This window comes from Staurois parvus, unplaced genomic scaffold (genome assembly GCF_062004578.1).
Source record: "Staurois parvus isolate SC_StPar_1 unplaced genomic scaffold, SC_StPar_1.0 ptg000618l, whole genome shotgun sequence".
Lineage (NCBI taxonomy): Eukaryota > Metazoa > Chordata > Amphibia > Anura > Ranidae > Staurois > Staurois parvus.
The window spans coordinates 2,894,936-3,165,346 of record NW_028318414.1 but is presented as its reverse complement, the minus strand read 5'-3'; the positions used below and the strand labels follow the sequence as shown (position 1 = coordinate 3,165,346).

At 42.8% G+C, this 270,411-nt stretch overlaps 2 protein-coding genes and 1 pseudogene across 3 annotated transcripts; 2 read left to right on the top strand and 1 right to left on the bottom strand.

The window, feature by feature from the left end:
* Positions 1–20,855: 20,855 nt before the first annotated feature.
* RPS23 (ribosomal protein S23) lies at positions 20,856–32,287 on the top strand. The gene is made up of 4 exons (XM_089693235.1): positions 20,856–20,990; positions 22,854–23,013; positions 25,648–25,768; positions 32,102–32,287. The coding sequence occupies exons 1-4, from the start codon at positions 20,987–20,989 to the stop codon at positions 32,246–32,248; spliced, it is 432 nt and encodes a 143-aa protein (XP_089549361.1). The 5' UTR covers positions 20,856–20,986; the 3' UTR covers positions 32,249–32,287.
* A 10,667-nt stretch (positions 32,288–42,954) lies between these two features.
* On the bottom strand, positions 42,955–267,831 carry ATG10 (autophagy related 10). Of its 2 annotated transcripts, XM_089693233.1 has the most exons (9): positions 267,769–267,831; positions 231,556–231,686; positions 197,829–197,948; positions 132,000–132,044; positions 113,755–113,893; positions 94,598–94,695; positions 54,383–54,471; positions 49,810–49,899; positions 42,955–43,290 (listed from the first exon to the last, which is right to left on the bottom strand). In XM_089693233.1, the coding sequence occupies exons 2-8, from the start codon at positions 231,673–231,675 to the stop codon at positions 49,812–49,814; spliced, it is 699 nt and encodes a 232-aa protein (XP_089549359.1). In that variant the 5' UTR covers positions 231,676–231,686; positions 267,769–267,831; the 3' UTR covers positions 42,955–43,290; positions 49,810–49,811. The 2 variants fall into 2 exon arrangements, with proteins under 2 accessions (XP_089549359.1, XP_089549360.1); XM_089693234.1 differs by lacking the exon at positions 132,000–132,044.
* LOC149449463 (uncharacterized) lies at positions 244,255–248,837 on the top strand (annotated as a pseudogene).
* Positions 267,832–270,411: the final 2,580 nt, after the last annotated feature.

The following is a 270,411-nucleotide window of genomic DNA, read 5'->3' as shown; positions in this document are numbered from 1 at the left end:
AGGAGCATCATGGTTTGGGGCTGCTTTGCTGCCTCAGGGCCTGGACGGATTGTTGTCATTGATGGGAAAATGAATTCCAGAGTTTATCAAGACATTTTGCAGGAAAACGTACGACCATCTGTCCGCCAACTGAAGCTCCGCAAAGGATGGGTGATGCAACAGGACAATGACCCAAAGCATACAAGTAATTCAACAAAACAATGGCTGCAACAGCACAGAATACTCCTTCTGGAGTGGCCCAGTCAGAATCCTGACCTCAACCCGATTGAAATGCTGTGGCATGACCTTAAGAGAGCGATTCACACCAGACATCCCAAGAATATTGCTACACTGAAACAGTTTTGGGAAGAGGAATGGTCCAAAATTACTCCAGATCATTGTGCAGGTCTGATCTGCAACTACAGGAAACGTTTGGTTGAGGTTATTGCTGCCAAAGGAGGGTCAACCAGTTATTAAGTCCAAAGGTTCACATACTTTTTCCTCCCTACACTGTGAATGTTTACATGTTATGTGTAATTAAACCATGGCAACATCTAATGTTTGTGTAGTATTATGTTCAGCAGACTGTGTTCTTCTATTGTTGTGACTTAGATGACATTCAGAGCACATTTTATGCCCAATTCATGCAAAACTCCACGTAATCCCAAGGGGTTCACATACTTTTTCTTGCAACTGTACTCCATGCTAGATAGAGAGTAAGCATTGATCTTCCAGGCACTGCTGCTGCAACTTTGCATCTTGTACAGTAATGATAGGGGGTTACTCGACACCTAAAAATGCATTTGATAAATGTGGTAATATTGTGTGACATAAAAATTGCAATTACCATTTCAGGGTTTCTGCTTTCAGAAAATATATAATGTTTGGGGGTTTTACAAACCTTCAGGCCTAAATTGTGCATTTTAACGTGTGCAAAAGCTAAATAAAATAGCTCCGGAAAAAAAGTAGTTAAAGAAAATTGGAGTTCCTTCCTTTCTCCCCAATACTTTGGAAGGTAACAGAATATAATCTGCCAACACCTTTAAATGCCATGATTTGTAAAACATAATCACTTCTTATGAAGTGGTAAATGCTAACCATTAAGGTTGATGGGCTTGAAAGTGCAAACTCCAACACATTAGAGGCAATGATGTTATTCAGACAGAGTGTGAGACCATTACTGTCCATCAAAATTAGTGCACACAACATTTACAGTGCAATGCCAATAATCCTGGAAAATACCTGTGACTGGAGTTCTATATGAACAGGTCAGCATAAATAAGTATATTACCTACCATTATCTCCAAAAATAAAAATTAAAACGTTTTTTGTCACATTTACTTTACCTACAGTATGTGTTAAATTTTACTTTGGCATAAAAAAATTACGAATGTCTCTATGAAACGAATTTATATGCAAATACACTACTAAATTACTGCAAAAAAGAACATATATAATTTAACATACATATCTGGAGGTACATCATATTTATTAAGAGGCCCTGTCACCAAACTATTTATTTCATCAACAGTCTTCCAATTGGATTATATGTTCCACCAAAAAGCCCTGAGACTACTGGCTAAACACCATCATCTTGGATGTAATGACAGCAGCACTTGCAGATCCATTCAATTTACCAGCAACCGGTCTATCAATATCTCCCTGTCAATCACAATCCCATCATGCCAACTGCCAGCTTTTGACCCCACCCGCCACCTCTCAGACATCACTCTCTCCCTCTGGCTGCTTAGCCTCACTGGTCGGCTCTCTCTTTGCACAGAACTCCCCCAGTGCCACTTACTGCAGTACCTACAGTGCTTTTTAAATTGCAGTGACTTGAGTGCAGCAAATATGTCCAGCTGGTGGGGATGTGTAAGCAAGCAGAAATAAATGTGAACTCTCGGTTGAAGAATCATTTTAAATTAATAGGAGGATCTGCATCTGAGGTCAGATAAGTGAATGGGAGAGGTAACTGTGCTGTGTTACTATTTACCCCTGCGCTCTGCATTATTTATGCCTGACCCTTGTACTCTGCATTACTTACTCCTGACCTCTGAGTCACTTACTACTCACCTCTGCACTCTTTGCTACCTACTACTGACACTTGCACTCTGCATCACTTACTACTGACCCTTGTACACTGTGTTTCTACTGACCTCCACACTCTGAGTTAATTCTGACCCCTGCAGAATGTGTTGATACTGGCCTCTGTGTTACTACTGCTCTCTGCATTCTGCGTTACTCCTCAACCCTGCACCTGTGTTACTATTTACATCTGAGTTACCTACTACTGACTGCTGCACTCTGCATTACTTATAATCGACTGTTGCCAGGCCAGGACTTAGTCCAGTCAGTGTTACTTACTCTTGACCCCTGAACTCTGTGATACTTACTACTGATCTCTGGTTTATGCATTACATGCTTATGACCCCTTCACTCTACATTAGATACCCTTGACCCCTGCATTCTGCAGTACATACTACTGATCTCTTATCTCTGCATTGCTTACTCCTGACCCTGCACTGCCCTGAGAGAAAGGTATACTGCTCTCATAGGCTAAGCCCAATCCCATCCAGTCAGCCAGTACCTATCCTAGCCAGACAGCCAGGCCAGAACTCATACAGACAGCCATGTCAGGACTCATCACAGACAACTAGACTAGAACTTAGCCTACCCAGACACACCAGAACACATCCCTACGTGCCAGGCCAGAACTGAGGACAGAAAGCCATGCCAAAACTCAGCCCAGCCACGCAGGGCAAAAACTCAGTCCAGCCGACCAGGGCAAAAACTCAGTCCAGCCGACCAGGGCAAAAACTCAGCCTGGCCGACCAGGGCAAATCCTCAGCCCGGTCGACCAGGGGAAATCCTCAGCCCAGCCGACCAGAGGAAATCCTCAGCCCAGCCGACCGGGGCGAATCTCAGTCCAGCCGACCGGGGCTAATCTCAGCCTAGCCGACCGGGGAAAATCTCAGCACAGCCGACCAGGGCAAATCCTCAGCCCAGCCAACCAGGGCAAATCCTCAGCCCAGCCGACCGGGGCAAATCTCAGCCTAGCCGACTCGGGCTAATCTCAGCCTAGCCAACTGGGGCAAATCTCAGCCCAGCTGACCAGGGCAAAAAATCAGCCCAGCTGATGGGGGCAAAAATCAGCCCAGTCGACCGGGGCAAACCTCAGCCAACCAGGGCAAAACTCAGCCCAGCCAACCAGAGTAAAAACTCAGCCCAGCCAACCAGGGCACAACTCAGTCCAGTCACCCAGGACAAAACACAGCCCAGCCCCCCAGGCTAAAATTCAGCCTAGCCAAGCAGGCCAGAACTTGGCCCAGCCAGAAAGGCCAAAACTCAGCGAAACCCAGCCAGCCAAGCTGAACCCAACCAACTAGGCTAGTACCTATTGTAGCCAGTCAGCTAGGCCAGAACTCATTCTAGTCAGCGATCCAGCCAAGAACTCATCTTAACTATGCAGGCCAGGCCAGGTCAGAATGAATCCTAGCCAGCAAGCCATGCCAGTACTCATCTGCGCCAGCCATCCAGCCAAGGCAGAACTCATCCTATCCAACCAGGTCAGAATTCATTATAATCAGCCAGACCAGAACTCATCCTAGCCAGCTAGGCTAAAACTCAGACTACCCAGTCACACCAGAACTCTACCCAGTCAGCCAGGCAAAACCTCAGCACATCAAGCCAGGTCAAAACTCAAACCAGTTACCCATGCCAGAACTCAGTCCAGCAAGCCAGGCTAAAATTCAGATTAGCTAGTCAGGGTAAAATTCAGATCAGCCAGCCAGGCCAAAACTCAGACCAGCCAGGCTAGAATTTCAACAAGCCAGCCAGGTTAGAACACAGACCTGGCAGCCAGACCAAAATGAAGCCCTGCCAACCATGCTGGAACTCAACCTAGCACTCAGCCCAGCCATCTAAGCCAGTTCAGAACTTAAATCAACCAGCTAGCCAGCCAGCTGAGCCAGGACTCAGCCCAGCCAGTCAGAATAAATATGGCATCAGACTGACAGATGCCCATCTGGACTTCTGCATCAGATTTGGGGCGGTGAATTACTTTACAGACATGAAAAAAAATGTGAATGAAACTTGAAATACCAAGTTTCTCACTGATCCTGAAAAGCTAGAATACGTTTATATTTTTTTCTAAGGCTCACTTAGAGTCCATCCTCCTTAAAAATATAAGTGTACCTTTAACCACTTTACTACTTCCATACATCTAAAAACAGGGACGTAGTCAATAAATTAATTATCCAGTGTTGTTTCTGAACAGCGCTGGTTAAAGCACCTGTTGAGTAGCTAGGTGCATGCTCATGTGCATCTTTCCCATTTTGATTCAGGCAGATCACAGGGGCTGCAATTTAAAAGGAACAGCAACATTACACACCATGGCTGAAGCTTTAACACAAGTAACAGTAACATATTAGACCCTTATAATGCAAAATCCAACTTGCACTATAAGAGAGAACAATCCTTCCTTAACTGCTTGCCACCTGTCCAAAGTACATTTACTGCGAGTGGGCAACAAAGCCAGGTACCACAATGTACGAGTAGACTTTTTTTTCGGGTGCACATGTGCGCACATCTGCTGACCTGTGCTGTGTTTGCACAAGTTTGACAGCAGGTTTCAGACAATGATTTTGACAGAAACCTTCTGATCAGCTGTGGCCAATCACAGCACAGAGTTCTGTGTTTACAAGCACACAGAACTCTGTATACAGAACAGCGATCTGGCTGTTCCTTCTCCCTGAAAAGAAAGGAGAAAAAGCAGACAGATCTGTGAGTAAATGCAGCACACATTTTACTACACTTAACCCCTTGATTTCCCCTTGATGTTAACCCCTTCCCGGCCAATCACTCATTGTGTTCATTCAGGAAAGGAAGGGGCTGGTAAATGTGACATGTTTACCTGGACCTTCCCCCACTTTCCATCCTGAAGAATCCTATTGTGTGCTTGCAGCTGCCGGTGGGAAGGAGGGGAGGGAAGCTGGCAGTACTGCAGGGGTGGGGGCTCACAGAGGGGGAAGGGCAGCAGGGGGAAATGTATTGTACACAGGGAGTCTAATGGGTGCAGTGGGGGGGTCAATTACTGGAACCGATCCCCTGTATAGCTCTCTCTGCAGCAGCTGGAAGTCAGCAGGAAGAAGAAGAGAAGAAGCCAGCTTTCAGCTGCTGCAGAGAGAACCATACAGGGGATGAGTTCCAGTAATTGGCCCCCCACCTCAACCATTCTGATCACCCACACACATCCAATTAACCCAGCTGCCTGGGCCCCCCTGCTGGCCTGGGCTCTGTACAGGAGGACTGGTGGTACCCCCTTATCCGCAGCCTTGCTTGCAGGAGCAGTGTGACCGCACGCAAATGGTGGTGTGTCAGAGCCGCAGGAATCTAAGGAATCTAAGCTACCCACTCTGCACCAGAGCCACTGGAGGTGTGGATGTCGTGCTTCGTGGCAGCCGTCAGGTTGCAGCTTTCTAACACATCCTTGTGGACACATTGCAACCAAATAGCACGCTGAACGGACATAGGGCACACACAGGATACAAGGAAGCAAAGTAACCAACTGCAGCAAGCTAGCAAGCTGGGAAGGGACTGTAGGGCAACAAAACAGCAAGAAACAATGCTGAGAAGAACACAAACAGCATCAGGGAAGGAAGGAATCCATGGACAGAGAACAAAGGGAATACAACTGCACAGCCAGGGGGAAAACAATGAGAACAAAGACAGGATCAAACACAGACAAAATATGGGAATATACTCAAATGGTGGTGAACACCACAGGAACCAGAGGGGATTCGGCTACTACGTGAAGACATGTTGCTTGAACACTAACACAGGCTTAATAATAACTAGGCTCAGGGTGGATAGGCAGGAACCTGTGCAACTCGGACAGGAGGTAAAACCTGGTGCAGGAGTGATGTGCATGGAAGCCTGACAGTCCTCAATCCATCTGCTGATAGAACAGAGCTTTGGGGGCAAGCTGCATATGCTCAGTTTGGTGTGTTTTGCTAGAGAGTTTTTTTTTTTACTTGGGAGAGTGCATGTGATCAGCACAGGGCCAATCAGTGCTGTCCAGACAGAGGGTCAAGGGTTATGCAGCCTCATAGGACAATCAGGGAAGAATGAAAACTCCTCCTACAAGCTTTAATCAGTGATCTTCTTGACACTGATAGAAGTCACAAGACTGCTCTAACTGCTAATGAGAAAAGGTATTTAGCAGTTTATATTTACTAAAATAATTGCATTTCCATGTTCTGTGTACTGTGTGAGATCAGATATAGTGAATGCAGGGTCCTGGGTTTAGTAACACTTTAAGCCCCCACAAAATTAGATAATTCCCTGGATCAATAACCTACATCAGACAAAAATAAGCACTAAAATGTATACCAATTTATTTTCTGAAACTGTCAGCAGCCATTTTTGTAACATACGCAAACAACAAAATTCTGGAGAAGTAGAAGGATAAGTGGAGCTAATAATTTTTTTTTTAGCCAACTCAAACATTACCACTGCAAACTTCAACAAATTGTTGTGGCATTTTGTCAGTTGTAAGGCTTACAGGTATCCACAGTACCACTGGACTGACAACTGGTAAGGCTCCATGCACTAGTAGCTTAAAAATGGCAGAAATGATACAGGAGAGGCGCTCTGAAACAGCGCTATAGTGAACAAATAAATAATATATAAAAACAGTGCCGCGCTGAATGACAGCGCAATGGTGACAAACAAACTGGATCATGACAGTAAGTGAACAACTCAGTACATATAATGAAGGAGAGCAGAAAATACAATGATATAATGTTCTAAATAAAAAGTCCAAGAAAGATAATCGTGAAGTCAAGTGATGCGTGAATCCGTGATAAATCTTTCTTTATAAAGCACTCACCAGAAGCGCATATTAAATGCACATTGAAATCAAAGGTCGCTAGCTCCTCCACAGGTCAGCCTCATCCACCTTCATACACAGGATAAGGGAAAACACAGCTGGCATATACCAGGATTAGGAGATACTCAGAACTCTGACTGTACTGTTACCTAAATAACCTCAAAGGTGGGACTGTTAATAGGATAGAGCCAGGTACTCCGTGCCTCTGCCTCCCCCCTTTTAAAAGTAATACCTTCAGAATCTAATTTTTTCTCTTTTTCTTCCAGCCATGGCATTGTCCATAGAGGAACTGCGGCAGGCAACATCCTACTGGACAACAAATGTCATGTTCGCATTGCAGACTATGGTCTGACAGTAGCGGATCTGTATGGTAATATGAACGTCAAGGGTGTAGCTGGAACAATTGGATACATGGCACCAGAAGGAAGTAAAGCTCTATCTAACCATCATTAGACCTCATCTATTCAGTATATCAGAATTAATTCACTATCCCTCTGATACTTGTAATATGAACATTTTAGACTGCATGCAACAGTGCAATGTAATTCACTTAATTTTTAAATCTTAATCTCTCAAAAATCTTTATTTATTAGTCTTATTAATTTGTAATATATGTCCTTGAGGGCAGCCATTGTGTATGCAGCCTCTGCCTCCTGTTTAGCTATTGGGCACCGTGGCTGTTCTTTACTATTCCTCTTGCTTAATACCAGCCTAGCTATATCAACATAGCACCCTCCTAGTTTAGCTAGAGGGAGCTAGATCCAAATAGACAGGAGCTGAATAGCAGCTCAGGTGTAATAGCCGGAAGGGTCAAATTGTGGTCAGGACTGAGAGGCTCTGCAGGCCAACCACTGTGGAATTTCCCTCTATTCTAAGGCTTTTGGAGGAAGGCCTTAGAAGCATTGGATGGATCTGAGGAGTGGCTGGCTGCACTTGAGGGGTCCTAGCCAATCACCCAACAAAAGGTTGGCAAGGGGCTGGATACTCTTAGAAAGTGTTGAAGCGTGCTCAGTGGCAGGAGTGTGGGAGAGGAGTCAGATGGAAGAGTGAGAGAGGAAGATGTGAGGCTGAGAGCAGGAGGCTGCCAGGAGGCCTAATGGAATGCGGCCTGCCTGCAAGCCTGGAGATGGAAAGGCGGAAAGCTTGAAACTCACTGGCCCCCTGAGCGAAGGAAGCAGTGGCCCAGCTGATAGGCCTGGTAGCAGCAGCCAACCCACAAGTGGTACAGGAGAGGATCTGAGTACAGCTGCACCCCATGGGCTGGAAAGGGGAATAAGATAAGCACCCTACTTGTGACTGTTCACCTTTTTAAAGGGACAGGAGCGGGTTCCCCTGCTCAGGATAAACCTCCAGATTGCTGGGTGAAGAGGAGAAGTTAATTTATGGTCAGGGGTGGTAAATTGTAGATATGCTGGCTAGCTCTTCAACAGAGACTGTGCTGCAGAGAAAGCTTGTGAATATAGAGGATATACAGGAGAGAGAATATACAGGACTATAGGGGGACCCAAATCTCTTAGCAACCCCCAAGGGGGTAGAGCTACATCTATAATAATGGACATATGAAATAGTAAACATATAAAAAAACTAAAAATCTACAATGAGGTTAATGTTACAATAATTTCTACTGAAGAGCAGATATCACTACTTGCTGTCTGTTACACTCTGCAGAATTATGGTCCATTCATAAAATGCATGCTACTGTAGTATTCTACAAAGTTCTGTATCCTTAAGGGTAGGCTCACACTATCCACAGACAAAACGCAATGTAGTAGTGATCACAGGTGCTGGCAGAGGAAGGGGCATTGCCTTGCTTTTTTTACATTGCAAAGCACTGTTTCCCTTTTTTTCTAAACTTTAATGGAATGTCAAAAGTGACATTCCATTCATTTGTATACACGGCTGCTCAGCTGAGCTAAGCAATCACACATAAAAATGTAGGGTCACAAAGAGCTCTGCGGAGCAGAAGTTTGCAGCAGTGTTGCAGATTTCCACACCACTCTGACCCACAGGTGGCAGCTGCAGGCAAGTGTAAAAGGGGCACATTGATAATCATTTTTTTCTGTGTGCCCTTTCAGAGTACTGCGTTTTTCTTATGCATAAAAACACAACTACAGTAATACCTAGGTTTATGGATTTAATTCGTTCTGCAGGACTTTTCGTATAGCGAAAAATTCATAAACCAAAATGCTGTTTCCCATAGGAATGCATTGAAAACCAATTAATTCGTTCCGGAGGTCATAAAAAAGTAAACGCTACTAAAATACCGCATGAGTTATTTTATCAAGTCATGCGGTATTTTAGTAGTGACAACAATGTGTTAATGTTTCAGCTGTCAGCTGAATGTAAAAGAATTGCTGGCAATTAAAATAATAATTAAAAAAACGGCGTGTGGTCCCCCTTCCATCCATACCAAGCCCTTCGGGTCTGGTATGGATTTTTAGCACAACTCCCACGCCAACATTTTTTAAAAAATGGCGTGGGGTTCCCCCAGAATCCATAACAGACCCTTATCCGAGCATGCAGCCCGGAAGGTCAGGAAAGGGGGTGGACGACCGAGCACCCCCCCCTTCTGAACCATACCAGGCCACATGCCCTCAACATGGGGGGTGCTTTGGGGCTGGGGGGTGTAGCAAACTAGCTCATCCAGCTGGAAGCAGAGTTCTCCTTTACCTTGTTGTATTTGAGGTATTCCTCGAATCATTCCTCACATCCCCCCCCCCTTGCATTCCTGTGAGGCAGACTTTATCTCCTGGCAGATGATGTGGAACAACCAGGCTAAGACATGAGAAGTGGAGCTAGCCCGTCTGCAGAGGTGTCACTTTGGTCACCCACAGCTATGTAAGCCCACACATTATCAAACTGACCGAGAACTGAACATTCCTCAGGTCAACCGTATGTTTCATATCATGGGACATGAGCTGGCAGTTTCAGTTTAAAATCTCCCAATGACCACTCCCAAAAGGTGTAGTCAGAGCCCCCCTCCCTTTGTGAGGGACTTTTAAAAAAGACAGGCTGACAAGCCTAGGGAAGAGTGAAAGTTTTTTTTAACACACAGAGATCTCCCAGCAACATCGTAACAAGAGGAGATCAAAGAAATCACCCTGCTCACAACTTGGACTGCAAACCCAGGCATATGGGCAAGTAACTCAACCCTGTAATCTTCTTCCTAATTATCTCTTTGCTGTGTCTTTATATACATATATATATATTTTTGTGACATCTTTTTGTAAATATGTATTTGCATCAGTCTGACGCTTTTAGTAATAAATCTTTCTTTCTGAAAGTGTTAAACTGTTTCTAAGCGCTTACTTGCAATTCACGAATCCCTGCCTTTGAAGAGACGCTACTGTTGGTTATATCTCTGTATAGTAGGTCCGCAGGCCGTGCTATATAGATCAATATTTCAATCATTATAGTGTATATTTGATAACGGGAGTTTCCCAGTCTCCGACAAAAGTGGTGGTGGCAGTAGAGGGTTAGTTGCGTAATTAACCCGACCCAGTAACAAGCGCATTCAGGATTCAGGCACCGATTGTAGTCCATTAGCTGGGCAATCGCTGTGTTGGGTGCAGCTGAGTGTGGCCTTGTTACGCGCGTCACACCGCGGTTTTGGATCGGCCGGCCCTTCAGTCACGAGTTTGGTGAGAAGGTCTGGGGTCTGACGCCGTGGGCGTGACGTATTACTGTTAGTCGTGGCTGTGCGATTGTCGCCTGTTAGTGGCGGCGACCGTGGGCCGTGACAGGGGGCTCCCCACCAAAGCAACTTCTCCCCATGTTGATGGGGATAAGGGACTCTTCCCCAAAACCTGGCTGGTGGTTGTGGGGGTCTGCGGGCAGGGGGCTTACCGGAATCTGAAAGCCCCCTTCAGCAAGGGGGCCCTTAGATCCCGCCCCCCCCATGTGAATGAATATGGGGTACATGGTACCTCTACTCATTCACAAAAAGTGTAGTTTTAAAAAAGACAGGACACGGTCTTTGACAAGTCCTTTATTAAAAAAAAAAAAGCTAAAAGAATGTCCCCCGCAGTAGATCCAATGTCAATCACGATGCCCGCCGCCATCCCAAAAAAAAGAATTAAAAAAAAAAAAGCTCAGTTCCCGACGATGGCTTCCAGCCTTCTGCCTGCTCCGGTGGTTTGACAGTTCTTCAAAATGTAAGGAGCAGGGTCACGCATGTGACCCCACCCCATGTGACATCAATGTCACATGGGGCGGGGTCACTCGGGCTACCTCAGGTCCATCTGCCCTTGGTCTATCCATTAAATACATGTGCCTCTACTATGGGGGCTCTTAAATTTGTAGAGTTAGGAACTACAGAATACTGGGGTGCCATGACGAGGCTCTGTAGCTTACGCATGTGTTTGCAAATGTGTGCTAACGAAACCCCTGTTTTTAACTCATACTGCTATACAGGTAAATTCGGTTTGTTTGCAGGCTGGCTGGCAAGTTAGAGCTGGGAATTTTTCTGTTTTGTTGTTTGACATGCGTCGCCCGTCCATGTGCTCCTTGCTGTGAAGGCCAGTTATAGACTGGGGCAATGACCGTTTTTTGTACGAGAAAATATACATGCCTGGGTTCCTATTGATCAACAGGTTCTGAGCACACCTGTGAACCTTTCAAAGACATTTATGTCATCTTCAGAGGACCAAAATGAAGATTCCTCCTATTTTGATGTTTCCTGACTTTACATACTAAATCAGACTGGACCTACATTCTGATACAGTATATTCATAAAAAATTTGGAGAGGACAGTTCATCTTCAAAGGCATCTATATCATCTTTGGAAGATCCAGATGAACAAAGATTCCTCATGTTTGGCCATTACTTCTTGATGTGACATAATACCCGGATTGGACCTATACTATTATATTCATGAAAAATATGGAGCAGACAATTCATCTGTAAAGACATCAATATCATCTTTGGAAGATCCAGATGAACAAAGATTGCTCATATTGGGACACTGCTTCTTGATGTTACATAACACCCGGATTGTACCTTTAAAGTCCGACTGTCTGCTTCAACTTTATTAGTCTGTTTCCCCTACAGATAGATAATCCAGGGAGTAATCCAATCACATTTGGGGTTCAGGAAGGAATTTATTCCTTGCTGCAGCAAATTACACCATGGTACTTTTTGCCTTCCTCTGGATCAACAGTGGGGTCTGGATAATCGTACAAGAACAATTAAAAAAAAAGTGCACTGTACAGAGGAGCCCTGACAAGGCAGTGCAGCTTCCACATACATTTGCAAATGTGTGCATCGTGACTGCCTGCACAGAATGCATGGTTCGCCTGTAACTATGGTCCTCACATGGAGTACGTATTCATACGCCTTGTGTGAATGAGGACTTAGGACCTCACTTTACAAAGGATGCTTGGAAAGCAGTGCGGCTTCCACATTTGCAAATGTGTGCAACTAAGACCTCTGTTTTGAATTGCTGGATTGTAAATTGTTAGATGTGCCATTTTGTTTTGCAGACTAACTGTTAAGTGTGCTTCGAAATCTTTTGTTTTTGTGTAAAGTCCTTCCACTTGCACCTTTATTCAAAAGCTAGTTATAAATTGGAGTGGTTGTCATTCTTGTAAAGACTGTATTAATGCATTCTATTGGTATTATGCATATACAGTCTTTTTATTGTCAATAAATATCAAATAGATAATATCAAAAAACTCCCAGAGCACTATGGGTTATCTAAAGAGGCAGGCAGCACATCAGACAAAGCTTGAATTTGGCCAAGATTTGTGTGACTGAATCTTCAAAGGGGAGCCATACAAAAAAGGAGGAGACACTGCTATAAATCTTAGTCTGCTACTGAACTCTAGGAAGAAGGAGATTTTTCAATGCACTGCATAGCAGACCTTTGTTGTATAAGCCCTTCCCTCAGATGATGGTCACCAAGCAAAAAGAAGGTCACTGCTCTTCACTTTGTAAGAGAAGTACAAAGGTAAAAGGAGAATACTAAGGAAAAAAACTAAAGAGCCAATTGCATCTGAAACTGCCATGAAAATTGGAATAGATGGGAATGATCTTTGACCCTCAGTGAAGTTCTCAGGAAGTGCTAAGTGCCCAAGAAGACTTAACAAAAAGATGGAAGGCCACCAAGAGGCAAAGTCAACAGGAGTTGTTCAAGAAATAGGTTGACTAGCCAAGGAAATAAATATGTTGATATCTGAATTTCCTCTGAAATATACTGTAGCTGAGTCAAGACACGACCTTAAATAAAATTTAACATACAGCATGGAAAGGAAATGAAATAAAATTAAAGTGGAGCTCCACCCAAAAGGGAAGTTCCGCTTTAAGGTCTCTTCCTCCAATCCCCATTAAGGATTGGCACCTTTGGGGAGCAGGTACCCAATTTTGACAGGTACCTGCTCCCACTGCGACCACCTAGGTGATCGAAAGCAGAAGTTGTCTTCCCCTCCTCCTTCCCCGTAGTCTTCTGGGACATGTGACAGGTCCCAGAAGACTACAGGACCACTTACAAGGCGCAGCGCTACTTGCGCACGAGCAATAGGTATATGGCTGTGAAACCGCAAGCTGTCACTGCCGGTACCCACAATTAAGCTGCCGGCGAAAGGGAATGGATGGTGAAATTGGCTACTGCGAGCACATCGTTGGATCAAGGGACAGGTGAGTGTCTGATTTTTAAAAGTCAGCAGCTACAGTTTTTGTAGCTGCTGATTTTTGTTTTGACTGGAGCTCCGTTTTAAATAATATTTCTCTAACCACCCCCCCCACCCCCCTTTGATGCAAAAGGTAAAAAAACAATCCTAAAATCTGAATACACACACCAAGTGAACAAAGCGCACAGTGATATATACAATACAGTCCACACAAGTGCATGACAAGCAAAGATCTCTGCAAAGCACTTTGGGTACCTGTACTGAAAAATAGCCAAGGGGCAAATAACTAGTCACTAAGGTTTTCTGTGATCTCCCTGCAGCTGAAAGTTTCTCCCATTACTGATTTACAATGCCTTTTTCAGCTCTGTTTCTATGTGGAGGCGGCTATCTTGGTAGAGGCAGGACTTTGTTTGCTAATGTCATAGCCTTCAGCAAGGAAAACAGCGAGAAGAACACTAGTGACATCACTAAATCTCACTCCAAATCTCCTGAGACTAGCAATCAGCTGCAGCTCTGCCTAAGGCTGGGCATACATTTATAGATTTTCAGACAAGAATATTTGTACAATATTCATATGAAATTTCTGTGTAAAATAACCCAAATACTATAAACTCAACTTAAAATGTGCACATATCCTGGCGCACAACAGTTTACATGCATTTCAATAGAAAAAAACCTTCCTTGAGATGGCAGTCGGCGTATGCTGTACTTCTGGCTGACGGTGTGATGTCACAAGCTCCTCCATATGTGTTACGTCACCAGATCACGTGACTTCATCAGGGGTCTAATGAAGTACGTAATGTGTAGGGAGGAGCCTGTGATGTCACACGCCAACCTGAAGTACACGGTTATTTTAAATAAAGACATATTATAGACAAAATAAGATATTATTGATTATATGGAGAGAAGTAGATATCCTTTCCTTTTTTGAGCTTTACATGAATAACAACCTAAGAATTGAGGATGGAGACTGATTAAATGGTCACCTGGGCATTGGGGAGAGACAACAGCAGTCCTAACCTGAGAGACCCTTTAAAAGGAAAGCACATGATACCTGATATATATTGGGTCAATACATAAGGTGAGAGTTTTGGAGTGTTAGTGAAATTTTTTTTTTATTAAAACAACAAACATACTCACCTGCTCTGTGCAGTGATATTGCACAGAGTGGCCCTGATCCTCCTCTTCTCAGATCATCCACCGGCGACCCTGGCTCCTTCTCTTCTTTGTGTATCCCCATAGCAAGCCGTTTGCTATGGTGACAAACGCTGCATGCTCACTCCCAACCTGTGTGTCTATGGAGCCGCGCTTTGCAGCGTTTTGCAGAAACGCACTACAGTCCATTCAACATGATTTCCTGTGGGACAGGTTCACATCTCCGCGTTTTCACCCGGTGCGTTGTTTGGAAAGGGTCAGGGACTTTCTTTAAATGCAAAAAGTTACGCTTTTGGTTCTATAGACTTCAATGGAACGCTGCAGAAAAGCATGTAGTGCATTTTTTTATGTGTTTTAAATCTGTCTAGCAACATGAAAAAAAATGCATCAAAAACATGGCAAAAATGCATGTGCAAAAACACAAAACACAACGCAAAACGCAATGCAGAAACGGGTCAAACGCAAACTGCAGAGGTGTGAACCTAGCCTTAGGGTGTGTGCTGACATTCAACACAAAGTACATTGCAGCACATGTTGACATGAGTTTTGTTGTGTTTCCATTGATTTCAGCTGAAAACACATTATCAGTAAAATAACAATAGTCATGTATGCAGCCCAGGCCTGAACATACACTATACAATATAATTGTACAATCTCATGTAGATCTACCACTAACCAGGGCCAGTGCTACCATGAGCCAGCTTAAGCAGCTACCTTAGGGTGCCAGGATGGGGGGGGGGGGGCATAAAATCCAAATCCCCAGCCACTTGCTGGGGATTCAGATTTTTACAGTGCTTCAGCCGTGTTTTTTTACATACTTCCAGCCACAATAGCATACTATAACAAAGTCGACTGTCGGATTTCATGTGATACAAGCAACTGTGAAGCCGCCTATACCTTCCACACCCACCGTTACAATGTGCTGCCCTCCGCGCAACTCCGCTATTAGTTGTCACTTTCTGGCAGCAAGAATGTTCCAGGGGAGAGCTACCGTATTTTTCGCTCCATAAGACGCACCTAGGTTTTAGAGGAGAAAAACAAGAAAAAAAATATCCTGAACCAATGGACTGCAGACATAGTACAAGAGATGACCAGACACTGCGGACATAGCACAGGAGATGACCAGACACTGCAGACACAGTACAGGAGATGACCAGAGACTGCAGACACAGTACAGGAGATGACCAGAAACTGCGGACACAGTACAGGAGATGACCAGTGACTGCGGACACAGTACAGGAGATGACCAGAGACTGCGGACACAGTACAGGGGATGACCAGTGACTGCGGACACAGTACAGGAGATGACCAGAGACTGCGGACACAGTACAGGGGATGACCAGTGACTGCGGACACAGTACAGATGACCAGAGACTGCGGACACAGTACAGGGGATGACCAGAGACTGCGGACACAGTACAGGAGATGACCAGAGACTGTGGACGTAGTACAAGGGATGACCAGAGACTACGGACATAGTACAGATGATCAGAGACTGCAGACAGTACAGAAGATGAACAGAGACTGCAGACAGTACAGGGGATGACCAGAGACTGCTGACAGTACAGGAGATGACCAGAGACTCCAGACACTCCAGACAGTACAGGAGATGACCAAAGACTGCAGACAGTACAGGGGATGACCACAGACTGCAGACACAGTACAGGGGATGACCAGAGACTGCAGACAGTACAGGGGATGACCAGAGACTGCAGACAGTACAGGGGATGACCAGAGACTGCAGACAGTACAGGAGATGACCAGAGACTGCAGACAGTACAGGGGATGAAAAGGGACTGCAGACAGTACAGGAGATGACCAGAGACTGCGGACAGTACAGGAGATGACCAGAGACTGCGGACACAGTACATGAGATGACCAGGGACTGCGGACAGTACAGGAGATGACCAGAGACTGCGGACAGTACAGGGGATGACCAGAGACTGCAGACAGTACAGGAGATGACCAGAGACTGCGGACAGCACAGGAGATGACCAGAGACTGCGGACAGTACAGGGAATGACCAGGGACTGCGGACAGTACAGGAGATGACCAGAGACTGCGGACAGTACAGGAGATGACCAGAGACTGCGGACAGTACAGTGGATGACCAGGGACTGCGGACAGTACAGGGGATGAACAGAGACTGCGGACAGTACAGGAGATGACCAGAGACTGCAGACAGTACAGGAGATGACCAGAGACTGCAGACAGTACAGGAGATGACCAGAGACTGCGGACAGTACAGGGGATGACCAGGGACTGCGGACAGTACAGGGGATGACCAGAGACTGCGGGCATAGTACAGGAGATGACCAGAGACTGCGGGCAGTACAGGAAATGACCAGAGACTGCGGACACAGTACAGGAAATGACCAGAGACTGCGGACACAGTACAGGAGATGACCAGAGACTGCGGACAATACAGGGGATGACCAGAGACTGCGGACAGTACAGGGGATGACCAGAGACTGTGGACAGTACAGGGGATGACCAGAGACTGCGGACACAGTACAGGGGATGATCAGAGACTGCAGACAATACAGGAGATGACCAGAGACTGCAGACAGTACAGGAGATGACCAGAGACTGCACACAGTACAGGAAATGACCAGAGACTGCGGACACAGTACAGGAAATGACCAGAGACTGCGGACACAGTACAGGAGATGACCAGAGACTGCGGACAATACAGGGGATGACCAGAGACTGCGGACAGTACAGGGGATGACCAGAGACTGTGGACAGTACAGGGGATGACCAGAGACTGCGGACACAGTACAGGGGATGACCAGAGACTGAGGACATAGTACAGGAGATGACCAGAGACTGCAGACAGTACAGGAGATGACCAGAGACTGCACACAGTACAGGAGATGACCAGAGACTGCAGACAGTACAGGGGATGACCAGAGACTGCAGACAGTACAGGAGATGACCAGAGACTGCAGACAGTACAGGGGATGAACAAGAGACTGCAGACAGTACAGGAGATGACCAGAGACTGTGGACCTTTGTGGAGTGATCGGAGCGGGTACCTAAATTTGACCTACACATGTTATATATCAGCGTGCATGCCAGACTGAGGGCAATCATGTTAGCTCCAGCACTTCTTCATAACTCTAAACTGATGACATGTAAGGGCGTTTAAAGCGTCTATTTATGCGGCATAACCTCATCTTTTATATTTTACCAAAACAATTATTTTATAAAGTGCATATTTGTGCCCAGAAATTATCATTAGTGTATTTTTTACTGAAATTTTGTCTTTTATAAACCGCTGTGCTAATATTGTGTAGCATAAAAAATTAGAACTAGCACTTCATTCTTTACGGTATCTGATTTTAAAAATATCAGAATAATATTTTGGGGGTTTTAATTCATCTCCAGGCCTAAGATGATTTTTAAAACGTAAATAAAAAATGTAAAAATGTAAAACTTGTCTCCAGGACTCAAGTGGACCCCTTCGTTACACACTGCCATTGTGGAGAAGACGGGGTGGCGAGAGGACGGTGAGGAGTGGCAAAATGCACCTTCCCCTGTGTAGACAAAAATCTTTGCACCAGCCTGCCACCAACCATGCAGTAACTAGGCTGGTGCAATTGTAGTACAAGGATTCTGACACACTGCCATCCACCTCTAGGAATCAGTCGGCAGTGCTGTCAGGGAGGCAGATGCTGCTGGGGAACCTGCAGAAGCTGTACACCTTGCCCTCTACCCCGGTTAGCTCCCCCCTATAGACCCGCAGCATGATTACAGATGGAGGGAGCAAGGTAGAGGAGAGGGATGGGGGAAGTCCTGTCCAGCCATCCCTCACACAATACACTGGAGCTGAACACAACATCACACTATGGCTATGTTCACACTAGCTTTGTCAGCAGGCATTAGACAGGCATTTGGGAAGCGTTTTTAACCACTTCCATCCCGGGCACTTTTACCCCCTTCCTGCCCAGGTCAATTTTCAGGTTTCAGTGCTCTCACGCTTTGAATGACAATTGCGCAGTCATACAACATTGTACCCAAACTAAAATTTTATCATTTTCTTCACACAACTAGAGCTTTCTTTTGGTGGTATTTAATCAACACTGGGGTTTTTATTTTTTGCTAAATTAACAAAAAAAGACCAAAAATTTTGAAAAAAACCCCACGTTTTTCTTTGTTTTTGTTATAAAAGTTTGCAAATAAATAATTGTTCTTCATAAATTTAGGCCGAGATGTATTCTGCTACATGTCTTTGGTGAAAATAACCCAAATTAGGATGTATTTTTTAGTTTGTAGGAAAGTTATAGAGTTCACAAACTATGGTATAGATCTGAATATTGATCAGTCCTGAAGTACTGACAGCCAATCTAATTTCTTGAGGTCCAAGAATGTCAGAACAGTACAGATATCCCCCAAATGACCCCTTTTTGCAAAGTAGACAGTCCGACGTACTTTATAAGAGGAATGGCGAGTTTTTTGAAGTTGAAATTTGTTTGTCATAATTTTTTGGAAATAAAGAAAAAAAAAATGATTTTCACTATTTTTTTTTTACATACTGTCACCAGTATTGCGGTGATCATGGACACTGACTGGTGACAGTACGAAAAAAAAAATTGCTAATTTTTTTAAAATTTTGTATTACTTTTTTTTCTCTTTTTTTAATTTTTTTCATATTTCACTATGACCAAAGTAGTATAATGTTACCATAGTAACATTGTACTACTTTGGGGAAGTGATCTATTTTTTTTTCTTTAACACAAAGAATTGCTTTGCTATAAGCAAGCATTTACCTGAATGAAATCGATTCATTCAGGATTTTTTTTTTTTCTTAACTATGATTTGGCCACAGCTAATCACATGACACAGCTGGGCTGTGATTGGCCCAGCTTGTGCATGTGATCCCTGTGACCATTCACAGCTAGCCACACTTGTATACAATGGATGGCATGATAGGAAGCCATCCATTGTATACAACTGTCATGTGACCTGCTGTGATTGGTCACAGCAGGTTACATGGTACTGGCAACGGGGCCGGTACACAGATCTATCATCGGCCGTGTCCGAGGTACACGGCCGGTGACAGATCGCGCCGCTGCGCGGCTCTGCTGGCATGCAAACTGCGCATGCCTGAAAGGATGCCATATGGCCATAGGCCGGGCGGGAAGTGGTTAAACTCCTCAAAGGCCTATGAAAATTCTACACATGGCAGCACACAGTGCTGTTCACACTGAAGCATTAGCGTCACAGCAAAATTGAAGCCTCATGGCGAGTCAGGATGAGTTGAAGCCTCCCATTCAAGTCTATCGTGAAGCTCCTCAAACGCCTAGCAGACATTTGTGAGGCGTTTGCGGAGCGTTAATACCATTAAACTTCATTATAGGCTTTTGTGGTGCGGTTTTAATGCTTGGTAAACGCCTCAAAAACGCGCATAGGGCATTTGGGGAGCGTTAAAAATGCTTCCAAAATGCCTAACGCCTGTCAAATGCTATAGGGGTGTTCGGCAAGCGTTAGAAATGAGTCAAGTGTGAACATGCCCTTAGGCTCCGTTCACACCCACGCAGTTTGCTTTTTGTCCATTTTACAGTGCTTTTCAGTTTGTTTTGCGTTTTTCTACACGTTTTACTGCGGTCTGTTCGGTTTTTTTTTTTGCTTTTTTTTTTAAGTGTAATTTTTTTTTTGCTGGGCAGAATAAATATGCAAAACTCAAAATGCCGCAAAACGCACTACCGGAGGATGGAGGGCGCGATCTGATCACCGTGACTGCTGCAGGAAGCCATCACCCTTATGTGTGTGACATACACTACCATGCATTTCAGCAGCTTCTCCAATGAACTTTATTGTAGCAAAAATGCTTCTTTTTGCTTTTTAAAAAGTCTCTGACCCTTTCCAATAATGCAGCAGTTCAAAAAAAGCAGAGATGTGAACATGTTCCATAGGAAACCATGTTAAATGGCCTGTAGTGCTTTTCTGCAAAGAGCACTAAAAACCACATTGGTGTGAATGGAGCCTTATAATAGGCAGTACAAATACACAAACGTACCACAGAGGGCGGACTCACCGTTAGGCCCCCGCCACCAAAGCATGCTGGGAAGTGTAGTTTATTGACAGTCTAGATCAGGCTATGTGCCTTTATTTTAATAAATAAGACATCTCATAGATCTCCCCATAAAGCCATAGCTCCGAGAGTCCAAAATATTTCTTACTGTCTTATCCAGAAAGATATAGCTGCGCTATAATCTGTGTTTTCTAGGTCAGGCATAGGTGTGGGCAGCCCTGGCGGGGTCCTAGCAGCAGCTGGGTGTCTCGGTGCCTTCTGGGAGTCGTTCTTTCCGCAGTCGGCCCTAGGACAGACAAGATGGGTGAGTGAGGCAGTGTGAGGAAAGGCGGCTCCTGGGACCGGGGAGAGCAGCGGGCGGAGCGGGAATGAGCTGACCGACCTTCCTCTCTGCTGGCTGAGGTGGCCCGGGGCTCCTCCGGCTGGGAGAGGTGAGGGGGAAGGCCAGCACGAGGCGGCGGTGTGCGAAGGCAGGGCGCCATGACAGGCCCAGTACATCGAGCGGCCTGCCTGTGTATGAGGGCACACCGGAGGATGGAGGGCGCTGATCGCCCGATCTGATCACCGTGACTGCTGCAGGAAGCCATCACCCTTATGTGTGTGACATACACTGTACAACCTGATCTGTACAACCCGAAGATTGCACAGTGATCTGTACAACCTGACTACATTAGGATGACCCTACCACCTGAAGATTGTACAGTCTTTATTTCACCAGTGTCTGTAGTGGAGGGACATGCCTGATTGGATAGAGATTACATGGGCAGTTCAGGTTTCTCCTCATATTACATGGTTTTGGTGAATCTGAAGGAGAGGTTGTACAATGAGATTGTATAGTGTATGGTCTGCTGTACTTTTGTCTCCAATTACATTTTATCCACTTCCAGACCAGGCATTTCTGGCACTTTTTGTTTGCATTTAACAATTGGTCCGCATTTTTTGCTAGAAAATTACTTGGATCCCCCATACATAGATGGATAGAATATTTTTTTTTCTTGAGCAAAGACCCTAGAGAATAAATGGGTGTGTTGTTCAATTTATGTCACATGTTATTTGCACATCAGTTTTCAAGTGTAGATTTTTGGCGGAAAACTTTTTTTTTTTTCAATTTTATTTTTTGTTGCAAGATAAACAATACACAATACATAACCCAATTTGTTTGTAAAATATAAAAGATGGTGTTACGCTCGAGAAATGGATACCAAAAGCGTCAAGCTTTAAGATTGCGTCTGCCGGTGCAAAGGCGAGAATGTAAATGTTACTATCCATAGGCAACGCTTTAAACGTCTTTACCAGGTTACCACTTAAGATTTACAGAGGAGGTCTAATGCTAGAATTACTTCCTGCGATCTATCGTTCACAGCGATACCTCTCGTGTTGGACGATTTGTTTGTGTTTTTTACCGACGCGTGCATTTTCCTTTGCACAGGTGGAAGGGGGAACTTTATATTTTTTGTTTGTTTACACTGTCACATTAATTTTTATTGTGTTTATTGCTGTGACAAAGAATGTAAGCCTCACCTGTAACAGCAATAGGCAGTGACAGGTGCTTTTTATGGAGGGATCTGGGGTTGAGACCCCAAATTTCTTCTCTAGCCCTTAAGGGATAAGTTCATTTTTCATACCATCTCTTAGATTGTAAGCTCCGAGGATCAGGGCCCTCCTAACCCCCTTGTATTGTTGCTGTATTGTCTCCCGTTGTATTGTAAAGCACTGAGCAAACTGTTGGTGCTATATAAATCCTGTATAATAATAATGTTACACCCATGTGAAGGGTGTAACATGTTATGAATGGGCTGACCCTCGCTGTCAAAAGTTTAAAAAACCGCTGCCGTGCGGGACACCATCCGGGTCACTCATTCACAGTCCTTGGTGAATGAAAAAACTACAAGTCCCAACAGCCTTAGCGGTAGTTAGCTTGTAGTTCTCAATGAACTACCATGGCGCTGCTTGCCCGTACATGTGAAGGAGGTCCCATTCTTCATACTGTACTTTGTGTGTTCCAGAATGTAACAAATGTATGTGGAGAAATTGGACTTGGGTGCTAACAAATGCAGCTGAGTGATGATTGCACTCTTGGCCCTATTTAGACAAGTCTGCTGTTTACCTGTTGGGTTTTATTTGTATGTATTTTACAAATGTCTGAAATTCTTTTTTTATAATACAGGCAAGTGCCGTGGTCTTCGTACAGCAAGAAAGCTCCGTAATCACCGACGTGAGCAAAAATGGCACGACAAGCAGTACAAGAAGGCCCACTTGGGGACTGCCCTAAAGGCTAACCCTTTTGGAGGTGCTTCCCATGCTAAAGGAATCGTCCTGGAAAAAGTGTACGTTTTAAAACTACAATTTACGTTTTCCCGGTATAAATGACAACTGTAACAGTAACTACATTGGTAACAGCTGATCCCACTACTGACCTCATATCTGCTAAAGGCTGTCTTTGGCTGCAGTCTGCTCCTACTTTCTCATTAACTCCACAGGTACAGGGGTTGGACAAAATTATGGAAAAGAGTATGGTAAAGAACAAAAGCGTTCCCTAATATGGTGTTGGACTGCCTTTGGCATCCAACATGGCCTGAATTCCCCTTGGAATTGACAAATATAAGGCTTGTTGGATAATGGAATCTGATGCCATTCTTCATGCGAGGAGCCAGGTCACAATCCTGCGCAATGTCCTTTTTTCTGTCAGTTGACCATGTCAACTGCACTTGTGCTCATCAGACATAGTTTTCCTGGAAACTGTATATGCTGTCTTAACATTTTGATACTGTACCTTGCGATACTGCAAATCGGTAACTTGAGTCAAAGGCACCAGCTAAGTGGGCACCAACAATTTGCCCCCATTGAAGCTTAGTAAGCTCTGACATGACGAAAGTGAGGCTTCCCACCTCTTAGCTAGGTGTCTCATGACACAGCGGAAACCATCACTTCCGCTTAAAACATGTCATTACTTTCACACCTGCAAATCATGTAGTGTTTCCATATTTTTGTTCTACCCCTGTATGTTTTTTGCTTTTTCTTCCATAACCTGTAATGGAGAAATGCAAAAGTGTGTTTACAAACCCGCAAGGAGATCACTTCTCAATTTTGAGCCCTTTGAGAAGCTCTGCACGTGCAATATGTTGCAGCTGGTGAAGTTGGTTCTTGGCTATTCTGAAGTCAGTAGTAAAGGGTGTATAAGGGGGGCATTTGGTCCCCAAGTTCTTAATGTTTTATAAATGGCAACAGAACCCTTAGCATTGAATTGTTCATTTTGGTGAATTTTGTGTCATAAGGCATTCTACTGAATTGATGGAATTGGTAAATTGTTACACACAGAGGGGAAAAGTAACGGATTTGTGCAAGCACATGCTTACATCGCTTACACAAAGATAACAATGTAATGGATGCTCCTAATTGAACCCGGAATGGGCAAAAGCCCCACTTTTGTTTAAAAAAAAAAAAAAAATAGCATATACAACTGCAGCACAAGCCATATTGTAATTTAAAGTTATTAAAAGTTACTTTTCCTTTTCAGTCTGCAGCTGATGTCATTTTTCTGTAAAATGCAATGAGATTTGTCAACCTGGAGGCGTTTTGTACACATGGTGTACGAATTGCCCCCAGAAATGTCATTTTCTTACTGATTATTCCAGAAGTCTGCAAGAAGTTACTACTCCCATTTTAGGCATCCTCTGCAATAGGAATTTTTTTTGGTGAGATACTCCCTGAAAGTTAAAGTGATCGTAAACGTTCTGGGTTTTCAAACCCCTTATACTTGCCTGCTCTGTGCAGTGGTTTTGCACCGAGTAGCCCCGATCCTCCTCTTCTCGGGTGTCCCATCACTTCTGGCCCCTTCATGCTGCCAAGTGCCCCCATAGCAAACTGTTTGCTCTGGGGGCACTCTTGTGTGCTTGATCTCAAGCCTGGTTCTGTGTCCCACTGGCTGTGATTGACAACAACAGGAGCCAATGGCTCCTGTTGCTTCCCTCCAATAAGGAGAGAGCTGCTGCTCTCGGGCACATCGCTGGATCGAGAACTGACTCGGGTACGTAAGGGGGTCACCCAGAAAGGAGAGTAGCCTTACTTTTTAACCTTCCTGGCGGTAATCTCGAGTGTAGCTGAGTTAATTTCAGTACCAAAAGCGGTAACCCCGAGCAACACTCTGGATTACACTGCAGAGATCAATCGAGCCTTACCTTGTCCCACGATCCTGCAAGGTCCTCCCTCTGTGTCCGCTGGCCGATGCCGGCATCAGTCTTCCGGGTTCCATTCCCTGCGAGCGTCAGGACATACGGGGACGGAACTGGCAGGAGATTACAAAAAGTAAAAATTTGACTTACACACACAATACATTGTAATCTGTTAGTATTACATTTCTGTATCAAATCACTTCACCTAAATGTTGTCCCTAGTGCTTTGTCCTTTGCCCTTCCTGCACTTTTACCATTCTTTCTGCCTGGAAACTGAGAACAGTCCATGGCGTCCAAAAAGCGTCTCTTTATGTCAAAAGCAGTTTTAGACCAGCTACAGAACAGCGATAGTGAATTCGAATCACTTGCACAATTGAACGATAGTGATTTGTGGGGAAATACATCATCAGACACTGACAACGATTCTGTGACTGAGCTCAGTGATGTGCGAACTTGGTGCTATATTTCAAACTTCAGTGTTTTTGGTTTGATTACAATATTGAATTAAATTTATTATATTTTTTATAATTTATAATTTCGTGTTTCAAACTTTATCATACCCGGGATGTTTACTAGTCTCTTGTTTGGACAGATTTAAGTGAGTTATTCCTAAGAATTACAGGCCTACAATATAAAACAAATTTCCATGCAAAACAATGTACCGCTTTGACAATCAAAAATATTGATTAGTTAGACCACCAGGGAGGTTAAGGTATGGTTGTGTTTTCCTGTTTCATCTTTTACTTGATAAAATTGATGTTTATACTTGAACCCTTCATATTTTTACAGCGGTGTTGAGGCTAAGCAGCCAAACTCTGCCATCAGGAAGTGCGTAAGAGTGCAATTGATCAAGAACGGCAAGAAAATTACAGCTTTCGTACCAAACGACGGTTGTCTGAACTTTATTGAGGTAAATTTGAGCTTGTGTATTTTCTGTACTAAAGCCCCCTAATGTCCTCTTGGGTGGTGTTGTCAGTACTGTATAGCAGTTTTTCTTTTTTAATCTGAGAACCCAAATAAGAAAATTACTATACAGAGAATAAAGAAAAGAATTTACTAAAATACCATCAAAACCATACAAAGGCAAATAACAGCAGTCAAATACAAAACACCAAAATAGTACTTATTTTCTCAGTTAAGTATAGTTCTCACTTTTTTTTTTTTGTTCCTTTTTAAAAGTAGTTATGTCATTCCAATAGGATTTGAAAGGCCCGAGTCATTCCAATAGGATGTGGAAGGCAGGGGCACTTAAGGAGAATGGCACGGAGCACTTATGGCCACCCTGTGCTTTACTATGAGTGTTTAAGAGGCATAGCTAACTAGTGTCTGAGCCTGCATGTGGTACACACAGTACAGGTGCTACAGTCTGGGTACTATCAAATGTGCTTAAATCACTGCCACACGGAAACCTCCTACAGACCAATTTAAAAAGCACATTCAAAACTTGGCTCAACTGATTCTTCCAAAAAAAAAAAAAAATCTTCAAACACTGCTCATCTCTAATAAAATGTTTGGCTGTGCTGCCTCTACTATTTCTGCCTCTTGCTCTGGTGTCAGTGACAGAGATGGCAGACAACGGCAGCAACCCACTACAACCCTCAGTTGGAAAATGAAGCTGAATAGCAATTGTTTTTATAAAACCCAATGGTAATGAGACCTTAGCCAGCTGAGTTAAGATGTACAGATACTTAGTCTATTCAGGATTATTTTTTTTACTTTTTTTTTTTATGGTCTTTGGTAAAGCCCCAGCATAATCTTCCTTACTTTTGGTGTCTTTAACTTTGAGATGTACAAGCTTACCTGTTGAGATAAGAATTAATTCGTACAGGTAGTGCATTGTTTTTGGTGAGAGACACAGACTTGCATTATTAGAAGCCCATTCATTGAAGTGAGGCAGAGCCTGCAAATGAAATGAGGAAACACATGGAAGGTTCCCCCCCCCCGCATCACAAATTGTTTATATTTACTTCATGTTAATGTTATTTTAAATGCTCATCTAACAAAGCCCAACTCCGGAAAACAATCTACTCATCTGTACTCTACAAATGGTATATTGCAGTCTCCTCACAGTGGCAAGTAGTCTCCGTAAAGTCAGTGTATGCTGTGAGAAAACATTCCTTAGCATAAACAATTCATTTAAATACAGCCCCAAATACCTTTTCAAATCTGAAATCCAGGTCATGTGATCGCTGTAGGCGATTTCACTGACCCTGATTCTCTGATGTAGGGACCGATACAGAAACTGATGCTCAGTAGAGTCTGCTGATGTTGCATATCCTGGGAGCTCTAGCTCCATAGAGTACCTCTTGTGTTTATATTGCTGTATTTGACTCTGCTGGGGAGACTTCTGTTTTTCCTTTGTGACATACCTGAACCCGGCCCCCCTGCACTCGGCTGCCGACCGCCTACACGACAGCATCCTTCCACTGTCATGTCCTGACCTAGCCACCACCGCGTACAACGACTCACTATCAGCTACCCTAGACTCTCTGGCACCCCTAACCACACGCAACCTCAAACCTAGACCGCTCCAACCATGGCAGAACAACCATACTAAATGCCTCAAACGTCGCAGTCGCACGCTGGAGAGACTATGGCGCAAAACCAGGTTCCCTCATGCGTTTTCCCTCTACAAATCTTCCTTCCTCACCTACACCTCCTCCCTCCACGCCACCAAGCAGGCCTACTTCGTTAACCCGATCAACACCCTCTCCACCTGCCCTCGCCGACTTTTCTCCAACCTCAACTCCCTGCTCTCTCCCCCCTTCCACTCAGTACCTCACTTACCGCCCACGAGATTACCACTCATTTCCACAACAAGATTGAGGCAATCCGTAAGGACATAGTCAACTCGCAATCCATCTCCCCACCTAGCCTCCCCCCCATTTCCCCTCCTCTGACCTCGCAACCGCACTGCCCCCCACCACACCCAAGGCCCCGCTTACCGTAACCCCCCCCCTAGCACTGCACTCCTTCAGCCCTACTACCACTGAGGAAGTCACCAGAGTCTTCTCAGAAGCCCGCCTCACTACTTGCCCCCTGGACCCTATCCCCTCTCAACTCTCCGGTCACCCCCCTCTTCCCTCATCCGCTCCATCACCCACATCTTCAATCTCTCCCTCTCTACTGGCGTATTCCCCTCCCCCCTAAAGCATGTGCACATCACCCCCATACTCAAAAAACCCTCCCTGGATCCCACTGACCCAAACAACCTCAGACCCATCTCCCTGCTGCCACTCACTTCCAAGCTCCTTAAGCGCTTAGTCTACGACCGCCTAAGCGGCCACCTAACTGACAACAACCTCCTTGATCCACTACAGTCCGGCTTCCGTCCCCTACACTCCACTCCACCGAAACTGCCCTCCTCAAAATCACCAACGACCTACTAACCGCCAAAGGCGACTACTCTGTCCTCCTGCTTCTCCTGGACCTCTCCGTGGCTTTCGACACAGTTGACCACCCCCTCCTCCTTAATAAACTACTCTCCCTTGGCATCAGAAACACCGCTTTCTCCTGGTTCTCCTCTTACCTATCCCAATGATCCTTCAGCGTTTCCTACAACGGTGCCACCTCCCCTTCCCTCCCCCTCTCTGTTGGGGTCCCCCAGGGCTCTGTCCTTGGACCCCTTCTCCTCTCCATCTACACCTCCTCCCTTGGCAAACTCATACACTCCCACGGCTTCAACTACCACCTCTACACTGATGACACTCAAATTTACCTCTCCACCCCTCACCCCCACATTCTCCGCCGCATCACTCACCTCCTAAACGACATCTCTGACTGGATGTCGCTCCATTTCCTCAAGCTTAACCTCTCCAAAACCAAGCTTCTCGTCTTTCCCTTCCCCGTGCCCCCCCCCCCCCCCCCCCCCCCCCCCCCCCATCCTATCAACAACACCACCATCAATCCCGCCCCGCAAGCCAAAGTCCTTGGCGTCATTCTGGACTCAAACCTTTCCTTCCAACCTCATGTCAAATCACTACAAACACGTGCAGGCTCCACCTCCGCAACATTGCCAAGATACGCTCCTTCCTTACCCCAGACACCACTAAACTACTCATACACTCCCTGATTATCTCACGCCTTGACTACTGCAACTCTCTCCTCACCGGCCTACCCCAGTGCAAGCTCTCCCCGCTTCAGACCATCCTGAACTCAGCAGCCAGACTCATCCACCTCACCAGCCGCTCCACCCCCCTCTGCCTATCCCTCCACTGGCTCCCTTTTGCCCAACGCATCAAATTCAAACTACTCACTCTGACCTACAAAGCCATTCACAACACTGCCCCTAACCTCACCAACCTGATTCCCAGGTTCCACCCTACCCGTACCCTTCGCTCTTCACAGGACCTCCTTCTATCTTGCTCCCTGGTCTCCTCCTCCCACGCACGACTGCAAGACTTCTCCAGGTCCTCCCCCATCCTCTGGAACTCACTACCCCAATCCATCAGACTGTCACCTTCCCTCCTCACCTTCAGGCGCTCCCTGAAAACCCACCTCTTCAGGGAAGCCTACCCCACCCTCACCTAACAGCCGTTCTACTTCATTCCTCCTACCACTCCATCCCCCACAACAACTTCCTCCTGTACCACTACCCCCTCCCTCCTAGATTGTAAGCTCGAAAGAGTAGGGCCCTCTAACCCCTCGTGTGCTGTTTGTTGTTGCTGTACTGTTTCCTGTATTGTCCCCCCCCTCTATTGTACAGCGCTGAGCAAACCCTTTGGCGCTATATAAACTCGATATAATAATAGTTACATTGTTTGGCTGAAAAAAGACAGAAGTCCATCCAATTCAACCATAAGAAAAAAGTTATAATCCTATACCCACAGTTGATCCAGAGGAAGGCAAAAAACCCAGCAGAGCACGATCAAATTTGCTCCTGCTGGCAAAGAAATTCCTTCCTGATCCCCTGGCAGGCATTCGGATATTCCCTGGATCAACTTTACCTATAAATGTTAGTATCCAGTTATATTTTGTGTATGTAAGAAAGAATCCAGGCCTTTTTTCCTGGACCATTGTTACTGGAACTGAACGTGAGAAAAATGAAATTTTTAGTTGTCACTAGGTAAGGAATTGAGGGGTTTCGGTGTGGTTTCACTTGTTGCAGTAACAATTGTGTAAGATTTTTCTCTTTGGAGCTCTCCTCCCACTTCCTGTTGTGTCCTGAGACAGAAAGTAAAACTGGTGTCAACCCTTTTGACCTTCTTGGGCCACATTACAGAAAGAGAAATTGCCATGGGCCACACATAAAATACACTGACAATAAGGATACTTGATCTCTTAGATTGTAAGCTCCAAGGAGTAGGGCCCTCCTTTCCCTCTTGTATTGAACTCTATTGTCTCCCATTATATTGTAAAGCACTGAGCAAACTGTTGGCGCTATATAAATCCTGTATAATAATGAGCAGTTCCTCCTGCTCTCAGCGGCCGTGCCTATTCACAGCTCTGCGTGCAGCCAGCAATTACCTGCTGCGATTGCTGCTGGATGCAGGCAACGTACATCCAGCAGTTAACACTGCAGGTAGTCTTTGGCTGTATGGAGCGCTGCATATAGGTGCGGCTGATGGTGTACTGTCATTGTAGTGAAGGGGGCAGGCAGCCACATCTACCCACTGAGAGCTGCAGGAAGAACTGCTGCTACAATTTACACCTTAATTGCTGGTGTGAATGTAGCCTGCTGGGAAAATTGGGGGGGATACAGCCCACCCTTGAACCCCCCCTAGATTTGGTTGTGCAGCATTTACTTGCCTGGCACCCCTGCATTCCATGTTTGTCGGCTGCTGTGCTTTCGCAGGGTCCCTTTAGACGGGCCTGGGCTGCATGCTAAACTTTGGGGCCACAGGTTGTACCTGAAGTAATCTCTCCAGTGGTACATGGCTGGCCAAAACTCAAGGGTTTTAACCATCTCCTATTGTGTATCAGAAAAGGCTTAAGATATTCTTGAGGCTTGAAAGGAGGGCTCAGTCAGGAGCTAAGGTGCATGGATAGTTCCTGGGTGCACAGGATATTTTATATGTACCCCTTTGGATCGGGGATGTGTTAGAATGTTTAACTGCTTACCTATTGCCCTATAGTAGATATACAGGGTGGCTACTCTGCGAAAAAACACGTAAATATACATGATTTTGCATTTCCTGGTAGGGGGGTGCGCGCCACCCTACCCACACTGCCATTGTTGCAGCAGATGTCATTCATAGAGTCCCAGCCAGCGATTTTCGGCCTCACTCTGTGATCGCTGCTAAAGGTGAGAGGGGAGAGATCTGTGTGTAAATACAGATCTCCTGTCAGCATGGACATGCAGCATGTCTCCTAGTAAAACTGCACACAGTGTAAGCACAACACCATTAACCCTTTTGATCGCCCCAGATGATAACCCCCTCCTTCCCAGTGTCATCAGTACACTGTGCTTTTTATTAGCACTGATCACTGTATTTGTGTCACTGGAGATGTCGGTGGCCATTAGTCCCCATCCAGTGTCAGGATGCCCACCACAGTCCTGCTATAAGTCGCTGATCGCCGCTCATTACTAGTATGAAAAAATTCATTCTAATGTATATACTGGCAATTGTAGATGCTATAACTTTCACGTAGACCAATTAATTTACATGTATTGGGTGTTTTTTTTTTTTTTTTTTTTTTTTTTAGCAAAGACTTAGCAGAATACATTTTGGCCTTTTTTTAAATAAAAATTTAATTTTTTTAGCCAAAAGTAATTTTTTTTTTTTTTTTCTCTTCAAAATGGTCTTTTTTTGTTTATAGCGCAAAAAATTAACAGATGATCAAATACCACTGAAAGAAAGCTCTAATTGTGGGAAAAAAATGACAAATTTAATTTATGTACAGCGTTGCATAACTGCGCAATTTTCAGTTAAAGTAACGGGGGTAAATCCTCTGGAAGAGCAAGTGGTTAATTTAATAAACATTATTGATGTTTGTTTAGGATTACTGGAAGTAGGTGTGAGCCATTTAGTTTGATATACCTTTTGGCAGCTTTGACTTGGAGAAGAAGAAAAAAAAAATGTCTACACAGTTCCTAATTGTTCCTTCCCATGACTGTAGCAGCTCATACACAGTGAATTGTTACTAAGCACAGAGTGAAATGGTGTTTACCTGTTAGTTCTTACCTTAGTTCTTAACAGAATTCTATTGTGAAGGGGTTCCAAATGCGTTCTAGGCAAAAGTTTGTACCTTCTTTTGGACAACTTTCACATTTGTAAATGATCAATCTGCTCTTTTTCTTTAGGAAAATGATGAAGTGTTGGTTGCTGGATTTGGTCGTGCTGGTCATGCCGTTGGTGACATTCCTGGTGTGCGATTCAAGGTTGTCAAAGTAGCCAATGTTTCCCTGTTGGCCTTGTACAAAGGCAAGAAGGAGAGACCAAGATCATAAATGTTTTTCATTGTTTAATAAACCTCATTCACAACATAACTTGTCTGTAAGTCTCTTCACTATTATCACTATGTAAAGTTCACAATACATACACTAACTGGATATTGAGTGTGCAAACAGAACTGCTTTCTCTAAGGTTTGTTTCTTGAATGTCTTACAGGAAAAACTCATGTGTCAATTAGTAGATGCTCCTTCTATAAACAAGGCCCTGCTTGACCTAATTCCAAAAACATAGCTGATGGCGGTTGTGCAAGTAATGGATAACAGTAATCACAGGGTTAATGTGTTCACTGTAAAGCAGACATGAGGGTAGGACAAGAACATTACATTTTAGGAGAGCTAACCATGCTAAACTGCTCCATGCTACACATTAAATGGGGAGATATTGTAGAATCAAAACACATGGTGGGGAAGTTGAGCTGTTTAAGAATATATTAAATAATGGCATTAGCCAGTGTATTCCAAAGGGCAACAAATATAAAAGAATGAAAGTTAAACAAAGGTGGCTAAATTTGAGCATAAAAAGGCATAGAAAAGAGAAGTGGATGTTCTTACATGACACAACAACGAATGCAACAAGAGTGATCAAGGCATAGAAAATAGGCCACAAGAGACACATAGCTGACAAGAGTAAACAGTATCTCAAAAAAATGTTTCCCAAGTGGTCTTCCAGGACAGCCCATGAGATGTTGTGTTCCTCCCACGGAACAGGAAATGGGGGGGGGGGGGGGGGTGGTGTAACTTGGAACTTGGTGCGCCCATAGGCTGTGGGGAATAGGTCCTGGGAGTAGGATGGACCTTTGTATACTGTGCCCTTTTGTGCAATACTTCCTTTTGATCTGGGGAAAGGAGTATTGCCTTGCCTTTCTGGCTTGTCCTAGGCCCAGAGAGGGTCGAACCAGAGTGGGTCACGGCCATAGTTGGCTTACCTTCTCGCCAGAAGCAGGTGTATGGCTGGTCATGTTCTGCTTGGATGTGCAGGAGGCATCCAATGGTGTCCATTACTGTGGCTCCTGCCTCGTGTGGGCTGCAGGGAGTCAGTTGCCGTTCCTGTATGGCAGAGGAAACGGGACCTTGCATTCCAACTGGTCAGCAAAAAGCAGAGGCTTCACTTCCGGGGCGTGTGACTTAATTTCTGGGCATTGGGATCGCTGGTTCCGGTTCCCTTAAAGGTGCCAGGCAGGGAGGGCAGCTGGTGTGTGGTGATTCGTTCCCAGCAGAAGCTGCAGTAGCGACTCCACGAAGGGAAGTCATGGGAGTTTCCAGCAACACCCTTGGTTACAGCTGAATCCAGACCCTCTGGAACCAGCACCTCACAGGCAGATACATGGGGGAGGGCTCCTAGCTGTGTTACGGTGTATTCTGTCATCTACAGCTCCTTTTGGTGGTGGAGTTAAGCTGATGAAGCACGTTTCTTCTTCCCATGAGGGAGTGTTGATTTTCTAGTGGGCAGTTCCTGAGGTCTGGAGCCTGGCCCCAGGAAGAAGAAATGTGGTATGTGTGCGGCAAAGCTAAATTCCCCCTTCAACAAGCCTTTATGCCGTTCTTGTATCAATAGTCTGGGTAAGGAGGATTCTACCTCAACTTGTGTTAAATGATTTTAAAGTGCTAGCCAGTTCTTTTACAAACGAGACCAACTTAAGACATTTATGTTGGACTTCAAAGGTCGTCCTACTTATGCGGCATTTAGTAGGCCTTCTCCAGCCAGGGGGTCAGAGAAGCAGCCTTGGAGGAATGTTTAATGTGTCATGCTGCCTCTTCCTCTGGGAGTGATCCAGAGGTTGGCCAGTCTGATGAAGAAGAGGAAGGTTCGGTACCTGTGAAGTCTAGATCCAAGATTTCATTGGATCATGATGACTTATTAAAAGCAATTTATGAAACGCTTTTAATTGAGAAGAGAAAGTTCAGCTCTCTAAACATGATCTGATGTGTGAGGGTTTACAAACCAAAAGGTCCAGATTTTTTTCTGGTTCATAAATCCCTAACAGATGCCGTTCCTTTGGAGTGGAAGGAACCCAGGCGTAGGCCTTTCTTTTTGAACAGCCTAAAAAGGTTTCCTTTTTAATGTCCAGCATCCATGGAATAAGGGCCCCAGATTGGATGCACCACTTTCAAAAGCGTGGAAAAAAAAAAATACTGTCCTGGCCTTTGAAGATATAGGAGTTCTTAAGGACTGTGAGTGGGGGGGTCCATGGAACCCAGCTTACTTTGGAGAGGTGAGGAGACCCCTCTCAGCCCCCAATATCCCTATTATGTGTAAGTCACCCTGTGCCTGTTATGGGTACAGGGTGATCTGTCCTAATATTGTGTAGACATGGTTAGCTTTGGCTTAAAACCTGGTCAGGTGATACTGCATCAAAGATTTGTCTATGCACCTTGCTTTTTTCTAGGGAGACTCTTTTTGGCCCAGGGTTACAGGCTTTAGAACGTACGGCTGATAGGAAGAAAGCCTTTCCAGAAAAGAAGAAAAGCACAGGTTTTAAAAGGTTTGACCAGGACACAGGGTTCCTAGGTCAAAAAATTGGTGATTGCTCAGGTCACAAGGGGAAAGGTAAAGGAGGAATCTTATTCAATCTGAAAGTGCCCGCCCCCCCCCCCCCCCCCCGAATCACAATGAAGCTCTCCTGCCAGTGGGAGGAAGACTGGGGGACTTATCAAACTGGGAAAAGATTATCTCCAATCAGTATATTCTTCACCTTCATCAGGGAACAGACTGGAATACGACTCCCTTCCGCTTCAAAGATTTTTGGTCACGAGTCTTCCCTAGGATTGGAAGAAGCAGACGCCTTGGGGTTTATTTACTAAAGCTGGAGAGTCCAAAATCAGACTCCCTTCTGCATAGAAACCAATCAGCTTCCAGGTTTCATTGCCAAAGCTTCATTGAACAAGCTGAGGTTAGAAGCTGATTGGTTTCTATGCAGAAGGGAGTCTGATTTTGGACTCCAGCTTTAGTAAATAAACCCCCTTGTGTCTCCTAATTGGACAGATGGTGGATCAGAAGGTTTTGATCCCAATACCAGACCTGGAAAGGGGTGTGGGTTTTTACTCACGTATTTTTGTAGTAAAAAGCCCTCTGGGACGTTCAGACTAATTCTGAACTTAAAACTCCTAAACAGGTCAGTAAGGTACAAGTGGTGCCGGATGGAGTCAATTTTCACTCTGCGTTCCCTTTTAAGTCAGGGATGTTACCCTCGACTTGAAAGACGCCTATATTCGTGTCCCGATTCATCTGGCATGTCAGACATTTCTGAGAATGCCAGTCAAGGTGGGAAACTATATACAACATCTGCAGTGCAGAGCTCTTCTGTTTGGAAAAAACCTTGGAATTGACAATAGGCCAAAGGTGCTGGGAGAGGCATTAGCTCCATTTAGGGAAAAAGGCATTCTGGTTATCCCTTACTTGGATGATCTTCTCTTGGCAGCCCCATCCTGTTAGAGCATCTAAAGATCACTCAGAATCATCTGCAGTGCCTTGGATGGCTCATCAATTGAGAGAAATCAAATCTGATTCCCGCCCAGACTATCCAATTCCTGGGGTATGAAATACATTCTGTCAGTCAAAAGATTTTTCTTCCAGAGGACAAATGTATCAAAATGAGACATCAGGTAGTGAGACTACAAATCAATCTCCCGATTACGTTAAGGAATGTCTCTTCCACATGTCTCTCTAACATTTGTTTTATTTAAAATTTGACAGCTAGCGAGGGAGTGGGGAAAAGATCCTCTGCTAACTGTCAAAGCAGGGAATGGGGGCCAGTCTGATCGTTACATGTTATAACCTGAATATGAGTGTAATATGCTATGAAACGTGAACTTATCCTTTAATCAGTCAGCCCTCACGGTGTCTTGGGGACCTGGTTATGACTTTGGACAGCTGAAGCAAATGATTTTCCTTCCTATTCATCCTATGCATCTATTCAAAAATTTCCTGGACATGCTGGATCTTCAGCTCTGCCCTGGAGTCATGAAAGTAATTTCCTCAAATACCCTGACAACGGATGCAGCCTTACAGGCTGGGGGGGGGATTACAAATCCATAACTGTCCATATGAATTGGTCTTCAGAGGTGTTGAAATTCTCCATCAAAAATCCTGGAACTGAGAGCCATAAACATAACTAAAACACTGTGCCCCCTTCTACAAGGTCATTCATTCAGGGTGCAGTTAGACAATGACACAGCAGTGGCCTACGTAAACTATCAGGGGGACATTAGATGTTTATCTGCCCTAGGAAAAATAATATGGATGCTTTCCTGGATAGAAATTCACATTCCACCTTTCTGCCATCCACATTCCTGGCACGGACATTTGGCAGGAGCATTTGCTAAGCCACCAATGCCTAAAGCTGAGGAATGGCCTCTGCACCCTGAGATCTTTCAGACTGTCTGCCAAAGGTGGGGGAAATCGGATTTAGACATCTTGACCTCCAGGTTCAACAACAAATTGAACAGATTTACAGCCAGAACCAGGGATCTTCTAGCATTTTCCATGAATGTGCCTTAGACTCCATGCAGGCTGATATGGCTTCCCTCTGATAGAGATTCCCCCTTGACTGCTGCACAAGATAGCAGTGGAAAGGGTTTTGGTGATATTTTCATTGAACTGGCCCAGACGTACATGGTACACAGACATACTCCTGGCAAATGGATCTTGGCCTCTTCCAAACAGACCAGACTTATTGAAACAAGGTGTCAGGAATCTAGGAATGACCAGAAAGGTGTGGACTGACACAGGGAAACGCAGGTTTCAGGTATAGTATAATACAGGTTATTATTAGCCACCCAGATATATATATATATATATATATATATATATAAATAAACGCACAGTGAGCAAACCAACCTTCCACTAATCTTTAGGAGGTGCAGGAACACAGGCGTAGTCAGGGCTGGAGAGGTGGAATGGTCAGGCCGGCCGTAGGGTTCTGTAATGACCGTTTGGTGGTACCTCTAGCGGTCCTCAGGGCAGGATTCCCCAGGGTGCGGAGTCTAAGCCCCAGTCTGCCTTTTCACCAGAGCCCCTGATGGTGGGGATGGACTTGGCGCAGGACTGAGACCAGGTCGCGGCCCCTGAGTACACCTGCTAGTGGTAGAGGGATCCGCCAGAGGTATGTGCAGGTACGGCTGGATCCGTGCAGGATGGATGGATGGCAGAGTAGTTAGCGTGGTCAGACAAGCCGGGTCGGTAACGGTGGAGGCAGATCAGTACAGAGCAGCAGGCAAAGAGTAAACGGGTCACAAGCCAAGGTACAGCAACAGGAGGTCAAACAGCATAGGAGTAGGCAGAAGAATAGTCAGGGATGAGCCAGTAGTCAGAACAGGAGACGGCCAACAGAGATCAGGATCAAGCCGGGTCAGCAACGAAGCAGGAACACAGGCTACAGGTACAGAGGCTCATGGGAAAACATACACCAAGGCCCAGAGCACAAGCTTGGTCATGCCTTATATACACCTTTCTGTAATCAGCCCCAGGTTTGGCTGATTGTGAGCTTCTGGCTGCTAAGAGCACCCGCTGGTCAGCTCTGGTACTGCAGCCCACACGGCAGGTGAGTCCCACCACCAGTGCTGAGTCCATTGCTGAGAGCACCCACTGGTCAGCTCTGGTACTGCAGCCCACACAGCAGGCGAGTCCCACCACCAGTGCTGAGTCCATTCCTGACAGTACCCCCCCCCTCAAGGAGCGGCCTCAGGACGCTCCAGACAGCCCTTAGTGGGCAAAATGTTCCACCACCCGGGTCAGGTAACTGGCTGAATATCCAACTGCCGGAGTAAACCGGCTGGCTGGGTTTCCTGCTGGTAGACTTCTCTTTGTGTAGGAGAACCCAGGAAGGCAGGTCACTGGGCACAGGATTTCCAGGAGTAGGCTGGGAATCTGTTATTGGCCAGTTTAGTTGGTCATCAGGGGCTGGCATGTCGGGCTGCACGTCAGCGGGCACCAAGTCATCTGGCATGACAGCGGGCACAGAATCACCGGGCACGTCAGCGGGCACCAAGCCATCTAGCGGAACCGCGGGCACAGAGTCACCTGGCAAGTCAGCGGGCACCGAGCCATCTAGCGGAACCGCGGGCACAGAGTCACCTGGCAAGTCAGCGGGCACCGAGCCATCTAGCAGAACCGCGGGCACAGAGTCACCTGGCAAGTCAGCGGGCACCAAGTCACCGGGCACATCAGCGGGCACCGAGCCATCTAGCAGAACCGCGGGCACAGAGTCACCTGGCAAGTCAGCGGGCACCGAGTCACCGGGCATGTCAGCAGGCACCGAGCCATCTAGCAGAACCGCGGGTACCGGGTCACCAAGCTCGACAGCAGGCACCAAATTAACTGGCACAACAGTGGGCACTGAATCAACTGGCACGACAGCGGGCACCAAGTCATCAGGCATCAGGTCATGTGGCTCAACAGCGGGCACTGGGTTCTCAGGCATCAGGTCATCTGGCTCGACAGCGGGCACCGAGTCAACTGGCTCGACAGCGGGCACTGGGTCCTCAGGCATCAAGTCATCCGGCTCGACAGCGGGCACCGAGTCAACTGGCATGACAGCGGGCACCGAGTCAACTGGCACGACAGCGGGCACCGAGTCGTCAGGCATCAAGTCATCTGGCTCGACAGCGGGCACCGAGTCAACTGGCACGACAGCGGGCACCGAGTCAACTGGCTCGACAGTGGGCACCGAGTCAGCTGGTATGACAGCGGGCACCGAGTCAACTGGCACGACAGTGGGCACCGAGTCAACTGGCACGACAGCGGGTACCAAGTCAACAGGCACGACAGCGGGTACCAAGTCAACTGGCACCGAGTCAACTGGCAGGATGGTACAGTGAGTGGGAGCAGGGTACTGACATGTGGTAGATTGCTGGGTATACTGGGCTGTCACTGGGGGTCTGTCACTGGGGGTGCTGTCGGGAATGCAGGAAAAGAGCTTTGAGCAGAGGAATGATGAGAAGCAGGACTGGTTCGTTGCAAGCTGATTGAGGCTGGGTGTAACAAGTCTGACCATGTCTGCAGTAAGGGTTGGACAACGCTCAGCTTACACAAGGCCTGTCTGGTCAAAGATTGCACTGCGTTTATACACTTCTTTAGCACATGTGGTGAACATGCTGAATAATGCTCCAAGAAGCAATCCGGATCATCCTCCAACAACCATACCAGTGATATTATTTGACTCGCCCTGAATGGAGGAAGAAATTCATCCCTGCTTTCAAGGGTACTAGATGAAGCCAACTCAACACAAGCCTGAATCAATGGTTGCACCTCAGAGAGCTCTAGGTCCTGACCTACTAGGGAATGAGCGACCCGTATGCACTCTAGCAGCTGATCCCTGGTATACTCCCGCAGAGTCTGATAGGCATATTCTCTGTCATCAAAGACTAGCATAGACAAATATATAACCTCATCAGGATGCATCCTTCACAACAAGTCAAAATGGCTTCCCTGTGCAGCCACTTCTGGTCAGGAAAGGCCTTGGTGTGATGTCAGGAATCTAGGAATGACCAGAAAGGTGTGGACTGACACAGGGAAACGCAGGTTTCAGGTATAGTATAATACAGGTTATTATTAGCCACCCAGATATATATATATATATATATATAAACGCACAGTGAGCAAACCAACCTTCCACTAATCTTTAGGAGGTGCAGGAACACAGGCGTAGTCAGGGCTGGAGAGGTGGAACGGTCAGGCCGGCCGTAGGGTTCTGTAATGACTGTTTGGTGGTACCTCTAGCGGTCCTCAGGGCAGGATTCCCCAGGGTGCGGAGTCTAAGCCCCAGTCTGCCTTTTCACCAGAGCCCCTGATGGTGGGGATGGACTTGGCGCAGGACTAAGACCAGGTCGCGGCCCCTGAGTACACCTGCTAGTGGTAGAGGGATCCGCCAGAGGTATGTGCAGGTACGGCTGGATCCGTGCAGGATGGATGGATGGCAGAGTAGTTAGCGTGGTCAGACAAGCCGGGTCAGTAATGGTGGAGGCAGATCAGTACAGAGCAGCAGGCAAAGAGTAAACGGGTCACAGGCCAAGGTACAGCAACAGGAGGTCAAACAGCATAGGAGTAGGCAGAAGAATAGTCAGGGATGAGCCAGTAGTCAGAACAGGAGACGGCCAACAGAGATCAGGATCAAGCCGGGTCAGCAACGAAGCAGGAACACAGGCTACAGGTACAGAGGCTCATGGGAAAACATACACCAAGGCCCAGAGCACAGGCCTGGTCATGCCTTATATACACCTTTCTGTAATCAGCCCCAGGTTTGGCTGATTGTGAGCTTCTGGCTGCTAAGAGCACCCGCTGGTCAGCTCTGGTACTGCAGCCCACACGGCAGGCGAGTCCCACCACCAGTGCTGAGTCCATTCCTGACACAAGGCCCCTTATTCCACCCTGCTTTTCAGTTACTGATTTTAACAGCATAGCTGAGGGATGGGGTATCTCTAACTCCATTATCCCTACCTAACTCAGAGTGAGAAAATTTACCTCCTGCAAGATCTACCATTGCACATGGAGGGCTTACGTTTCCAGGTACGAAGGCAGACAACGGAGTTCCAAGGAATACGAAGTTGTTTGTAGATTGGTCTTTCTTCATCCTGGTCTTGATCAGCATCTGGCCCTGAGCACCTTTAGGGGATAGGTTTCTGTCTTATCCATTTTCTTCCTGAAACCTCTTGCTTCGTAATCCTTAATCGAGACCTTTCTTGAAAGTTGTTCATATAAATCCTTCTATTCAACTCCCTATGTAATCTTTGGATCTCGGACTGGTGCTCCCTGTGCTTCAGAGATCCCCCTTTGAGTTGATTAGAGATATCTCTTTGGGAAACCTCATATGTAAGGTTACCTTCCTGATGGCCATTACATCTGTTGGCAAAAGAGCTTTTCTTGTCTTGCAGAAGGACAAGATGGGCTTGAGAAACCAAGACGTTTCCATCTCAGTTAGGATATTGCCTTATGTTCGCTCTCTCCTGCTCTAGAACAAAAAGACATTTCCCTGCATCACTTGGGCTGGCAGCCACGGCCTCTGCAAAACTTCTTTTTGTCCTACATACAGGCTCTCATAGATAATATCTTGCCTCTTGCTCCACAATTGCCAGATGGATCAGACAACCTTAAGGAAAGGGTTCCTCCTTTCCCTGTCAGTGCTCATTTGACAAAGTCCATTGATGTCTAATGAGCTTTCCATCATCTGTATTACAGATTTGAAAGGCTGCTACCTGGTGACTGTTCACATGTTCTCCGTTCACGTTCTCCAGGTTATACTAGGTGGATGTTCAGGCCTTGGCTTATGTGTTTGCTATGTTAGCTCCCACCTCTCAGTTTATGGCTTTGGGATGTTCCATGGTCTATGAATACAAGCTCTGTGTCCTGAACTATATGATTAAGAAAGTGGGAATTTTGACCTACCTATAAATTCCTTAAATTGGAACACAGGTCCCCATCCCCTCTGTCTTCTTTAGGCACTCCTTATTGCTTGCCTGAAAGCTGAAGTCTTATGGAGTGGATAGGGTTATATGAGCTTGCACTAGGGGTGGCTCTGGGAAATTTTTGTGTCCAGTGTCCAAGCATCTAAAGGCAGCCTGCATACAGAATAACATGCACTGTATTGCCAAAAGTATTTGGACGCCTGCCTGTACACACACATAACCTTTAATGGCATCCCAGTTGTAGTCTATAGGGTTCAATATTTAGTTGGCCCAGCTTCAACTCTTCTGGGAAGGCTGGATCTCCTAAAATGGATGAAAGGCTAACCTGGAGCTTACGAAGAGCTGTTTCTAAAAATTTGTCAAAGAGAGATTTAAAAAAATGCCACATACATGCATTTATTGTAGGCTTTTACTTATAAACTTGTCAAATGCTTGGTCATTGTATCTGTAAATAATTCATAGTTCATTACTTACTGGACCACCACCTGGCTCAGCCTCTCAGTGAGCTGCTGAGAGCCTGAGCCAGCCGCTCCCAACCCCTCCACAGCCCAGCGCTCCAGTGGGCACTGGAGGGGCAGAGCAGACAGCAGTTTATATACTGTATATGCATTTATTGTAGGCTTATACTTATAAATTTGTCAAATGCTTGGTCATTGTATCTGTAAATAACTCATAGTACATTACTTACTGGACCGGCACCTGGCTCAGCCTCTCAGCAGGCTGAGAGCCTGAGCCAGCTGTTCCTAACCCCACCACAGCCCAGCGCTCTAGTGAGCACTGGAGGGACAGAGCAGACAGCGGTGATTGATAGTCACCCCTCTCTGCTTAGAGTAGCAAAGAGAACTGAGTGTTCAGTTGTGTCTGATCACTCAGTTCTCACCAATAGAGCCAGCAGGGGACAGATGCTGTAATGGATCGATGCTGCATTCACCTACGTAAGTATTAAAAAAAGAAAAAACAAACCTCTTTTAAAGGATACAGTTACCTTTGAGGTACCCATAGGCTGAAATTGGATCTGTAAACACCCACAAGCTGACCAATTTTGACAGGAGACAGCTATCAACCATGTTGGATACCCTAGCTAACAGCTGTTGATCTCCAAAAAGGGGGGTCTGCTCTATATCAATATACTATACTTTATCCGATGATGCAAGTTTGCATGATTATCCACTAATTAGTAAAAGGGATCATTTGGCAGTCAGATAAAGGGAGCATACCATCATGTCTCTGTGGAAGTAGCAGCAAATGTGATAACCTATAAACATTTCATGACCATTAATTATCCAGCACTGAATTCTATTAAATGAACTTAATTCATGTTTAATCTGTAAATGTTTATATAACATCTCCCAATGAATATAACATAATGGATGTGTTCGCACAGCCTTGCAGCATACATCTTAACATCTGTTGTACTTCATTAGTGTTCAGTCCTTTGTCTGTTAAACATGTCATATTGGCCACGTGTTTATCACAGCTCTGTGTGTAGTTTGCTGTAGAAGCATCCACAGTACTCTATCAATATTCTGTAAGATAATAACCAGTACAGTATGGTGCACAGTGTAAACTGATTTCCCAGGAGCTGGGTTCAGGAGTAGAAGAATAGGCAGTCTTTTCAGTGTATAATATGGATGGCGACCCTGGAAGAAAAATGGGGTAATGTTAGGATATGTACAAAATGTACAAGAACAAACAGAACATAGCTGTATACAGTAAAGCCAATATAGGAAAGAAATATTGGATATGTCTTATATTCTGCAATGGTAAACAATATCCAAAAGGAAACTGGTTTATTAATTCCATATGATCTGGCAAAACAGCTTCCCAGACTTTGCCAAGAAACTTCAGAGGAAAGCTTTGCAACTCTCAGCATAAGGAACACGACTAATTGAATCTATTCTGTTCTGTTTACACTTCTACTCAGAAAGCCTATCAATTAGGCTAATAGGACTTAAAACTTGTTAAGGCTAAGGTAAGAACTCAGATCAATAGTCTATAAAATAAACTTCAACAAATTGCTTCCTGCAAAAAGAACATGTATAATGTCTACTCAAACACTTAAACTTTGGGAGCAAATCAAAGAACAGAATTATTTGACAAGAAAACCACAATTATCGAGTGACATTTAAAGTGTTACTAAACTCACAACAATAAAATCTGTCCATATGTGCAGTAAAGCATACTTGTTATAATCACTGTGGTACCTAAGGGGTTAGTCCTCTGCGTTGTCTTAAAAACCTGTTTAATCCTGTCTTCTCCGATCCTCCTCTTCTTCCACTGTCCCCAATCAATTTGCTCATAGAACAGAGCCTTGGGGACAAGCTGCACATGCTCAGTTTAGTGTGTATTGCTAGAGAGGTTTTTATTTTTTGCTTGGGAGAGTGAATGTGATCAGCACAGGGTCAATCAGAGCTGTCCAGAAAGAGGTCAGGGGTCCTGCATCTTCCTAGAGCAGAATGAAAACTCCTCCTACAAGCTTTACCAGTGCTCTGCTGATCACTGATAGAAGTCACAAGAATGCTCTGACTTCTGATGAGAAAAGGTTAATCCTCCGCATTGTCTTAAAAACCTGTTTAATCCTGTCTTCTCCGATCCTCCCCTTCTTCCACTGTCCCCAATCAATTTGCTCATAGAACAGAGCCTTGGGGACAAGCTGCACATGCTCAGTTTAGTGTGTATTGCTAGAGAGGTTTTTATTTTTTGCTTGGGAGAGTGAATGTGATCAGCACAGGGTCAATCAGAGCTGTCCAGAAAGAGGTCAGGGGTCCTGCATTTTCCTAGAGCAGAATGAAAACTAATACAAGCTTTACCAGTGCTCTACTGCACACTGATAGAAGTCACAAGAATGCTCTAATTGCTGATGGGAAAAGGTGTTTGGCAGTTTATATTTACTAAGATAATGTCATTTCAATGTTGTGATTACTGTAGGAGACTGGATATAGTAAATGCAAGCTTCTGAGCTTAGTAACACTTTAATAGCAAATTACAGCTGATAATGAATTGAATGCTTACATATTTAAAGGTTAACTGATCACAAACTGATTATTTATTTATATGGTAGCAACAATTTACGCAGTGCTTTACATACTGTATATTGTACATTCACATGTCCCTGCTCTTACAATCTCAGGTCCTTAACTTGCATTCATACATACACATACTAGGGCCAATTTAGACCAGAGCCAATAACCTGCCAGAATGTCTTTGGACTGTGAGAGGAAACCCACGCAGGCACAGGGAGAACATGCAAACTCCAGGCAGGTAGTGCCACGGTTGGGATTCGAAATGAAGATCCTAGTGCTGCCAGGTGGAAGTGCTAACCATTTAGCCACTGATTTGTCAGGGCTCATTCAGAGGAGATGTATTGTCATTAGTTTGGCTCTAAGACAGGCAAAAAGTATGGGCATTAAAAAATCCATTAGATTATATAGTGTCTTATGCAGCTAATGCATTTCTTTAAGGGATGCTGAATCCCAGGCCATTCTACAGGCAAAGCTCAAACGTGGAGCTTAATGCTATCTACTGCCCCCAACATTCCCAATGACCCATCAGAATGCACTGCCTCTCACTGATCAATAGGAATGAGCAGGAGGCAGTAAAGGCCTGAGCCTTGCATGTCAGAGCATCCCAGTATTCAGCCATAAGGGCAGGGTTTTGGAGGCTGTTGTAGGCATGTACAGACATCTCTACAGGTAGGTGCTCGCACTTTATGCCTGAAATAGTCAGTTAATGAGCCCTCATATACAAGCCAAACTAGGGTGCTCCATATTTAAGCGCATTTATTAATGGACTAAAATAATATCTGTGGCTAACTAATATCCTTTTAATTACTAAACTTTGCAACGCTGTACCGACATGAAATTGATATAATTTCTTTCACACAAATAGAGCTTTCTTTTGGTGGTATTTGATCACCACTGGGGTTTTAATTTTTGCTCTATAAATGAAAAAAGACTGACAATTTTGAAAAAAAAAAAATATATATTTTATTTTCTGCTATGAAACATCCAATAAAAATTAAAAAAATCTAAATTTCCTCATAAAATTAGGTCAAAATACATATTTTTGGTAAAACAAAATCCCAATAAGTGTATATTGACTGGTTTGCGTGAAAGCGTCTACAAACTATGGGATGTTTTTTTTTTTTATTGATTTTTTTTTTTTGTAATAGTAATGGCGCCGATTAGCAACTTATAGTGGGACTGTAATATCAATCTGACACTAACTGACACTTACACTTTGTGGGAATTAGTGGCACTAATGCAGTGATCAGTGCTAATAATTTACACTGACCCTGTGCTAATGCCACTGGTTAGTAAGGGGTTAACATCTAGGGACGATCAAAGGGTTAAGTGTATGCCTAACAGTGCTTTGTGTATGTACAGCTTTTCTAGGGGATGAGCTGATTTTTATTCCCTGCTTTGCAGGGAAACAAAAACTAGCACATCCCCACTGACAGGGCAGAGCTCTGTATTGTTTACTTACACAAAGCTCTGTCCTGTCTCTTCACTGATCACTGGGTCCCAGCCATCAGTCATTGGCCGGGACCTGCTGATCGGCTTGTGCTGTGTCTAATCACAGCAAAGCCAAGGGTTCGGGCGCATGCTTGTGCGCCCCCTAGCTGGAAAAGCTGGGTACTAGGTATGTGATCCAGGGCAGGAGAGCCACCTTCCCGCCGCACATCTAAGTGATGCGGTCGGCAAGTGGTTAAAGTTTTAGGAGAATATTAAATATGATGCATAAAGCTTAATTCACAAAGAAGAACTCCAGGCAGTTTATAACTTGTAAAAATTGGTTAACTCTCATGAGGTCTCATGAATCTTTAAGTATTACTGTTATTACCTAGTATTTACACTACTATTCAGATCACATCAGGGGCAGAATGACAACTCATGGGGCCCCCGGGCAATAGGGGATCATGGGTCCCCTGTGTCCTTGCCCAAACTCAAAAAAGCCTATGAAAAAGGTACCAGAGGCATCTCTTGGTGCCCCCTACTGACTCCGGGCCCTCGGGCAGTGCCCGAGTTTCCAAATGGTCAGTCCGCCCCTGGGCCACATAGTATAGCTCTCACTATACTTTCACATGGGCATACAAATGTTACAGATCGTATTAAACATTTTTCTCCAGCACAAAAATTCCTTCTTAATGGTCAGTAAAAAGTCATTTTTTTTCTTCCAGTACCTACACCGGCATACGTGTATAGGTATGTCCTCAAACAGATTTTTGGATTTTGTGTTACAGATCTGAACGCCATGCGTGTTTACCCACCTGTGTGAATGTCTCCATTGAAAAATACGCAGCTGTGTTCACAACAGTCAATAAAAAATGCTTGTAAATGCATTTTTTTTACAGCTATGTGAAATAAACGGTATAAGAATCTTTATTTATTTTAGCCTTGTGAGTTTCATTTTCAAATCTCACTGGACTCATTGGTTGAAAATAACTCACTTTTTTGAAAATCATATCCTTTTGCTGGTGTGTCAGCTTTGTGAATTGAGCTTATTCTGTGTACTTTAATATAGCAAAATAAGAACTCAGGTTTGTGCTTGAATTAGTTCATAAAAAGGCAGATCTAGGTGGGACAGTTCCATATATCAGATGGTAAGGATGACCCTGAGAAATAATACAAATCTTACAGTCATTTATTTTGGTGATTACAGCAAAGGAAAGTCTAGTTTAGTCCAGTTTCCCCTTTACACCCATGGCTACAGTTCATACATACACTTTAATAAAAGATATTGGAGAAGTATTAGAAACAACAAGTCAGCCTGGAGCATACAATTTCTATGTAGCCGTTTGTGAACCGTCTCCACGTAACCTAAACAAGTTATAAATGTATATTAAATGTGACCACATGGGGAAAGCTGCAATCATAGAAACTCTTTGCACAGAAGCAGCAATCTGACATGCCAATCTGTAACCTTCTGCCAACATATACCTTGCAATGAAATGCTATATTTTGAGAGAAGTGAACTTTTCCAGGCTGAATAACTCTGAAGTGGTGTCTGGAACTAAAGTGCAGGTTTCATCTCAATGACCCCAGACTCCTGTGGAGCACCTTGAATTTTTTTTCTCTGTACATTTCATTAGGTTAAATTTTTGGCTCTTCAAGTATGAGGCTGTAAATTTAATTATCACTGAGCTGCTCTTCTGATTTGTTGCCAATCATTTCTGGAGTTATATGCCTATAATCTGCAGCATCTCTCCTACTATTTCAAAGGGAGGTAAAGGAATGTGGCATGACTGTAACAAAGAGGAATATGAAATCAGGCTTATTTAATAAGCTATATAGTGAAAAGTAGAGCAATCCATAGCACCGAATTATGTTTTAAAACAAACTTGCAGTAAAACGAAAGTAATTAAATTTAAAATGTAATTAAAAGCAAAACATTTTTTTTTAGATTGGAGAGGGATTAGAATGGATAAAGAAACTTAATTCCAAAATAATCAACAGATCCAAAGATATAGGCAGTACCCTTCTGTCTCCCTACTGGCCCCTGTATGCAAATACAAGCTCCACCTGTCTGCTATCCCTTGCCATCAATATTAACCACTTGAAGACAAAGCCTTTTCTGGCACTTTTTGTTTACATGTAACAATCAGTGTTTTTTGCTAGAAAAGTTTTTGGAACCCCCAAACATTAGATATTTTTGTAAAGCAGAGGCCCTAGAGAATATATTGGTGGGCGGTGCAATTTTTTATGTCATACGGTATTTGCGCAGAGGTTTTTCAATTTTCTTTTTTTAAATACACTTTTTTTGAATTTTAAGGCAAAAAAATACATAACCCAATTTGTTAATAAAACATAAAGGATGGTGTCACACCAAGTAAATAGATACCAAGCATGTCACGTTATAAAATTGTGCACACTAGTGCAAAGGCGACAAATGACGAACATTTTACTATCCATGGGCCATGCTTTAAAAGCTTTTACAGGTTACCACTTTAGATTTACAGAGGAGGTGCTACAATTACTGCCCATGACCTTATGATCATGGTGCTACCTCGACCTTATGTTCATGGTACTACCTCACATATGTTGGAAGACCGCTGCTTGTGTGCATGTAAGACCGACACGTGTATTCGCCTTTGCATGGGGGGACGTGGGCACTATAACATTTTTATTTATTTTTATTCTGTTGCTTTCAATTTTTTTATTGCTGTCACATAGAATGTAAACATCCCTTGTGACAGCAACAGGCATGTGACAGGTACTCTTTATGGAGAGATCTGGGGTCAATAAGTCCCCAAATTCCTCCTCTGTCCTTAAAAGCATTGGCGTGATCAAATGCTTCTTATTTTGAAAATGGCGCCGTTTACATCCTGGGTAAACTGTAAGTGATGTACGGTCACCGCTCCCCGTTCCTTATATCATATAGCTGAACAAAGTGTTTTTTTGTTCGGCTCTATGATCAGCTAGCGATAGTGCTGGATGGACAATTATCCCCCCACGCAGATTGCTTTTACAAGAGAGTTGATCGTCGGCTCTAAAAAGCGATATCGGGTTTTTGGTAAAAAACATCCCTTGTGACAGCAACAGGCATGTGACAGGTACTCTTTATGGAGAGATCTGGGGTCAATAAGTCCCCAAATTCCTCCTCTGTCCTTAAAAGCATTGGCGTGATCAAATGCTTCTTATTTTGAAAATGGCGCCGTTTACATCCTGGGTAAACTGTAAGTGATGTACGGTCACCGCTCCCCGTTCCTTATATCATATAGCTGAACAAAGTGTTTTTTTGTTCGGCTCTATGATCAGCTAGCGATAGTGCTGGATGGACAATTATCCCCCCACGCAGATTGCTTTTACAAGAGAGTTGATCGTCGGCTCTAAAAAGCGATATCGGGTTTTTGGTAAAAAAAAACCCCCACTAAATTAGAAGGAAAAATATTTTTAAAAGTTGTGAGAAAAATTTATAAAAATAGTTAAATTTTTTCCTGTAGGCACCAGTGACATCACAATGTTCAATTTAAACAGTTTTTTGACTACAATGGAGAATGTTATATATGACTAGGTAAAATACAAGAATTTGGCCTGAAGTCTGAGACAAACCAAAACTACATCATACCTGCATTCTCTCTCCCTAAGTGATATTTAAAAAAACACTTTTTACAACAATTACATACTGTAATAAAAAATATATAGTAAAAATAGATGTACCTTTACACAGTTTTTCCAAAACTTAATGGTAAAGATATTCCTACAACAGGTCCTACTGTACTTAACCAGGTCGTTATATAATTTCCTTCTCTGAAAAATAAAAATTAGATATGATCAATATCAATACATACACAACCCAGGCACCATGTCTAACAACCAAATCATCCTTAGCTGCTGGAGAAAAAAAACAGTAGCAAGTTTTTGCTTTGCCAAGGAAAAGACAGGTTTAATTGGATTGGATGGCACAGATATTCTTTCCATGTTAAAAATGACGTTTTAAATGTGAGTAATCCAACAGAAGACATAAAGAGGGAAAGTTGCAAAAAGCACAGTATCTGGTGCAGCTCTGCATAGTAACTAATCAGCTTCCAGGTTTTCCTGACAAAGCTAAACTGAACAAGTTAGAAGCTGATTGGCTACTAGACACAGATTCTGTGTGCACCAGTTTTAGTAAATCTACCGCAAAATGTCCTATGGTTATCAACATTTTCATGAAAGGCAATTTTCAAGCTATACTAAATCTAGATGATAATATCAAACTTTTCATGCACCATATTGATCACGTCTGTCCTTGTGGCCCAGAAAAAGAAAGGACTGAATCAAAATTGCACAAACCACCTTACAGAAGGATACATTGCTTATTTTCCAAAAATACAGATTTATTATTATTATTATACAGGATTTATATAGCGCCAACAGTTTGCTCAGCACTTTATTACATTTTTAAAACATAAAAGGTATTTACGTGTTGCTGGTTCCATTGTAGGTCCAATATACAGTGGGGCAAAAAAGTATTTAGTCAACCACCAATTGTGCAAGTTCTCCCACTTAAAAAGATGAGAGAGGCCTGTAATTGACATCATAGGTAGACCTCAACTATGAGAGAGGCCTGTAATTGGCATCATAGGTAGACCTCAACTATGAGAGACAAAATGAGAAAAAAAATCCAGAGAATCACTTTGGCTGATTTGGAAAGAATTTATTTGCAAATTATGGTGGAAAATAAGTATTTGGTCACCTACAAACAAGCAAGATTTCTGGCTCTCACAGACCTGTACCTTCTTCTTTAAGAGGCTCTCCTGTCCTGCACTCATTACCTGTATCAATGGCACCTGTTTGAACTTATTATCAGTATAAAAGACACCTGTCCACAACCTCAAACAGTCACACTCCAAACTCCACTATGGTGAAGACCAAAGAGCTGTCGAAGGACACCAGAAACAAAATTGTAGATCTGCACCAGGCTGGGAAGACTGAATCTGCAATAGGCAAGCAGCTTGGTGTGAAAAAAATCAACTGTGGGAGCAATAATCAGAAAATGGAAGACATACAAGACCACTGATAATCTCCCTTGATCTGGGGCTCTATGCAAGATCTCACCCCGTGGGGTCAAAATGATCACAAGAACAGTAAACAAAAATCCCAGGACCACACGGGGGGACCTAGTGAATGACCTGCAGAGAGCTGGGACCAACATAACAAAGGCTACCATCAGTAACACACTACGCCGCCAGGGACTCAGATCCTGCAGTGCCAGACGTGTCCCCCTGCTTAAGCCAGTACATGTCGGGGCCCATCTGAAGTTTGCTAGAGAGCATTTGGATGATCCAGAAGAGGATTGGGAGAATGTCATATGGTCAGATGAAACCAAAATAGAACTGTTTGGTAGAAACACAACTCGTTGTGTTTGGAGGAGAGAGAATGCTGAGTTGCATCCAAAGAACACCATACCTACTGTGAAGCATGGGGGTGGCAACATCATGCTTTGGGGCTGTTTCTCCACAAAGGGACCAGGACGACTGATCCATGTACAGGACAGAATGAATGGGGCCATGTATCGTGAGATTTTGAGTGCAAACCTCCTTCCATCAGCAAGGGCGTTGAAGATGAAACGTGGCTGGGTCTTCCAACATGACAATGATCCCAAACATACCACCCGGGCAATGAAGGAGTGGCTTCGTAAGAAGCATTTCAAGGTCCTGGAGTGGCCTAGCCAGTCTCCAGATCTCAACCCCATAGAAAACCTTTGGAGGGAGTTGAAAGTCCGTGTTGCCCAGCGACAGCCCCAAAACATCACTGCTCTAGAGGAGATCTGCATGGAGGAATGGGCCAACATACCAGCAACAGTGTGTGCCAACCTTGTGAAGACTTACAGGACAGGTTTGACCTCTGTGATTGCCAACAAAGGATATATAACAAAGTATTGAGATAAACTTTTGATATTGACCAAATACTTATTTTCCACCATAATTTGCAAATAAATTCTTTCCAAATCAGCCAATGTGATTGTCTGGATTTTTTTTCTCATTTTGTCTCTCATAGTTGAGGTCTACCTATGATGCCAATTACAGGCCTCTCTCATCTTTTTAAGTAGGAGAACTTGCACAATTGGTGGCTGACTAAATACTTTTTTGCCCCACTGTACATCATTAGCCCTCATCAGTGAAAGATACGAAGAACATGGCTTCTACAGGAAAGTTAGCAGGGAGAGTACTCAGTAAATTGAACAATTAGACACCTTTTGTTGAGGGCTAAAAGGAACCAAAAAGCCTCCCACTCAATTAGTAAGAAATGCAGTAGAGTTTCTTAAAAGAAAAGGTATTTGCAGATCTCAGTTCTAAGGCAGATCCAGAAAAATAAATGGCTTATTCCTCATTTTAGCACAGTGGACAGGTTCTTGCAAATAATTACTTTTTTGCTGCTGTAGCCAATCTGCACATCCAGGACCGCTGGTTGGTATAGATAAAACAGATGCAACCTAATATTAAAGAACCATTTATTCCAAACTGTATATAGTGTTTTAAGGCCACTGTATGGTCATTATCAGTGCGGTGTAATATAACCATGACTCATAAAGTGTATGTAAAACCATGTTCTGGATAGTGCAGGGAGGTTTTAACACCTCTGCCAGATTAATTTTTCTTGTCTGTGTACAATTAGAGAGAGGCAACAAGAAATATTAATAAAAATAATCTTGAAAATGCCCTGTGGGTGGGGCGAAACTTGTCGATGCACTTCCGGTCTGCCATCATAACGTCCTGTGTCACTTCCGGTGAGTGGAACGCACGCTGAGCGGTGCGTTCAAAGCGGCCATCTTTGGAGTTGATCCTGTCATTCCTTGCTATACCAGGCTATGAGATCTCTGTGATGAGATGTGGAAGCAGTGCTATCTATGATAGCCTATGGAGGCAATAAAACAGATGCTTTTATCCTTTTTGCTAAATGTGAGTGGTCTGGCAATTTTTATCAATTATTGCAATTTGTAATAGCAGTATTACACTATCATCATTTTTTTCCATTGCACTGCTGTGGAGTTTGGTGAGAGGAGAAGGCAGGAGCGGGTGGAAGGAATATTTAAACCCTATATGGTGGGAAGGAGTACTGAAGGCTTCCAAGAAGGGGCGTAGGATCCCAAAACATCCTAAAAGGCACATTTACTCACCATCATCTGGTGAGTGCGTTTGATGTTGGTTTTGTGCACTGGTGATTGGTGGAAGCATTATTTCGTTTGGATATCTGTTTTTTTCACAATCCGTTGGGAGAAAGGACTTTTCTTTAATATAATTTGGACACTTTTGTGAAAGTATTTTATTACATGTTCGGTTGATGTCACTATACAGATAATTTACATTTTTGTCATTTACGCTGTATAAAATTTATAGCACTGTTTTAGTCAGCGGATGTTTTGCGCTGTTTTTTATATTTTTATTTTTTTGTTTATTTACCTGTGTGCAGCAGCAATCCATAACCTGGGTTTAATTAATTGTGTGGGGGTACACTTGTGCGCTGGGGTTTCTGTATACCTATTTAACAAGAAATATTAGGATAATTCTGAAAAGTGATGTGTTTTTTTGTTCAGCCCATACATGGATCGAAATTCAGCCAGTTCAGCAGGGACAAAACAGAATTCCTATCCATCCAGTCAGTGTTGATGGAGGAATCCCTTCCACAGAGCCATTGTGTTCTGCAGAGGGGAGGGGAAGCCACACTGGGTGAACACGATGATTACTGCTAGTGGCTATAATAGCCACTAGCAATAATCACATTAAAAATCCAGCAGGCTTGTTGGACCCAAGTTTACTGATCGATCAACTTGGGTACATTCAGCTTTGCCCATACATGGTTCAAATCTCAGCTGGTTCAGCATTTGAACAGTTCTGAATCGTCTATGGGCAAGTTAATATACTGTAACGATCCATGTATTCATACAATCAGCCTATAATATACAAGTGATATACTGTATATACAGTATATCTATCCTGCAAAAAGCACATTTTCTTAGAATAATAAATATCATTTATACTAGGACATTATGTTACATAGCAAAGTATAAAAGCAGTGCCTATTACAAAGGGTTTCTTATTTTCTTTCAAATTAAAATTTGTGAACAACAGTGTATATCTTTATTGTGCATTGTAGAAATGTTACCGGTCATCATAGAGTTCCAGAACAAGTATATGGTTATGTGCATTCATGTCTTTGGTTTGTACTTTGTCCAGATTATAAACGCATGGCACAAATTAATAGTATATGGGTTATAATTTGTTCAAAAATGGTCCAGTTCATTTCTCACCTATTTGCGGCTCCTTTAACAGAAGACATGAATTCATTGGTCCGACATGGGTGAAGCATAAAAAACGGCTGTCCAAGTATTGGATGTTCCTAAAGAGAAGATGCTTGTTATTATTTTATGTCTTAAGTTTAACTTCATTTAGTATTATTGTTTCTGAGAAACAATAGGTTTATATACAGTATGTATAAGAAATTGGAATAGAGTAAGTAATGAACAGATGTTAGCATGCAATTTTTAAACCTGCAGTAAAAATAAAATACTTGTACTTGAGCCCCCTCCATCAGATCATCCACTGCAGCTATCACCTTTTGTACCACCTCCCCTTTCATTGGGATTGAAAGCTCAATGAGCAGGGCCCTCCTATTTCTTCTGTACCGAAATGTTTTGTAATTGTACTGTCTCCCTTTATATTGTAAAGTGCTGCACAAACTGTTGGTGCTATATAAATCCTGTATAATAATAGCAATAAAAGAAAATGAATCCACAAAACTAAACACTAATAGCACTCTGCGAGCTTTTCATACATACACATGTACTAGCTCTTCCAGGTATGTGCAGATATCTTTACTTAAAGCGGAGCTTCACCCAAAAGGGGAAGTTCCACTTTAAGCCTTTGTCCCCCGCTCCCCATTAAGGATTGGCACTTTGGGGAGTGGGTACCTAGGCAATCACAGTCAAATTCAGGTACCCGCTCCCACTTCCGCTGTGATCGCCTAGTCGAACGTAAGCAGAAGTTGTTCTCTCCCCGTGTACTTCTGGGACACATGACTGGGCCATTCACAAAGCGCAGCGCTTCTCTCGCATGCGCAGTGGGCACCCAGCTGTGAAGCCCCAAGCTGTCACAGCTGGGTGCCCACACTGAAGATGCCGGCTCTGGGGAGAGAAGACGGCCCGTGAAACCAGCCATGGTGAGGACACCGCTGGACCGAGGGACAGGTAAGTGTCTGTATTTTAAAAGTCAGCAGCAACTACAGTTTTTGTAGCTGCTGTCTTTAATTTTTTTTTTTTCAACTGGAAATCCGCTTTAAGCAATCATAAATACATCTGTCCTTAGGTTTGGTGATAAGATTGTGTTTTCCTTTTGAAGGATACCTGTAATTAGTAGGGTTTGGTGATGGTGCTGGATCTGAAGGACTTCTGAGGGCCTAAAGATGTTGAGAGATGGATATATTTTAAGGTGTCATTACAGCAGTTAGGCTGATTCTAAACCATGGTCGCCCTCTACCCATTGAGGAACTACTGGTAAAAAAAAAGTGTTAAAGAAAAGGAGCGCCAAAATGTATTAACTGATAAGGCAGATCAGTGTCAACAATAATATTTTGATAAAGTTGGTAACCAATGCGTTTCAGAGTTAACAGAATCCTCCTTGTCAAGGTTTGAATGTACAGAAGAGTTATTGATTCGGCGGTATAATGTACAGCTGTTGCAGCAAGTGTCTAAGTGTGTGTCTGCATTTCTGTTATTAGAAACCTGAATGAATGTGATTGCATTCCCTACAAAAATTTATATTGGCCTTGCCATCTCATTTAATTGAGGCTTTAATAACAGAAACACTGACAAGCACTTTAACAGTTGCTGTATTTTACACTGCTAAGCTACTCATTCTTGTGTATATTCAATCCCTAAAGAAGCTGCTACCCCCAAAATACATTGCCTGTCAATTTATATTAAAAGAAGTTCATTTGTACTTAACCTCCTTATTATCTCTTTTTTCTGCTCTTTTCTTCTACACATTCTAACTGTAAAAACAGCAAATTACTCACCAGGTTGTCAGCAGCTAGAAAGTGTTAGTGGTCAGTTGAGACCTCTTAAAGACCTAAGATACCCTAATGGCTGATGGCCATGAGGGAAAAGGTATATGGGACTGAATGGCTCTCAGAGAGGTAAAACCTGCCCCAAATGTGGTGATGACTCAGGTAGGTAACAGGTGAAACTCGAAAAATTAGAATATAGTGCAAAAGTTCATTTATTTCAGTAATGCAACTTAAAAGGTGAAACTAATATATGAGATAGACTCATTACATGCAAAGCAAGATAGTTCAAGCCGTGATTTGTCATAATTGTGATGATTATGGCTTACAGCTCATGAAATCCACAATCTCAGAAAATTAGAATATTAGATGCAATCATTAAAACAAGGATTGTACATAGAACAATATTGGACCTCTGAAAAGTATAAGCATGCATATGTACTAAGTACTTGGTTTGGGCCCCTTTTGCAGTAATTACTGCCTCAATGTGGCGTGGCATGGAAGCTATCAGCCTGTGGCACTGCTGAGGTGTTATGGAAGACCAGGATGCTTCAATAGCGGCCTTCAGCTCTTCTGCATTGTTCAGTCTCATGTCTCTCATCTTTCTCTTGGCAATGCCCCATTGATTCTCTATGGGGTTCAGGTCAGGTGAGTTTGCTGGCCAATCAAGCACAGTAATCCCACAATCATTGAACCAGGTTTTGGTGCTTTTGGCAGTGTGGGCAGGTGCCAAGTCCTGCTGGAAAATGAAGTCAGCATCCCCATAAAGCTCGTCTGCGGAAGGAAGCATGAAGTGCTCCAAAATCTCCTGGTAGACGGCCGCGTTGACCCTGGACTTAATGAAGCACAGTGGACCAACACCAGCAGATGATATGGCTCCCCAAATCAACACAGACTGTGGAAACTTCACACTGGACTTCACGCATTTTGCAGTGTGTGCCTCTCCATTCTACTCCATACTCTGGGTCCTTGGTTTCCAAATGAGATGCAAAAGTTGCTCTCATCAGAAAAGAGGACTTTGGACCACTGAGCAACAGACCAGGTCTGTTTTTCTTTAGCCCAGGTAAGACGCTTCTGACGTTGTTTGTTGTTCAGGAGCGGCTTGACAAGAGGAATACGACATTTGAAGCCCATGTCCAGGATCCGTCCGTGTGTGGTGGCTCTTGATGCACTGACTCCAGCCTCAGTCCACTCCTTGTGAAAGTCCCCAACACTTTTGAATGGCCTTTTCCTGACAATCTTCTCCAGGCTGTAGTCATCCCTGTTGCTTGTGCACCTTTTTTTTCCACACTTTTCCCTTCCACATAACTTTATTAATGTGCTTTGATACAGCACTTTGGGAACATCCAACTTCTTTTGCAATTACCTTTTGAGGCTTTCCCTCCTCATGGAGAGTGTCAATGATGGTTTTCTGCACAACTGTCAGGTCAGCAGTCTTTTCCATGATTGTGATTCCTACTGAACCAGACTGAGAGACCATTTAAAGGCTCAGGAACCCTTTGCAGGTGTTATGGCTTAATTAGCTGATTAGAGTGGGACACTTTGAGCCGAGAATATTGCACCTTTTCACAAGATTCTAATTTTCTGAGATTGTGGATTTGGGGTTTTCATGAGCTGTAACCCATAATCATCACAATTATGACAAATCACGGCTTGAACTATCTTGCTTTGCATGTAATGAGTCTATCTCATATATTAGTTTCACCTTTTAAGTTGCATTACTGAAATAAATGAACTTTTGCACGATATTCAAATTTTTTGAGTTTCACCTATAAATATGCACACTCCAAAAAGCATTTACACAGAGGAGACAAGCACGTTTCCATACTCTATTGCAAACATTTCAGATAGAGTACAGGTTAATTTTACATTTTATCAGCTGGTATTCTTTAATTATTCACAGTCAACTTACTTGATATTGACCTTTAATTATTAAATATTAATCTGTGATAAAAATAGTTCTCGGAATGTGTGCAGTGTGTAGTTTTATCTTACTTTTATCTTCTATAGAATGTTCATAGCTTAAAAAAATGTCTAGTCATACACAGAAGAAACATTCAGTTGATGCAATTAGTTTAGGTCAAATCAGGCAATGCATAAACTAATTCCTCAGTGATAATGAGCACATCTAAAATGTTAAAAGTGCTCTTTATGCTCACACATTTTTCCAACATAATGAAAATCTTTTCAGTTGTTCAGAAACTGCCCTTTATTTCTCCACAGGGAAGAAAAATGATGTGATCATCTGTGTATGCACCACCTTTAATATAGACTCATTTAATTTCATACTTAGAGGGGTACATGTTGGCATTACCAAATATCATTAGTAAACAAATTAGAACCTAAGTTTAGCTTAAAATGAAAACATAAAAATCAGCACAAAACACATAACTTAGTAGGTTGTGTCCCTTGTGTTCATTTTTCTCTTTTCAGTAGAAACCTTCCTCTGTCCTATCCCCCGCTCCCAACCCCCGTGTGACAGGGGGACAGCTAAGGGGCTGTCAGGGACTCTTATCAAGAGATCTCAACTATTCCTGCCAGCTCCACTATTCATAGGAGCCATACTACAGCTTCTATGAATGACACAGGATTTGTGAATGGAGGGGTCTGAGCTGTCAATCATCCACCATCCTCTATTCAAAGATCCTGTGTTCTTCATAGAACATGTAGTACCCAAAACCCCCGAATTACTGAGTATTTCTCAGGTAATCTGGTGGTGGATAAGGGTTTTGGAGACCTTGGAGAACGCAAATATGGAATATTTACTTCCCCGTTACTTTGCTTGGTACAAGTTTTTACTATTATTTAGTTTAAAATTAAATATATATATATATATATATAAATAATGTAATGTTATGCCATTTACCATATTAAGTAACAGAACTAATATTGGGTTACTGTTAATGTAAGCAGAGAACCATGAGGAGTCACCTTCCCAGAACTCCAGTTATACACTGCAACTAAAAAATGCTATTTAAGTCATTTTTAATATTCAAAGCAAACTCCCCCATCCATCCATGTCTCCATGCTTTATTTTACTGAGAAATCATCCCCTAGCAATTTTGGCTGTGGCCATCTTGAATAAGGGCAGATGATTCATGTAGCATTTACTTCTTGGAATCCATCTTCCCTTAGCTCAAGCATGCAGGCAGGAGTGTGTGCTTAGCTGAGAAAACTCCTCCTCCCCTCCTGAAGACTCTTGGATTGCATGACATCATTTGCCTAGGCATGGAAACCAGGAGGTAACTGAAAAAAGTTTAAAACAAGTAAATAAGATATGATTTCATATCTATTTATTAATGCTTGCAGCATAAGAAATAAAAAATAGTGTTGACTTAGAGAGTGAAGAAATAAAAAATAGTGTTGACTTAGAGAGTGAAGAAATAAAAAATAGTGTTGACTTAGAGAGTGAAGTTCCGCTTTAAACACCTTTGTTATGTTGGAATCTCCTTTGCTTCCTTTCCAATGTAAGGCCATTTTTTATTTTATATTTAAATAGGGGGCAGACTGGTAGTGCTGTCTTTAACCAGTTACCAACCATGCTACAGCGTGGTTGTATGGTTCCGGGACGACGTCCATGGACATCATTTCAGAACATGCCCCCTGTGCCCCCCCCCCAGCAGCGTGCACCCGGTGCTCGCTGTGTCCTACTGACACAGCTGATCATGTCATATGGTAAACAGCCAATCACGGTGGCATTTTACCACGTGATCAGCAGATCACCGGGTAAATACAGTTGCTGGTTATCGGCTGCACTTTTCTCACATTGTCATAGCATGAGGAAAGTACTGCCAAGAACCGGCAATTGTCAGCAAAGGGATCAGCACTGATCATCAGGGCACTGATCATCAGTGCTCAGCAGTGCTGCCCACCTGTGCCACCCACCAGTGCCTATCAGTGCCGCCCACCGATGCCCTGCAGTGCCCCACACCTGTGCCCAGCAGTGCCGCCCACCTGTGCCCAGCAGTGCCACCTAGCAGTGCCGCCCATCAGTGCTGCTCATCAGTGCCACCCATCAGTGCCCAGCAGTGCTGCCTATCAATGCCGCCTATCCGTGCCTCCAATCACTGTCCATCAGCGCCCATCAGTGCTGCCTATTTGTGCAGCCTCATCATTGCACATCAGTGAAGGAGAAAAATTACCTGTTTGCAAAATTCTATAATAGAAACAAAAAAACCTTTTTTGCTTTTTTTTTCGTTTATAGCGCAAAAAATAAAACACCCAGCGGCGATTAAATACCACCAAAAGAAAGCTCTATTTGTGTGAAAAAAATGATAAAAATGTCATATGGGTACAGTGCTGTATGACCGCACAATTGTCATTCAAAGTGTGACAGCGCTGAAAGCTGAAAATTGGCCTAGGCAGGAAGGGGGTAGAAGTGCCCGGTAGGCAAGTGGTTAATTATGAGAATAATAATATAAATTCTAAAGTTTACTAAAGGACGAAGGGGATGGGGACCCAGGAGGGAGTAAAATCTAGCAATTTGGCATTGCTTCTGTAACATAACAGATACACCTGCTTCACCTATTGAAAAAAGCTTTGTGAATTGATAGGTGGGAGCTAAATATTCCCAGGGAACAGACAATAGCCTCAATTCACAAATCTAACACACTAGGATAAGTATACTTATTTTCAAAAAGTGACAGTTATTTTCAGTGGAATTCAATGACATTTGAAATCTAAAGCTAAAGGAAAGGTCCCTATCCCTGTGTTAAAGCTTTGTGAATTGAGCATAATGCATAATACCAACTGAGAGCCCCTAGTTTTTGATGTGTTATTGCTGCTTCACCATCAGACCCCAAGATGGAAAGATAGTAAGGCTCCATTCACACTTGTGCGACTCCAAAGTGGCAGAATTTGCAGTGCGATTTTTAATGCTACTTTGATGCGACTTTACACTTTCTGGCACTCAAGTCGCATCAAAGTAGTGCAGGAACCTTTTCAAAGTCACTGCGACTTTAAGTCACATAGATCTAAACAGATGCTATTGAAAACAATGGGCTGTGACTTGCCATGCAACCTTATGCGTCCAAAGGCGCATTACAAGTCGCACAAGTGTGTGAATGAAACCTAAACAGTTAAAATAAAAAGTGAGATTAGAATCTAATCACGAATGTATATGTAAAACATGAAGATGTTTATCCTCTAGGAGATTCATCCGTTTCTCATCATTCAATCTCCAGCTGAGTCTCTGACAGTATATTCCCTGTTGGTCTTAATCAAGTCTTTTGAATACTGAATTTGGCTGCGAAAGTCAATGAAATTAGGTTGGATGTTTTCACAGTTTGGATATCACAACAGGCATAAAAAAACTGAAAACTATCAACTTTTAATTGAAACTTCGTAAATGCAGTATAGGTCCACCTTGTTAAGAAACATCTTATTATTAGGCAGGGTAGTGAATGAATCAGTTTGGTAATGAGGCTTTGTTTCCTATTTTCATCATTGATGTAAAAGTGACTGATCCTTCTAGTGAAATATATTTGTGTTTTGTTGCTTCTTGCCACATAGATACGACATTTTAGGAGTCTGGAATTGTATCCTAGACAAAAAGTAAAAATGAAACCTTTCCAATCAAGCCCAACTTCATAATGCATGAGAACCATGTTACAAGTTTATTGATGTGAGCAGACTAACAAGAGAAAAACAACGCGACCCCGCTTAGTGGTTTAGAGCGCCACACCAATCACCATTCATTCATTGAGTTCCAAGGATCTCATCCAAGCCCGCTATATAGCATTAAACAGAGAGATGCCACACTCCTGACAGCCCATATGTTAAAGCAGAGCTCCACCGAAAAGAGGAAGTTCCGCTTTAAGGACTGCTCCCCATGAACGATTGGCACCTTTGGGGGGCAGGGGGGAGCGGGTACCCGAATTTTACAGGTACCCGCTCCCACTTCTGGTCCGATTGCCTAGGCGATTGGAAGCGGAAGGTGTCCTCCCTGTTGTCTATTGGGACATGTGACAGGTCTCAGAAGACTACAGGACCATTCATGAAGCGCAGCACTACTCACGCATGCGCAGTGGGCACCCGGCTGTGAAGCCGCAAGCTATCACAGCCGGGTGCCCACTGAAGATGCCGGCCTCCTGGAATACAGGACAGCTGGTGAAACAGGCTGCAGGGGACACAGCGTGGGACCGAGGGACAGGTAAGTGGCTGTTTTTTAAAAGTCAGCAGTTACAGTTTTTGTAGCTGCTGACTTTTATTTTTTGACAGCGTGAGTGGAACTCTGCTTTAAGTTCAAATGGAAATCAGCATAGGCTCCTCCCAGGCCACTCCCCTTGACACATTTTGTCACTCCTACAGGGCTTAGTCATGAAAAACACAATTGCCTTGTAATAATTATTACATTTATGATTATGCTTATCCAAAGTAATAGATGTACATTCAATTTTCACTGTGTGTTACTTTACTGAGGACACGTAAGTGTAAGGACGTTTAAGTGCAGGGCAATATGGACATATCCTCTGATATGGTGGGGGCTGGAGCTCAGCAGTTACAGTGGAAGTGGAAGATTGCATCAATCCCCTTGTCCTATCACAGAATGTCTAATTCTTTGTAAAGAACACAAGCTCTTTTATGAAAGGAAAAATGGCAGAGCAAGCGACTGGCTGTCCTTGTTGGACTTCAGCCCCAAATATCAGCTTCAGTGGTGGAAGTTCAGAGCTTACAAGGGGTGCACAAATCTAAACGTTGTCAGGAATGAAGCAGCAACTACAAATGGGGCATGTATCATTAGAGGCAAGTTATTTGGCACCATTCTAATGCCCCAATAATGTTTGCCCAAAGTTTATCTTTAATGTCTTTGATCTTCCTCACAAGTCAAAATAACTAGGGAATCTAATGGAGGTATCCTTCTAGACCAGTGATCTCCAAGCTGCGGACCAAGGGCCAGATGCTAGCCTTTATCTGGCCCTTGGGGCACTATTCTTCCGAAAGATATGAGGCACTATTCCTCCCACTGACACCAACAATGGGGCACTATTTATTGAACTGATAACAATGATGGGTTACTATTCCCTCACTAATATCATTGATGGGCCAGTACTCCCCCTCTTACTGACCACCAACCCTAAGGCCATGTTTATTCTCTTTGATGCAGAGCTCGGGACATTTTCTACCCTCACTGGCCACAATCCGCCCCCCCCCCCCCCCCAAAGTCTGAAGGACAGTAGACCAGCCCTTTGTTTGAAAAGTTTAGAGACCCCTGTTCTAGACAAAAACTATTAACAGTGCTAGGAGAATCATTGCAAGCCTTTTTAAAATAATGGTTTGGAACATACAGACCACTGCAGCTTCCAGGTCAATTAAAACAAAAAAAAACGCAAGTATCCTATCTACTATTAAAAAGAACAACAATATATACAGCTGGCAAAGAACAGTACTCAGACATTATTGAGAAATTAACAGAGTGGTGAAGCCTTTACGCTTTCACCACTCTTCTAAGCTCAGAAAACAAAGCAGATGCTGTTCCAAATAACAAAAGGGGCACAGGGAGCGATCTGCTCAACACAGACAGAGCGGTCCAGCGGGAGCTGCTTGCTCTGATCCATCTGCCCACCTTCCTGCTCAGCTGAGTGTGGGAGTGAAGAGATAGGGTTGCTGTCTCTGCAGGCTCTGCTCGTGTGGTGTAATCCCTGCAATAGCAGAGCCAAGCTTGTGAGATATCTGCAGATAGTTCACATCCCATATTTTATGTCAGATTTACAGGGATCTGTAACAATTTTCTATACTGAAAAATGCCACACTCTGAAATAGAAAATGGTCTGAGTGGTGCTAAGAGACCTGAAAAATGTTTATCTGCTTAGTTAGGCTATTTTCACACTGAGGAGTTTTTGAAGCGTTTTTGCGTTAAAAAAAGCACCTGAAAAGCTCAAGAAAAATGTTTCCCTATGTATGTGAATGTATATCTATGTAGGTTTTTATACTTTTAAGTTACGTGTCCTTTAAAAAACGCTCAGAAAGCGCAGCAAAGACGACTATGCATTTTTGTGGCGGATCAGTGTGAAAGTAACCTTAATGCACATGCTCCAATAGAAGTTTTCTTCTTAATTATATGGAGAAGGAACGTTTGTTAATTCATTTTAAAAGCAATGCTAATGCCATATGGTTCCTCTTCAGCTACAAATGTTACCTTTTAAGTGTGATAATCAAAAATAACCCAACTAGCACTTAGAATAAGGTAACACTTTCTTTACGCTGAGCTCCAGGATAAGCAAATATTGTCTAAATACAGAAATCATGTGTATTTTTAATTGAATCTTGATGTGCCTTGTACAGGTGAAACTCAGAAAATTAGAATATCGTGCAAAAGTTCATTTATTGCAGTAATACAACTTAAAAGGTGAAACTAATATATGAGATAGACTCATTACATGCAAAGCAAGATAGTTCAAGCCGTGATTTGTCATAATTGTGATGATTATGGCTTACAGCTCATGAAAACCCCAAATCCACAATCTCAGAAAATTAGATTATTGTGAAAAGGTGCAATATTCTAGGCTCAAAGTGTCCCACTCTAATCAGCTAATTAAGCCATAACACCTGCAAAGGGTTCCTGAGCCTTTAAATGGTCTTTCAGTCTGGTTCAGTAGGATTCACAATCATGGGAAAGACTGCTGACCTGACAGTTGTGCAGAAAACCATCATTGACACCCTCCATAAGGAGGGAAAGCCTCAAAAGGTAATTGCAAAAGAAGTTGGATGTTCCCAAAGTGCTGTGTCAAAGCACATTAATAGAAAGTTATGTGGAAGGGAAAAGTGTGGAAGAAAAAGGTGCACAAGCAGCAAGGATGATCGCAGCCTGGAGAGGATTGTCAGGAAAAGGCCATTCAAAAGTGTTGGGGACTTTCACAAGGAGTGGACTGAGGCTGGAGTCAGTGCATCAAGAGCCACCACACACAGACTTGTCAAGCTGCTCCTGAACAACAAACAACATCAGAAGCATCTTACCTGGGCTAAAGAAAAACAGACCTGGTATGTTGCTCAGTGGTCCAAAGTCCTCTTTTCTGATGAGAGCAACTTTTGCATCTCATTTGGAAACCAAGGACCCAGAGTGTGGAGGAAGAATGGAGAGGTACGCACTGCAAGATGCTTGAAGTCCAGTGTGAAGTTTCCACAGTCTGTGTTGATTTGGGGAGCCATGTCCTCTGCTGGTGTTGGTCCACTGTGTTTCATTAAGTCCAGGGTCAATGCAGCCGTCTACCAGGAGATTTTGGAGCACTTCATGCTTCCTTCCGCAGACGAGCTTTATGGGGATGCTGACTTCATTTTCCAACAGGACTTGGCACCTGCCCACACTGCGAAAAGCACCAAAAGCTGGTTCAATGATCGTGGGACTACTGTGCTTGATTGGCCCGCAAACTCGCCTGACCTGAACCCCATAGAAAATCTATGGGGCATTGCCAAGAGAAAGATGAGAGACATGAGACTGAACAATAGAGAAGAGCTAAAGGCCACTATTGAAGCATCCTAGTCTTCCATAACACCTCAGCAGTGCCACAGGCTGATAGCTTCCATGCCACGCCGCTTTGAGGCAGTAATTGCTGCAAAAGGGGCCCAAACCAAGTACTGAGTACATATGCATGCTTATACTTTTCAGAGGTCCGAGATTATTCTATGTACAATCCTTGTTTTATTGATTGCATGTAATATTCTAATTTTCTGAGATTGTGGATTTGGGGTTTTCATGAGCTGTAAGCCATAATCATCACAATTATGACAAATCACGGCTTGAACTATCTTGCTTTGCATGTAATGAGTCTATCTCATATATTAGTTTCACCTTTTAAGTTGCAATACTGTAATAAATGAACTGTTGCATGATATTCTAATTTTTCGAGTTTCACCTTTATATCTCTTTCAGAACTGTGCAGTGATCCAGTATAAAAATTTACCTCTGTGCAGGAGTTTTCTGTAATAAATACTAGTCACTGCTACTGTCTCCTTGTCCAGAGTAACTGGTCTTTTCTCAGCCCAGTTCTGTTTTCTGTAGTGGGTGGAGCTTTCTTGGTCCCTCCCACAGTTTTACTCTCTGCAGAGGCTATGTATAGAACAGTGATGATGTTGCTGGTATGTTTATAAGGTAAAACCTGGATTTGTAAAGGCCTTTGATGCATGCAAAGTCGATTTATACCATTTGCAGTTATGGGAAAATATATATAAATGAAAATGAAAAAAGGTACACGCCAAAGCGAAAAAACAAAACACATTTAGTACAACTGCAATACATGCGCTTTTTCCCCATGTCTTATATCTATTCTCCTCATTTTCATTATAGACCGATAACAAAGCTCAACACATCCAGACAATCCATGCCTGTTGATGCTGGACATCTGGATGAAGGTGCCTCTTATGCAATTTGATACAGAAGAATTGAAGTACACTCTTATCTGTGCAATGCAGTGCTGTGGGCTCAGTCATGTTATTAAAATTCAAAAAGAGATCTAGCCTTGAGAGCCAGTATTATATTGCCTGGTACTGTGATCTATAGAACCCTTTTTTAATAAACACAAAATTCCCAGGAAAAAATGCTGATGCAAATAATGAACATTGCAGAATAAGCAGTTTTCAGCTAAATAATACAGAACTGAATGATTATACTACCATCTGCTGTTCACAGCACAAAATCTCCACCTCTGAGAACAGGCATCTTCCAATACAAAATGTAATTTGTGCATAAAGTCCAGTAGACATAGAAGTGACTGGATGTTACTTGGTGGATAAACGTGGATAGCAGTCATGGATCCATATAGACAACTAGAAAGTATGTTCATTTTCTCTAGTTTACCAATAGTAATAGTAGACTGGATTGTGGGGATTATGTTTTGTAGCATCATAGCCATGATAGAATTATAGACAGAAAAATAAGTATAGCTCAACTGCTGTGCAAACAAGGTAAAACAAAGAAAACAAAGACACATTTTTTATAGCATGAGTAAAATGCCAGAAGAACGTGTGCAAATCAATGGGGAAATAATATTTCATTCTAATAAGAATGAATAGGCGAAATTGTGATTTCCCCCCCCCCCCCCCTAAGTTTTACTGAAAATTGGGAGACAACTGTCAAATTTTGTCTATTTGGCAAAATGCACTGGTGTCAGAGGGGAGGGTGAAATGGAAGTAGCGTCAATCAAATGAAAATATAACACATCAGCGCTTAGGTGTAAAAACCCCTTAAGCTGCTTGCCTATACCAGTGTTGGAGTGAAAACACTCCAAGACGCACCTAGGTTTTAGAGGCAGAAAACAGGGGGAAAAAATTCTGAACTAATGGACTGCAGACATAGTACAGGAGATGACCAGAGACTGTGGACACAGTACAGGAGATGACTAGAGACTGCGGACACAGTGCAGGAGATGACCAGAGACTGCGGACACAGTGCAGGAGATGACCAGAGACTGCGGACACAGTGCAGGAGATGACCAGAGACTGCGGACACAGTGCAGGAGATGACCAGAGACTGCGGACACAGTGCAGGAGATGACCAGAGACTGCGGACACAGTGCAGGAGATGACCAGAGACTGCGGACACAGTGCAGGAGATGACCAGAGACTGCGGACACAGTGCAGGAGATGACCAGAGACTGCGGACACAGTGCAGGGGATGACCAGAGACTGCGGACACAGTACAGGGATGACCAGAGACTGCGGACACAGTACAGGGATGACCAAAGACTGCGGACACAGTACAGGGATGACCAGAGACTGCGGACACAGTACAGGGATGACCAGAGACTGCGGACAGCACAGGGATGACCAGAGACTGCGGACAGCACAGGGATGACCAGAGACTGCGGACAGCACAGGGATGACCAGAGACTGTGGATAGTACAGGGGATGACTGCTGACCTTTGGGGAGGGGGGGGAGCGGGTACCTGAATTTGACAGATACCCGCTCTTACTTCCGCAGAGTTGTTCTTTCATCTTACCTGTTCCTCTATCCAGCCGTGCGCTGTCTTCCCGGCTTCTGTAATGGTGCTCGGCATGACAGCCGGGTGCCCAGTGCGCATGAGCGAGAAGCACTTGCGCTTTGTGATTGGTCCGCCGGCTTCTGGGATCTGTCATGTGTCCCAGGTGCCGCCTTACCATTCACAAAAAGCACCGCTTCCTGCGCATGCGCACTTGGCACCCGGCTGTCATGGCCACACTACAGAAGCCGGGAAGACCGCGCCGCTGGATAGAGGAACGGGTAAGATGAAAGAACAACTCCACGGAAGTGGGAGCGGGTATCTGTCAAATTCAGGTACCCGCTCCCCCCCCCCCCCCCTCCCCAAAGGTCAGCAGTCATCTCTATAAGGTCCCGTTGTAGAGCTGAGCGGCCGGCCTGGTATTCTGACACGGCGGCAGTGGAAATACCGGACCGGCCGCTCCATATTCGCTCCATAAGACGCACTGACATTTTCCCCCCTTTTTTGGGGGGAAAAAAGTGTGTCTTATGGTGCTAAAAATACGGTACTAATCAATAAATAAATCTAAAAAACTATTGTGCAATTGATCTATATCGCAAAGTGCAATAAACTTATATAGCATGAAAGCGTCTATCAATTATTGTGAATAAGTCCACAAAAAATAAAGTGCTGAAAAAATAAAGTGCATATGAAGTCTCTGTGCTTCTCCAGTAAATATTCTCCGAGTGCCTTTCTGTGCTTAATACAGGTAATAAAAGTACTCTCAGTGCTCTCCTCAGTGCTGCAAGACACTCACCAGAGGTAATGGACCCTAACGCCAAATCACGTATATGTACATCATTTGACTTTAAGTGGTTATATCAGGATGATGCCTGCAGCTAGAGACATCATCCCGGCATTTATGCAAAAGCCATCCTAGCAGCTAATTAGCCACTGGATGACTTTTACAGCCCTCTCTGGGCTGTACCGTCCCACTAGTGAGACCAGAATGAAAGTCAGAGATTCCACCGGCTGGCCACAGAACTTGTCGAGGACCAGAAAGTCCCCAATGAGCTCTATGGTATAGGTAACTGGAAGCGAGAAGCATTTTCATCACTTCTGGTTTCCAGGATGTAAACTTGGGGACACTTTCATGTTATTTAAATTTATTGCACGTTGCAATGTGGATCAATTGCACATTTGTTTTGCTTACAATATAAATTAGACATGAAATTCAGATATCCATTTTAAAGCGATACCTTTCATTAATTTTCTTGAAATGAAAGAACTAAAAGACAAAACTTATTTTTTTCATTTTGGATAGAGCAAGGGAGAGTTGTGACACCCATCAGTTTATTCTATTTGTTTCCCATTGTGGAGATTTCCCTTCACGTTTGGTCCTATAACAAAAACAGGAAATGAGTGGTCACCAGAGCAAGTATCCCAGTTGGAAAATGTACCCTCTATTCCTGTTCTGGTGTCAACCCAACATTTGCCATTTTCTTTTACAGTCACTCTCGATGATACCAGTAAGCATGACAAATAGGAAGGGTGAAAAGAGGGTGAATCTCCCTAATGGAGACATACACAGCAATGAAAACCTGAAAGATGTTCTAATCCCTCTCCACTCTATCCAAAACTAAAAAAAGTTTTGCTTTTAGTTATAATTTTAAGGGGTTTTTATAATCTTGTGTAAACATACAGTAGGTGTTCTTTATTACAGGTACATGGACATACAGTATGCGAAAGTGTTACATTCTTGCAAATCTGTACATGTGCATGTGTGTGTAATCTAGAGTACCGACGAGATTATAGGCACATAGCTTATTTCGTAATACAGTGATATGGACAGAAATATCCCTTAGGAATCCAAGTGCTGTAAATACAGGTGTATTTTATGCCGTGCGGCCATGTTTTTTTTTCTTTTTACACAAAGTTGTCAATTAATAAGATATTTCTAACAGCCATAACAGGCATACTCAGAATTACACCCTGAAACACATTCTGCTACTTCTCCAAAGTACGGTGATATCACATGAGGTCTTTTCACAGCCTAGCCACATAGAGGGGACCAAAATTTGGGAACACCTACAGACATTCTAGAGGCATAAATTACTCATCTAATTATCTGACTACCAATCACATGTTTAGAGGCCCAGAAACACCAGGACAGTAGAAACACCCACAAAATTACCACATTTTGGAGAGTAAACACTCCAAGGTATTTTTAAGAGGCACAGGGAGTCTTTTGAATACTTTGTTTTTTGCCAAATGCTTTTTTATACAAAGTTGTTAATTTAGTAAGATAATTCTCATGCACAACATGGGCATACTTAGAATTACAACCCAAAACATTTTCTACTACTCCTCTTTAGTATGGCGATACAACATTTTTTAGACTTTTTCACTGTCTGTGCTGATTATGTAGTGGACATTGCATTTTGTGTATTACATAAATCAACCAATTGTGTCAAAACCAATGTACTGTAATGGTCACCTTCAGGGGCGGACTGACCATTTGGAAACTCTGGCACTGCCCGGGGTCAGTAGGGGGCCCCATGAGATGCCCCTGGTACCTTTTTTATAGGCTTTTTTGAGTTTGGGCAAGGACACAGGGGCCCCATGAACCCCTATTGCCCGGGGGCCCCATGAGTTGTCAGTCTGCCCCTGGTCACCTCTATACAAGTGATCAGGGAATATATCTTAGTGTAGCATCACCTATAGCAGTACCAATTCCTATAAGCCAAGCATGCCTAGCTTACTGTATGTGGCTGCATTTTAGGTGGCCAGTAAGTCCAGGAGGCTGAAGAAATAAATAACAGAAGAGTTTCTGTGGTTCCAGGAGTGCAGTTGTCCATAGGAGATGGCTGGGACTGGTGTCTCACAGTAACATATCAGTCATACATGCAGATGGACCAGTTTAGGCCGCAGGCAGAGACATGGTAAGCAAACAGGCAGAGGATTGGTCCAGGCAACAGGCAGAAACATGATCGATAAATAGGCCAGGGTTAGTACAGGTGGCAGGCAGAGGTAACACTACAATGTTGTGGTGATCAGGAACACTGTTACTGGCTTCACCGGTCTGGTGACACTGAGGACTAGTGTGTCAGCACTAATGAATGCTGCTGCTGTCTTACACTGGTCTGGTGACACTGGGACCGGTGCAATGACAATTCGGTGCACTGTTGCTGGCATACATTGATGTGGTGACACTGCTACTGGTATGCTGGTGATTACAGACACTGATTGACAGAGGCAAAGGCTGGCAGCAATGACATACAGTGATATCAGATCAGCCAGGCGTTGTATATGATCACTGCCACGTCAATACTATGTCACCACAGTGACACTGCACTTGCTCTGGTGACAGTATGTAAAAAAGAAAAAAAACCATTTTTTTAAAATTTTTTAATACTGTCACCGGAGCAGTGCAGTGTTACCATAGTGACACTGTACTACTCTGGGGAAGTGATTGTGATTTTTTTTCTTGCAATATGATTGCTTATACAGCCAGCCATGATCGCTATGTAAGCAATCATTTCTGACAGTTTTTGGCTGCATTTACTCAGCCATTGAGAACTACGAAGTGCTATGATAGCTGTGGCAGCTTTCCCATGGTACAGGGCTGCTGTGATTGGCCCTGTGCCATGTGATTACTGTTACCAATCACAGAGATCACAAGAGCAAGCAATAGTGTCATGAATGACAGCCATTGTTTACTACTAGAAATGTGATTGCTGCGATTGGCCACAAAACGGAGCACAGCTCCCTGATACATGGATTGGTGTTTCGCAGTATCCGATGCACACAGTGGTCACAGATAAGGGAGAAAAGCCAAAGTGGACAGTGTCACAAGAAAACCTGTGTAATAAACTGCGCTCAACCCCAGGAAAATATCACCTATCGTTTAAGTAGCTGTGATGAGCCCCAAAAGGCTCTCCACTAGCTAAGTGATTGTCAGAGCCTGATTAGGATTGTATGAGTGTGATGAAAAAAAAACAAATAAATCCTAAAAAAGAGGCTGAGAATAAATCAATCAATCCAAGAGTACAATATACATTTAATAAATGATACAAATATACAAACAGTGAAAAAGCAATGTGCATATAATAATTTCTAAAAGCAGGTAGCCCAAATTAAAAAACAGTCCAAAAGCTCCTATAACTAAGAGGGTGCTGCTGCTGAGCTGATTGGGCTGACGCTGCAAACCTGTGTAAAACAAGAAAGTAGAGATAGGAGAGCACACCCCATAGTGTAGCATGCATAAAGAAGTTTAATGGACAAAATAAAATCAATAGTTGCACGCACAAACAACTGTGGGGTATAGAGGATTGTCAGGTGGCTTGGAAGATAAGTCCAGAGTTAGTGTATGAGTTATCCCAGATCCCCGCCTTGGCCACTGGCTGGGGAAAGCATGGGCTGAAGTGGAAATGACAGTGCCGGCAGAAATGGATGGAGCTGCTGCAAGGTCTGATGTCCAAGAGCTAAAAGCCTCCTGTTGTCACTGCTGTGTACCCCAAAATAGAGGGAAGCGGTTCAAAGCAATCCTGCTTCTTTATCAACATGTAAGAAACTGGGCTTCCCGCTGAATATAAAGGCTGACTCAAGGATCAGAGCACACATGAGGCACAGTTCTGGGAGGACATATGCGTATGTCCTCCCAGAACAACACTTTTCCTGCCCATTCGTATATGTGCAGAGGCCAGGGCGGATGTAGTTAAGATGTGTGAAGAAACCTTTATCAAAGAGAAGATGAAGGAGCACCAGCATTGTGAAGAATCTGGAGTTTCATTAAATTTGTGCTAAAATATATGAACATCCAGTGGGGGTGAGTAGAGACCCTCTCCTTTCCCCACTTGTCTCCACATACAGTAATATTGATATCTATTTTAACAGATATCTGCATTTAACAGATAATGTATATTGAGTATGAGTGTTATATTTTAAGGATACAGATTTTTTCTTGATCCTCATATGGTTCAAGCCTGTCTGTTGTTACTTTTCTTTGTTATAGAAATCATTCCACCTAGTTAAATCCTCAAGTTAATGCTAGAACACTACTTGGGACAGCAACCTGCTCATCCTCCAATGATCAGACTTGTGGTGACATGCCCCCCCTGCACAGCCATTCACTGGGAAGTTTAGTGTACTGTTGTTTTTCCATCCCCACCTCCCCAAGCCTTTTATTTTCTATTTTTGCATTTCTGTTTTAAACTGAATGCGCTGTATACAAGGTGAAACAACCTCATATACTTAAAATGGTAGTAAACTCATTTTTTTTTTACTTTTACCTACAGGTAAGCTTATAATAAAGCTTACCTGCAGGTAAATTGAATATCTCCTAAATGTGCACCATTTAGGAGATATTAGCTCTTTTTTAGAGCAGATGCATGCATTCTGAAGGAACGGCATACCTGTACTGTAACTTCAGAATACTGTGTTGTGGCCTGGGACTCCCGCGCATGCACAGGAGTGAAATCATCATGGCTCAGCCAGTCAGATGGCTGGAGCTTGCAAACCTGGAATGAAGACGGGTGAAGAACGAAGCTTCTGCACCAGTGAAAGCACACCACTGGAGAGCTCAGTTTTAAGGTAAGTCTTTCACAATGTGCTGTTATACAGTGCATACTAGAACATTATGACATTTCCTTGCAGGGGATTTTTACGTTTTTTTTTTTTACCTGCGGTTTACTACCACTTTAAGGCTTTTTGGGGGTTTGTGAATTTACCATTGCAAATATTTACACCACAAACAAGTCACAAGCCACTTTTTTTTTTTTTAAAGATTTTTCAAGATTCTGGAGTGATACTATTCTTCTTATGTACATTGGTGGAAAGCACGGCAGCTTATAGAAAATACATCATGAGATCATTCCTCTTCACTTTTGCACAGGACAGCATAGAAGAGGTGAGAACTGGATGCCCTGGTATCAGAGAAAACTGAAAAAGTTATAAGATGGTCTAAAGCCAAATTTCTTTTACATAGGAACTCTTCATCCTCAATGTTTGCACACAAACTGACTCAATCTTTGGCTCTGCAGCCACTGTCAACAATCTCTCCTCTTCACTAAAGCTGGCTGATGGAGAGATTATGTGACCGGACCAGAGCACTTTCAGGATAAGTAAGTATAGACGTCTTTCCTTTCACAGGGTAGTTAGAATAGGCTTAGAATGCGGGTGTGAGCAGGTTTAAACCCTTGGTGCTGGTGCCTCCCGGATCTTTAAGGGTTTCAGAAGCCGGGGAGGCGATGCGGGGTTTTATGTCATGTGACTGCCGTGATTCGCCGTCACGGCGGTCACATGATTGGGAAAGGTCCCGATTGAAAGACGAAATCGGGACCTTTCTGTGAGTACCGGACATGTGTGCCCGGAGCGCGCAAGGCGCGCGCTCTCAGCACATATGTTTTTCTTATTGCACGCAAATGTGCGGCCGCTCGGGGTCAAGGCCCAGACGCTGGGAGGCCACACATTTGCGTGCGGCCAGTGCAAAAAGGTTAAGTATAGTCCAGATTTGACTGAACTTCTACATTAAGTCTATAACTAACCTAAAAGCCTCACAGGAGAAGTCCACTTTTATATATTTTAAAAGCTTCCAACAAAACAAGGACATCCCAAAGCAAGAGAGAAATACATTCAAATAAACATTTCTTTACCTCACAATATTCACAAACCCCAAGATCACTCCTCAATATTCATAAACAAATTTGTAGTTCTACTCCTAGAGGCAGAGGTTTAATTCCAACATTACGTAATTGTATGCTCATCTCTTGTGGAGTACAATTCTCCTCTCAACAGTATGAAGGAAAGCTTTGTAATATGCGTAAATGCACCAGATCCCTTATAGTCTACAATTTACCCAGAAGTCTCCTGCACTCATTTTTGAGGTTGCCACTCTCTAGTGTCCTTTGAGCACATCTTTTGGAGAAACTTCAGCCAACATGAAGTTACAAACTTGATATCACTTTTGACAGGACAGCCAATAAACCGAACGATGGCCATTTGACTGCTAGTTCCACCAGTCCCTGATGTTCTATACCATATTAAAAAGCTTATTCCTGCTTTGTGTTCAGCAACACAATGAGTGAAAGCCCTCAACTGGAAATCCATCTCAGTTCTCTTTACCAAATTATTTCTAGAATGGCTTCTTTAATGTGTATGGAAAGAATATTTCACATAACCCACAACTCTATGACTCACTTTCAAGATAAATGTGACGTCTGGTCCTCCATTCACCCCAAAATGCACTGCTAACTATATATTAAGGTTTACTATACTTTACCTATTACAAAACATTCTAATATTTGACTACCTCACAGGCTATTATCTATAACTGTATATTATCTCAGGTACCTTATGATGTCAATAGCATTTTATACTGTTTGTATAACACTTTAAACAACGACATCATTTTCTGTTAGACGATATGCTACATATTTATCTCAAAATGTGCTATACCAATTGTCTTTTGTAATACTGTTAAATATAATGATTTGCAAACAAAATGTATTTACATTCAATCAGCATTGTGGTGGAGGGCTTATTAACTTGTGAAGAGACATGATGGGTTGCTCCCATCCATAGCACAGCTGAAAGAGCAATACAGGCCTGACCTGATGCTCTTACTCATCCCATTTTCACCACTGCATGTATAGCGAACTCACTTTTTGCTCAGGTCTGTAGCAAAACATTTTTTAGGGTGGACCCCAATCCTTCTACACTAATCATTCCTTGCTTAGTGCACACTATATCTGAGGTACCTCCAAAGATAAGGCGAAAAAAGGAAAAAAGAGACAGATGCCAGGAGAGAGTTCCTTATGGTGTAGTAGTTTGACAGATAATTGGATGACATAAACGATGAAAAGATAAATTGCAATGGTGTACTCATATCTGTGAGTTTGCTGAGCTCCCTAATGGGGGATCAACCTGTAGTGAAAGCCTGCAGGGAATATGTCTGTCCTTGTGCAGAGTAAGGTCGCTCTCAATGTTTGGTGGGGTGATCCGGATGATCCTACGCTCTGCGGTATCAGGATTCTGGTGTGTTCACGATAGGAGGTCTAAGAAAAGAGGAGAAACTGGTGTCAGCAAAGGCGCCCAAATATGAAGGAGAAGCTTCTCCTTCATATTTGGGTGCCTCTTCTGACACCAATTTGTTACCTTTTGGGGCTCTTAAACCTCCTTAGTGCACACTACGTGCGGGTGTAGCACAGCTTACCCACATGTTTGGAACGGGTTAACTGCGTTTTCCCATAGAGTTATATTGTGTCCCACGTGCTTGGTGCGCTTAATGAAAGAGCACCAAAGTTGGAGCATGCAGGAGTAAACTGGACTCAGCAACAAAAACCCATTTGCATTGCTGCTTACTGTATGTGTATCAGCTCATTCTCTGTAAAGCACTGTAATGCCAAAACCCTTATATAGGAGCCTAAATAACGCAAGCATATCCATATTTGTGTATTTATTTATAATCCTAAAATATTAAATGTCAATAAAAACTCTAATATAATCCCTAAATGTACAAAAAAATTCTACAATAAATAAAACACTGTAGACTTAATCAAGTTCAAATTTCAAATATTATCACATGCATTAGGCTCAATTCAAAAAGCGAAAAGCCCAGGATAAGGATCTCTATTTCTGAAAAAAGTGCTGGTTATTTTAAGCTGTCATTTGGAAATTACAGTCACGTGACTGAAAATGAAGGTCCTTGAATAAAGCATTGTAAGTTGAACAAATTCTATTGCATCTAATTAACATATATTTGGATTAATATTATAGAAATATTAATATATAATAGTAAGAAAAACAATAACACGATTCTCTATGTGATTTCATAATCAAACCTCTAGATGGCATTGGGGTTACAGCATACCCACTCATGGAGCTTGTCGCAATGATGTGTTAAATATTATAGTCTCATAGTTACCATACAATACCGTAGAAAGTCATGATAATTATAGATAAATACTCTATACCAAAAGGGGTAAAGACAGAATGGTAAAAAAAATAGCATAAGCCTCACAGCATTAAAATCTTTGCGACCTCTAAATCCAGCAGAGCTCCCAAACAGACTATCGGACTATTTGTGAATGGTAAACACAAAAAAGACAAATAAAAAAAACAAATAAAAAAAGGAGAAATACCTAAACTATGAACTGTAAACCAAGCAAAAAGAAAAAAAGAGGACCAAGAAAAAACAATTACATCTAATAAACAATTTATGTACAATATGTATATACAGTATCTGTTACAGCGTATCTAACCCTTGGTGGTTTTATGGGCCAGTTCTCTGATTGAAAACCTTTTTCCAAAGAGTTTTCTTAGCATTTTTTTTTCAGGTTTTCAAGGTAGGTTGCCAGACCTTTCCTCAACCTTCCCTAAATGCTCAGTTTTGCACTGACATGTAGAATGGTATAAGAAATGTGCTCAGCCAGTTTTGTACACACATATTAGGGTCAATTTAGACAGGTGCCAATTAGCCTACCTGCATGTCTGTGGAGTGTGGGAGGAAACTGGAGTACCTGAGGAAGCCCACACAGGGAGAACATGCAAACTCCATGCAGAAAATGTCCTGGCTGAGATTGGAACCCAAAACCACAGTGCTGCAAAAAAGAAGTGATAACCACCAAGCCAGGGTTGCTACCACATCCCTTTAAAACTGAACACATATTAATTACACAGGTTCTGTGGTTGATTAAGGTGGCAAGTAAACTCACTTTGTGCCTTATCTGCATTAAATTAGCCTCAGAACCTGTGTAATTAATGTGTGCTCGGTTGCAAAGGGATGAGTTGACAACCCTAGTGTTACCCCATCCAATAAACAATAGTAGAGTAGGGTATACACACTGAGGTTTGTTTGTTTTTTCATTAAATCAGCAGGTTGAATGCAAAAAACTGACAGATCCCCTCATCAACACAAGCAATGCTAATGGATCTCTCCTGCTGCATCTTTGTATTCTGACAGAAGGACTCCCCCACCACCAGAATACACAGATCAGTGCTACAGCCTATCAAATGGGAGGGAATCCCTGGTTGTCCCTGTTGGAAGATTTTCCGTCTATTCTTGTGTTGGTGAAAACCCAAAATTTGCAATTTTCTTTCACTTTCGGTGATAACTGTAAACAGGAAAAAATAGGGTGAATCTCTCTAACCAGGCCAGCAATAAAAACTGACAGGTGTTCTTATTTCTCTCCACTCTATCCAAAACTAAGAAAAAAGTTTTGCCTTTAGTTCTACTTTAAAGTAGTTTTCATTTTAGATTGCGTAAACGAGGGTTATAACCCCTGTCAGTTTATTTTTTGCCATTTGTGTCCCATTGGGGAAATTTACCTTCACTTCATGTCCCATAGACAAAACAGGAAGTGAGAAGAAATATCTGCAAATTAAGAGAATTCTTTAGGGACCCCCAAATCAATACAACTAGCGTGTCGATTGGGACATTTTCTGGAGACAACCCAATATGAAGTATTTTCTTTTACTTTGACTTTCGATGATAATGGCAAACAGGACAAATAGAGAGGGTGACTCTCCATTAAGGGGGCACAGACAGCAGTAAAAAGGGGCAGGTGTTCTAATTTGTCTCCACTCTATCCAAAACTAAAAACAAAGTTGTGCCCCGCCACTGGCCAAGAGCACCCTCACATTTTACTTCTCCCCTTCACAGCTATAATGATCCTTCCACTTCTACAATGTAGTACCTTATATTTCAGCACTTTTCATTAAACCTTCAGTGCTAAATGAGGTTGGCACCCCTCCATATTTTTTGTTTTGTTTTCTTATTATATTTTAATATTTTTGCAGCTCCGGATTACAAAATCCATCAGATGCTGGCTCTTTCATGGAACACCGCGGGGCCTTTTCTGGGACAGAGGCAAGAGTTTTGTATGTGCATTAACAAGATAATCATTCTCATGACAGACATCTCACTTCAGCATGTGATGCTCTGCTACATGAAGAGTGTCAAGTGCTTCACAGCAGATTCACTGGCTGAAAATCCCTTTTTATTTCCTTCTTACATTTCCCTGGACTCACACATTTTATTGTTCCTGTAAAGAGCAGGGCAGAAATGGAAGCCACGCTTGGTATACCTAAAGACGTGATACATTTCCAGACTAGGAGGAAATATCCAGGAGGATCCTCAGCCTATGACCTACCAACTTCAGTGGAGAGAAAAGGTAAAGGATTGGGGAAGGTTCTTCAAACCCTTGGCTTTATTGTGCTATTAAAAAGTGAAATCTATAAGAAAACTTGAAAGAAATGTTGAAATAAAAATTACATTTTTGTTCCTCTATTTCCTATAGGCATTGTTGACATCAATGGGCCTCGTGGTGGGTTCCTAGTATTTTTACATGGTGGTTCATAGTATTTTTTTACCTTTTTCTTATAATAGTTTATTTTATGGCTTTCATCATGTATTTTTATTCAAGAAATAGGGGCAAGGTCAGGCAAGTTTGGTTTTAAGAAATATTAGTCTAATGTTTTGTGTGCATTGTCTACTTCAATTAATTGAACTGTACCCTTTGTCAATAGAAAAGCATGTTAATATGCACATGCTCCAAAACATACTCTAAGACTTCGTTATTTAACCACTTGCACTTCTGAGGATTTACCCCCCTTAATGACCAGTCCTCTTTTTGCTACTTGGCGCTGCACTAATTCAGCTGATAATTGCGCGGTCATGCAATGCTGCACCCAAACAAAATTTCCATCCTTTTTTTCACACAAATAGAACTTTCTTTCGGTGGTATTTGATCACCTGTGCGCTTTTTATTTTTTTTTATAAACAAAAAAAGACCGAAAATTTTGAAGAAAAACTATATTTTTTACTTTCAGCTATAAAAAATATATAGTAAACTCAAAGTTAGTTATAAATTTAGGTCAAAATGTATTCTGCTACATGTTTTTGCTAAAAAAAATCCCAATAAGTGTATATTGATTGCTTTGTGTGAAAGCGTCTACAAACAATGGCATAGATACTGCAATTTACACCATTTTTTTGCTATACAGCACTGCGCTAGTTTAACGGACAATTGCACGGTCATGCAATACGGTACATAAATTAAATTTATGTCCTTTTTTCACACAAATAGAGCTTTCTTTTGGTGGTATTTGATGACCTGTGCACTTTTTATTTTTGGCGCTATAAACAAAAAAATATTTGAAGAATAAAACTTTTTTTTAAAAAAAACAATATTTTCTCATTTCGGTCATAAAAAATATCCAAAAAAACAAAAATTTCATCATAAATTTAGGCCAAAATGTATTCTGCTACATGTTTTTGGTTAAAATAATCCCAGTAAGTGTATATTTATTGCTTTGTGTGAAAGGTATAGCGTCTACAAACTATGGTATAGATAATGGTATTTACACAGCTTTTACTCTCTGACTGCCCATCACATTTCTTGAGGTGCTAAAAATACCAGGATAGTACAAACACCCTCAAATGATCCCTTTGTGGAAAGTAGACACCCTAAGCTATTTGTTGAGAGGCATATTGAGTCCATGTAAGATTTATTTTTTTTCCACAAGTTTCTGGAAATTGACAAAAACATTTTTTTTTTTTTTTTACACAAAGTTGTCATTTAAATGATTTATTTCTCGCACAAGCCGTGGATATATGTGGAATTACAGACCAAAATACATTCTGCTACTACTACCGAGTATGGGGATACCGCATGTATGAGACTTTTTGGAAGCCTAGCCACATACAGGAGCCTGAAATCCAATGACCATTTTGAAAGCCTGAAGGTGCGTAACTTCCTCTTTACACTTCCTCAATACCTATCACAGTTTTGAAGGCCCTGACATGCCAGGATAGCACTAAACCCCCCAAATGACCCCTTTCTGGAAAGTAGACACCCCAATGAATTTAAAAAGAGGCATGGTGAGTATTTTGCAGATCTCATTTTTTTCTCACAAGGATTTGAAATATAAATAATAGAAAAAATGTTTTTGTTTTTTTTCTTCATTTTCCAAAAACTTGTGGCAACAAATGAGATCTGCAAAATACTTACCATGCTTCTTATCAAATGCCTTGGGGTGTCTACTTTCCAAAAAGGGGTCATTTGGGGGGGTTAGGTGCTATCCTGGCATTTCAGGGCCTCCGAAACTGTGATAGGTAGTCTGGAAGTGTAATGAGGAAATAAAGTCCTTTAAAAGCCTGAAGGTGCTTATTGGATTTTGGGGTCCTGTACTTGGCTAGACTGCCAAAACGTCTCTCACATGTGGTACCCCCATACTCTGGAGAAGTAGCAGAAGGTATTTTGGGGAGTAATTCCACATATACCCATGGCATGTGTGAGCAGTAAATCTGTCAGGGCTCCGGGAATGACCAGAGGTGTGTGGACCGACACAGGGAAACACAGACTTCAGGTATAGCGTGTTAAGATAATTTATTAAGGACAACACAAACATAAATGCAGTGCAACAAACCAAACCCAAAGCTAAACACAAATACATACAACAAGGTGAAACAAACCTAAACTGATATATATATATATATATATATATATATATATATATGGAGCACAACGTAGTCAGGAGGGCCGGGTCGGTAGCTAACGGGCAGACAAGGTACAAGGAGTAGGCAGAAGATTGGTCAGGAGTAGCCGAGGTCAGTGCAGGCAGCGTTCAAGCAGAGTCAGGATCAAGCAGAGTCAAGATAAGGCAGGAAGCAGACAGGATGTAGGTACAGGGGCTCATGGGAACAATACAGAAAGGCACTGACTGCAGGCCTGGCCATTCCTTAAATACACCTCCTGCAATCAGCCTCAGTTGATGGCTTGATTGCACGAGTGAGCTTCTGGCTGCTGAGAGCACCCGCTGGCCAGCCCTGGTACTGCAGCCCACATGGCAGGTGAGTCCCACCACCAGTGGTGAATCCATTCCTGACAAAATCATTTAAGTGACAATTTTGTGTAAAAAAAAAAATTTTTTTGTCGTTTTCCAAAAACTTGTGGTAAAAAAATTAATTCTTCTATTGATTCAACATGATTCTCAGCAAATAGTTTGGGGTGTCTACTTTTCAAAAAGGGGTTGTTTTGGGGGGTGGGGGCGTTTTATGCCCAGCATTAGAAGTTTATGCCACACATCACTCACTCTTCTAACCACCTGAAGATCAAGCCTTTTTTGACACTTTTTGTTCACATGAAAAAAATCAGTATTTTTTGCTAGAAAAAAAACCCCCAAACATTATATATTTTTTTAAAGCAGACACCCTAGTGAATAAAATGGTGGGTACTACAATTTTTTATGGCACATAGTACTCGCACAGCAATTTTTCAAAAGAAATTTAAAATAAAAATACTCTTTTTTTACTTTTAATGCACAAAAACACAATATATTGGCCAATTATTTGGTAAGATATAAAAGATGATGGTATGCCGAGTAAATAGATACCAAACATGACATGCTTTAAAACTACGCATGCCCCATGCAATGGCGACAAACTGCATACATTTTTAATATCCATAGGCAACACTTTAAAAGCCTTTAAAAGCTACCATTTTAGATTTACAGAGGAGTTCTAGTGTTAGAATTATTGCCATTGATCTGACGTTCACGGTGATACCTCACATGTATGGCGCAACCGCTGTTTACATACCCTCACAGGGTCAACGCTTGTGCACACAGGTGTGCGTGCATGGGAGGGGCAAGTTTTTTTTTAAAGTTATTTAGATTTTTTTAATTATTTTTACACTGTACCTTTCATTTTCTCTTTTGATCACTTTTAATGCTATCACAGGGAATGCAAATATCCTCTATAACTTCAATGGGCATTGTCATATATTCTTTTTTGAGAAATCTGGGGTCTATCAGGCTCTAGATATCTCCTCTGCCCTTACATTATCTAATCAAACCAAAATCGGTGTGATCAGATGCTTTCCCAATTTACAAATGGCGCTGTTTATTTCCTGCGAAACTGAAGTGATGAAATGCTTGTAGCTTCCGAATTCTTAGATTATAGAGATGATTGGCACCACTCTAAACTCCAATCGGCTCTATGGTCAGCTGGCATAAACACCGGCTGCATTCTCAGGTTCCCCCGATGGCACGGGACTGCCCGAGAAGGCCGTGGAAGGCAGTGGGGGAGGGGGGGGGGGCATTATATCTCACTGCTTGTAAAAGCAATCCTGCAGCTAATTAGCCACTAGGATTGCTTTTACATGAAAGCCGATCGCCGGCTGAAAAAAACTATACCAGGATGATGCCTGAAGCTGTAGGCATCATCCTGGTATAACCATTCAAAGTCCAGTGATGTACCAGTACGTCACTGGTCCTTGTTGGGCGTATATGCTATGTTCTTTTTTTTTGTATGCAGCCTGTGGACTGAATGAAAAAAAGAGAAGAAATCTCTGCCAGAAAAAGTGTGTGGTATACCCACCATTAGAATATATCGCCCTGCATCCACCCACTTCTAATGGTGGGCACACATTAGGTCACACTTTGCCACATGCTCCAGTTCCAAGATTGTACAAATGTCTAAATAGTGGCACGCTTGAATAAAAATTGTCCACGTATAAGTGGTACCCCATATGGAAAAAGGATGACACCAAGTCCCAAACTATCTTGTCACTGCTCCCCATGTAGTCTGGGCATCTGGGGGGCTCCATGTGACTATCTTTTCCCTTGTAAATCCAAAACTTATAAGTATAGCCTGTTGTCCTCTCACAGGTCTTCTACATTTTGACCCCATATCTGGCAAGCTTGCTGGGGAGAAATTTTTTGAATACAAGGCGGCCAGAAAAATTAATCAGGGACTCATCAACGCAGATGTTTTGCTGGGGAGACATCTGCAAATTTTTGGTTAAGGTGATTTGCGAGGGGCTGAATTTTGTGGAGCCGGTCAAATTCAGGGTCACCCGAGGACGACAGAGTGTATTGTCTTTGAAATGCATAAAACACATTATACTCTCATATCTATGCCTGGCCATGGCAGCAGAGAACATGGGCATATGATGAATCAGGTCTGCGGACCAATACAACCGCAATGCATTTCTTTTAGTAATGCCCATGTTGAGGGTTAGGCCCAAAAAAAATGTAAATTTGGAAACAGTAATGAGTTTCCATGCGACTGGTCTGGCAAGGTTTGGAATTAGGTTGGAGGCGATAAATTATTGTGCATATAAATTGCTTTGATCCACAATCAACGCATACAGATATTCCATGAAAAACAGCTCCAAAAATCAAGGGGAGTAGTTAAATTTGCTATTTCCACCTGAATTCTGGGTTGGGTAGTGAATGGGGGGAGAGGTGCTGCAGAATTTGTGGGCTGTCAATCGGGATTTGCAAGCACATCCAGAAGGATACTAGGAGCTCTATGGGCCTGTGTGCGAATTCTTGGTGGCTGCGGGACAATTTTGAAAAAAAGAACAATATTGTGGACTTTTTGCTATAAAGCATGTCCAGTAAAAAAATTTAAAAATCAAATTTTGTCATAAATTTCAGCCAAAATGTATTCTGCAACATGTCTTTGCTAAAAAAAAATCTCAATACGTGTAAATTAATTGGTTTACGTGAAAGTCATAGCATCTACAAATGGCGGGAAAGATACTGGGATTTTTTTTTTATACTAATAATGGCAGCAATCAGCGACTTATGGCGGTGATCAGCGATTTATGACAGTGATCAGTGACTTATGGCAGGACTGTGGGACTGCGGCGGACATTTTGACACTGGGGGGGAAAAGAACTGACTTGGGGTCACTGACATCCCCAGTGACACCAATACAGTGATCAGTGCAAAAAAAAAAACACTGACACTGTACTAATGGCACTGGGGAGGAAGGGGTTAACTTTTTTTAGGTAATCAAAGGGTTAACTGTGTGAGGGGAGTGTTTTACTAGTGGGCGGGGGGTGTACTTCACAGGAACACACTGATCCCGAGAGATAAACTCCGCTCTCAGGATCAGTGTGTTAGGAGCTGACAGGGAGCAGAGCTGCATTGTAAACAATGCAGCTGTGCTCTGTGTCACTGTTTGCCGGCAATCGCCGGGACACGGCAGGTAATGACTGTCCGGGACCCGGCGGGTAATGACTGTCCGGGACTCGGTGACTGACACCCGCTGCCATGATGAGCGGGACGGGTAGGGCGGGCACGCACCTCGCACGCGCCCCCTACCTGTTTTGCAAAATGACTTCTTAAAACGTGATTTTGCCCAGCGGTGCCACCTTGTGGCCGTTTTTCTACGGTGGCTGGACGGCAAGCAGTTAATCCTGTTATTTATTATTATTATTATTATATAGGTTTTATATAGGGCCAACAGTTTGTACAGCGCTTTACAAAATGAAGGCAGACGTTACAGTTACAATACAATTTGGTACAAGAGGAATCACAGGGCTTACAATCTAAGCTACATATAAATAAAAATATTCATTAATACATTAAAGGGTGGGGGGTGGGAGTTGAACTTTCGCTTGCAATTGTCTAGGTGACTGCAGCAGAAGTGGGAGCAGGTACCTGTCAAAATCAGATACTCACTCCCCCCGCTCCCCAAAGGTGCCAATTCTTAGTGGGTAGCAGAGGATGAGGTCTTAAAGTGGAACTTCCCCTTTTGGAGGAAGTATATATGTCTTGATATCAGCCTGAAGACTGGGAAAGAGGAAGGCAGTGCAAGAACCAATTAGGTGATGACGAATGCACATGTGCTGACAGAAGGAGAGATGAAATTGAGCAGATTGATGACTCATCCTGCCATCTTTGTTGCTCAATCATCAGGTTAGGGATGTGTTCTAGGACTTTTACAAACATTTCTATGATGTAAAAAGCAAATATTAAATTCCCTATATTCATGTACTATACAAGTTCAAACATTACATTTGATATTATCATTTTGTTGTGCAGTCTATTTCTCAGGGATACCTGCCATTTTAGTCTAAAGAAGGTTTCCTAGTGACCGTGAGCAATAATTCTCAATGGGATTACTGGGTGGAAATTCTATTTGTGGAAAATTCCTCTGCCTATTACACAGTGTTATTTATTTTATTGAGCCTTTTTCCCTTCTTTCCACCCTAGAGGCAACCCAAAGATTTTTTAAGTTAGGCAGCTTATAGATTTTAGCTTTTTTAATATTGTATATATTATACAAGGTTTGTTCCTGGGCAGATGATATTTTGGCAGCAGATCTGTATAAATATAATTTCTAAGATTTTTTTCTAGTTTATTAGGTAGAAATAAGGATTTGGAAAATTGCATTATCATGTTTTTTTTTCTAATGCAGCTTCCAGGTAACTAAGATATTCCCATATATCCCAACATATTACCCCAACATATAATCAATAAAGTCTTCCTGAAAGGAAGCGTAATTTCTATTTAAACCCTGTGTGACCAGAGTTTTTTTGTAGCTTAGATGCTCAGACTAGATTTAGCGATGTCAGTATGCATTAGTTAACTTGAGAATAACTCCGTTTTACATTGGGTCTGAGAACTAGACACACACAGCTGTGCATTTCTAGTTCTCTGCTGCAAGGTTAATTAACTTTCTCAAGCCAAGGGACACTTTTAATGTGAACTCAAAAAGCTTGTTTTGGCCACAAAAGAGTCAACATAGCAAAATAGTAAAGCTTAACCACTTCGTCTCTCGCACCCGTTCACCTCCTATGGACCAGAGCAATTTTTAAATTTTTGCTATGGATCTGTTTATTCGGCAATAACTTTAACATTATTTAAAACAACAAGGTAATACATATATTGTTTTTTAAAGACAAACAAGGCTTCTTTTTTTGTAATTATGGCCCTGCAACAATTTTGTTTTGCAATTAAAAGTAAACATAATTTTAATTATGATGATTAAACATAACACTATTTTTTTGACCAGTGTTAGTTTAAAAATAAATATTGTTACTGCAGATTAAAAGTGTGCATTTTATTCTATAATTTTTCTGGTTTAAAATGACTTTAAAAGCACAAAGCATTACAAAATTATTTACAAATGAAATAATTGGCTGTTGGGCTTCCTATCTGGTCTGTGTATGCCTCCTGCAGACCTAGGCAGCCCAATGGCCAACTGAAGGAGAGCATGTGGCAAGCTGACAACATTCTTTTAAAAGTTCAACAGACACCCTTTCACCCCACCCCCATTCATTTCCATATCATCTCTCTCCATTCACATTCTCCAACACTCCATTTGTCCATTGGAAACCTGGGAAATACTTCTGGGCTTACTTACTTAAAGGGAAACTTCATCCGCCCTTATTACACGCCTCCTGCTACTCTTCTACACTGCAATTTTTTAAAAAATCAAGTGTGTACGTAGACCTCTGGCAGGTATTTAAGACCTAACAGAGACCTACTGCATGTCTATTTTATTTATTTATTATAGGTACTTATAGCGCTGTCAATTTACGCAGCACTTTACATACTGTATATATTGTACATTCACATCAGTCTGTAACCCTCAAGAGGTGTACAATCTAAGGTCCCTGTAAATGATAATAACATATGCAGCACTACAAAGAAGTAATATATGAATCATAAATCTGATAAAATATAAATTGAATAAAATGAGTGATAGGCTAAAGTGCTTAAAGTGATTAAAAAAACGTCCTCAGATGATGGTTCAATTGTCACAATAAAGAGGTGCAAAGGTGGTCGACTCCGTGCTCAAAGGTGTGTAAATATTATGCACTCACCAGAAAGCGCATAATGTGCGCATTTGAGTTGTCAGACCACTCCTGGTACTAGAAGGCTGAAGCAGTGCGGGTCATCTAGCAGGCTGTCACTATGGTAGGGATGCACCTTCCTCTAACCAGCAGAGGGACTCCAGACATCCAGCAATACTTGGCATAAACCTAATCCAGACTCCTCAAACCAGGGCACTCATACAGGATATCCACCTTGAGAAAAGGGGGGGGGGCTCGACCAAACAGCCCACCCCAAAAAACTCTGATAGTGTAGTATGTTCAAAAATTCTTTATTGGAGAATAATGTAAGCAACTCACAGGGTATCCCAGAAACAAAAATGGCCGCCGGCCTCCACGAGGTACGGAGCGGCGTGACGTCACCGGCTAGGCTCCACTCTGACGCGTTTCGTGCAGACGAGCACATTATCAAAGGGGGGGGGGAATCTAAGGTCCCTAACTCACATTCATACATACACATACTAGGGCCAAATTAGACAGTATCCAGTTAACTTACCAGCATGTCTTTGGAGTGTGGGAGGAAATCCGAGTACCCGGAGGAAACCCATACAGCCACAGAGAGAACATGCAAACTCCAGGCAGGTGGTGCCATGGTTGGGATTCGAACCAACGACCCTAATACTGGGAGGCGGAAGTGGTAACCATTTAGCCACTGTGTTGCCCTTTACCATGCATGCGCACAGATGCCACTCATTTCTGGTATCTGAGACATAGCAGAGACTTGCAGCATGCATAATAATCCCTGGCACATGCACAGACATGCTGCTGGTTCTTGTCAGGTCCTGAATACCTGGCAAAGTGTAGTGCCGTGTGTGTGCATTTGTATATTCTTGCAGCATGCTTGTGCCACCAGAAAAACGTCCATCTGGGAATGCTTGACATTGCAATCCCAGAGGATGCAGTGGTGAGTACGTAATTTTCACTTAGGTGAGCTATACTTTACTATTAATAATAAAATATTTTCCAGTTCTGCAATAAGGACAGCCAAGGAACCAAAGAGAATAGATTCTTGTAATGGGTGAAGGTCTGCTTTAAAATCAGAGGTCTTCAAAATTTCTAAAAAAAAAGGGCCAGTTTACAGTCCCTAAGACTTTCAGAGGGCTGGACTGTGGCCAGTAAGAGTTGAAAATTCCCCAGCATTAGTGGTAGTAGACATGGTCTGGAGACAGCGACACTAAAACTAAGGTTTGTTGGGTGGGGGTAGGTGCAGTTGAGGAGGAGGGCTGTTAGCACAGTATACTTTCAGAAAAGTAGGAGGGATTTCGCAAAAGTCTTGGTGACCAGTGGGAGTTTCAGAAAAGTTATATCGTGCCTGTAGTCAGTAGGAATAGTAACCCATCATTGGTATTATTCGGAGAAATAGTGCCCCATCATTGGTGTCAGTGGGAGGAATAGTGTCCCATCATTGGTATCAGTGGGAGGAATAGTGCCTCATAATTGGTGTCAGTGGGAGAAATAGTGCCCCATGATTAGTGTCAGTGGGAAGAATAGTATCTCATGATTGGTGTCAGTGGGAGGAATGGTGCCCCCTGATTGGTGTCAGTGGGAGAAATAGTGTCTCGTTGTTGCTGTCAGTGGGACGACCACTTCCAAATCATTTATATCAATACGACAAATTATGTGCCATTGTTGGTTTCAGTAGAAGGGAATTGTGCCCCATTCATGGTGTCAGTGGGAGGAATAATTCCCCACTGTTGGTGTCGGTGGAAATAATGGTGTCTCATTGTTGGTGTCAGTGGGAGGAATAGTGCCTCAAAAGCAATGGGAGGAAAAATGCCTCATATCAGTGGGAGGAACACCCCCCCCCCCCAAGGGCTAGGTAAATGAAAGCAAAGGGCCACAGTCTGGAGACAGCGGCACTAAAACTAAGGTTTCTTGGGTGGGGGTGGGTGCAGTTGAGGAGGAGGGCTGTTAGCACAGTATACTTTGAGAGAAGTAGGAGGGATTTCGCAAAAGTTGATTTAAAGGAACACTTGTCCTTTAAATAAATCTATAAATCTTTCCAAATTATTGTAAAACCCTTATTGCTGCTTAGCTGTTTAACCAATCCCGAGGCGACGATCTACTTATATGCAAAGAGCGCTTGTATATCCATATTCTGTTATCTAGATGTGCTGTTTGCTATGTCTTTTTTTTCCTGAAATCTCCATTGCTTTTCGGTAATCCTGTGTATGTTCGGAGCTTGTGTTTGCAAACAATGCACAGTTTAAGCATCGCTCTCCTGATAGAGCCAGGCTCTTTATTAACTTGTTACCCTTTCGCAGTGTCATCTTTAAAAACAGGAGCCATGCTTTCCACTGATATCCATTCAGAGGCAACAATAAATACAATTACATTTTCTTGTCTGTTCTGATTTCGGCACAGCCTGTGTACATCTTTCCAGGTGCAGAAAATTGATGTTGCTACAAGCTATCAAGGAATACCCAAGGAGACTTGCAGAGACATTTCAAAGTTTTGCTAAGCAGCTGTGTGCTTGTAATTGATTTTGTGCAATTTAAAACAGATGCAGATAAAGGGAAAGCTGGATGGTAGCATGCAGCCGGATGAATGAGAAGGGGATGCTGATGTTAGAGAGTGTTTCAATCACTCCTGCTAAGTGTATTGTTCATCTGAAGTACCATCAATGCGGGCATTAGTGAAATTAGTGCTACCGTGAGAGACATTGTTGCGAATTCATTTAAAATCAAATTCAGTAAACTGTACAGGTAAATGCTTTTAAAGGAGTTTTCTGTTAAAGAGGAAGACTGGTCTAATAGAAAAACAGAAAATGCTTTAAAGTGAAGAGCTGTTAAAAAATCACAAAATACAACCAATTAACACTTTCTTCCTTGCCTCTGATGTTAATAGTTTATCAGTCTGTTGTTTTTCTTTCGTATGATCGCTGCCGGTGGCTATAGCCGCTAGCAGTGATCAGTTGTATTCTGATGGCGGGGAAACCTCCCACGGTCAGAATATGATGCAACAGGAGGGATATGGTGCAACAGGAGGGATTCCACTGTCAGAATATGGTGCAACAGGAGGGATTCCACTGTCAGAATATGGTGCAACAGGAGGGATTCCCCCATCAACACAGCATTTGTCCTCAAAGAGATGCACAGGTGTTCCATCCATCCCTCTGCATATAGTCCTGTTCATGTCAATTGGGACACAGCGGCTGTATGGAGACAGCTCTCCTCTCAGGTTGACATTGTATGGATAAGGGTGCAAGGCCCTGAACACAGACAGTGCTATTGAGGTCTAATACTTCTGATTTGTATACTTAAAACAGAACTCCAGCCAAAAAAGATAAAATTATATTTCCCCTGGAGTACTTTTTTTCTGCTACTAGATATCCTCAGTCTAATAGCCAGAATCATTCAACTCACTTACTCTGGGCCTAGTTCATACATTACCCTTCACATCCTATTGCTCATAGGCGCATGCACAGGGTGTGCTGGATGTGTCTGGGCACACCCTAATCACCCAGTGCGCATCAGCATTATCAGCTGTGTGTCAGCAGGGAGATGGGAAAGATCTCCCTCTGGCTCTGCCATAAGAGAAACGCTTCCTCACTTCTCTTCCACTGTGCTGACGGGGAGATCAATATACTGATGCTATATGTATGTACAGTGGGGCAAAAAAGTATTTAGTCAGCCACCAATTGTGCAAGTTCTCCCACTTAAAAAGATGAGAGAGGCCTGTAATTGGCATCATAGGTAGACCTCAACTATGAGAAACAAAATGAGAAAATAAATCCAGACAATCACATTGGCTGATTTGGAAAGAATTTATTACGTGTCCCCCTGCTTAAACCAGTACATGTGCGGGCCCGTCTGAAGTTTGCTAGAGAGCATTTGGATGATCCAGAAGAGGATTGGGAGAATGTCATATGGTCAGATGAAACCAAAATAGAACTGTTTGGTAGAAACACAACTCGTCGGGTTTGGAGGAGAGAGAATGCTGAGTTGCATCCAAAGAACACCATACCTACTGTGAAGCATGGGGGTGGCAACATCATGCTTTGGGGTTGTTTCTCCACAAAGGGACCAGGAAGACTGATCCATGTACAGGACAAAATGAATGGGGCCATGTATCGTGAGATTGTGAGTGCAAACCTCCTTCCAGCAGCAAGGGCATTGAAGATGAAACATGGCTGGGTCTTCCAACAGGACAATGATCCCAACCAAACCACTCGGGCAATGAAGGAGTGGCTTCGTAAGAAGCATTTTAAGGTCCTGGAGTGGCCTAGCCAGTCTCCAGATCTCAACCCCATAGAAAACCTTTGGAGGGAGTTGAAAGTCCGTGTTGCCCAGCGACAGCCCCAAAACATCACTGCTCTAGAGAAGATCTGCATGGAGGAATGGGCCAACATACCAGCAACAGTGTGTGCCAACCTTGTGAAGACTTACAGGAAACGTTTGACCTCTGTCATTGCCACCAAAGGATATATAACAAAGTATTGAGATGAACTTTTGATATTGACCAAATACTTATTTTCCACCATAATTTGCAAATAAATTCTTTCCAAATCAGCCAATGTGATTGTCTGGATTTTTTTTCTCATTTTGTGTCTCATAGTTGAGGTCTACCTATGATGCCAATTACAGGCCTCTCTCATCTTTTTAAGTGGGAGAACTTGCACAATTGGTGGCTGACTAAATACTTTTTTGCCCCACTGTACGTGTGTTTGAACTGTGGGGTGCACACACTAAAGCAATAGGCTGAGCACAACTATGCTATCATTGGATAGTGAATGGTAAAGCAGCACAGTGAAGAGCTCATCTCTCTCTCACTCTGCTTTCTCTTTCTATCAGCATGCTTCTTGTCAGTTCCTTGTACTGCTTCTTCCTCTCACATGACATGGCTGTCATATGGAAACTGCAAGAGGCTGGTACCAAATCAAATTTAGGTATGTACATAAGCTGTTTGCATTTCCAAAATACATTTAATGATGATAATTAATTAACTTGAACTAACTTGTGCATTTTATGTCTGCTAGCATCTAGCTTTAAAGCAATTTTTTTGACCTGCAAAAGATGACTCCTAATACTCAACTCTCCAGCAGTATGAACTTTGCTATCTTTAACTAGTTGCCGACCGCAGATAGCCGAATGACAGCTGCACTGCGGCTGGACAGTTCTGGGTGGATGTTATATGATGTCCTCCCAGAACCCCAAATATATTGCCATATATTTGAAATGCTACAGTTTTTGCCTTATTCAATATGTATATATACTGCATTTTGAAATGCGTTTTTATTACAAAATATATGAAAAATATTTTTAAAAATACATTTCAAATATACTGTATGTCTTTAAAAACACAAATCTACATTTTTGGAATGAATTTACAACTATATGTAAAAATATATGTTAAAATGACTTCTTATATGTTAAAAAAAATCTGAATAATATATTTAAAAATATATATTTTTTAAAAATATATTCTTCAAATTTTTTTTTACATATAAAAAAGTTATTTTAGCATATATTTGTAAATGCATTCCAAAACTGTAGATTTGTATTTTTAAAGACATACAGTATATTTGAATTTTTTTTTTTTTCAATAAAAACGCATTTCAACATGCAGTATACACACATATATATATATATATATATATATATATATATATATATTTTTTAAATATATTGAATATGGCCAAAATTGTAGCATTTCAAATATAAAGCAATATACTTGGAAAGAATATTTTTAAAATAAATTTCAGATATATTTTTCTTCCATATGGGAAGTAATGAAATGAAAAATACAAATTACTATTTTGTGTATTTTTTTTTTTTTTGGAGTATTTTGCTGTTTAAGGTTTTTAGACAATAGGAAAAAATATGGAGTACAAAATAAAAACAAGAACAAATTACAAAGTACAAAATAGAAATACATTTTTAAAAGACGTACTATACGCATACACTTAAGTTACTATTTATCACATTATGTGTGATCATGATCAGTAACGTGTCGTGATTAAAAAAAAAAAAAAAATGAGGGTATTTTGTGTTTTCGTCTTAGACAATAGGGAAAAATGTTGACAGTACATTTGGTTTTTCATTCTTTTTTATATTTATCTGCAGTTGTATGTTTAAAACATTTTTAAAAATCGACAGTTGTCCAGTGTCTCTTTAAATTTTTTAAGTTGCTATTCTTTTCTATTGCTAAATAAATTAAAACTCATAAAATCTCAAAATAATCCCCCCAAAACCCAAAATTACTCGGAACACACAATAAAAACACTGAGTCCGGGTTCACACTGATGTGATTGTGATTTGCACAGGAACCACAGTGCATTCCTGTGCAAATCACATGCGATTTCTATGAAGTGCAATTTGGGCCATACATTTTGTATGGCTCAAATTGCACTTCATCCGCTCCAAAATAATGCAGGACCCTTTTTTTGTCCGCGCCAGAATCGGATCGCATGGGTGTTTACACTCATGCAATCCGATACTGCACATCACACCGCATTTTGAAAACCGATTTTGGGGTGTTAATTAAATTACACACCCACAGCAGTTCAAATGAATGGGATGCGATTGTGATGCTGAATTCCACACCACATCAGTGTGAACCCAGGCTGAAGGGAAATTTAAAGCCCTTCAAAAAAATAAAAACCACCCTACACCCACATAATTTCACCTTTCTCATCAACTCCAGGGCAAAGAACAAACAGTAGATTTTGCTGAAATTTTGCAATGCAAAATTCGCCAATTTTGCTGATGACTAGATTGTATACAGTAAATGGTAATACATCCCTGATAGACTTTTAAGTATGTTGAAACGTCGTCTGTTGGTCTTATTTTTGAAGCAGAATATTTTCACCCAGTATATCTTTGTTTATGCTCTGCTTTGTTTATAACAATTGATCTATGTACACCATGTCTGTTTCCAACACCACAATTGTAACATTAACAACACTTTATGATATGAGGAGGACAAGAATCATTCTACCTGCTGTGTGATTGTTTCCCAAGGTCCATGGAGAAGTCGAGGTTTATAGCAGCCATGAACTCTGTCCCATATTTCTTCGAGTGTTAGAGGTCTTCCATCTACATGAATCGAACAAGAGAGGAAGACACTGTGATAAGCTGACATCATGAAAATAACATACAATACTTCATTTGTATAGGATTTTTACAGGACCTATAATGCAGCCAACTACTACTAATAGCTAGATATGGCTGCATAACATCTCTGCTACTTGCATCTAGAACACAACGCCATTGTAATCTCAGAAGGGCTACAGTCCTTTCTATAAAAAAAAAAGATATACGGGTGGAACATGTAACATGTTCCAAAAGTGAATTTAGCCTTTAAAAGAAAACAATGCATCAGTGTAAAAATGTTATGCCTATAGGTTAGGAAAGGGGTCTCCAAACTTTCCAAAAAAAGGGCCTGTTTACTGTCCTTCAGACTTTAAGGGGTCCGGATTGTGGCCAGTGGGGGTTGGAAAAGTCTCAAGCCCAACATTAGTGAGAGTAAACAAGGTCTCAGGTGTGGTGTTTAGTTGCATAGTGCCTGTGGTCAGTAGGAGGAGGAGTAGTAGTGCCCCATTATTGCTGTCACTGGAAGGAATATTGGCACATCATTGATGTTAGTGGATGGAAAAGGGCCCCATCATTGATATTAGTGGGAAGAATAGTGTCCCATTGCTGGTGTCAGTTGGGGAAATTATGCCCCACTTTTGGTGTCAGTGTTAGGAATAGTGCCCCAAGGGCTGGATAAAGGCTAGCAAAGGGCCGCATCCAGCCCTCAGGACGCAGTTTGGAGATCACTGGGTTAGGATCATATATGCAATACTTGCGTAATGTACTTAAAAGGCCACAGCATCCCATTCATGTGAATGGGCTTCTGTACCAAAATATGTACAATATTAAAAAAAATCAGATTTGGGATTGAGGGCAGAAGCAACACAATTCCAAATTGCATTGCAATCATGGCAAAATGTATGCATGTGTGCCATTGATTTTTAATGACACCTCAAATGCGGTGCAGTTTTGATACGATTTTCATGCAATTTATTGCACGTCAGTCACAGAAAACCGCATTGTGTGAAGCTTGTCACCCAAACAAAGCTCCTGTTCCTTTCTGGGCACCAAGCCTTTTGTGGAGCGGTTTGCCATGATTGACGCATTATTCTATTGCATGACAATTGCTACCAAACCACACCGCGTTTGAGGTGCCTTTACAAATCAGTAGCATACAAACATACTTGGCCAGCGCAATTTGGAATTCTAGACAGAATCGTGGTGATCCCAAATAGCCAGATGTGATCAGGGCCTACATTCAGGTGCTAAATATCTCCAAACATAAATATTTAACTCATTGAGTATTGCATGTTTTTTTTTTTCTTTTAAAGTGGTTGTAAGCCTTAGGCATTAAATATGAACAAAGCATGTCCCTCTATAATGTGTACTTGACTCAGTCCAAAACACTAGGTGTAATTTCTTTCTGCTGCCTCATTCCTCTGCTATCGGCATGAATCACTTCTGATGCGTTTTCCTGACACCAAGAGAAAAATGGTGACAGAGGAGGAGCATCCAGCAGATCGACAGCCTCATATTTGTTCCTGTGTGCTGTGTGAAGGGGGGGTGTCCCTTCCCTTCAATCAGATCTCTTGTACAGTGTGTAACTTCAGCTCCCCGCCTACAGCTTTTCAGAGCTGAGAGATCCTGTGTAAATTCTGTACTTTGAATGGATGTAGGGAACAGAAACCTATAGATAAAACAGGTACAACTTATGTAAGATGATTTGTTTCATCTCTGTGTATCACCTGAGCCTAGTCACTTCACTGGGTATATGTGAGGGTTTACAACCACTTTAAGGCACAAATTCATGCAGTAAGTTGACCCTGTCGTGTGCTGTAACCAGCTCCTCCTGGAGATAAAAGTAAATGCAGTAAAAAACAAAACTATATCCCATCCCTGCCCTCATCCTCCACATCAAATCATCAAATAGAATGTAATAGATTAGAGAATAATGGCAATTCAGAGCACATGTGCCAAGCTAAAAGACGCATTTTCCCCTTGCCCATTCAAGTCAAAGTGACAAGGTCTCTGGAAAGGTCCCCTTCCCCCATGCACCCACTAATAATCAATTAGCCAGCTCCCCTAGATGCCCCTTCCTCCCACTGGTATCCAATGTTTCCAGGTATAGGGGAGCATGTGACCTCCTACCCTGTAACAATGCTAAGGCCTAGCAGCCAATTGTTAGTCCCCGGCACTGTCACATGACCATGACAGTGACATGACTTCTCCTCCTGGTTGCTGACAATGGAAAGGTTAGTGCCGACCATGGAAGATGAAGTACAGACAAGGAAGCCTAGGGGATAGAGAGGGGCACTGTCATTTTGCACTGGATGGACAAGGCGGCAAAGTCTTTTTAAAGGGTAACTTCCCTTTCGTGGGAAAAAAAATTAGCAAATAAAATAAAAATAATATAGTGTATACAACTGCAACACAAGTCATGTTGTAATTGAATCTTATTAAAAATTACCTTTCCTTTTCAAACTGCAGTGCTATTATTTTCTTTAAAATGCAATGCAATATGGCTATCTGGAGGCATTCTGTACACAGATGGTGTACAGAACACCCCCTGAAAATGTCCTGCTTGTGTTATTGGCTTACTAATTTTCCCAGAAGTCTGCACTGAGGTACAAATCAGATTTTAAGCATCCCCTGCAACAAAAATTTAATTTTTTGGTGAGATACTATCAAAGGGAAATCATGTCTAGAGTGATGCAAACCATGCAGTTTTTCTCATTAGAACCCTGCAGATGCAGCAGCTGATTGATAATTATAAAACCACTCCCATACAGATTCACTCTGCACATGGACACAGAGAAACAATCAGCTATTTCTTCAGAATAACAAAAGGTAGGAATCTGCAACAAATTTTGTTAAAATCCCTGCAATGTACATAGATCACTCAGAGGGGAATGTTTTTTTCTCAACAATTCCATCTTTCAAAGTGGACCTATTTAGTGATAAGGGTTGTGGATAAGGGGTACCCCCAGGCCAGCATGGGCAGGGAAGGTAATCAGCATGGTGGGGGGGGGGGGATTACTGTAACCAATACCCTGTATGGGTCTCTCATCAGCAGCTGAAAGCTGGCTTTTTCTCCTCACCCACTGCCTTTCAGCTGCTGCTGAGATAGCAATTTTGGAGATTGGTTCCAGTAAAGCCCCCCCCCCCCCCAATCACACCCATCACCCTCCCTGTACACCAGTACACCAGATGCTTCCCCCTTCTGCCCAGGTTCCCCTGTGTGCCCCCACCCCTTCTTCCCTTCTCTCCTTCCCACCGGCAGCTGCAAGCACACAATAGAATCCTTCAGGATGGAGAGTGGGGGAAGGGTCCGGTAAATATGTCACATTAACCAGCCCCTTCCTTTCCTGAATGAGCACAATAAGTGATGGGTACCAATCACTCACTGTGTTTATTCATAACATTGGCTGTATGGGGCCCCATGGTTCCTAACAGCAGCCCTGGTTCTGTGTAGCATTCTCCAGAGAGCCCAGGGCAGCTTGATGATACTTATAAGAAGGGGGTCAAATGCTGCTGAACCTGGAACGTGCACATTTCCTTTCACATTACTGTCAGAGCCCTGCAGGGTATATAGGTTGTCTGGCACTAAGCAGGCTGTAGAAGTGACAGCACCAGATTATTTTTATCTGACCTTAGCGTGTTTATTTTAGCTGAACTTTTTACATTATTACTGACATGGAGGAGGGATGGGGGATCTTTTTATTAAACTACAATGAATACTCAGATTCTATTAGATATGTGTTTTGAATAACAGGGATACTGTTGGGTAAAGCCACCTGTAGCGCCCTCCAGGTTCAGGTAGCTGGCTCTGTTGTTTTGGGGGTTTTTTTACACAGAGGCTGGGTAGTAGCTTAGAATAAGTCAGTCTGGGACTGTGGCAGGAGTTCACCACAGTACAGGCTGGGAGGCTCTACAGATCAAGGCTTCTGGAGCCCTCCCACCCTTCCAGAAACTTAGAGAACTTTCTAGAAAAATGGCAGAGGAGGGGAGGAGACCCAGATCTGCATGTTTGAGGGACCTTGGCCAATCCCCAGGTAGGAAGCTGGGTATAGTGACCAAGGACAACCCCTAAATGTGTCAGAGCCTGGGAAAAGGCGTTGCGAGTCAGATGGGAGATGCATTGAGAGGAAGACTGGAGTGTGAAGCCTTGGAGAGGGGGACCCAGGGAGGGGAGCCTACCTACAGGCTGTTGCTGGACAGGAGGATCTCCACTGTACCACCGTCTCTATGGGAGGACATCCTGAGAAGCAGGGAAGGAGCCAGCCCAGCAAAAGGCCTGAAAGCAGCTACCAACCCACCAGGACAGGACAGTGTGAGTACTCTTACATCCCCTGGGCCAGATAATGGAAGAGGGCGGTCAGGTGCAAGATCCAACTAGTTCTTATCAGGGACTACTTCATTGCTAAATCTTGAAATCCCTTGCCCAGGAATACCTTATTATTTTATTACAGGCACTTATATAGCGCTGTCAATTTGCGCAGCGTTTTTACCCACACACACAACACACACATATATACAGCTGTGTTCAAAATAATAGCAGTCACACATCACTAACCTGATCAAACACTGTTTTTGGTAGAAATGATATTTCTACATGACAAATAATTTACTAGCAGGTGTAGTAGAGTAATAGAAATCCAACAGACCCAACAGTCATGACATGCATGCTGCTGATTCTGTGTAATTGAATCACTAATTGAAAGGGGCATGTTCAAAATAATAGCAGTGTGGAGTTCTATTAGTGAGGTCATTCATTCTTTGAAAAACAGGTGGCAATTATTGCCTTTATTTAAGGAAGGAAGGCAGCAAATGTTGTACATGCTGGTTACAGTGCATTTCTCTCTGAAATTCTGAGGAAAATGGGTCGTTCCAGACATTGTTCAGAAGAACAGCGTACCTTGATTAAAAAGTTGATTGGAGAGGGGAAAACATATAAAGAAGTGCAGAAAATGATAGGCTGCTCAGCTAAAATGATCGCAAATGCTTTAAAATGGCAACCAAAACCTGAAAGACGTGGAAGAAAGCGAAAAACTACCATTCGAATGGATAGACAAATAGCCAAAATGGCAAGGACCAAAAATCAGCCAAAAGCCAAGCTATCTGCAAGAAGCCCCCGCAAAGTCCCACTGTTGAAAAAAAGACATGTGCTGAAGAGGTTACAATTTGCCAAAGAGCACATTGACTGGCCTAAAGAGAAATGGCGCAACATTTTGTAGACTGATGAAAGTAAGATTGTTCTTTTTGGGTCTAGTGGTCGGAGACAGTTTGTCAGACGACCCCCAAACACTGAATTCAAGCCACAGTACACTGTGAAGACAGTGAAGCATGGTTGCGCAAGCATCATGATATGGGGATGTTTCTCATACTACGGTGTTGGGCCTATTTATCGCATACCAGGGATCATGGATCAGTTTGAATACATCAGAATACTTGAAGAGGTCATGCTGCCTTATGCGAAAGAGGAAATGCCCTTGAAATGGGTGTTCCAACAAGACAACGGCCCCAAACACACCAGTAAACGTGCAACATCTTGGTTCCAGACCAACAAGATTGATGTCATGGAGTGGCCAGCCCAAACCCCGGATCTTAATCCAATAGAAAACTTGTGGGGTGACATCAAAAATGCAGTTTCTGAGGCAAAATCAAGAAATAGAGAACTGTGTAATGTGGTCCAATCATCCTGGGCTGGAATACCTGTTCACAGGTGCCAGACGTTGGTTGACTCCATGCAACACAGATGTACAGCAGTTCTCAGAAACAGTGGTTATACAACTAAATATTAATTCAGTGATTCAAAGGAAAGCAAAATCTTCAAACAGTCTAATATTCACTTTTCTTCAATTTTTTTAGAGGAACAACACAAATTTGATATATTTTTCTTCATGTTTTGATTTGGAATAAAATGTGTAGTGTTCCCAATGCATTTGTGTGTATGGAAATAAAAGTTATTAGAAGGATTTTGAGCTTTATTCACTATTTTCAACACACTGCTATTATTTTGAACAAAACTGTATATATTGTACATTCACATCAGTCCCTAACCCTCAAGGGGCGTACAATCTAAGGTCTCTAACTCACATTCATACATACACATACTAAGGCCAATTTAGACAGGATCCAATTAACCTACCAGCATTTCTTTGGAGTGTGAAAGGAAGCTGGAGTACCCAGAGGAAACCCACACAGGCACAGGGAGAACATGCAAACTCCAGACAGGTGGTGCCATGGTTGGGATTTGAACCAGCAACCCTAGTACTGCCTGGCGGAAGTGCTAACCATTTAGCCGCTGAGCAGCCAGGTGAAGAGGACGGATTCATTTGGGGTCTGAGGAGGTATACCAAAGGGGGCTTTAGAGCTCTCTAAAAGAGACAGTGCTATTTGCTATTTTCAGATCCACATCTTTTTTGTACAGTGTACAGGTTGATAAGATGTTTGTCCTCAAGTTTACAGTTCCTTGGGCATCCCATATACCCCTAGACCCCATCCAAGTTGTTACCCCCTTAATAAAAACAACTAAAAAAAACAGCTCAAGGACTGTTTACTGACTACAAGTGTGGAAAAATGTGTGTTGCCTGGCTGTGCAGAGCTTAAGGGGACAAAAAAAATTCAGCGGCCCTCAAGAGGGTAGTGCTACACATCATTTACAAGATCCAAGCTTCCCTGGTCTCAGAGACCTTGACACATGGGCACAGCAGCATACAAGCTCAAAAGGATGCCCTTACATCAGGGGTCTCCAAACTTTCTAAACAAAGGGCCACTTTATTGTCCTTCAGAATTAAGAAGGGCCGGACTATTGGGAATAGAAAAGGTCATGACTTATGTGGAATAAACAATGTCCCGTCTTTGGTGTCAGTGGGAGGAATAGAGCCCCATCATTGGGACCTCTTGTTGGTGTCTGAAAGGAATTGTACCCCATTGGGAGGAATTGTGACCCGTCATTGGGAGTTATTCTGCCCCTTCATTGGTGTCAGAGGAGGGAAATATGCCCCATTTTTGCTATCAGTGGAGAAAAATAGTACCCCAAGGGCCAGATAAAAGTAAACAAAGGGCTGCATCTGGCCACGTGCTGCAGTTTGGAGACCACTGCCTCACATTGATGAAAAGTTCTGAGGTCATTGGACCAAAACCGCACTTTCCTGGTGTGCTGATTTAAGGATCTGCATTGACATGCAGAAGTCTCTGTGCTAGACTCCATTCATCATAGAAATCAATGGATTCTCACAGACAATCATGGATAGGTGTCAAAGTCAGCACAGGATGGGAGTCCTGAAGTTCTTACTTTATATACCCCAGTAAGGGTTTTGAAAGTCTGTATAGTATCAAGTATCAGACATCTGCTAAACTCTGAATTATTAGCTGTTCCTACAGTCAGGAAACTAATAATAATTGCAGAATAATTATATTTGGAACTGTTAAGGCCTTCTTTACTGCAATCCATACCAATATCATTCAGACCTTTCTTCTTCTTTAAAGTAAAGGCTGAAAGTTTTTTACTTTCTGTGTGCTGCTCCCCTCACAGCCCCCCAATACTCACCTGAGCCCCCAATTACAGCCAGTAAGCCAATGAGGAGAGAGCGGGGCTTGGCTTGCTATTGGGGACACTGGTCAAGGGGGAGGAACCAGGAGCGCCAGCGGCGAACCTGAGAAGAGGATCGGGGCTTATTCTTTCATTGTATTTATGTTTAATTCGTACGTAGATCAAAGGTGAAAAAACACAATAATACTAAATACAAAGACATCACTTAAAAACCTTATAATATATATTAACCCCTTATAAGCCCTTAGTTATTCATTTTCTGCTTTTCCTAATCATTATTATTTTTTTTTTGCTTTCATTATTTTGTTTGTTACTTTTTTTAGTTGTGCATAAAAAGAAAATGCACAATATTTAAAAAAAAAAGGATTTTGCCATGCTTTCTAACAGAAACATCATTTTTGGGGTCATTTAAACAGTACACATTTTAGAATAAAATGTATACTACTTATTTATAGTAAAAATAAAAAGCTAATGAAATAATGGAGAGTGAGAGAAGCGTAAGCTGGATGTGACAGATGGTTTATCATGGACACATTTTGTCATAAAAATATGCTATTCAGGTGTTTACAGATTCATTATTATTCCAATGTTTATTTACTCAAAATATAGATGAATAAGTTTTATTCATTTTGCAGTGAGGATAATGAATATCACTCAGAAAAGAATGCATCATCATGTGTAGTCACCTCTAGATAATCTGTGATTCTTTAGACTGCACTCACACTGAGCTCTCTTAGTAGGTTTGCAGGCTTTTTTTTTTTTGCACTTGTACAGTCATTTTTGCAGGCATCTGAGGCTTGGACTTTTTAAAAATATCTTTAGCAAAAGCAAGGCTAGTTGCTACAAAAAATGCGCTGTGTGTGTTTTCGCACTTATTTAAACATTGTTCAGGCATTCTCATTTAATTCTATTGAGGCAGGAAATACTTGAAGCTTGTAGCTTTTTTCAGCTACAAGCTTTAAGCAACACCACACTCAGGTCTAAATCCAGCCATCTTTTTATTTTGTTTAGGATAGAACAGGTTAGACTTAGAACCTCTGTCGGACTGTCGCTACCATCAGCATAGCTCCCAACTGTCCCTCATTTGTAAGGGCTGGTCCTCTCTTGGAAGCAAATTCCTCTGCCCCTGTTTCTTCCTCATTTGTCCCTCTTTTAGGTCTCGAGGTACAGTATACTAGATGTGTCCAGAAAGTAAAGAGAATGATATTTTAAAAATAATTTTATTGAAAAATTTTACAATTGATCATTGTCAACCTTCAAAGTATGCACCTTTTGAGTGTACACAATGCTCCCAGTGATTCTGTTCTTCATTGTATCCCTGGAAGTCTTCAAGTGGGATGGTGTTCAGAGCCTGCGTAGCGGCTCTTTGGACGTTATCCACACCACCAAAATAGTGTCCCTTCAAACCCTTCTTCATCTTTGGGAATATGAAAAAGTCACAAGGAGCCAAGTTGGGGCTCTAGGGTGGAAGGGGACACACCGTGATGTGTTTTTCAGCCAAAAACTCTCCGACAGCCAAAGCACTGTGACTCAGTACGTTGTCGTGATGAAGGATCTAAACGGGCCAACAGGTCTTGGCAAACGGGTTAACATTGTTCCTTCTGATCAAGTGACAAGCTCTTTGGAACAAGTGTTGCACACACTTTTCTCATGTTCAAATCCTGAGTCACGACTTCATGAACAATTGACTTTGGACCGAAACATGACATCCCAGAGGTGTTGGATTGGATTTAGGTCATGCAAGCGTGGGGGCCATTCAATGGTATCAATTCCTTCATCCGCCAGGAACTGCTTGGATACTTTTGCCACATGAGGCCAGGCATTGTCGTGCAACAGGAGGAACCCAGGACCCACTGCACCAGTGTAGGGTTTGACAATGGGTCCAATGATTTCATCCTGATACCTAATGGCAGTCAGGGTGCCATTGTCTAGCCTGTAGAGGTCTGTGCGTCCCTCTATAGATATGCCTCCCCAGTCCATCACTGACCCACCATCAAAACGGTCATGCTGAACAATGTTACAGGCTGCATAATGTTCTCCACGGCCTCTCCAGACCCTTTCTGGATAGACTTTTCATGGATGGACTTATTGCACAAGTGACAACCTATCACAGTACCATGCTTGAATTCACTGAGCTCCTGAGAGCGACCTATTCTTTCACAAATGTTTGTAGAAGCAGTTTGCATGCCTAGGTGCTTGATTCTATACAGCTGTGGCCATGGAGGTGGTTGGAACTCCTGAATCAAATGATTTGGAGGGGTGTCCCAATACTTTTGGCAATATAGTGTGTATATGTATGTATGTACTGTATGTATGTACAGTGGGTATAGAAAAGAATCAGCCTGCTTTAAAATAATCACATTTTGTTGCTTTTCAGCTTGAAATGAAGACAGGCACAGTTTTTGTTTTATGTAGACAGGCACAAGTCAGGAGATGGATACAAAAACATTTCAAAGTCTTGATCATTGTCTAAAGCACAGTGAAGTCTACAGTATTAATAACCATTTCCCGCCCAGCCAATAGGAAAATGATGGCCAGACGGGACTCTCGTCAATCCGGGTGGGCATCATATGACATCCTTCCTGGACCACGCCTTGCGCGTGCCCGGAGGGCCACTCAGTGGCGAGATCTGTCACCGGATGTGTAGCTCGGACACAGCCGATGACAGATCTGTGTACCGGCCCATTGCCAGTACCATGTGACCTGCTGTGACCAATCACAGCAGATCACATGACAGTTGTAAACAATGAATGGCTTCCTTTCATGCCATCTATTGTATACAAGTGTGTCTAGCTGTGAATGGTCACAGTGATCACATGCACAGGCTAGGCCAATCACAGCCTGTGTCATGTGATTAGCCATGGCCAATCACAGCTAATCACAACAAAAAAACCTGAATGAATCAATTTCATTCAGTTAAATGCTTGGTTATAGCAAAGAAATAATTTGCCATAAGCAATCAAATTGTGTAAAAAAAAAAAAAATACTGATCACTTCCCCAAAGTAGTACAATGTTACTATGGTACCATTATACTACTTTGGTCATAGTGTAATATGAAAAAAAAAATCTTAAAAAAAGAGAAAAAAAGTCAAAAAATAATACTAAAATAAAAAAAAAATGAAAATAAATTATCAATTTTGTTTTCGTGCTGTCACCAGTCAGTGTCCCTGATCACCACCACACAAGTTATATAATGACACTGTACTGCACTGGTGAGAGTATGTAAAAAAAACAAATAGTGAAAATATATTTTTTAATTTCTTCATTTTCCAAAAAATTATGACAAAGAATTACAACTTCAAAAAACTCGCTATGCCTCTTATGAAATACGTCAGACTGTCTACTTTGCAAAAAGGGGTCATTTGGGGGATATCTGTAGTGTTCTGACATTTTTGGGCCTCAAGAAATTAGATTGGCTGTTAGTACTTCAGGATTGATTAATTTTCAGATACTGTATATCCCATAGTTTGCGAACTCTATAACTTTCCTACAGACTAAATAATAAATACTGATTTGGGTTATTTTCACTAAAGAAATGTAGCAGAAAACATTTTGGCCTAAATTTATGAAGAACAATTATTTATTTGCAAATGTCTATAACAGAAATAAAGAAAAACGTGGGTTTTTTTTTCAAAATGTTTGGTCTTTTTTTGTTAATTTAGCAAAAAATAAAAACCCCACAGGTGATTAAATACCACCAAAAGAAAGCTCTAGTTGAGTGAACAAAATTATAAAAATTTAGTTTGGGTACAGTGTTTCATGACTGCGCAATTGTCATTCAAATTGGGAGAGCGATGAAACCTGAAAATTGGCCTGGGCAGGAAGGGGGTAAAAGTGCCCAATATTGAAGTGGTTAAGAAGCAGAAGGTATTTAGTGCAACACAGACCCTCCCTGGATCAGGATGTCTCTCCAAAATGGATGAAAGAGCCAGGAGGAAACTGGTCAGAGAGGCTACCGAGGGTCCTACAGCAATTCTGAAGCAATCATCCAGCATTTAATACTGGGAAACAGCTCACTATCAGCTGTCTCTGAGTCACAAGAGCACAAAAGTAAATACACTCCTTTTACCACCAATAGAAGCATGACCAAAAAAATTCCTCCCTTGTCTACTCTCTACACTTGCCAGTCCAAGATCAGCTCCCTTTCTGTATGAGGGGCAGTTATTGTTAGTGTACATGGAGCAGCGATGTATCTGTTTGTTCTCCCTGCAAAGCAGGGAGAAAAAAAATCCCACAGCTAGTAGTAAAAGCAGCACACATTACATATTGTTAGGCACACAGTAAACCCTTTAACTGCCACTAGATTTGAACCCCTTACCAGCCAGTATCATTAGTGCAGTGACAGTGTATAGTATTAGCATACCTCCCAACTTTCTGAGATGGGAAGGAGGGACACCTATTAGCAAAAGTATGGAGGCACAGGACACACCCCCTGCCACAAAAAAAAATTGTTGGTTAAACCCACAGTTAGTTTTTTGACCACTACTATTCCTTTATATTGACTTTGGAAATTTTCAGATGCAGCAATTTAGAAATTGTATAAAAAGTTTAGCACTGTAAAATAATTTTGGATAAATAGTGCATTTTATATACAACTCTATAGATCAGACCAAAATGAGGGACAAATGATGAGGAAAGAGGTACAGGGGGTCTTTGTTCCAAATGAGGGACAGTCCCTCAAAATCAGGGACAGTTGGGAGCTCTCTGTACACTCTCTAGTTCAGGACCACCTCCCTCTCTGTCTACTCTCTCTACACCCACCAGTCCATCACCATCTCCTTTTCTAACTACTCTTTACACCCTTCAGTTTAGGATCCTCTTTCTGTCTGCCTACTCTGATCCTCTTTCCTCTTTCTGTCAACCTACTCTCTCTATACTCTCCAATCCAAGATCATCACCCTCTCTTTCTACACTTTTCAGTCCAGGATCATCTCCCTCTGTGCCTACCCTCTCTCTATACTCTCCAATCCAGAATCATCTCATTCTCTAGAAATAAATGCGAGTAATCAAGCGCTGGGTAAATAATAAATTAGCAGCTAGCATATGCGGGTGAAACTCAAGAACCCATGAACAGAATAAAAGCAAACATAAAATATGCAGCGCTGGTATGACTAGAAAACACAAATTCGTAAGTAAAGCTTAAATCACAATAATGACATAAATCCGTGCTGAATCCCAATATGGTGGACTAATTAAAGTGACACGTGCAATACAGTCATTAGATTCGTGGTGAAGAAAATCTGTGGCTCCTATGATAGTGGAAATGGATAAACCTTGCACTAACCAGATAGCGCAACTTAATGCGCATGGAGTATATAAGACCTACTCCTGGTTCTCTGGATGTGGAATACTGTGGAGGATCGATGTCATCAGCGGTGTGACCACCAGGTGTCATCCATCCGAATAGAGTATCCAACCTCCAGAAATGCCAATATCAGCCACCAGGGGGGGTCATGCAAATTGCCAAGACACAGAGGTACAGGTGTCACCTTCGAAACAAGGGCTCCCAGGGAATAAAGAGCCCAAGAGAAAGCCTCCAATAGTGTAGTATGTCTTTATTCCAAAATGACAACATATGAAGCATGAATCAGACTTACATCAAAATTCCAGTTTCAATATGGCCGCCGGCCGTTCCAAAATTGGCCCTGCAGTATGTGCACAATGGTCAGGGACACCTTTCTAATGCGTTTCGTGTTCAAACACTTTTTCTCTACACTTTCTAGTCCAGGATGATTTCCTTCTGTGTCTACTCTCTCTCCACTCTTCTGTCTAGAGTCATCTCCCTCTCCATCTAATCTCTACACGCTCCAAACCAGGACCATTTCCCTCTCTGCCTACTCTCTCTACACTCTCCAATCCAGAATCATCTCATTCTCTGCCTACTCTCTCTACACTTTCCAGTCCGGGATCATTTCCTTCTGTATCTGCTCTCTCTCCACTCTCCTGTCCAGGATCATCTTCCTCTCCATCTACTTTCTCTACACTCTCAAATCCAGAATCATCTCATTATCTGCCTATTTTGTCTACACTTTCCAGTCCAGGATCACTTCCTTCTGTGTATATTCCCTCTGCACTCTCCTGTCCAGGATCATCTCCCTCTCTGCCTACTCTCTCTATACTTTCCAATCCAGGATCATCTCCGTCTCTGTCTACTCCTTCCACTCTCCGAATTCCAGGATCATCTCCCTCTCTGCCTACTCCCTCTACACTATCAAATCCAGAATCATCTCATTATCTGCCTATTTTGTCTACACTTCCCAGTCCAGGATCATTTCCTTCTGGGTCTACTCCCTCTGCACTCTCCTATCCAGGATCATCTCCCTCTCCACCTACTCTCTCTATACTTTCCAATCCAGGATCATCTCCCTCTCCACCTACTCTCTCTATACTTTCCAATCCAGGATCATCTCCCTCTCCACCTACTCTCTCTATACTTTCCAATCCAGGATCATCTCCCTCTCTGTCTACTCCTTCCACTCTCCGAATTCCAGGATCATTTCCCTCTCCATCTACTCTCTACACCAGGGGTGGGCAAACTTTTTGACTTGAGGGCCGCAATGGGTTCATATATTGGACCCGGGGGCCGGACTAGCTGCTGGCCGGCCCAGCCACTACCATGCCATCCATAGTAAGTATAGTAATATTCCCCCATAGTAAGCATAGTAATTCATCCCCCATAGTAATTCATCCCCCATAGTAATTCATCCCCCATATAGTAATTCATCCCCCCTATAGTAATTCATTCCCCATATTAATTCATCCCCCATATTAATTCATCCCTCATATAGTAGTAGTAAGTAAGTAGCAAGTAGTAAGCCAAGTCCCCCCTGTGTCAATTTACTTACCTTTGCTCCGCGCGTTCTTCTCGCCGTGTTTCCGCGCCGTTCCGGTCTTCAGGGCGGACTGTGAGAGGAGTCTAGCTCCCCTCACGTTCGTCACGCTGCCCCGCCTACACACATCCTGACAGCCAATCACTGGCTATCAGGATGTGAGTGGCAGTGAGTCTGGCCAATCATTGCATTTGAGCACGCTGCCCTGGCTGTTTTTTTTTGTATCACGCTCCGCGGGCCGGATTAAAAGGTCCGCCGGGCCGTAGTTTGCCCATTGCTGCTCTACACTCTCCAATCCAGGATCATCTCCCTCTCCATCTGCTCTCCACACTCTCCAATCCAGGATCATCTTCCTCTCCATCTACTCTCCACACTCTCCAATCCAGGATCATTTCCCTCTCCATCTACTCTCTACACTCTCCAATCCAGGATCATCTCCCTCTCCATCTGCTCTCCACACTCTCCAATCCAGGATCATCTTCCTCTCCATCTACTTTCCACACTCTCCAATCCAGGATCATCTCCCTCTCCATCTACTCTCTACACTCTCCAATCCAGGATCATCTCCCTCTCTGCCTACTCTCTCTACAGTCCAAGATCATCAATATCTCTGCCTACTCTCTGGTCTTTGCCTATTTTCTACACCTTCCAGTCCAGGATCATCTCAAATTCTGTGTTTAACATACAATTTAGTGTCATTGTTGGTGTGGTGTGATGCACGTTTTTGCGCATCACACTGCTAACCTCTTTTTTTTCCTTATCTTTATTTGAAGTGTCACATAATGACACTTCATTCTTGTCACTGCATATCAGCAAAGTATGCTGCGCTGCTGTGCAGTGACATGTGGTGCCATCCAGTGTGCTGTAGAAAAACGCAGACATGCTGCATTTTTCTGCACTGCACATCACTCCAGTGTTGTGGTGTGAATGGGGCACACAAAAAATAACTTTTTTCTATATCCTATTGCAGTGACCTGCACGTTTGGAAAAACAGAAGTCTTTGCATATAGTGTGACCATGCCCACAGTCTGTCTGCCATGGATTATGTATCATGTTAACATCGACATCAACATTCTTTTTCTGACATTTACACTGCAATATTTTCTATATAGCTTCACTAGCTGACTTCCCTTGTTGCCTAAACTTTCCCTTTCACATAATGAGACAGGTGGTAGAAGTCTGAACTTATTTCTAAAAACTCACCCTACATCATTTGTTTGCTCCTGCACAACGGGAAACATGGTTTATTTCGCTTTTGATGTGAAATTGGCACTTGCCTTTACCTCAGCAGGTACATGTTTTACAAAATAAAATTCAAAGCCAGTCAGTCAGCACCTGTCATAACAAGGAGCTCTAACCATTTCTGTAAAGCAGGCTTGCTGCACCCTTTTGGCCTCCAGATGTCTATAATTAAATCTATGTGTAAACATTAATGTTGCGCATCTTCCACGGGGAGTCTCACTTGCCACACTGGAAAGGTGTAAGCTGGGAAGAAGCATAGCTTGCTGAGCTGTACAAGCAGTAAACAGACAGGAGGAACAATTGCTGGACTGTACGGTAAGTGGAGCTGTTGGCACACAATAGACGGACAGGCGCAGGCTTCCGGGATCTACATACAAGCAGTCATGTCTCAACACCTCTGACTCCCCAATGCTGACAAGCTAAACAACTTGTTTTGTCTCAGGGAGCTTTTCAGTGATGATTAACTGCTTCTAGTGTATACTAATTATATGAAAGACTCCCACTTACATCAAATTGGAGCTTTCTACACTATTTTTTCACCCATTTTATTATGCTTTTAATTATTGAAAATTTTGTTCTGATTTACTATACATTGCGGTCTTTATCTGGCTGTTGGGGTAACAGCTTAATTGTTTTTTTTATAATTAACTCTTACCGTTTGTAGAGCGTAGAATCAGAAAGAAAGTTAGTATAATGGTATCTGTATTTGATAAATAATAAACAGGACATTTATACTGTAAATTGTTTTTGTTAGTATAACTAAAATACCATGTTAAAGGTCCTTGCACACAAATCTGATGTATGAACACCGGATCTACCTGGCAGAAAAAAAAAAAAAAAGAGTATGGTCTGTATATTGCACACAATTATATGCATATTTGTATGTATGACTTCTAGATTCTAGATCAGTGATGGCGAACCTTTCAGAGACTAAGTGCCCGAACTGCAACCCAAAACCCACTTATTTATCGCAAAGTGCCAACACTGCAATTAAACCTGAATACTGAGGTTTTAGTTTAGAAAAGCACCAGCACAAGGGGGCAAAGTTCCACTGACCACCAGCACAAGGGGGAAATGTTCCACTAACCACCAGCACAGAGGGGCAAAGCTCCACTGACCACCAGCACAAGGGGGCAAAGCTCCACTGACCACCAGCACAAGGGGGCAAAGCTCCACTGACCACCAGCACAAGGGGGCAAAGTTCTACTTACTACCAGCACAAGGGGGTAAAGTTCCACTGACCACCAGCACAAGGGGGCAAAGTTCCACTGACCACCAACACAAGGGGACAAAGTTCTACTGACCACCAACACAAGGAGGAAATATTCTACTAACCACCAGCACAGAAGGGCAAAGCTCCACTGACCACCAGCACAGAAGGGCAAAGCTCCACCATCAACACAAGGGGGCAAAGTTCCACTGACCACCAGCACAAGGGGGCAAAGTTCCACTGACCACCAGCACAAGGGGGCAAAGTTCCACTGACCACCAACACAAGGGGACAAAGGTCTACTGACCACCAGCACAAGGGGGAAATATTCCACTAACCACCAGCACAGAAGGGCAAAGTTCTACTGACCACCAGCACAAGGGGGCAAAGTTCCACTTACCACCAACACAAGGGGGCAAAGTTCCACTGACCACCAGCACAAGTGGGCAAAGTTACACTGACCACCAGCACAAGGGGGCAAAGTTCCACTGATCACCAGCACAAGGGGGCAAAGTTCCACTAACCACCAGCACAAGGGGGCAAAGTTCCACTGATCACCAGCACAAGGGGGCAAGGTTCCACTGATCACCAGCACAAGTAGGGAAAAGTTCCACTAACCACCAGCACAAGGGGGCAAAGTTCCACTAACCACCAGCACAAGGGGGCAAGGTTCCACTGACCACCTGCACAAGGGGGCAAAGTTCCACTGACCACCAGCACAGAGGGGCAAAGTTCCACTGACCACCAGCACAGAGGAGGAAAGTTCCACTGACCACCAGCACAAGGGGGCAAAGTTCCACTGACCACAATACAGAGGGACAAAGTCCCACTGACCATCAGCACAGAGGCAAAACTCCACTGACCATCAGTACAAGGGGGAAAAGTTCCACTGACCACCATCACAAGGGGGCAATGTTCCACTGACCACCAGCACAGAGGAGCAATGTTCCACTGACCAATTTCCTTGGCAGCGCACTGGCTGTCCATTCAAAGGCTTGTGACATCATCGCCTGGCGCTACTACTCCTTTCTGAGCATGCACATTGGCCCCTATGAACACCGCTATCCGATGCTCGGCTTCTGGGGCAATGCTGGGTTGACTTACTTCTTACTTCTGATCAGTTTTTCTGACACCAAGAGATAAATGGTGACGGGAGGGCACAGCCTGTGATTGACAACCTCAGCTCTGTTTCTGTGTGCTGTGTGAAGGGGGTGTGTCCCTTCCCTCCAATCAGCTCTGAGAGCTATCTTCACTGATGTAACTTCTGCTGTGCGTTCCTGTGCGATTCAGATGCAGGTTTATGTGTTGTGATTTCAAGTCCATTCCTTTGAATGGACTGAAATTGCACTGCACCGTGCTAAAAAGTAGTGCATGCGCAACTTTTTTTAAACGCAAAGGAACCACATCGCATGGTACTTTGTACCATGTGGTTTGGTGCTGGCCGGTGCAGATAAACGCAGTGCATTTGCAACCTGCGTTCGAGGTGCCTTTAACTTTAACTGACCCCCGCAGCAGATCACAAGGGCATTGCATTCGGAATGCTGTGTGGGAAGCTGCACGGGAACGCGGCTCTGCTGCACGGCATTCTAGTGTGAACGAGCCCTAAAACCTAAAAGTTGATTGGTTTCTATGCACAGCTGCACCAGATTCTGCGTGCACCAGGTTTAGTAAATCACCCCAAAAGGCCAATGTGCAGGGGAGCCTAGAGGTAGAAAAAAAAAAACACCAGACACCCCTAGGAGCAGCAGAAAAAAATGTCCAGTGTGCATGAGGCCTAAGGCACATACTAGGTACCATATGACAATGCCTGTTGTAAGGAAGTTTGTCGGTTGCCTGTAGCTTTCATCTTAGACCTACTATTCTTCCTTTAGGCTAGGTTCACATCTGTGTGGGTGGTGCCGCTGTGGAGCTGCACCACCCACACAGAAGCATGCGGACCCATGGGTAGGTGACATTAGTTCTAATGGCACGTCGTCCGCACTGGAAAACGCAAGCGTACTGGGAACCGAGGTCCCCGTGCGGGCTGCGTTTTCAGAAGCAGTGCCGGGACCCTGCGTGTCACGGGGCACGGGAGTCCACTCAAATGAATTTGCTCTTGTGCCCGCGCAAAATGCGGCTCGCACGGCCGCATATATGTGAACCAGGGGTAAGTAGGTCAAAAAGAGTAAAAAGGTTGTAGGTAATAATAAAACAAGGGTGATTGTGAATGTAATTAGCAGTAGTAATAGAAGATAACCAATACCCAAGAAGCTGGCTCTGAAGTAGAGTACAGGGACTTGGTAGCTGGTGGAGTACAGGACGTGATATTCATAGTGAATCACTTCTGTTTCCGGAGCTTCCTGTGGTATCACCAAGCTCTCATCCTCTTCCTCGAGGAAACCCTGCAAAACAGAATGAAGAACATACTCAATTACGTTCATTCAAAAGCATTTTCCTGACATATCATAAGCACAGCGTGATTTCAGCATCCCCAAGAATTCCAGGAACAAAATTGATTTCTCAGCACAGCAAAAAAAAAGAAGGAATTTACACAACTGACTTTATATACTTTGTGAGCTGTACATTTTACTAGGATATTTATTAGTGCAACACGATGACTATGCAGGGATGGATTTCCACTACTGGAACTTCCAAGCAAAACAACCTTTGGCACCCAAAGCAACACCACCCTCTGCTAGGATGACTTTTACATTCTGGTCTTAAAGTGTTACTAAGCCCACAACAGTAAAATCAGTCTGTATATGCAGGAAAGCATGCTTTTTATATTCACTGTGGAACCTAAGGGTTTTTTCTCCACATTGTGTAAAAAGAATGTTTGATCCTGTCTTGTCTGATCCTCCCCCCTCTTCTACTGTCCCCAATCCATCTGCTGATAGTACAGAGCTCTAGAAGTCACTTTGCTCATGCTCTGTTTGGTGTGTATTGATAGAGTTTTTTTTCTTTGAGAGGGTGCAGGTGATCAGCACAGGGCCAATCAGCACTGTCCAGACAAAGGATCAGGAGTTATGCAGCCTCATAGGACAATCAGGGGAGAATGAAAACTCCTCCTATAAGCTTTAACTTGTGCTCTGCTGGACACTGATAGAAGTCACAAGACTGCTATATACTGCTAATGAGAAAAGGTATTTAGCAGTTTATATTTACTAAAATAATTGCATTTCCATGTTCTGTGTACTGTAGGAGACGTGATATTGTGAATGCAGGGTCCTGGGTTTAGTAACACTTTAACGCCTAACTCCAGGAATTAGGCAAAATCTACCCCGCACTGCAAGGGTTTAAATTCAGTATAGGAGTGCTCCCTTAGTCTCCCTCTATCTGTGTGACCACTCTTGCAACGCCTTCTCTCTTAGGTACTCCTGACTGCAGTCACAAGTCAGCCTCCTTCATATACAATGCAGGAATATTAACCTTGCATTGTACATGGAGGAGGCAGACACGTGGTCATGGTTGGGAGGATGACCATGGATTATGGAATTTTCTTTCCCTCAGCCATGAGTTGAAAAAAGAAAATTGCTTGATTCCCCCATCAACACAGTCAGTGTTGATGGAGGAATCTCTCTCACTGTGTTATTGTATTCTGATAGCGGGAGGTTTGCCCGTCATCAATATACCTACTGCTGCTGGCTATAGCCGCCAGCATTATTCTTCTAAAAAAAAAAAACACGACATGCCACTTGTACGGAAGTCAATCAATATTTCAATTTCAGTACAACCAGCCTGCCTATAGATGGATTGAAACCCGGTTGTTGCCTGTTGAACCGGCCAAATTTTGATCCATCTATGGCCAGGTTTAGAGAGGAGGCTTTGCAGGAGAGGTCGCACAGATGGCTCCAAGAGACTGCCCAGAGCTCAAAGCACCAGAAGACTAAATGGACAGTGCTGGAGGGGATGTGCAGAGTAAATAATGTGGACCCCTCAGCTGCCTAAAGGTGATCTCCAGTTATGAATCAAATTCACTCCTAGACCTCTCTCTACCCCCCTAGAGCATGTCCAGCATCTTGTGTTACTTATGCAGTGAGAAACAGCATTTAACACTACCTTTGATAACATCACAAGGTCTGTAAAGCAGGGACAGTTGCTGGGAGTAGAGATCAGCAGGTTTCCTGGGTCCGTTCCTACTGATGTGGGCACACCCCCACCAGAACTACATGTCCCAGGATTCCTTTCCATACATGGGTGTAGAAAGGCCCTTGGATATCAAGGCAGCAGCATTGTTTTTCTGCAAAAGAAATACATGTGGAGAGGGACAGAGAGGAACAGGCATAGGTGGTGTCCTGTAGTCCAGCAAGGGAGTACTCAGGCAGGGCTGACAACACAGTTTAGGGTTTCAGTGTAGCAGAGATTCAATATAATTCTGGCAGAACAGGTATTTTTGTGCACTTGCAGGTTTTTTGCTCACAAATACACTTTAACCTGGTTTAGAAAAGTGGCAGTGTTTAAAGACATTTATATCGGATGAGTGTATATCTATGGGAAAACATATGGGTAATAACTATAGGGAAAACCTGTCTATTTTTCTTTGTCACCTATATACATAGGCCTACTGTATCTAGCGTTTTAATAACGTTTCATAATACAGTTTACCATAATAAATAAGAATATTAGGGGTCTATTTGTAGCACATTGATTGGATGAATGTCAAAAGCATTCATCTGGGCTGCACAAATTTTCCCAGTATGGACTTCCTATGATCATTAGCTCCATCTAGTGACCAATATACGGTATATTTTTTTAATAGATTTTAGCCACTAGATGGGGCAAATGATCATAGGAGGTTAGTAGTGTTAGAGGAAAGACGGGGAAAATCCATGAAGTCTGGACTAATTTTTTTGATATTCTTCCAATAAATGTTTTATAAATAGTCTCCTTAGTGTCAAATATTCCTGAGTAATCACTGGATGCAGCTTGTGATGATTTAGAGGTGTTGAGCCTAAAATGCATAATGTGTCAGTTTTCAAAGAGGTATTCTGTAATGTGGGAGCATATGCAGGCCAAGAGTCTATTTGTATTGACCATGTTCTATGCATAGGAAAGGAAGCCATTCCAGATAATAACTTGCATTAGTGGCACTCTTTCATGGTAAAACCAAAACTGCTGCAGGTATAACATTTAGATACATATCAAACCTCTGACACTTTTGGGTAATTTTGGAGCTTGCCCCCTGGCAATAGTTGTGAGCAGGAGGAGCTTGGCAACCATAACTTTTAGGGGGACCTACCCTTTTAGAGGAGATTTTCTTATTTTGTGTATAACCTGCAGAATGTAAGGCAAGAGGAAAAAGCTGCACTTCCATAAAGTCTCACCATGAAGTTTAAACAAAGCAGTTGGTTTCCAGCATAATTCCCACTCTAAGCCACCTCTACCAAAAAGTCCAATTGGGTGAAACGCATCTGAGGACATGGCCAACTGCTTTGATTAAACTTCATGGTGAGACTTTATGAAAATGCAGCTTTGTTCTTCACTTTTGCCGTATATGTTTGAGTGAGATGAGCTCTTGAAGCCAACACCCAATGTGGAGGGAGACCGGAGGAGTACATTCGGGACATGGAACAGTGCACTCTTATCTTTGTGTCTGATGAGGATAGTAAGGATATCCAAGCCCACTCCTATTGTGTCCTGCTTTTCAAGCGTTTCTTGTTCAGTATATTTATTGATTTTACACATTGCAATAGCAGAAAGGCACTTCGGTTGCTTTTTACGTGCTTAAAGACAACAATCAAGAAAAAATAAAACCTTTTTTAACTGGTATCCTTAAAGGAAAAGTCTACACCGGTCAGCCATAATTTACACCAGTCAGCCATAACTTCATGGCCACCCACCTAATATTGAGTAAGTCCCCTTTTGCTGTCAAAACAGCCCTGACCCATCGAATCATGAACTCTGTTAAACCACTGAAGTTATTCTGTGGTATCTGGCACCAATTCGTCAGTAACAGATCCTCTAAATCCTGTAAATTGTGAAGTGGGGCCTCCATGCATTGTACTAGTTTTTCCAGTACATCCCATAGATGCTTGATTAGATTGAGATCTAGAGAATTTGGTGGCCAAGTTAACAACTCTAACTCGTTGTTATGGTGCTCAAACCATTCTTGAACCATTTTGTAGTGTGGCATTGCGGATTATCCTGCTGAAAGAGGCCACTGCCATCAAGAAAAACCTAATTCATTAAGGGGTGTACTTGGTCAGCAACAATGTTTAGGTAGGTGGTATATATCAAGTAGCAACTTTATGATTTGCAGGACCCAAGGTTTCCCAGCAAAATATTGCCCAAGGCAATGCCTCCCCTTGCTTGCCTTTCTGCCATACTGCATCCTGGTGCCATCTCTTGCCCAGGTAAGTACACACACCTGGCCATCCACATAATGTAAAAGAAAATGTGATTTATCAGGCCAGGCCGCCTTCTTCCATTGCTCTTTGGTTCAGTTCTGATGCTCACGTTGTAGGCGCTTTTGGCTATGGCTACAGGTCAGCATTGGCACCCTGACCGGTCTGCAGCTACGGAGCCCAATACACAATAAAACTGCAATGCCCATTTTTTCTGCTTTCTGTTTGAGATTCTGTATATAGCCCTACAAAATGGACAGTGCACAGTTCATACGTGTTTATCTGCTGCTTGTCTGCAATTAGGAAAAAGGAACTCAGGAAGAGGACATAGAGTATAGTCATAGATACAGCACACAAACTAAACACTGCCATCTTCTCGAGGAAGAATATATCTCTTCTGAATACTAAATACTGAATTCATGGCTACCATTCATATTTTACATATTTGAATGTCAAATAGATAACTGCACTGGGTGGTTCATCCTTAGTACTTGGATACTTGCATTGGCTCTTACATTTCAAGGGATGCTGGAGGTGTGGTGTTTCTGAATGCAACCCTAGAACTGATCAAGAAGTCAAAATAAAGGAGCAATGCCATTACTAGGACCCAGTAGAGCCTATGTCCTGTTTTTTTACAGTGATTGAATGGCCAAAGAAATGCAACGTATTTTTAAAACAATCATTGCATTTTATGACCAGTAAAAAATTATATATCTTTTAAGCTGGTGGTGATGCAATAAAAATCTGAAATTATAGTTCCCAAACCAGGAGTGATGGTAGGATCACTCTGGTACCATATGAAGAGGGTCACAGACAATTAAGAGATTTCTAGTGTTCCTGGAATTCACATTCCTAAATACGAGGTGTCAGCCCTGCCCACTTCATTTCTGATGGATTACAAAGAATACAAATTTCTCCATATCTCCCTCCCCCCTCCTTGTGTACAGGAACTTATCAGCTCATAAGGCTTCTGACATGATCATGAGGTTGTTTTTGCACTTATTATAAAGCTATAACAAAACACTTCCAATTGTATATTTAGCAGACCAAAAAGGAGCAAATAATAAATGTTCATGGTACACTTTAATTATTATTATTATACAGTATTTATAAAGTGCCAATAGTTTGCTCAGCGCTGTACATTACAAAGGGGGACAGAACTTGTGACAGAACAACAACAATACAATGCAAAACACGAGGGGATCGAGGGCCCTGCTCTTTCGAGCTTACAATCTAGGAGGGAGGGGATGGTGGCACAGGAGGAGATAGCTGTGGGGGATGGAGTGGTAGGAAGAGTGGAGGAGGTCAGCAAGTTAGCAGGGGGTGGGGTAGGCTTCCCTGAAGAGATGGGTTTTCAGGGTGCACCTAAAGGAGAGGAGAGTAGGTGATAATCTGATGTGTTGGGGCAGGGAGTTCCAGAGGATGGGTGACACCCTGGAGAAGTCCTGGAGGCGGGCATGGGAGGAGGAGACCAGGGAACTAGAGAGAAGGAGGTCTTGTGAGGAGCGGAGTGTGCGTGCTGGGTGGTACTTGGATATTAGGTCAGTGATGTAGTTCGGGGCAGTGTGGTGGACGGCTTTGTACGTCAGTGTTAGGATTTTGAATTTGATCCGTTGCGCAATCTGAAGCCAGTGGAGGGATTGCCAGAGGGGGGTGGCGGAAATGGAGCGGTTGGAAAGGTGAATGAGTCTGGCAGCCATATTCAGGATCGACTGAAGCGGGGATAGCCAGCGGCGAGGCAGGCCAGTAAGGAGGGAGTTGCAGTAATCGAGTCGTGATATGATGAGGGAGTGTATGAGCTGTTTAGTGCTTTAATTGTTTACATACTAAGGACTGACAGGTCACTAAAAATAAAAAGCAGAAATAGCTGCAATTTTTTCTATAGTTTCTAGTGGTTATGCTGTGTAGACTTCTAAAATAAACCTAGGAAGACCTTTTTTTATTAGTTCGTTAAGCAGGGAAGCTGGCTAGTATGCAAATATTTCAAATCAGATACCCAAAGTCCTTTGTTACCTTTGCCCACCATGCTTTAACCAATGGCCACCCGGTCACAGTATAAATCGGGGGCAGCAGCTGAAGGCTCAGCAATGTAAATAAATGTTGCAAGCCTGCTTCTGGGGTTTGGGGTGAACACGCCCCCTGCTGACCCGCGCTGTGGTTATACACAGTGGGATTTTGTCATCAGGTCCTGGCCAATGATCTATGGCTGAGACCTGCTGATCAGATATGTCCAATCACAGCACAGAGCCCTGTGTTTACAAATAACACAGGGCTCTGTACACAGAGCAGCGATCTCACTGTTTCTTCTCCCGCCATTGAACAGCCAAATATCTTATTAAAAGCAGCACATATCACACACACATTACTCTTGTTAGACACACAGTTAACCATTTGATTGCCCGTTAATGTTAACCTCTTTCTATCCAGTGTCATTAGTACAGTGAAAGTGTACAGTATTAGCACAGATCACTATATTATTGTCATTATTGATGTCAGTGTACCTCCCAACCAGCGTCAGCTAGCGCCAAATTGCCTGCCACACTATCACAGTCCCACTTTAAGTTGCTGACCACCGCCATTACCAGTATATTGGCATAGCTGCATAAACTCCAGTATATATACCATCACTTGTAGACCCTATAACTTTTGCACAAACCCATTAATATACACTTATAATGATTTTTATTTTACTAAAGACATGTAGAAGAATACACTTTGACCTATATTTATGAAGAAATTAGATTTTTGGATTTTGTATTGGATATGTTTTGTAACAAAAAGTAGAAAATATAGTTTTTTGTGTTTTTTTTCATTATTATATACTAAAAAATAAAAAACCCAGTGGTGATCAAATACCACCAAAAGAAAGCCTTATTTGTGTGAAAAAATTATAAAAATTTCATTTGGGTACAGTGTTGCATGACTGAGCAATTGCCAGCAAAATTTGTGTAATGCTGAATAGCAAAAAATGGCCTGGTCAAGAAGGGGATAAAGCTTTCCGGAGGTCAGGTGGTTAGGATCATTGAAAGATTCTCCATGTCCATGCCTGCCACCACTAACCATGACATGTTGCTGTTTATATTCTTGCAAGTTTTTGACTGTTATAGCATTAGGATCCCATTAGCAGTTAGTCTTTTTTTCACAGAGAGGGTTGATATTTTATTAAATTTGTACAGGTGCGAAATATGTTGTCAAGAAGCTAACAGTGCTTAGCAAAATTCTTCATGAAGAGGTCAGGCCACCCAAAGCCATGGAATAATTTCAGTTGTAATCAATTTAGCCACTTTCCATTAATTGAGGTTACTTCTTTATTCTAATAAAACAAGTCATGTTTTCTACTATAACTCTAAAGCCAGCTAACAAGGTGCATGGTGGTAGTTCAGGGCAGAGAATTACATTTAATACAATAATTTGAATTTACAATGTTCCCTAACACCCCGGAGTTAATTAAGTCTAATCACTTTTCACGTACACAGTTCCTTCTAACAATCATTTCCTACAGAGCGACTTATATACTTACATTGAGTATAGATGACTTCAAGTCGCTATATAAACAGCCTTATATCATTATCGTACGTGGACTGACTGCTCTTTCACCATGCACAGCCAGCAATCAAGTGTAAACTATAATAGTCAAGTAGAACCTACTGCTGACACTGTGTTCAGAGTCCATCATTAGGACAGTAATTTCACTCTGCAGGTGAGAAATAGATATAATTGGCAGCTGACATGAGGCACACTCAATATATTTAACTCGCTGCCCATAAAACGGGCCTGGGGAGAGAGCCACTGGTAAAAACAGCACTTTAAGTCAAATCAATGCACTTACAATTTAATCTGAAATTGATAAGGGTTTGCAAATACTAAATCTAGAGCCTAATATCTTACAGGCAGACAAACACTGTAGCCTATAGCAACCAACCAAAAGGTAGGTTTCATTTATTAGAGCATGATAAGCTGCTGAACACTGAAGTGATGAGCTGCCAGTGATTACAGTAATCTGTTTTCCTTTTAAATAAGTCTATAATGAAACATGATCAATTAATAGTTATGTCCATTAACAAATGTAGAAGTATACTCAAAAGTATACAAAAATTAAAATTGGTGTTGGTTGTAAATCTCAGACATGAAATATGAACAAAGCATATCCCTCTATAGTGTGTACTTGTCTCAATCCAGAGCACTAAGTGTCATTTAAGTCTTCTGCTTTGTTCCTCTGCTATCTGTACAAGTCACTTCTGACAAGTTTTCCTGACACCAAGAGAAAAAATGTGACAGGGGAGGGAGCTCCTGCAGATTGACAGCCTCAGCGCTGTTCCTGTGTGCAGAGGGTGTGTCCCTTCCCTCCAATCAGCACTAAGAGCTCACCTCACTGCCCCCTGCTTTTCAGGGCTGAGAGATCCTGTGGAAATTCTGCACTTTAAACAAATATAGAGAAGAGATAGCTGAAGATAGAAAGGTACAACTTATGTAGGAGAATTTGTGTCATCTTTATGTATCACCTGTGACCAGTTACTCCACTGGGCATATGTAAGGGTTTACAACCACTTTAAGCATTTAAAAGTTTAAGTGCTCATTTGGTCATAGGATGGTCAATAGGGTGAATTACCTTATTCCTTGCTCTTCCAGCATTCATTGCCTACCTTTGCTATTGAACACTCCCAGGATGTGGATTGGACATCAGTACCATCATGTACAATGCAGAACCTCTGGTCCTGCGTTGTACGTGATGATGTCATACAGCTGTAACACATCGGGCAGCAAAGTGCAGCAACTTTGGAGGACTTTTGCAATGCAGGGAAAGACTGCGAGAGTGAGGAATAAGGTATTTGTGCTTATTTCAATCCCCCTAAACAAAAAGAGCAGTTAACTTTTGTAGTGCAGATGAGGACCACTGCAAGGGCAACTTTTTCACCATCCCTTTTTGAGCTTTACTGTCAAAATAGGGTATTCTTACCAAGGCTGCTGTTAGAAATCACGGGGCCCCATACAGCCAACCTGACAAGGCACCCTTCAAAAAAACAAAACAAAACAAAACAAAAAAACACAGTTTACTATGCTTCAGTTATGAATGAACACAGTGAGTGATCGGTACCGATCACTCATTATGTTCATTCAGGAAAGGAAGGGGCTGGTTAATGTGACCTATTTACTGGGCTCTTCCCCCCACTCTCTGTCTTTAAGGATTCTATTGTGTGCTTGTAGCTGCTGGTGGAAAGGAGAGGAGGGAAGCCAGCACTGTGGGGGCCCACACAGCTGGGTGAATCAGATGTGCACAGGGAGGGTGATTGGCAATTACTGGAACAGATCTCCTGTATGGCTCTCTCTGCAGTGGCTGAAAACCAGAGAGAGGGAGAGAAGAAGCCAGCATTCAGCTGGTGCAGTGAGCCATACATGGGATTGGTTCCAGTAATTGCCCCCCCACCGATCACCCTCCCTGCCCACATCCACTTCATCCAGCTGCCTGGGCTCCCTTGTTGGCCTGGGTCCCATACAGGAGGACCGGTGGTACCCCCTTATCCACGGCCCTGATCCTTACTTCTTAGATATTATCTAATTGTATTATTTACTTGTATTTTCTGAGCTGACTGTCAAGTTGTAGAAGCATTCTGTTCCCTGTCTGAACTTACTGTTGATAATAGACACTCAAACAATTATTATACATAATAAAGGTGCTGCCAGGATATGTAAGAAAATAAAATGCTTTGATAATTGACATTTTACCCTCCTCCAGAAGCCTGGGCAGGGTATCAGTTCTCAACCCTAGTTGAATACCAGCACACACAGCCATCCATGAGAGGTAAAGCTGCCCCATATCAAGTGTATCTATAGCCAGACATTGTTTTTGTTCTTTTGGACAGAGTGAGTTATATTTTTTAATATTGTCTGTACCCTGTTAGGGGGTCACCACAACAGTAATAGAGTCTTTTAGTGGGGACACTTGGCCAGTGAAAACTCGCAAAAAATGTGCATCCCTTTTGCAGGCTCTTGGCAGTGCCAATAATTTTTTTATGGCAACCTAACACACCTTGGGTATGGTACAAAGTACCATGCATTTTAGTGCTGTGCAATTTTAATGGAAGGGTTCATGCACTGCTTTCATATGATTTTCTTGTGTGCCCAGTAAAATGAATGGACTGCCCTAAATGACACATGAAAAATCGCAAAAGCACACACATCATTGCACCTTCGTAGGAAAGATTTTGCATACAGCGGGCATGTCTGTATCCAACCAATGGAGAGAGGGGGATAGAACCAGGGCCGTGGATAAGGGGGTACCACCAGTCCTCCTGTATGGGGCCCAGGCCAGAAGGGAGGCCCAGGCATTTGGGTGAATCGGATGTGGGCAGGGAGGTTATTGGTACAGCAAGGGGGGCAATTACTGGAACCGATTCCCTGTATGGCTCTCTGCTGCAGCTGAAAGCTGGCTTATTCTCCTGTCGCTGGCTTTCAGCTGCTGCAGAAAGAGCCACAAAGGGAATCAGTTCCAGTAATTGCCCCCCCCCCCCCCATGCACCATGCGCTTCCCCCTTCAGGATGGAGAGTGGGGGAAGGTTTTGGTAAATATGTCACATTTACCACACTTTTCTTTCCTGAATAACCACAATGAGTGATTGGTACCAATCATTCACTGTGTTAATTTATAACTTAAGCATAGTGAACTGTTTTTTTTTGGAGGGGGGGGGTCAGGTTGGCTGTATGGGGACCCATGGTTTCTAACAGCAGCCCTGGATGGAACCCTTCACTGCGCTTCTTCCTAGTTCTTTAGGGACTTCATGGACTACTCTAATGCAGCAGGTACAGCATGCAATTAAGATGATTTCACTTATAAACGTATTACCTGGCTTGTTACATGTCATGTGGTAAGAGATCAGATATATTATACATATAGACACAGCTACAGTGTAAGACATCAGATTCAGAAAATTGCAGGTGACTAGACCAATGTTTCCATTATCAATTACAGGTTTATTGATGTTAATAATATAGGTTATGGAGTAACTTTTTTATCTCACCACTGTTCTGAGCAATAAACCAGCTGTGTAACGCTCTTGTTTACTTCTTAAGCAGCTACACGCTAGACAATCCCAAGGTCAGCCATAATGATTGCTCAGCGCTGCAATGACCTCCCGCATGCTCCACAATTCTACTCCTTCTTGCAGAAAGTCAAGTGCTCTCTTCAAATCAGTTCACAGAGGATTGAAGATGATTTGAATTGTATCCAAGGAAAACAAAACACATTTTATTCACCAGCTTGAAAATGCCAATTCAAAATGGGTATTATAAGATTGGAAGAGGTCAACTTGGGTAAATTTCTTTGTAAATCTATGTGCCGACTGCTTTTTTTTTGTCTAAAACAACAAAGTGAGGTTAAATCTTTCAGGATAAAAATAGGGAGAAGGCCTGATTATTCTGCCATTTTTGGAAGTACAAAGTCCAGAGTTGTCATCCGTTTTTTTTTCCTTCACTACTTAATGAGTTTAACACGGGTGTGGACATTTTTAAAAAAAAACCTTCTTGTCCAGGGACTAAACCAGGGTCCCAATCTACTTGTCCCTCATGACAATCTACTTGTCCTGATTAAAAAAAATACATTCTAACCAACTAAAGCAAAGGGGCTTTATGGCAATCTAAACTTTTAATGTTTTTAACATTGCACTGTTTATCTTCTGCTCACCTCCCTGCCTGTCTCCAGCACCACACCCGGGGACTAGCAGGGAGGGGAGAGACCTTGCAGTGTGACCAGTACTGACTGGGTGCTCATCAGGAAAGGGGAGTGTTGGGCTCTCTTAACCCTAAGATCTCAGCGTATTTGCTGAGCAAGTAAATAAGTCGCTGGCCCCAATGAGAGAAAAAAAGAAAGTTAGTCCCTCAGTTTACCCTCACACAATGAAACACTTGGTTTCTTGCACAGAAACACTTAGGTGCCAAATCAGCCTCTGGTGTCTGCTCCATTAACCACTTGACAACCGGTCTATAGCCGAATGACGGCTACAGCACGGATGTCCAGTTCTGGGAGGGGGGTCATATTATGTTCTCCTCTAAAAGACCTTGCATGTCTCCTATGTGATCCACTGAATGTAATTTGTGCCCATCGCACTGCAATACATTCTTTATTGGCCATTCTGTCTTTGGGGACCCAGAAGTGACATCATACATGTCACTTCCAGGTCAGGTCAAGAAGAGGAGGAGAGCGTACGTGTCTTTGCTCAATTTCTTCCCCCTACTACCGTAATTCTGAACCCGGGCCCGCAGATGGGCAAGCAGAGCCCAGGACATACGAGGGAAGGGGGAGTGGGTGCGTGCGCCAAAAAAAAAAAAAAAGGAAACCTGTTGCTTGCCTGCAGCAGCGCTAAATGAGGAGAAAAAACACCTCCCCGGCGCCTGGAAGGTCTCGGGCGATGCAAATCGCGCATCCCTGTTAATGCCTGATATACAAATACTTGTCACAGGTCAGTATTTCCAAGTAGTGTAGGAGGGATAAAGATTACAACCTTGGACTCTGCACCTTTAAAATAATGTCAGCAGAGGAAGAACCTATGGGTTGATTTACTAAAGGGAGATACGCTGTTCCCTTAGCTTAGTGAATGAGGTGAAGCCCTGCCAACTTCCTTTATCCAACAAGGTGCAAGCGGCAAAAAATATATCTATATATATATATATATATATCTATCTATATATATATACACTATATTGCCAAAAGTATTGGGACGCCTGTCTTTACACGCACGTGAACTTTAATGGCATCTCAGTCTTAGTCCGTAGGGTTCAAGATTGAGTTGGCCCACCCTTTTCTTATATAACAGCTTCAACTCTTCTGGAAGGCTGTCCACAAGGTTTAGGACTGTGTCTACGAGAACAATTGACCATTCTTCCAGAAGTGCATTTGTGAGGTCAGGCACTGATGTCAGACGTAAAGGCCTGGCTCGCAGTCTCTGCCCTAATTCATCCCAAAGGTGTTCTATCAGATTGAGGTCAGGACTCTGAGCAGGCCAGTCAAGTTTCTCCACCCAAAACTCACTTATCCATGTCTTTATGGACCATGTTTTGTGCACTGGTGCGCAGTCATGTTGGAACTGGAAGGAGTCATCCCCAAACTATTCCCACAAAGTTGGGAGCATGAAATTGTCCAAAATGTCTTGGTATGCTGACACTTTAAGAGTTCCCTTCACTGGAAATAAGAGGCTAAGCCCAACCCCTGAAAAAAAAAAACCCACACCAGAATACCCCCTTCACCAAACTTTACACTTGGCACAATGTAGTTAGGCAAGTACCATTCTCCTAACAACCACGAAACCTAGACACGTCCATTGGACTGCCAGGCAGAGAAGTGTGATTGGTCACTCCAGAGAACACATCTCCACTGCTTTAGAGTCCAGTGGCGGCGTACTTTACACCACTGCATCCGATGCTTTGCATTGCACTTCTGTGCACTGTGCGCTTCAGCATGCGCTGACCCCTCTCTGTCATTTTACATGGCCTACCACTTCGTGGCTGAGTTGCTGTTGTTCCCAGTTGCTTCCACTTTGTTATAATACCACTAACAGTAGACTGTGGAATATTTAGTAGCAAGGAAATGTCACAGATGGATTTACTGCACAGGTAGCAACCTACCACGGTACCATGCTTGAATTCACTGAGCTCCTGAGAGCGACCCATTCTTTTACAAAAGTTTGTAGAAGCAGTCTGCATGCCTAGGTGCTTGAATTTATACACCTGTGGCCATGGAGGTGATTAGAACAGCTGAATCCAATGATTTGGAGGAGTGTCCCAATAATTTTGGCTATATATATATATATATATATATATATATATATTTTTTTTTTTTTTTATTTTTTTTTTTTTTCTTGCATGTGATTGGGTCTTCATTGCAAAGTGAAAATTTTCCTTTAGTAGATCAATTCCTATCATTCTAAACTGAATTTCATTTTAAGTTGTAAAAGGTCTATGCTTTTACTACTTTGAAATATACAGATAAAGCATAACCTTATGCAGGTATTTGAGTTAACATGGTTAACAAAGTAGGATGGTTTGGATAAATCAGATCCATGCTCCCACGGCGTTTCTACGTGTCTCATGTAGGAATGGCCCTTTCCGGTAGAAAGGTCACAGAACATTGTCAGGTGGTGTCCAGTAAAGATGTCAAAAGAGCAGACTCCTGCCCTCAATCCTGAACTCCACTTGCCATCTACTGATTTGGACTTATTTTATACTGTACTTCTAATTTAACATTACCACCTAAACTTCTATGCGGCAAACCTCTTTCTGACAAAAAAAAAGTTCAGTTTTGCACATAGCAACACCATTGCTTTTTGTTACAGCTATTGGTAGATTTATGGCTATTAAAGAAAAATTGTGATAGTTTTGAGTCAATATTATGTTTTTTTTTAAAGCAGCCAGAGATTTGCTGACACCTGGCCATCACACCTTTTCATAATTATGGGCATTAAAGGAGAAGCATGGCCAAAGCTTTTTTGGCTAGACTTCTCCTGTGGGTCACATGAGTAAACTTAGTTCTGCACTCCTGTGAACCATTTTCAGCCAACAGAGAGCTACACCCTGCTGACGGCTGGTGTCACAGAGCCGGTCCATGCTCCATGCTCTGAAAAGATCCTCACCAAATGGTCGGGATCCTCTCAGAAGGCTAGACTTGCACCTAGCTCAACCTCTCAACAATCTGCTGAGAGCCTGAACCAGTCGCTTCCGCTCCTGCCCCCTCCACAGCCCAGCACTCCAGTGAGCACTGACAGTCACCAGCTTTCTGCAGGCTGAAAACAAAACTGTACAACTGAGAACTGAGGTGTTTGATCACTCAGTTCTCAGTCTTAGAAGCAGCAGAGGAAAGCTGCAGCTGGGATCGGTGCTGCAGCCATCTAGGTTGCATATTTTGCATCTATGGGAATGTGTACTCATTCAGCCAAAAGAGCATTTGTGAGGTCAGGTGCTGATGTTGATTAAGAAGACCTGGCTTAGGACCCTTACCTGGTGTAGGGATGGGGGTCTTAGACAATAGGTAGAGATGGACAAATGTTTCATGGATGTTCCGTCAAAACCCAGCCTTTGCTGAGGACTTCCCTAGGGGTTGTGAGGCATTGTGCGGGGGGGGGTCAACTTGTGCATACCACGCTATCCCACCTATATCCGGTTTTGGGTAACTCTTGTTTTCCGTCGGGGATGTCGGATGGGAGATTCCTGTCTCTCTGTGTTGGAGGCAGCTTCCGTCTCTGAGATTTTATGGCTGGCCCACAGATGAAATCCCTGGTGGAAATACAGCGGATGTTTGTTCCACCTTTAGACAGTTGGAGGTTACAGCAACTCGTTCATTTTCTGTCCTCCCTGACTCATAGAGGGTTGGACATGGGTCCTAGTACACCTTTTGAGGATCTTTGTGTTAACCCTGATCCCAGCTCCCATGCAATCTCATTAGCCTACAATTTGATCAGCAAACTGGCTGATTCATTTTTTTCACTGTATCTTCTAAAGTGGGAGGATGAGCTGAGTAGGAATTTCTCAACCGAGCAGAGGGACCATATATTGTATTTTGCCCATCGGATAAGTTTTGTCTGTGATGGGTCTATTGGTCTCTCTTTACCTGTTCCAGTGAATATGATTCCTTGTTGCACTCAGTGGCTTGCAGTTCCTTCTCCATTCCCATTTTGCTTTCTGCTGTTTCTCTATTCTTTTCTCTCCTTCTCTTGATTTTTATTTTCTATGACTTGGATGCTGCCATTGTATGTTTAGTTTTGCAGGCTGGTCAAGCTGTAATGACTCTCGACCCAGTGTATAACACAATGCTGTTTTGATGTGGTAAGTGATTTCTTATGTATCTTGACTGAACCTGTTTTGTTGTCTCTTCCAGTGGCGTCCACTTAATTGTCTTATTGTTTCCTGTATGTCTTGTAAATGTTTTATGTAAATAAAGAATGTTCAGAAAAAAAGAGAAGACCTGGCTCAAAACTGGAGTTTCACTTTATCCCAAAGTTATTATTAGTATAAAGGTTAGAGCAGACCACTCGATTTCCTTAACATGATCAGCAGGGATGGGAAGGTGCTGCTCAACAAATCAGTGATCCAACTAGGTGAACAGTTTGGTTGTAGCATAACGACAGTGGTAGATTAATAGTCATCCAAATTCTAGTCAATAAAATAGTATGTAGGCCTGGTCCACAACACTGCCGAGACTGAAACCGCACATTCCCTGGGCTAATGACAGCCACCCCTTGCAGATGCTGCTGTCATCTTCTTCTCCCTGGCCACAAATGTACAGAGCAGCTGAGCAGGAAGAGAGGAGGAGGTAAGAGAGAAATTTACTGACACTATGATAGGCTGTGTGCCTGTAGCCATGATCGCCAGGTGAGAGCACACCCACATCATAGGACAGCAACTGGTTGTACCCATAGCTGCTGGAGAAAAAAGGGGCCCATTCATTGCTGGGGTGAGAGAGGATTGATAAGAAATGTAGTCCCAAGAAGGTGGTCCCGATCTAGTAAGAACTGTATAAGACTACAAGTCCCAGGAGAATGGAGAGCTGAAGGAGAGGGAAAAGGCCTTGAAAGCTCAGGCTCTAAAAAGGTTTTCAAGTGGGGTAGTGCTGCACATGCATCTTGTTTCTGACACTGCTGAGTGCTGGCATGACACAGTGTTGCAGGACCAGAACTGAGCTGTTGCACCTCTCCAGAGGCTGTTGTTGCCAGAGGGACCACCAAGCATGTACAGGGGATCATGCTCTGGAGCAGATAACCCAGTGAGTTACTGGAGAGAACATCTGTACCTAGAACATCTGCAGTTTTGCCTGGAACTGCTGCCCTCGGTGTCTGCTACCCCTCTCTGCCAATCCCTGCATTGGCTGCTACTCACCCAACAAATTAATTTCAAAATACTAGTTATAACTTACAAAGCCATCCACAGCTCTGAATCCAGCTACATCACTAACCTTTGTTTTAAAATACCAACCAAACTGTTCTCTTTGCTCCTCCAAACACCTCCAACCGTGCTCACCTCCAGGACTCCTCCAGAGCCTCTCCCATCCTCAGGATCTACTTACCCCAAGCGGTCCAACTATTTCCTACTCTATCCACCTTTAGGAGCTCCCTGTAAACCTATCTCTTTAGGGAAGCCTATTCTGCCTCCATCTAGCAAATACATTTTTTATTTTCTCCATCAGCTTTTTCCCCATAGTTTATTACCTTTTGTATCAGTTGACCTTCTATTTTAGATTGTAAGCTCTAATGAACAGGGCTCCTTGATTTCTCTATTAAATTGCATTGTAACTGTAATATCTGATCTCACTTTGTAAAGTGCTGCACAAACTGTTGGCATCATATAAGGGAAAAACATAAGTGCATGCTCTGAGTAGTAGCCGCTATAACAAAAAAGGTGACACACCAACCTCCAGAGAATGTGATCTTTGGAGAGCATCTACCTCCTCAGCTCTCTCCTCCTCTGCCTCCAGTGTCCCAAACTTTTGTGATCAAACCCCTCAGCACCTTCCCATCCATGCTGATCAGCCAAGGCTGCTTTGTGACTACAAGAGCTCAGTACTGAGGAGGTACATGCAATCCAGAGAACACATCCTGTGGATGTCACAAGGAAACCAGATTGGCAGCCAGAGTCTTGAGTGCTGAGGAGACTGTTTGGGAAATACAGCATCAGCTTTAATACATGCCACTGTATTTTAGCCATCTGATGAGTACATTTGGGTGGAGGATTACACACTGCTGAAGACAAAGTGGAGAGGTTTTTCTGCACCTGGGGATTCTATACACATTTTTCATCTGGAGAGATTTGATGCATCTTTTATCTGGATATTGATTGCACACTTATTTATATAATTGCACTATTTGTAAGTTTTTTTTGTATTTGGTTACTATCTTGCATGAGGTATTAACATGTGATACATTGATTCCTGTGGAATTTTGGGGTATACTATATACTGTGTTATATTGTGTGAGAACAATTTAGTTAACACTGGTATATGGATGAGTATTTATTTTTACCGCATAGCATATGTTGGTACTTTAGCGATACACATTTAGATTTTCAGCGCTGCACTATTTTTTCTTTATTATTGTTGGCACCATATACTGTAAATCCTGTATAATAATAATTGTCACCCTGTCACATGGGCCTATGTTGGAGACTACAATCATTCATTTTAACTCACATTACGGAGGCATGATCCACTGTTGTCACCATCATGAAAGCCTTCCTGAAAAATGCAAGAATTGGTGAAGTAAACAGGAAATGACTCCAAAGAGGCTGCAGCACTGGAATCAAATGAAGGATGAGGAAAATAAAACAGTATTTTAATAAATGGCTATGGTTTATGATACACAAATATTTGGAAAACTAAAAGTCATTTAGTTAGGGTTTACATCATTTATGCCTAAATTGTACATTCTTGCACCAAAAAAGGCCATAGGACATATGGTAGAGTTATGGGTTCAAGAAAAATACACAATTTTCTAACAGCAAACTCAAGAGTTTCCTGTTTACACTACTCTCTCAATAACTTTAGGAGACAACATCTCTACATTCCAGTTAAATCCATTGCAATTGCAGTGGCAGCCAAACAATATGACTCACGCTACAAAGAACAATGGGCTGTCTCCATAAAAAAAAATGCCAGAGGTTTTGAAAAGTCAAGAGAAAAATCTCATAGCCTGGGGACTGCAGTGTACTGCCGAAAACCACAAACACCAAAACACATCATTACATCTTCACTGTGGCATCCGAGGGGGCATCCTCCAGAAGAAGGGGCTACACTTTTCATGACCATCATTTAGATTTTTACATAAGGGCTGAAATTAAATAGACCTGGGCCCATAAGAAGATTTATTACACTAAGTAAACACTTAGCTTCCGCTTTCTGCTAAACCAGGAACAAGATGTACATAGCTGTATAATGAGCACAAAATGAACATTTTCCAATTAGAGAACATTCAATGCATAATAAAAGAATTCAGGAAAGGCTTATAGAATATGTGACCTTCACTTATACAGTATCTCACAGAAGTGAGTACACCCCTCACATTTTTGTAAAGTAGTGAGTGTACAGCTTGTATAACAGTGTAAATTTGCTGCCCCCTCAAAATAACTCAACACACAGCCATTAATGTCTAAACCTCTGGCAACAAAAGTGAGTACAACCCTAAGTGAAAATGTCTAAATTGGGCCCAATTAGTCATTTTCCCTCCCCAGTGTCATGTGACTTGTTAGTGTTACAAGGTCTCAGGTGTGATAGGGGAGCAGGTGTGTTAAATTTGGTGTTATCATTCTCGCTCTTATATATCTCTCATACTGGTCACTGGAAGTTCAGCATGGCACCTCATGGCAAAGAACTCTCTGAGGATCTGAAAAAAAGAATTGTTGCTCTACGTAAAGATGGCCTAGGCTATAAGAAGATTGCCAAGACCCTGAAACTGAGCTTCAGCACGGTGGCCAAGACCACACAGCAGTTTAACAGGACAGGTTCTGCTCAGATCAGGCCTCGCTATGGTCAACCAAAGGAGTTGAGTGCACATGCTCAGCGTTATATCCAGAGGTTGTCTTTGGGAAATGGACGTATGAGTGCTGCCAGCATTGCTGCAGAGGATGAAGGGGTGGGGGGTCAGCCTGTCAGTGTTCAGACCATACGCTGCACACTGCATCAGATTGGTCTGCATGGCTGTCGTCCCAGAAGGAAACCTCTTCTAAAGATGATGCAGAAGAAAGCCCGCAAACAGTTTGCTGAAGACAATCAGACTAAGGGCATGGATTACTGTAACCATGTCCTGTGGTCTGATGAGACCAAGATAAACTGATTTGGTTCAGATGGCGACCAGGTGAGGAGTACAAAGACAAGTGTGTCTTGCCTACAGTCAAGCATGGTGGTGGGAGTGTCATGGTCTGGGGCTGCATGAGTGCTGCCGGCACTGGGGAGCTACAGTTCATTGAGGGAACCATGAATGCCAACATGTACTGTGAAATACTGAAGCAGAGCATGATCCCCTCCCTTGGGAGACTGGGCCGCAGGGCAGTTTTCCAACATGCTAACGACCCCAAAAACACCTCCAAGACGACCACTGCCTTGCTAAAGAAGCTGAGGGTAAAGGTGATGAATTGGCCAAGCATGTCTCCAGACCTAAACCCTATTGAGCATCTGTGGGGCATCCTCAAATAGAAGGTGGAGGAGCGCAAGGTTTCTAACATCCACCAGCTTCTTGATGCCGTCATGGAGGAGTGGAAGAGGACTCCAGTGGCAACCTGTGAAGCTCTGCTGAACTCCATGCCCAAGAGGGTTAAGGCAGCGCTGGAAAATAATGGTGGCCACACAAAATATTGACACTTTGGGCCCAATTTGGACATTTTTTCGCTTAGGGGTGTACTCACTTTTGTTGCCAGCAGTTTAGACATTAATGGCTGTGTGTTGAGTTATTTTTGAGGGGATAGCAAATTCATGCTGTTATATAAGCTGTACACTCACTACTTTACATTGTAGCAAAGTGTAATTTCTTCAATGATGTCACATGAAAAGATATAATCAAATATTTACAAAAATGTGAGGGGTGTACTCATGTCTGTGAGATACTGTATATGCCATATAAATGAACAAAAGTGACTATCAAAAGTGAATTAAAAGGGGCGCCTTTGAGTAGGGGGTGGTCAGAACCTTTGTCTGCTGCTTTGTCCCTATTGGAGACATGTCCTCTCTTACAGTAGTTACAATTCTCTCCTTATCCGGCAGAGTTACAGTCGTTGTAAACCTTAGACATGAAATATGAACAAAACACATCCCTCTATAGCAGCCCTTCTCAACCTTTTCAATGCAGAGGTTCCCCTGCTACAAATGGCTGTATCTACAACTCATGATACATTAGTGTGATGGTCAGTGGGAAATATGCTCCTTACATTTGTTTTCATTAGGAAGAAGTAATCCTTTACAGATAGCTAAAAAGATCAATGGTGTCAGTGGGAATTTATCTGAGAGGCAGAAATTGCTCATTGCTCAAGAAACCCCTAGCAACTTCTTGAGGAACCCTGGGTAAAAAACCCTGCTCTATAGTGTGTACTTGTTTCAATTAGGAGCACTAAGTGTCATTCTTGTCTGCTGTTTCATTCCTCTGCTATCAACCTGAATCACTTCTGACAAGTTTTCCTGACACCAAGAAAAAAATGGTGACAGGATAGGGACCTCCAGCAGATTAACCTTATGTAGCTCTGTTTCTGTATGCTGTGTGTGGGGGGGGGGGGGGGAGGTGTCACTTCCCTTCAAACAGCTCTCAGAGCTCTCCTTACTGAGCCCTGCAGAGTGTAACTTCAGCTCTCTGCCCCCTTTTTACTGAACTCTCAGACAAACTTTATATCTTCAGCACTTTGAACAGATGTAGAGAAAACTGCAGATACACATGTACAACTTATGTAGGAGGATTTGTTTCATCCCTGTATAGCACCTGCGGCCAAGTCATTTCACTAGGTATTTGTATGAGTTTACAACCACTTTAAAGTTTAAATAAATCCTTCACTTGATCTACCATATAATTTTTAACGCAAGCCATTTTGAGATTAAAGTTTTTAAAGATTTCCTTACATTTTAGTTTATAAGAACAATGTTATTTGAAAACTGCCACAAAATTGAATGCCATTTCCTTTCAGCTACAACTATCCTGGATTTCTCCACAGATCTGATAAAAATACACAAATCATACAAAGATTCAAATAGGGATACACATGACTCCTGTATTTAGACAATATTTGAATGTAAGCAGGTGTTGGGGTGCAGTTTGCTGACATGAAGATGGCACTGTGCTACTTCTTCAGGCTGGCAGGAAACCATTAGAGACTAATGTGTTCCCTATTATGGGCTCCAGGGCCATTTTGGGAAGGCTAGCATCTCCTATTAGATGAATTCTGCAAGATTTTGGTAGCCATCTTGACACAGGAGTGCTTAATTTGTCATTAAATAGTAGTTTCTGCATCATTCGGTGCCTATAGTGTGGGAATAGGTCGAGAAAAGAACCCAGCTTGTTATGGAGTTAGTTGGAGCTGTGTTAGGGAGATGTACCTGATGAAGAGGAAAAGTGTACTTCTTCTACCAGATTCTTGGAACTGTCCCCCACCATCAGCTGGATAAATTGTAAAGACTTAGGGGGTTCTCATGGATACCCAATAACCTGGATACTTCCTCTAAGGGAAGTGCTCCTCAGGCATTCTGTGGTCTGTAAGCTCATATTACATTGCTATTGAAAAAGTGCCTTCTTGACAGACATTACCCTTCTGCTTGAAGCAGTGTATAACCCGCAACATATGTGATACCATTTCTGTAAACTACCTTATTTCTAGGATCATTCAAGTTCCTCCAATATAAAGTAACGTTTAAGTGCCAACATGTTTTGACTCCTCCCACTTCTCCGATACACTGGCTAATCTGCACCCACATACATCCCACTCCCATCTTACTTTCCTCACCCTCCTTCTTTCCCCACACGAGGCACCCCCCTTCCTCCACCAATAGCCACAATCCACTCAGTTTAATCTCAATGCCCATGCTCCTAAAAACCACCCTCCCTTTATCGTGTGCACCTCTGTCCATGACCTTTTTGTCTCCCGCTTCCTTAACCTACTAGCAATTACAGAAACCTGGCTTCAAGCAGCAGATTCTGCTTCTCCAGCAGCACTTTCCCATGGAGGCCTCCCCTGGACTCACTCACCCAGACCTAGTGGTCGGAAAGGAGGTGAAGTTGGTTTGCTTCTATCCCCACTGAGCATCTTTCAAGTCCTCCCTACCCCTCCCTCTCTATCCTTCTGTTCTTTTGAGATTCATTGTATTCTGCTGTTTTCTCCCATTTCTCTGAGGATTGTAGTGCTCTATCGGCCTCCTGGACCAGTGTCACACTTTCTTGATGACTTCTCTGCCTGGCCACCCTACTCTCTCTCCTCTGAAATACCCACTATCATTCTTGGTGATTTTAACATCCCCATTAATGTTAACAACCCAGCTACTTCCCAACTCTTCAACCTAACCTCATCTTTTGCCCTAAGACAATGAACACTCACTTTGATGGGAATACCCTAGACCTTGTTTTCTCTCATCTTTGCACTCCCTACAACCTCACCAACACCCCTTTCCTCTCTCTGATCACAATCTCATCACCTTCACAATGTCTTCGTCTTCAAACTCCTATCCCTCCAAGCAGCAAACAATCCCTCGCAGAAACCTTCACAACTTTAACCCTTCTCTTTTCTTCCACACTAGATTCACTTGCTCCTCTAACTACACAAAGTATCAGGCCCCGACCATTACAACCTTGGCAGACTGACGACACCAGAAATCTTAAGAGACATAGCCATGCACTGGAGGGATTGTGGCATTCACCCTACAAATCTGCTTTCTTAAAATACAATTCCTCCCTCCATGCTGCCAAACAAGCCTACTTGTCACTCTTATTAATACCTAGTCATCCAGTCCTCATTGCCTCTTCTCTACTTTTAACTCTCTACTTTCTCCACTGCCACCTCCATCCAGTAACTCACTCACTGCTTATGAGATTGCTAATCATTTCAATTACAAGATTGCTGCAATTCGTGAGAGCATCCCCACTGCACAGACATCTATCCCACTTAGCATACCTTATACTAAACCTCCTTCAACACTTTCCTCTTTTGACCTTGCTACTACGGAAGAGGTCACTAAAGTTTTCTCAGAAGCCCGTCTCTCCACCTGCCCCGTCACTCACATCTTCAATCTCTACCTCTCTACTTGCACCCCCCCCCAAAGCATGCACAGATCACTCCCATACTTAAAAAGCCCTCAATGGACCCCACCAACCTGAACAACTTAAGACCCATCTTCCTGCTCCCATTTACCTCTAAACTCTTAGAACGCCTAGTCTACAATCACCTGTGCTCCTACCTCACTGACAACAACCTACTTGACCTTCTACAATTTTGCTCACTACACTCCACTGCCCTACTTAAACTCACTAATGATTTACTAACCACTAAAACCAGTGGCCATTACTCCATACAGTCAGGAATGGACTTGCCAATAGTGGTGGGACTCACCTGCCTTGTGGGCTGCAGTACCAGGGCTGGCCAGCCGGTGCTCTCAACAACCAGAGGTTCACTTCGGCAATTAGCCATCACCTGGGGCTGATTGCAGGTGGTGTATTTAAGGGATGGCCAGACCTGCAGTCTGTGCCTTGGTGTGTGTTTTTCCATGGGCCCCTGTATCTTGTAACCTGCATTCCTGTTCCTGTTCCTGCCTGACTTGTTGCCGACCCTGCCTGATCCTGACCTCTGCTGACTTCTCCTGTTTGATCCCTGGCTTGTTACCCTGACCATTCTCTGCCTGACCCCCTGTACCTACCTGTCCGTTAGTTGCTGTACCCGGCTCGTGACCTGACTACTCTCCGCCTGCTCCTCCTGTACCTACCTGCCCAATAGTTATCGACCCGGCCTGCCTGACTACGTTGTGCTCTATATGTGTATGTACCTGTGTATCTTTATCAGTTTAGGTTTGGGTTTGTTTCACCTTGTTGTATGTATTTGTGTTAACTTGGGGTTTGGTGCACTGCGTTTATGTTTGTATTGTTAGTCTTAATAAATTGTCTTATTTATACCATATCTGAAGCCTGTGTTTCCCTGTGTCAGTCCACACACTTCTGGTCACACCCGCATCCCTGACACATACACTTACTTGACCCCTCTGCAACTTTTGATACTGTTAACCATCCCCTCCTCCTCCAAAAACTCCACTCTCTTGGCCTTCGAGACTCTGATCTCTCCTGGTTCTCTTCCTACCTATCACAGCACTCCTTCAGTGTTACCTATAACTCTGTCTCCTCCTCTCCACTTTCTCTTTCTGTAGGGGTCCCTCAAGGTTCTGTCCTTGGACCCCTTCTCTTGTCCATCTACACCTCCTCCCTTGGTCACTTGATAAACTCCCATAGCTTCAAGTACCATCTCTATGCTGATGACACACAAATCTATCTTTTTACTCCTCACCTCACCCTTCCAGTCTCCTCACACGTCACTAACCAACTGACATATCAGCATGGATGTTGCTCCACTTTCTCAAACTCATTCTTTCTAAAACTGAGCTCATATTATTCCCTCCAGCCTGTGCCCCCTCACCTGACTTCTCCATCGAGATCAATAATACAACCATCAGTCCCTCCCCCCATGCTAGGGTACTAGGTGTAATCCTAGACTCCCATCTGTTCTTTCAGCTCCAAATCCAATCACTGTCCAAATCTTGTAGAATTCACCTCCGTAACATCTCCAAGATACGGCTGTTTTCAACCACCAAAACCACTAAGCAACTTATACACTCCCTTGTTATCTCTCACCAACTATTGTAACTCCTCCTCATTGGCCTACCTAACTGCAGGCTATCCAATCTTCAGTCTATCATGAATGCTGCTGCCAGACTTATCCACCTTACCAACCATTCCATGTCTGCCATCCCTCTCTGCCAATCCCTCCACTGGCTTCCCATTGCCCAACTAATAAAATTCAAAACATTAACATATAAAGCCATTTATAACTCTGCCCCCAATGACATCACCAATCTTGTCTCCAAATAGCACCCAAACCATCCTCTCCGCTCCTCCACGACCTTCTGCTCTCTAACTCCCTTGTCTCCTCCTCCCATGCCTGTCTCAAGGACTTCTCCAGAGCTTGCCCTATCCTCTGGAACTCTATACCCCAACCTATCAGACTATTGCCTGCTCACTTTTAGACGATCTCTGGAAACCTATCTCTTCAGGGAAGCTTATCCTGCCTTCAGCTAATAACGAAAACTTCTATTTCTCCCACCAGTTCGTCCCCCACAGTTATTACCTTTTGTACCACTAGGTCCTCCCTCTTAGATTGTAAGCTCCAAGGAGCAGGGCCCTCCTAACCCTCTTGTATTGAACTGTATTGTTGCTGCATTGTCTCCCTTTATATTGTAAAGTGCTGAGCAATGTTGGCGCTATATAAATCCTGTCTAATATTAATATTAATAATAATAATAATAATGCTTACTCCAGAGTTCAAACCCTAGAACATAACTTAACCCCCACCCCAAATGTCAATCTGTGAGGTGAACCCTGAACACTTAGGGTTTATTCACGGACGCTCAGAGCCTTGTACAGTACAAAGAGCCAATTATTTACATTTTAATACTGACATGTAGCTGCATGCATACATCCTATATAAGTGAATTGATACATATAGGCTGCATGGATGCACCTGCAGAGCAGAGTTATACAGGTACATTAGGAAAGGTGCATGGCCCAAGAGACAGCACCTGTGCACCTGGGGTTGTGTATTCATTCATGCGTACCTATCAAACTCATTTGTTCACAGCCAATAGGTATTCATTCACTAAGCCCTGGTTCACACTGGCCCACAGGCTGTGGGCTGGTTGCGGGTGCAGGAATCGCGCGTGTTCCTGCACCTGCAGTGGAATCGTGCTTCTCTTGTAAGATGAATGGCACCCCCACGCATATCAGCCCACAGCATGATCGTGCGTGCGGTAACAGCAGGGAAAACGCATGGTCAAAAAGACCATGCGGTTTCCCTGTGGGTGAGTTTTTGAAAAGGTGTGCGGGCTCAGCAGCCAGTTCAAATGATAGGGCTGCAAGGCCCACACTAGTGTGAACTGGACCTTATAGGCTGCCAGCACACAGCTACACACTAGTACAAAAAAGTTAAACAAGTCACAGAGTATGGGGTCTCTGCGCCCCTGTGAAAGAGAGCCCTTAATCTTTTTCCCTCAACCTGCTGCACAGTCATCAGGTCATACAACTACTACTTACTGTTGAACCTAAGGGGTTAATCCTCTGCATTGTGTAAAAATGCTGTTTGAGCTTGACTTCTCTGATCCTCCCCTTCTTCCAGTGTCTCCATTTTATCTCCTGATAAGACATATGTGTGGAGACACTCTGCACATACTCAGTTTGGTGTGTATTGCTACAGAGATTTTTTTTTTTTTGGGAGAGAGTGTATGTGATTAGCACAGGGCCAGTCCGCACTACAGACAGAGGTCAGGGGTTCTGCATCCTCCTAGAGCAGAAAGAACACTCCTCCTACAAGCCTTAAAGGATTAGTTCACCTTTTGGCCAAAAATAATAAATGCACATTAGATCGCTAATGCCATGCAGGCCTCCTGCAGACCTGTCAGAATGTCTGCTTTCCGTACGGGGTGTACTGTCAAGCAGATGGTCTGACAGGAAGCTTCAATGAACTACCACAGCACTCCACAGTGTCATGGTAGTTCACTGAAAACTACAAGCCGACAACCGCTAAGGCTGCTGGGATTTTCAGTTCTTGCATTCACGGACGTCCATGAATGAATAACATAGCTGTGTGGGTGGAGCCCCACACGGCCACGCCGTTTTCAAATCTGATAGATAGTAAGAGGAAACTTCTCCCCGTACTGTCTTTTAAAAAGTGGGGGTGGGGGGGCGGGCGCAGCTGCAGCTATGGAAACATGTTACATGTGCCCCCCTACAAAAGGGTGGAACATGTAACATGTTTCCAAAGGTGAACTTATCCTTTAACCAATGCTCTGCTGAACACTGATAGAAGTCACAAGACTGCTCTAACTGCTGATGAGAAAAGGTATTTAGCAGTTTATATTTACTAAAATAATTGTATTTCCATGTAGTGTGTACTGTGGGAGACCAGATATAGTGAATGCAGGGTCCAGGGTTTAGTAACACTTTAATTGAACAAGCTGAAGTTAGAAGCTGATTGGTTACCATGCACAGCTGCACCAGATTTTGCATTCTCCAGTTTTAGTTAATCAACCCCATAATCTTATATTAAATTAGACTTTTTTTTCTTAAATGTGACCACTTCAATCTGAAAAATGAAGAAATGGAAAATGTAAAAAAAAACAAAGAAAAGAAAAAAACTGACTCATTCTGTCCAAATATCCTTGCAGCATATTGATATGTCAGAAGACAGCACTATCAGCACTCATCTGTATGTCATTACAGAGCACTGTTGCTGAGCATGTCCTTGGCAAAGTGTTGTATATGCTCAGCACGTCCCTGGCAAAGTACTCCACAAGCTCAGCATGTCCCTGGAAGAGTGCCTCCATGTGTTTAGTATGTACGTGGAAGAAAGGCCATGTGCTCATTATGTCCTTGGCAGGGTGCCCATTATGCCCAGCATGCTCCTGGACCATTGCTCCATTTGTTATGTACATTTCTAGCATAATGCTTCATGTAGTTAAAGTAGCTGTAAACCCATCAGTAAAATCCTACATGTGCTACAATATGTTGATGCAATTTTAAAAATTGTTTTCAATATTTTTAAATCTGCAACTTTGGTAAAAAATACCTCAAGATCCTGCCATGAAGGTCATCATTCAAGCACTAGTATGGGGCAACAGCTGTCTCCTAACTGTGCTCTTACGTTGTCACTCTGTCACACACCCTTGATAGAGATTATAGCTGGGTACACACTTTATGAATTTTGTTTGGTTCCTGAGGAACTCAAATATACTGCTATCTCACATACACCATGTTGCCAAAAGTATTGGGATGCCTGCCTTTACACACATATGATCTTTAATGGCATCCCAGTCTTAGTCCGTAGAGTTCGATATTGAGTTGGCCCACCCTTTCCAGCTATAACAGCTTCAACTCTTCTGGGAAGGCTGTCAACAAGGTTTAGGAGTGTGTCTATGGGAATGTTTGACCATTCTTCCAGAAGTGCATTTGTGAGGTCAGGCACTGATGTCGCTAGCTGTCTCTGCTCTAATTCATCCCCAAGGTGTTCTACCGGGTGGAGGTCAGGGCAGTCAAGTTCTTCCACCCCAAACTCGCTTATCCATGTCTTTCTGGACCTTGCTTTGTGCACTGCTGCACAGTCATGTTGGAACAGGAAGGGGCCTTCCCCAAACTGTTCCCACAAAGTTGGGAGCATGGAATTGTCCAAAATGTCTTGGTATGCTCATGCCTTAAAAGTTCCCTTCACTGTAACTAAGGAGCCAAGCCCAACCCTTGAAAATCAACTCCACACCATAGTCCCCCCTCCACCAAACTTTATACTTGGCACAATGCAGTCAGGCAAGTACCATTCTCCTGGCAACCGCCAAACCCAGACATGTCCATGGGATTGCCAGACAGAGAAGCTTGATTCGTCACTCCAGAGAACACATCTTCATTGCTCTAGAGTCCAGTGGCAGCATACTTTACACCACTGCATTAGATTCTTTGCATTGCATTTGGTGATGTATGGTTTGGATGCAGCTGCTCGGCCATGGAAACCCATTCCATGAAGCTCTCTACGCACTCTTTTTGTACTAATCTGAAGGCCACATGAAGTTTGGAGGTCTTTAGCTATTGACTCTAGAGACAGTTGGTGACTTCTGCGTACTGTGCGCTTCAGCATGCGCTGACCCAGCTCTGTCATTTTACGTGGCCTACCACTTAGTGGCTGAGTTGCTGTTGTTCCCAGTTGCTTCCACTTTGATACAATATCAATAACAGCTGACCATGGAATATTTAGTAGCAAGGAAATTTTCATGGACTTATTGCACAGATGGCAACCTATCACGGTACCACGCTTAAATTCACTGAGCTCCTGGAAGCGACCCATTGTTTCACAAATGTTTGTAGAAGCAGTGTGCATGCCTAGGTGCTTGATTTTATACACCTGTGGTCATGGAGGTGAATGGAACACCCAAATCCAACGATTTGGAGGGCTCTCCCAATACTTTTGGCAATATAATGTATGATGCTGAGGAACACTTTAAATTTTGGACTTCCTGGGGAGGAAAATATATCTTGGTGACCAGGGGTTGTACACTATGGACATGTGTTTATAGCAAATACACATTGAATTTATGTTTTAATAGCATTTGGGGTAAATTTGGTTTTGTATTTGCACAAATACAGTTGCAAGAAAAAGTATGTGAACCCCTTGGGATTACGTGGAGTTTTGCATGAATTGGGCATAAAATGTGCTCTGAACGTCATCTAAGTCACAACAATAGAAGAACACAGTCTGCTGAACATAATACTACACAAACATTAGATGTTGCCATGGTTTAATTGCACATAACATGTAAACATTCACAGTGCAGGGAGGAAAAAGTATGTGAACCTTTGGACTTAATAACTGGTTGACCCTCCTTTGGCAGCAATAACCTTAACCAAACATTTCCTGTAGTTGCAGATCAGACCTGCACAACGATCTGAAGTAATTTTGGACCACTCCTCTTCACAAAACTGTTTCAGTGTAGCAATATTCTTGGGATGTCTGGTGTGAATCGCTCTCTTAAGGTCATGCCACAGCATTTCAATCGGGTTGAGGTCCGGACTCTGACTGGGCCACTCCAGAAGGCGTATTCTGTGCTGTTGCAGCCATTGTTTTGTTGAATTACTTGTATGCTTTGGGTCATTGTCCTGTTGCATCACCCATCCTCTGCGGAGCTTCAGTTGGCGGACAGATGGTCGTACGTTTTTCTGCAAAATGTCTTGATAAACTCTGGAATTCATTTTCCCATCAATGACAACAATCCGTCCAGGCCCTGAGGCAGCAAAGCAGCCCCAAACCATGATGCTCCCTCCAACATGTTTTACAGTGGGGATGAAGTTTTGATGTTGGCGTACTGTGCCTTTTTTTTAGTGTTGTGTCTTCTTCCCAAACAACTCAATCTTGGTTTCATCTGTCCACAGTATATTTTGCCAGTAGTGCTGTGGAACATCCAGGTGCTCTTTTGCAAAATTCAAACGTGCTGCAATATTCTTTTTGGACAGCAATGGCTTCCCCCGTGGTGTCCTCCCATGTACTCCATTCTTGTTTAATGTTTTCCTTATTGCAGATGTGTCAACAAAAATGTTAGAATGTGCCAGAGATTTCTGTAGGTCTTTAGCTGACACTCTGGGATTCTTCTTTACCTCATGCAGCATTCTGCGCTGTGCTCTTGCAGTCATTTTTACAGGACGACCACGCCTAGGGAGAGTAGCAACAGTGCTAAACTTTCTCCATTTGTAGACAGCCTGTCTTACCGTGGACACATGAACATCAAGGCTTTTGGAGATACTTTTGTAACCCTTTCCAGCTTCATGCAAGTCAACAATTCTTGATCGTAGGTCTTCTGAGAGCTTTTTTCTGCGAGGCATGGTTCACATCAGACAGTGCTTCTTGAAACCAGTAAATCCAAAACAGGTGTGTGTTTTTTAAGGGCAGGACAGCTGTCAGCAACACATCCAATATCATCACACTGATTGGAGTCAAGGTTGGCTCACTCCTGGCTCCAATTAGCTCTGGGAGAAGTCATTAAGCTAGGGCTTCACATACTTTTTCCTCCCTGCACTGTGAATGTTTACATGTTATTTGCAATTAAACCATGGCAACATCTAATGTTTGTGTAGTATTATGTTCAGCAGACTGTGTTCTTCTATTGTTGTGACTTAGATGACGTTCAGAGCACATTTTATGCCCAATTCATGCAAAACTCCACGTAATCCCAAGGGGTTCACATACTTTTTCTTGCAACTGTATAATGTATACTGCAGCCTTTCTTGCCTTTTTCCTTTAGAAAAAAATTCTTGAGCATACTTTCAGACATATTTAAAATGGTTCCTTGCTCTATTTGAAAAAAAAAATTCAAGGTCAAACAGGTAAAACAGGATCAGGTGGGTTTCGTACTAGGAAGGCAAGCACCTGATGCCACCCGCAGAATTCTCAACCTCATGCACATAGTGGAATCCTCAAAGTCACCTTCTCTGCTTCTGTCATTAGATGCGGAGAAGGCCTTCGATAGGATACCCTGGGGCTACCTAAAACATGTGTTGCATAAATTTGGCATCATATGGGTGATCATTTCGGCTATACTAGCATTATATACTACCCATTCTGCATACATATTTACAGATGGAATGTTCTCTGACAACTTTAGTATAACAAATGGCACAAGACAAAGATGTCCTATGTCCCCCGTGATGTTTGCACTTTTGATGGAACCCCTAGCAGAAAAAATGTGGTCACATCCAAATATAAGTGGCATTGCATTTTGAAAACAATCTCACTCTTTCACACTATTCGCAGATGATGTGATTCTCTCTCTCTCAAATCCTGAAAGTTCTCTAGCGGCGGTCCATGACATCTTAGATCAGTTTAATCAAATATCCTACTACAAAGTAAGCACCTCCAAATCTAATATTCTAGCAAATCTAATTCGCTGTAGATACTGACACCAAACAACAACATAGCTCTACTTTCCCATACCCGTGGTCTACTAACTCAATACAATATCTAGGTATAGAACTCACCACACCATGTGCCAATTTATATAAATTAAACTTTCAACCACTCATTAGTACAATACAAAGTGAATTAGATAGACTTAAATTACTTTATCTTTCTTGGTCGGGCAGATTAGCCACCTGCAAAATGCTAATATTACCAACAATTTTATATTATTTTAGAGCTTTACCTATACATCTTCCCACAACTTTCTTTAAAAACATACAATCACAACTTTCAAAATTTATTTGGGCACGCAAAAAACAATGATTTTCCTTCCACATCTTATTAACCGCTTCCGTGCCACCCTATAGCAGAAATACTGCTACAGGGCAGCACGGTTGCGCAAAATCACACACATACAGTCAGGTCCATAAATATTGGGACATCGACACAATTCTAACATTTTTAGTTCTATACACCACCACAATGGATTTGAAATGAAACAAACAAGATGTGCTTTAACTGCAGACTCTCAGCTTTAATTTGAGGGTATTTACATCCAAATCAGGTGAACGGTGTAGGAATTACAACAGTTTGCATATGTGCCTCCCACTTGTTAAGGGACCAAAAGTAATGGGACAGAATAATAATCATAAATCAAACTTTCACTTTTTAATACTTGGTTGCAAATCCTTTGCAGTCAATTACAGCCTGAAGTCTGGAACGCATAGACATCACCAGACTCTGGGTTTCATCCCTGGTGATGCTCTGCCAGGCCTCTACTGCAACTGTCTTCAGTTCCTGCTTGTTCTTGGGGCATTTTCCCTTCAGTTTTGTCTTCAGCAAGTGAAATGCATGCTCAATCGGATTCAGGTCAGGTGATTGACTTGGCAATTGCATAACATTCCACTTCTTTCCCTTAAAAAACTCTTTGGTTGCTTTTGCAGTATGCTTTGGGTCATTGTCCATCTACACTGTGAAGCGGCGTCCAATGAGTTCTGAAGCATTTGGCTGAATATGAGCGGATAATATTCCCCGAAACACTTCACAATTCATCCGGCTGCTTTTTCAGCAGTCACATCATCAATAAATACAAGAGAACCAGTTCCATTGGCAGCCATACATGCCCACGCCATGACACTACCACCACCATGCTTCACTGATGAGGTGGTATGCGACGGATCATGAGCAGTTCCTTTCCTTCTCCATACTCTTCTCTTCCCATCACTCTGGTACAAGTTGATCTTGGTCTCATCTGTCCATAGGATGTAGTTCCAGAACTGTGAAGGCTTTTTTAGATGTCGTTTGGCAAACTCTAATCTGGCCTTCCTGTTTTTGAGGCTCACCAATGGTTTCCATCTTGTGGTGAACCCTCTGTATTCACTCTGGTGAAGTCTTCTCTTGATTGTTGACTTTGACACACATACACCTACCTCCTGGAGAGTGTTCTTGATCTGGCCAACTGTTGTGAAGGGTGTTTTCTTCACCAGGGAAAGAATTCTTTGGTCATCCACCACAGTTGTTTTCCGTGGTCTTCCGGTCTATTGGTGTTTCTGAGCTCCCCGGTGCGTTCCTTCTTTATAAGAATGTTCCAAACAGTTGTTTTGGCAACGCCTAATGTTTTTGCTATCTCTCTGATGGGTTTGTTTTGTTTTTTCAGCCTAATGATGGCTTGCTTCACTGATAGTGACAGCTCTGTGGATCTCATCTTGAGTTAACAGCAACAGATTCCAAATGCAAATAGCACACTTGAAATGAACTCTGGACCTTTTATCTGCTCATTGTAATTGGGATAATGAGGGAATAACACACACCTGGCCATGGAACAGGTGAGAAGCCAATTGTCCCATTACTTTTGGTCCCTTAACAAGTGGGAGGCACATATGCAAACTGTTGTAATTCCTACACCGTTCACCTGATTTGGATGTAAATACCCTCAAATTAAAGCTGACAGTCTGCAGTTAAAGCACATTTTGTTTGTTTCATTTCAAATCCATTGTGGTGGTGTATAGAGCCAAAAATGTTAGAATTGTGTCGATGTCCCAATATTTATGGACCTGACTGTATATATATACGTGGCCTTGGCTGTCAATCACTGGGTCCCGGCCGGTGATTCCCTGCCGACACCTGACGATCTCTGAGTATTACTGACGGGGGAGAGACCTGTGTATAAACAACACAGATCTCACCCATGTCAGCTCTTGCACACTGCTTTTTATGGCTCTGCATAGCACAGCCATACAAAGCAGTGTGCTTTCAGTGTAAAGCACACACACAGCACGGTTAACCCTTTGATCGCCCCACATGTTAAACCCTTCCTGCCCAGTGCCATTAGTACAGTGGCAGTGCTTTTTATTAGCACTGATCAATGTTTTGGTGTCACTGGAGATGTCAGTGACACCAAGTCAGTTCCCCCAATGTCAGAATGCCCTCCGCAGTCACGCTATGTCGCTGATAGCCGCCATTACTAGTAACAGAAAATAAATTCCAGTATATATACCGCCAATTGTAAATGCTCTAACTTTCATGTAAACCAATTAATTTACACGTATTGGGATTTTTTTTTAGCAAAGACGTAGCAGAATACATTTTGGCCTAAATTTATGACAAAATTTGATTTTTAAAATTTTTTTACTGCACGTTTATTAACAAAAAGTCACAAATATTGTTTTTTTTTTCAAAATTGTCGGTCTTTTTTTGTTTATAGAGCAAAATATAAAAAACGGAAATGTGATTAAATACCACCAAAAGAAAGTTCTATTTGTGGGGAAAAAAGGACGTACATTTCATTTGGGTGCAGCATTACATGACCGCTCAATTGTCAGTTAACGTAATGCAGCGTCGTATCGCAAAAAATGACCTGGTCAGGAAGGGGGGTAAATCCTCTAGAGGGCAAGTAGTTAAAACATAAAAAAAAGGAGGAATGGGATTGCCAATACTACAAGGTTACTATAGAGCAAACATTTTAAACCAAGTTAGATACTGGTTCCAATCTCCACCAATAAAACACTGGGCTGTGTTAGAAAATGATTGCCTCACCAAAAATACTTTATATTCCACATTACTAGCTGATTCCTTTTCTGACATCTCCCAAAGATGCAAACATCCCATGATTCAGGCGACTGTTGATACCTGGCATCACTTTTGCACAGTAAAACACAGGGGCAGACTGACAATTCATGGGGCCCCTGGGCAATAGGGGATCATGGGGCCCCTGTGTCCTTGCCCAAACTCAAAAAAGCCTATGAAAAAGGTACCAGGGGCATCTCATGGGGCCCCCTACTGACCCCGGGCCCTCGGGCAGTGCCCGAGTTTCCAAATGGTCAGTCCGCCCCTGGTAAAACATGCCGATACGAACTTAACTGAACTCACAACCCCTTTATTGTCCCATAAAACACATCTCAGATCTTCCATTAAAATCAGGGGAAACAAGAGGTGTTACAAAAATTACAGATCTATTCAAAAATGGCAGACTAATTCCTTATGTTATGCTTGTGAAACAATATGGATTACCTAACACAGATTACTACATGCATGTTAGAATAATATCATTTCTTAATCGTCACCCTTTTTCACCTATCAAAATCCCTCACATTGCCTGGAGGTTTTGGAATGGGACACATAATGCAACAAAAGGCATCTCTTCATTTTATAATCTTCAAAACTTTTTTTTGAGACGTCTCCTTATCTTCAAAAATGGGAATCAGACCTTTCAACTTCATACAGTGAGGATCAATGGAAAAAAGCTATATATTACAACCTCTGTTACACCAAATCAGCTACATATTGGGAGATAGCACAAAAAATACACCTTAGATTGTGTCTTACCCCATACATTACAGCTAATTTTCAAGCACACAGCTCTAATGAATGTGTGAGAGAATGTGGGCAAGTAGGGACGCTATTCCATATGCTCTGGTTATGACCATATCTCCGCAGCTACTGGAAAACTTTTTGCTTATTAGAAAAGATCACAGGAATGATTGTTAAAGAAAATTTTGAACAAGCAATCCTAAATATCAATATAGACCGCATCCCTCCAATATTCAGGTCAATAGCCATTCATATCTTTATGGCAGCTAGATTAATGATAGTCTGAAATTGGAAATCCAGTGTAATTCCTGGAGTAAGCGACATTATTAGACAACTTGAGGTGACATTCCGCCATGAACAAATAATGGCCCACAAAGATGGTAAATCTAAGTTCTTTTACAAACAATGGACACCTTGGATTTCTGGATTTTCCTATAAATCATTATAATGCATTATAGTGCTAAATCATTATTCTTGCTATTATTGATTTATTTTTTCATACATAAGTTTTTTTTATACTGCGGTTATCTTCATTTCAAAATGTATCTTAGTTCTACTGCTAACCTGTACTTGCAATCAAGTTGTCTTCCACAGATGTTGCACAAATTTATTTCAATACTGTGATGTATTATATGAAAATTAATAAAAAAAAAAAAATTATTTGGGAAAAAAAAAAAAAGACACATACCTGTCTAGGGATCCAGCACAGTCCCCACCCGGGATGGTTCTTAGTGGGTCTTTGAATCCCTGGTGCCAGCATGTTTAGTGTGGGAAGCTGACTGTGACTTCTTGTGGCTTCACAGCTGGATTCCCACTTCACATTCATGAGCCGCACTGCGTGAATATGGTCTTGCAGCCTGCTGGGACCTGTAATGTGTCCCAGAAGGCAGTGGGTATGGAGGGGGCGTTTTGACCAGGAGTGGGAACAGATACCTACCAAAACTAGGTACCTGTCCCCCCCAAAAAATAGAGTTCCAAAAGAAGAAGGGGGGGGGAGAGGACATAAAGTGGAACTTCCCCATTAGGTTGAAGTTCCGCTTTAAGGCACGTGCTGTATAGAAATGATGAGTTTGTGCTTGCTATGACCAACAGTTAGAAATATAGTATGCACTGATTGGTGGATGGATCTTTAAATAGTTTCTTTGTTTTATCCCATTTTGTCATATGCCTGATGAAGGAGTCCTGAGAGGCTCTGAAACATTGCTACTGTTGTAATGATGTGATTACTCAATAAAGCCTTTGGACCCAATGTGGAGATCCACAGTGTGCTGGTGACATTCTTCTTCTTTGACTGCTCTCGATTCCAGCCGATGGTTGCTGCAGCACCCACTTACATACACAGCCAACTCTAAAAACAGGAAAGTGTACGTTGTGATTGTGCATTCCCATACGTAGCATGTCATATTGTGACATCCGTGGCTGTTCAGTTTTATTCTGCATTTACAAACTAGAGCTTTCCAGGCCCCCGTTAGATCTATGGAACTTGCATGTTTAAGCAATTACAGCCACCTGCCCATGGACCTACCTTGATCAGGTCCACCTGAAAAAATCACCCATGTGAAAAGGAAAAATTGTGTTGAATTTTTTATAAAGTTAATAAAATTATTTAAAAAAAAAAAAAACTGATATATTAGATTAGCTGGTTAGTAAACTAATTGTTACTCAATAGGTTAATATCTTAAATAAGTAAAGTTAAGAGAGCACGCCAGCGTTACTGTACACTACAAATGGTGACTTCTCTTTTTTCATTCTGGTGCTAGAGTCAGAAACTTTGTGTTGTACTCAAGGCCAGTAGCCACTCCATGGCATAGGGAACCCAGGCCTTCCTAGGTCAATCCTGGCTGCCCTTTCATTCTCTGGCCAGAGGCTTTTCACTTTCCTCAACTCTATTTCTTGGGGTAATACAGAGTATACTGCCTTCCCAGATCAATAACTTAGATACCGGGGTCCCAGGTGACACACAGCCTTTCAGTGTGTGTGAACCAGAACCCACAAGCTATATCTCCACAACACTGGGAAGTGCTAGAAAACAACCCACGAGTATCATACCCAGCATTGTCCCAGGAGACATGCTGCCAATCTATAGCTAGCAGAACGTTAGGTTCTCAGCCCTTTTTCCACTCCCTTAATAAAAAGTCACTCATGGTTACTCTTGCTTAAAAAAGATATATTTACTGTAACAAGGGTTCAAACAGTTCTTTCCTAGAGAACATTAATGCTCATGCAGTTTTTTTATTTTAGTTTCCTTTCACGCCATACTTCTATTCCTCAATCTCCTGCCCCAAGCTAAGAGTAGTCCTGCTCTGCCAAAGAGGGCACTTATGTCCAAACCACATACATTTTTCTCTGTTCTCCTTCTCTTTCCCCAAGACGATTTCCTCTGTACTTTTTCTCTCTACCACACCTCAACTCACCCGCAACTCCCTACAATAGCAACAATCAGGGCGGAACTATCCCTAGAAGGGCCCAACAAGCAGATGAATTGGTGTTAGGCCAATGTATTTATTACTTACATCATTTTTTTTTTATCACTCGTGAATTAACCACTTGCTTCCCAAGCCTATTCTAACTTCTCTCCTGTAAAAATCATATTTTTTTTACTAGAAAGTTACTTAGAACCCCAAAACATTATATATGTTTTAAAGCAGAAGTTCTAGAGAATAAAATGGTGAGTGTTGCAAATTTTTATGTCACACAGTATTTTCAGAGCGTTTTTTTTTAAACACAAAATTTTTGGGAAAATATACACTTGAATGAATTTTAGTGCTCACAAACACAATACCAATTTTTTGGTCAAATATAAAAGATGATGCTGCGCCAAGTAAATAAATACCAGAAACGAACTCTCCTGCGCTCTGAGACCCAGGTGACCCATTGGCATCACTTCTTCATCATAGCTACTCTGAGCTACTCTGATGAAGAAGGGATGCCCTTCGAAACGCGTCAGCTGTACTCCGAGTGTCTACCCCTATGATGGGACTCGCGCAGGCTTCCTACCTTTCAAGTTCCTCTGGGGACTTACATGCCTGAATTATTTCGCTGCTTGTGAGTATCATTTTGTATTTAAGAAATTTTCATTACTGAGGTAATGTGCAAGGTTGGTGTGCTTCTTGTTTTTGTTTCGCTTAAAATTGTGTAAGCCTGTGGAACGGCACCACACTACAGTATCTAAAAATCTCTATAGGCGACCCTTTAAATGCCTTTACAGGTTACCAGTTTAAAGTTACACAGGAGGTCTGGTGCTAGAATTATTATTGCTCTGACTTTCGCCATGAAACCATCTTAAATCATACCTTACATGTGTGGAGCGATCGCTTTTTATGTATGCGTGCGAGACCGACACATGCGTTCACCTTTGTGTGCAAGCACTGGGGGATGGGAGCGCTTTTTTTTATTTTTACACTGTTTTTTTGAATTTTTTTTTTCTAATCAATTTTATTGCTGTCACAATGTAAACATCCCTCGTGACAACAATCAGCAGTGACGGGTACTCTTTATGGATAGAGGTCTATCAGACCCCAGATATCTCCTCTGACCTTAACAGCATCAGATCAGACCAAGATCGGTCTGATCCAATGCAATAGCTTGTAAACAAAACACTAAACCAGAACTAGAAGTGACATAAAACAGGTTGCTTCCGGTATCTAATACCATAGAGGTGATCGGAGATGATCAGGTCTCTAGACACCTCTATGTTAAGCCAGGGCAACCACCTGCTAACCACTCGGGTCTCCCGGTGGGACGGGAGAGCCTGAGAGAACCACAGAGACTATTAGCTGCTAGGATGGATTTTACGGAATCACTGTCTTTAAATAACAATATCGGGATGATGCCTGTAGCTGCAGGCATCATCCCAGTATAACCCCTTCAACCAGAAGACATACAGGAACGTCCTTTTGCGGGAAGGGGTTAAACTGTGAGCACAGTACTATAACTGCGTAATATTCCGAAATATAAAATATATGCACTTGTTTATAGACCATATCAGGGTGGATTTGATTTAAATCAAAATACATAAAAGGGGGGGGGGGGTGCAGCGCTAAATTATTGTGCTTAGAGCATATAAACATGTTCATGCAAGGAAAACAGCATGGTAAGACAATATTAAAGTGCGAATAAAGGTGCAAATCAAAATGTCACCTATTGGTGACTATAGGTGATTGGACACTAAACCACAACACAGTCTATGACGTGATCAAGAAAGATCCCAAAAAGATCTTCAAAAAATCCAATGGCTGGATCCGTGGATGAGGTGATAAATATGTAAAGATTGCGCACTCACCAGATACGCAATCACAATGCGCATTCAAAGCAGATACTCTCAGGACATCCAGGATCCTTATATGAGTCTGGTCAGATCTGGTCAAATGCCCCTCGCCACTTGATAGTATTGCCACACTTGAAAAAGGCCGCTCTGCAGATGTGAATGGCTCCCACCGGAGTTCAAAGAACAAAGGAGGCCAAATAGTGTAATACCTTAATAGCAAAGGGTGTTTATTCCCAAAAAACACAATACAGACAGGAGCAGGAAAGATACTGACCATGCATATGTAAGTTTGCAAATGGCCGCCGGGGCCCTCGTGGCGCCGGTCGGCGTGATGTCACACCGCTGCAGCCGCTCCCTGATGCGTTTCGTGCGAAGGCACGTAGTCATAGGGGGTTAGCTAGAGTGCGCAATCTTTACATATTTATCACCTCATCCACGGATCCAGCCATTGGATTTTTTGAAGATCTTTTTGGGATCTTTCTTGATCACGTCATAGACTGTGTTGTGGTTTAGTGTCCTATCACCTATAGTCACCAATAGGTGACATTTTGATTTGCACCTTTATTTGCACTTTAATATTGTCTTACCATGCTGTTTTCCTTGCATGAACATGTTTATATGCTCTAAGCACAATAATTTAGCGCTGCACCCCCCCTTTTATGTATTTTGACTATTTTGGAGGTTTATATGGTACCTTTTTTGGTGTTCAGCTGCTATTATCTCATTTTATTCATTTTTATCATTTTATTTTAAGCGCTCACTTACCCTGTGATTTATTGATTTAAATCAAGTTGATTTAAATCACGATTTAAATCATGATTTAGGTCACTAGTGAAAAGGCTCGATTTAAATCATAATTTTTAAAGAGCAACTGTCATCTCTGTCCGGCAGTGGCTCCTCCTCTGACACGCTGTTGACTCACAGACAGTCCCATTCACTTTATTGGGACGGCTGGTGATGCGGCAGTGACACAACAAGGTGAGGGACGCGGCGGCAGCAGGTGAGTGGATGTCCGCTAACAGGCGCTGCCATGAAGGATCTAAAATGACAGGTGCTCTTTAAATGTAAGGACGTCAACACATTCTTGCTGGTAGTTAGGATCTTTAATATTTGCAAACCAAATGAAGGTTTCCTTTTTAGAATAATAAGGTGTCAGGTTAGTAAAACAGCAATATCAGAACCGATTTTAGGATAATTGGTCAATCACTTCTTTTATTTCATGTTTTTTCTCATGGTTACTGTGAAATTGTGTGAATGCATCAATGCAGTGGATGTTATCTCAGCTTGCAGAACTTGGATTCATTGAATGAGTTTACCAAAAATTTAAATATTGCAGAATATACTGCCTCATGCTATATAACTAAGCTAAAATTCATGCTGAATAAACTAAATTATTAACTAGTTGCCGACCGCAGATAGCCAAATGACGGTTGCACTGCGGCCGGCCAGTTCTGGGAGGGCGTCATATGACGTTCTCCCAGAACGCGCTCTCCTGAGCACCCCCGGGGGCACGCACCCGGCGATCTCTGTGACCGCTGTGTCCTACGGACACAACTGATCATGTGATGTGGTAATAGGCCAATCACAGCGGCATTTTACCACGTGATCAGCCGTGTCCAATGACGCGCTGATCACCGGGAAATGCAATTGCCGGTTCTTGGCTGCACTTTCCTCACGCTGTCAGAGCGTGAGGAAAGTACTGCCAAGAACCGGCAGCTGTCAGAGCAGGGATTGTCCCCTGATGATCGGTGCCCAGCAGTGCCACCCACCAGTTCCGCCCACCTGTGCCCAGCAGTGCTGCACACCTATGCCTAGCAGTGCTGCACACCTATGCCCAGCAGTGCCACCCAACTGTGTCCACCAGTGCCCATCAGTGCAGCCCAGCAATGCAGCCAGTCAGTTCCGCCCAGCAGTTGTGCCAGTCAATGCCCAGTAGTGCCGCCAGTCAGTGCCGCCTATCAGTGCTGCCAGTCAGTACCACCTATCAGTGCTGACTATCAGTACCCATCATCAGTGCCAGCTCATCAGTGCCGCCTGTCAGTGCCACCTATCAGTGCCGCCTCATTAGTGCTGCCTATCAGTGCCGCCAATCAGTGCCGCTTATCAGTGCTGCCTATCAGTGCCCATCAGTGCTGCTTATCAGTGCAGCCTCATCAACGCACATCAGTGAAGGAGAAAAATTACCTGTTTGCAAAATTGTATAATAGAAACAAAGAAACTTTTTTTCACGTTTTTTAAAAATACCACCAAAAGAAACATTTTTTATAAAAATGTCATATGGGTATAATGTTGCATGACCGCGCAATTGTCATTCAAAGTGCGACAGCACTGAAAGTTGAAAATTGGCCTGGTAAGGAAGGGGGTATACAGTTGCAAGAAAAAGTATGTGAACCCCTTGGGATTACGTGCAGTTTTGCATGAATTGGGCATAGAATATGCTCTGAACGTCATCTAAGTCACAACTATAGAAGAACACAGTCTGCTGAACATAATACTACACAAACATTAGATGTTGCCATGGTTTAATTGCACATAACATGTAAACATTCACAGTGCAGGGAGAAAAAAGTATGTGAACCTTTGGACTTAATAACTGATTGACCTTCCTTTGGCAGCAATAACCTCAACCAAACGTTTCCTGTAGTTGCAGATCAGACCTGCACAACGATCTGGAGTAATTTTGGACCACTCCTCTTCACAAAACTGTTTCAGTGTAGCAATATTCTTGGGATCTCTGGTGTGAATCGCTCTCTGAAGGTCATGCCACAGCATTTCAATCGGGTTGAGGTCAGGACTCTGACTGGGCCACTCCAGAAGGCGTATTCTGTGCTGTTGCAGCCATTGTTTTGTTGAATTACTTGTATGCTTTGGGTCATTGTCCTGTTGCATCACCCATCCTCTGCGGAGCTTCAGTTGGCAGACAGATGGTCGTACGTTTTCCTGCAAAATGTCTTGATAAATTCTGGAATTCATTTTCCCACCAATGACAACAATCCGTCCAGGCCCTGAGGCAGCAAAGCAGCCCCAAACCATGATGCTCCCTCCGCCATGTTTTACAGTGGGGATGAGGTTTTGATGTTGGTGTGCTGTGCCTTTTTTTCTCCACACATAGTGTTGTGTGTTCTTCCCAAACAACTCAATCTTGGTTTCATCTGCCCACAGTATATTTTGCCAGTAGTGCTGTGGAACATCCAGGTGCTCTTTTGCAAACTTCAAACGTGCTGCAATATTCTTTTTGGACAGCAATGGCTTCCTCCGTGGTGTCCTCCCATGTACTCCATTCTTGTTTAATGTTTTCCTTATTGTAGATGTGTCAACAAAAATGTTAGCATGTGCCAGAGATTTCTGTAGGTCTTTAGCTGACACTCTGGGATTCTTCTTTACCTCATGGAGTCATTTTTACAGGATGACCACGCCTAGGGAGAGTAGCAACAGTGCTAAACTTTCTCCATTTGTAGACAGTCTGTCTTACCGTGGACACATGAATATCAAGGCTTTTGGAGATACTTTTGTAACCCTTTTCAGCTTCATGCAAGTCAACAATTCTTGACCGCAGGTCTTCTGAGAGCTCTTTTCTGCGAGGCATGGTTCACATCAGACAGTGCTTCTTGAAACCAGTAAACCCAAAACAGGTGTGTGTTTTTTAAGGGCAGGACAGCTGTCAGCAACACATCCAATATCATCACACTGATTGGAGTCAAGGTTGTCTCACTCCTGGCTCCAATTAGCTCTGGGAGAAGTCACTGGTCTGGATGGCTGTGCACAGCCAGCCAGAGCAGTGTGCTTACAGTGAAGCACACTGCTCTGGCTGGCTGTGCACAGCCATCCAGACCAGTGTGCTTACAGTGAAGCACACACCCCCTGCCCCCTAGTAAACCACTCCCAGCACACAGTTAACCCTTTGATCGCCCCTCATGTTAACCCATTTTTTAACACTGATCACTGTATTGGGGCCACTGGGGATGTCAGTGACACCAAGTCAGTTCCCCCCAGTGTCAGAATGCCTGCCACAGTCCCGCTATAAGTCGCTGATTGCCACCATTATTAGTAAAAAAAAAAAAACCATTACAGTATCTAAACCGCCATTTGTAAATGCTATAACTTTCACGTAAACCAATTCATTTGCATGCATTGGGATTTTTTTTAAGACATGTCACAGAATACATTTTGGCCTAAATTTATGCCGAAATTTGATTTTTACATTTTTTTTTTTACTGGACATGTTTAACCGATTCCGCGCCACCCTTTAGTAGAAATACTGCTACAGGGCGGCACAGGTGTGCAAAATATATATACGTGATTCGCGCTCCCGTGTTTTCAAACCCCTCCCAGATAGCGTCAAATTGCCCATTAGTACACCAGTAATCACATTTAACCCCTTGATTGCCAGGAAAATGCTCACAAACACAATAAACCTCCATTGCTAATATAGTGTCTGTACAGATCAATATCTTTGATCAGATCAGCACTTTACCAGTGTTCACATTAGTATAGTGTCCCCAAAAACACAGCAATAGCGGGATCAGCCCCGGCAACTGCCAGCACCTGCGTTTATCTCCTACGCTTACCTCCCCCCTTCTCCCCCAGCAAGTGCAGAGTTAGTAGGTCACTGTTACATAGTTAGTCTGGCTGAAAAAAGACAAACGTCCATCCAGTTCAACCATTAAAAAAAACAGTTATAATCCTATACCCACAGTTGATCCAGAGGAAAGCAAAAAAAACCCAGCAAAGCATGATCCAATTTGCTCCTACAGGGAAAAAAATTCCTGTCTGATCCCCCGAGAGGCAATCAGATATTCCCTGGATCAACTTTACCTATAAATGTTAGTATCCAGTTATATTCTGTGTATCTAATAAAGAATCCAGGCCTTTTTTAAATATCAGGAATATGAAATGTTGGGTTTACATATTCTTTAAAATCATTTTAATATGCAAAACACTTATTGTTAAATAAACAGCACATGAAAGCTTTAATTACCTTTGGACACAAGGGGGTTAAGGGAATTGGCTCACAGAAGGTAGGTAGATTCCCACAATGCTGATTTCTTTGGCTGCACTTCCAGCAGAACCAAGTACTGGAAGCTGCCATTTTGTGAGTTTGGAAATTCAGATGATGTATAGGTTACAAGAACTCACTATAATCAAGCAATATTGTGATTATCTGGGTCTTCATGACTCATGGTAAGTACTATTAGCATCAATTGATAACAAAGCATGACAGAAGCAGCAATCACACCTTTATTTGTGTAGTAATGTCACAAGGTAAGTATACATAGTGAAGAAAATTAATAAAAATCAGATTTACCAAGCTTACAATATGTTGATTTAAAGAAGCAATTGAGTTGTTATTACAATACATAATAATTACAAATACATTTGCATTTACAGTTGAATTATAGTAATGTGATTTGTAACTGTCATACAAGTGCCTTAAGTTGTACTTTCAGTGAACATAAACAAAATAACTTTTTACGATTAGTAATTCTTTTAACTGCTTCCTGACCGCCCTATACTGGAAATACTGCTGATTTGATATATTCAGAGTGCATATTCACTGTACCTATGGGGATGTCTTATTATAGGCTTAGCTGTAGGTGCAAGTGAAAAAAATGGAGTTTACTACTGCTTTATGTGCTGTAGTACATTTTTATAATAGGAAACCATAGTTCTACTTTAAGATTTGTTATTTTATTTGTTATACTAATAAATAAATAAATAAATACATAAATATATACACACATACATACACACAAGCTGTTCAAAAAAAATTAAAGGAACACTTTTTAATCAGAGTATAGCATCAAGTCAATTAAACTCCTGGGATATTGATCCGGTCAGTCAAGTAACAGAGGGGGTTGTTAATCAGTTTCAGCTGCTTTGGTGTTAATTAAATTACAACAGGTGCACTAGATGGGCAACAATGAGACGACCCCCAAAACAGGAATGGTTTTACAGGTGGAGGCCACTGATATTTTTTCCCCTACTCATCTTTTCTGACTGTTTTTCACTAGTTTTGCAATTGGCTAGGTTCAGTGTCACTACTTGTAGCATGAGGAGATGCATGGACCCTACAGAGGTTGCACAGGCAGTCAAACTCCTCCAGGTTTGCTGTGTCTCTCAGCACAGTCTCAAGAAAATGGAGGAGATTCCAGGATACAGGCAGTTACTCTAGGAGAGCTGGACAGGGCCTAGAAGATCCTTAACCCATCAGCAGGGCCGGTGTCTGCTCCTTTGTGCAAGGTGGAACAGGATGAGCACTGCCAGAGCCCTGCAAAATGACCTCCAGCAGGCCACTGGTGTGAATGTCTCTGACCAAACAATCAGAAACAGACTTCATGAGAGTAGCCTGAGGTGGCCAACATCCTCTAGTGGGCCCTGTGCTCACTGCCTGGCACCATAGAGCTCGATTGGCATTTGCCATTGAACACCAGAATTGGTAAGTCCCCAACTGGTGACCTGTGCTTTTCACAGATGAGAGCACGTTCACCCTGAGCTCATGTGAAAGGGTCTGGAGATGCCGTGGAGAACGTTATGCTGCCTGTAACATCGTTTAGCATGTCTGTTTTGGTGGCAGGTCAGTGATGGTCTGGGGAGGCATATCCATGGAGGGACGCACAGAACTCTACAGGCTAGACAATGGCACCCTGACTGTCATTAGGTATCAGGATGAAATCCTTGGACCCATTGTCAGACCCTACGCCTCATGTGGTGATAGTATGAAGGCAGTTCCTGGAGGATGAAGGAATTGATACAATTGACTGGCCCCACGCTCGCCTGAACTGAATCCAATAGAACACCTCGGGGATAACATGTTTCGGTCCATCCGATGCTGCCAGGACGCACCTCTGACTGTCCAGGAGCTCAGTGATGCCCTGGTCCAGATCTGGGAGGACATACCCCAGGACGCCACCCGTCATCTCATTAGGAGCATGCCCCGACGTTGTCAGGCATGCATACAAGCATGTGGGGGCCATACAAACTACTGAGTTGCTGCAATGAAATTTCAGCAAAATAGACTTGCCACCTGCACCATTATTTCACTTTAATTTTCAGGGTGTATTTGAATTCAGTCCTCTATAGGGTGATCATTTTCATTTCCATCAAACGATGGGACATCGTTTCCATCAAACGATGGGACATTCCTAACACCAGAGGCATCCCTAGGGTAGGTGTCACCCGCTGCGGTAACACTTAGTGACACCCCCTCCGACGATCCCCGCACAATGGATCGGATCTGTGGATTGAGCATAATGGATCGGACTCCGATCCATTATGCTCAATCCGCAGATCCGATGCATCCTGCAGGGATCGTCAGCTTTCTTTACAACGTACCTTTTCTTGGAGCGGTTCCGGTGTCACCTCGTATAGGTTGCATGCTGATGAGGATCGTCGGCATGCAACCTATACGGGGTGATACCGGACCCACTCCAAGAAAAGGTAAGTTGTAAAGAAAGCCGACGATCCCCGCAGGATGGATCGGATCCATCCTGAGGGGATCGTCGGCTTGCTTTACAACTTACCTTTCTGTGGAGCGGGTTCAGTGTCACCCCGTGTGGTCGGTGTCACCAGTGCAGACCGCACCCCCCGCACCTGCCTCGGGACGCCACTGCCTAACACATTACCCGGTCCATATGAGTATAGATTTCCAGCATGATATTTTTCCCATTGAGACCTCATCTGTTTTCAAAGTGTTCCTTTAATTTTTTTGAGCAGTGTATATATAGTATAGACATTTTGTTAAACAGAATTTTTTGTTACCTTGTTACTTTACAAAACCTCCAAAAGAAGCCTCAAGATGCCTAAATAAGTGATCAAAAGAAAGGTATACCGGGAGTCCCTAGACATCAAACTATTGAGAAACTACCAAAAATTTACTAGTTATGGACTCAACCGGAATAGGGGATTTGTATAAATGTGGATACTAAAGGATAATAATTCAAAAAGGAAGGAAAGGTGATCAATGGCGCACGAAAACTTCTTTGTTGACACAGACAAAATGAAAAGTTAAAAACAAAACACAAAAGATCATACCACAAGCCACAGATCCCATGTATAAATCCCCCAAGGAGATACCCACTGATAATAGATTTGTTATGAAGGATGACTCCCCTCATGAGCTGCAACATATATTCCATACAACAAAATATGCAAGTGACATATGACAAAGTAAATATGCCCCTATGCCCAAAATTGACTAGCCAGGAGTACCAAGGTAAGCCAAGCACTAGACCAATCATGTACATGTGGTAATTAGTGTAATACAGGGGAGGATGCAAAATTCAGTACAGCACTTCCCTCAAACACTAAACAGACACCCAGCCAAGAGGTGAATATATACATAAACCAGGGGAGGACATGATGGATCAAACAAATCTCCCCCCTGCACTATAAGGTGTGAAGTTGTAACAGCATCCAGTCCCAAGTAGGTGACTGCATATAGTCCAGAGCAGGATGTGGGTATTGCATAAGATGTAATCCAAAGACAAACAAACGAACCAGCACTCAAATCTTCATGCAAGCTACAAAAAAATTCAGAATGCCAAACGGAGAGGTGCTGCCCTTCGAAGATCGGGAAATCTGGACACTAGTGAACAAAATCAGACAAGGGCGCACTCTCATTGTGCATTACCGTAGTACACCACATTTCTATTAATAGACAAATGGATGTATACTCACAAACCAACGGAAATTAAAAGCAGAATATGTGGTCCGTGACAGTCACAGTCAATGCATTGCTGTACCCTAATTACCACATGTACATGATTGGTCTAGTGCAGTGGTCGGCAAGCCGCGGCTCGCGAGCCACATGCGGCTCTTTACACATTTTAATGCGGCTCTTCTGTGTGCCAGGCGCCCGCTCCCCTCCCTCCTCTCGGGCGGCCGCCCCAAAAGTCAGGACTCTGCAGCTAGCCCAGCAATGGGCAAACTACGGCCCGCAGAGCGTGGCAAACATTGGCTGTCAGGATGTAGGCGGGGCAGCCAGGATGTAGGCGGGGCAGCGTGACGAACTCCTCTCTTCTCACAGTCCGCCCTGAAGACCGGAACGGCGCGGGAACACGGCGAGAGGAACGCACGGAGCAAAGGTAAGTGAATTGACACAATATGGGGAATGAATTACTATAGGGGGGATGAATTACTATATGGGGGATGAATTACTATGGGGGATGAATTACTATATGGGGGATGAATTACTATGGGGATGAATTACTATATGAGGGATGAATTACTATATGGGGGATGAATTACTATGGGGGATGAATTACTATATGGGGGATGAATTAGTATGGGGGATGAATTACTATATGGGGGATGAATTACTATGGGGGATGAATTACTATATGGGGGATGAATTACTATGGGGGATGAATTACTATATGGGGGATGAATTACTATGGGGGATGAATTACTATATGGGGGATGAATTACTATGGGGGATGAATTACTATGGGGGATGAATTACTATGGGGGATGAATTACTATATGGGGGATGTATTTTCAGTTTTAAAAATGTGGCTCTCAAAATAAATTTCAATTGTGGTTTTGGCGAGATTTGGCTCAGTTGAAAAAAAAGGTTGCCCACCACTGGTCTAGTGCTTGGCTTACCTTGGTGCTCCTGGCTAGTCAATTTTGGGCATAGGAGCATATTTACTTTGTCATATGTCACTTGCATATTTTGTTGTATGGAATATATGTTGCAGCTCATGAGGGGAGTCATCCTTAATAACCAATCCATTATCAGTGGGTATCCCCTTAGGGAATTCATACATGGGACCTGTGGCGTGTGGTATGATCTTTTGTGTTTTCATTTTGTCTGTGTCAATAAAGAAGTTTACGTGCGCCATTTTTTACCTTTCCTTCCTTTTTGAATTATTATCCTTTAGTATCCACATTTATACAAATCCCCTATTCCGGTTGAGTCCATAACTAGTCAATCTTTGGTAGTTTCTCAATACCTTGTTACTTTGCTAAACAGCCTGTTCTATGGTAGCTACCATGCTAGGTAAAAGAAAAATAACAACATACTTTCTTTATTTTGCAGTATTTTTTGGAATTTCTTGGATTGATACATATTTGTGCTCCTTAAACGGAAATATATTTTCTTTTAATTTTTTAAACTAATATGTAAAAGAGATCAGCTTGATGTAAATAATCATAAATATCTATCGATTTTAAAAAACTGTTATTTCTAGGTATAATTTATAATGATATTTCCATGTGGGGGCAGCCATATTTGTTTATTTGCTCATTACACAACAATGGCTGTGCTTTACTGCTCCTTCTCACAATGTAGGCTTGTCATTTGGTTGACCTACTAAAAACAATACCCTTCTTGTGTGGCTAATACCTTATCGCCACAGCTGTTAGCGGAGAGACAGCGTAAATAAAACTAGTTCCTGATGTCCTTTTAATGGCTAATCTGCAAATCTTTATTTTAAAGGATAGGTTCACCTTTTTTTAAAACAAAATGATAAATGCACATTTTTTTTGCAAGTAAAAAAATGTGCATGTGCTATTTTTTTTCTCTGTAAAAGCATTACATCCACAATTAGCAGATCAAGGGCGCAAAGTCAGGCTTTTTTAGACTGTCAGTGTAGCTTTCTCCCAGTACCTCTGATATGGGCAGCAGTTACTGCAGTCCAGGAAGCTCAATGGGCAGCACCCTCGCAGTTTATTGACAACTGTGGGCAGCACAGTGGCTAAGTGGTTAGCACTTCCACTTAGCAGCAGTAGGGTCGCTGGTTCAAATCCCAACCATGAAACTACCTGCCTGGAGTTTGCATGGTCTTCCTGTGACTGCATGGGTTTCCTCCCACACTCCATAGATATGCTGGTATTTGGTAATTGGCTCCTGTCTAAATTGGCCCTAGTATATGTATGGATGTGAGTTAGGGCTGATGGTACTTGTAGGCATTTATTCATAGAACGCAAAGCTCTTTTCAAATTGTGACACTGGGTGCGGGGAGAAGGGAAAACTGCGGGAACATATTGCATCTTCCACTCTAAAATGAATGGAAGATGTAACATGTTTGCAAAGGTGAACTTATCCTTTAAAGCATTAGTAAACCTGATCATTTAAAAAAAAAAAAACTTTTCCCTGGCAAGGTAATGTCATAATCTGCTAGTATGCATCGCACACTAGCACATTATATGAAACCACTAACAGGGCTTCCATCTTCACTCGGTCCTTCCTCTGTGTTTGCAGGATCCAGCAGCTTGAATGGCCAAGCCGCGATGACGTAGTCCCTTTTTACAGCACACAGCTCTGAAGGAATAGCACATGCATGACTTTACTACCACTTTAGGCTAGGTTCACACCTATGCAATTTGCATTTGATCCGTTTCTGCAGTGCTTTTTGCGGTGCATTTATGTATTTTTGCCCTGTTTTTGATGCGTTGTGCATTTTTTTTCAACTTGTTGCTTGGCAGAATAAAATGTAAAGCGCATCAAAACACATCAAAAATGCACAACATCCTTTTTTTTGCCGCGTCTCCATTGGAATCTATAGAACCAAAGACACAACGTTTTGTGTTTAAAAAAATCCCTGACCCTTTCCAAAAAATGCACTGGGCGAAAACGTGGAAATGTGATCCTGTCTAATAGGAAATCATGGTCAATGGACTGTTGTGTGTTTCTGCAAAAGACAGTGGAAACCGCATATTTGTGAACCTAGACTAAAGCAGGGAACTAAAACTCAAACAGGAGCAGCCTGCAAAATTTTTTTCTGGCAGGCAGAACTCCAAATTTCAGCCTCTGCTAGAATCCAACACTTCTGTCCATATCAGATAGTGTGTCCCTTGTTGTGTACTGTGATTCTCCCTGCTGACCACTACAGTTGTGACATAGGGGTCAACAGGGTAAAAAGCATCCAACACACCTGGAAGTGTCAGGGTCCAGTGGCAACCGTAGATTTGCAAAAAAGTGAAAACTTGGGTTTGCTCCCACTGGAAAGCATGAGAAATTGCTGCAGGCTGCTTCTGTTCGAGTTCTCTAGCAGCAAGGTTGCTTTAAAACAAATTCAAAAATTATAAAAAAGCAAGCAGGTAAAAAAGTGAAGCATTTTAAAAATCATGTCAAGGTAAATACTGCAATAATGGCTCAAAGTATGTGCTCACTGATAATACACTATACTTCCTCTATAATAATGTTTTTTGACAACAAAAACAAAATAAATATCTCACAGAATTTCATCGGGCCTAAAATTGACATTGTCAACCTTGATTATACGACAAGCTAGCTTAATAGGCCCACTTAGTGCAGAAACATTCCTGGCAGCAAGACGTGCCTAACTAGAGCCAGACCTTACAAATACAACTCATTCTGGGCATCTGGATTTTCTCCAGTTAGAAAAATATTTTCCAGTTACAAAAATACATTTTACTTTCTGTGTTTGGCTGTTAGCAGTCAATATTATGTTCAATAACTGCAGAAAAGTGAATGCATGTAATTTATAATTGTTTTCCCATATAGACACCTTACCAAATATATGTAGAACTATTCACAGCAGTCCCTACCCCAGAGGAGATTACAGTCTAACATCCCCACCATAGTCATATAAGCACACCTACACATTATAGGGACAGATAAGAAACCAGTCCATTTCCCTGAAAGTTTTAGGATTATGGAAGGGCAAACCATGGCATCTGGAGGGAGTCTTTACAATCATTAGCAGAATAAATAAACTCCATACGGACAGAAATCTGATGGTACTGATCTCAATACACCAGCACTGCAAGGGAGGAATGCTACTTATACTATATTGCCAAAAGTATTGGGATGCCTGCCTTTACACGCACATGAACTTTAATGGCATCCCAATCTTAGTCCGCAGGGTTCAATATTGAGTTGGCCCACCCTTTGCAGCTATAACAGCTTCAACTCTTCTTGGAAGGCTGTCCACAAGGTTTAGGAGTGTGTCTATGGGAATGTTTGACCATTCTTCCAAAAGCGCATTTGTGAGGTCAGGAACTGAAGAGAGACGAAAAGGCCTGGCTCGCAGTCTCCTCTCTAATTCATCCTAAAGATGTTCTGTTGGGTTGAGGTCAGGACTCTGTACTGGCCAGTCAAGTTCCTCCACCCCAAACTCGCTCATCCATGTCCTTATGGACCTTGCTTAGTGCATTGGTGTGCAGTCATGTTGGAACTGGAAGCAGACATCCCCAAACTGTTCCCACAAAGTTGGGATCATGAAATTGTTCAAAATGTCTTGGTATGCTGATGCCTTAAGAGTTCCCTTCACTAAGGGGCCAAGCCCAACTCCTGAAAAACAACCCCACACCATACCCAGACACGTCCATCAGATTGTCAGACAGAGAAGCTTGATTCATCACTCCAGAAAACATGTCTCCACTGCTCTAGAGTCCAGTGGCGATGTGTTTTACACCACTGCATCTGACGCTTTGCATTGCACTTGGTGATGTAAGGCTTGGATTCAGCCGCTCGGCCATGGAAACACATTCCATGAAGCTCTCTATGCACTGTTGTACTATTCTGAAGGCCATATGAAGTTTGGAGGTCTTTAGCTATTGACTCTGCAGACAGCTGGCGACTTCAGCATGCTTGACCCTGCTCTGTCATTTTACGTGACCTACCACTTCGTGGCCAAGTTGTTGTTGTTCCCAGTTGCTTCCGCTTTGTTGTAATACTACTAAGAGTTGACCATGGAATATTTAGTAGAAAGGAAATTTCACAGATGGATTTATTACACAGGTAGCAACCTATCACGGTACCACGCTTGAATTCACTGAGCTCCTGAGAGCGACCCGTTCTTCCACAAATGTTTGTAGAAGTAGTCTGCATGCCTAGGTGCTTGATTTTAAACACCTGTGGCCATTGAGATGATTGGAACTCCTGAATCCAATGATTTTGAGGGGTGTCCCAATACTTTTGGCAATTTAGTGTACTTAGCCATTGTACTGCCAATGTTATATACTGTGTCTGTTGTGTTTCTATCTTGTTCAAAGTCCAGTTCCAGATGCTTCTTTTTTTTGTAACTGGATACAGCAGGGGTCTCCAAACTTTATAAACAAAGGGACAGTTTACGGTCTTTCAGACTTTAGGTTGGCCAGATTGTGGTTAGTGAGGGTAGAAATTGTCCTGGTGTAAGTGGAATTAAACAGAACTGGGGGGGAAAAGTGCCCCATTTTTGGTGTCAGCAGTAGGAATTATGTCCAATTGTTGGTGTCAGTGGGAGGAATAGTGTCTTGCAACAGTGGGAGGAATAATACCTCAAGGGCCGGATAAAGGCAAGCAAAGAACCCCACCTGGCCCCAGGGCCGCAGTTTGGAGACCACTGCGACAGAGTAAAGAGGAGACTTTATTAATGCTGTATGTCATGGTGAAAGTATGCAAAAAATGGCAAGCATCCCCAACCTGTAACAAGCCTTAGGAGTAAGGTGCACATGAGAGGGCAATACACATCGCACACACAAAAAAAAAAGATTTCCCAGCAACACTTACCAGTCAGCCTGCGAAACAACCAATTTGGCCCTGTCTAAAAGTTTGCTTTAAAAACAGAGGGTTTTTAAAACTGTGGACCTAACTAAAATTTCAAAAGCCTCCATAGTAGGTGCACATACTGTATATGGAAATTTTAGTTAGGTCCACAGTATACAGAGGACCTTTGACGTGAGACTGTGGCTTATGCATGTATTTGGAAATGTGTGCAAACAAAACCCTCTGTTTTTAACGCAGGCTGTTAGACAGGACCAAATCGGTTGTTTTGTAGACTGGCTGGTAAGTGTTGCTGGGAAATCTTACTGCTAAGTCTGGTTATAGGTTGGGACGGTTGCCATTTTTTGTGTAAAATCTTGAGGCACCCTAGGTAAGTTATCCCTTTTTTTCTACCTAAAACACACTGATAGCATCACTGACACTAACCCTAATGCTCACACTTACTAAAGCTGGTCATACATTGTGTAAATTCCAATCAGGTCCTGAGTGGCTGGGAACCACTGCTTTAAATCAATGGTCACCTTGTATTTATGACAGAAATTTTATCTAAAGCAGGGGTGTCCAACCCTTTGACTTCCCTGGGCCACATTGGAAGAAGAGGAATTGTCTTGTTCCATACATAAAATACGCTAACAATAAGGATAACATAAAAAGAAAAATGGTGTTGCGCTTCCATACGCAGAACCTAAATACACTTAAAAGGCATAATTAGTGCATAGATATTGAATCTCAAATAAAATCTAATGAAAGAAATATACACATCAAAAAAGGACAATATCATGTGATAATATGCAAAAATATATGAACAAGAACTAAACATCACACACTGAAGAAAATGGTGAGACAATGTACATGCATCCCTTAAAAAAGGGGAAAAAAATGTGACATATGTCACAAATAAAGAAAGTGATAAGTAAATGGCATAAAATATGCCTAAAACGGTGCCGTGCCCAGAAGACTCACAAATGGCGTGAATAATATCTAAAGAAATATACAGTGAGACTGTTAGGATAAAAACCAGACTCAAGACAAAAACCTTTCGGACCACACAAAGTCCTTCCACATAAATGTGTTACAAGATTGTGATGAGTGACCAAAATGAACAATTTATACCTCATGTGATCAAATCCCTAACTGGGATTTATTTGTGTAAACACAAACACAGAAAGTGCCCCAAAAATATATCACAATGTGCTGCAAAATAATAAAAAACATAAAAAAAACCCTACTAAGCCACGTAATGCCACAAAAATTGTGCCACTAAATAATAAAATAACAATAAACAACAAATGTCCCCATGTGAACTCTTCAAGCAAGTGAAAAAATTCCACGGTATTAAAAATTTCCATGGTATTACAGGTGAAAAACTGGGATCCGTCACCGGGTGGATTGCCCCCACCTTCATGTAGCAACCCCAAAGGGCCAATAAGCCTTCAAAATGTAAGATACAGCAATACGGCCAATCAGCAGGTACGAATCTGGTTTAGCAATAGTGGTGGTATCCCCCTAGTGCAACAACAGATATAACCAATCCTGATATCCAAGCTTCTTTCAGGAAGGATGATAAAATCAGCCAACTCACATATATATTGGAAAGAAGAAGAGAAATCCTCCCATAGTGTAATACTGTATGTTTATTTTGAATGTCATAAACCAGCAAATTGCTCACTCACATTTCCATTGAAAAAAACAAGCTTACAGAGCCTCATGTGTAAAATGCTGGGTGTACTCTCTGGGTGTACCAAAATGGCGCCTACGCCGGAAGTGATGTCACCACGTCTCATTAATCGTCCAACACATTGCGTCATGTATCACGTGACTTCTTCAGGAACCTTTTTCGTCCTTTTTCATATATATATTTATTTTATTACAATTTATTTGAGATTTAATATTTATGCACTAATTATGCCTTTTAAGTGTATTTAGGTACTGTGTATGGAAGCGCAACACCATTTTCTGTTTATGTTTGCAACGTATTCAGGTATATAGCCAGGTGACAGCAGCTCCCTGATCTTTATATTTATTTTTATTCTGAGTAGCGCAGGTGGTTTACATACTACATAACAATAAGGATAGCTGATAAGCAGAAAAGGCCGGGCAGATTTTTTAAAAAATATTTTTTATTATAAAAGTAAAAGAGGAGAACATAAAACACCAGTGTGATCTTTGACACTGTTTTTGATAAACTAAAGCATCGATATCAGGTAAATATAGAGGAAGCTGCTATGCATGGTAAAACGCGTTACACAGTTAATCTGGCTGAAAAAAGACAAAAGTCCATCCAGTTCAACCATTAAAAAAAAGTTCTAATCCTATACCCACAGTTGATCCAGAGGAAGGAACCCAGCAAAGCATGATCCAATTTGCTCCTGCAGGCAAAAAAAATCCTTCCTGATCCCCGGAGAGGCAATCGGATATTCCCCATAAATGTTAGTATCCAGTTATATTCTGTGTATCTAGGAAAGAATCAGGCCTTATTTAAAGCAATCCACTGAGCTGGCCAGACTCTTGAGGGAGTCTATTCCACAATAGTTCTGCATTAAAGCACAACATCACCCTAAAAGTGAAGTCCCGCTTTAATACCTCCTCCCCCCCCCTTCCCACTTTGGAGGGCTTTTTTGGGGGGAGTGGGTACCTGCTTCTGCTCTGACTGCCTAGACGATTGGAGTGGAAGTTCTCCCCTACGCCCACCCACAACCTTCTGGGACACGTCACTGGTCCCTGAAGGCTGTGGGACCATTCACAAAGCACTGCATGTGCAGTGGGAAGCTTGCTGTGAAGCTGAAAGGAGTCACAGCTGGCTTTCTTTAATAAACATACCAGCGCCGAGGACCCAAAGAGCAGCGAAGAACAGGCCCAGGCCAGGACGGCTCTGGATACTTGAACAGGTAGGTGTCCTTTTTTTTTAAAAGCCAGCAGCTACAGTATTTGTAGCTGCTGACATTTAGTTATTTTTTTCGCTATGAGTCCCTCATTCTGACTTTCAGGGCCACTCGTTCATTAGAACCTCACATTGTTTGACGAATGTGGAGATGGACTGGTCAATGTGGCTATTTGGCCTTGAAATGGGCATCTCTCATATCCAGGAGTGTATATATAGATAAGTTTTGAGAAACATTGGGACATCAATTCATTTGCTCATAGAGCAAGATTTGCAAGCTTTTTCACATTACTGTACAGATTACATGTAATTCTGTACTTTTCCAGTCCTGAGGAACACTAAGTGTGCATTGTGAGCCATGTCACGATCTCACAAATTTGTATGGATCTTGGACTGTCTGTACCAGAACCAGCACCAGTCTGGGTCACTGTAGTTTAGATATAGACCTATTGGAGCTTTGTTACGTTTTGCATGTTGCACAAGGTCTAGATCAGTGTTTTTCAGTCAAGGCACCCTTTAAATGGATTTTCAGTCACAAAGCACCCCTGTCCAAGGCTTGGTTCACGTTCCTATGTATTGCAGAATGCACGCAAAGTTGCGCTCATTCCTGACAAGCAGACAAATGCTCTGCTCCTTATGGGTACCATTCATTCTTAATGGTACCCCATACATTGGCAAACGCGGGGTGTTTTTGGTGTGGTGCAATTTAAAAAAGGATCAGGGACGACTTTCCCTCCATTTTTGCTGGTAGGGCATCCCATTGAAATGAATGGGCTGCCACGCAACCACACAGATGTGAACCAAGGGCTTGTTCACCTTTGAGGTTGGAAGGCGGTAAAACCATGCAATTGGGCTGCTTTTACCACCCCCAACTGCTCCCCCTTTAGCTGCAGAAGTAGCAGCTGGGAGTGTACACATGGCCATAGCTGGAAGTATACCTTCAGCTGAATGGGGTTGCAGTACAACCACTCCGCAACTGTATGCACATTGCGGTTGTGGTGTGGTGATGCTGCATTTATGGGGTGAAAACAGGTGGTGGGGAGGCAATATATTGCCTCTTTACCGCCTGTCAAATGCCTCTGAAAAGCGACCTGAGCATGGATTGCTTTTCAAAGGAGCAGCTATTACGGACAGTTCCTAAAAAGCACGTCTGAAATGACAGAAACACAAACACACACAAACATAAAAACAAACATACACAGACATTAAAACACACACATACAAATGCATGTTCACACACAAACACATGTACACACATGCAAACACATATACACAGACACATGTACACACATTCATACATACAGACACAGGTACATACACACACAGACCAGGGGCGGACTGACCATTCGAGCGCTCGGGCACTGCCTGAGGGCCCGGGGTCAGTAGGGGGTCCCATGAGATGCCCCTGGTACCTTTCATAGGATTTTTTGGGTGTGGTTTGAGTGTGGGCAAGGACACAGGGGCCCATGATCCCCTATTGCCCGGGGGCCCCATGAGTTGTCAGTCCGCCCCTGACACAGACACAAGGGGTTTATAATAATTTTAAAAAGGGGTTATTTTTTAATTATTTTTTGGTGTTTATGGATTAATATTTTTAAGGTGGTCTAAAATCCATTAAGTATCCCCTGGTTTACATGAACGTTATATATACAGTATGTACTGTATAGATAGATAGCTAGATAGACACGGAAGGAGTGACCTCACATACATGAAACTTTTTCACTGCACCAAGCCACTCTTCCAGATGTTCGGTACTGAAAATGGTGCACTATATGTTTCTTTGTGTGCTCCTTGCAAACAGTTGCCACTCCCCATGTATAAAAAACAAAAAACATATATATTGTTTTGGACTTGAAGAAATCAAATTAAATAAGGAACCTATATGGCAACACAGCTTTGTAATGGTACATTTAATAAAGATTAGCTAATGATAATAAATGTTAATAATTCTGGTAGTAATAATAAAATTGCTGAAATAAAAGATAGTATAAATGGGATATAGCCAAGGATTTATCATGACTAATATATCTGAATAGGATTGTTGAAAGAAATCTGTGTTTCTTCCAAATATTAGCTAAAAAAGCTTCTTGTAGCACATGCTGATACATGTTGTAAGCATATTTGTGTGTTCTTGCACACAAAGCACAAAAATCGCCAGCTTTATTTTCTGTTTTCTGTCTAAGCGACTGCCATGGAGATCAGAAAAACACAAACCTCAACTTTGACAAAAAAAAAAAAAATCAGCTTACTGCCACTTGTTATAGCTTTAACCATTTCAATACCGGGCACTTTTACCCCCTTCCTGCTCCTTTCTCGCACTATGAATGACAACTGCGCGGTCAAGCAACACTGTACCCATATGACATTTTTAGCATTATTTTCACACAAATAGAGCTTTTTTTTGGTGGTATTTATTTAGCACTGAATTTTTTTATTTTTTTGCTAAATAAAACAAAAATAACCAAAATGTTTGAAAAAAACACATTTTTCTTTGTTTCTGTTATAACATTTTGCAAATAAATAACATTTCTTCATAAATGTAGGTCAAAATGTATTCTGCTACATTTTTTTGGTGAAAATACCCCAAATTAGTGTATATTATTTAGTCTGTAGGAAAGATATAGAGTCCACAACCAAGGTATATATAACTGACAATTGATCAATCATGATGTACTGACAGCCCATCTAATTTCTTGAGACCCAAAAATGCCAGGATAGTACAAATACCCCCCAAAACACCCATTTTTGTGAAATAGACAGTCCAAGATATTTAGTAAGAGGCATGGTGAGTTTTTTGGAGGTTGTAATTTTTTGTTACAATTTTTTGAAAAATGTAGAAATGAAAACAAAAAAAAAAATTATTTTTTTTTACATATTGTCACCAATCCAGTACAGCATTATTATATCAGTGGTGTGGCAGTGATCAGAGACACTGACTGGTGACAGTATGTAAAAAAAAAAATAAAAATTAGTATTTTTTATTTTTATTTTTCTATTATTTTTTTTTTATTTTTTATTACATTGTTTTTTTTAACACATTATGATTGCTTATACCAATGTATTTCATTGATATTTGCAATCATTGTTATTGAATGAAACTGATTAATTCAGTCTTTTGTTGTGATTAGCTGTGATTGGGCAAAGCTCATCACATGATACAGATGAGCTGTGATTGGCCCTGTCTGTATCATGTGACTGCTTTGAACAGTCACAGTTAACAACTTAATTGTATACAATGGATGGCATGACAGGAAGCCATCCATTGTATACAATTGACATGTGATCTGCTGTGATTGTCACAGCGGTCACATGACAATGGCAATGGGTCGGTGTAGTGATATGTCATCTGCTGTGTCCCGTGTACACAGCCGGTGACAGATTGCATGGCTCATTTTGACAGGACATCATATGGCGCCCCGTCACAACAAGAAGTGTCCCCCCGGCCGTTGATCTGCTATTGGTCGGGCAGGAAGGTATTTAATAACCTTGCTCATAGAACTCAGGAGACACCGTGCTTTACCAGACCACAGGGTCAGCCTGGGTGACTATTGGTCCCCTATGTGATAGTGATAAAATCATAAGTTAAAAAAATAAACACATAAAAATATGCAATCGTTGGGGCGCCTATGTAAAAGAAATACGGCAATCATGCAACACGTTACATAGCACCACGCACGGCAGTGTGAGGTCAATAATTTCAGTACCAAAGCTCATAGGTAATGCTAAACTTTTGACCTGTAGAAGCTTTTGAAGTGTCACCTATGGAAAATATAGGTATTGACTTTTTTTGCTGTTGCACACAATTTTAATGCTTGGGTATCTATTTACTCGGTGCAACTTCATCTTTTAAATGTTACCAAAAAAATTGGATTTAAAGCGGAGCTCCACCCAAAAGGGGAAGTTCCGCTTTAATGCATTATCCCTGGCTCCCTGTTAAGGATTGGCACCTTTGGGGAGCCAGGGGGGTACCCGTATTTGACAGGTACCGCTCCCACTTCCGCTGTGTTCGCCTAAGGGGATCGGAAGCGGAAGTTGTCCTCCCCCCCTCTATCTCCGTAGTCACCTGGGACACGTAACAGATCCCAGAAGACTACGTAAACCATTCACAAAGGGCAGCGCTACTCACACATACAGTGTGGGCACCCGGCTGTAAAGCCGCAAGCTGTCACAGTTGGGTGCCCATACTGAAGATGCCGGCGCCGGGGAAAGAAGACATCTGGTGAAACCAGCCATGGTGAGGACACCGCTGGATTGTGGAACAGGTAAGTGTCTGTATTTTGAAAAAAGTCAGTACCTACAGTTTTTATAGCTGCTGACTTTAATTTTTTTTTAAATCGACTGGAACGCTTTAACTTAATTTCATTTAAAATTAATTTAAAATTAACTTTAGTGTATTTTTACTGAAATTTTCCATTTTATAAATTGTTGTGCCAATATTATGTGACATAAAAAATTGGAACTACCACAAATGTATTCTCTAGGGTGTCTGCTTTCAGAAAATATAAAATGCTTAGGAGTTTTAGGTAATCCTCAGGCCTATAACTATTTTTTAATAATGTAAACCAAAATTGTTGAAAAATTGAAAAAATGGCTCTGGGACTCAAGTGGTTAAGTGGATGTAAAAAACTGATGTAAAATTTATGAAAAACTGATGTGAACTGATTCTGTTTTGCTTTTACAAAAATGTGACTGAACTGATGAGAAAAACGGAACGCTCGTCTGAAAGGGCCCTTAGCTGATTTTTGGAGAAGTCTATTGTTGTTAGACATGGAGATAAGCAGACTCTGCAGAATACAGTAGTATTCTGTTACAGATTTCCTGGTAAAACACTGAAATCGCTATATACAGCTTAGAAAATCCCTGTTTATTAACTGCTAAATAATGTTTTCTGCTATTCCTGAGTTGAGATAGCAGGTCTTTTAAATTCCAGACCCTTGTAGAAACGTGACTGAAGTTAACCTCCCTAGCGGTCTCATTATGTCAGTATTTCTGTGCTCAAAGCGGTACATTTTTTTGCATGGAAATATGTAGTTTTTTTATTGTAGGGCTGTAATTTTTAGGAAGAACTCACTGAAATCTGTCTGAACAAGAGTCTAGTGAACATCCCGCGTATGTTAAAATTTGAAACACAAAATCATAAATTATAATTTAATAAATAATCCTAAAAAAATAATAATATAATAATACATTTAATTCAATAATATAATCAAACCAAAAACACTGAAATTTGAAATATAGCGCCAAGTTCGCACTTCACTGAGCAAAGTCGCAAAATCGTTTTCAGTGTCTGATGACGAATTTCCCCACAAATCATTATCACTCAATTCTGCAAGTGGTTCTGATTTACTATCGCTGTTCTCTAGTCGGTCTAAAACCGCTTTTGACCTAAAGGGACGCTTTTTGGATGCCATGGACGTTCTCAAGTTTCCAGGCAGAAAGAATGGTAAAAAAGCAGGCAGGGCACAGGACAAAGCACTAGGGACAAAATGTATGTGAAATGGTTTGATACAGTAATGTTTTACTATTGGATTTTAGTGTATTTAGTGAATGTCACTTTTTCCCATTTTTAAATTTCCCGCCGTTCTGTCCCGTACGTCTTGACGTCACAGGGAACGGAACCCAGAAAACAGATGCCGGCATCAGCCGGAGGACATTGCCGGGGACACTGCAGGAGGGATATCGTGGGAGCGCAGGACAAGGTAAGTGATCGAGGGATCCCGGAGCAGCGCAGCATGGTAAGCCCAAGTGTAGCTCGGGGTTACCGCTTGTGGTGCTGAAACTTTACCCCGAGCTACACTCTGGAATACCTCCAGGGAGGTAAAAGGCTATGGAGGTGCACTCCTGGGATTATGGAAAGGAATTCACTGCTGTCATGTGTCCCTATTCTACAAAAATGTCGTTGTCGACCTTAGGACGTCTAAACAACATGGCTGCCTGGCCCTCTCACACAGTCTTTTTGGCCACCTAGTCTGCATAATTTTCACACCCCAGGCTCCAGCAGTCTAGGGTCCTGGCATCATCAAGACCAATGCAAGGTTCATAGTTGATGCTGAGGGACAGTCCAAGCCAGGTGTGGGGGACAGCCATCTGTCTGAGAAGTGGAGGATTGGGTAAGTAAAACGTTTTCGCTTCTCCTCTAGACAAAATGAGCAATTAACCCTTGCAGTGTAGACACAGCCCCACTGCAAGGGGTGATTTTAACATTTCCTGGACCTGAACTTTAATTCATCAATCTGTTCTTTCCCTATCCAGTCAGCAGGCTGTGGATAAATGGCATGTCACTCCAAAGACATGCTGGTAGTTAAATGGCTCCTATCTAAATTGACCCTAGTATGTGTATGTATGCGTGTTAGGAACCTGAGATTGTACACCCCTTCAGGGTTAGGGACTGATGTGAATGTAATATATGTATGTAAAGCGCTGTGTAACTTGGCGGTGCTATATAAGTACCTGTAATTAAAAAAAATAAAATGGTAAATGGTGTCATTTGCCAGGTTGTGCTGTGTAAATTTCAGAAATGAATGGACAGGAAAACACATAATTGGTAAAAAAATTTTCCTAAAGGTATTTATCTGTGTATTTAACAGTTTTCCTGGAGAACAGCTATAAAGCTCCAGGAAATATCTTTTTTTTTTTTTTTTTTTACATTGGTCCAGCTTGGTTATATCTAATTATTCATATCTCACATCCAGAGGGCCACTTGGGATGCAGAAATTCCCTGTGCTACAGACTGAACACTGGTCTCTTCTGGGTGCAGCTCGAATAAACTTGCCTTGTGCTTGACACCTCCCCCATTCAGAGAACCAATTGTACTATTTTCAGTGGATACAAGGCATTCTCTGATTGGACAAAGCAGAGAGAATGCCTTTCATTCATTGAAAAAAGTACAAGATGTTCTCTGGAAAGTGAAGGTGCAAAGTGAGCCACCTCCTGTGTTCAGCAGAGAGATAGCAAGTCACTTGAGCAGTACCTGGATGAGACCAGCGCTGACTGTAGTACAGGCTACTACAGGGAATTGCCGCATCCTCAATGGCCCTGTAGATTCGAGATATGAAGAGTTAGATGTGACCAAGCTAGATCAAAAGATCATTCCTGTAGGTTTTATTCTCAGCTACTTTTGTTATTTTGACAAAAAATACCATTCTAAACATCTTTTTACTGATAATGATAAGGAAATGATTATTATTCCAACCAGTGACAATGTTTTGGCCAGTACGCGCTCAGTCAGCAGACATCAGAAGTCGCAGTTAATAGAACATTCTGTAGTGGTTTATCTTCCATCTCTCACCCAGATAACAGATGAGACGCTTAGCGTTCTATTTTATGCATCCATCCTAGACATCATCATGGATTCATCCTCTGAGGACTGGTTGTACAGTCATTACCCCATCTCATTCAGGAGAAAAGAAAACAATTTCAGATTGAACATTACAGCAAGGTACTGATGAAGAAACATGACTCATGTCCTCATATTTCTATTGATTGACTGTCACTACTGAGCACCGCTCGTGTCTCACTCCGAGTTAATCTAAGAAACATCAATAGAAAATGTGAAAGTAACAAATCCATGGCTGCAGTTTTACATTAGGCTATGCTCTGCTGCACCTGGTACAAACATGTCGTGTCCAAAAGTAAGGCAATGTGTCATTATTTACTGCATGATGGCTTATATTAACTTACCACAGGCATCAACAAGTAGGATAATGAATGCCATCAAAACATTGTGATGTACAAGGGTCGGGAAACATATTTACCCTATACAAGGTTTCAGAGATTGACAATTGCTGAGTTTAGCTTGTGTATTCATTTATACTTAGCGCAAAAAAAGAAATAGAAGAAGGAACAAAATGCAATTTTAGAACATAAACGGGGCCTTTGTGGACTTTTAAAGTGTATTTCCAAAAAGTAGGTAAAAGCGCTATTTGTCTGCGATCCAACCATGGGGAATCCACCACTCACAGACACTTAGAAAACAACTTTGGAGTGCTTGCCTGTCACATAAAGCCCAGCAGTCTTATACAGTAGCTGAAAGTTAAAGGGATACTAAACTCTGAATTTTTTTTCGAGTACATATTTTTAAGGTGTTACTAAACCCAGGACCCTGCATTCACTATATCTGGTTTCCCACAGTACACAGAACATGGAAGTGCAAATATTTTAGTAAATATAAACTGCTGGACTCCTTTTTTCATCAGCAGTTAGAGCAGTCTTGTGACTTCTATCAGTGTTCAGCTGAGCACTGGTTAAAGCTTGTAGGAGGTTTCATTCTCTTCTCACTGTCCTATGAGACTACAGGACCCCTGACCCTCTGTCTGGACAGTGCTGACTGGCCCTGTGCTGATCACATGCACATCCCCAAATACAAAAAACTCCTTAGCAACTCACACCAAACTGAGAATGTGCAGCTTGCCCCCCAAGGCTCTGTTCTATCAGGAGATGAGTCGGGGACAATGGAAGAAGGGGAGGATCAGAGAAGACACAATGCAGAGTTCCACAGTGAGTATAACAAGCATGCTTTACTGCATATACAGACAGATTTTACCGTTGTGGGTTTAGTAACAATTTAACTCAGAAAAGTACCTTATATTGCTCACAGCCTCCTCCAAATCTCCATAGTCTTTTTTTTGCTGCTGTAGCTTCTTGTTAGGGGGTGGCTCTACAGTCCCATTGTATGTAATATAGCCACCCTCTCTTGCTTCCCCCTGAGATGGACTACGGGATGTGTAGTATGTATAGAGCAAACTACATGACCACAACTAACATGCCCTGTTTGTTCCAAATAAACAGAAGTGAGGCAATCAAAAGGAGGCAGAAAAACACAGTAAGAAATGATTTCATGAAAAATAGAATACAGAGCCATTAATTAGTGGACGTGTATGGATTATTTTGGAGAATATGGACATTTATGAGTTTACATTCTTAAAAAGGTGAGTAGCTCCCCTCTCCCAGTCACCTGCTCTGTGTTTGCATTAGAAATTAAAAGGTTGGAAGGCTACCAATTCACTGCTAGGAGGGGGAAGCAGGGTGAGCTGCTGAGAGATAATAACCTTAAAGCGGAGCTCCAGTCTCTGGTGAAAAAAATCAAATTCAGCAGCTATGTAGCTGCTGACTTTTAAAGAACAGCCACTCACCTGTCCTAGGATTCATCAGTGTCCTTACCGCAGCCGGGTGTCCTGTCCTGTGACTGTCCTGTGTCCCCAGTGCCGGCATCTTAAGTGTGGGCACCCAGCTGTGACAGCTTGTGGCTTCACAGTCAGGTGCCCACTGTGCATTCTCGAGTGGCACTGCACATTGTGAGCGGTCCTGTAGTCCTCTGAGACCTGGCACCTGACCTGTCCCAGAAGACTGCGGGGGGGGGGGGGGGGAGTGAGGAGAACTTCTGCTTTTGGCCTTAATAGGGAGCAGGGGACGAGGCCTTAAAGTGGAACTTCCCCTTTTCGGTGGAGCTCCGCTTTAAGTGGTTCAAGGTTTTTTCTCATTCTCTGAATTAAGGTAAAAAAGACCTTCCAGTATCAGCTCCCTCCCCAAAAAGAGAAGTATTTGGCTTGCTTGTCTTTTGATTCATCGCTGTGCCCAAGAGCAGCATTGCTGCTCTCTCTTCCTCTCCTCACAGGCACAAAGGCAGCAGTGGGAGCTAATGTCTATGGACACACATATCTTGGCTTGGGAGCAAGCCTGTGGGGGCAGTCACAGAACAGGAGGAGTCTAGAGCACCATAGGGGAACCCCAAAAGAAGAGGTTGGGGACCGCTCTGTGCAATACCAATGCACAGAGCAGGTCAGTATAACATGCTAATTATTTTAATAAGAAAAAAATGAGCCTTCTCCTGTAAAGTTTGATGATGAATTGATCCATGCTGCCTGCACTCACAGAGGTCAGTAATGGTTTGTTTTAATGTTATCCTTATATAATTTGCATTGTTATCTGCTTTGCTATAAAAAGCCTGTTGATAGAGCCAAATAGCTCAAACTCAAATGTACACACAAATGACCGCCCCCACTCCCGTACCAGCTCTCTCATTAGAAACCCTATAAATGAGACCTGTGTAAAGTACATACACAGGAGGTGTGACAATTTAATTCCTGGGATGGACTGTATAAGAAAAATGTTTGCTTATCTATACACTAGCAGCATTCCTGGAATTTGTTTTCTGGAACGCTGCGCAGTATCTTCGTCGCAGTGCTCTGGATGTCCAGAATGTTATCAAATCTGTCTCTTTTTAAGGCATTTTTTAATTATGGAAACAGACAATAACTGCAGTAGGGGACTTATGTGGTTGGTCAAGTTTTGGAATGGCTTTCTGGGCCAGGAACTCGCAAACACTTAACACATCATGTGCAAGAGCATTATCGTAGTGGAGAATCCACTTGTCAGACCAGAGTTCCAGTAGCCTTTGCAGAATTATCAAGTAACAATGTTGGTTGACCGTTGTACCATGTTCTTGTGTCATCCTGGACTTTTTCCCATCCCTCCTTAAACCACCTATGCCAAAAACACTTGATTTCTTCTTGGAATTGATCACCATAAGCCTGTTCTAACAGAGCTAAAGCTTCACCTGCATTTTTGCCAATTTCTACACAAAATTTGATGTTAGTCCACTGATCCAGATTCCTGGCACTCATTTTTCACCAACAGCGCAATGCACACACATGTCATTTCTTTTACTACTCCGTATAGACCAAGTCAACTGGTCTGTGAGCCAGGCGAGTGCAGGTTAGAAAATGTCAGAACAGGTTCAAGTGTGAATGACTGTGTGACTCACTACCAGATAACAATGCATAGTGCTAACTTGCAGGCATTAAATTGTCACACTACATTCTTTGTTTTGTGTGGAGTACCCAAGGCATTTATCTTTTGAGGAGTGTTGATAGAACCTTCTCTTTTCTCTCCCTTTCTTTCCCAATAAAGATATAAAACTAAACCTTATAAACTCAATTGTTGTTTGTGACTCCACAGAAAGACAATGCTATATTAAACTGTATTGCAAAGTGAATAGTAACATCGTAAAAAAAGAGGCGGTGAATTTTTCTGGATGGACCTATCAGGCTCTTTGTTAATAAAGGTATGAATACAGGAAAGGCAGTACATCCTCCTAGGGTCTTCAGTAGATGGAGGAGATGGTCTTACATAACATCACTCTGAGTGGTGATTGGTGCATGATATGGTTCTTTAATGTACTTTATGACCCGGCGTAGGCTACATTCCAACTCTTTAAATCCATTAATGGAACACTTTGCCCACAAAACCATATTTTTGCATTCAGTTCTAGAGAGTGTAGAGTGTATTTGTTAGCAATCCATAACAAAACCAATTTCACTGACACAGATAATCAGCTCTGTAAGGTTACAATGCAACAAGATGGGACAGAGAAATAGATTTGCAGGAGGTCAGGGAAGTCATCTTTTAAGCTCTCCCTCCAGCTTCCTTATAAATTTGGTTTGATTTACTTATTGTAGTAACAGTCAATCAAACATATTCTTTAGGGGATATAAAACAGAATTTGAGGAGAGATCAAAGACCGTGTCAATGCAAGATCATCGCTTTCCCTCAGAGGAGCAGCCAAGACGGAAAAGAAAAAGAAGAAATGTCACATTCAAGATGTAGTGTGTATGTTTATAGGACAAAACTTCCAAAAGCAAACAATTCATGGAACACAATAGCTACAAGTAGAGCGCAATCCATATCTGTTATCAGTCAATCTTCCCTGGCTACTACAAAGGACCTATCACCTCTCCATGATAGCATATTAAAGGGGAACTCTGCTGGGCAACATTAAATATCGGTTACTTAATAGTATTAATCCCCCAAGAGTGACACATGTAGAGTTGTTTATGAGGTATTCAGGCCTCCAACAGTCCTACAGATGAAGAAGAGTTAAAAATAATAGCAACTGTGTATAGCTACCCTTCCTCCTGTGTGGTGTATCTGTCAATGGTGGGCACAGGCACAACATAGCTCCTACTAAGTCCTAAAGATTTTAAGATAGACCTTCATCCTAAATAAAAATGTTTTTCCCCGGCTCTACCCCTCCCCCCCCCCCCCCATTTCACATTTGGATTTTTTTCTAACATTGTGCTTATGTCCTGCAACACAGGACTTCCATCTTTATCAGCTAGTTAAGAATGACACTTGCCCCCCCAATTCTGCTTGTGTGCAGATCTGCCACAGGTTTTTGACTGCTGGAAGAGCCTTGCATGCGCCCGCGTAGGTTTTCTTGTTCACGTCAGAATGGAAATTCCAACAGTCAGCTTGTATGCACATGCCTGAGATAAAAAAAAAACCTGTGCATATGCAGATGTAGATGGCGGGCTCTGCCAGGACCCAAAGGCTGTGCTTCGGCACATTTGCGCATGCACCAGACAAAAAGATGGCGGCACCAGAGGGGAGGCAGGCAGGGCCAAATTTCAAGCTGAATGAAGTTCCATTTTATATTATAAATAAAAGCACATTTTGTTTTAGATTTAGCAGGAAATGACCAGCTCACCAGTGGTTACAGATCTCATCTTTACTGAGAGTTGAAATGACTACACAGCAAAAAGTATAAAACCACCAAAGTTTCGTTGACTCTGTGGACTTCTTTATCAAGGTGGCAGGGGGACTGTATTGTCTCTGAACATCTGTGGTTTTAAACTTTTATCTGCTCAAGCTATGCTGTCATTTAAACCAAGCTCCTAGAAGGATTTAAAATTCGTAACCATTGGTGTGTTGGCCATTTTTTGCTATGTTGGGTTCTCATGGTATCTCCGTTGGCCATGCACTCTGTCTGAAGGCATGAAAGGTGAAGGAGCAGGATAGATTTGTGTATAGGTTTTTATTGCAGTCTGTGTCCTTGTTAGGGAGATTCACTCTGTCTAAATGTCCTAATGGTCAATGTCAGCAATGAAAGTGAGGGTAAATCTAAAATTATGAGTTGCCAAAAGAAGAAGAATAGAAGGGGAAATATTTTAATGGGGACATTTTTTCCCATGACAACTTTCTAGGGAATATGCTGTGCTGTCTCGTGTATTGTCTCCCATTATAATGTACAGCACTGAGCAAACTGTTGGCACTATATAAATACTGTAGTATAATAATAATAATAATAATAATAATAGCCTTCACATTGAAAAGAAATCCTGTCATCTAACTGTTGAATCTCCAGGACAGGAGGTAAAGGAAACCCTCTCTAATAAAACACAGACGGTTATACAGTCGTTTTATCCCTCCTCTTCCCCTATCCAAATTTAATGCTTTTACATATACTTTAAAGCAACCCTCTGTTTTGCCCAATTAGAGCAAAGCAACAGATTTGCTTTAACCAATTCAGGATTGTAGTATAATCTCTTTTTTATTAGTTTTCAGGAAAGAACAAGGAAAATTTCAACATACACACATCTGGCAAAAAGTCCCACATCACAGACCTTATTACAAGTGGGATCAATACCGGTCATACATTCTACATTTTTCCTGAGTCACAGAAAGGTATAATTAACATGGCTTTATAGTGCACACAAGTTTAATAAAGACTGATAAATAAACCAGGAGATTGGTGTTCTCTTAAATGTTTCTGGCATGAAAACCCCTCCAAATCATTGGATTCAGGTGTTCCAATCACCTCCATGGCCACAGGTGTATAAAATCAAGCACCTAGGCATGTAGACTGCTTCTACAAACAATTGTGAAAGAATGGGTCGCTCTCAGGAGCTCAGTGAATTCAAGCGTGGTACCATGATAGGTTGAGTGGTGCAATTAGTCCATCCGTGAAAATTCCTTCCTACTAATTATTCCGCGGTCAACTGTTAGTGGTATTAAAATAAAGTGGAAGCAATTGAGAACAACAGCAACCCAGCCACGAAGTGGTAGGCCACGTAAAATGACAGAGCGGTGTCAGTGCATTCTGAAGTGCAAAGTGCGCAAAAGTCACCAACTGTCTGCAAAGTCAATAGCTAAAAACCTTCAAACTTCATGTGGCCTTCAGATTAGCACAACAGTAGCTTTTAAAACGTGCTTTTGCAAAACAGGTAGGGGGCGCACGCGAGGCTCAGCACCGCCCTACCTGCGCCACCTACCGCGGCCATGGGTGTCAGTCGCCGGGTCACGGCCGGTCATTACCGGCCGTGTCCCGGCGATTAGCGGCAATTACTGAGAGAGAGCACGGCTGCAGTATTTACATTGCACCTCTGCTTCCTGTCAGTTCCCTGTCTGCTCCTGACATGCTGATCCGGAGAGAGGAGTTTATCTCTCCGGATCAGCGTGTTCCCGTGCAGTACACACCCCCGCCCCCTAGTAAAATACTCCCCTCACACAGTTAACCCTTTCAGTGAATAAAAAAGTTAACCCCTTCCACCCCAGTGCCATTAGTACAGTGTCAGTGTTTTTTTTTTTTGCACTGATCACTGTATTGGTGTCACTGGGGATGTCAGTGACCCCAAGTCAGTTCCCCCCCCCAGTGTCAGAATGTCCGCCGCAGTCCAGCAGTCCTGCCATAAGTTGCTGATCGCCGCCATTATTAGTATAAAAAAAAATTAAAAAACCCAGTATCTTTCCCGCCATTTGTAAACGCTATAACTTTCACGTAAACCAACTAATTTACACGTATTGGGGTTTTTTTTTTAGCAAAGACATGTCGCAGAATGCATTTTGGCTGAAATTTATGACAAAATTTTATTTTTAAATTTTTTTACTGGACATGTTTTATAGCAAAAGGTCCAAAATATTGTTTTTTTTCTCAAAATTGTCAGCCTTTTTTTTTATAGCGCAAAAAATAAGAAAAAAAAACAGGCGATCAAATACCACTGAAAGAAAGCTCAATTTGTGGAAAAAAAAAGACGTACATTTAATTTGGGTGCAGTGTTGCATGACCGCACAATTGTCAGTTAAAGTAAAGCAGCGCCGTAACACAAACCTCTTCTGTAACCGCTTCCTGACCACCCTATAGCAGAAATACTGCTACAGGGCGGCATGGGTGCGCAAAATCACATATATATACATGATTTGCGCTCCCATGGTTTTCACGCCCCTCCCAGATAGCGTCAGATTGCCCATCAGTACACCAGTCATCACATTTAACCCCTTGATTGCCAGGAGCATGCTCATGTACAATAAACCTCCATTGCTAGTATAGTGTCTGAACGGGTCAATATCTTTGATCAGATCAGCACTATACCAGCGTTCACATTAGTATAGCGTCCCCAAATACGCAGCCTTTGCGGGATCAGCCCCGGCACCTGCGTTTAGCCCCTACGCTTCCCCCCTTCTCCCCCAGCAAGTGCAGTGTCAGTAGGTCCCTGTCACTTGATACACTGCATACAAAACCGCAGTGTTCACAGAATCAGGCCTGTACTAGTACCTTTTGGTGAACTGTCGAGTACCAGCGGTCTAGTACATCTTGGTCTTTCACATACCTCCTTGATTTTTGGAGCTGTTTTTCACAGAATATCTGTATGCGTTGATTGTGGATCAAAGCAATTTATATGCACAACAATTTATCGCCGCCAACCCAAATTCAAACCTTGCCAGACCACTCGCATGGAAACTCATTACGGTTTTCGAATTTACATTTTTTTGGGGCCTTACCCTCAACATGGGCATTACTGAAAAAAATGAATTGCGTTTGTATTGGCCCGCAGACCCGATTCATCATATGCTGTGTTCTCTGCTGCCATGGCCAGGCATAGATATGACAGTATAATGTGTTTTATGCATTTCAACGACAATACACTCGGTCATCCTCGGGATGACCCTGAATATGACCAGCTCCACAAAATTCACCCCCTCGCAAATCACCTTAACCAAAAATTTTCAGATGTCTATACTCCCCAGCAAAACATCTGCGTTGATGATTTCCCCAATAATTTTTCTGGCCGCCTTGCATTCAAACAATTTCTCCCCAGCAAGCGTGCCAGATATGGGGTCAAGATGTAGAAGACCTGTGAGAGGGCAACAGACTATACTTATATGTTTTGGATTTAAGAGGGAAAAGATAGTCACATGGAGCCCCCCGGATGCCCAGACTACATGGGGAGCAGTGGCAAGATAGTTTGGGACTTGGTGTCATCCTTTTTCCATATGGGGTACCACTTATACGTGGACAATTTTTATTCAAGTGTGCCACTATTTAGACATTTGTTCAATCTTGGAACTGGCGCATGTGGTAAAGTGTGACCTAATGTGTGCCCACCATTAGAAGTGGGTGGATGCAGGGAGGTATATTCTAATGGTGGGCGTACCACACACTTTTTCTGGCAGAGATTTCTTCTCATTTTTTCATTCATTCCACAGGCTGCATACAAAAAAAAAAAAAGAACATAGTATATATACCCAACAAGGACCAGCGATGTACTGGTACATCACTGGACTTTGAATGGTTATACCAGGATGATGCCTACAGCTGCAGGCATCATCCTGGTATTGTTTTTTTCAGCCAGCGATCGGCTTTCATGTAAAAGCAATCCTAGTGGCTAATTAGCTGCAGGATTGCTTTTACAAGCAGCGGGAGATGATGCCCCCCTCCCCCGCTGCCTTCCACAGCCTTCTTGGGCAGTCTCGTTCCATCAGGGGAACCTGAGAATGCAGCCAGTGTTTCTGCCAGCTGACCATAGAGCTGATTGGAGACCAGAGTGGTGCCAATCATCTCTATAGCCTAAGAATTCGGAAGCAACAAGCATTTCATCACTTCAGTTTCGCAGGATATAAACAGCGCCATTTGTAAATTGGGAAAGCATCTGATCACACCGATTTTGGTTTGATTAGATAATGTAAGGGTAGAGGAGATATCTAGAGCCTGATAGACCCCAGATTTCTCAAAAAAGAATATATGAAAATGCCCATTGAAGTTATAGGGGATATTTGCATTCCCTGTTATAGCATTAAAAGTGATCAAAAAAAGGAAAGGTACAAATGTAAAAATAATAAAAAAGAATCAAAATAAAAATAAAAAAATCGCCTCTTCCATGTGCGCACACCTGTGTGCACAAGCCTTGACCCTGTGTCGGTATGTAAACAGCGGTTGCACCATACATGTGAGGTATTGCTGTTAACGTCAGATCAAGGGCAGGAATTCTAACACTAGACCTCCTCTGTAAATCTAAAATGGTAGCTTTTAAAGGCTTTTAAAGCGTTGCCTATGGATATTAAAAATGTTTGCAGTTTGTCGCCATTGCACGGGGCATGCGCAGTTTTAAAGCATGTCATATTTGGTATCTAATTACTTGGCATACCATTATCATTTATATTGTACAAAATAATTGGCCAATATATTGTGTTTTTGTGCATTAAAAGTAAAAAAAGTGTATTTTTATTTTAAATTTGCCTTTGAAAAATCGCTGCACGAGTACTATGTGCCATAAAAAATTGTAGTACCCACCATTTCATTCACTAGGGTGTCTGCTTTAATAAAATATGTAATGTTTGGGGGTTTAAATTAATTTCCTAGCAAAAAATACTGATTTTTTTCATGTGAACAAGAAGTGTCAGAAAAGGCTTGGTCTTCAGGTGGTTAGAAGAGTGAGTGATGTGTGGCATAAACTTCTAATGCAGGGCATAAAACACCCCCACCCCGCAAAACGACCCCTTTTTGGAAAGTAGATACCCCAAACTATTTGCTGAGAGACATGTTGAATCAATAGAAGAATTTATTTTTTTACCACAAGTTTTTGGAAAATGACAAAAAAAAAATTTTTCTTTTTGCACAAAATTGTCACTTAAATGATTTACTGCTCACACATGCCATGGGTATATGTGGAATTACTCCCCAAAATACATTCTGCTACTTCTCCCGAGTATGGGGGTACATGACAATTTAAATAATTGCACACTCGCGTGCGCCAATGTCATAACACGCTCGTACTGCGCACGCGTGAGTGCCATTTTCCCTAAGTTTAAAATATAGCAGTGCAGACGGCAGTGTATTATAATTCAAGATCAAATAGAACTTGGTGAACAAGTATGGGCATACTGCGGTTATGTGATGTAATGCTTATTAAAACAAAAATGCAGTAAATTCCGCAGGTCCCTCTAGTAGGTTTAAAAAGAATGAGTTTAATAAATTTAATTAGATAAAATTATGTATTATCATATCATGAGGGTTGCGTGTGGACCATACAACCCCATGACATAAATATAAAATATTAAATATTAAAAGCCGTCTGGGCTGCCACATTGCATCAATAGAACAGTTTATGATTAGAGATGAGCGAATTATTCAAAAATTCGATTCGGCTGATTCGGCGAATTCGCGGAATAAATTCGATTCGAGTCGAATATATTCGCTGCGAATTTAACTTATAAAAAGGGTGTTTCTAGGCTTCAGAGAGCCTTTATATTAGTGCAGAACACTGTACCTTTAATTTAAATGCCCTTGGAGTCTGCTGGGGAAGAGAAATAATACTGTCAGTCAGTATGACATGCAGATGAGTGCCGTCGATCTTAGAATCACCGCACACTTCACTCATTTGGGCAGTCACGGGGCCAAAACCTGAGTGTGGAGCCACAGTGTGGCGGTGGAGGCAGCAGCAATGGGAGGCCATACAGCACCCTATGAAAAAATGGAACCCACCAGCAGTGTGAGGAGACCTGAAAGTGGCACATGGCAGAGTGTGGCGATGGAGACAGCAGCAATGGGAGGCCGTACAGGGACCCATGACACACTCTGGACCTGGCAGCAGCATGAGGAGGCGGTACAGGGGCCCATGACAGATTACGGGCCTGGCAGCAGCATGAGGAGTCGGTACGGGGGCCCATGGCAGATTACGGGCCTGGCAGCAGCAATGGGAGGCCATACAGCACCCTATGACAAAATGGAACCCACCAGCAGTGTGAGGAGACCTGAAAGTGGCACATGGCAGAGTGTGGCGATGGAGACAGCAGCAATGGGAGGCCGTACAGGGACCCATGACACACTCTGGACCTGGCAGCAGCATGAGGAGGCAGTACAGGGGCCCATGACAGATTACAGGCCTGGCAGCAGCATGAGGAGTCGGTACGGGGGCCCATGGCAGATTACGGGCCTGGCAGCAGCAATGGGAGGCCGTACAGGGACCCATGACACACTCTGGAACTGGCAGCAGCATGAGGAGGCGGTACAGGGGCCCATGACAGATTACGGGCCTGGCAGCAGCATGAGGAGTCGGTACGGGGGCCCATGGCAGATTACGGGCCTGGCAGCAGCAATGGGAGGCCCGTAATCTGCCAGCACCCTATGACAAAATGGAACCCACCAGCAGTGTGAGGAGACCTGAAAGTGGCACATGGCAGAGTGTGGCGATGGAGACAGCAGCAATGGGAGGCCGTACAGGGACCCATGACACACTCTGGACCTGGCAGCAGCATGAGGAGGCGGTACAGGGGCCCATGACAGATTAGGGGCCTGGCAGCAGCATGAGGAGTCGGTATGGGGGCCCATGGCAGATTACGGGCCTGGCAGCAGCAATGGGAGGCCCGTAATCTGCCAGCACCCTATGACAAAATGGAACCCATAAGCAGTGTGAGGAGACCTGAAAGTGGCACATGGTAGAGTGTGGCGATGGAGACAGCAGCAATGGGAGGCCGTACAGGGACCCATGACACACTCTGGACCTGGCAGCAGCATGAGGAGGCGGTACAGGGGCCCATGACAAATTACGGGCCTGGCAGCAGCATGAGGAGTCGGTACGGGGGCCCATGGCAGATTACGGGCCTGGCAGCAGCAATGGGAGGCCGTACAGGGACCCATGACACACTCTGGAACTGGCAGCAGCATGAGGAGGCGGTACAGGGGCCCATGACAGATTACGGGCCTGGCAGCAGCATGAGGAGTCGGTACGGGGGCCCATGATAGATTACGGGCCTGGCAGCAGCAATGGGAGGCCCGTAATCTGCCAGCACCCTATGACAAAATGGAACCCACCAGCAGTGTGAGGAGACCTGAAAGTGGCACATGGCAGAGTGTGGCGATGGAGACAGCAGCAATGGGAGGCCGTACAGGGACCCATGACACACTCTGGACCTGGCAGCAGCATGAGGAGGCGGTACAGGGGCCCATGACAGATTACGGGCCTGGCAGCAGCATGAAGAGTCGGTACGGGGGCCCATGGCAGATTACGGGCCTGGCAGCAGCAATGGGAGGCCATACAGCACCCTATGACAAAATGGAACCCACCAGCAGTGTGAGGAGACCTGAAAGTTGCACATGGCAGAGTGTGGCGATGGAGACAGCAGCAATGGGAGGCCGTACAGGGACCCATGACACACTCTGGACCTGGCAGCAGCATGAGGAGGCGGTACAGGGGCCCATGACAGATTACGGGCCTGGCAGCAGCATGAGGAGTCGGTACGGGGGCCCATGGCAGATTACGGGCCTGGCAGCAGCAATGGGAGGCCGTACAGGGACCCATGACACACTCTGGACCTGGCAGCAGCATGAGGAGGCGGTACAGGGGCCCATGACAGATTACGGGCCTGGCAGCAGCATGAGGAGTCGGTACGGGGGCCCATGGCATATTACGGGCCTGGCAGCAGCAATGGGAGGCCCGTAATCTGCCAGCACCCTATGACAAAATGGAACCCACCAGCAGTGTGAGGAGACCTGAAAGTGGCACATGGCAGAGTGTGGCGATGGAGACAGCAGTAATGGGAGGCCGTACAGGGACCCATGACACACTCTGGACCTGGCAGCAGCAAGAGGAGGCGGTACAGGGGCCCATGGCAGAGTGGCGAAGCGTAAGCAGCTTAAATTGAAGGCCATACAGAGGCCTATGTTAAAAATAATAACATGTTTGGGGCATGATTCATGGCGGATTTAGTCAGTTGTGTCAGGAACTGGTGGTTTGAAATCCAGACTAATCCACGCCTGATTCATTTTCACAAACGTGAGTCTCTCCACACTTTGGGTGGACAGTCGTGTCCTCCGCGGAGTTACAATACCTCCTGCCGCACTAAACACGCGCTCCGATGCCACGCTACTGGCCGGGCATGACAGCCTTTCAAGGGCAAATTCAGCTAGTTGGGGCCAAAGGTCAAGTTTCGTTGCCCAGTAGTCAAGGGGATTGTCTACCTCGGTTGGCAGGGTGCTGTCCAAGTAGGCCCAAGCCTGTTGTTTGAGGTCCTGCTCCAGGTCCACCTGATGCTGCTGCTGCTGCGGCTGGTTAGTAGTTTCCTCACTGCGCTGGTGAAGAAAGCTACTCATCATCGACTGCAGACTGAGGCAGCCGCTGCTGGTGGAGCTGCCACTGCTCCTACCACCCCACCCCTCCCCTGCTGCCATGGCAGCGGAACGCGAGCGCACAGGGCCCACAGTGTCTGAGGATGGACGTTGGCGCAGAAAGGCAGAGACCAACTGACTACATAGGTGGTTTTTATAGTACGTTATTTTGGCCTCCCTCTCAGCAGGTGTGAAAAAGGCCACCATTTTTGAACGGTAGCGAGGGTCCAACAAGGTGGACAGCCAAAAGTCATCCCTCTGTCTGATGGTTATTATTCGGCTGTCGCTACGCAAGCAACCGAGCATGCTATGGGCCATTTGTGCCAAGGAATGCGAGGGACTCCCTGCCTCCATCTCCACAGCATACTGCCACGGTGCGTCTGGGTCCTCTGTCTCCTCCTCCTCCTCCTCTACCAGATGCTCCTGCTCCTCCACTCCTGTCCGCTGAGTGGAAAAACCACCCATTTCACTCAATAATTCCTGAGCACCAATGTCCTCCTCTGCCTCCTCCTCTTCTTCCTGTCCTGCCCCCACAGGGGTCATGTGGCGTTGAGATCTGTGCGCCACGTCTACCGCACCCTGACCAGCCATTGTTAACAGCATTTGTTCCAGGACGTGCAACAGAGGAATGACGTTGTTCATCCCATAGTCCTGCCGACTCACGAATAGCGTGGCACAACCTTCCTTGACGCAGAGCAGACACCATGTTCTTTCCGTTGTCGGTCAACATGGTTCCGATTTTCAGTTTGCGCGGAGACAGCCATCTGTCGATTTCTCTGTTCATTACACTCAGAAGTTCCTCCCCTGTGTGACTACGTTCGCCAAGGCATACCAGGTGCAGCACAGCGTGACACCGTTGCGCCCTGCACATGTGATATGCCGGTCGGGTAATGGGACTTGGCACGGGGGTGGCGGCTGAGGACACGGCGGAAGAAGAGGTGGTAGAGGCGGACATCTTTGCTGGACCAAGGACGTGCAAACGTGGAGGCAAAAGCGGCGTGACCTGTCCAAGTTGCTGGTGCGGCTGTGCCGGCACCACGTTCACCCAGTGGGCCGTAAATGACATGTACTGTCCCTGACCGTAGTTACAGCTCCACACATCGGCGCTGCCGTGCACTTTGGCAGAGACCGACATGCTCAAAGACTGGCCCACCATCTCTTCTACATGTGAATGCAGGGCTGGCACTGCCTTTTTGGCGAATAAATGCCGGCTTGGCACTCTCCACCGCGGCGCGGCACAAGCCATCATTTCTCGGAAAGGTGCTGAGTCCACCACTTGGAAAGGGAGGGACTGCAGCACCAGCAACTTGGACAGGAGGAAGTTCAGCTTCTGCACCGTCGGGTGCGTGCTCGCAAACTGTTGTCTCTTGGAAACGGATTCCAAGAAAGACTGCTGACGGAATCCGTGAAGAGGAGTAGCAGGAGAAGGAGCATCTGAACGAGCGGAAGATGCCAACGAGCGACAACTCCCCTCAGCAGAGGTGTTGGAGCCTTGACTGGCTGATAGAGGGCGATTGACGTCGGGTGACGGAGCAAGTAACGGAGCGGGTGATGGAGCGGGGGCTGGGGCAGGCAGAACCGCCGTATCTTTATCACGGTTTTCCCAGGCCACCGAATGGCGACGCTGCATATGCTGACGCAACGCTGTAGTCCCAACATGGGCCCCCTGGCCACGCTTGACTTTCTGGCCATATAGTCGACATACGGCTATGTTTACTTCCTCAAGCGGCTTGACGAAAAATTGCCACACCGCCGAGTAGGAAACTTTGCCCCCGCTACTCCTCACTGGCTGACTGCTACTTCCTCCGTGCACACCGGCACCACTACTGGCCGTGGTGGTAGGCTGCAGTGGAGCTGGTGCTCTACTCCGTGGCCGTTTGCCTCCACTGACACTGCTGCGACCCTGCTGCCTCCTGGGCAACCCACCGACTGTTTTGCTCGCTGCCAAGCTGGCACCCTCTTCTCCTGATGATGCGGAAGCAATAGCCTGATGACGACGAGGCTGCCAAGTGCGATCAGCCTCATCATCATCAATTAGGGTCTCCGCCTCACTACTAGCCCCCTCGGCTGCGTGTGGGTCAGGAGACAGACCTGTCTCTAGACCGGCTACCGAGCCACTCTCCTCGCCAGTACTTCTTCGCCTGGCTGCAGAAGAGGCGGATGTCTCCCCCCGTTCCTGACCGCCCTCTGTTAGCTCTTCCTCACTGTACTGTACGATACTTCGCTTGGTGAGGGAACACCAAAGGACAGGGGCAGGTAGAGGACACGTGATTTCAGTGGGCTTGCTCCCGGGCCATGCCAACTAACGGTTGTGTCTGACGTACCCACCGACCGTTGGCTGTAGGTGTCAGAGGTGACCTGGGAAGAGGAAGACGACCGAGCCAACCAATCGATGACGGCAGGGTTGTCGGTGGAGACACGACCGCTGGATGACACCGGGAGCACTGGCCTCTGGCTGCGACTAGTGCTTCCTCGACCCCTTCCTCTGCTGCCACGTCTGCTCGCTCCTGAAACATTGCCTCCTCTGCCACTCCTCTGCGTGTTGTCTGACATACTCTTTAATTCAACGATTCTGTGTCCCTGAGTAACGATTCTGTGTCCCTGAGTAACAATTCTGTGTCCCTGAGTAACAATTCTGTGTCCCTCAGTAACGATTCTGTGTTGCCTCAGTAACAATTCTGTGTCCCTGAGTAACGATTCTGTGTCCCTGAGTAACGATTCTGTGTCCCTGAGTAACAATTCTGTGTCCCTGAGTAACAATTCTGTGTCTGTCCCTGAGTAACAATTCTGTGTCTGTCCCTGAGTAACAATTCTGTGTCCCTGAGTAACGATTCTGTGTCCCTGAGTAACGATTCTGTGTCCCTGAGTAACGATTCTGTGTCCCTCAGTAACAATTCTGTGTCCCTGAGTAACAATTCTGTGTCTGTCCCTGAGTAACGATTCTGTGTCCCTGAGTAACAATTCTGTGTCCCTGAGTAACGATTCTGTGTCCCTGAGTAACGATTCTGTGTCCCTAAGTAACGATTCTGTGTCCCTAAGTAACGATTCTGTGGCCCTAAAGTCTCTGTGGCCCTAACTCTGTCCCTAATACACAGAGGTCTGTCTCTCTTGAATGACCGGAGGCTAATGGAGAATTCTAAGATGGCCGCGATTTATAGCTCCACCATTACACAGTGCTGGCTGGCTGCTGATTGGCTAATGCGATCACATGTCATGAATGAATGCATTATGGGTCAGCGCGCCTTGTCTGCGCGCCTTCCCAGAGATCCCCGCTCCGTCGCCACACATGTCGCCGCCATTTTTGGGAAAATTCGATTCGTGCATCCGAAGTTTGCTAATTTTCGGATTCGGCGAGAATCGAATATTTCCTAATCTTCGAAACGAATTCCACTTCGTCATGTTCGATTCGCTCATCTCTATTTATGATATAAATGCAATATCAAACAGACACCAATAATAGATAAGTGTACAATATAAAAATCCATAGTAGAAACGCATCCACAAATGTATGTGGATGCACTTCTTCAATGGAAAATGTATAAGAATAAAATAGACAGTAATAATGATAAAATTAATAAAAGGATGCGTTAGAATGTGCAATATGAATATATAATCCAGTCATCAGAATATAAACGAAATAAGTAAAGGATGGTCACATGGTCAAATGAGATTAAAAAATGGAACATGCAGGATGTATGAGGGCTAAAATTTTAACTGTTATCAATATAGCAGTTGAGATCAATATCCACGTTGTGACCAGCCAGGGTCAAAGTTCTCATGTTAAAGATCCACTTGGTCTCAACCTGTGAGACCAGTCTTGTCTTGTAAGACCCCCTCCAATGGTTGGTAATGATATCGATGCCCATGAATTTAAGCATTGAGGGATCCCCATTATGGTGATATTGAAAATGTTTGGACAAAGGGTGTTCCTTAAAGCCGACCCAATTCTATCTAAACATGATACAGAAATGGAGATGTAGCTATGATGAGCAGAGATCTCATGCTATCCAATTCTACAACTCGGAGAATGGGCAAAACTTGCCCATTAGTAACCACCTTTTCACTTCAATATAAAGCAATTCATAAAATCATCAATAAGAATTGGGGCATCTTGAAGGCCGACCCGATTCTATCTAAAGAGCTACCAGAAAGACCTGAGATAGTGTTTAGGTGAGTACCCACTCTTCGCAACAGGATAGCACCTAACATCATAGATCCCCCCATACACTCCACTTTTTCCTCACAAATGAAGGGGTTTTACCCTTGTAAGAAATGTGTTATCTGTCAACAAAGTAAAATGAAACTCAAGAAGATAGATATTTTCTCATCCACATCTACAGGACAAACTTATGAGGTTACTTCCTTTATCTCTTGTAACAGCAAGTATGCTGTCTATCTTCTTGAATGTCCTTGTAAGAGACAGTACATAGGATGCACCATTAGGCGCCTACGAGACCGATTTAGAGAAAATGTGTATAACATCAGAAAAGGCTTTAAGGAACACCCTTTGGCAAAACATTTTCAATATCACCATAATCGGGATCCCTCAATGCTTAAATTCAATGTCGTCGGCCGATTTCCGCAGTTCTTCTCGTTTCTTTTTATCGGTCATGCTGGAAAATCTATGAAAAACGGCCGTTTTTCGTAAGCATTGGTGGCAGCATTGGTGGCAACAATGACTGATATTTCGTTTATAGGCTGACAATTCGGCCAATAAACGTCCAGTCTATGGCCTGCATAAGACAAAAGACTTCCAGGATCTCTTGTATCACCACACCTTGCTTCTTCTGTATTCGGAAAAGACTTTTGACTGGCTGTAAATAGTCTTATTCTATCAATCATGTTTTTATTCAGGTTAATGGTTAAGGCAGGATTGTGATGTTCCAAGGCACGTCCATGTTAAAAAATCCCATTGGTCTTGACCTTTGCCTGGATCCTGTACTATTTTGTACATTTTGGTCCTGTGGAAGTGCACAATTTTAGCCCTTTAGATATATTGAAATGACAGTGTGCTGACTTATACTTAGTTCCTTGTAGGATTCAGTATCTTTAAATCATTAAATTCAAAAGTATGCAAGAAACTTTTTAAGTTTCACAGTGGCAGTATAGAAATAGTGTGATCAATGATTCTATAACCACCAAAATTTTCAAAGCTCAGCACAACATGTGGTCCCAGCAGTGCAATGGGTGGAACATATAAATGGATCTCTCTAAACTTAAGTATAGTGGAATGAACTAAAAACTCACATCCACGATAACAGCAGAAGTTTTCTCATCCACTTCATCGCTCTTCTTCCACTGGCTCCTCTCTGAACTGATAGATTGTGTTTGGTAGCACGTTTTACTCAAGTATCCATCATCACTTCCCTGCATCCAAAATCACAAGACAGAAAAAGTCAAAAACATTTTTTCATACCTACTGCTACCAGTAGATTGCAGGTTTAGCTAGCTACACATACACACTAGGTGTCTCAATGCTAGCCTACAGTACAGATATCTCATTTTTTAGATGAGTACTACTAGAAGATAGAATATTGCAAAGCACATATTTAAAAATATGTATTTTTATATATACACATGGTCTACACATATGCAGTACATACAGTAAGCAGTAGTGTATTGCCCTAGGTAACACTAAAATTGGGCACCCACCAACAGCACCCCCCTACCCCCCTTCAGCCCCACCACTAAAATTGGATGTCCCCCGTCACCACCAGCACTACCCCTGGGGCCCGCCACTGCCGCCACTCGCCAACAAACAAAACAGCCTCCAGCCCCCGCCACCACCCGCAGAGAGACAGTAAGTCAAGCATTAACCTTAAACTCTCCGGAGCCATGCCCATGTCTTCCTTCCTTGTGCGGGAAGCTTACACCCTCCAGCAGCATACAGCTTCCTCAAATTGCTCAGCAAATCCTCACCAGGTCCACAGGCAGGGCCCCCACCCCGAAAATTGCCACCCTAGGCAAACGCCTTGTTTGCCTAACAATAAATACACTGCTAACAGTAAGTCTACATATACATGGTATTACTTAACATGGAAGTATTGGTAAAATTAAAAATTAGATAAATGATGAAGTCTGTCAATAACAGACTGCATCATGTAGTAGTTCCTCTATTTTCCCCACTTAGTATAACGGGGTGAAAATGCTATTCGTTCTGCAGTGAATTTGTTCAGCACCGTTGTCACCCTGTGGAAAGGGTAGTTTTAGATGGAAATCCCCTACCTGTCTAGGACACTTCCCTGTATAAAAACAAGTGTACCCCATACAAAAGTGTCCCAAAAATGGTCCTCTGGGTCCTTGGGCTTTGCTGGGAAAGAGATCTGCAATGTCAAAGGTATTAGTAGGGGCTTACCTCTATCATGTCTGATTTTTTCAAAAATTTAAAAAGACTCCTTTTAATTTAACTGTATAGAAATGTATGAGAGATTCCAGCACCCCAGTCTCTACCAACACGCCTGTGTGTGGCCATTCACAAAATGTATCCTGTGATGATGCTGCAGCCATGTGCTTTATGAATACCCATGTGTATACGGGGCAGAGACACAGCACCAGCGCTGGTGTCTATCATACACACCACCAACAGGTGGGGGGCCAAAATACTGCAGATGTTGTACTATTTGGCAAAACAAAAATTAGTCTTTTTAAGCTGTTTGCAAACAAAATAACAAAGTAATCAAATGCTAATAGAATGAGAGGTTCCATCCCTTCTACAGAAAACTAAAAAAAAAGTTTGGCTGGAGTCAAACTTTAAATTTAGAGTAAAAACAACAGATGGTATATTTACATTTTCCACAGGTCCTAAACTACAATGATCTAACGCTAGAGCCATACTGTTCGCAAACAACATGACACTGAACTTATTACAAAATAACACAGCTGTCTGGATCTAGTTTCTTGGTTTCTTCAAGGCAAGGCTCTTATTCTGAAGAGCAATATATGGAATTATGGGGTTGTAAATGAAAAATATAGCAAGAAAAACAAAAAATGAGAAAGTTTGGAAAACATGCTGTTAAAAATATGTAATGGTTAAATTCTGAAACCAGTTGTGTCTTTCTATGGTAATGTCTCTAAAGTTGTTTACAAAGCTCTAGTTTTTCTGCTGGCTTTGACACAGGAGCTGGGGAAAGATGGTGGAGCTTTAAGCTGGCCATACAGGTTGCAATCTGATTATAAAATATCCTTTAGATCTCTCAATAACTATGCCATTCAATGGACTGCCTGCCCGGATGTAGAATGGATAGACTGTGTAGGTATTACATAGTTTATTTCCACTTTTGAAGCCAAATTGAGATAGCACATACTTTATATTTTTACATACTCCAATTCACATAACTTAAAACAATATTTAAAAATTGCTGCTTACCTTTTTATTTGCCTTTTTCTTGCTGAAAGATCATAGTTAGTTTTCCCTTCTGTTACATCTTAAGGTAACCTGTTTATACTGTGCTGGCAGATTTCAGTATGAGCTGTAAACTAGATTTGAACACTCTCTGTCCTAACAAAGGAATAGTGATCTCATGACTTTGGGTCTGTCCCTTCTCTGCACATTGCCATCCATTCAAATCAATAGAAGCTTGTCTATAGTGTCCTATTTATAAATCTGCTCCAAAAGAAACAGCTAAAAAGATAAGAATATTTTTGTTTCTGCATGAATGGAAACACATAACAAATATACAGTGTAGTTTGACTTCAAAGGTGGAAATACACTTTAAAATAGATATAAACCCACTCTTTTTATCTCAATAGAATATCCCACACCAAGATGCAGAAGATCTTACTTTCTTCAATCAAATGCCAGTAGGAACATAATGTGTAGTATTTCTTGCTAAGGCACAGTTCTTTCTCAAAGATTCCTTGAGAAATGTTGTTCCTTAGCATGAAACGAGTAGAAGGGAGCCGATTTAGCAAACGGCTATGGAAGGCAGTATCTACTTACCTGAATCGGCATGAGGAAAGATTTGTCATGGCTAAATGTAAACCAAGTCACAAAAATTTTACGACTTTACAACTACAGGCTCCTTTATGACAGTAAAAAACAAGTGCCAAATTTCATTAATATGTGATGCAAAAGCTTTGGAAAATAAAAATGTTTTTACCTTCCCTGACTGAGCCAAATCCTCCTTCATTTGTGTCTCACACACACCCCTCCCAGACACTGCAGCTCATAGTAACAACAGAGGCAGCACTGTAAATCCACAAAGCAGTGGACAGGAATGGTTGTGGCTAGGTGATGAATGATAAGAAGCAGTGACAATGCTGATAACCATGCCCCCTACAACATCTTCTCATCCCACTGTAGTACCAGCAAACAGTCTATATTAGAGGTGCAACTCTGCTCTAAACTCAGGAGCAGTGAAGCATCATTTCTACACAATCACAGGAAACTACATTAGGTGGACTTCACTGGCAAGATCAACAGGTACAGTCAGGTCCATAAATATTGGGACATCGACACAATTCTAACATTTTTGGCTCTATACACCACCACTATGGATTTGAAATGAAACGAAAAGTCTGTGCTTTAACTGCAGACTGTCAGCATTAATTTGAGGGTATTTACATCCAAATCAGGTGAACGGTGTAGGAATTACAACAGTTTGCATATGTGCCTCCCACTTGTTAAGGGACCAAAAGTAATGGGACAATTGGCTTCTTAGCTGTTCCATGGCCAAGTGTGTGTTATTCCCTCATTATCCCAATTACAATGAGCAGATAAAAGGTCCAGAGTTCATTTCAAGTGTGCTATTTGCATTTGGAATCTGTTGCTGTCAACTCTCAAGATGAGATCCAAAGAGCTGTCACTATCAGTAAAGCAAGCCATCATTAGGCTTAACAAACAAAACAAACTTATCAGAGAGATAGCAAAAACATTAGGCGTGGCCAAAACAACTGTTTGGAACATTCTTAAAAAGAAAGAACGCACCGGTGAGCTCAGCAACACCAAAAGACCTGGAAGACCACGGAAAACAACTGTGGTGGATGACCGAAGAATTCTTTCCCTGGTGAAGAAAACACCCTTCACAACAGTTGGCCAGATCAAGAACACTCTCCAGGAGGTAGGTGTATGTGTGTCAAAGTCAACAATCAAGAGAAGACTTCACCAGAGTGAATACAGAGGGTTCACCACAAGATGTAAACCATTGGTGAGCCTCAAAAACAGGAAGGCCAGATTAGAGTTTGCCAAATGACATCTGAAAAAGCCTTCGCAGTTCTGGAACAACATACTATGGACAGATGAGACCAAGATCAACTTGTACCAGAGTGATAGGAAGAGAAGAGTATGGAGAAGGAAAGGAACTGCTCATGATTCTAAGCATACCACATCATCAGTGAAGCATGGTGGTGGTAGTGTCATGGCGTGGGCATGTATGGCTGCCAATGGAACTGGTTCTCTTGTATTTATTGATGATGTGACTGCTTACAAAAGCAGCAGGATGAATTGTGAAGTGTTTCGGGCAATATTATCTGCTCATATTCAGCCAAATGCTTCAGAACTCATTGGACGCCGCTTCACGGTGCAGATGGACAATGACCCAAAGCATACTGCAAAAGCAACCAAAGAGTTTTTTAAGGGAAAGAAGTGGAATGTTATGCAATGGCCAAGTCAATCACCTGACCTGAATCAGATTGAGCATGCATTTCACTTGCTGAAGACAGAACTGAAGGGAAAATGCCCCAAGAACAAGCAGGAACTGAAGACAGTTGCAGTAGAGGCCTGGCAGAGCATCACCAGGGATGAAACCCAGCATCTGGTGATGTCTATGCTTTCCAGACTTCAGGCTGTAATTTACTGCAAAGGATTTGCAACCAAGTATTAAAAAGTGAAAGTTTGATTTATGATTATTATTCTGTCCCATTACTTTTGGTCCCTTAACAAGTGGGAGGCACATATGCAAACTGTTGTAATTCCTACATCGTTCACCTGATTTGGATGTAAATACCCTCAAATTAAAGCTGACAGTCTGCAGTTAAAGCACATTTTGTTCGTTTCATTTCAAATCCATTGTGGTGGTGTATAGATCCAAAAATGTTAGAATTGTGTCGATGTCGCAATATTTATGGACCTGACTGTATGTGTAGATCTTTGCAAGAGGACTAAGAGTAAAACATAAAGGCAATGCACTGATATTTAAAGAGGATCTTCACCCTAGAAGCTGACTTTTATTCAAAGGACACCTATCTCTCCAGAGGTCAAGTGCTGTCCTCTCCAAGGAGGGTTCTTTGCCAGTCTTTGGGTCCTCGGAGCTGGCATGTTTACTATGGGAAGCTGGCTGTGACTCCTTGCAGCTCCACAGCAGGCTTCCAACTGTGCATGTGTGAGCTGTGCTGCACTTTGTGAATGGTCCCACAGCCTTCTGGGACCTGTGGTGTGTTCCTGAAGGCTGTGAGCAAAGAAAGGGGGGCTGAACTGGGAACAGGCCAAAGTGGGAGTGGGTACCTGCTAAAACTAGGTACCTGCTCCCCCCCAAAAAAAATATAGTGTGGCAAATGTGGTAGAGGAAGGGGGAGGAGAACATAACGAGGAACCTCCTCTTCTGGGTGAAGCTCTGCTTTGAGGGCTGTAGAACATATTTTTATTGGGAGGAGATAATTCTAATTTACTAAACTAGCGTAATTTCAGAAGTCAGATGGGCTTCCAGTGGAGACCATACGCTGCTAGGCCAGTGCTCATTGCACAGGCATGGTCCATTATTCCACCAGGAAGATTGCCCTAAGCAATGAAGTGTGAATGTACAGACAGAAAGGAGCTAAAAAGAGGCTGCAGGAGTTCAACAGCAATGAGATGCAACAAAGGTTAAAAAAAACCAGTATTTTCTTTAAACAAAAATGCCAGTTGTTTTTTTATATAAATTAAGTGTCATATTGTTAGGGTTTGTATCTATTTTAAGGAGATTTTACATTCTAATGGAAATATGTATGGCCAATACTAAGCTCATTACTATAAGCATATTCCTGACAAAAGTTGCCTTAGGTTACATTTTCCTTTCAGTCTGTGCTTAAGTTTCCTACACCGCACATAAGTATAAAAATATATAGAAGTAATAAAAAATTATCTTCCGCAGCTTCTGTGCCACTCCATAATCTTATCTATTATATATCTGTTATAATCTCTTATTGTACTGACATTCATTGAAAGATAAAATGAAAAGTTAAAACTGTGTTGTCTGTCTGACAAAATTCACTTAAATATGGACTGATAAACAGCTGAAAAAAGGACTAATATGTATAGATCAAATTAGTTGACATCAAACTGAGTATTTGTGAACATTAACTGTCCACACACAGCTGTACTAAGATTTCCTCTTTCATACTCTGTCAAAAACTCTCTAGTCACTGGAAGGCACACTTTAAGCTTTTAAAAAAGAACATCTTTTTGAATTTGTGCCCCTCATCTGTCCTCCACAACTAATTGGTCATTTTAGACAATATTAATGGCTTAGGGCTGGTCATCGTGGTTTCAATGGCATCTCCCTTTTTTTGGGCCGTGGGAAATGAGGCAGCAGTAAAATTGCAGCATGGGCAAGATATTGTTCATGCATAGAACAGTTGTGTCCTTTTTTAATCCCATTGGTAGTTTTTTGCATTCATTTATGCCAATTACATTTTTATGTGTACTGTTGGCTTTATTTTCTACAGATACTTACAGTCAGGTCCATAAATAATGGAACATCAACACAATTCTAACATTTTTGGCTCTATACACCACCACTATGGATTTGAAATAAAATGAATAAGATGTGCTTTAACTGCAGACTGTCAGCTTTAATTTGAGGGTATTTACATCCAAATCAGGTGAACGGTGTACGAATTACATCAGTTTGCATATGTGCCTCCTACTTGTTAAGGGACCAAAAGTAATGGGACAATTGTCTTCTCAGCTGTTCCATGGCCAGGTGTGTGTATTCCCTCATTATCCCAATTACAATGAGCAGATAAAAGGTCCAGTGTTCATTTCAAGTGTGCTATTTGCATTTGGAATCTGTTGCTGTCAACTCTCAAGATGAGATCCAAAGAGCTGTCACTATCAGTGAAGCAAGCCATCATTAGGCTGAAAAAACAAAACAAACCCATCAGAGAGATAGCAAAAACATTAGGCGTGGCCAAAACAACTGTTTGGAACATTCTTAAAAAGAAGGAACGCACCGGTGAGCTCAGCAACACCAAAAGACCTGGAAGACCACGGAAAACAACTGTGGTGGATGACCGAAGAATTCTTTCCCTGGTGAAGAAAACACCCTTCACAACAGTTGGCCAGATCAAGAACACTCTCCAGGAGGTAGGTGTATGTGTGTCAAAGTCAACAATCAAGAGAAGACTTCACCAGAGTGAATACAGAGGGTTCACCACAAGATGTAAACCATTGGTGAGCCTCAAAAACAGGAAGGCCAGATTAGAGTTTGCCAAACATCTAAAAAAGCCTTCACAGTTCTGGAACAACATCCTATGGACAGATGAGACCAAGATCAACTTGTACCAGAGTGATAGGAAGAGAAGAGTATGGAGAAGGAAAGGAACTGCTCATGATCCTAAGCATACCACCTCTTCAGTGAAGCATGGTGGTGGTAGTGTCATGGCGTGGGCATGGATGGCTGCCAATGGAACTGGTTCTCTTGTATTTATTGATGATGTGACTGCTGACAAAAGCAGCAGGATGAATTCTGAAGTGTTTCGGGCAATATTATCTGCTCATATTCAGCCAAATGCTTCAGAACTCATTGGACGCCGCTTCACAGTGCAGATGGACAATGACCCAAAGCATACTGCAAAAGCAACCAAAGAGTTTTTTAAGGGAAAGAAGTGGAATGTTATGCAATGGTCAAGTCAATCACCTGACCTGAATCCGACTGAGTATGCATTTCACTTGGTGAAGACAAAACTGAAGGGAAAATGCCCCAAGAACAAGCAAGAACTGAAGACAGTTGCAGTAGAGGTCTGGCAGAGCATCACCAGGGATGAAACCCAATGTCTGGTGATGTCTATGTGTTCCAGACTTCAGGCTGTAATTGACTGCAAAGGATTTGCAACCAAATATTAAAAAGTGAAAGTTTGATTTATGATTATTATTCTGTCCCATTACTTTTGGTTCCTTAACAAGTGGGAGGCACATATTCAAACTGTTGTAATTCCTACACCGTTCACCTGATTTGGATGTAAATACCCTCAAATTAAAACTGACAGTCTGCAGATAAAGCACATAATGTTTGTTTCATTTCAAATCCATTGTGGTGGTGTATAGAGCCAACAATGTTAGAATTGTGTCGATGTCCCAATATTTATGGACCTGACTGTATATACCACCATGAATTTATGCCGCTCTTTACATATTTATTATATATTCACAACAGGCCCTGTCCTCAAGAAGCTTACAATCTAAGGTCCCTAACTCACATTCATAGATACACATATTAGGGCCAATTTAGACAGGAGCCAATTAACCTACCAACTTGTCTTTAGAATGTGGGTGGAAACCGGAGTACCCGGAGGTAACCCATGTTGGCACAGGGAGAACATGCAAACTCCGCACAGGTAGTGTTGTGGTTGGGATTAAAACCAACGACCCTAGTACTGCCAGGTGGAAGTGCTAGCCACTTACCTACTGTGCTGCCCAGTTAATAAGCATCAGTTCCATGCTGTTGCACAGCACCAATGGTCAACTGATGATTTACAATGAAAATCCAAAAAGGATTATCCTCCTTATCCTTTCATAGTTCACAGATGAGGGAAATGAATGTAACTTTTAGTAGGAAGCATTTCTTGACGTCATGTTTTATTAGGGGCCTGACTTATACAACTCTTGGGGTAAACCTCATCCAGCTACCATTACTTTGTCCAATAACAGCACTTTGGGGTCAACTAAGAGCTCTATCATTAGACTAGTACAGATTCAGGAACAGGCAGGTTTCCCATATTGGAGAAGTCAAGTCTTCTGTAAGAAAGAGAAACTTCAGCATGGACTGGCCGAATTTCAATACATGTATGGCCGCTCCTGCTGGACAGAATGGGAATGTTAAAACATTTTTCTCAATCAGCGGGTGCAGCCATTGGGGAGGACTCCTCTATCCATCTCTCTTGTGTGGAGCTCACTGGCTGATCGAAAAAGAAATGTTGTATGGCCAGCTTTATTCTGAAAAGCACACAGATGAGGTATTTCTATCTAATAAAGGGAATGGCAAATATTTTGACTACACTTAAGCAGGGCTTGCTCAATTCAAGGATGATAGATTAATTTTCATTGTTCAACCAACATAGAACATAATAAAAGAAACCTAAACAAGCTGAAAAAGATTTTGGATGTTAACAGAGAAAGCAGAAGACCTTAACCTTGGTGCTGAGCAGCAGGGATGTCCTATTTGGACCTCCTCTGATCAGCTATTTAATCGTGATTACCCAGCAGCTCTGATATTGCCTGTTTATTAGCAACATTGGCTTTCTTTAGCAATGGTCCATTTTTGGAAACTACTAATTACTAGTGCAAACACAGGTAGGCTTTATAATCCCAATTAAAACAAAGGGCTTTTGAAGGAAGTTGGGGTCTAGTCCTGTAACCTTATTATTGCTGACAGATGCAATATCAGACCAAGTCTCTAATTTAACAATCTACCACCCCAATTTCTCCATATTATGGTTGTCAGCTCTACATGTAACCAAAATGATGTGGATATGTCATATGCATAACGTTGCTACTGACATTGTCACATAAGGCCAGCCATAGGAGGAACCTGTGCATTTAGGGGTTAGTCCCTTTTACACACATCATATGACAGAGTTTGTATTATGTTGTAGTACAAGTGGTTGTCATCTGCAATACTTCTATATCGTGTACAGTTAATACAATGTAGGTTTCATGTTTTTGCAAGTTGCCCTTTCGGCAAACATTCTTATAAAATTTTTTGATTATAATGAATCTTGCTTTCTTCTTTTCATAATGTCGCTTTTTGTGACCTATATATTATCAATACTATATTGACAGTTTCAACCGTATTGTGGTGCAGCTATATTTTATATGTGATAATCTCTAAAATTTTTCACATAGTCTACACATATTAAATGAATGTGAAGGAATTTTTGGTGTATTATTACTTTCTCTATAAAATGCAGTTGGAGAACATGCCATGGCATGCTTAAGATGAATGAACAGAAAGAGCATACGATTGTGGAGGTGAATCTTAGTTTTCATTTGATCAAAAGTTGATAAGATCTCATTAGATACAATATATAATAGAATTTTGACTTGGAGGCCTAGAGTGCCAGAAATAGAAACAAAATGTGTAACGCTTCAAGCAAAACTGATGAATCTCCAGGACCTACAGTATATAAAGAGGTTGGAGGTTGTTTTGGAGATTGAAAATATACCAACTTTTTGAAAGGTTTTTCATTTTTAAGAGATTAATGCAACCTAAGAGTGTTATTTGCACAGATACTGTATAAAGGCTGTGCAGTGCCATGACAGGGAGAAGACGATGAGGGTTTAAAGGCAGAAGGCTTTTTATCTTAATGCAATTTCTGCATTAAGGTAAAAAACTTTCCGCAAGCAGCCCCCCCCCCCCCCCAAAGCCTCCCTTATACTTGCCTGAGCCTGATCTCGATTCAGTGATGTGCATGAGAGCAGAAACTATCTCGGTTCTCTCTCTCCTCATTGGCTCAGAGACAGGAGCAGGAACCATTGGCTCCCATTGTTGTCAATCATGGTCAATGAAGAGGGAGCAGGGGTCATACACAGTAGGACTCGGGAGCAAGTACGCACAAGTGCCTCCATAGGAAGCACATAGCTAAGAGGGCACATTTGCGTGGGATGGGTCAGGAGTGCCAGTAGGGACCTGAGAAGAGGAGGATCAGGACTGCTCTGTGCATAACCATTGCAAAGAGCAAGTAAGTATGACATGTTTGTTCTTTAACAACTTCTTGACCGCACTATGGCCGAATGATGGCTAAAGCGTAATCATCTAGTTCTGGGAGGGCGTCCAGAATGCGCCAACAGCAGCACACACCCGGCCACCTATCAGTGCCGCCAGTCAGTACCCTTCAGTGCTGCCTATTAGTACTCAACAGTGCCGCCTATCGGTGCCCATCAGTGCTGCATATTAGTGCAACCTCAGCAGTGTCTATCAGTGCCGTCTCATCAGTGCCATCTCATCAGTGCTGCCTCATCAACGCACATCAGTGAAGGAGAAAAATTACCTGTTTGCAAAATTTTATATTAGAAACAAGGAAAAACTTTTTTTTTCAAAATTTTCGTTTATAATGCAAAAAATAAAAAACCCAATGGTGAATAAATACCACTAAAAGAAGGCTCTATTTATGTTTAAAAGATGATACAAAATTCAGTAATGCATGACTGCGTAATTGTCATTCAAAGTGTGACAGGACTGAAAGCTGAAAATTTGCCTGGGCAGGAAGGGGGGTAAAAGTGCCCAGTAGGCAAGTGGTTAAAAAATTATCTTATACAGATGTTTCTGTAGGTCACGATCCCTAGACATGGAAATAATAAACTTAAACACTAGATATGAATGTGCAATATATACTGTATGTGTAAAGCGTTGCATAAATTGACGTACTTGTAATAAATAAATAAAATAGTACTAGTACACTTAAGTACTAGTACTTGTGCCAATGATGCAAGCTTTGATCTTATCAGAAAAATAAGAAACGGTTCCTATACTATGCAATGTCCTATCTGTATACAGGAAGAATCAGACCAGGCCATGAATTATTAGACCCATTGGGGTTAGTGCCACACTAAGATACATTTGCTAAAGTCTAAGTTGTAAGGTAAAAAGAGAGCACAGGCCTGTAATATGCTATGGCCTAATAAGAAGGGAGAGATATTCTACAACATAATTTGTTACATTGTTTTCTTGAAAATTGGGGTAATATAAATGGACAAACAGGATGAAGATACAACAGATTTTTCCAGAATCCCTCACAGATACCTTCACTCCATAAAGGCAAATGTTTTTATTCAAAATTTATAATCCAGGAGGGTCTATATATAGGTAAGTCTTCTTTAGTATATCAAGTATAAAAGTGCAGTGTTTTAAAATTAAATGGTAATATAAAGGTGCAAAGTTCATATAATATATGAGTAACAAAACATAAACATAATATAGGATTAGTAGTTTGTGAAGGTGACTAAAACGTGCCAGTATAGTCCTGATAGCTTTGGTCGGTGGTTGTGCTTTCATAAATAGAACAAATGCGCACTCACCGGACATGCAGTAATTATGCGCTTTATATAATGTATCCAGGTGTCATCCAAAAGGGTCATCTAGGCCAGGTCAGGTGTAGAAATGGCTCTGTCAGAGCCTGGAGTCAAACCTGGGCCTTCTGCGGTGGGAGACAGTGTTTCTTCTCACTGAGCCACCTGGAATGCTGGACAGCTCCCTTGACAATTCTTTGGATGATCCTGCCTTTTCCCTGTTTTGTCTTGAACCTTGAACTCCTTGCTCCTCCCATGAACTTCCTATAAAAGCCATGTCTCTGCACTTCCTGGTTGCCAGATTATTGTGCCTTACCAGCCAATATCCCGCTTACTATTCCTGCTGCTGTCTTCATCTACGTTACCGACCTTTGGCTTGCTACTGACTACGATTCTGCCTCATCCTATCTACTACCATTGGTGGCCGATCCCTGGCTTGTGACTGACTCCGCTTCTGTTTGATCCCTGAACTGTTTGATCCGCTTTTGGTTTCCAGCCTACTCATTCCCTGGTGGGGAGATCCTGAGATCTGCGACCTGGCATTCACACGCAGCCAAATCCATCTCCACCATTAGGAGCTCTGGGGAAGACCGGTGGATGCTTAGACCCCGCACCTCAGGTGAGTCTGCGTCATTCCCAGGGTGGGCCACTGGTGTACCTATCCTGCTGGTTTCAGGTAAGCCTTACAACTGCTGTAGCAACTGGTCTCTGAACCTGACCTTATATCGTGACAGAATATTCTGGCCCAAACATGGAGGCCGCTATAGCAAGTGTTGTGAATCCTCTTAGGCAGCAAATTGCTGAGCTGCAGGAATTTGGGGTTACCTATCAGGAAAAAGTTGCCAAACTGGGAAGCATTGTGGATAGGCAACAGGGAGAGATTCAGGCTCTGCAGAGGCAACTGCTGAACCGTGATGATCCTAGCTCACATATGCCCCAGCCCCAACCATCTAAGTTTAATGGAGACCGCCACCAATATAGGGGTTTCCTTAATCAATGTCGCATATATTTTCAAATGTACCCTGCTGCGTTTCCTTCAGAGAAAAAGAAGGTAATGTTTATTATTGGGCTTCTTACTGGGGAAGCTTTAGCTTGGGCCTCCCCTTATATAGAAAAAAAACATGGCATTCTAAATAATTTTGATACCTTTTTGACCGCGATGAATCAGGTTTTTGATGATCCCAACCGTTGTGCTTCTGCCGAAGCAAAATTACATAGTCTAAGGCAGCGTAGACGCTCGGTCGCTGAATACACAGCCGAGTTCAGAAGTTGGGTTGCAGATACCACTTGGAACCCTGCAGCACAAAAGAGCCAGTTCCGCCAAGGGCTTTCTGAACAGGTAAAGGATGAGCTTGCCAGAGGTGATACTCATAATGATCTTGAGGAATTCATCCAATTGTGTATCCGAATCGATCAAAGACTTACAGAAAGGAGAAAGGAGAAGCTGGGAATACTTGGAAGTAATAGGGGCATGCATCTCTCTGCTAGTCCGTTTGTTCAGCAGGATTCAAGAGTCTCTCTGGGTTCTAACACTCCTGAGCCTATGCAGGTTGATGCAATCAAGAGATCCATCTCCATTCAGGAGAAAGAGAGAAGACGTTCAGAGAATTTATGTCTTTATTGTGGGGATTCTGGTCATTATGCAATTAATTGTCCTAACAAGGTTAAAAGAACTATTGCTGTGACTGATGTGATTGAGCCTGAACACATAAACTCTATAAGCCAATCTGTCTCCCCACTGATTTCTGAAGAGAATAAAGTGAACTCCCTACTTTCTCACTTTGTTATCCCTATTAAACTTGTATTTGAGGGCCATGAAATCTCCTGCTCAGCTATGCTGGACTCCGGGGCGGGGGGGGAACTTTATGGATATAGAGTTTGCCAACAGCAATGATATTGAAGCAAGAGACACATTTACCCCTATTGATATGGAGACAGTTGATGGGTCACCCTTATCTTCAGGACCTGTTACCCATAAAATGGTCCCCCTGAAACTGTTGTTTGAGGCTGACCATTGTGAGACCATCAGCTTTCAGCTGATTACATCACCCAAGTTTCCCATCATCCTGGGCATTCCTTGGTTCTCCACTCACAATCCTTCCATCAACTGGGGAGCACGGACTATAGATTTTACGTCCTCCCACTGTGAAAAACATTGCAAAAAACCTTGCCGACCAAGTTCATCACCGACCAAGGAAGCGCAAGGTGATATAGTGGCTACCCAGTCATATGACAACTTGCCCACCCATTACCATGAGTTCCGGGACGTCTGTGACAAGAAGAATGCAGATCTATTACCCCCTCATCGCCCATATGATTGCCCCATTGAGCTGCTCCCAGGGGCAGAAATACCTTTTGGCCGCCTCTTCAATCTGTCGGAACCTGAATTAAAAGTACTCAGGGTGTGGATCGATGAGAATTTGGAGAAGGGCTTTATTAGACACTCAACTTCTCCAGCGGGGGCAGCCCTGTTCTTCGTTGAAAAGAAAGACTCCACCTTGCGTCCATGCATTGACTACAGAGACATGAATAAAATTACTATTAAAAACCGCTATCCATTACCTTTGATCTCTGAAATGTTGGAAAGACTTCGCTCTGCCAAGATCTTTATTAAGCTTGATCTACGAGGGGCATATAACCTTGTCCGCATTCGTCAAGGAGACGAATGGAAGACTGCCTTCAGAACTAGGTATGGGCATTTCGAGTCCTTGGTGATGCCGTTTCGACTTTGCAATGCCCCTGCAACATTTCAACATTTTGTCAACGATGTTTTTCGTGATCTGCTGGACCAATTTGTGATTGCCTATCTAGATGATATCCTTATCTTTTCCAATAATTGGGAGGAGCACCGCAAACATGTTTGCACAGTCTTTGAAAGATTAAGGAAGAATAGACTCTACATTAAATTGGAAAAATGTGAGTTTGAACAAACCCAGATCCAGTTTTTAGGCTATATCATTTCTCCAGAGGGCGTGAGCATGGATCCTGAGAAAATCAAAGCAGTGGTAGATTGGTCAGCACCTGGAAATGTTAAGGAAATTCAACGTTTCGTTGGGTTTGCCAACTTTTACAGAAAATTTATAAGAAACTTTTCTAAAGTGATAGCTCCAATCACACAGCTTACAAAGAAAGGGGTACCCTTTGTGTGGACCTCTGAGGCACAAGCTGCGTTTGAAAAACTAAAAACTCTTTTCACTTCTGCACCAATTTTGGTACATCCGGATCCTGAACTACCCTTTACAGTGGAAGTGGATGCCTCCAATTCTGCCGTGGGAGCAATCCTGTCTCAGCGAAGTGGTGAAAAGATGCAGCTTCATCCTTGTGCCTCCTTCTCCCGTTTGATGTCCTCAGCCAAGAGAAATTACGACATTGGGAATAAAGAGCTACTGGCAATTAAGGAAGCCTTTTCTGAATGGAGGCATCTGCTAGAAGGAGCTAATCATCCTGTAACTGTTCTCACAGACCAGAAAAATCTGGAATTTATTCGTTCGGCCAAGAGATTGTCTTCTAGACAAGCTCGCTGGTCTCTATTCTTTTCCAGATTTAATTTGTTATATCATATCGACCGGGATCGAGGAATGGTAAGGCCGATGCCTTATCAAGGATGCTGTCCGAGCCTCTCCTGGAGGGCAACTCCGAATATTCCATCCTAACACAAGAACTTCCTAGGGGCCACAAGTGCAAAGACATTCTTGAGTCTTCTCAAAGAGGGGTATGAGAATGACCCACTTCTCAATGATCCTCCTAGGGACATGAACCTGGTGTACAAAAATGGCTTTTGGGTTCAAGGACATCATCTTTATGTACCTGAATCTGTTCGGGTGGAAGCTCTCAAGTTGGTTCATGATTCCAAACTTGCTGGGCATTTTGGAGTTACTAAGACCGAAGAACTGTTGTCACATTCCTTTTGGTGGCCGGGGTACAAGAAGGATGTCAAACGCTATGTGGCCTCATGCTTGACCTGTGCACGCAATAAAACTCCCCGAACCTCTCCTTTGGGGTTGCTTCAGCCACTCCCTGTTCCATCGAGACCATGGGGGTCTATTTCTATGGATTTTATGGTAGATTTACCTCCCTCAAAAGAAATGACCACCATTTTGGTGGTGGTTGACCGTCTCACAAAGATGGCCCATTTTGTTCCAGTGAAGGGGGTGCCCACTGCTGAACAGACTGCAGAACTAATGGTTCGAGAAGTATTTAAGCTGCATGGAATCCCTGATGATGTGGTGTCTGACAGAGGTGTGCAGTTTACTTCGAAATTTTGGAAAAGCTTTTGCTCAGCCTTGGGTGTTACAATCAATTTTTCCTCTGCTTTTCATCCCCAGTCTAATGGTCAGACTGAGAGAACTAATCAAACAATGGAACAGTATCTTCGATGCTTTGTCACTTATCTTCAGGATGACTGGGTGGACTGTCTTCCCACTGCAGAGTTTGCATACAACAATTCTAAACATAGTTCCACCTCTCAAAGTCCCTTTTACTTAAACAACGGTTATCATCCAGTTTTTATTCCTGATCTCCCTATCACAACTCCAATTCCTGCTGTTACCAACAGACTAACTACATTGCAGGAGATTCAGGAGAAATTGATTGAGACTTTGAGGGAAGCTCAGGAATATTACAAAAAGGCTGCTGACAGACACCGGAGAGCACTTCCTACGTTTCATGTGGGTGACAAAGTTTGGTTATCAACGAAGAATCTGAAGGTGCATGTGCCATCTGCTAAGTTGGGTCAAAAGTTCGTTGGTCCTTTTCAGATTTCTGCTCAGATCAACCCAGTTACCTTTCGCTTAAAACTTCCTGACAGTATGAAGATTCACCCAGTTTTTCATGTATCGCTTTTCAAATCGTTTCATGAAAATCTTTTCTCTGGAAGAATTCTTCCACCTCCTCCACCTGTTGAGGTACAGGGCGAAGAAGAATATGTGGTGGAGAAGATTCTTGATTCTAGGATGTTTAGAGGAAAGTTGCAATATCTGGTCCAATGGGAAGGATATGGGCTAGAGGAAAATTCTTGAGAGCCTGAGGAAAATGTTCATGCTCCTAGACTAACAAGAGAATTCCACCAGAGGTTTCCCCACAAGCCTGGTCCTAAGACGTCCAGGGGATGTCCTGTGAGGAGGGGAGTACTGTCAGAGCCTGGAGTCGAACCTGGGCCTTCGGCGGTGGGAGACAGTGTTTCTTCTCACTGAGCCACCTGGAATGCTGGACAGCTCCCTTGACAATTCTTTGGATGATCCTGCCTTTTCCCTGTTTTGTCTTGAACCTTGAACTCCTTGCTCCTCCCATGAACTTCCTATAAAAGCCATGTCTCTGCACTTCCTGGTTGCCAGATTATTGTGCCTTACCAGCCAATATCCCGCTTACTATTCCTGCTGCTGTCTTCATCTACGTTACCGACCTTTGGCTTGCTACTGACTACGATTCTGCCTCATCCTATCTACTACCATTGGTGGCCGATCCCTGGCTTGTGACTGACTCCGCTTCTGTTTGATCCCTGAACTGTTTGATCCGCTTTTGGTTTCCAGCCTACTCATTCCCTGGTGGGGAGATCCTGAGATCTGCGACCTGGCATTGACACGCAGCCAAATCCATCTCCACCATTAGGAGCTCTGGGGAAGACCAGTGGATGCTTAGACCCCGCACCTCAGGTGAGTCTGCGTCATTCCCAGGGTGGGCCGCTGGTGTACCAATCCTGCTGGTTTCAGGTAAGCCTTACAACTGCTGTAGCAACTGGTCTCTGAACCTGACCTTATATCGTGACAGGCTCCCTCTCAGGGTGGAGGGATCCCAGGGCTTTAAAGGATGATCCAGGGGCGTCCAGAGTTCCCCTTAAGGGATGGGTGGGTGCAGCTCACAAGGGTTAACAGGAGGCTCCCTCTCTGGAGGCTTGGGACTGGTACTGGACGTCTAGGAGATCAGTACTCCGCAAAGGAGTCAAGATAAAAAGATCCCCATAGTATAGTATATTATAATATAAACCATTTATTAGGGGCAAAAGATGCATCCATAAATATATAATCAAGTGACAGAGACTGGACTAACCGTCCACAAGTAAAGATGGCCGCCGGAGTTCCACGATGCTCTGACAGCGTGACATCATGGCGTAGTTGGCTCCTCCTTACGCGTCTCATGCACCAGCACGACTTCAGAGGGGACTGCAAGAGGAAGTACTAAAGGAAAGACTTCTATCTGCACAGAGAGGATGGAGATTCTTGTACTATCTTGGGACAAACTGCAGGTTCATCCATGGTTTCGGGAGTTTCGGAGAATGGCCAAACCAATGGGTGTTTGGCTGAACCAAGACGCAAGCTGAAGTACGGAGTGAAACATTTAGTGCCGGTACTGCTACCTCTTCTAAATGCAACAGATTGCTATTCAGGGCTTCTGATTGTTAAGGATTTGGGAAGCTTTGTGTATTAAGGAATCAAAGTGAGTGTAATATAACTGAACAGGGTGCAGATTAATCCAGTTATTTACTTTTTTGTTGTCATAGACATAGCAAACATTGAAAGAATAGTTCCTTAAAAAGTAGACATAAGATGGAAAACAATTAGTGGAGTCGGAATACTGAACACTGCTTCTTTAGCTCAGCTGCAGTTACAATTTTCCTATAATCAGCACATTATTGCATAGAGGTGTAAATATTTTGAAGTATAGTTGAGCAGATTCCACTGGTGGAGGAAGACATTTACCCACAAGATCTTTATCGTGTAAAATGATACATACCATTCCAGAAACTGGTTTTCTATTATGAAAATAAAAAAAGGTGTGGATTCATGAACTGATAGGCTCACACCTTTGACATGTGAATAATAAGTGAACATTACAGTCAGTCCATTCATAATCTCTCCAGTGCCAATTATTTACTGCTAGAGTATTACTGACTTTAGGGTTACAACTCCTGACCTTACTGCTCAATAACTAGATATCTCTTTGGATCTTGTCATATTTCCTCTGGGTAAAGTAGATAACTTGGCCCAGATGAATTATCAAAATTATTTCTTCAGGCTTATTTTGTTTTGCTGGATGTGAAATTACTGGCAAGTGGAGGAATCCTATTCCTCCTAGAATATTTTCATTAAAAAATTTACAAGGCATTACTAGTTCATAATGTTCATTTGTTGGATATTTGAAGAAAATACATGGTCACTTCACTTTATCAAACCTATTTGCGTACAACTTTGCTGACCTTGGAATTTATTGCTTCTATTTTAGAGTTTCATTTGTCCAATAGGAAATAACCGCATTTATACACTGGATAGAGGTTTATGTTTGGAACAACAGGTTTTAAATATTTAAATAGTTAAAGCTCTCAATCAACATTGGCTATTTTTAAGCTGCTAGCATTAGCAAATAGATAGGAAAATATTTCATACTTACTTGTTTGAAATTTTTTTTTTTTTACATTTCTTCAGTTGTTTCCTGGTTTCTGGCCTAGGCAAATGTTGACATAAATCCCAGGAGTCTTCAGGAGGGGAGAAGCGGCTTTCTCAGCTAAGCACACCCTCCTGCCTGTTTGCCTGAGCTAAAGGCAGATGGGCTTTAGGTAAGAAGTGAATGCTACATCATCTGCCCTTACTCAAGATGGCCACGACCAGAAATGCTGGGGGTGTTTTTCAAAGTGATCTCTCAGCAAAATAAAGCATGGAGACATGGATTGATGGGATAGTTTGCTTTGAATAATGAAAATGAACTAAATAGATGCTCAGTTACAGTGAAGTTCCTCTTTAAGAGGTTTGGTCTGTATTGCCTTACAATTGTTTTTATTTTTAATGCTACAGTGCATTCAAGACAAATATCACTCAACATGTGAATCCAGTCAGTGGGCTGATAATTCTGTCCAGTGTGCCCATGAATGGCTGCGATGAAGCTGTTATTGGACAGATAGATCTACTCATAAATTGTGGGTCTATGCAGTCAATCTGAAAATATTTCTCGCTTTCTTTTTAAGGGAATGTTATTGATTAGCAGAAAACCACATAGCTATTAGTAATGTACACAGGTAACTCTTTCCCCTCTGATGTGCAGGGGAAATTGGGAAATGCAGTATCCTTAGCCCATTCTGCTAGAAGAAAATGTATGTATGTACAGTTGCAAGAAAAAGTATGTGAACCCCTTGGGATTACGTGGAGTTTTGCATGAATTGGGCATAAAATGTGCTCTGAACGTCATCTAAGTCACAACAATAGAAGAACACAGTCTGCTGAACATAATACTACACAAACATTAGATGTTGCCATGGTTTAATTGCACATAACATGTAAACATTCACAGTGCAGGGAGGAAAAAGTATGTGAACCTTTGGACTTAAAAACTGGTTGACCCTCCTTTGGCAGCAATAACCTCAACCAAACATTTCCTGTAGTTGCAGATCAGACCTGCACAACGATCTGGAGTAATTTTGGATCACTCCTCTTCACAAAACTGTTTCAGTGTAGCAATATTCTTGGGATGTCTGATGTGAATCGCTCTCTTAAGGTCATGCCACAGCATTTCAATCGGGTTGAGGTCAGGACTCTGACTGGGCCACTCCAGAAGGCGTATTCTGTGCTGTTGCAGCCATTGTTTTGTTGAATTACTTGTATGCTTTGGGTCATTGTCCTGTTGCATCACCCATCCTCTGCGGAGCTTCAGTTGGCGGACAGATGGTCGTACGTTTTCCTGCAAAATGTCTTGATAAACTCTGGAATTCATTTTCCCATCAATGACAACAATCCGTCCAGGCCCTGAGGCAGCAAACCAGCCCCAAACCATGATGCTCCCTCCGCCATGTTTTACAGTAGGGATGAGGTTTTGATGTTGGTGTGCTGTGCATTTTTTTTCTCCACACATAGTGTTGTGTGTTCTTCCCAAACAACTCAATCTTGGTTTCATCTGCCCACAGTATATTTTGCCAGTAGTGCTGTGGAACATCCAGGTGCTCTTTTGCAAACTTCAAATGTGCTGCAATATTCTTTTTGGACAGCAATGGCTTCCTCCGTGGTGTCCTCCCATGTACTCCATTCCTGTTTAATGTTTTCCTTATTGTAGATTGTCAACAAAAATGTTAGCTTGTGCCAGAGATTTCTGTAGGTCTTTAGCTGACACTCTGGGATTCTTCTTTACCTCATGCAGCATTCTGCGCTGTGTTCTTGCAGTCATTTTTACAGGACGACCACGCCTAGGGAGAGTAGCAACAGTGCTAAACTTTCTCCATTTGTAGACAGTCTGTGTTACCGTGGACACATGAACATCAAGGCTTTTGGAGATACTTTTGTAACCCTTTCCAGCTTCATGCAAGTCAACAATTCTTGATCGTAGGTCTTCTGAGAGCTCTTTTCTGCGAGGCATGGTTGACATCAGACAGTGCTTCTTGAAACCAGTAAACCCAAAACAGGTGTGTGTTTTTTAAGGGCAGGACAGCTGTCAGCAACACATCCAATATCATCACACTGATTGGAGTCAAGGTTGGCTCACTCCTGGCTCCAATTAGCTCTGGGAGAAGCCATTAAGCTAGGGCCTCACATACTTTTTCCTCCCTGCACTGTGAATGTTTACATGTTATGTGCAATTAAACCATGACAACATCTAATGTTTGTGTAGTATTATGTTCAGCAGACTGTGTTCTTCTGTTGTTGTGACTTAGATGACGTTCAGAGCACATTCTATGCCCAATTCATGCAAAACTCCACGTAATCCCAAGGGGTTCACATACTTTTTCTTGCAACTGTATATATGTATATATGTATATATACAGTCATGGCCGAAATTGTTGGCACCCTTGATATTTCTCCAGGAAATCATGTATTTCTCACGAAACGTATTGCATTAACACATGTTTTGCTATACACATGTTTATTCCCTTTGTGTGTATTGGGACAAAACAAAAAAAGGGAGGAAAGAAAGCAAATTCGACATAATGTCACACAAACCTCCAAAAATGGGCTGGACAAAAGTATTGGCACCCTTTCACAACTGCGGATAAATAAGAATGTTACAAGCATGTGATGCTCCTGTAAACTCACCTGGGGCAAGTAACAGGTGTGGGCAATATAGAAATCACACCTGAAAGCAGATAAAAAGGAGAGACGTTCACTTAACCTTTGCATTGTGTGTCTGTCTGTGCCACACTAAGCATGGACAACAGAAAGAGGAGACGAGAACTGTCTGAGGACCTGAGAACCAAAATTGTGGCAAAATATCAACAATCTCAAGGTTACAAGTCCATCTCCAGAGAACTAGATTTGCCTTTGTCCACAGTGCGCAACATTATCAAGAAGTTTGCAACCCATGGCACTGTAGCTAATCTCCCTGGTCGTGGACGGATGAGGAAAATTGATGAAAGATTGCAACGCAGAATAGTCCGGATGGTGGATAAGCAGCCCCAAACATGTTCCAAAGACATTCAAGCTGTCCTGCAGGCTCAGGGAGCATCAGTGTCAGCGCGAACTATCCGTCGACATTTAAATGAAATGAAACGCTATGGCAGGAGACCCAGGAGGACCCCACTGCTGACACAGAGACATAAAAAAGCAAGACTACAGTTTGCCAAAATGTACTTGAGTAAGCCAAAAGCCTTCTGGGAAAACGTCTTGTGGACAGATGAGACCAAGATAGAGCTTTTCGGTAAAGCACATCATTCTACTGTTTACCGAAAACGGAATGAGGCCTACAAAGAACAAAACACAGTACCTACGGTAAAATATGGTGGAGGTTCAATGATGTTTTGGGGTTGTTTTGCTGCCTCTGGCACTGGGTGCCTTGACTGTGTGCAAGGCATCATGAAATCTGAGGATTACCAAAGGATTTTGGGTCGCACTGTAGGGCCCAGTGTCAGAAAGCTGGGTTTGCGTCCAAGATCCTGGGTCTTCCAGCAGGACAATGACCCCAAACATACGTCAAAAAGCACTCAGAAATGGATGGCAAAGAAGCGCTGGAGAGTTCTGAAGTGGCCAGCAATGAGCCCAGATCTAAATCCCATTGAACACCTGTGGAGAGATCTTAAAATTGCTGTTGGGAAAAGGTGTCCTTCCAATAAGAGAGACCTGGAGCTGTTTGCAAAGGAAGAGTGGTCCAAAATTCCGGGTGAGAGGTGTCAGAAGCTTATTGATGGTTATAGGAAGCGACTGATTTCAGTTATGTTTTCCAAAGGGTGTGCAACCAAATATTAAGTTAAGGGTGCCAATACTTTTGTCCAGCCCATTTTTGGGGTTTTGTGTGACATTATGTCATATTTGCTTTTCTGCCTCTGTTTTATATTTGTTCCAATACATACAAAGGGAATAAACATGTGTATAGCAAAACATGTGTTAATGCAATACCTTTTTTGTGTGAAATACTTGATTTTCAGGAAAAATATCAAGGGTGCCAACAATTTCGGCCATGACTGTATATATATATATATATATATATATATATATATATATATACACACACACAGTTGCAAGAAAACGTATGTGAACCCCTTGGGATTACGTGGAGTTTTGCATGAATTGGGCATAGAATGTGCTCTGAACGTCATCTAAGCCACAACAATAGAAGAACACAGTCTGCTGAACATAATACTACACAAACATTAGATGTTGCCATGGTTTAATTGTACATAACATGTAAACATTCACAGTGCAGGGAGGAAAAAGTATGTGAGGCCCTAGCTTAATGGCTTCTCCCAGAGCTAATTGGAGCCAGGAGTGAGCCAACCTTGACTCCAATCAGTGTGATGATATTGGATGTGTTGCTGACAGCTGTCCTGCCCTTAAAAAACACACACCTGTTTTGGGTTTACTGGTTTCAAGAAGCACTGTCTGATGTCAACCATGCCTCGCAGAAAAGAGCTCTCAGAAGACCTACGATCAAGAATTGTTGACTTGCATGAAGCTGGAAAGGGTTACAAAAGTATCTCCAAAAGCCTTGATGTTCATGTGTCCACGGTAACACAGACTGTCTACAAATGGAGAAAGTTTAGCACTGTTGCTACTCTCCCTAGGCGTGGTCGTCCTGTAAAAATGACTGCAAGAACACAGCGCAGAATGCTGCATGAGGTAAAGAAGAATCCCAGAGTGTCAGCTAAAGACCTACAGAAATCTCTGGCACAAGCTAACATTTTTGTTGACAATCTACAATAAGGAAAACATTAAACAGGAATGGAGTACATGGGAGGACACCACGGAGGAAGCCATTGCTGTCCAAAAAGAATATTGCAGCACATTTGAAGTTTGCAAAAGAGCACCTGGATGTTCCACAGCACTACTGGCAAAATATACTGTGGGCAGATGAAACCAAGATTGAGTTGTTTGGGAAGAACACACAACACTATGTGTGGAGAAAAAAAATGCACAGCACACCAACATCAAAACCTCATCCCTACTGTAAAACATGGCGGAGGGAGCATCATGGTTTGGGGCTGGTTTGCTGCCTCAGGGCCTGGACGGATTGTTGTCATTGATGGGAAAATGAATTCCAGAGTTTATCAAGACATTTTGCAGGAAAACGTACGACCATCTGTCCGCCAACTGAAGCTCCGCAGAGGATGGGTGATGCAACAGGACAATGACCCAAAGCATACAAGTAATTCAACAAAACAATGGCTGCAACAGCACAGAATACGCCTTCTGGAGTGGCCCAGTCAAGAGTCCTGACCTCAACCCGATTGAAATGCTGTGGCATGACCTTAAGAGAGCGATTCACACCAGACATCCCAAGAATATTGCTATACTGAAACAGTTTTGTGAAGAGGAGTTGTCCAAAATTACTCCAGATCGTTGTGCAGGTCTGATCTGCAACTACAGGAAACATTTGGTTGAGGTTATTGCTGCCAAAGGAGGGTCAACCAGTTATTAAGTCCAAAGGTTCACATACTTTTTCCTCCCTGCACTGTGAATGTTTACATGTTATGTGCGATTAAACCATGGCAACATCTAATGTTTGTGTAGTATTATGTTCAGCAGACTATGTTCTATTGTTGTGACTTAGATGACGTTCAGAGCACATTTTATGCCCAATTCATGCAAAACTCCACGTAATCCCAAGGGGTTCACATACTTTTTCTTGCAACTGTATATATATATACACTATATTGCCAAAAATATTGGGAAGCCTGTCTTTATACGCACATGAACTGTAATGGCATCCCAGTCTTAGTCCACAGAGTTCACCCTTTGCAGCTATAACAGTTTCAACTCTGCTGGGAAGGCTGTCCACAAGGTTTAGGAGTGTGTCTATGGGAATGTTTGACCATTCTTCCAGAAGTGCATTAGTGAGGTCAAGCACTGATATCAGAGGAGAAGGCCTGGCTTGCAGTCTCCGCTCTAATTAATCCCAAAGGTGTTCTGTTGGGTTGAGATCAGGACTCTGTGCAGGCCAGTCAATTTCCTCCACCCCAAATTAGCACATCCATGTCTTTATGGTCCTTGCGTTGTGCACCGGTGCACACAATTTGCACTGGTTTAAAATGGGTTATGGCCATTCAGGGTGAATGTCATGACCGTACAGACCCCCCGTTGTATAGATAGATTTTTAGGGTATAATAAATAAATATATATTTTTAGAGAATATTTTTCTTGTTTGTATTTGCAACTGATATTGTAGATGTTGGCACTAATCCAGACGGTGGAATGTATCAATAAGTGAACCGGAATAGTATGGAATCCACTTTGTTGAAGACCAAATTACTGAAATAGGTACACTATAAAAACCCTTGGGAATATGGTGGACTGGAGCTTCCTGAGGACGCCAACCAGCGAAACATGTAGAGGCTGCATCTACGGTCATCATATCCGGGTAAGTCCCTGATGTCACTTCCGGTTTCCGAGATTTGGAACTCACGCCGAGCTCCAGGAAGTAGAATGGCAGTGCATACTCACTCAGTGTGTTGGTGCCGAGATATTTGGCACCTCATTTGCTTATACTGATGGAGAAGTATTGGGCATACAGAAATACTGATGATTGGAGGAGAGTGAGCAGCAGAAGTAAAAAGCATCTGGGATAACAAGTGACCTTTTCTTTTAATTAAGAGGGTCATGGATCTGTGGTGTGTGCATTGTGGTGGCACATGAAGTGAAGCACATTTGAAAGAAGTGGTGTCACAAAAACAGGATTTTCCACATGGTGTTGGACACAATTACATTACATATCATAAAGCGATTTGCTTTGTTTTTTTGCATTATGCTGATTGATTGAGGGATAGCTTTGTATAGTGTAAAGGCCTACTTGCAGTAATATATTAATTTGTAGGAGTACCAGGGGTAATCCTAAAGGTCATACAAAAAAGGGGGGGCGTGAAAAGAGATTCACAAAAGTGGTTACATTATGGACAGGATGCGATACAAAAAGTAGTTCCAAAAATGATGCTTTATTACACAATACACATGTGGACAATTAGGGTAAATACCCTGATTCACCATCACCTCAGTATGAAATAATACAAAAACAGACCTGGTTAGGTTTATGGGTAATAATATCATTGCTACTTGGTGCTTGATATCACCTATTATTGCTAAGCATGTCATGCCTATATGGTATAATTTTTTGATACACTCCCTACATGGTGGTGTAACCAATGTGCTGGTGCTGCAAATGTATTAGATAGTACTTTGTCACTATGTCTGCAGCAGATTATTACAAAGACCGGTCTTGATACTGTTTTTATGTGATTTTAGGTCTGTTTTTGTATTATTTCATACTGAGGTGATGGTGAATCAGGGTATTTGCCCTAATTGTCCACATGTGTATTGTGTAATAAAGCATCATTTTTGGAACTACTTTTTGTATTGCATTCTGTCCATAATGTAACCACTATTTTGTGAATCTCTTTTCACCCCCCCCCCTTTTTTGTATGCCTGTTTTTTGGTTACTGGGCAGAAAATATACGTCTGGCGATATATTATATTATATTATATTAATGAGCCTCTGATCCTTTTCTTTACCAGTAATCTTAAAGGGGCAGCTTCACCTATTTTCATGGAATATTTGTAATTTGTTTTGTGGTATGGTAAACACAGAGCACTTATATGGTGTTATGTATGAGATATACTGAGAGTTGTATCACTTTGGTATCAATTAATTTATATTTTTTCATTTCACCAATCTTATTATTTTTTTAATAGATTTGAATAACTTTAACAAGGGGAGTCGGAGCCATACCTTTCTTTTCTTTTTTTTCTAGATCAAAAACTAAACCATCACCTCAACGACAGTCAATCTGTACCATTGCTGAATTTGTGACGCTTATTACTCCATATCTCATAAAATACTTTCACTATTGTGCACTCCAAACTATTAGAAAAACTGCACAACCACTACTTAAATTAAAGTGGTAAAGTGACACGAAAATAAAATAGTTCTATTTAAGTATGTATTCCTAACTCGAAAAAGTACCTTCTATTGCCCTTTGTCTCCTGTAAGGTTCCAAATTCCTCATTTCTTCCTGATGACTTCTGATCTGCCCTCCTGTTAGAATGTGGATACCTTCCTTCTCCATGGTCCCAATGTATGTAGGAATGTAGTCACCCTCTTTTGCTTGCCCCCAGGATAAACTATGATCTATGGACTGTGGACTATGGGATTTGTAGTGTGAATAGAGCAGTACACATGTCTGCAACTAACATGCGCTGCTTGTTCCCAAATACGAAATGTGGGAGAAAAAAGAGAGGTTCAGGAACTCATGTAGGACATTACAAGGAGGCAGTAAAACACAGTAAATGAAAAATAGATTACAGAGTCATTAGTTGATGAGTACGGGTTATTTTTGGAGAATAAAGATATCTTTTTAGTGTCATTTTAAAGTTGACAGACAAACATGGGCTGTGTTGACAAAGTCTATTATGTCATGTCAAAACAGGCGCTATTGATCACTTAGCAGCTGCTATTTAGAAGAACACCTAATAAAACTGAGTTACAATGGTGAAAAACATAGTAAAAAAATCTTAACTTTTATTGTAAAATATTTCAAAAGAAATAATACCAGTTAGGTAACTGCTGTCACAAGTAGAAGAAAGCTGGGACATGCAAGAATTCACTAATTATTAGACTAAATTACATGTTTCCACAAAATCTGTCAGTGTTCATCTTACAATGTAATACAAAATTTACTTTGGGTTGCAGCCAATTTATTTATTTCTTAGTTATTTATTGCTTTCACTTTCTGTAACATTATTACCTTTAAAAAAAAGACACAGACATAGAAAATGCTAATTGTCCAGTACTAGAAGCATGAGTTTTAGAATGTCCTAGCGATGACTGAACTCTAAATTTACTCTTGCTGGATCGTAGACTGCCCAAGTTGATTTATACTCTATTTTCTTATTTTGTTTTCCCGTTAAACCCAGTGATGCTGTTGTTTCTCTCTGCTGCCAGTAGATGCACTGGTACCTCTGGCATTAGTGAGATGTCACAGTAAGGCCTCATTCACATGGGCATACTACAGCGTACGCCCATGTGAGGACCATGCTTACCTGCACAGGGATGCAAAGGTATTCGTGCACCCTGCTCCATTCATGTCAATTAGGACATAGCTTCTGCTCCTGATTTGATATTCATGCGGGTGCTTATGTACAGTCCCAAACACATAATGTTGTATGAATGAAGCCTAAAGCTGAGTTATGAATATCTATGCTCCCTTTGGCCAACCAGTAAGAGGTTTATTGTCACTGGTGCATGCTGGGGGAGAGCAAATATATTTAGAGTGGAGCATTCTCCTCCCCTTAAGCTGCTACCTCAGTAAGATGTATGATGTGCAGCTGTGTGACTAGGCCTGGGACCTTGGAGGCCTTTGCTTGTGCTTGATGCAATAGCCTGGGAACAGAAGAAGCCTGCCTGTCCAGTATGGTCCTTCTGCTGGAGGCCCTGTGCTCATGGCGCCTCGGAGAGGACCGAAGTCTGGAAGGAAAAGTGATGCCTGGGGTAGAGTACCAAAGGTGACTCTGCTGCTGGGGATCCTGAGGACAAGGAATTCATGGAGAACCTGTAAAAGCATCAAGAGGAAAACTAGGAAAACTTCTTTGGATACAGTTTGGATACAGTTTGAGTCTGCAAGTTAGTTAGTGTGATCTGAATCTACACCTCTCTCCCATGCGTTGCTGTGAAGAATAAAATCTATAAAAAGTCCTTAAAGTGACTGGCACAAAATTGTTACACACACCCTTCAGCCATGTATTCTGTCCAGGAAAATACTAGCCTACCCTTTTTCAGCGGGTACCCCACATGCCTATTGGGATCACAGGGGGGTGCTACAGACATACGGCAGGTGTATTTGCTAGTAATGTTCAGGCAGCCAAGCAATGAGAAACTTACTGTATAAGAGGCATCTAGGAACAACATCTAAAGTAGCTGAGGACCCATTTATACTTGACATGTGGTCAGTGGATCAGGGGTGCAATGTCAGGCTTCTGCAGACAAGCCCTGCAGCTTTCTACCAGTATCTAAATATGGGCTGTCAGTTTGCAGGACTTGTTAGTGAACTACGAGAGCGCTCAGCAGACCCCTCACAGTTCATTCAAAGCTACAAGCTATCAGCCGCAATGGCTAACTGTACTTGTAGTCCATTCATTCACAGGAAACTGTGAATGAATGACAAGGCCATGTGGGCAAAGCAACGCACATCCACGCTGTGTTCGAATTGTGATGGTGAGTGCGGGGAGAATGGATACAGATGAAACATGTAAAATCTTCCAAAAGGTGAACTTACCCTTTAACCACTTGCCCTCCAGAGGATTTACCCCCCTCCCTGACCAGGCCATTTTTTGCGATACAGCTCTGCATTTCTTTGACAATTGCGCAGTTCTACAGTGCTGTACATAAATGAAATTTATGTTCTTTTTTCCCACAGATATAGCTTTCTTTCGATGGTATTTTATCACCTCTGCGGTTTCTATTTTTTGCACTATAAACAAGAAAAGACCGACAATTTTGAAGAAAAAACAATATTTTTGATTTTTTGCTATAAAACATATCCAATAAAAAAATGAAAAAATTTAATTTCTTTATAAATTTAGGCCAAAATATATTCTGCTACATGTCTTTGATAAAAAAAAACAATCCCAATACGTGTAAATTAATTGGTTTATCTGAAAGTTATAGCGACTACAAATGTATATATACTGGAATTTTTATTTTTTTATACTAGTAATGGTGGTGATCAATGACTTATAGCAGAACTGCGGCAGACATTCTGACACTGGGTGGGAACTGACTAACTGTCACTGACATCCCCAGTGACACTAATACAGTGATCAGTGTTAATAAAAAGCACTGACATTGTACTAATGACACTGAGCAGGAAGGAGTTAACATCTGCGGTGATGAAAAGGTTAACTGTGTGCTGTGTGTGTTTTACTGTGTGCTGTGTTTTACTAGGGAGGCATGTTTTTCTGTATCTCTCTGCACAGCAGAGTGATACAAAACAGCATGTCCATGCTGACAGGAGAGAGACTTACGTTATTTACACCCAGGTCTCTCCCCTGTCAGCTTTACCCGACAATTGCCGAGTGTCGGTCGGGACCCAGTGATTGACATCCCCAGTCGCCAATAACGGCTCGGGTAGAGTGGCACGTGCACGCCCCGTACCCAGAGATACAAATCACGTATATGTACGTGATTTTGCACAGCCCTTGCCGCCCTGTAGCAATACTTCTGCTATAGGGCAGTAGGAAAGTGGTTAAATACATATGTTTAATTCCATGAAAATGCACTTTAATATAAATCACACTGGTTACTATGGGCTGGCCCTGGTTAAAACTACTGCGATTTCTGATGTGTTCCAGAACACATGGAATTGCATGACAAGTGAAACAACATGAGTTTTAGTGGAGGCCATTCACATATGTGTAGTGCAAATTCGCTCCGATTTGAAAAAGGGTGTTGTGTGAGGTTAGTGGGGTGCATTGCGATTTTAACCACTTGTTTACTGGGCACTGTCACCCCCTTCCTGCCCAGGCCAATTTTCAACCTTCAGCGCTGTCGCACTTTGAATGACAATTGCGCGGTCATGCAACACTGTACTCATATGAACTTTTTATAATTTGTTTTTCACACAACTAAAGCTTTCTTTTGGTGGTATTTAATCACCGCTGGGTGTTTTATTTTTTGCGCTATAAACAAAAAAACAGCAAAACATTTGAAAAAAAAAGTTTTTTTCTTTGTTTCTATTATAAAGTTTTGCAAACATGTGATTTTTCTCCTTCACTGATGTGCGTTGGTGAGGCTGCACTGATGGGCATTGATGGGCACTGACAGGCAGCACTGATAGGAGGCACTGATGAGGTGGCATGGATAGGAGGCACTGATAGGAGGCAATGACAGGCAGCATTGATAGGCGGCACTGATAAGCTAGCACTGATGATGCTGCACTGATAGGCGGCACTGATGAGCACTGATGGGTGGCACTGACTGACAGCACTGCTGGGCACTGATGGCAGCACTGATGGGTGGCACAGCTGGGCACAGTTAGGTGGCACTGTTAGGCACTGCTGGGCACAGGTGGGTGACGCTGCAGGCACAGATGGGTGTCAAGGATGGGCACAGGTGGGTGGCACTGATGGGCACAGGTGGGTGGCACAGGTGGGCGGCACTGCTGGGCACTGAACATCAGTGCCCTGATGATCAGTGCCGATCACTTCTCTGACAATTGCCAGTTATCGGCAGCGTGAGGAAAGAGCAGCCAATAACCGGCAACTGTATTTACCTGGTGATCTGCTGTGTCGATGGACACAGCTGATCACATGATAAAAGGCCGCTGTGATTGGCCATTTACCATATCCCATGGTCAGCTGTGTCCGTAGCATGCAGAGATCACCAGCGGTGCCAGGTGCGCGCCGCTGGGGGCATGCAGGGGGCGTGTTCTGGAATGACGTCCATGGACCTCGTCCCAGAACTAGACAACCGCACTGTAGCCATCCTTCGGCTATAGCATGGTAGGGAAGAAGTTAAAGTGTTACTAAACCCCTGCATTCACCATATCTGGTCTCCCACAGTACACAGAACATAGAAATGCAATTATTTTAGTAAATATAAAGTGCTTTTCGCATCAGCAGTGTATAACACTTGTCTTGTGACATATCAGTATCCAGAAAAGCACAACTTGTAGTAGGAGTTTTCATTCTCCCCTGATTGTCCTATGAGACTACAAGACCCCGGACCCTCTGTCTGGACAGTCCTGATTGACCCTGTGCTGATCACATACACTCTCCCAAGAAAAATAACTGAACATATGCAGCTTGCCTCCAAAGGTTCTGTGGTATCAGCAGATGGATTGGGGACTGTGGAAGAAGGGGAGGATTAGAGAAGACAGGATTAAACTGCCTTTTGACACAATGTGGAGAATTAACCCCTCAAGTTCCACAGTGAGTAAAACAAGAATGCTTTAACCACTTGCCCTCCAAAGGATTTACCCCCCTTCCTGACCAGGCCATTTTTTGCGTTATGGCGCTGGGTTACTCTAACTGACAATTGCGCGGTCATGCAATGCCGCACCCAGATGAAATTTATGTCTTTTTTTTCCACGAATTGAGCTTTTTTTTGGTGGTATTTAATCGCCTGTGCATTTTGAATTTTTTTGCGCTATAAGCAAGAAAACCCGACAATTTTGAGGAAAAAAACATATTTTGGACTTTTTGCTATTAAACATGTCCAGTAAAAAAATTGATTTAAAAAAATCAAATTTCATCATGGCGGCGATCAGCGATTTTTAGCAGGACAGCGGCGGGCATTCTGACACTGGGGGGGAACTAACTTGGTGTCACTGACATCCCCAGTTTCACCAATACAATGATCAGTGCTAAAAAACAGCACTGACACTGCACTAATGGCACTGGACAGGAAGGGGTTAATGTGAGGGCCGATCAAAGGGTTAACTGTGTGTAGGGAGTGTTTTACTAGGGGGCGGAGGATGTGTGTATCACTGTAAGCACACTGATCGGGATGGCTGTGCACAGCCATCCTGAGCAGTGTGCCTGAGCTGACAGGGAGGAGGTCTTCTTCTCCATTGGTGATTGTCGGTAATCAATGGGCGCCGGTGGGTAATCACTGGCCGGGACCCAGTGATTGACACACGTGGCCACGAATGGTGGACCGGGTAGGGTGTGCGTGTGCACCCTACCCAGGAATGCAAAATCTCGTACATATACATGATTTTGCACACCCGTGCCACCATGTAGCAGTATATTTGCTATATGGCGGTGGGTAAGCGGTTAATACATTTACAGACTGATTTTACTGTTGTGGGTTTAGGAACACTTTAAGGTCCATAGAGTTGAATGGAAACTGCATTCAAAACGCTGATGTGTCCTAATGTAACTTGATTCCAGTGTGTTTTGAGCTAGTCTCTGCTTCTTCCTCACCTGCCATCCATGAATCATAAGAGAGAGATATAGCTTATAGCTTATATAGCAACCTCCTGGTTGCACTTCAGTGTGAATGGGACACATGAACAATTGTCTTCTATGTGCCCTACCATTAATTGATATTTATCCAGTGCATGAAAACACTGGCCACTGCACTACGTGTGAATAAGCCCTAACAATACAACGTGAGCAGAATACATACAAAAGGTGGCAAAATAGTACCAAATTACCTATTTAACCAGTTATAAATAGTTCCCTTTGTTTTTAGCTGTAGATGTTTTAGATTTTCTTTTCGGACGTTGAACAAGTAAACAGTAACTACCAAATTAAGTAATGAAAAAATAACTTATTTTGGTAGTGTAGCTACAAACCATATGTCATGTAGACTGCAGAGAATGCTGACTTCCAGCATACATGGCAATCATATAATGTATAGACTGAGTCATGCACACATTACCTGGACATGTTTCCACTCCCAGCCATCCCCTACACTTTGGGAATGTTTCACAAACTCTAAACAGAAGTATCGGAATTTCTCCTCCCCTAGGACAACGTTGTCTTTGTTTTCAGGATCCATCCTCAGACAACCTATAAGGTTGGAAAATGGAGAAAGGTGAATACAATTTTGGACATCCCAGTTTTGAAATATTATCCGATTTTCTCTTTTTTCATAGTTTCCTACAAATCAAGCAGAAAGGCTGTGTAATATGGAACTTGTTATGGCAATCACTTTAACTGATAACATGTGGCGTTCTGCTTTTATAGGAAAAATAATGTTGCTCCTTTCCTTCCACAATTTCCATTATTGCAAAATTAAATTCATGCAGCTCATAAAGCCAAGAATGATCTATAAAATATGTAAAAAAATACATAACAAGTCCGACAGCATAAACTGTAGACTTCCAACCATAGCTAGGTTTTGGGTCAGGGTTCGGTTTTTGGTAGAACCATTAGCTATGGAACCCCACATTAACGTCTGGGACAGATAAACTATGGGGTTGATTTACTAAAGGCAAATAGACTGTTCACTTTGCAAGGGTATTTTCCCCAGACATAGAGATTGAGGTGACGTTCTCCTGACTTCCATCATCTAATCATGTTCAAGCAAAAATGCTGTTTTTTTGCCCCTGCAGCCTATGAAAATACCCATAATGGTGTTTACCTTTTCTCTTGCCAAAACCTGTTTCAGTCAGCAGGTCCAGGATCTCTTTTGCTTCCATGTTTGCTGTACACAAGCTGTTTTTGGTCACTACTAGATAGTACATGTGACGGGAGTCACTTTGGGTGGGGGGCCCATGGAACACAGCCCCCTTTAGAGAGGTGGGGAGACCCCTGTCTCAGCTCCCCATATCCCTCTTATGTGTAAGTCACCCTGTGCCTCTTAGGGGTACAGGGTGGAATGTCCTGCTATTGTGTAGACATGTATAGATGGGGGTTGTTCATTGTTCACTGCCATGTGGCTGCATCCCATTGTTCTATTGTGTGTCTGGCTTGGGAGCAAACTATTATGGGATGTGTTTGTGTATTGCCTTGCTGGGGGGTATTTCTGGCAGCCCTTCCCCCTGATGAGACTGCCTGCTGATGTGTTTCCTTTTACTGAGTGTGTATTTCCCCGCCCTGTGTATATATCTTGTATCTATGTTAAAATAAAGCAGTCTATCTCTTGGAATCCTTCAAGTCTGGTGCTGTCTCCTCTTGTATGGTCAGCAGTGGTGTCCGTGGATCTGTGTTCAGACAGGGAAGCAGGAGTCTAACGGAAATACCCTAGTGCAGTTGGGGTCCGGTTCCGTTACAGTACAGTTTGGAGACCTGCTCTGCATTGAGCTAGATAAGCAATCCCTCTATTGGGAGAAGATATTTCAGAACCTAAAAGGATATATTGAGAGCCAGAAGGCTGCAGGTTATATTTATGGGAACAGGAATTATCTTCATTAAAAGTGACTCATCGTATTGGCATCTCTTAAGCTGTGGTGACAAATGTACATTTGTTTTAACTGCAATTATATTTTAAAGTGACACTAAACTTTGGCTTAATGTTTAGAAAAAACATATTCTATTCAAGTATGTATTCTTGACCACAATTAACATGCACTGCTTGTTCCAAACAAATGGAGATGAGAGAGAAAAGGAGTTACTAAAAGGGAGAAAAACACAATTTCATGAAAAACAGATTACAGGACCACTAAAGTGGCTGCAAAGGCTGAAGATTTTTTACCTTCAGGCATTCTATGCCTGAAGGTAAAAAAACCTTCTGTGTGCTGCTCCACCCTCAGCCCCTCCCAATACTCCCCTGAGTCCCCTCTCGATCCAGCGATTTGCACAGGAGCCTCAGCTGTCCAAGGATGCCCTCTCCTCACTCGCTGAGAAAGAAGTGGGAGCCATTGATATAAAAATGACGGGCAGTGTCATCCATACCCCTAAGACTTTTCCTGATATATCTGCGACCCAATCATCTGCCAAATGGACACAATTCTGGAGAAAACACAAAACAAATCTCACTGCAGGACCAAACAAGCACCTGACAGCAAAAATACGACTCTGCCTAAGATGACAACACCATGGAGCCATCACACTCCATTAACCTATAATCTCTATCCTTCAATGATGAAAACAATCTGAATCAAAGCCACACGAAAAGTTTGAAAAAAACTAACACTGCCATGGACATGACTGAAAACCAGGTATGCATACTGGCAGACAGGACTGAAGACTTAGGCCTCATGCAAACTGATGCTCATTAACGTTTTTCGCCAAAGCCCCTGAACTTAACTCAATAAAAGTCTATGGGGTTTATTTACTAAAGCTGGTTCACTCAGAATCTTGTGTATTTTTGCACGGAAACCAATCAGCTTCCAGGTTTTATTGCTAAAGCCTAATTGAAGAAGCTGAGGTTAGAAACTGATTGGCTACCATAGGTGAACGAGATTCAGACTGAACCAGCTTTAGTAAATAATCCCCTATGTGTCCATGCACACATATGCTTTTACCAGAGTTTAACAGTAGCAACATTTAGGGCCAGGGAATCTTCCCTCTCCTGAAGACAGAAGAATCTTGTCCAAAGTGAGGAACACTTTGGACAAAAAACTCAAAACGTAGCAAAAATGTGTGTAAACGCTTCTAAACACATCTAAGCGTGTACTCTTCACTCTGGCCAATGAAATGAATAAGTGTCTAAGGGCCAAATCTGGGTAAACGCGGCTGAACACGGTAATGCGTTTTTGTGTTTAGCGTTTTTCTGCTGCTAGCTGAAAAATGTTCCAGTGTGCATGTGGCTTTAGTAAATGGGTCACAGTGCAAACACCTGCGTATAATAGGCTTGCCAGAATCCTATTGACCAGGCCAGCTAATGTCTGTATACTCACATAACACCTCTGAGTTTCTAGGACTCAATTTATCCTGTAAAGTAGAAAGAGCACACAGCACCCACCAACCCAGAAAGAAAGACTGATCATCGTACAATACCTTGAATATTCTCATCCTACAGAAATACTATAGGCATTCTGGGCAGGTAAAGTGCTTTCTCTTGATGACCACAAATTGATGATATTCGCTAATTATTTAACTGAAGTGACACACAAATGAAAGTCGTTTCAACAAGCCAGCAATGGCCTTTTCCAGAAGAAGATAAAATTTACTTTGGTGTATCCTGCAAAGCTCCACTTCCAAACCTATGGTGGACAGTAGCATTACCTTTCACCACCCAGCAGAAGCACAACATTACATACAGCAACTGCCACAAGATATTCATCAAATGAAACCATTGATCTTCAAAGTTAAAAAGCTAACTCCCCCCCCAAAAAAAATCTCTCATCAACTATCTCCTCGCAAGATGAACATCGAAGTTGATAAATCAATGATTCCTCCAAAACATGAGAAGGCTAATAATGTAATTTTAAACATTTCTTCCAAAAGGAAAGAAATGTTTTCCTGAATAAAAATAACCTTACCCCTATATATGAAACACCAGCAATATTCTCCTCAGTCACAAACCCATAATCCGTTCAAACCAATTATTTTTCTTTTCGCCCTCAAGCTCACATACGGCACCATGATTAAAACGGATACTGCCATACTATCAAATTCACACAATATGCTGTTTCTTTTGGGGCTCATTTACACTTGCTTTGACTTTAACATACATTAAAGTGCCTACCACTACAACATGCTTGTTTATGTTTTTGATGCTTAGTGATGTTTCGATTATGTTTTTTTGATGATTAAAGGAAACTTGACAAATGCCTTGTGTGTTGATTATCTATTTGTTTTAAAGAGGCCCAGTAGTACAACCACTCAGCAGATCCCCAGCTCATTGGTACCCTCATTCGGCAGATCCCCTGCACAGTAGTAATCCCCAGCAGTGCTGATCCCCTGCTCAGTAGTAACCCACACATCCACTGATACCCCCATATGCTGATCCTTCTCTCTCTCTGGTCCCCGCTCACCTCCCACTATATTGCTCCCATGCTGCACACCACATGTGACATTGCTAGTTTCTCATACTTTGCTCTGCCAGCTCTGTTGATCCTCCACCACTCAGTCCTCTCTCTCTGGTCTGAGAGAGTTCCACTATAGAGTTCCCATGTTGCACACCATGTGTGTCGCCTGCTAGTTGTACTGCTCCAGTCCGGATCCTGCTCACTTTCCTGCTGCTCCACACTGCACACCAGATATGACATCTGCACCAGACACTTCTAGAATATACACATGAACCAGAAGTGACTGCTGATGATGTCTTTCCGGTGCGCTTGTTGGTTTTCCAGTGCATCCTGGGATATCTTATACCTGCAATATCTCCATAACATAGCAATCTGGAATCAGGCTCAAATGCCAGTAGCTATAGCAATAGCGAGGCACCCACTGACCAGCAAGATAGATACGTAAGCAGATCACCCTGGAGGATGACTCAGGCTCACCTGAGGAGCAGAGTGTAAGTACTAACCAGTGTTCACCAGACCTTCTAATGGTGGAGATGGTTTTAGCTGCATGTTAGTATCAGGTCACAGTCCTCAGGATAGCCTCACCAGGCGGTGAGCAAGCCAGGGTCCAATAGCAGATGTAGGAACAAGCCAAGAGTCAGTAACAAGTAGTAGTAAGGATACGTATGGCAGCAGAAGTGACAAAATGAGATGGCTGGATATAATAATCTGGCAAATAATAAGTACAGAGACATAGCCTTATTCAGAAAGTTCATGGGAGGAGCAAATAAAGGTTCAAGACAAACAAGGTTCAAGGAGGGATCATTCAAGGAATTGTCCGGGGAGCTGTCCAGTATTCCAGGTGGCTTAACAAGAAGAGTTACCGCCAGACACAGCAGAGGTCCCGGTTCAGCGCCAGGCTCTGACAATAATCCTGAATAAGAGCCCCTCAAAAGCTGCAGGTGCTGTTAGCAAGCTTTGTCATAGACTTCTATGGAGAGTTTGATGCATCAAGAAAGTAACATGGGGTATAAGTTTGAAGTAAAGCAAACGTAACATGTTAACAGGACTGTAAGCTTACCGTTTTATTTAGTGATAGGTGCTTTGATTGGCATTCAAAATGCTTTAAAAAAGCATGTCCAATGCAAGTGAAGCAAGTGTAAATGAGCTCTTACCCAAAGATATCACCAGGTTGTCCAACCTTTACATTACAATAACTGGTCATTTTTCTGGTCTAGCAAAGCAAAGAAAAAAATGCTATCTGCAATACAGGAAAAACATGAAGTCCACACTTGCACAACGCCTGTACTTTCTGGTTTTCTAAATCTTTGTTTGGTATATAGCTGACAACACTGTTTTACCCAGCTCTAAAGACAAAACATTTGAATTCAGGTTCCACATGCTTGTTTTAGCTTTATCTAAAATTTAGCTTTCATTATCTCATGCAAACCTAACTCACTTTCATCTGATTTACCTTGTATCTGGCTCTTAACTACAGTTTGATAACCAAACCATCATTATGTGCATACAAATCCTAATACTTATTGTTTTTTGCTCAGGTCCCTAGCCAAAATGAAATACGGTCTTGAAACATTTCAAATTATTGAAGGTTGATATTACAATACTGCAGAAGACGAATCTCCCTTCTGATTTCTCTAGAATGTGTAAACTAGGGGTGGGCAAAGTAACGGGTTCTTCATTCAGGAGTAAAAAAGACAGGATAACTATTCTCACAAACAAATCCCTCAACGCTACTATCGTTTGCACAAACTCTGATGAGGAGGGACATTGCATTCATATTTGTATATGACTCCCAAGTAAATCTCGCTCTTATATACAACATGTACTTTCCCAACTTGCCATCCACAGCCTATTAGTAAGAGACCACTTCATGGATACTGCAAGATGATACTGTAGATAAAATAACAGGGATAGTTTTAAACTTGGTAATGGATGACATGGAAAACAGAAAAGCCTCACACTTCATACATAATTCAAAAAATAAGTTAGGCTTTGTCCCTGCCCTGTACGACATGACTCAGTCTCTACAAGTCACAGATATTTGGAAAATACACAACCCTACAAAACGAGAATACACACCTTTTCCTTGTGACCTCAATTTTATAGCAAGACTGAACTGTTTTTTCATATCACATATGCTACAACAAAATATACATACAACTGAGATTCATCCAACTGTACCGTTATCTCAGATTATTCACCCATCTCCCTAGATATATGAGATCACATCCCCACAGATTTCATAGTAACCAATAGCATAGTAGTACAATCCATTTGGTTAAAAAAATGCAGAAAGAAGGCAGTCTCTAGACTGATCATACTCACATACAGATACTGGGGATATACAGTTGTGACCAAAATTATTCAACCCCCAATGCTGTAAAGGGGTTTAGGGACTATAGTGTACATTTGGAATTGTATTCAGAATCAAATCCTACAAGGACGTTGTAACTACCCAAATGCAACTAAAATGACATCAATTGTTTATGTAATACAGTAGTAAATGGTTCTTATGTGGTTTCTTCATTGCCACAATTATTCAACCCCTTAAAGACTACCACTCTGAAGAACAGAGGTTCATACAGGTGCTTTCCATCAGGTATTGAAAACACCTGTGGATGTCACCGAGCAGCAATCAAGCATAATAAGCACCAATTAGGCAGCTTTAAAATGACTGTGATACTCAGCTCCTTCTAGACATTTACTGGTGTGGTTACAAACATGGTGAAGGCAAGAGAATGGTCCAGGAAGACAAGAGAAGAGGTGATTTCTCTTCACAGGAAGGGCAATGGCTATAAGAAGATTGCAAAGATGTTAAACATACCAAGAGACACCTTAGGAAGCATCATTCGCAAATTCAAGGCAAAGGGCACTGTTGAAACGCTACCTGGTCGTGGCAGAAAGAAGATGCTGACTTCGACTGCTGTGCGCTACCTGAAGCGTAGAGTGGAGAGAAGTCCCCGTGTGACTGCTGAGGAACTGAGAAAAGATTTGTCAGATGTGGGTACAGAAGTTTCAGCCCAGACAATAAGACGCACACTGCGTAATGAAGGCCTCCGTGCCAGAACTCCCAGGCGTACCCCCTTGCTGTCTCCAAAGAATAAGAAGAGTCGACTGCAGTATGCCAAAAGCCATGTGGACAAACCACAAAAGTTGTGGGATAGTGTTCTGTGGACTGATGAAACAAAATTAGAACTGTTTGGGCCCATGGATCAACGCTATGTTTGGAGGAGGAAGAACAAGGCCTATGATGAAAAGAACACCTTGCCTACTGTGAAGCATGGTGGAGGGTCAATCATGCTTTGGGGCTGTTTTGCTTCTGCAGGTACAGGGAAGCTTCAGCGTGTGCAAGGTACCATGAATTCTCTTCAGTACCAGGAGATATTGGATGGAAACGTGATGCAGTCCGTCACACACCTGAGGCTTGGGAGACGTTGGACCTTTCAACAGGACAATGATCCCAAGCATACCTCCAAGTCCACTAGAGCATGGTTGCAGAGGAAAGGCTGGAACATTTTGGAGTGGCCATCGCAGTCACCAGACTTAAATCCGATTGAGAACCTCTGGTGGGACTTAAAGAAAGCAGTTGCAGTGCGCAAGCCTAAGAATGTGACTGAACTGGAGGCCTTTGCCCATGAAGAATGGGCGAAGATACCCGTAGATCGCTGCAAGACACTTGTGTCAAGCTATGCTTCACGTTTAAAAGCTGTTATAACTGTAAAAGGATGCTGTACTAAGTACTAAGATTGAATGTCACTTGGGGGTTGAATAAAACTGATAATGCTGTGAGCACAGAAAAGACATTTGTGGTTATTTCATTATAACTGTTATGTTATATTTGTCTGACCTACAAGTGCCTCTTTAATGTAAATGTAAGCAAGATGACTGAATGATCAAAAGCAATGTCAAACTGGCCAAAACACTCAATTTCAGTGGGGGTTGAATAATTTTGGTCACAACTGTATTTGCCACAAGGCAATGTAGGGCGCTCACATACTGTATGTGCAAAACACACTGACAACACAAAAGCCTGGATGTCAATCTCGGGCCATGGCATAGGGCAGTGCAACACTGCCAAAGCACCCTGGAACGCACGCCAGAGCTTCCATCCCAGAAGTGCAACCCGGTTCTGCATTCCAAAAAGGCTTTCCGGTATGTGGCCACGTCACTTCCAGTTTCACACGATGCGCCCCAAGCTGGATCAGTAGGTTACATTTAAAGCGGAAGGGAGGATATACCACTGGGAACACATGAAACCATAGTGTGTCTTTTACCACATGTATGTTTCATGTATGCTGTATTCCAAATATAAAATTGTGAGCACTCCTGTAACCATGGGCACAACCTCCCCATAGACAGATTCTTAGAAGCCAAAGTAATGCATACATAAAACCCCAAAAATTAATAATACTAAAACACGAGTAAGCGATAAAATTAAAACATTAAACACATGTGTAAGTGCCTATGAATGATACAAACCAAAATAAATCATGCCTCTATACACACTTAGAAAATGTATACATGAATAGATCATCTCTGTGAATATACTATAAATAAATAATAAAAAAGGTGTTAAAAAGCATTCCTTTACATAAAACACCATATTCCAGTAAATAATTGGGTATACAGTTGCAAGAAAAAGTATGTGAACCCCTTGGGATTACGTGGAGTTTTGCATGAATTGGGCATAAAATGTGCTCTGAACGTCATCTAAGTCACAACAATAGAAGAACACAGTCTTCTGAACATAATACTACACAAACATTAGATGTTGCCATGGTTTAATTGCACATAACATGTAAACATTCACAGTGCAGGGAGGAAAAAGTATGTGAGACCCTAGCTTAATGACTTCTCCCAGAGCTAATTGGAGCCAGGAGTGAGCCAACCTTGACTCCAATCAGTGTGATGATATTGGATGTGTTGCTGACAGCTGTCCTGCCCTTAAAAAACACACATCTGTTTTGGGTTTACTGGTTTCAAGAAGCACTGTCTGATGTGAACCATGCCTCGCAGAAAAGAGCTCTTAGAAGACCTACGATCAAGAATTGTTAACTTGCATAAAGCTGGAAAGGGTTACATAAGTATCTCCAAAAGCCCTGATGTTCATGTGTCCACGGTAAGACAGACTATCTACAAATGGAGAAAGTTTAGCACTGTTACTACTCTCCCTAGACGTGGTCGTCCTGTAAAAATGACTGCAAGAGCACAGCGCAGAATGCTGCATGAGGTAAAGAAGAATCCCAGAGTGTCAGCTAAAGACCTACAGAAATCTCTGGCACATGCTAACATTTTTGTTGACAATCTACAATAAGGAAAACATTAAACAAGAATGGAGTACATGGGAGGACACCACGGAGGAAGCCATTGCTGTCCAAAAAGAATATTGCAGCACGTTTGAAGTTTGCAAAAGAGCACCTGGATGTTCCACAGCACTACTGGCAAAATATACTGTGGACAGATGAAACCAAGATTGAGTTGTTTGGGAAGAACACACAACACTATGTGTGGAGAAAAAAAGGCACAGCACACCAACATCAAAACCTCATCCCCACTTTAAAACATGGTGGAGGGAGCATCATGGTTTGGGGCTGCTTTGCTGCCTCAGGGCCTGGACGGATTGTTGTCATCGATGGGAAAATGAATTCCAGAGTTTATCAAGACATTTTGCAGGAAAACGTACGACCATCTGTCCGCCAACTGAAGCTCCACAGAGGATGGGTGATGCAACAGGACAATGACCCAAAGCATACAAGTAATTCAACAAAACAATGGCTGCAACAGCACAGAATACGCCTTCTGGAGTGGCCCAGTCAGAGTCCTGACCTCAACCTGATTGAAATGCTGTGGCATGACCTTGAGAGAGCGATTCACACCAGACATCCCAAGAATATTGCTACACTGAAACAGTTTTGTGAAGAGGAGTGGTCCAAAATTACTCCAGATCGTTGTGCAGGTCTGATCTGCAACTACAGGAAACGTTTGGTTGAGGTTATTGCTGCCAAAGAAGGGTCAACCAGTTATTAAGTCCAAAGGTTCACATACTTTTTCCTCCCTGCACTGTTAATGTTTACATGTTATGTGCAATTAAACCATGGCAACTTCTAATGTTTGTGTAGTAATATGTTCAGCAGACTGTGTTCTTCTATTGTTGTGACTTAGATGACGTTCAGAGCACATTTTATGCCCAATTCATGCAAAACTCCACGTAATCCCAAGGGGTTCACATACTTTTTCTTGCAACTGTAAGTAGGCATATAATTCCTTTCTTAAAACATTATTATACTATCATAAAATCATAAATATTGGGAATATTAAAACTATAGAGTCAGTGGCTACTGGAAAGTCATATACTGTAGTTAGCGTTATAAGGCTACAAGATTCTGAAATTACACACTCGGTAGCCACTGAAACGGTATACAACTGAACAGAAATGCATTGCTCTGATGACTCACATGGGACTGTTAGACAAATTGCAAAATGAAAAATAGAAACAAAAATTAAAGGAAAAGAAAAGGAAAAAGGAGGTGGGTAAATGTGTATGGATAACGAAGAAATAAATAAATAAATATATAAATAACTACCAACCTACAACTGTCCTAATTGATTGACAGGTGGGTTTGGGCTAGTAGACAGTATAAATGTAAATGGTTTGTATGTAGGAGATCATGTAGTACCCACTAATCAACTCAAACCATTAGTTAGTATACTACTCCATGGGGTAGATTTACTAAAGGCAAATAGGCTGTGCACTGAAAGTGCAGTTGCTCTAGATCTGAGAGGAACATGCAAGGAAAATAATAAAACAGCATTTTTCCTTGCACATGATTGGATGAAAGAAATCAGCAGAGCTTCGGCTCATTTCAGAACCTCTCCTCAGATCTAAAGCAACTGCACTTGTAGTGCACAGTTTATTTACCTTTAGTAAATCAACCCCCATGCATCTCCAAATCCTCACTAAGGCCTTTGTGGGGTAGAGTCCCCAAAGTAAAAATCCAATGTCTCTTTCCTACAGAGTTTCCAAAATCTCTTACCACAATCTGGACCAGATATATCCCCATTGTGAGCTTATATATGAAATGCTGAGGTACAGAATATTTATTTTTAACTTTATCTATATCTTTGCTGTTAATGATACTGTACTTGTGTTCTCCAAATCTGACTCTCAGGGGACGTATTATGCAACCTACATATAAGAGTCAAGAGGGGCAAATTAAGCTGTATATTACATATGAGGTGCCACAATTGATGAACTGTCTTATATGATGCCTATTGCCATCAGTCCCCAGTACCTCCCTCTTCCAATACCACATGAAAGCACAGGTCCCACAATTCTTTACTCCACATTTATAGCTACCCCTCTGATCAAAGTGTGAAGACCATGGGCCTGAAATCAATGCCCGGGTGGTCTGGGGCCTGCGAATTCTACTAGGTACAATCAGACTCCTGAGGTCTCTAGCCACTAGATCTCTAAAGACTATGTCTGGCCTTGAGGGCAAACATTGTCCTAGGACCAGGACCTGCTTCAAAATACTTTAATTTCTTTGGAAAATGTGCTGTTTATCAAAAGCTTTATTGTTGTACGTCGTGCAAAACCTGACCTGATCGACACCCTTGTTTTGTCTGCCTGAGTCTAGTTCACAGGCATCCTGTGGGAGACCCTTGTCATACTGAATGCAGTATTTCTGGTAGGCGTCCTCTATATGGGCTTCCTTGTACCCTTTAACCAAGAACTTTTGAGTACTAAACTTTGTTTTTCATAATCTGCTCTCAGTATACATATTCTCTTTAACCTACATAAATGGCCAAATGGAACATTATAGATCCATCTTGGGTGATGTTTCCTTGTAAGCAGGAATTGCCAGCGCTTGGCTTTAAATATGTCCTAGAAACAATGTGACCTCCTATGTCTACTTGTAGATATAAATCGAAGAACACCAAACATGTATTGCTTACCTTTTTTCCCCCATTTAATGGATATACTAGATGGACATATGTCTTTTTTTCAAGCAGACTAACTGTGTAACTATTGTAGCAGTGCAGGGCCCTATCACAGGATGAAAATAGGTAAAAATGGTCAGGAAATGGACACAGGGTTTGCACATGTGCGGAGTGTAGAACCACGAAGCATAGATTTTGAGTGGAGAACACTGCTTTTGCAGGTTTCTCCGGATTTTGATATTTCTGGATGGGGCTCCGTAGTTTGCAGATTTCAAAGTGCCTTGGGAGGGAAGAAATCTACAATCCAGTGTCCAGGGTTTGTAGTCAACCAGCAGGGTGTGGTCCCAGGTGCTCACAGCTCTTATAATGATGGTCTGCTGAGAGTTGCAGGGGGGAGTAGAGTGCAGTTGGAGCAGTGGCTGCCATTGAGAGTCTCTGTGTGAGACAGATGCTGTGTGTATCAAAAGGGCTCAAAGCTGTGTGCATTAAAGGGCTCAAAGCTGTGTGCCAGGAATAGCCAGTGGTCTGGCAGACCTATACCAGCAGAGGTACTGGTGACCAATATCTATAGCAGCAGTGCTAATGAGGAGTAGCCAGGAGGCTTGGTATTTTTCATTTTTACAACTGGAGAAGAACCCCTGTGTGGGAAGCTTATGTTGGACATTTGTTTTTGTTTCTTGCCTTTTTAATAAACATGGGCTACCAGGCCCTTAAATAAAGTTCCTGATGGATGTTAACTTACTTTGAAAAGCATCTACCACTAGAGTTAATCATCCACCATGTTACAAGTGGTTGTCGGATGTGGACAGAAGACAGTGGAATTCCGGTACTTGCTCTATAGTGAGTTTAAAAGTCAGGAACTGTTATTGAAGTATGATGATCATATGAAGCCATTTATTATCAAATAGTTGTTTGGCTCCTTTTTAAATCATAATAACAGAAATCACCCAAATGGCCCGGATCAAAAGTTTACATACCCTGGAATGTTTGGGCTTGGTGCAGACACACAAGGTGACACACACGGGTTAAAATGCCAATTAGAGGTTAATGTTCCACATCTGTGGCTTTTTAAATTTGCAATTAGTGTCAGTGTATAAATAGTCAATGAGTTTGTTATCTCTTATATAGAAGCACTGACTGGGCTAGATACTGAGCCATGGGGATCAGAAAAGAACTGTCAAAAGTCCTGTGTAACAAGGTAATGGAACTTTCTAAAGATGAAAAAGGATATATAAAAGATGTCCAAAGCCTTGAATATGCCAATCAGTACTGTTAAATCACCTATTAAGAAGTGGAAAGTTTGGGCATCTCTTGATACCAAGCCAAGGTCAGGTAGACCAAGAAGGATTGCAGCCATAACTGCCAGAAGAATTGTTCGGGATACAAAGGGAAACCCATAGGTAACCACAAGAAAAATACACGCTGCTCTGGAAAAAGACAGTGTGGTAATTTTGAAGGAGCACAATATGATGACATTTGAAGAAAAATGAGCTGCATGGTCGAAGTGCCAGAAAGAAGCCTTTACTGCATTAATTTTCAATATCAATGCCAAAATTTCACTATTTCTGCCAGGGTATGTAAACTTTTGAGCACAACTGTATATCTATATATATATCTATATATATATATATATGTATTTTATTTTTTTTTGTGTGGACTGTGTAACAAGTCGCTGTGTGCATGACTGTAACAATGGGGTTGGCTCTGAGAGGCAAGTCCTCGAAATGCATTAGCCAGTTGGAAGTCCACAGTTCCCATTGCTGACAGACACGCAGTGCGGATCGGACAGAGCTGTTCCTTTATGATGTGCCTTTGACTGTATTGCAATTTTGTGAGTACAATACCTACTTTTATCTTTTATTAAATAAATGTTTAAGTAATGCACTAGGCCGGTGCGCCCTCTGTTTGTTTTTTTCTTTATTCAGTACATTTGGATTCCCCCGGTCTTTTGAGGGCAGCAAGACATGCATATTCCAGGACATTCGTGATGTTGTCCTAATCTGTAATGCAGGAATATCTGGGTTTGCTGTTCCTTTACTGTGGTCACAGCGAAGAAGGATTCAATCCTTACTGAAGCAAGAGAGAGGATACTGTGGCTACAAGGTATTTCGCCACATGGCCCAGCCAGGCCCGAAAATTCAGCTGTGTGGGAATTAGCAGTGGCCTGGTGCAAATTGATTGTGTCACCCCCAGTTAAAGGGGAAGTGAAGGGGGTTGTGCATGGAAACATAAATCCAGGTGTGCAACAGCATGACACAAGGAGGAATGGCAGCAACATCCAGGCCAGCCAGGATGTCTGAAATCCAAGGAGTCTGCCTGCCCAAGGTCATGACCAGTGGTGTCCTCAACAGCAGTATTCCACGGCAAAGGGAGAGAGCAAGTCATTGGGAAGTTGCCCAGAAGTTAAAGCTCAGAGTCCAGTACCATGCTTGGAGTGTGGTCAAGTGGGGCATGGGATCTTTACTTGACCTAGGTTCTGGAATATGACCGGAAAGTCTGGAAAGGCTGCAATGCTGCCCTGTAGCCACATAGGGGCAGTAGCCTGTGAGGATGCAGCTGACACACAGCGCACTCAACTGAAGCCAAAGTCACCTGCTACAGGAGCTGGTAATACTATTATAGTTTATGTCACTGATCCCAGTGAAGCGGGAGTGTGTCAGTGGGGAAATCTGCAGAGTGTATGGACATGGACTTGCTGCACTGAGTAAAGGAGAGACACAATTTGAGGAACAACCTGCAGCAAGATTAAGGACTCAAAAAGACTTGGTTACTCTGTATGTGTCTGGTGTAATCCAGCAGAGTGCTGGGAATCTTAATCTAGGGGTGACCAAAATGGTCTGTGTGCCAGGTTTCCTAGTGACAGGTGCTGCAGAGTTGCCCAGGGAAACCTCCCAGGAGCCCGCAGCAATGGAGCAGAGGGTTTCCCAGGTCCGCTATGGAGCTGCTCAAGTGGTGAATAAAAGGTTGAGACAGCCCACAACAGATGATGATGATAATATATGTAATTATGTTGGTGATGTGTTCACTAATAATGATGAAGTGGGGATATCTCCTCTGGCAACCAGAGGTAGAGCCACAGGGTTGTCCATGGAAGTTTCCGGGGATGGAGCCAGAGATTGTCCAGGACAGCACCAATACTGCTCTGGTGGAAGAGAGGGGGTCTGTACCATGCTGTGAGAGTGTATGGGAGCAGCCCACTCACCTTATATGCAACTTGGTTGGTAAGGGGTTAAGTCAATCTGCTAGAGATGAAAGTAGAAAGCTGTGGGTGTCACGGACACACGATCGCCACCCTCAACATGCGACAATTGTACGATCGCGACCAACAATACGTCATGCCCGCGGCGTCAGACCCCAGACCTTCTCACCAAACTCGTGATCGAAGGACCGGCCGATCTAAAACCGCGATGTGACGCGCGTAACAATACCACACTCAGCTGCGCCCTGCACAACGATTGTCCAGCTAATGGAACGCAATCGACGCACCGGTAGCCTGAATACGCTTGTTACTGGGTCAGGTTAATTACGCAACTAACCCTTCACACTGCCACCACCCCTTTTTGTACAGAGAAAGGGGAAACTCTCTTTATCAAATATATACTGTAATGGTTGAAAAGTCGCCTGTCCAATACGGTCACCGCAGGCCGATTGGGCAGAGGATTAAACAAACACAGTAGCGTCTCTTCAGAAGACAGGGATTCGTGAATTGCAAGTAAGCGCTTAGAAACAGTTTAACACTTTCAGAAAGAAAGATTTATTACTAAAAGAGTCAAACAGCTGCAATAAAATATTTACAAAGAAAATGTAACTAAGATATATATTTATATATACATAGAAAACAGCACAGCAGAGAGATAACAGGGAGAAGTTAAAAGGTTAAGTTACTTGCCATGTTCAGCCTTAAGGTAAGCAGATCCAAGTTGCAGAGCGAAAAGGGTCTTTGATCTCCTGCTATTGCGATATTACAATTAGGAGATGTCTTTTAGCTTCGCTTCAGGCCTACAGCCTGTGTTTTTTAAAGTCCCCCAGCAAAAGGGGTGGCGCTGAGTAACTGGCCAATACCCTGTTTTGGGCGGGATCGTCGGATGGGCTCTGCATGAAAACTGACAGCTTCATAATCCATGATATGAAACATAGGTGACAGCTGACCTGAGGAATGTTCATTTAACTTCTGTCACCTGGCTGATAGGGTTTATGAGGTTCCAACTTCTTTCAAGTCCCAGGAAAAACTAATTTATCTTGGTTAGGAGGTGTGATTTTACACAAGCCTTGGGACAGAGAGTCTGCTGTCTCTATGGGGGGCTTTGTAGCGCTGGGCCCCCTGCTGCTCCAGCCTGCCAGCAACTTTTAACACTTACACATCTGTCCCTGTGCCTCTCAGGAAGGGAGGGGGTAGGGAATAAAGGATTGAGGAATACTTCTAATAAAAAAGGGGAACTCCACGTCCATCTCTGATGAGCACGTTTGCTACAGTGGGTATCAGTAGTGCCACCAGAGCTGGCTGGTAAAAGTGTGGTCTTACCACCTGCTGTACTTGAAAAGGTGGTATCATAGTGATATGTGTCAAAGTGTGGTCTTATAATGTGATGTGTATAGAAGAGACAAGGCTATAGTATGTGACAAGGGTGTGGATATAACGATTGCTATACCAGAAAGAGGAAACACAACCAGTGGTTGAGGGCGCATTAGCCCCTGTGAAGGTTGTACCCCTACAGTCAGAAGGACCAATTAGGGGTGCATACATGGCAGAGGTGTTATCCACAGCCCAACAATGGAAGAGTGTCAAGTGTAAAAATATTTATATAACTGGTTATGACTTGCAGTGGCTCCCTGATGCTGAGGCCACGGGGAGAAGTGTGAGACATACATCTGACAGCACTACAGCTGGTGAGCAGGCTGTGACGATGATTACCTCCAGTGTGGTGGAGGTCTCCCTAAGTGTCTCAAGTCCTCAAGCTGCAGTGAAGGAGCCCCTCCATGTCTCTTATAAGGGAAACGTCCCTACAAAGATCTTGAGTGTAGACTTAGGATGTCTTGGAAGTAACTAATGTATTATTGGAAATGCTTGAAGTCATAAGAAAGCATTCGCTTCAAACCTGGGTGTTTCCACCGCAGTTGGACAAGGTGATACTGTGGAGTACCAATAGGTGGAGCCAGGTAGTGCAATCTGCCCTGGGTAACATTGATCAAGAATGGAAATAGTCGATACAATGCTTATTAATATTGTGGCAAGTGATACGGTTCCCTGAGAGTGCTTCCAGTAAGTGGGTTGTGTGGAAAGCGCTCAGGAGAACTGGCGGAGATGCCAGAGGTCTCTCAATTTGATGTGGTGACACAGAATAATTCTGCTAGTGCAGTCTGAGGTGTGGCTGGGCAGTGGTTAGTAAATAGTGCAAATACTGCTAGATCTCAAAAGAAGGAAGGGAATAGATGCGGCAGTAGCAGAAGTTCTGCCCACCACCCACAAAGAGGTCTGAGTTGATGTACATGGAGACCCTCTAAATGACAGCACTGATAGTATCAGAGATTGTGATGGTGAAAGATACGATCTCTTAATGATTGGTACAGCTAACAATGGTACTTGTGACTGTGACATTGTGATGAGTAAACCAGTGGAAATTATGATGTTAAGCAATGCTGTGTGTGCTTTGATTAGTGTCAGTTGGTAAGACTATTGCCCCCAGAGAGTTGGACAACAGGCGAGTTGGAGCTGTGCGAAGGTCTCGTTAGGGCTAGTTGCTTGCCTGTGTGTGGTCCCTCCTTGGGTCTGGTCCTAACAAACACTGATAAAGAAGGTATTAATTGTGGAAAAGGTGATTTGTTGCAGAATGGTACAGTAAAAGATGGTTTGCTTTTCGAAAGTAACCATGAAAAGTGTAATTCATTATGGAGTGTGCCTGTGCATAAGGTTTTGGTTGCTGTGGGTAACCACGAAAGGTTTGATGAATCCAGAGGAATGTCGAAAGTGGTTAAAGGTGGTTCAAATGATAGGGAAAGTGGCTGTGCATTGTGCGCCCTCTATTTGTTTATATGGTTGTACCATGAAGAAATTACGTAATGGCAAAGCCCCTAAACCAGGCAGTACCAGGGGAAATGTATAAACTACTCCAGCCACAACTAAAAAACACTCTACATTCCTTATACAATGGCATGTGGGAAGGAGAAGAATACATACACAGAGGAAAAAGGACTGCATTAAAGTACTCCCCCCAAAAAAAAAAATCTTACATTACCAAGCTCCTATCAACCAATTTCAGTAAACAATGAGGATATAGTCAAATATTATAGCAGATCTCATATACCCAGCACAAGCTGGCTTGATCAAAGGTCAGTCCACAGTAACCTTCATTTGAAAAGTTATAACGGTGTTTGAACATGCCAAACTCAAGCCTTCTGCAGACACAGTAACTGTCATTATCAATGCAGGAAAAACATTGAATAACTTATGTTGGCTGTTTCAGGTATTGCATAATATGGGGCTTCAGGGTCAATTAGTCAGCTTTTAACCCAAATGTATACATCATCCACAGCTAGAATATATACAGCTGATTTTATTTAATCTTTTCCAATATTAAAAAGGTACAAACCAGGGATGTCCACTTTCTCCACAACTGTTTAATTTGGCTATACAACCCCTATCTAAATATCTCCAAACTACTACAGACACTGCAGGGATTCAGATCAATACTACATTACTTATGATATCCTTACATATATAATGCTCTTTACATCAAATCCAACTGCTGACATTCCCAAGCTAAAATAAATATTAAATCAATTTGGAAAATTCTCAGGCCTCTATAAACACCTGACCAATAATAAAATCACAAATTGGCAAACTATAACTACCCTATTTTTCACTCCATAAGACGCACCTGACCATAAGAAGGTTTTAGAGGTGAAAAACAAGAAAAAAAATATTCTGAACCAATGGACTGCAGACATAGTACAGAAAATGACCAGAGACTGCAGACATAGTACAGGAGATGAGCAGAGACTGCGGACATAGTACAGGTGATGACCAGAGACTGCGGACATACTGCAGGAGATGACCAGAGACTGCGGACATACTACAGGAGATGACCAGAGACTGCAGACACAGTACATAAGATAACCAGAGACTGCGGACATAGTACAGGAGATGACCAGAGACTGCGGACAGTACAGGGGATGAACAAGAGACTGCAGACAGTAAAGGGGATGAACAAGAGACTGCAGACAGTAGAGGAGATGACCAGACACTGCGGACAGTAGAGGAGATGACCAGACACTGCAGACAGTACAGGGGATGACCAGACACTGCGGACAGTACAGGGGATGACCAAGAGACTGCGGACAGTACAGGAGATGACCAGAGACTGCGGACAGTACAGGGGATGACCAGACACTGCGGACAGTACAGGGGATGACCAAGAGACTGCGGACAGTACAGGGGATGACCAAGAGACTGCGGACAGTAAAGGGGATGAACAAGAGACTGCAGACAGTAAAGGGGATGAACAAGAGACTGCAGACAGTAAAGGGGATGAACAAGAGACTGCAGACAGTACAGGAGATGACCAGACACTGCGGACAGTACAGGAGATGACCAGACACTGCGGACAGTACAGGGGATGACCAGACACTGCGGACAGTACAGGGGATGACCAAGAGACTGCGGACAGTACAGGAGATGACCAGAGACTGCGGACAGTACAGGGGATGACCAGACACTGCGGACAGTACAGGGGATGACCAAGAGACTGCGGACAGTACAGGGGATGACCAAGAGACTGCGGACAGTACAGGGGATGACCAAGAGACTGCGGACAGTACAGGGGATGAACAAGAGACTGCAGACAGTACAGGAGATGACCAGAGACTGCGGACAGTACAGGAGATGACCAGACACTGCGGACAGTACAGGGGATGACCAAGAGACTGCGGACATAGTACAGGAGATGACCAGAGACTGCGGACAGTACAGGAGATGACCAGACACTGCAGACAGTACAGGGGATGACCAGACACTGCAGACAGTACAGGGGATGACCAGACACTGCAGACAGTACAGGGGATGACCAGACACTGCAGACAGTACAGGGGATGACCAAGAGACTGCAGACAGTACAGGGGATGACCAAGAGACTGCAGACAGTACAGGGGATGACCAAGAGACTGCAGACAGTACAGGGGATGACCAAGAGACTGCAGACAGTACAGGGGATTACCAAGAGACTGCAGACCTTTGGGGAGGGAGGGGGAGCGGGTACCTGAATTTGACAGGTACCCGCTCCCACTTCCACAGAGTTGTCCTCCCTTTAGTGTGGGCACCCGGCTGACAGCTGTGTGCCCACTGCGCATGCGTGAGAAGCGCTGCGCTTTGTGAGTGGCCTTGCGTCTTCTGGGACCTGTCATGTGTCCCAAAAGACGCAGGGCCATTCACAAAGCGCAGCACTTCTCGCGCATGCGCAGTGGGCACCCGGCTGTCACAGCCGGGTGCCCACGCTAAAGATGCCGGCGCAGGGAGACTGTAAGGCGTTGGACCGAGGAACAGGTAAGGTCCTGCTGCAGAGAAGAGCTGAGCGGCCAGCCCGATATTCTGACACGGTGGCGGCAGCGGAGATACCGGACCAAACAATATGTCCCCTAGGATTAAAAATAGGAAACCACCTACCTCTCTTTATAGACTAAATCACCCCACAATTATACACACAATTTGAAAAAGCTGTCTGGATGGGCCAGTTTCTCTTTCTGGACACATGCTGTATATGTCTGGTCAACATGGTAAATTTCACCAAATGACCATACCCATTACAAATGCTCCCTCCTCTTCTAAAACACACCAACGTAAAAACTTTAAACAAAGCCTTTACATATTTTTTGAGTGAAAAGGAGAACTTACATTGCACAGTAGAAGCCACACTTGCCAAACCAACTGGAGGGGAGGCTATGTCTGACTTACATCTCTATAACCTACAGTAGCATGTTTACTGAGACACGCTAAAGACTGGGTGACAGGTTTATCCAGATTCTGTAACTACAATTTGGAATCAGATCTAACAAAAGCATGGCATCTCACTGCACTCTGACACTCTTTAACCACTAACCAGACTCCCCCTCCCTCATTTGCCATAATACTCTAGTAAGAGATACAGTGATATGCTGGAGGGAACTGGGAGGATATTTGAACAAATCCCCATATTTCTCAAATTATCATCCTATAAAACATAATCCAGCCTTTCCAAATTTGGGCAGAGAAAAGTCATTTTCATCACCTTTTTCTAACATATATTGGAAAACCATATACATTAATTGAACTAAATGCAAAATACCACATTTCTTGACAAGAGAATAAAGAGACATTACCTTCAGGCCACAGTATACTGGAAGAGCATAACCTGAAACCCAGCTACAGAACTATATACCAATACCCTAGACAAATTGATAGGCAGTTCTGAAGTCTCTGTTTCCTTTCATATATCCTTCCTTAAAATGGTAGTAAACTCTTTTTTTTTTAATTTTACCTACAGGTAAACTTATAAAAAAGCTTATCTGTAGGTAAAATGAATATCTCCAAACGTGCACCATTTAGGAAAGCTGTCAGATGGCCAAAGCTCGTGAACCCGGAAGGAAGACTGGGTGAAGATGGAAGCCTCTGTATCGGTGACAGTGAGCTACTGGAGGGCTTCATTTTAAGGCAAGTTTTACATAATGTGCTAGTATGCACTGCAAACTAGCACATTATGCCATTACCTTGCAGGGGACTTTTTTTTTCTTTCCTGCGGTTTACTAACGAGTTCAATCAACTTAAAGCCTATAAATTAGAAAAAATCAAAGATACAGAAATGGGCATTGGGCTTCCCCATGGAAAACATAGTAGACAAGTTTCTAACTGACCACCAAACTATCTGCAGAGTCACTACCAATGAGCCATGGAGAGAAACCCAATACAAAATCCTACGTAGGGCCTACATTTTATACCAACAGTGCAGACCAGCAAAATATAATAGTAACAGTAATATCAAATACTGTATATCACAGAAATCTGAGAACAACCCATTCCTCCAAACCCCATGCTGGTAGAATTTAGCTTTTAGAAGGCCCCTCAAAACCCCCAAACACCTCAACAATATACGGGCTGGGTATCCCCCCCCCCCCCGATACTAACAAGAGTGCAAAGTGATCTACGAGATTTAGTCTATATTAAAGAAACTGACATCAGGAAGTGGAGACTTTCAAATGCTGGCTTCCATTTATTGACAAAACACTGGATTCTTTGGAAGGACAAACCATTCTCTCTACCTTCAAAGGTAAAATAGAGAAATAACAAAAAATAAAACTCAAACAATTGGCCATTCATGAGTCCACACCTAAGGCTAATGTAAGAACCGAAGTGGGGTTACCAATAAATAAATAACTCCATAGTGAGACAACAGACCAGCTGACACAGTTACTTTATTGTTACTAGGTTTGCAGTTGGACACTGTGATGGAACGTCTGTCACTGCATTTGGGTGACTCTGTCAGAGAACTACTTCCTCACCGCTGGGATACAGGACCAAGGTATTATAGCTTGGCATTGCACCTAAGACTAGGCAACACTAGCTTAGATGCCAAACTGGGACTCTTTATAGAACAGAAAAAACACAGGTTTTTGTTTAGGTCAGCATATTTACAAAAAATATCACATAAGAGGTTTTCTTTTTAAAAAAAATTAACTAAGATAGGGCACTAGTCTGAAGTTTTCTCCTGGGCTTTGTAGCTTTTAAGTGTGCCTCTTGGACCAAACTTTGGTAATCAGAGTTTCAGAAGTAAGGAGGAAAGAATATCTGCTGAGGAGCAACTTGATGCAGATCCCCCCTCAGCTCCCCCTTATACTTACCTAAATCCCATCTCAATCCAGCCATATGCATGACAGTCATGGCTCTCCCAGGTGTCTCTCCCCTCATTGGCTCACAGAGGACCCAAAAAGAAGAGGATAGGGGCTGCTCTGTGCAAAACCATTGCACAGAGCAGGTAAGCATAACATGTATGCTATTTTTTTATTACAACCTTTGGATTCACTTTAAAGAGGAGCTCCAGTCTCCCTCCAAAAAATTAAAAGTCAACAGCTACAAATACTGTAGCTGCTGACTTGTAGTATAAAGACACGTACCTGTCCAGGGATCCAGCAATGTCCTCACCCAAGCCGATTCTTCAATCAGCTTTTGGTACAGGTACCGGCATCTTTAGTAAGGGAAACTGGCAGTGAAGCCTTGCGGCTTTACAGACAGTTTCCTACAGTGCATGTGTCAAAAACAGGTACCCCCCCCCTTCCCCAAAAAAGTGCCAAATGTGGCAGTGAAAACCAACAAACAAGCGGAACTTCGCCTTTTGGGTGAAGTACTGCTTAAAGCACTGATGGGTGTTTACAGAACATTTGTGATATGCTTAAGTTTGAGACTTATATCAGCATTAGTTAATAAATAGACACACAGATGTAAAACACATTGGGGTATATTTATAAAAAAAAAATCAAATCTATCTGTCATGTGAAACTGCATGCACATTTGTTCTGTTTGAATGGGGGCAAAGTCACATATCATTATGCTATTTCCTCTCCAGGTTGAATGTTCTTCATTCATACCAATGAATTTTGACCTATTTACCTACCTCACACACCATTGTATAGAGTGGGAGTGAGGGGGGCACGGTTATTGATATCATTACGTCTTTTAGTCACTGTATATTCATGTGTGGTTATCTTAGTGTGTATATTGTATTTTATGTTATTCGTGAAGCGCTGCACTACCTTTCCATATACTGCATTATTTAACTAGTGGGTATCAGTTCAAGTGTTGGCTGCTCAATACGAGATTTTTTTAGGTATTCCATTAAGCGCAGGAGGATTTTTAATTTTTTTTTTTTAATTTAATGGGCGGCGTGAGTTGCAAACAAATGGTCATATTGTAAAAACTATCAGGACTATGGCTTAGCTGTGGACATTTTTAGTGGCAGCAGGGATAGCTGAACGTTTTGATATAAGATTTGTGTAGGTGGGCGTGAAAATGAGGGAGTGATGGCAGTTTAGAAATCATGTCCTGATTTTTCAGCTCCCACTCTAGTTTTGAACATTCCGTGATTCATTCCTATGGGACCAATTTCACCACAAAATCGCCTATTTTCTGTGAACCATTTGGCAAAACGTTCCACAAAGTAATAGCACACCAATCGGGAACAACCTGCACGTTTCGGTATATTACTGTCTATGTAGTGTAAAAACTGTAGGAGTTAGGGTGGTAAATTTGGCTATAATAATAAGAATATATATGTGAGATAACAGTAAGTGTTCTTGCCATGCAAGAACACTTAATTAAAGTGTTCTTAACCCAGGTGTGTGAGCAGGCAGCAGAGTGGAGGCAAGAACACTACACACTTTCCCCAGAAATTGTAGCTTTTCTAGTTATAAAATGCACTTCCTAGTGAGCAGTTTACTCTTTTCTCATTGTTAGTATTGCTTGAGAGACATCTTTAAGTCTAGGTTTACACATGTGGCAGTGCTTGCCACCTCCACTGAAGAACGATTTGCAGCGTTTTAACCCTGTAAATGCCACAACACTGCACATGCCAATTGAGTGGGTCATGTTTGGTGCCATTACTGCCTGTGGTATGGGACAGGGAAAGTAATTTTTGTAGCAGCAACAAAGCAAAGTGACACGAGTCAAACATGGCCTTTGCTGCTTGAGGGCAGGGAAAACGTGGCTCAACTGCCATTTTTTCTGCCCCTACAGTGTAAACAATCCCTGAGAGCAGGGGTGTCCACCCTTTTGACTTTCCTGGGTCACATTGGAAGAAGAGGAAATGTCTTGGGCCACACATATAATACACTAACAATAAAGATAGCTGATGAGCAGAAAAAGTCGGGCAGATCAAAAGTTAATGATCACTGATATAGATAATGTACTTATCTGAGTAAAAAATTTTTGCTTTGTAATAAGAGGGCAACATAATATAAAAGAGGGCAACATAAAACTAGAGCGATATTTGACACTGTTTTTAATAAGCTAATGCATCAATATCTGGCTCGATGAATGTAGTTGCAATTCTCAATGAATTCTCAAGGTGTTCATCAGATATTTTGGTTCTAATTTTGCAGTTCGTGTACTTCATCCTTGAAAATAGCTGCTCACAAATATAGATGCTGCTGAAAACTGATGACATGAATAAGGCGTGATTGTGAAGGGTGGGATATGTTTTTTTGGGAAGATAAAACTTACTGTATAAAAGTCCAGTAAAGAGACACTATCTTTTTCTTTGTTCGTTAAGTATACATGCAAAAAATTCCTTAAAAAAAAATAAAAATCAACATTTTTAGGTAAGTTTACGAATTTGTGTTGGGCTGCATTGAAAGTCATCTTGGGCTGCAGGCTGGACACCCCTGCCTTAGAGTCAACACAATCCTTTACTCCCGCTGAGGTGGAGGAATTTCAAGGGATAAGGACCCCAGTTGAGTTGCATCTGTTTGTACTCAAAGGTATATCTAAATGTGCACACAGGATTGGAAGTCCAAGTAGGCTCCTGAGCCAGCCTTGAGACCATAGACTTAATTAACGTCACATGAAAAGTCAAATAAGGTTGGGCATAGACAGCTTGCATGTTCGCTACTCACAAGAGACAGAGAAAATTACTCGAAGACTCTATTTTACTAAAGGCAGTTGCAACTCCCAAGGCTGCTGGAACTGCCAGTGACTACATCCTAAAGAATGACCATGAATTTCCACCCAGTACAATACAGTGGATTTTTAAAATGTTGTTGAGGTTGGTAGTGCTTGCAGGGCCACCCATGGCTCAAATTTTGTCCAATTCAGCAAGAGGACCACGCTGGTAAACCAATAGTTACTCTGGTGTTCAGCTTTAAAAATTTTCTGAATTGTATATAGTGTAGGAAAACTAGGACCAATGTAAAGTGTATAGACCTGTGGAAAGAATAAACTTGGGTGTTTTTCATCTGAGGAGTTAATGGGAGGGATTCATTAATTATATGAGAAGAGAGAGCTACATCACTTAAGCAACTATAATGCTTTAAAATGTGAAATGGCGTGTTTTTTCCTCATTTTAACAATCTAAGACAGACAATAAAAGAGAACCTCTGACTGGTTGCTATGGTTACTGCACATGTTATTGTCACATTCTTTCCAACACTATCTATATTTCCATTGCATATCTCAATTTATTTCAGTGGTTAAAGAAAATAATTCACTGCCAATACATCAACTACAGTAGATACATTTGGATTTTAATACTGACTAACCCTCACTGTGGGGCTCATTTCCAGTACAAAAATATTGGTGATGCAAACAGGAACTAGGTGTTGGTATCTGCTAAAAAAAATTACAATTTACCAATACAAATGACAGTTAGTGGTTGTCACAAGTAATGTCATTAGAGTCTTCATACCCGATTTATTACCTACAGAAAGAAACAGATCTGATCACGACTGGGCTTATTCATACTTCTGAAGTCTTAGAACAGCAGTTGAAATACACCTGGCAAAGTGAAGGGTCATTGTACTGTATGGAGCTTAGGGTACAATCACTTACATTGATGAACCAGTGGCCCATCCAAGATTCCACTATAAAGCTCTGTACACAAGATAAGAATGTCGGGCAAATGATCATCCGTTTTTTTTTTTTTTTTTGCATGCTAGATTCTATATTGAAAATTAAAAGGATACCAAACTTACAAAAATTTTCGTACGAAAGAAAAAATTTTTGAAAGTGAAGTAATGTATTGTATTGTATTTTCAGATGACTACTGTACTGATTAAACGAAAATCATTTGAGAAACATTTTTGCAATTGTCCCTTCGGATATTTTTGCATGAATTGTCTTGATCGGCTCTAGAAAACTGTGTACTAACAATCAGATTATGGGATGATCAGTCCTTGTATGACCTTTTTCGGACGATTTTCTTATCGTGTGTGCGGGCCATAAGTTTCAATCTTTCTCAACCAGGGTTCCTTCTGAAGATTCTAGGGGTTCCTTGAGCAGCGTTGAATTGATCACGTGCCTCCACTGACCAGCAATGCAAGAGGGCAATTTCCTGCTTGCCACTGACCACCAATGAGTCACCAACACCAACCGCTAAGGCTAGCTTCACATCTGGCGTTTTGTGATCTCAGGCTGCAATTCTGCCTACAATCCCAAATCATTCTACAATAATGGCAAAACGTACAACGCCTGTTCAGGTGCCATTCATTTTCAATGGCAGAGCAGTCAGCCAATAACCCAGACATAATGCCGTTGTGTCAGGATTATCGGCTGGCCAGAAAGAATGACAATAAAAACATGTTATAGGAGGAAACTCTTTATTATGCCAATTACCCTCTCACCAATTTTCAAAAATCCCCCCTACAGCTCTCACCTCTTCACAAATCCCCTCCACTCTTTACAAATTCCCCCCTTCACAAATTCCAACCCCACTGCAGACCTTGCTCAGAGTCCATGGCTCACTCACCTCTCCTCCTAGGACATGGTAGTCGGCTGGCAGTGATCTTCTGCCTCCTGCCAGATAAGCTCCATCACAGCCTGGGCACCCTGAGATCGGCTGACACCACACCCCCCCCCCAATCCCAGAGCTTATCGCTGATGAGTGACAGCAGGAATGGAACAGGTGTCCAGGCAAAGACTCCGAGGAGAATGGAGGGAGGTCAGAACCCGCACGCTTCTCTCATCACCCTGGAGTGGCTGGGAGCCAGCAGTCAGGCTTGTCCTTCCATCCCCTGTGTCCGCCGTCCTGTCACATGTCTGTCAACCCCCCTGGAGTAGCGCTCAGAGACCGGATTATGAAGAGGTGGCGGCTGGGAGCCATGTGTTCCCAGAAAGTGCCGGCACAGCAGCCTGGAGTCCAGAGTGCCGGTAAGAAAGAAAAAAATTTGCTCTGCTGCAGGTAAGTTACAGAGCTAATTTTTTTCCCCACACATTAAAGAGTAACTCCACCTTCACACCTAAAAAAAACAAAACAAAAAAAATTAAGATCCTCCTAACAGCCTCTTCACTGCTGCCATCCCCTGTGCACAGGGGATGGCAGCAGTAAGGAGGCTGTTAGGAGGGTCTTAACGGTACCAACAGTGAATGGGCTGACAAAAGCCCAGGCGCCAGGATGCAATTTCTAGTTGCCACGGTGACCTGACACTTGAGATTTGTTGAGCCCTGTTCTATGCAGTCCATGAACATGGTTCCATAATTTTAAACTGATCTGATTTTAAAAATATCTATTTCTGTTCATCCCATACCTGTAGGCCTTTTGTCACAGCTCTGTCCTGTCCTCCTTTCTAAGATGGACCATTTAAAATCTGATTAGTTTCAAATTATGGAATAGTGCTCATGGACTCCATGGAGTAGGTTTTAAAGCTGAATTAACCTTTAAAAGTGCAACTATGCACTGCCAATCCAGCAATGCACATATCTCCACCTCAGCCAATCAGAGGAAGCTTTGTATTCATTCACACAAATACAAGGCTTCCTGAGAATGGCTTATCAGCACTCCCCAGGGATTTCACACAAAGGAAGCAATGCAAAGAGAAGAGGATAGTTTTTCATACAAGTACATGGTACAGCAGGCACATATCAGGAATAGGAAATGTTGAATTTGCATACTCTTTAACTATTACCCCAAAAGGAAGACTTGTAAAATGATGGACCTTCCTGCTGATTTCAAAGGAGATCTATGATCACAGCAATCACTTTCATTTTATAACATTAGCATTCTACTAACAACACAATTTTTGACAATCCAATATAAGTTTACTTGAAAAATCTCCTTGTGAAATCTAGCTGTCTGCTGGCCATCTCTTTCCACAACTTCCTTGATTCCCTGCATGCTTTGCAGATTCTCCTGTGCTGTTTACCTTCAGTTTTTAAGGACTATATATCACATGCAGGGGCGGACTGACCATTGGCCCGGGGTCAGTAGGGGGCCCCATGAGATACCCTGGTACCTTTTTCATAGGCTTTTTTGAGTTTGGGCAAGGACACAGGGGCCCCATAATCCCCTATTGCCCGGGGGTCCCATGAGTTGTCAGTCCGCCCCTGATCACATGGTACCTTGCTGCCTGCAAGCCGTGATTCCTGTCCTGACTCGTCTCCTGAAACTCCTCCTCTCATCAGCTCTGTAGTTCAGAAGACAGGCTCTGTGAATGTGTGACACAATAGTGCCTTTTCACAGGGCATAGTGATTACATGTCACAAAACGTAAGGAAGTAAATATGTGGAGATCTTCACAAAGTAAGTTTACAAACTACAAGATTCATGTGGAAATGAATATACAATGTTACATTTTGACCATAGATACGTTTTTATAATAAACTCAACTTCATATGGAAAATGCTCAGTTTGGTGTATATTGCAAGAGAGGTTTTTTTTTTTTTTTCTTGGAAGAGTGCATGTGATCAGCACAGGGCCAATCAGCACTGTCCAGACAGAGGTCAGGGGGTTCTGCATCCTCCTAGAGCAGAATGAAAACTCCTCCTACAAGCTTTAACATGTGCTTGGCTGGATACTGACGAAAGTCACAAGACTGCTATATACTGCTAAAACATAATTCAAAATGAAACTTTTCAAAAGAAATGCCATACTGTAAATAGGTAATGCTCTATGATGTATCTACACACTGTAGTGCATGACGGGGCTTTGCTAGTTTAGCAGAAATACATCCCTGGAACACACTTGAAGGCTACTTTCAAACTGCACTGTTGCAAAAAACTTGTAAAATGGAATATGTGTTTTTGCCACATTTTTATCATGTTTCTGCTACGTTTCCAGTGCGTTTTGGTGAAAAAAGGATGTGCACCGAAAACGCGACCACAGATCCATTTTTAATGCGTTTTTGCTGCCTTTTGTTTGCATTTTTCATTTATTTCAATGTGGAGGTGAGTTTTTGGTGATTGTTTTTCCTCACACCAAATGTGCACCAAAAATGCAGCTTGCAGGACTTTGAAATATGCAATGGACCCACAACTGACCACTGTGAAGAGTTCCTTAGGATTTAATGGGCATGAGTCTTTCTTCCGCTTTTTTTAACACAAAAACAGAAGAAAACCTGATGAGTGTGAAAGCAGGCTAAAGTGGACCTGAACTCAGTGAAGATATGGCATTTTATAGGGAACAGCTAAAATGATGATCATGCCATAGCAGTATCCTGAAAAATATAACTTGAATTCTCCCTGAAAGATAACAGTGTGCTCCCTGGTATCATAGGTGCCTATGCACTTGTCTGCAGTGTGAGATCACCTAAGGCACTGATGCCTATGACTGCTTGCCTGGGCAGTTGGAGAGAGATTTGTTGCTGCGACTACAGTGCTGCTCAGTTCTCTCCTTACTGGAGAGGAAGCTGTACAACATACACCTCTCTGCTAGTTCTAGTATCCTGTCCCACTGAACCAGTGGATTCATTACTTTCCCAGACATGAAACAAATATGCAGATCAGGAGTTCTGATTTACTCCAAAAAAGTCAGTGACTCCCAGTACGGAAGCCAGAGAAAACCAAGTAACTAGTATTATCCAGAGGAGGCTAGCTTATGTATTTCGCTTGATACAGATTTCCTTTAGAGCTCAACTGCAGCCAAAGCTTGGTGTGCTCATTTTGGATAACATGAGGAAGGGATAAACTTGTCCGATCTTTATTTAGGGATTGTCAGGACAGAGAGAGAAAATCACTCTAGTGGGTACAAAGACTGCAGCAAAACTTTTTTTTTTCAAATGGAGAAGGTTTAGAATTTTGTCAAGTTTTTATTACTTATGTAATGTGTTAATGTGACTTTCAAACCTGGTGAGAACAGCTCCCTTATTTCTATCACAGGGCCAGGAAATAATGCCATTTATCTATAATGGGGTCATGGAGAACATTAAAAACCTTTTACTTTTCTGCAATCTGTCCTAATCAAACCAAAGTTTTGGCCGGAGTTGGACTTTGATGTGTTGTTGTATGTAGAAAACAGGTTAATACCTTAAAGCAGTCCTTCAGCCTTGACTGCTAAAAAGCATAGGCTCATTCATGACCAACAAATAAACAAATACCTTACCCCCCCAAAAAGACACAAAAGCGAATTAAGTTGGAAATAGGACAGGCCACAGCTCTATTGAACTTTCCAAATGTACCAAACAACAATGGCACAGTTATACTGTGAGAACTCATAAAACATAAACTCACATAGTCTAAGAGGCCTGTCCTTACCATCGGTGCCACACAGGCATTAGACTGACTCCAGAATTTAACTTGAGGGCATAACCATAAATTGCTGGCAAGGTCAAAAACCACCACACACAAGCCACCGCAGCCAGCACCTGCTCGACACCAGTCTGTAGGCCAAGGTTAAACATATCGAGGCCAATCATTTAAAAGATCCCCTTAAGGCCTCAACAAAATACCGTTATCTCCCACAAGACCCTGTGGCGGACAACAATGCTACCAATCCTGGGCATTCACCTTGTGGCGAAACTGCTCCAAACGAGAACCAGAAACAAGAACAAAGTATGTGACGGGCCCAAACCAGACAAGGAACAATGTTAGACCAAACAATAAATAGGTAAAATTGGCACATTGAGAAATAACATGCCGAATGAAGGAGATTGAATCTACAGAATGGTAATGCCCTACATCATTACCCCACACATGAATTATAAGAATGAAGGGACCTGAAACAAATTGTCTGAGATGTAACAGCTCAGGTAATATCAGCAACCAGTGGAGGCCAAGAAAACTGCGGCAACAAATTCTGCCAACTGCAAATGAAAAATCCAAGCAGAGCAAAAAGGTGAGGACGAACATATAGCGAAAAAAATTAGATGATTCGCATCTACCTAAAAAAAAAACCCATCCCATGGGCAGCAATGGCTGTGCCAATGCGAAAAGAGTAAGTGGGAAAATCAGATGGAGGTAATGCAAGCTGAGAAAGAAAAAGGCAGAAGACCAGTAAAAATTGGAATTTGCTGAGATTGGAAGAATCAGAGCGAACCAGAAAAGCCGTGAAAGAAGAAAGAAGGGGTCACAAATTGGAAGCCAAGCACATATGGCAAAAGAGGGTGGGGGGAGGCTGCATAAGCGTTCAAAATGATTTTGCTTCCCTTTGAATGACCTGTAATTTTCAGAAGGACACAGCAGGATAAAAAAAAAAGGATTCTGTGATCAGCACATCCTCTGCCGAGTTACCACCAACTAGGCGTTTGTCCTTGTCAACAAGTTCACTAATTATAAAGATGCCAAAGAATGCCAAAGAAAAGGCAACTTGAAACAAGATATCCTTAAATGCAGAAACAGACAGAGGGCAAAATGGAGAGGATGTCAGTTAAGATGAGCAAAGACAACAGGTGCCGAGAATCAGAGACGCAAGTCAGATGTTTCCAAACGTTCAAAACCCTCCGAATAAGAAAATCTTGGAGATGTCCTCCCAGCTGAATAGTCTGATCCAAAACAATACAGCAGAGAGAGCAGTACCCACCGTTGAACCAGCCACAACTTTATCCTGCAGGTAGATGAGGTATGAGAAAAGAACCAGGCGCCTGTCCCATGGGGAGGAAAGGGAGAACTTATCACAAAGTGACGGCACCCATTTGTGCCAAATTTGCCGGAAGGTTACCCAAGAGTTCTGAAAGGAGCGGCATGGATACGGTCCAACAGGAAACGAGAGTCCACAGAAACCTCAGACAAGAAACACCCACAGCCATTAAAGTTGAACTGTGAACAAAAGGACAAATCAGCAATGGAATTAGCTACACCTGAAACATGAGTTGACTGAAACCAAATTGAAGACATCCAAGCGCCAGAAAAACACAACAGGGAGAACAAAGGTGGAGAGCGTGCAGAGAGGCAGTTTACCACTTGTACCACACTCATCTGTACAAAAAAACACTTGCCTATTCTGCAATTGTTTCACCGATAATTCCCCTGTCACCATAATACGAAAGAGCTCTAAAAGTGTCATGTCACACAACAAATGGAGTTGGCCCATGAGCCCTGCCAAGATTCAGCAGACCAGCCACTCTGGAAGAGAATGCCAAAGCTACAGGAGTCAGATGCATCCGTGTAAAACTACAGCTGTGAGTACAGCAATTCCTCCATTTATCAACAAGAATGATCTTTATAGATGTGCAGGAAGGAAAACCACACTTCCAAGTTATCACGCATAGGTCTGATAATTTTTACATAATGACATGTATCCGATATACATTTCATAGCCCACAATAGACACCCACAGAAGGCCCTGACCATCAGAAGTACACGGAATGCGAAAACAAGATGGCTCAAAAGAGATTGAAGCTGCTACTGCCAGAGCTTCCTAGATTCCCTTGCAAATTTACCAAGAAGTAAAGCTAATTTAACCCCAGAAAGGCAACAGACCATCTCCATTAGACGCCCACAAAAGGCCCTGACCATCAGAAGTACACGGAATGCGAAAACAAGATGGCTCAAAAGAGATTGAAGCTGCTACTGTCACAGCTTCCTAGATTCCCTTGCAAATTTAGCAAGAACTGAAGCTAATTTAACCCCAGAAAGGCAACAGACCATCTCCATTATGTAAATCTCAATGCCCAAAAGGACAGAAGATAGGCAGGGCCTTCCTTGTTGTTGGGGTGGAACAGTCAAGGTGCACAGGAAGGAGGAAAAAGGCAGACTCAACATCAGCCTCCACCAGAATGGCAGAAGCACTGGCAGAACTCAGTAAAGAAAGTCCTGATCAATATTAGCATTAACTGAGAAGCTTTCAGGGAAAGAACAGTGTTGTATAAGATGCAATTTTTTTTTTGTTTATTTTGGGTACCACAGCAAGTCAGGTCACCTGCAAGGAGTGTTATGGAGGTAGACCAAATTGGCCGTCCATGCAACCTAGGTCCAATTCTTTCTCAGTTTATATTAGCTACTACCGAACTGTAGTACCAATTTTACATTAGCAGACATAATAGGCTTGTCTGATGGCACAAAGGGAATTCAAAACCCCCATTCAAATCCCAAATGTAATATCCAAGCCTCCCTAAGGAGGAGGTACTGGTTTAGCCAGTGCAACATCCTTGGGACATTCTTTGGCGTCCTCTATATTAGGAGGGTCAGCTTGGAACCTGGTTTTGCAGGTGTTATATTTCCCATTCAGGGGAGTAGACTGCTGAGAGACACCACCGCAAAGGGAACACGCGTGTTTAAAGAGACATGCGGTGTACCACTCACGGTGGCTCTCATTAAACAGCCAGCAGATTCCCATTAGGATACCGCTGACGCTCCATACAGGTGACTGAAAGGAAGCCAGCCTATCCAGGCACATGAGAAATAACTATAGACTAACAATTAAGAAATCAAGATGCAGTTTCTTCAACACCTGCTGCTGAGGAAAAGGAGAGCTGCCTGGCATGCAGGCTGAGGCATGGATGCAAGGAGTTAATGATGAAAGGCCTTTTGCAGATCTGAAACATGACCCCTCACACTGGTAGTGAAAGGAGATGAGTGAAATTCTGGAGGGGATGAGAGCAGACAGTGTAAGGGAGCGGTGTCTCACTGTGACAGAATCCGGGGCAGTACCAGAAGGAAATGCTGCAAGCATCCTAGGTCATGTGATGGCAGAGCTCATGGGGCAGGCAGTGTCCATTAACAGAAGCAGATGTTGTATTAGAGGCATGGCTGTGGCGGGAAAAGCTCAGGGGAATGTTGGCATAGTGAGGACTAGCAGAGAAGGAGAGGACTTAACGCCCTCAGAACCAGTATGTCCAGAGGGGGTCCTGTGTCTGACTGTATATTAGTAGTGGCCCTGGAGGAACTGGGGCTTGGCCTGGATGGAGGGTGAATTCGCCTAATGACCCTGAAAGATGGTGGCCTGGAAGCAGAAGATGGTAAGGAGGTGTAGGAGCTGTGAGGACAGTCTCACCAGTAAGAGGAAGGAGACTGTGAGCCTGACCTCTGGATAAAAGGTTCCTGTCCATGATGGTACAGGAACGCCGGGGAAGGACAACTCTTGGGACAGCTGAATCTCCTCAGAGAAGTTGGACATGCCCCAGCATAGCCTTCTCCTAGAGTCCAGACCCAGTCATCTCAGGTCTTTGTAGGCAATCCTAAAGGAGCCACCTAACTTCCCTTTTAGGTTGAAACCCACAGTGATACCATGTTTCCAGTAGTCAAGGCTCCCTTTCCCTAAAGGAGGGCCAAGAGCCCTTCATTTTGAAAAAAAATGAAGTTTCAGCAGCTACAAATACCGTTGCTGCTACAAACACCTGTCCAGGGATCCAGCGCCGTACTCACCCGAACTGCTTCTTCGCCGGTCTCCGGGTCCCCAGTACTGGCATGTTTACTGTGGGCAGCTGGCTAGGATTCCTTACGGCTTCAGAGATGGCTGCCCACTGCACATGCATGAGTCAAGCCGCACTTTGCGAATGGTCCCACAGCCTTTTGGGACCTGTAATGTGGAGGGGGGAGAACTTCCAGTCGATTACTGTGGCAATCTGACCAGAATCGGGAGCTGGTACCTACTCCCCCCACCACCCCAAAAAGTGCCAAAAAGGGAAGAGGAAGGATGGAGGAGGGCATAAAGCAAAACTTCCCCTTTATGGTGAAGTTCTGCTTTAAAATGGCCAAATTAGGATTCTAATCTGATCCGTTATTGCGAGTACAGCATTTGCCAGAATCATTATTGGGATGAATAACTAAAGGAAAATAGACTGTGCACTTTACAAGTGCAGTTGCACTTGCAAAGTTGAAGTGGTAAACTTCCACTTTGTAAAGAATACCCAATCAGGTGAAAAGAAAATAAAAAAACTGCATTTTTGCTTGCACATGATTGGATTATGGAAATCAGCAGAGCATTAAAGTGGGACTCTACTCACAGCATGCATTCTGCTGAATCAGGACCGAAATACAAATAACGGGGGAGATCAGAAAAGAGATTTTCAATGCAAAACTTTTATTACATGGAACATTCATTGTAGTTTATAACTCTAGATGGCCTTTGTGTGAGAGGGGGAAGAACATTCCGTAATCACTGCTATACGCTACTACAGGTTCTCTTTACATCAGGACCTGGCTACAAATTGGGTGTCTGGTGCAGGAGATCAGCTATTTTTTAGATCAGGATCCCTCTCAGCTTTAATACATACTGTAATAGATTATATACAGAGATCTATACAGCTCTAGCATTTAAAATGCAGAGCAGAGTGTATGGTGTCGCTTGTCTGATCTCCCCCTTGCAGTTGTCACTCTCTCTGGATCATCCTATCATAGCAGTAAAATAAAAGCCAGATTTTTATGGAGTGCCATCTAGCACCTCTCATCTGGAAACATAAACATGTACAACTCACATGTCTTCCTGCTCTAATCTGTCCGCCTGCAGCCCATGCTGCACCCCTACCCTCTCCCAGAATCCTCCACTGCAGGCTACCGTATTCCACCGCTTACTGCAGCACTCACCCAGCTCAGCTACCGTGCTGTCTAGAATACACGGTCTTTGTTCTCATTTCTGTCTCTGCATACAAAAAAAAAAAGACTTCAGGAAGTTTATATGTACAGACTGGAAGAGAGAAGGGACATGACTGAAGCCCCTAAATACATCAAGGGGTGGAATGATATGCAGAAGAGCAGGATTTTCAGTATGAAGCCAAGATCAAGAACGCAGGACATGACCTCAAACTAGCAGGAGGAAAGTTCCAAACTGCCTCATGCACCTCGGGCAGAAAAAACACCTCTTTTACAAGCCTTTAGAATTTATTTTTTCAGTCTGTCAATGCCGCTGTATGTTAGTTGATGTGTCTCTGCACATATAGGTGTTCAAAGGTGTTTTAGAAGCGCAGCATTGCAGGCTGAAAATAAAGAAAACCCCATCACCATCATGTTCAGGAGAGGAGTGTTTGGGCAGAAAAAATATATGAATGTGCATAAATGCACGTTAATGCTAGACGCAATTAGACGCGTTTGAACAATAATGCAACAAAAACAATATATCCAGAGTTTGCATGTGCTCCCTGTGCCTGTGTGGGTTTCCTCCGGGTACTCTGGTTTCTTCCCATGCTCAAAGACATGCTTGTAGGTTAATTGGCTCCTGTCTAAATTGGCCCAAGTATGTGTATGTATGAATGTGAGTTAGGGACTTTAGATTGTATGCCCCTTAAAGGTTAGGGACTGATGTAAATGTATAATATATATATGTAAACCGCTGTTTAAACTGACGGTGCTATAGAAGTACCTGAGATAAAAAAAATATACCTATGTTCAAATTCCAATATTTATTTCAGGTACTTCTATAGCGCCATCAATTTACGCAGCGCTTTACATACATATATTGTACATTCACATCAGTCCCTAACCCTCAAGGGGTGTACAATCTAAGGTCCCTAACTCACATTCATACATACACATACTAGGACCAAATTAGACAGGATCCAATTAACCTACCAGCATGTCTTTGGAGAGTGGGAGGAAACCCGTGCGGGCTGCGTTTTCAGAAGAAGACTTCTCTGCGTGTCACGGGCACGGGAGTCCATTCAAATGAATGGGATTTCGTGCCCGTGCAAATTGCGGCCCACACAGCTGCATATATGTGAACCAGGGCTTAGCCACTGTGCTGCCCAATAGCTTGTAGATGCATTTATCTATCAGGTCCTAAAGGAGTGTAGCCACATATTAACACTAGAACTCCTGGAGGAACCCTGTGAACACTGCTAATTATCCTTTCCAGCAAATGTTGCAATAAACAATAGGGATTTTTAGTTCACACATTGCAATACATGTTTAGGCTGGCCAACTGCATCAAACTAATGGCTCTATGGCCAGTTGACACATTCAGCTTAAACATATATTGCAACATGTGTGAGCTAAAAATCCCGATTGTTTATTGCAACATTTGCTGGAAAGGGTAGTTGGCATTGTGCAGAGGGTTCCTCCAGGTTTTTTTGAGCAATAATACATTCTAATGGGCAGAATAAATTAATAGTTGGCTAATTTATTTATTTATTTATTTCAGGTACTTATATAGTACTGTCAATTTACGCAGCACTTTACATATATATATTATACATTCACATCAGTCCCTAACCCTCAAGGGGTGTACAATCTAAGGTCCCTAACTTACATTCATACATACACATACTAGGGCCAATTTAGACAGGATCCAATTAATCTACCAGCGTGTCTTTGGAGTGTGGGAGGAAACCAGAGTACCCAGAGGAAACCCACACAGGCACAGGGAGAACATGCAAACTCCAGGCAGGTGGTGCCGTAGTAGGGATTTGAACCAACGACCCTAGTGCTGCCAGGCGGAAGTGCTAACCATTTAGCCACTGTACTGCCCCAGAAGACATTAATGCCAAACGCGCATAAATGCGTGGGCAAAGAGCGGCTTTTATGACATTTTTTTAAAGCAGATTTTCTCCTGCCAGGAAAAAAAGGCATTTAGAGGAGCTGATCCACTGCTCAGTGTACACTAGGCCTTATTTTACTAAAATTGGTTGATGCTTGGAATAGACTGCCAACAGAGACAATGAGTTAGTCAACAGTAAGTGGATTCAGAGATGCTTGGGACAAACGTAGATCTACACCGAACAGCCAAAACTTTATGACCGCTAACAGGTTAAGTGAATAACATTGATTATTTTTTTACAATGGGATCTGAAACTCAGTGGAATATATTAAACAGCAAGTAAACATGTCCCTGAAGTTGGTGTGTTGAAAACAGAAAAAATGGGCATGACAGTTTGTTGTGTATGGGTGCTGCGTAGCTGCAGACTTGTCAGGGTGCCCATGCTGACCCATGTCCGAAGTCAAAAGCTCTACAATGGGCTAGCAAGCATCACAACTAGACAAGAGTAAGGCTACGTTCACACTAGCATTGTGTGCAGGCGGCAGAGAGGCGTTTATGGAAGCTTCCCTAACGCCTCGGACTATTCTGCACATTGCAGCACATGGTGCTGCAAAACGAATGCCTCTGGTCGAGTCAGGAGGCGTTGAAG

Coding starts and splice junctions, on each gene's coding strand:
- RPS23 (XM_089693235.1), top strand. Junction 23,014..25,647: donor GGAATCGTCCTGGAAAAAGT/GTACGTTTTAAA, acceptor ATATTTTTACAG/CGGTGTTGAGGCTAAGCAGC. Junction 25,769..32,101: donor GTTGTCTGAACTTTATTGAG/GTAAATTTGAGC, acceptor CTTTTTCTTTAG/GAAAATGATGAAGTGTTGGT.
- ATG10 (XM_089693233.1), bottom strand. CDS start 231,675: ATGGATCCTGAAAACAAAGACAACGTTGTCCTAGGGGAGGAGAAATTC. Junction 54,472..94,597: donor GGGAAACAATCACACAGCAG/GTAGAATGATTC, acceptor TCTTCTCTTTAG/GAACATCCAATACTTGGACA. Junction 49,900..54,382: donor GTTAAAGGAGCCGCAAATAG/GTGAGAAATGAA, acceptor TTTATTTTTCAG/AGAAGGAAATTATATAACGA.